The sequence below is a fragment of the Pseudoliparis swirei genome, chromosome 18 (genome assembly GCF_029220125.1).
Source record: "Pseudoliparis swirei isolate HS2019 ecotype Mariana Trench chromosome 18, NWPU_hadal_v1, whole genome shotgun sequence".
Classification (NCBI taxonomy): Eukaryota; Metazoa; Chordata; class Actinopteri; order Perciformes; family Liparidae; genus Pseudoliparis; species Pseudoliparis swirei.
This window is the reverse complement of record NC_079405.1, coordinates 5095653-5382659: the sequence shown is the minus strand read 5'-3', so window position 1 is coordinate 5382659 and position 287007 is coordinate 5095653. Positions and strand designations below refer to the sequence as shown.

Genomic DNA, 287007 nt, shown 5'->3' with positions numbered 1-287007 from the left:
ATCGTGGGCCGCATGCATTATACATGCAGATGCGGGGCTCTGTCTGGGATTGCTGTGAAGAGCAGCGAGCAGATGAAAGGCCATGCATGCCTTTCTCCTCCCTTCCCTCAGCTCCCTCTCCTCTTCTATAAATCTCATTGTCGGCCTTCCCCGGGTTAATGGTGACCTCGAGCGGAGTGTGCGTGTGTGTGTGCGTGTGTGTGTGTGTGTGTGTGTGTGTGTGTGTGTGTGTGTGTGGGGGGGAGGCTCTCAACTGCCGAAGAAACCCTCGTGTTGCATATATGATGAGCGCGGAAGGGGAAAGTCGAAGTGACCTCCAGCAAACCGTGATGAAAAGAAGAAAAAAACGCGCAGCTCGGGTGCAAGAGGCGCTCTTCTATAATTCAGCGAGCCACAGAAGAAGACAGAAGCGCCACGCCGTCATCCTCCACGTCGCTAAAGTGCAACAATGGGAAGACCGAGAGGCGGTGAACAGAGGAGTCCGGCGGCGGCGGCGGGGGGGAGTGATCTGTGGACAGTGCGGCTGAGGGGAAGAGAGAACGAGGGCGGTGAAATGTGAGCTGTACCTCTCCAGTTATGTGTGTGTGTGTGTGTGTGTGTGTTTATTTTTTTGGAAGAGCACTCTCTCTTAGGCATTTCTTGCATGTGGCTCGCTAACTTCCAGCCTGGATTTCCTCCTCTAGCGCCGGCTGTAATTTTCTCGTCTGCTCCCATCTTCGGGAGTTTCTTTTTTTGTGTCCCGAGTTTGACATCGGCTTTTTTTTTCTTCCTTCCTCAACACCATATCACTCTTTCTGCTCGGGCTGATTCAGTTACAGATGTGCACGGGGCCTATATTGCTTTTCGCATACATAAATCACAGAGACGTGACAGCGAACATGCATTACATCGGGGGCAGGGAGACCAGAACCCACACACACACACACACACACAGTGAGTGTATGAATGAGAAAAATAATGAAACAGGGCGTCCATGTGAAGCACATATGTCCATAATTCCCACACCGCTGCACACGGAAATCAAAGAAGTTGTTCCAACGAAGCCAGTTGGGTTTCCTCGGCTTCCTCCGTCTCTCGGCCCACATGGCTTCTCGAGGGTGAGAGGATGCCGAGGTTGGAGGTAGCCGGCACGAATAATTACGATCAAAGAAATCACAATGCAAAAGGAAACAGCTGCTACCTCCACGCCGCCGACAAACCACCGCGGGCGAGAGGAGACGGAGAGAGAGAAACAGCAAAGAGGAGGAGAGACGATGTTCTTCTCTTTCGACAAGTCTCTCTCTCCGGGTGTATCCGCCGCTCCAAAACCCGTTTAATCCCCGCGGCACACGTGGCCTTTGGTGGCCATTCAGCCAGAAAGCTGTACAAACACAAGCATCTGCCCAGATTATCTGAGTCTGCGCCTAATTCTGACCTCCGATGAAACGCCACCCCGCCTCCGGAAGTCTCCGGTTGTGATCGTGGACAAACGCTAAAGGAATTTTCCGGATATTTTGAAATAGACGATTAGCCTAGAACCACGACTGCAAACACAGGTGGATTTTGCTCGAATAGAAATTCGCTGGAAGGCAACTGGGACGCAGATCTTTTTAATATCTATATATATATATATATTTTTTTTTTTTAACGAGAGTTCCTTCAGGGCTAACGCACCATGGGGGAAACAGCGGAGAACATTTCCCATCGCTACAACCGGTCCCTCTTGAGTGAGACTCGGGCTCCTCGAACGAACATTGAATTCTCAAAGTCTATTAAGGCGACGGTTCGCGGCTGAACACGCCGTCGTGTGGGATGTAGTCCAGCAGCGTTGAGCATTCTGGGACGTGTCGTCGGTTACTCTGAGGCCGGCAAGTCATTCGGTGTTGTGTTGTGACCTTAATATTCCTCCGAAGTCTTTGTCAGCAAAAAGTCACAAGGGAGAAGTTATTTAGTCCCGTCCTACTTCCGGGATTCAATTAATTTGGTTTTGAAATAAAGATTTTCTTTTTTTAATCTATGACCTTGAACTTTTTCTGTGAAGGGACCGCTGATTGTTTCAAAAGTCTCCGATGTTATTATTTATTGGGAAATTGCACCTACTTAAACTGACATGAAGAAAGTTCTTCAAAGGATTTCTATTTGGGGGGAAATGATGGAAAAAGATTTGAATTGGAGGCGTTTGATGGAATGGAAGTGGACGGTTTCAAGGGAAGTGACACAGATTCTCCACGGCGCTACCGTAATAATACCAATTTACATTCATGTTCCATGTCATATAATGCATTTTCCATGACCACTATGTGCATTTCTATTTCTTTATTAGATTCTCAAATGTCAATGACAGTTAATTGACATTTTCCATGATTGCCATCAATCCACGTGGGACATGAAGTGCTTCGAGAAGCTGGTTCGTTCCCACATCATCTCATCCCTTCCGCCCGGCCTGGACCGTCACCAGTTTGCATACAGAGCAAACAGGTCCACGGATGACGCCATCGCCACAGCTCTCCACTCTGCCCTGTCTCACCTGGAGGGGGGGGGGAGCTACGCACGGCTGCTCTTCATGGACTTCTGCTCGGCATTTAACACCATCCTTCCTGACAGACTGGTGACAAAACTGTCAGACCTGGGATTATCACACTCTACCTGCCGTTGGATTAAGGACTTCCTGTCTGACCGCCCCCAGAGGGTGAGGATAGGTCCCCACACCTCCACGGCCCTCAGCCTCAGCACCGGGTCCCCCCAGGGCTGCGTGCTGAGCCCCCTACTTTACTCCCTCTACACTAATGACTTCACCGCCGCCCACCCCAGCAACTCCATCATAAAGTTTGCTGACGACACCACTGTGGTGGGCTGCATCTCCGGGGGTGACGAGACCGCGTACCGCGACGAGGTGGAGCAGCTGTCTGTGTTGTGCAAAGCGAACAACCTGCAGCTGAACAAGCTTGGTGTGACAAAACCCAGGAGATGATCATCGATTACAGAAGGAAGAAAACTGTCATCCAGCCCTGTACATTGACGGGGACTGTGTGGAGAGAGTCTCGGTCTTCAGATTCCTGGGCGTTCACCTGGCTGAGGACCTGTCCTGGAGAACCAACACCACGGCGATCGTCAAGAAGGCACAGCAGAGACTCTACTTCCTGAGAATACTCAGGAATTACCACCTCAGACAGGATCTGCTTGTGTCCTTCTACCGCTGCTCCGTGGAGAGTGTCCTCACCTATTGCATCTCGTGTGGTTCCTCAGCTGCACAGCCGCAGAGAGGAACGCGCTCAGAGGGTCGTCAACTCGGCCCAGAAGATCATCGGGTGCCCCCTCCCCTCCCTGCAAGAACTATACAGCTCTCGCTGCCTTAAGAAGGCAGTCAAGATCCTCAAGGATCCATCTCACCCGGGCAACGAACACTTTGTACGGCTGCGCTCAGGCAGGCGCTTCAAGACTATGTATACCGGACCAACAGATTTAAGTTCAGCTTCTTTCCGAGGGCCATAAGCGCACTACAACGCTGCTAAGTTTTAGAGAGTCAAATGTCGCATCCCCGTTCAATATGAGGAATCGTGCAATAAAAAACTTAGGTTTACACTAAGAAATATGCCTAGTTTACATACGTAGTTTATTATACTTATTTTTATATTTATATTTACATCCATAGATCTCATTTATACTTATGTATAGTTCCCCTATGTCTATTTATGATTCATTCTGGTTTTTATATTGTCTTATTTATATTGTCTTGTTGTTTTTATATTGTCTATTGTCCTATTAGCACCTCGGGATTGCATCTAAATTTCGTTGTTCCTTTGCACAATGACAAATAAAGATCATTCATTCATTCATTCATTCATTCATTCATGAAAGACGAGTTAAAGGACACAAATTATGAAAAACTTTTTTAGTGCTTGCGCACATACATCTGAGAATCTGAGTTCATACACACCCAAACACTGAGATTAACACAACTAGTTATTACGGTCACCCACTGCTGGAGAAGTTTTTCTCGCAAGCCAATCAGAGCAGACAAGGATCTTTTGAGTGGGGGGCGGGGCTTAAAGCAACAAGCGCTAAAACTGACCTTAACTAGAATGGGCACTTGGTAGGGCGCATACCTTCGCCACATTTTGGCATTAGTTGCATGCCAATTGGATACAAATTGACCGTGCTATGGTAAAAAGAAGATGTTGACCTTTTCATGACCTTCACCTTGACCTTTGACCCGATCGATCCCAAAATCTAATCAAATGGTCCCCGGATAATAACCAATCATCCCACCAAATTTCATGCGATTCGGTTTAATACTTTTCGAGTTATGCGAGTAAAACGCATACAAATAAATAAATACACAGCGATCAAAACATCACCTTCCGCCTTTTCAATGCGAAGGTAATAATAACAATACATTTATTTTATAAGGCGCCTTTCAAGGTACTCAAGGTCGCCTTACAGGATGAATGCAGGTAAATTCAGACAGGCCGTATGAGAAAAGTTATGTTTTTTTTTCAATAAAACACTTCGATTAAATCCTACAATACTTAGTTTGAGCCCTTTACTGCTACTCCAGTGGTTTAGCCTTGCGCCTCCATTCGGTTCGGGGACTAGCGAGAGACGTCAACGCAGACGAGGCCGAGATATTCTGACCTGTGCTTCCTAATCTGAGTCACAGTGGATGCTGCGTTTCTCATAATGCAACTTGACAGCATCTTTTGGGAGGAACGTGTCCTTTTCTTTCAAACTCCAGGACCCACGAGTTTCTTGAAACAGGTTTTTTTCGTCTTCCAGCCCTAACCTGAGAGAACCATGACGATATCACCTATTTTCTCAGACTTTTCAGAAGCCTCTCCAAAGCCACAGCCAAACACGATACACCTGTTTAAACAAGCTGCGCAGTATCGCGCTCACGGGGAGTAAGCTGATCCTCGTGTGTCAAACGGCCCTTTAAGTTAAAAAAAACACGACAAACTCTTCAAACTTGTAAATTTTTTGCCACGGAAAAAAACCACACACACACACACAAGTGACTCCCCTCAACTTTGTCAGTTGTCTTTATAACCATATGCCGCCTGCTGACACCATGTGCCGGAGCAAATCATGCAAAGCACACACACACACACACACATATCAGCAAAGTTATTACACTGTTTGTATTAACAACGGTGTGACAATCTGGAGGCGGTGCGCCATATTGCAACACCGCCATCTCTGCACGCCGAGCCCTGCCAAGGCTGCCATCTGGCAGGTGAGCTGCACGCTTTCCACCTCCCTCTCCCCTTCTCCTCCACTGTCAGTCACCGCCTCGCTCCCTCTCTCTCTCTCTCTCTCTTCTTTATAAGTCCTTCTCATTCCTGCCTACCTATCTATTTCCACCTCCTCCTCTCCTCTCTTCCCCTGTTTCATCCCCTGTTCTCCACCTTAATCTATCCCTTTATATTAACCTCCCTCCAGACCTGGATCACACACTGAAACAGGAGGAAGCGCGAAGATTGTAAAAAAAGGGGGGTGGGGGAGTGACGGAGAGAGAGGAGAGAGAGGGCGACAGCATACCGCTCGTGCAGTATTTTGTTCTCTCTCCGTTTCTTTCTCCTGTCAATGTCGGTTCTCCCTCCCTCCCTCCCTCTCTCTCTCTCCCTCTCCCTCCCTCCTGCCATCTATTGTATGCACTCCAATGCAGAGTCAGTAAATCCACATGTGTACGCACGCACCATCACTACCGCACACACACTAGAGGGGGGACGGGGGGGTCTCCTCCTCCTCCTCCTCCTTCCTCCTCCTTCCTTCCTCGGGCTGTAGCATCCGAGCAGTCGCGTTCAATCAGCGTCTCTGTTGGCAACGGGGCCGTTGGTGGGGGGAGGGGTCGGAGGTGCAGGGTCTCCAGCCACTGGGTCGTCGTAGTCGTGAGCCGCTGTGCGCTCACACGGCGTGTAATTGTGTTACATACACTAATTCCCCTAATGCATTGCGGCGACTCCTTTGCCCCTGACCCACAACGCGCTCCCTGATGTTCAAATTACTCGAAAATCAATGACGTGGTTTTTTGGACCGGTGGTCATTTTGATTGTACGCAGCTATGGAGTCGTGTTACCGATTTCTATCTGTTTGTTTCTACAGTTATTTATTGTTGTCTTCTACTGGAGCTCATTATTCTGCGTCGTGGCCTGAGACAACACTTAAGTCCCGGCTTGGGGGGGGGGGGGGGGGGAGACAGAGAGAGAGACAGATGTTCTAAATTGCTTCACCTCTGGCACCGACTCCGGGTTCTAAGATATATTTTTAAATGGTACACTTTCATCTGCAATCTCAAATAACTGTAAGAAAAAGAAAGAAAAAAAGTCATTAAAAATACAACACTGGGAAAATAGAAGTCAATGAACAAGCCAACGAACGATCCATGCTTCATTTTGCAGGACGTGTTTTTGATCGAACTTTAAAGCTACAGTGTTCAGCCATGAAACTAATATCTGTAACTAAAGCCACTGAACAAAGAGTGGAAATGAGTTTGTGCCTCAAGTCATTAAAAAATGACCTCAACAGCATCTTTACAGATGACACTGGATGATCCGCAGAGACGCAGATTTGCTAAATAGTACTCCTTTAGAAGTAGACAACGTGGTCATGGGAGGTCGGTGCTGTTTCTGAACATGTTTTGTATGTTTTAATTAACATAAAAATATATTGCAGAAAACCATGAGGAATAATAGGTAAAATATACGTATTTTTGTGTAAAGTGATCCTTTAAAAATGGCTCTCTGAGTTTAGATTGGACGAACCCCAACTACTAAAAGTCCTTCAGACTAACAGCAACCATCACAACCTAAACCTTGTTCACGCGTGTTGCCGTCAAACGAGTGAGCGACAGAACTAATGTGGACATTCATTTAAATTCTAAAATTAGCAGGCAACTGATAAAGTGCATGACTGGCATGGAAGATGCAGAGGGAGAAGCCAATCTTCCTCTCCCTCTCTCTCTCTCTCTCTCTCTCTCTCTCCACGAGAGGCTTTGCCCTCTCTGGAGGGGCCAGGAGAATAAAAGCTCGTCCAACTGGCCTGCCAGATAAGCCGGAGCAGAGAGAGCATGCAGAGGGAAACGGGGGCTTGTGTGGTTTGCACAAGAGTGAGAGTCAAAGAGCCGTGACGCCAACCACCGGCACTCCTCACCCCCTCTAGCACCCAACCACACACACACACACACACACACACAGATGGGCGCTCCAAACAAAGATGCACTTGGTCAACAGCATTGTTGAGGTTGGCTCCGCTGCAGCCGTGTGTGCCTCGTGTTCTCATTTCGGGGCTCTGGTCTCAGATTCCTGCCCATGCAGCCTTATCGGCGTCCCAGTGGCGTCTGCTCTGGCCCGGCTGCCAAAGGCTGCAGCGGCTGCGGCTGCACGGAGGCAGCAGAGCACCGACTGTCTCCGGGCTAAATACTTCACTCTTCTCTTGGTGACCATGCACTGATATCTGACGCCGTGCCCAGAGTAATCCACTAGTGCGGAGGAGTTGTGCTACAGAGGGCTCGTGAGTGAGATGCAACCCTCCGGCAATGCAATAATGTTTAGCACCAAACACACACACACACACACACACACACACAATGCTGCTCTGCCTCCAGCCTGTGATGGGTGCTGAAGCTGAGGCACCAGTCCACATCTGTCGGTGGGTCCAGGTGCCCCCCCCCCCCCTCCCTTCAGCAGACACATCATTTTTGCTCATTTTGATCATGCAACGTTTGATATAACACCTCGACTCATAGTGTGCGCGCGACGCCTCCCGCTGCGCCCCGGAGGCGCGTAAAGTCCAACCAACTTTGCCCTCCTGTCCCCCGGCGAACAGCGGAGGAGGAGGAGGAGGAGAGGCTACTCACCTTGGAATGAGAGGAGACTCGTTCACGAGGAGCGCAGATCCGCTTATTTCGGTTGCTTCTTTGCTTTTTTCCCCGCGTCCGTGAATGTGTGTCCAGAGGTAACAGCCCCCCCCCCCCCCCCCAAAACACAGCAGCTAAAGACACAACAAGTTAATGAACGTATTCTACGCGCTGCACGCGACGCACAGCCCGTAAAGTCATCTGGACAGCCGCGGAGGAGGAGACGGCATCAAGTGACCCTGCCGCCTCGTTCGGGGATTGATTGTGTTCAGCCTCTCTCCCTCTCTCTCTACCTCCCCCTCTCTCTCTCTCTCTCTCTGGATGCCGGTGCTACATGAAGTCACCCATCGGTTCACTTGCACCTCAGTGTGCGCTTTTAGACCCAACCCCCGGCGCGTCATCCTTTGGCACAACTTGAGCGCGCTGCCATAATGCACGTTATGTCTTTGAGGCATTGGAGGTGGAACCCCTGAGGGATGTACACAGCAAGGCAGATGACATTTCAGAAATGATCAATACACGTAAACGTGTAGAAATCGAACATATAAAAGGATAATTGGATCCAGCCTGGAAACAGAATGGATCAGCAGCGCACCATCCTGGGTCTAATCTGTCAAAGTACAGCCATCTTCATTATTTATTTGTAAAAACACTGCTTTCCAGTGTAAAAGATGGTTGCATTTTTAAATGTGCTGTACATTTTGAAACCTGTACTCACACATCATAATTGGAAGAACATGTGAAAGGAAACGTTGTCACAGCGCATGCTCTCTGCTGGCCTACTCACTCCGTCACATATAGACTGAGTGTGTGACTTTCTCACACAACCTTTCACATTTAATGCATTTGCATTTTATGTTCATTCAGAATTCCATTTTTTTTTAAACGCACAGCTTGCACACTCCCAAATATCTGTTGAAATACTGCCATCTATGGGCTGAATGACGCAACTGCACGTCGCTCTGTCACAAAGCTCCCACGATACAGAGACTTTATTTTGAAAGCCTAATTATTGAGTTGTGTTGTTGCTTTCTGCTTCAGGTTAAAGATCAAAACACGTGTGACTGTGGAGAAAGAGGCGCTATTATACGATGCACGGACCCCCCTGACTGAAGGAGAAATGTGCACACACACACACACACACACACACACACACAGAGATAGGCAGCAATGTGTCACAGAACTGCTGACGTTGCCTCAAAGCTCAGTCGGCAGTTTTCCTGGTCTTGGTGGAGGGGGGTGGTGAGGGAGGTAGGAGGGGGGGGGTGGTCGGCCAGCTGTCCTCTCCTCATTATCTGCCGTTTGGTGGGTTGAAGATGAGTTGGAGATGTCAGACGGGTTACCTGTTCGAGGGCGAGCAGCTCTGGGTGGCCCGGGGACTCCCTCAGGGCCGACCAGATGACGGCGATACACTCCGCACTGCCCCGGCGTCAGGTGCCCAGGGTCCATCAGGCCATGTTACACACACACACACACACACACACACACACACACACAGGCACAGCAATTTAAAAACACACATGCCTGCAGACCTACAAGCACAAATACAAACATACACCTGAGGCAAGCCTCTGCACAGCCACAGTGATGGAAATAGTCACTCGGGTGCTCACATAGCTGGAGGGAAACTACAGTTTCAGGCGAGGGAGAAAAGTGATGAAATAGAAAAACGCTCAGAATAAAGAACGCTTTATCAAATAAATGGTAAAAGACTATTCTCTAGTTTTTAATGAAATCCCTACAGAGGTGTATAGAGGCCCATCTCCAGTGTTCTAATGGTACATTGTGTTATCGCCTTGGAAGACTAACGGAGGGTTAGAAAACACTTGAAAACCCTTTTTATGCGAGCGCAGCTGAAAACAGTTATGCTGGTGAGAGAAGCTCTAAAACTGGCCTTCCTTTGAGCGACAAGCTTGAAGAACAAAATTAATATATCGGTTAAAAATAATTATTTCTAACCTTGTCAATGTCTTGACTATATTTTCTTTTCATTTGATAAATAAAAGTGTGAGTTTTAATGGAAAACACAAAATTGTCTGGGTGACCCCAAACTTTTGAAGAGTAGTGTATGTGTATCTCTCTGTGTGTGTGTGTGTGTGTGTGTGTGTGTGTGTGTGTGTGTGTGTGTGTGTGTGTGTGCGTGCGTGCGGCATAGGCGTTTAGAGATGTGTGATGGCGTGATTTTCCTTGTCACAATGAATGTGTGATTGTTCGAATACCTTTATGTAGGATTAATACCTTCACATTGAAAATGCGGAAGGTTATGTTTTGATCGCCGTGTATTTATTTATTTATTTATTTATTTGTATGCGTGTTACTCGCATAACTAAAAAAGTATTAAACCGAATCGCATGAAATTTGGTGGAATGATTGGTTATTATCCGGGGACCATTTGATTAGATTTTGGGATCGATCGGGTCAAAGGTCAAGGTCAAGGTCATGAAAAAGGTCAAAATCTTCTTGAATCGCATGAAATTTGGTGGGATGATTGGTTATTATCCGGGGACCATTTGATTAGATTTTGGGATCGATCGGGTCAAAGGTCATGGTCAAGGTCATGAAAAGGTCAACATCTTCTTTTTATAATAGCACGGTCAATTTATATCCAATTGGTATGCAACTAATGCCAAAATGTTCATAATTCAATGCCCAATCTTGTGATATGCGAAGGTATGCGCTCTACCGAGTGCCCATTCTAGTATATATCATGTTTTTAGTCCTTTCATCCCATTCATCAGTGAATCATGTGTTCTACTGGAGAATGCCAAGCGCCATTAAGCACGACGAGACATGTGCGTGTACGAGTGACACACAGGAGTAGTCTTTTCAGCGTAGGTCGAGGCCGCGATGAAGACTGTGAGTGGCGCCGCGTCGTAGCCGATTGATGTCCGAGTGAAATGACTCACTGTCCCATTCAAGGGCCCGGCTGCGGTTGTTAATTAGTTTTCAAGTCGCGGTGCAGACCTGCGTTATCGCGCCTTGAAGAGCAGCACTCGTACGGTGTCTTTGAGTCTCTTGGGGGGGGGGGGGCTCGTGAAAAGAGGAGAATAAGCCACAGGTTAGCCAAGTGAAGAGCATCTGAATGAAGCCGCTGCAGAACGGAATAACAGAATCCTCTTTGAAACGCCTCATTATATTGTTGCTGTCGTTTGGGTTTCCCACAGAATGTGCCACTCGCAGCAAAAACAAACGTACGCGTCCGTCCTTCCACACTGTTCATGGCAAATATGGATTCCGGCAAGCTGCATTTTGCATAACTATGCAGATTTAATAATATCTTGGTTTTTAGAGTATTTACAGTACATCAATGTTCATGGTATAACCGCTGATGTAAAAGTTTCTGATAAATTAGCCGAGACCAAACTGGCTTAGATTACATTTTAAACCTTTTTAAATTCTCACTTTTTTCTTGCAATTGTTATATGACCATGGTTATAGGTAAATATCATGATTATCGCAACTAAACTATGGTTAAGGTATGATTGGGGAAATATACGTGAGTTAATAAACAGTCCAACTGTTGCACATCTGGGACTGAACACAAACTGTCTGAAGCGCCCTTGACACTCTTAATTTCCTCCTCGCATAAAGGAGACACTACTTCCTGTTTTGGCATCGGGCGTTTGGCATTGGAGCAAAATCAGGCAATCGCAAGACATAAATTCCCTCTGGATCCTGGGAGTTTTATTTTAAATGACGTTACGCAATACTTTGCTCGTATCCCCATCTGATTTCGTATTACCCTTGATACAAAATCTATTGTCATCCTCAATAATCAATTCACGTGATTTGGTAAGCGTGGTAAGATAAATAATGTCCGTCGTTTCCGGTTTTGTGGCGCAAGACCATTTTTCTTCTTCAGTGAAAGACGGTAAAGTTCATGTCTCTTACTCAGTGGTGTTGATAACAATAAGTGTGCTCATGTTAAAAACAACAAGTGGTCACATCTTTAAAAAATATATATATGTTACACTTTTGAGCATGATGAATTAATTTAATATAAAAAGTACTTTGGGCCGGATCTGTTTTGTAATTTCCCCTCAATTGTTTTGAAGCAGAATTCATCCCAAATGAGTATTTCTGCATGCTGTTTTGCAATTTAATTCAAATGTTATTAGAGCACAACGTCACACATTTGCCTTAAAGTGCTTTCCAACATTTGTCAACATCTGTCGTAAGACCGAAGGACAAAAACACAAGCGTAAACCCTTTTCACAGATACAACCAGAGAGGAGGGATCCCTCCTCCAGATGCAGACACACGTAATGGCCGTGGAGTTATGGTTATGGATAGCAAAAGTACACTAAACACTGAAATGACGCACTTCATTCTTGCCTTAATGTTGCACCGGAGGGGCAGCAGATCACCTGAACCCGGACTATAACCCGGCACACAGATGTGTTCCTTGTGACTATTACGCCGTTGCTCCGAGCTTCTCCCACAGACCCAGCCGGCGAGATGCAATCTACCTCATGGAAATTACCATAACAACACAAAGCTGTGGAAGGCGGCGAAGGGGAGGCGCACGCACACGGCACGGCAATGGAATAAGATTGCGGGCACAATCAAGCTGTCATGACACCCAGAATAATCATAACAACTGAAAGCCATTAAAAGCCTTTTGGCTCCGAAACCGTCACACCTCACCGTGCAAAGAGTAGCATCGAGAGACGCCCTCGTGCTCCTCACTTCTTTCCTAAAGAGTCACAAACACACAGCCGGCCGCATCCAACTCACATCCATCATCTGCAGATTATAATGAGGCGTTCATCAAAAGGAGTCTGGTGTGGGGAAAACAATTATCCACCCATGTGTCACGGCTCCTGTTTATACCGTTCAGAATCATTTATTTCCTTTCTTTGTCGTCCATGCGGACGTTTTCAGATATTTTTCCATCCAAAAGGAAAATAAAACCAGCGCCATTTTTTAAAACTTTTGTTATTACCTTCGCATTGAAAGTGTGGAAGGTTATGTTTTGATCGCTGTGTATTTATTTATTTGTATGCGTGTTACTCGCATAACTCAAAAAGTATTAAACCGAATCGCATGACATTTGGTGGGATGATTGGTTATTATCCGAGGACCATTTGATTCGATTTTAGGATCGATCGGGTCAAAGGTCAAGGTCATGAAAAGGTCAAAATCTTCTTTTTACCAATTTTTATCCAATTGGCATGCAACTAATGCCAAAATGTTCATAATTCGATGCCCAACCTTGTGAAATGCGAAGGTATGCGCTCTACCGAGTGCCCGTTCTAGTTGTTTATATGTGGTGGTTTCAAATCAACAGCAGTTACCGGTTATTCCTCGTTGTCCACCCAAAAAACGATTAAAAAGACGTACTTGAGCCAAAGCTTTCCCCTGATTAACGTCGGCCTTCATTAACATGGACACGGGCGCCGGAGTTTGTGTTGATCCCTCGCTCACCGCCCGCAGACGTAAATACTCAGAGCTGCCAGATCACAGTTCACTTCCATTTTAGTCATGGTTGCTAAAATCTACAGCTGCAAGTTTTGGGAGGAGGTCTGGTCCTTTGAATCTTCTGCTGCGTTCCAAAATGTTTCATTTGAATTTGTTTAACTTTTAGAACAGCTGCCCTCAAAGTTTACTGTTGCATGTCGTACATTTGGAACATTACTACGTCATCTGTCTGTCGGTCGCCTGTCTGTCGCCTGTCGGTCACCTGTCTGCCACCTGTCTGTCTGTTGTTGGTCGCCTGTCTGTCGCCTGTCTGTTGTTGGTCGCCTGTCTGTCGCCTGTCATCTGTCGGTCGTCTGTCTGTCGGTTACCTTTCTGTCTGTCGGTCGTCTGTCCGTCGGTCACTTGTCGTCTGTGCACATAGTTTCGTGGGTCAGAAGATCAGGAGCAACTCCTCATTCCTGTGAGCGTTTTTAAAGCTGCGTCTCTTTAATCCTTTAAGTAACAACGTTGTGTGGATTAGAGACGCTTTAAAGAAACAAGGTTCTGTTCACATTTTACAAACAAAGCAGAGTAACAGATGAAGCTTTCGGTATTTCTCGCTCCACTCGCATCATTTAAAAAATGTGTTGGTCAACTTGAGATCACTGACAAAAACCTCTGAAAAGATTTTAAAAATTAAAACAAGAGTTTTTAAACTCGATTGAGACGACGCCGTCGCTCGTCTTGCTCTCAGCGGGGTGGAGACGACCAGCTGAGGCGGAGGATGATTTATCACCTCCACTGCAGACGGCCGTGAAACCTGCTGCGTCGCATGTGATGCAGCTTTGGGAATCGTCATCGTATCTGCCAAGAACAGCAGCTTCGAGAAGCCAAAGACACATCAAACTCCCACGAGCATCAAGAACAATCTACTGTGACACTCACAGTAAACGGTGTGAAGGGAACAAAGCCGAAACTCTAAGCAATTCACCATTTGTTAATGGGCCCCTCTCCTCAATATGCGAAAAACACTTTGGTGGTTATTCCTTCCATGGTGGAGCCACAGAGATAGGCCACGCCCCCTCTAAGGCACAAATGACGCAAATCAACAGATGTTCAAGCGAGTAAACTCACGTGAATATCTACAATGCTTTTTATGTGAACGCAGCATAACAACCGTGTATAACGGTTCATATCTGGACCCGAATGCAATCACATTTTTTTTAAAGGTCCTGAAAACAGCCGGTAGAGTAAAGGTCACACAGAAGGCCGGTGGGGTCACCGACAGTCGGGCTAGCGGGTTAAACGAGAACAGTCTGGGTCGACAACAGGAGATGTGAATGATAAAAACAAAGAACACTCTGGAAAGGTGTGTGTGGAAGGATGAGCCTAAATAGGGACTTAATGAGTGATCAGAGGCAGCTGAGTGAACAGGTGAAGGGAGTTAGACTAACGAGGTGGGAGTGGCTGAAAAATACAGTGGGGAGGGTGTGGAGCTGAGCTGTGATCATGAGCTGTGCTCTTCAGCCTTCAGCGTTCGTTGAGTCGCCGGTTGGAAAGAAGTCGGTGGAGCAGGAACGAGTCCTTAAAACCCGGAGAGGAGTTTGCATGTTTACACCTCCGGCTCCCTTTCCTGGAAGTCAGTGGGTTTTGTGAATGGGTTCCTGGTCTGATGCATGAAATAAGAGATTTTAAATGTTATCACGCCAATTAGTCCTCCTGTCACTACGTGGCCGTGACTTGAAATGCGATTAGCATAAACGTTATATATATATATATATGTGTGTGTGTGTGTGTGTGTGTGTGTGTGTAATGTCATCGCTGAATCGCGCTATTGTGCAAACTGGATTTAAATTTAGAGAAAGCCAATAGACACAGAGATGAAAACTGTCACACACATTTAACATGCACAAGTAATGAGGCGATTGCTGTAAAATACCTGATAATAATAATAATATTTTCTATTAAGGAACGGTATTGTAGACCAATTAGTTCACATTTTTCTAATTAAAATCTTTGACTTACATTCATAACTCCGCCTCCTTTTTATTATGTCCTGGGGGAAATGTGTCCACAAGAACACAATCACTGGCGCTCCCACTCGCAATTAAAATCCTTGTTCAACAACACTGGCTTGATACATTTAGATTAACAATTAATCATTTCATCACGAACAATCTCACCCCGGCGAGATGCAGACACTCGAGCGTCAACTCATTGACATACGATACATTCAGATCATCGGCTTTTGATGTTAAATATATCTTTGTGTTTGTTTCTGTATTCAACTTTCCTCAAACAATAGTGTCTTCATCATCTTCTTACAAGCGTTCGCTGCACGGCGTGCGAATTAATGTCGATTACTGGCTTTGATTAGGAATGAAGGCCGTTGCTTTTCACAATAAAACTACCAAGTTCTTCTTTTATCGATTCCAAAGATAAATGTTATTTGTGGTCAGCTTTAGTTGTATTTTTATATTTTCAGGAACTTTGTGGAAACTAGTGAAGATCCTAATAAAGAATAACATTATACTATTAAATGTTAATTATTATTAGACATTCAAATTGTTTTACATTTTTCTTTGTAATTAATTAATGAATTATTAAAAATTAAAAACAATTTGAAAAAGTTAAAAACAATTTGATAATATATATTAATTAATTAATTAATTAATATACAATTTTACATTAATACAATTTTTATACCTAGTCTGAAAAAAAAATGTGAATCCATCACATAATAGAACGATAAATACATATATAACAATCATAATTTCAACAAATCATATCAGTTTGACACTGTCACATCAATGGGTAAAGTTGCGGATTTTGTTTATGAAAATATATTTTAGATGCGTCACATTTTGTGTGTATTCTGCTCGTTAAAACTTTATTCAGAGCAGCATCTGCTGAAGCTTCAGTTCAATGAAAAGTAGAAACCATTTCTATCTTCGGAGCTCGAGTGTTTTCCACTCGCGTCTTTCTCTCTCTCTCTTCACATTCAGCTCAATCTATTCACAAATGAGCTTAAACTGCACATTATAAACTAATGACGGGGAGCTCATTCACAAGTTCTTCACAGCCCGGAGATAGGGAAAAAGATTTATGAATTCTTATAAACAATCCGCCTCCTCCGCTGATTGAATTTGGGGGGAATTGACCCGTTTCGGCGGTCACAGCGGCGTGTGAGTCAAGTCCTCTGAGCTGTTTATGTGAGCGTGGCGTTTATCATCAGTTTATTACCCTCATTGACTCTGGAGGTGTTTTGGTCCCGTAGCATTAAGGAGTCGAGGGGGGAGGAGGCGAGAGACAATTGTGCGTGGATGTGATATGAAAACACACAGTCATGCATTTTCATCCGCTGACATTTGCTGACACTTTTGTGGCTTCCTTTTTTTTTTTATCCGCGGCGCTCATAATGAGACGAATCAATACTGTAAATATTGAGAAAACTATAAGCAGAAGTGGAGGACCGGAATGATTCTGTGATGATGTTGAGTTGATATAAATAAAAAGTTTAATGTCACGGATGTCAAATTTAAAATGCCTCCATCCACATTCAGTTGTTTTTAAGTAAACATTTGAAATGCTTTTTGCAGATGCATCTTCCTCTCAGAGCCTCTATCGCTTCACAAATGGATGTGTTTTTCAAAATGAAGGGCTATTTAAAAAGGAGGAAGTATTTGACCAATCCATAATGTGCTTTTAAAGTGACTCAAATACCAGATGACACCTTGTACTTTCAAGTTTTTCTTACATTCTTAAACATCTTTGTCCGTCAGTTCAAGTTTTGGGTGATCTCACTCCTCTTTTCAGCACTTTATTTTGGAGGTAATGGCTCCATCACTCAGCGTTGCATCACCTGCCCTCTTGGCTCGAGCGTGAACGCACACCCTGCTGGGATGTCTACCTTTTTCCTGGAGGTCATTCCCTCTTCGAACAGGTGGAAAGAACGTAATCGGCCCACTCAGCATTTCCCCACATCCTGTGGAGCAGGATGCTCTCTTCAAGCCAACTCTCTGTTGGTAACCTGCCCACTGCACACATTTGATGTGTGTGCATGAGGTATTCACACACATTTCAAGCATGGGTATATTTTAAAAAAAATTGGGAGGGAGGATGAAATAGAATTTCATTGATTTTAAAGTGAATTTAGGAGATCTCATATCTTGTTATCAAGCAGGCCAAAGGCTGTTGTGTTAAATGTGTCAAAAGCCAGGACGCGGGGGGGGAGGGGGGGAAGGCGGGGGCAGTGTGCGTCTCACTTTAAGAGCATTTGGACCAACATCACACCCTTTTTCTATATTTGAGAACCCTCGGAAGAAAAAATTTGAATATGTTTGACCTTCTTTACTGGAATTAATTTGCATCTGGCTTATTGGATGAAAGCAATTTTTTGTGTGCCTTGTAAATTGGCATTTTCTTGTCAGAGGGAGATACCGGTGTAAATATTCAGACTTCCCGCGGCCTTCCCTGGCTGCAAGTTAATTTGGTGAAATATGAAATTGGGGGTTGTGCAAGTGTGAGGTCGGCTTGGTAAAAAAAAAAAAAAAAGGGGGGCAGAGGACTGCACTGTCGGAAAGAAGGAGGACAAAATCAAGAAGTGAAGAAAATGTCTATCGCTGCCATTTAACCACCAGCTCAGCGGGATTTCAAAACCAGCCGCTCTGCAGATGTTCTGTCGCCGATTGAAACCTCAGCACAAATGTCAGGGGAGAGTTTTGATCCTCGGACCTGATGATGATTCTGAAACGGGCGTCTAAATAAAATGGCCGCCGATGGGCCTACGTTTGCGTTTGACACCGACACGGTGCTGATTAAATCTCCGCGGGGTTTTCTGTCGCTTTCGGCTATTTTATTATTAAATTCTCTCACGATGCCCAGCGAGGATGAAGCCTGCGCTCAGAATAGAGTTCAATGTGCGATGCCTCCACCTGGGCACAGGAAACCACGGCACAGTGGTCAAATAAAAAGACACAACAGGCGGGGGGAAGAAGAGTGTGTGCTCCAGCATCCATCGCTGGTTTTGAGGACTTGAGGAACCGCAGTTTGTTAGAATCAGTATCTACAGTAAAGTACAGGGAAGGTTTCAGCTCTAAAATCCAACTCATTTCTTTTTTTTTTACTGATCCCCCCCCCACTGCAGATTTTTATATTGCTTTTTATGGCAACTGTGTCTGTATTTATTAGTGCGTGGCCCTTTTTTAAAATATCTGATCCCACAAGTGATACCGGTGAGCTTTCGACTGAGAAATGCAGTCCAGACATTTATGGTTGCCATGATGTTTCCGACTGACGTTGCCGATCCAGTGACCTTGTTATTGTAGCGCCATTGTGAGACTGACATGTGTGGTGTATGAAACGTCTCCACATCTCACTGGATGAGTTGCCGTTGAATTCAGTACAACGGTCATGTTCTCCTCGGGGTGAATTGAATTAACTATGGTGATCATTAATTTTTCAATTTAAATGCCTCCAATACTTCAGTTTGTTGCCAAATACCTGTTGTGCACCGACAGACCATGTGTGCTTCCCCTCTCCCAGTGTGTTCCTTGTCGTCGTTCTCTGTCTTTTTTGCTGATCATCAGGTTATGTTGTTTGTGCTCTGAAAGTTTTTGATCCTCACTACGTGGCGCTTATTTTGTTCACTGCAGAACCGAAAAATAAAAAAGTACTTTTACTTCTTCTTCCGGGTCTCCCGGGTCGTGCACCTGGTCCTACTTCTCCTAAGTCGAGACAGAAACAACTGCGTACATTACAGACTGGACGACCCAACCCAGTCACGCCGCGCTTCACGCTTACAGGTGTGACATTTTTTCATTTCGAGGAAAGGAAAGAGGACAGACAGTCAGGAAATACAAGAGCTGAAAAAGCCAGGCCGGGGTTCAGGAAGAATTATCTACACAGATGCAACCTGCTCCTCGGTGGCGTCATCCAGAGCTGATTTGCCTGTCGTCACCCAGCGAGCTGACCAGGTCAGGCTGTTTCCCCTTACGGGCTGGCTCTTCGGAGAGATTTTCCGGAGACTCTTCGAATTGCAGACTGCATCAACACAAACCAACAGCTTTTTATCTGGGTAAAGTTACCATTTTTGTCGTGAGAATCTTATTATTTTGCTTTTTCTTGGTTGATTTTCCAATTTCCCTGGGTTCCCTCCTCAGGAAGATTAAGAACCTCACATAGGGGGGCCAGGGGGAAAGTGTAACCGCAGAGGATTGTAAGGGCAGCAGACCTTAACACCAAAATCATTTAATACCACCCCGACTATCCTGGATCTACACACACTATCTGACTATCCTTACCTACATTTAAAGTTACCATGATTTAAAATAAAAAGCTGTTAGTCTAAAGCCTCGTCCATTCTTGACTGTCATTTTGATGTCTCATCGTCTCCCCCAGGCCCCCCATTCCCTTACCGATACTCGATTCAGAGAGAAAGGAGATGGGATGATGTGATCTCCTCCTCTCTCAAATCAGGGATTATTAGTCGTTCATCGTCTCCTCCAGCGGCGGGATTTTTTGTGGAAAGAAAACGGGTCTCTGAGACCTTGCATAGACTACATGACATTACGGTGAGAACCGCTATCCCTCCACACTATGTCATCTGCTTTTGAACTGCTTCACAAGCGGAAGATATTCACAGTTGGATTTAAGAAAATCCTCGAAAGTCAGTGCAGTCCCCAGTGGCCCACACCAGACCAGCAGTTCCTATTTGCTAACTTCTATAGGGAAGTTTATTAGGAATTCTTCTCCTAAGGTTCCTTCAAGGGACCCCCAGGCGAGATCCCGCCAGTTTATGGTCGAGGTGGGATGCTTCCAAGAGGGAATTGGGAGTACTGTCTCAACGCTCTGCAGAAGACAACAAGATGCATCCATGTGCTTACCTGTCGCGGGAAGAAGTTGACAGCAGAAGCGGAATTATGGGGAAACAAGGAAATGTTAGCTGTAAAAGCATGCTTTTGTCTCGTCTTTATGATCCCAACCACTTGGTAGAGCCCAAGACAGAAAAATGGCGTGGTAGTGTAGCGGCTTGTCCGTGTGCGTGTAATAAGACCTTGCTCAGCCATGCCGATTCCCCCATCGCCTTGGTAGTTTGTCGACTCATAGGTGCCACCGTCAGCCTGTCATCTCGAGCCTGAACCAAGAAACTAGAGACTACGCTACGTTGTCTCGCCTCCCGGAACGACCTTGAGCACCAACGCTTCGTTTTAGTTAGTAGAATCGGTGTGTGAGAAGTTCTTTGAAGGGGCGTTTACAAGGTCCGTAAGCTACTGGAGGTCCGTAAATAGGAGGGCAAGCAATTCCTGGTAGACTGGATCCTCACTACGTGAGCGCTTTATTTTGTTCAATACTTTATCTCTGTCTCCCGGGTCGTGCAATTGGGTCCTACTTCCTAAGTGTCTGAGATCGTAACAATACCCAAATAAATGTGAGTAAAAAACGGAAGTTCGTCATGCCGAGTGTAATACCAAGTGGTGCCACTAGGCGGTGCTTCATTTTGTTGTTGAGAGTTGAGCTGCGATCGATAACTGAGCCGGTGCAAGTAAGACCGCATATGCGACATAATACTGCTCATAAATGTGCTGCAGAGACTTCTGTTGTGAAGTAAAATAAAGTTACGACATAACTTGAGTAATTAAATCTCTTGTTCTGTTGCCGCGTCACGTTGTGTGTTAGGACCAATTAGTTATTTGATGCTGGATGAGCATGTTGTGATGCTAGCTTTAGCATTTAGCTCAGATTTAGCTTGAAGAAAATCACAAAATCGAATACATTGGTATATTACCTAATAGTGGGTTAAACCAGCTGCTTACCAATCAATGCATCGGTGATAATAATCCAGTATACAGTAACACCACGAAATGGCTGCATGAAGACTACTTTTCCTTTTTGATACTTTGAGTATATTTTGCTGAAAATACTTTCATATTTCAATTAAAGGTTTGACGGACTTTTATTTGTATTTTCACAAAGTGGCGTTCCCACTTTCACTAAATGAAAGAATATACTTATTCCACCACTGAGCACAACACGCATTCAGCCTCACATAAAACATTTTTTTTTAATAAGTTTTCCCTCACAAGACAAAATGAGGTGTGTAATCAACGCGACTCGCTTCATCATAATAACAATAACACGCTCTGGTGTGAGGAAGGCATCGAGTTAGACGAATGGAATTTTAATTAGCGGAGAAAATGCTTCACGTGAGATGAGCGAACGCACCCAAATAACCTGCCCTCAAAATCACAAATCTTACCCTGCCAACCGCAGGTGGTGCAGGAATCAGAGGAAGAAAAATGCCTCATCGTGTCTCATCGATCCCAAATTAAAATAGCTATCGTAAAAAAAACTAATAGAAACACATCAACATCATTATTTGCAGGTGTTTCGCCTTCTGATTTTGCTTCTTGTTTTTTTTTTATGCAGCTTACTCGTATGTTTATTTGGCACTCTGCCGTGAATATCTGTCAAACCTTTAGATAGGGAGAGAAAACACACATCACAAGTCTTTGGATGTCGATTTCAGCACAACAGGCAGCTGCTCTCCTCCTCCTCCTCCTCCTCCTCCTCCTCTGTGCTTCGTTTCAAAATTGCCGGTACAAAGCAATCACAAAGGTTTTGATGAGTATATATCTGCCTTCGCCAAGTGACACGTTTACCCGCAGAATGCCTTCTGAAACAAGAAACCGCACACCTGGGGCCGAATCCACATCTCTAGCTTGTTGTAAAATAATTACTTCTCCGACAGGCCCGCGCGGCCCTCGCATCACACTGTTCGTCCCGGCGGTTTTTCTTATTTGTTTTTTTTTCTCCTTTCTCGCGGTTTGAATTGCGGCGGTGCCGCGTGCGTACATTCAGAGGTGAGGCCGTCGCAAAGAGCCGCCGCGGGAGAGAAGAGCGCCTGCACAGCGGGCCTCGCCGAGAGCTCTAATAAGCGAGAAGCTCTCCAATATCAACCCGTCTGATCAGCGGGTCAGCTGGGACGGGCATCCCGCGAGGAAGGAATCATTTCTTCTCTGTGTCTCTCGCAAAAATAAAACACAACTAGAACGGGCATTCGGTAGAGCGCATACCTTCGCATATCACAAGATTGGGCATTGAATTATGAACATTTTGGCATTAGTTGCATGCCAATTGGATAGAAATTGAACGCGCTATGGTAAAAGGAAGATGTTGACCTTTTCATGACCTTGACCTTGACCGATCGATCCCAAAATCTAATCAAATGGTCCCCGGATAATTACCAATCATCCCACTAAATTTCATGCGATTCAAGAAGATTTTGACCTTTTTCAATGCCTTGACCTTGACCTTTGACCCGATCGATCCCAAAATCGAATCAAATGGTCCCCGGATAATAACCAATCATCCCACCAAATTTCACGCGATTCGGTTTAATACTTTTTGACTTATGCGAATAACACGCACGCACGCACGCATACAAATACACGGCGATCAAAACATTACCTTCCGCATTTTCAATGCGAAGGTAACTAGCGTCCAAAGGCCGGATCGCGAAGGACATGAAATACAGACGGGGACGTGAAGAGAGGAGGACACACGAACACAGTGGTGCTGTGAATATGTGAGAGGATGACCCTCCTCGGGGAGAGGAACACGTTGAGGGGAAGTAAACGTGATTTATGTTTGATGTCCTTTTTGGTCGCCTCCTCGAGGTATTGACGCATGTCTGCAGACATTGTTGCAAGAGAGATTTTGCTTTCTTTTTTGAAACACTTCAACACATTAGGACCTTGACGTAATTGCACCTCGTTCCTCGGCACGCCGGGTGATTTTTTTATCTTCCTGCGAACACGTCTCGCTCAGTGGGACTGACTCTCAGACGAGCTCCCCCTCCGCTCTGCCCTGGTTCCCCGTCGCTCCCAAATAGGCCTTGCTCAGCATTTGTTGTTGTGTATGGATAGATAGAAAAGAAGAAAAAACTAACATATTGTTAGGTTGTAATAGTTTGTTTTGATTTTGCACATGTACAAAGAGGAAGTCTTATGCTTTAAACTAATACATATAGAACTAGAACGGGCACTCGATAGAGCGCATACCTTCGCATATCACAAGATTGGGCATTGAATTATGAACATTTTGGCATTAGTTGCAAGCCAATTGGATAAAAAGAAGATTTTGACCTTTTCATGACCTTGACCTTGACCTTTGAGCCGATCGATCCCAAAATCTAATCAAATGGTCCCCGGATAATAACCAATCATCCCACCAAATTTCATGCGATTCGGTTTAATACTTTTTGAGTTATGCGAGTAATACGCATACAAATATATAAATAAATACACTGCGATCAAAACATAACCTTCCGCATTTTCAATGCGAAGGTAAATATATTATAATGAGAAATATTAGGGAGGATATATTCTGATTTTATTGTGAAGCATTAGGGAAAGACATTGTTTACTGTATTGACTGTATGTGATGATAACATGTGAATGGCAAGAGGTCGTGTTTATATGTATGTTGCATGGAGATGAATGTTAGTTCGTATTTCAGAAATGTCGAAGCCGGGTGAAGCCAATGACGTTATTTTAATCTGGAAGGTAACGTACTGGACTTTTATTGTGATGGGACTTTTTTGTGACGTTGTGACCCAGGGTCGTGACGTTTGACCCCTCCATTTTGATAGCGGACTTTTAGCCAACGAGAAGGTGTTGCAGGACTGCATAACAAAGGTCTAACTTTTGAGAGTAGGCGATTGGCTGACGAATAATACCTCTCTGTGCTAGGAGAAATCTTTCTTTTCGTCTTGCTTTAGCTCGTACCTGTGGAGCCTGGATCACTACAAAGAGCTGTGATTGTTTGTTAAACTTCTTGCCATTAAATATTATTAAACTTGAAATATCGCATTCCAGTCCTGATTTCCATCGAGCGCGAGACGTCTGGCATAAACTACTCTTCAGTATTCAGCCATGTAAATTACCTGTATTGTTAATATTATACTAACTGAATATCTTTAAAAACAATACTATATATATGAAAATAGTACTCATTTATGCACAATCTTCCCTCTTAGTTTAATTACATAACTATATGTTTGAACTTTTGTTAAGATGTGGGGAAGGTGGACACGTTGTTCTCCACTCTGGTCTTAACATGTTTTCTACTCTTTTTTTAAATTTATTTTTCTCCCTCTCTCTTTCTCTTGTTATTTTTAATTTTTTTATTTCACCAGAACTTGAATTTTAATTTTTTTTGGTAAAAAAATAAGTAACTTAAATGTAAATATAGATGCCATGTTTGAGCTGCATTTCTTTTCATTACATTTTTCATGGTTGACGAAAAGAAAAAGAAAAGAAATCACCAGAGTTATTATCCATGAAAGCAAATGTAGGTTCTGTGGGTTTTAAATATAGCACATGAGTTCCAGTGGGAGATCACTATTTATACATATACGTTGCAATCCTACAATGAACACAGGATTACGCGTCTTAATTGGATTATTGCCCGTATCGTGAGTGACTCCACATCCATATTCACACCCGACCTAAACGGTGATCAACATCCGACGCCGCTTTTCTCCCACAATAGCTTCCGCGAGTCGACTAATCCCGAGGTTTTCTCTGCTAAGACGAGCCGACATATTATCAAAGGTTAAGCTATCTCGCAGACGCGCAGGGAAGGGCCCGCAGAATTCAAATTTCAGTTCAAGTTGTGCGAGGCGGCTATAATGAGGGCCGGGGGGATTACCCCGAGTTCTTATCCATGATCGGGTCAATTTGGAAGAAGGTAGTTGGGGCATCAGGAGGCTGAGTTGGGCCGTGACGTCTGCCAAAGGAAGGATGAAGGGGGGTCTGTCTCAGTGACAAGCAGACATGCTCCGGGTCATGCACCGTGCTAGTTCCCAGGAAAGGTCACACAAAGTGACACCTGTGCCTCGCATTAAGGCCCGGCCCCTGCCCCTCTTCCCTCCCTCTCTCTCTCCTCAGGGCTGTAATCTGTCTGACTCGTCTTCGCGGCGCTGGCCGTGGCGTCTCCCACGCTGCTTTCAGCCCCACTGGAGCCACCTCTGCGAACGAGGGGGGTCGAAAAAGGGCAACCTCTGTCGCGTTCCTCAGATGTGGTGTTTCTCCGATTTAAAGGCGCAGCGCGCGTGCACATTCGTGCGTGTGCGTGTGTGTGTAACGGCGGGGAAATCGATGAAAACGGATTTCGCGTTTGCCGTGTATACATTTTTTATCTTCCTTTATCATTTTTTTTCCACCAAAGAAGGAACAGTATAGGTCACAGGATTTATTACGGCGTTGGCGTTGCAATGCTAAAGCAATTTGGTCAACTCCGCCGGTAAATTGGCTTGTCACGTGAGATAGCGTTACCAAGATGAACGGAGAGCAACGCTAAATTATGAATGATGGGAATTATATTAACATTTAAATGAGACAGTCACGGTCCAGTGGGATTACATGTGTTCGGTGTTTATGGCGTGGGATGATGCATCGCGAGGATATCAGAAATATAATTAATTTTTTTTGTGCGTTTCATTACGTACCCTTGGTTGTTCTTTACTCAACAGCAATTTACCTCTGAATGCGCATCCTGGTGAGACTCACGCGACATCGTGATTGGCTCATTAATAACCGGTTTACACCGGTTGGGGTGAATAAATGAGATGGGGGGGGGGGGGTGGAGACTCCATGAGTTCACATTCCCGTTTACAACCATATATCTGCTTCCTCGACTTCTTCTTGTAAGAGGAATGTTGTCGTGGTGTGACTATTTCTCCGAAAATCACAGATCCTGATTCCCTCCGTAGGCTGCAGCTCCAGCAATCACAGGAAGAAAAGAAAAAACATGTCCAGGGGGAACGGGGGGGGAAGGAAAATGAAAGCGGCCAGTACAGGCAGTGACCTTTGCAGACTCCTCACATGATAAATGTCAAAGGTTCTCTGTTTTTAATTTGTCCGAGTTTCCAGGGAAAGCCTGACCTATGCCTACTTTCAGCCACAACATTCCCATCACAGCAGTCGCTGAAGCGGCACCTCCGAATCTATTACTACGCGCCTTTGCTGAGGCTGGTGCTGTCAAAGCTGCAAATTAGCCCATTTGCAACCTTTCATAGTGCGCTGTCGCAAGCAGCGGCGTGTGATTTTTTTTCCGGAGAGATGGCTGACGCCCGAACATTGTCGATGTATTGCAAGTATGACACATTGCACAAGAACCATGAGAATACGCATTGAAAAGTGGCAGGTGTCACGTTTGTGCTTTCCCGCAGTCCATTACGCTTTCTTGGCGCATTTTGACCTTTTACGTGTTGTATTGTGAAATGTCGTTACAGAAAAGCACGGCTCACTGTGTGAAAGTACACACACCCTTAAATGATTTCACACTCCCATGAATACAGTCTCCTGTGCAACGTCATTCTTTCAGAGTTTTATATTTACACATCCAGCAGACCCAGAGCAACACAATAATTAGGATAGAGTTTAGTTTTTTTCCTTGAAGTTTGTTTTCGGTCTCCACCAACTCTTGAGGGATAGATCTGACTTTTTAGCTTCAAAATGATTCAATAACTTCACAAACTAGCAGCTAACTTTGTCTGCCGTACGCTTGGTGCTGAGCAGGTGGTAAGACCAAACCCCCCAAAGAATACGTGAGCTGAGGAGTCCCTCTTTACACCTTTCTATTGGAGCAGGACTGTGTCCTCATGTTTAAATGTTTGGAGTACAAAACTATAAGAGATCTATGGTCATGAGGCTGTAATTAAGGTCTTAGCTAAGTGCTAATAGCAACATATGTTCACAATGGTAATGCTCACCTGCTAATGTTGAGCATGTTTACTGTGTTCACCGTCTTAGTTTAGCGTGTTAGCATGTTGACATTTGTTTTAATTTCTATTAAATATAGATGATATGCATGTGTGTGAGTCATCATGGCAACCCATACATTGGAGTACTTCTTTGGAGTACAACATGAAGGCTGAGTTCAGAAATGGCAACAGAGCCAGAAGTCGGGTAGTGGAAAGTGTGGAAGGGGCCATTGGTCCCACTAGTTACGCACCCGGCACCCTTTGGCGTGGCGGCTGGTGTGATCCCATCACATGATGGTCTCTATATGTCAGAGGATCAGCAAAGCCAGGAGGAGTCATCCTCTGGGGACCGTGAATTTCATGACAATCCTTTTTCAGTCTGAACCAACGAAGGGTGAGCAACATTGCTTCAACCTATAGAGCCACTGTGCATCGCTCCAATTATTTAACATGCAATAAATAAACACAATTCGTGGATTTGTCAGCATATTCTATAAACAATCACATGTTTATATTTAATTTATTAAATTTGATTTATTAAATTTTATTTATTTTATTTATTTATTTATTTATTGTATTTATTTTATTTATTTTATTTATTTTATTTATTCTATTCATTCTATCTATTTCATTTATGTTTTTAAAACTCTCTTCCAATAGCTGGATCGATGAGATCTTGATTTTGTCATTGTTTTTCTTCCTCAAACCAAAAACAGACATCTTCGAGGTCCGATAAGTGATTTCTGAAGTAGAAGTGGAAGCGGGAGGGTCTCCCCCCCCCCCCCCCCCCCCTCAGACCATTCTTTGTTCATTCTTTAGAGCGCTTGATCAATGAAGGACTAATTGTCATCCGAAGACCCTCTGGTCGATTCCACATTAGACTCCATCTTCCCCATAAATGGACTTTTGTGTTTCTGCTTCCGCCTCCACGCGACACTCAAGAAAGCGGGATTGTCTTTTCAGATGAAAGTATTGGTCCCGCTTTACGATCTAAATATAGGACGGGTGAGGTCTGCTACGTGCGTTTGAATGTTTCGGAGCCTCTCGGGTGACACAACAGCACTCGATGTCACATATATTTCTGATGCAATAAAACAGGCCATTAAATATGTACCTGGGCCGCAGCCCGAGACTGAAGATCCAAAGACAAAATGCTCGACTTGTCTTCTTGAGTCAGAGGAGCGTCTCCTCGGAGGTGAAAGATAGACGAGGGGGGGGGATAGAAAACTCTGCGTGGCGGCAGAGCTCCTCAGCATGCAGTGAGGACGCGGTACGCTGACCTTCATCACGTAACCCGAACCCGTCTCCGCCCCCCCCCCCCCCCCTGAGACCCGATGGGCTGTCGGTTTGGACGTTTGCCGAGGTCAGGTGGAGGGCCTCGGTCCTGCGGGGAGGCGATGGGGTGATGGTGTCCAATGCCCTCTACTGTTAATGAGTGTATCGTGAGCGACCACTGGGGGGTAGAAGGTGAAGCTCGAGGTGAAATGGTCTCCCACCATTCACCTAAGTGGGCCAGATGTGTATCCTGCTGTTTGTGTGTGTGTGTGTGTGTGTGTGTGTGTGTGTGTGTGTGTGTGTTGAAGGCTGTGGAGTAGTGGTGGTGGTGGGGTCGTGTTTTGATCTCGGTGCGAGAAAAAGTATCCGCTTGAATTAAAATTCGACGGTGCGGCGTAATTATCTGTGATGGCCAACCGACCTAAAAGCAATTATGTTTACGGTTGAAATGGATTTCGATGAGACGAGATGAAAAGGTTCTCTCCTCTTTTTCTGCAGCTTCGATTTTTGCTCTGGGTTTTTTAAGTAGATCTGCAGTGAAGTTGCAGTTATGAGATCAACAAGGGATGATGTCATCGTGTCTTTCAAGACGAGTGTGATCGATAATCTAATTAATGAAGCGGACGTCGACCATTCATTTATTTGTTCTTCTTCTCCAAAGAAAAATAAAATATATATGTAACTGGCGTTGACTTTTATCTGCGTGAACTTTTTATTTCGCCTACCAGATGTAATTAAAATCGCTAAACGGAGGTCTTGAGTTTAGCGAGTTGCCGTGAGACACGAGTCACGTCCTCAACTCTCTACACCATGCAGGACATGGATTTGGAGATTATCATGAGAAGAGTTTTCTGTGAAGGCCGATCAGACACGACCGCTGCGCTATTGATCGTCTGGCTGTGGCGCTCGTGAGTCACTCCATTATTCAGGGCGTTGAGACCGGTGACACCACGGAGAACTATCGGCCTCCGCCGCCTACTCACCGACAAAATATCATCATCACCGTGAATGGAACCAGCACGTCAGATGTCCTTTTTTTTTCTTCTTCATTTTACTTTTATCTTTTTTTTAATGGATTTCTACATGTTATGGGGTGCAGGAAGGTCTTTTTTTATACTTGATATTTTATTTAGGTATTTTTACAGAAATACAATCTTCAAAAGTAAGAATGCATAATACTAATAAAGCATAAAACTAAAGTAAAAATTCACCATTCATCTGGCCAAGGGCCATACGGAAACACAAAAATAAAAATGTTAAAGCAGGAAAATAATTATAAACTAGAATGGGCACTCGGTAGAGCGCATACCTTCGCATATCACAACATTGGGCATTGAATTATGAACATTTTGGCATTAGTTGCATGCCAATTGGATAAAAATTGACCTCGCTATGGTAAAAATAAGATGTTGACCTTTTCATGACCTTGACCTTTGACCCGATTGATCCCAAAATCTAATCAAATGGTCCCCGGATAATAACCAATCATCCGACCAAATTTCATGCGATTCGGTTTAATACTTTTTGACTTATGCTAATAACACGCACGCATACAAATACACGGCGATCAAAACATTACTTTCCGCATTTTCAATGCGAAGGTAATAAGGAAGCAAAACATCAAACATGCAACAACGTTGTCAGTCAATCATAAATTCGATCCAACAAACATCTCTTGTACAAAATATATTCAAAGAGTTCTATTCACGGGGTATCTTTAACTTAGTTTTAAACTTATATATATGGGTTGCATCTTGGTGAACCATAGTGCTTTTCTTTTTAATATGTCTAACATGTCCACGCTGCGTAGTGTGTTATTTACATTGGAGGCATTGTATGGGGACAACAACACATATAAATGACTTAAACTAAGTAATTTAATCCGTAATTTGTCTGAATCTTGTCGAAATGTGTGGATTTTAATAAGAATTCTTACAAAAGCTCTTCAAAATGACACAACTGTGAGACATGAACTTATTAGGTCGATTTAGAGCTGAGTCGACATTATGAATATATGTGTTGGAAGTATAAACATTCTTTTATAAACCCAAACGCATAAGCAAGGCTGGAAAATGTCCATGGTCCCCCCAAAAACCTCCAGAGGCCTCAAAATGACACCCCTACACATCACTGTTCTTTAGTCGTGGTTTAGCTTTGCTTTTAACGTTTCACAAATAAGTTTCAAAGAGTCAGCTGTTTGTGTTCTGTGTAAACAAAGTGTGTTTACTACCTGAACAGAACAGAGTACTTTTGTTTTGTTTTATTTAAATTTTTATAGTCATTTATATTCAAACCATGGAGTTTCTCATTAAACCCAGCAGGGAAGTTTGTTGTGTTTTTTGTTTGTTTTTGTTTCAGTTTAGAAGGATAACAATCTGTTATACACTTTTTTTTAATCTAGGAGAGAAAAGTTTCCCTCGAAATGTAATCAGGAGTGCAGTTTATTCGTATGGTAATGCAATTTTTGGAGAAGACGCGGTTGTCATCTTCAGTGTCATTTGCTTTTTTTAATGTTATTACTTGCCAATTTGTGTTCCGCTAGAATACAATTAGTACTTGTTCCTGCGTTATTTAATCATTGTGCGGCCTCTTTCAAAAAAATTATCATAATTATCTCAATTAAAATCGTGCCAAAATGTGTTTTCATTAAATTGGCACAAACCAACTGACCCACAGAACACCAGGGACCGGGTGGTAATCCAGGACCGGTTGGTTTCTGGGGAGTAAAATATGAAGAAGCTGCCATCTTACAGTGTTTGAGTTTGAGTTTGAGTTTAGTTTTTTTCGATCAGCAAAATATACAACAATCAGAATTCAACAAAAGAAGAAAGTGGCTGACCGAAAGGGTCAAGGCTGAAGCTATCGAGCTTATAAGTGCCCTAACCTATGATTTCTCAAATGTGTGTATATGTATCTTCACGCGATGACTATCTGCATCCATTCATGAGAAACACTCATTAAAAAAAAAAAAAAATTTGTACCAAAGATTTAAATCTAATTAGCACCGACCTACATCTTCCTCGTTGCCCCTGTATTGCAGTACCACAAACAATCAACAGGTGGCACTCTCTCCTGCCCCCTGTTTCCAAAATTCACTTTAAGGGTGTTGCGCTGCTAGATTTAGTGATGCTGCAACTCAAACTCCAAAATGTCCTCCCAGCTCACAAATAACTCTTTCGAAAAAAAAGGTCAAGTCCAAAATGAGTTGGCTGGACACTGTGGGCGTTGACAGCAACAATGGAAGCAAAGAAAACACACCACCAGTGTGTGTGTGTGTGTGTGTGTGTGTGTGTGTGTGTGTGTGTGTGTGTGTGTGTGTGTGTGTGTGTGTGTGTGTGTGTGTGTGTGTGTGTGTGTGTGTGTGTGTGTGTGTGACTTGATTTGTGAGGTGGTCCTTGGAAAGCACAACGCCGTCTCCTCCCGGTGTGATGTTCACTCAACCGCGACAAAGCTCTCCCGCTCATGCCTTCTTCTAATTACTCTGACAGCAGCTGTGCGATGCACAGAGCATCCATCAGATCTATTATTCAGCTTTAAGTGGGTGGAGTGACACCACTTATTGTGGGGAGAGCGCGAGCAGACTCCATTTCTCAAAAAAGTTCGTTGGAGTAACGCTCCCTCTTCATCGCCGCGTAAACCCCGTGAATAGTGCAGCGCCGTGTGAGTGCTCACAGCATACGGAAAAGAAAGGAAAACATGTGTACGCTTCGCTAGAGGCTGAAAACCCGTCTCCAAAGAGACACCTTGTTCTCGCCTTCCTTCCTGCACTTCCCTCACCTGGAGGCGCGGGGGACATGAAGTATGTGCGGGCGGTTGTGTCCGCACACGCCCAGGTCGGTTGTATAACTTCACAAGTTCTGCGCCGCAGATTGCCATCTGCATCTGTTTAATAGAGCGCTCGTAAACCTCTCCGACAGCTCTGGATTCAGAGTCTGCTGCGTTTTAGGCCTTTTTTTGTTTTGTTTTCCGCACATCAAGCCGCTCGAGCGGGAATCGACGATACCGGACATGTGACTGGACACAATCGGGGGGGGATGACTCGGCTCCTGCGCTGCGTCTCCCTGCAGGATCTGTGTCCTCACAACGGGGCCAGAGCTGCGCTGTGAGTTAACAGCTCGCCCAACGCCCCCGGGGACAGAGTTAAGGCGGTGGACACGATGACGACGCGCTACAAGCCGAGCGGCGTCGACGTGCTGCGGGACGCGGCGGGCCTGCTCCGTCTTGTCTGCATTCCACAGCCAAGTCGGGGAAGTGGCTCATGGAAAATTCCACCTTTGTGGCATTTAGGGGGGGCGGCGGGTGGTGGTGGTGGTGGGTGGGTGGATAAGATAAAGGGCAGGATCCTTGTTACTGCTACAGCGTGAATTTGGACACGAGGAAGGTCATGTTGCCTTTTCCCCCGTTTGAAAGGTCGTTGTTCGGATCTGCCGCTTGATTTGCAACCAATTTAAATGTGGTGGGAAGAAAAAGGACTTGAAGGACTTTAGATCAACAACTTTGGGGGGGAAAGACGCTCATGGGGCTTTTTTTTTTTTTTTTTTTCCTTAGATGAGGATGAGGAAGGATTGACACCACTCTCAAGTCTGTTTGGGTAAAATAAAGTGGAAGAACCGTTTCAACAAGAATCCAGGAAGTAATTGCACTCAGCAGAGAAATAGTCTGACACACAACCCCCCATGAAGAAGAAAATTGTCATTTTTACACTTTTACACTTGTTATTGTTTCCCCCGTTTACAGTCTTTGTGCTATAGCTCACCGATGCATGGCTCTGTAGCTTTATATATATATATATATATATATATACAGTGAGTACGGAAAGTATTCAGACCCCTTTAAAATGTTCAGTCTTTGTTTCATTGCAGCCATTTTCTAAAATCAAAAAAGTTCATTTTATTTCTCATAAATGTTCACTCAGCACCCCATCTTGACAGAAAAAAACAGAAATGCAGACATTTTTGCAAATTTATTAAAAAAGAGAAACTGAAATATCACATTATCCCACTGTTATCGTCTTTCAAAGGTACAGTTCACAGGTAAAGGTCAAGTGGACATTCAGTCGACTACACAAACACAAGTCTCATATACGCATAAAGTATAATTAAAATCAACACGGGCATTTATTTATCGAGAAGAAGTAAAGAGCTGTTCGTGGTGTAACTGCTGTGTGCAGAACTGGTTTGATGTCGGTCTTCAGTCACATTCACGGCACACTTTTTATATATTTTATTCTTCAGTGATGCAGAAGTGCTGAATTTTGCATTTATTTCAGTTTTCAGCCACTTTATTCAAAAATAAAGAAGTCATGTACTGAGCAGGCAGCCCCAGATTCAGCCTAACTCGACTTTTTATTTTTTTAAGAGGAAAAAAGCTACGTTCGCTCCCTTTTTTTTAACGACAATCATTTAAAGAGATTAAAACCGTGGGCGCTGGGTTTATGCATTCGCACATCACTCAGCGTGACTCAGCGTCCCTGAGGGACGCCGGATTGGCTCATCAAAGAAATAAATCTCTTCAAACTGTAATGTCAGCGGGGCCCGCTCCTCCCTGATATCCATTCATTTCTCTCCTGAAATGAATCTTTCTATTTAAACAGCGATCTCGATCTCAGTGAGACGACCTGAATAGAGAGATATGAAGAAAAAAAATACAAAAGCTCATACACCCCTGAGTCATACATTATAAGCCACAAATTAAGACGCAGCGCTTGGTTCACACCGGGGCAGGTCTCATCTTTCAGTTCAGCCAAATGAAACGGTAACTTCTCAACATTCAGTCATTTCTCAGAAGTTCATACGACAACATGTCCGTGTTTATTTATTAAAGAGGTTTTTCTTTTCTTTCTTTGTCGTTGTTTCTCCAAGCCAGCGCCTTTTTGTCTCTCTTTCTCTTCCCTGTATTGCGAGACGCCGGCGGATCGGGGCGCAGTGCCTCTTGAACGTCTTTCAAGTCTCGGCACAGCGGCGCATATCTCGCCTGAGAGCGGCCCCCGGGGGCCTCGCAGCCTGCCACCCCACCCCCACCCTCCTTCAGTGTGGCCCTGTGTCCTCGCTGGGTACACTGGGAGCGGGTGAAAGCTGCTCTACAGTCTCCCTGTCAGGGATTATGCACACATATCATAAAGGAAGCGCTTATCGAGACAACCGCGTTTGTCCGTCGCTCTTTTTCTCCAGCTGCATTTCGCATTTTGCGGATTTCGACTGGTTTAAAAGAAGAAGCGTTTTTGTCTTGTGACGCTTCTAAAAACACGACTGATTGTAGATTCGATTAAAAGGAATTCTTATTCACTCTCTTGAGATGGCACGAGCAATACTGCTCTCATGTCTGCACAGGAAATATGACGGCGAAGATGCAGCCAGTTGGCATCGGGGACGAAAAAACAAGGCCCGGCTCATGTGGGGTTTTTTCGTACGTCAGAGATCAAACTAACGACATTTTCATTTTTTAATTAATGCGCTTTATAGCTTTTGTTATAGCGTTGGACCGAGTGAGGCTAGCCGTGTCATATCAGAGTCTCATCTCAACTCTCAGATGAGAATAAAAAGTATTCCCCAATACGTCAAACTAGTCCTGCAATACGTTGCGGCCTCTAGATTGTCTGGAGGAACTATAAAGTCAACCATTAAACCCCAGAGCCGCCAGATTTATGTGCATGTAAACCGGCCCTTTATCACAAAACGGGGGTTAATCAGAGTAAATCAAGACTTTATTGTTGATTCCATCACAGAAACAAACGGCAAACCGTAACTCTGGGACACTTCTTCCCACCATCTTGAGCACACGCAGCTCGTTTGCTGACGTGTGCTGCAGCATTCCAGGCGAGCTGGAACACGACCGTGTCCTTCCCCCGTGTGAGGAAACTCAGGGTGGATGCACGGCAACGGGTCACACACACACAACGCTGAAACTTCAGAGTGCAAAAGAATACAAAATATAGATAAAAGTCAAGTTCGGAGCGCGTCGCTTTCACATAATTCCGATATTTTCTGCCAAATGCACTGAATTAAAACCACTTCTAAGATACAATTAGCCCCGCACTTGCATTTTTTATTTTATTTTAAAAGCCACTTAAAGGACTTGATTTACATAAAAGAGGTTATTTTGATGGCATTCTCCATCAGTAGCTTCACTCCAACAGGAAATAAATCCTCTAAACAACACGCCGAAAGAAACATCCCTTTGAAGGAAAGGCACAGACGGCATCGGCAAACCTAAAAAGGGCTTATTACTACGTCTGTCATTTCCATAAAATGTGGGTTTTGAAAGTACCCCTGGACGTGTTTATTACTGATGCATTCTCACCACGGTAATAAGCCCCAACGTTTCCAGTTGCTGGAGTCAGGCAGAACCTTTTCTCAACTGGAAGGAACATCAGAGAGATTCTATATGGGATTAATAACCAGAATAACTTTCAACGCCACTGGATCTACTTGATCATTTATACGCCAACAGGTTCATGCTGCTTTAAAAAATGCTTTCACGTTTTATTATCTACTGAAAAAAAATATTTATTTCAAGAGGTTAACGTGCTTGTTTACATTGTTTGCATTTAAAAGTCGTAAAATGTGCTCCTGCATTAGTACAATGTTCAGCATGCAGTGATTCAAATCATAATGTTTGTGTGATTTTAGTTATATTTGTTTCTTCTTTGTATGGGGGAGGAGAGGGTTTGGTTTTAACATTCAGTTCCAGAGTTAAAGAAGGGCTATATTAGGGTGTGGACTGGCTTCGGGGCATAAAAAGAGGCGGGGTTTAACCCGGCTGCTGCGTCGCTATTGGTGGACACGGGGGACAAAAATGCCTGTACCTGGTGCAGGTAAACACAGTGGCAGACACAGCAGGGATGGACCGGCCGACGGGATTTACTGTCACCCCTCGACTTCATTGAACCGTCACTCTGAACGACTTCACAGCTTCTTCTTCTTTCTTATTCTGTTTTTTTTAATTTCTGAGCGCGTTGCTTCTGTCCAGGTGTGTTGTGCCATGCATTCTGTCGATCAAAAGAAAAACAGAAAGGTGAGCATTTTTTTAGGATTTGTGTTTGCACCGGTGCTCCTGTTCATTTCACCCGCCTGGCCTCGTCCTGCAGGTGAGTTTCGGGCCCGAGGTCAAACTGATGATGTCTATCGCCTGTTGCAAAGTTCTGTTTTCTGCTGCAGGATGAAGTCTTGGAGGCGAGACGTGAGAGCGGGACGTCGCTGGTGGTTAGACGGTTACATCTGTGTGTGAGTTTGGTCTCCAGTGGAGGGTTCGAAAAAGCCTCGAGAAGGATGGAAAACCGGTTGTGTCTCGTGCAGGGGAGAGGCCGGGCCGGGCCGGGCCGAGCCGGGCCGGGCCTGGCACGCCCTCACAAAGAAAGATAACCTGTTTTTTGTCAACCGATCTGCAACTTCTTCTCCTGACAGAGAAAAAAAAGAAAGAAAAAGGGACGACGTCGTTGAACCCATCCATGTATTCTATCCTTCATTCCACCGGAGTCTGTGTACAGTGCCAATCAGATTTCAGTGGTTTGAAGAGTAAAACGCATTGGAACTTGTCATCGGGGGAATGAAGCCACGCGAAAGACGGGTTTTTTTTTTATGGTTGCGATGTGTTCAATAAAAGGTGAATGTCACTCTCTAAAAAGATCAACCTCCTTGTCGTGTGGCATTTAATGTCTTTGGAAGTGAACCTGCAACAGTTCTGCACAAGCACAGAAAGAGAACTTCTCCTCCACCTCCTCCCCCCCCCTCCTCTTCCTCCCCCTCCTCACCTGCATTGCGACAGCAAGTTGGAAAAAAAGGCGCCGCGGCAGCCCCACTTGTGTCTTTTGAACTGTCACTCAGAGGTCGTCATGTCCTCGCCGTGCCTCCCTTGTCCTTGCTTCTCCGAGACGTTGCGATTACATCATGACTAAATTCCCACATCGCCACATGCACAACAAACCCTTCAGGGTGTCGTACCAACCCTCCCCCCCTCAGAAGTCTCCACTTCTTAAAACCACACCCAAAGTATATCGCCGCCATTGTCTTTGAGCGATTCAGTATTGAGGACTGAACATCTTCTTTTTTTTTTTAAGAATATAGTTTTCCCATCAGGTCTCTCTGTTGGACATTAACCTGACTCATTAGCATTAGCGGATTCTATTCAAAGTCTTAATTATAGCTTAAATGGGCAGCTGGAAGTCATTTGACAGCTACAATGAGCCCTGAGTCACCCGGCAATAATAATTCCGCCCAATTAAGATGGAGAGAACATAAAGAGCAAACCAACAAAGCCACCTAGTGCCAGATTCATACGGACCTGCAATGAGTAACAGCGTTGTTGTGACAGCTTTCTTCCATAATTATAGACAGTGAGACAGAGGACAGATACACCATTTTCATGCAGAATCACAGGTGCTACACTAAACCCTCGACAGTTATTGAAGATATTTCGATAAATATGTTCTTTTTCAAAGCATCATTATAACGAATACACAACACAAAGGAAAGAAGAGTCTTTCACGAAGACAAGCAGAACGCACCCGATATATAGAGAAGGACCTGAAGCGTCGAGTCCTCATCCTCCCAGCATGCGTGAGGGACAGGTAGAGCATCCCCCGGACAAACAATTCCGAGGGCATTAAACGCGCTGGGGGTCGAGAGAAGAAGAAAAAAAGATCACAAGGTCACTCTCAAACCACTTAAACAAACAAGGTGTATTCAGGTGCAATCGGGAAGAAATCACTTCCGACGTTTACACCCCGTAGAACAGTGGAGGGGTAGCGAGGGCTGAAGTGGACCTTCTCCCTGATCCCTCTCTGCCTTGTTTGTGCTCTTATTCCTGCAAACAGGTGACAGTTGTTGGATCTGTTGTTCATGGTCCGTTGACTTCTCTTCCCTCAGCCTCCCAATTACTGGAGATCAATTCAGATGACTGGTTCTGTCCCCTCGCCGGGTTTCAGACAGGATAACAGATCCAACCATTGGACAGAGGGGAAAAAAGGGTGTTAATGAGTAGATAACATCTATTAGACACAAGTTTGTACTCCGGGAAGATTAAAACAGTTTCTCAGTGTCACTGTTTCCCCGAGTGGAGACCGATAAATAGTTTGTTGTTGTTGTTTGTAATTACTAATCCTTTAATTAGATTTCCTTGTCAGAGCCTTCATATTGCTTTTTTGGATTTTTTTAAATTCCGCAATCAATTTCAGAAGCCGCCACCTATTCAAAAAAAAAGAGCTCTCTTGGTGTGAGTGGAACACCGACGCCACAGTGTCCTCCAGTGGAGGAACATGAAACTCAGCCTGAGGACGCTCCACTCCGTCTGCGTGACGGATCACCCACAACTTTCATTTGTGGAGTGTGTGACACCAGCATCCAATTTGTGATCAACTTAATTCATCTAAAGCCATAAAAGTTCTGAACATTGAGTTTCATCCAAACTGTGAGGCTGTCGCCAGGGCGAATAAGGTCGGTTGCGTAATTTAACCGCAACATGTCCTAAAGCAGGCGATGAACACGAAGATAATAAGTCGGTTTCTCTCGGCTGCATGATGAGACTTGAAATCAACACATAAAATACCACAACGTGCAATTCAACGCAATTAGTGACTTGCACAATAAGCCTCATTATCATATTCTGAACATGACGTAAGAGGATGTCAGGTGGTGTTGAGGTGGTTTATTTATTCTTGATTGTGAAATGTATTACATAATATAATAACATTTGAATTAATAGTGTCACACTCTCAGGTGCAGCTTTCCTCTATTGAGTACTTTTACTTTAAGTGTATTATCCTAATGTTATTTTGTACTTAAATAACATTTTAATGCAGGATTTTCACTTTAGTACTTTTATAGTTTTTCCTAAAACGCTGCGCTTCAGAACTTTTCATTGTCCCTGAAGGGACATTCGTCTTTCCTCCAGGTGAAACACAGATTGCACAACAGACTTGAAGGTACATAAAACACGATGGAGAGAAAAACGATAAAGCGTATTGCGAAGGGGGGGAAAACGGAGAGGAAATTCAGACAGGTACCTAAACTGATGAATGATGTCCGTGGATGGGATGCGATGGCTGAAGAAGGCACTCAGCGGGATGAAGACACATTCTGAAGATGAGCTGGTGGTTTTTCGTCGAGAACATCACGTAGGATTGAGTTTATGCCACCTGAATGTTTTGAAGGACACTAAAAATGACACACGGAGAAATGAAAATCAAAGGTCGTGGGAGGTTGAATGTGCACGCTGGAAAACACAGAGTCTGAGGCCCATCAATATCAGACGTCAGACTGCTAAGCCAAAAGCCTCTTAAAGCACTTTTCTTTTTGCTGAGGGACAGATTAAGAGGCACAGTGAGGGGCATATCCCTTCCTCACCAACCAACCAAAGCCTCAACCGCATAGTTAAGATGTACAAAAGGTTAAAAAGTAGACACCTCTTAACTTGCATATAAACCGACAAACTTTACTACTTCTTGAGATAATACAGCACTTAATAAATTAGTAAATTATCTGTGATACCAAACAGATGAGACAGATTTAAGTCTTTTATTATAGACGTGCATTATGTTAACCGTAAAGACGTCCTTTCTTCAGGAATACAACCTGTATGCACAGGGGGGAAAAGAGATGCCTGTTATTTGTAACAGTTTAGCTCAACGCCTTCCTTTTTACCTTTCGCATTCGAGAATGCGGAAGGTAATGTTTTGATCGCTGTGTATTTAATTCAATTCAATTCAATTCAGTTTATTTGTATAGCCCAATTTCACAAATTACAAATTTGTCTCGGAGTGCTTTACAATCTGTACACATAGACATCCCTGCCCCAAAACCTCACATCGGACCAGGAAAAACTCCCAAATAACCCTTCAGGGGGAAAAAAAGGGAAGAAACCTGGAGGAGAGCAACAGAGGGATCCTCTCCTAGGATGGACAGATGCAATAGATGTAATGTGTACAGAAGGACAGATTTAGAGTTAAAATACATTCAATGAATATGACAGAGTGTATGAATAGTTCATAGTAGGCATATTCCACGATGGAGACCTCCACGATCCATCAGGCAGATGGCGGTGGGGAGGAGGTGGCGGAGTCTCAACAGGACAGTGGCGTAGTCATGAGCAGGAATTCACGACCCAGACGATCCATCAGGCAGATAGGATTGATGTGCCGTCTAGGGGATGACCCCCCATGCGAGAAAAAGTCAAAAGGACTTCCGGGAGAAAGCAGAGTTAGTAACGTGTGATTGAGAGATGAAAATTCATCCTTAAGGAGAGAAAAAGAGGAGATAGGTACTCAGTGCATCCTAAAACACCCCCCGGCAGCTATAAGCCTATAGCAGCATATCAAGGGGCTGGACCAGGGCAAACCTGATTCAGCCCTAACTATAAGCTCTGTCAAAGAGGAAGGTCTTAAGTCTATTCTTAAACGAGGTGACTGTGTCTGCCTCCGGACTGAAATGAAAGCTGTTTCATAAAAGAGGAGCTTGATAACTAAAGGCTCTGGCTCCCATTCTACTTTTTAAGACTCTAGGAACTACAAGTAGTCGCGCATTTAGTGTGAGAGCTCTCTAGTGGGGCAATATGGTACGACAAGCTCCTTAAGATATGATGGAGCATCACCAATCAAGGCTTTGTAGGTTAAGAGAAGAATTTTAAAAGTGATTCTTGATTTTACTGGGAGCCAGTGCAGAGCAGCTAGTGCAGGAGTGATGTGATCTCTTTCTTAGTTTTAGTGAGAACACGAGCTGCAGCATTCTGGATCAACTGGAGGGACCTAAGAGATTTATTAGAGCAGCCTGCTAATAAGGAGTTGCAGTAATCCAGTATCGAAGTAACGAGCAGCGTGAACCAATTTTTCTGCATCTTTTGAGACAAGATGTGCCTGATTTTGAAATATACGTAGATGAAAGAATGCAGTCCTTGAGATTTGCTTTACGTGGGAGTTAAAGGACAAGTCCCGATCAAAGATAACGCCAAGATTCTTTACAGTGGTGTTGGATGCCAGGGCAATGCCGTCTACAGAATCCACATCACCAGATAATTGATCTCTGAGGTGCTCAGGGCCGATTAAAATTACTTGGTTTTGTCTGAGTTTAACATCAAGAAGTTGCAGGTCATCCATGTTTTTATGTCTTTAAGACATGCTTGAATTTTACAGAGTTGGTTGCTCTCCTCTGGTTTTATCGATAAATATAGTTGAGTGTCATCTGCATAACAATGAAAGTTTATGGAGTGTTTCCTGATAATATTGCCCAAAGGAAGCATGTATAAGGTAAATAAAATTGGTCCAAGCACAGAACCTTGTGGAACTCCGTGATTAACGTTGGTGGTTATCGAGGCGTCATCGTTTACAAATACAAACTGAGATCGATCTGATAAATAGGATTTAAACCAAATTTATAGGATAGGATTTAAATAGGATTTAAACCAAATTATTTATTTATTTCTTTCTTTATTTGTATGTGTGTTATTCGCATAACTCAAAAAGAATTAAACATAATCGCATGAAATTTGGTGGGATGATTGGTTATTATCCGGGGACCATTTGATTGGATTTTGGGATCGATCGGGTCAAAGGTCAAGGTCATGAAAAGGTCAAAATCTTCTTTTTACCATTGCGCGGTCAATTTTTATCCAGTTGGCATGCAACTAATGCCAACATGTTCACATGACATCAAGCTCCCCACACTCTCATGCCAAGTACCAAAAAAGTGGCTGCGGCGAAGGTATGCGCTCTACCGAGTGCCCGTTCGAGTTTATTAGTTGTTTTCATCCTGTCTCACTAACTATCATGTCATTCCAGATCCTGCTTCCCATCTCGTCAGTCCAACTCCCTTCACCTGCCTCTGGTCACCCCCTCGTTAGTCCCTCATTACCTTCACCTGGTCTTCATGCCCATCTCACCTGTTGCCCATTCCCTCGTTAGTCCCTGTCTACTTAGGTTCCCTCACTTGCACTTGTCCTCTGCCAGATTGTCTTGTGTTTTCGTGCCGAGTTCTCCAGCGTTATTAGTATATATTCCTGACCTCTGATTCTCTGCCCCGCCCCTTTTTGGACTTGTTTGTTTCTTGGACTGATCTCCCGGTTTTGACCTAGCCTGTTTTCAACTAAAGACATTCATCTTTGTTACTCCTGTCTGAGTTGTGCTTTTGGGTCCACTCTAATAGCACCGTGACATTATTGACACAACCCGCATCATGAACGAGATGTAAACTTCACCTCGAAAGATATTATTGTAATTTAATTTGTGCGCTCGGAAAAAAACAACAATTTACGTCAACCATAAACAAAGACATGAAATTCATTGTCATGGAGGGGGTGAAAATACATTTGAACTGCACGTGATCCGATCCCCCGAGAAGGTCAAGCTTGAACTTGCCATTTTAATTAGCTCTCTGAACATATAAACATATTTAAAAAAGACAGACAGGAAAAAAACACATGTTCTGACGCTTTATTCCAAAGCGCCGCTCCCAGGAGAAAACGAGCTTCTCGAACAACAAACGTTTCGGCACACGCGTCTCGACCGTAGAATTGACCCGTTGGTTCTGGGGACGAGGAGAAGGTGCTGGAAGACCTCGATGGGAATCGCAAACTTCTGCTGCAGCGATTTATAAATAAATGTTGTCCCCGTGCCCCCAATTAGCACCGACATGCGTTTTTTAAACGGCTAATTGTCTGTCTCCACTGAGTCTTAACGCACTCCCAGGACCTGAAGGAGGAGAGGCGCAGCAGGCCGAGGCAGCAGCTGTGCATGTAAGAGTCTCTTGATGGCTCATTCAAGGCATCATCAGGCGGCTTTTGCATCAACAATTAACGCCTCGTCTCCGCGGGGGAGTTCTTTAACTCTATCTAGTCTTTAATACCGCGTGGACACAGCTGTCCGTCGAAGTTGTGCGTGTGGAAGTTCAACACGGGAAAACACCGCTGAAGTTTAGAAGTTATCTGTAATACTTTTTATCACGAATTTTCCCCGACTAGTTGTGTCGATGTGCAGTCTAGAGACGTCTGATGTCACAACCCCAGAAACGAGACTCACGTTCCAATCCGTCCATTGAAAATGATTTTTACTGAATGTCATCATCAAAAAATCCATTTCTAACACAACCTGATGGGGCACCATGAGGTCACTGTTTGGTGCCCAAGAAGAAGAAAATGGCCACTGAGGTCGTGCCAGAGGAACACAAAGCCCAAATACTGCACTAACTAAGTACACCAACAGCTCTTGTTTAGTATGAACATGGATTCAAAAGTGTATCTGATCTATATCTGTGAAGCTTTAACTGCCTGAGAGAATGACATCACGTCCATTGGATGCATGTTAGTTCCGAAACAGGAGGAACCAGAACGGGCACTCGGTAGAGCGCATACCTTCGCATATCACAAGATTGGGCATTGAATTATAAACATGTTGCATGCCAATTAGATAAAAATTGACCGCTATGGTAAAAAGAAGATGTTGACCTTTTCATGACCTTGACCTTGAGCTTTGACCCGATCGATCCCAAAATCTAATCAAATGGTCCCCGGATAATAACCAATCATCCCACCAAATTTCATGCGATTCGGCTTAATACTTTTTAAGTTATGCGAGTAACACGCATACAAATAAATAAATAAATACACGGCGATCAAAACATAACCTTTCCGCATTTTCAATGCGAAGGTGATAATTACAGAAATCAAAATCTCTTCATTATGGTTTTTTGTTTTAATTTTATTTACCGTTGTACTCTATTCCCTTTGCAGAGATTGCCCTCTGGAATCACACATGGCAACCTGTTGGTAACCAGGTCACACCTGTTTCTTCTTCAACCTGATTTGGTTTGTACGCCGTCGTACGGAACCAGCGAAATGTAAACAGCCCCCCAAAAAAAAGTGTTTTTGTTGCTCCTGTTGCTTTAATTTGCCAAACTGTGGGCTGAACACTGCAACATTGGCCGGTGATCTCAGGGGGCATCGGAGACTATAAATTGCAATTACACAGGCCATTAAACACTGAATGCACTATACGGGCTTTACCTACATCTTAACTTCAGGTGAACATCCAAGAGAGTGCTTGATTATGTTCCAGCCGGTTACATGAAGTTACTTTCCTCAGTGTATTTACACGACGTGGGGGATGTTCCCTGTAACAGATTGTATTCTGTTTTTTCCGCAGCGGGCCTCGGGGGTCATGGATCTGTGCGTGGCCATCAAAGGGATCTCCTTCTTCTTGCAAGCGTGCTTGGGCATCTTGGGGAACGTGGTGGTGCTGCTGGCCTACGCCCACATCATCTACAGCGAGCCCAAGCTTCTTCCCGTGGACATGATCCTGTGCCACCTGGCCTTCGCCAACCTGATGCTGGTCCTGGTCCGCAGCGTCCCCCAGACCGTGACCGTGTTCGGCATGAGGCACCTGCTGAACGACCCCGGCTGTAAGGTGGTGATCTACGCCTACCGCGTCGCCCGGGCGCTGTCGGTCTGCCTCACCTGCATGCTCAGCGTGTTCCAGGCGGTGACCGTCGCCCCCCCCGGGCCCCGATTGTCCAGGTTGAAGTCCGCACTTCCCTCCCTGGTGCTCCCCGCCTTTGCGGGACTGTGGCTCTTCAACATGGCCATCTGCACGCCGGCCCCTTTATTCGCCATCGCGCCGCGCAACGGCACCGTCCCCGCCTTCACCCTCGACCTGGGCTTCTGCCACGTGGACTTCAGAGACCAGCTGTCGTACGTGATCAACGGAGTGGTGCTCTCCGCGAGGGATTTCGCCTTCATCGCCCTGATGGTGGGCTCGAGCGGTTACATCCTGCTGCTCCTCCACCGCCACAACCGGCAGGTGAGAGGGACGCGTCGCTCTCAGGGCGCCGGGGCGGAGACCAGGGCGGCCAAAACGGTGCTCACCCTGGTGATTCTGTACGTGGTCTTGTTCGGGATCGATAACACAATCTGGATCTACATGCTGACGGTGGCGAAGGTGTCGCCCGTGATTGCCGACATGAGGGTGTTCTTCTCCGCCTGCTACGCCGCTCTCAGCCCCTACTTAATCATTTCCTCCAACAAGAAGGTCAAGGCGAAGATCGCGTGTGCAGCCGAGCAAGAGCAGCCGTCGGTGGACAATCAGGCGTCGGGTGACAAATGACGCTCTCTGGTTCGACAGGCCGACGACTAACAAGACGGCCGAGTTGTGCACAGGCCTCGTTGTTTTCAACACTGCTGCAAAGATGACTGACAGCTACTGAGACAGTGGACCCTTTTAGAAACAAACAGTCTTGGAGATAGATGGTTATTTTGTTATATTTCCATCAAAATCGCAAATATACTGTACCGGCTTTGTGTTTTGTGAATTTGTGAACATTTTGAATGTCGTCAACAACAACAAAAACACACACCATCATCATCATCATCGCTGAGCTTAAACAATTTAATTAAATAAGTAAATTAACTTGAAGGAAATATGCCAAACATCCCCTTTATTATAGCTTATGTTAAGAGGATTTGATGCTTTACTTGATCTTTGAGTTTGGAGATTTGTGGATTAATGATAAGCGGTTAGCCAGAATTAAGGATATTTTGGTCATGCTTTTAAACAGTTTCAGGGGAATTCAAGGTTTAACGTTATTTGTTCAAATGTTTTAATTTTATTTTGATCAAAATATTTCAATTGGACTGTTTAAGGCTCATTAAAATAATGAGAATCATAATTCATCCACCATAATTATATTCTTGATATTATGGGAAGGGCGTTGAAATTTAAATTGTGAAAAAAAGACAATTTTGTAGACTTTTTCTTGTGACTAATCAAAAGTCTTACAGGGCGGTTGCAGTATTTCTTCCATCTTAGTCCAGAATTTGAAGATGACGCTTTTGGCAGCGAGATTCTTTCCAGACTATTTAATTGAGACGGTAATCGTTTGAATAATCAATCATTTAAATAATTGCTATTTGCAGCCCTAATCGTTATTATCGAATACAATATTTTGCTCTCTCGCTGTGCTGTGATTGGCTGACATGTTAGGAATAACTGAAATAGAGGGTCCATTTGGCCCGTAGTATAGTCTTTCAGGCAACACTTTACTACTTCTAGTATGCGACAAGTTTCATCAGATAAAGTGTTATGTTAAAACATAGAGCACACATTGTTTATATAACGTCTTAGAAATTATTTAGAAAATATTAGCGATTTATTTTCTCAATATTTAAAAAAAAAAAGGATTCTGGAAGCAGCCTTAACGGGCGCAAACTCAGCCTGCGAGACAACGCTCAGGTAATAAAACACCCTAAAGAAAACACAACAAACCCCGGAAGAGGGAAGCGGAAGACTGACGCGGGAGAAAAAGTGAAGTTTGTGAAGTACCGAGTGACAGTTACCCGAAATAAACGCATCGATATCTCGACACACGTTGACGAAGGAAAACGTTTTAGAAATGTAACACCAACTCAGTGTCCGTTGTGTTGAAGCGAGCCGCTCGTGTTCAGCTCCGTTTGACAACAAGACGCCGTCGAGATGATGAAAACCGACTTAACGAGCTGTGATGATTATTAAAGCTGTTTCCAGTTTGTGGAAAATCAACGCGAACCGCTTCCATTCAGGTGAGTCTCCATCGGCCTGCTGCTCACGTTTCCCGTTAACGGTTACAGCGGCTCAGTCTGACCGTTGACGGACATTTGCCTAACGAAACCAACGTAAGGGCGCGAGGACAGCTAGCGGTGTGTTCAGTGTCCTCCGTTAGTCGTAGCTTTTCCATTATTGCGTTGCTTTCATGCAGTGTTGGAAGAAGTACTTCCGTAAAAAATAGCAAAAACAAATTGTTCAAATACTGTGTTGCAAGCAGAAGTCTTGCGTTTAGAACTTTGCAAAGTAACAGTACTCATAATGCAGAATGGCTCAGAATAATTATATATTACTGATATGCCACGTGACCTGACTGCTTAGTATACTGCTGGGTAGCTTAATAACAAGGCATAATGGACTTTTTGATTACATGTGTTAATAATCTGAATTCTATATGTAAAGTAAGAAGTAACTGCAATACTGTGTATATAACAAAAACATACACAGTAAAATATACAATATTACAAGTAGCATAAAATGGAAATACTCAAGTGAAGTAAAAGTAGCTCACAATTGTACTTAAATACTGCTTTTGAGTAAATGTCGATGGTTACATCCCACCACTGTCTGTGCCCCCGCCCCCTTGTCTTGTTTGTTTAGTGAACAAATCTGGATTTCTGCCCAGTCCTCTGTTTCCTGCCCTCGTTGTGAAATGTCCTGACTGGGACTCCACTGGTTCCAGCATCAGATAACAATGGCCAGAATAGCCTGGTATCAAGAGAAGGTAACACACATACTCACATGTTCAGTTGTTAACATGCTATTTTTTTTTAATGTACATTTATCCAACACACCAATTGAAATAAGAATATTGAGGTTGGTAGATAGGTAAGACGAAATATACTATTTTGGGATGGTAGTATATGTTGGAGTGATGTTATAAGATACATTTACAGAAAATAGATGAATTTTTCTTGCATGTAAAAAAAAAAAAAAAAAGCAAACAAAAGCTATATTTGTATTTAAAGTAACATTATGTAACAATTGTACCTTAAAATAACAGCTTGGAAAAAATTGTGCCGCTACAATGACTTTTAATATGACGATTTGCGGCTCCGCCATTGCCATCGGGGGTCTGTGGGAAATAACTCCGCTATGTAGGATTCTGGGGCCGCCCGATCCGGGGCGGATGAACTTCGACCTGCTTTCTGGCAGTGATTACGCAATGTCATATAGTGCCAGTCCACGCTCGCAGCTCCAGTATAAGGGGAGCTTTTTTATGTCGCTTTTTGGTGTTGTCAACAATATTGTATTTGATCACACGTACTCCACATTCAAACATTTAGAAAACAACGTATATCAGCTGAAAACGCGATCGGTATTTCATCTAAACTAAATGTTGTCATTCTTTTGATTATGTTGTAACAATTCGCCCTTAGCAACTCAATCAAAGGGAAAAGGTACAATACGCACAAAAAAAAGGGAATGGGCGGATCTGCGAATTCTGGTGTTAACTCTCTCTGCTCAAATGGTCGTAAAAGAAAAACACACAGTCGATATGCGGAAACCCAAATGTTATTATATTAAATCAAATTCAATGCATCTGCAAGCCACAAAATGAACACATACACTAACAATCAAACCCACTCAAAACGAAGTATAATCCCCGGATCCCGACAGTCCCCAAAGTCTTTGCAGTCCCCCAAAACAAAAGTAAATGACTGCACGCGCACACACCCCTCCCCCAAAAGCCGGCAAACAGCTGACCGACCAGGCGGAAACGTGGCGAGGCGCCGCGTTCAATCCCCGCGCTCCTTCACCCTAGTCCGGTAGGTGCTGGCCCAGTTCACAGTGTTCCTGCGCAGTCTTCGTATTCGTGATCCCGCCCGTTGGTATAAATCCAAAATAGAAACAGTCGCCGGATTGCTGCCGTTCTGAGTCCGCTCACCAGACCGCCTGTCAGCGCGCTCCAAACAAAAAAAAACTCTTGTCACCTTTTATAACCCGTGACACGTACAAATAACAATAATTATAATTATAATTATAATACAGGACAACACATGATCCCAACTCAATACAAGTGTATGCCAGGCTGCATCTATCGTAACTGGGTATTTACGACACTGAAGTAAACGTTAAATACCTCAAAAACTGAAGAGGGCGCTAAAAGGGAAAAACTACATAATGGGGCTTTAATTGGAAAGTGTTCTATCAATTAAGGCAAATTATTTGACAGGAGCACTGCTCGAGAATCAACAAATACTTTTCAAAAAATCTGTTTGCCTTTTTTTCTGGTTTTATGTGGCTGCATACGAACCAAAATCAATTCAATTCAGTTCATTTTGTAGAGCCCAATATCGCAAATTTGCCTCCGAGGCTTTTACAATCTGTACTCGCACGACATCCATGTCCCATGTACCTCACATCGGATCAGAAAAAAGTCCCAAAAAATAGAAAAAAAGGGAAGAAACCTTGAGGAGAGCAACAGAGGAGGATCCCTCATCCCAGATGGAAAGAAGCAAAGTTGGAAAAAAAAGAGGCGTGACCTGTTGAACAGGTTACTAAATGTTGAGACATGTAGGGAGATATTTACAAAGCCTGTCGGGGCTCAAGGGCACAACATGGTGCATCAGCGTAATTTTCATGTTATGAGCCGAGCCGCATTTCATCCGCGTCAATAACATCTCACGGCAGGGTGTTTACGGCCTGCGTTGACACGTCTGAGAAGCAGTAGAGCGCAAAAGAAAGTTGTGTTTTCAGCTTAAAGGGCTTAGAATATTATGCCATAAAAAGTCCCATCTTTTACTCTATTTAGAAATGTCCGACTCATATTCATTTGGTATTTTCTGTATTTAAATGCCAGAAGCAAATGTCATTGATTAATAACATTTTTAAATGCATTTCCAGTTTATTTGAAGCAGTTTTTAGAGGATTCCTTAATGTGTTTATGAAGACACTGATCAGCTCGGCATTTCTGTTTCTTCAGTCTCCACAAATACGAGCAAAAAAACAATCAGATTTAAGTCCAATTGATTGTACTAATTCACCATAAGCATGAGCCCCAAACACTTTTCTTCCATTTTAACTGAGCAAAAACCTCGGTGCAGTAAATATGGACAAACTGAATTTGACTAACGGCCACAAACACTTTATAAATACTCTGTGGTGCTGAATATGAAGACTCAGAATCAGCTTTATTTGGTCAAGTACAGTATGTGTGCACATAAAAGGAATTTGAACCAGTTTTCTTTCTCTTTTTTATTTGTTGTTGTTGCGTCTTACACAATGTTCAGAATTAGAAATAACAAGAACAACACAGAACAGATTGTACAAACAAATAGATACTGAATGTAATACATGAACGGAATTATTAACTAAGTATGTACATGTGAAGGTGACTATGTACTGGATACACTGTATATATCACCAGGATTTATTGTAATAATGACATGATATGTACCTTCTTTTTAAAAAAATGTAATTGTGCGTGAGGTAAAATGATAGTAACGTTCTGTGGTTGCAACAGATCGGGGCTTACGACCAGCAAGTCTGGGAGAAATCTCTGGAGCAGACGGATTTATACGTAAGACACCCGCCGATCTCTGTGAAGGAATACATTTGTGTGTATTTCATCTTGTGCAATATCACTAAAGCAAAAACACCGCTTGCCTTTCATCCAGGGTTTGGACAGCCAACCGAGAAAGACGGGCCACATCAAATCAGACCTCATCGATGTGGACTTAGTGAGAGGTGAGGGTCGAGGAGGAGTCGTCCTCCATCTGTTGTTTGTTTGTTTATTTGTTTGATGACTCTCACATCGTCTGGCTACACACCAACCAACATATGGTCCGCTGTCTGTGTCCTATATGTTCCGCATGTTTTACTCGCTTCCCCGGTACTTTAGACTTTCATTTTTATTCTATTTTTGATCAAATTATTATTTAACCCTCCTGTTGCCTTAGGGTCAATTTGACCCCATTCAATGTTTAACCCTCCTGTTGCCTTTATATTTACTGACATATTTTACCCTCGGGGTCAATTTGACCCCAGCAATTAAAACCTCCAGAAAATTATTAGAATAAATATTGTTTCCCAAGTTTAAGTGTGAGGTACTTTATGTTTGTTTGTTGACTACCTAAATAGCCCTTTAAATATATAAAAAAGTTGATATTTCTTATATGTTTGACACAGTGAAAAACAGCCTGGGGTCAAATTGACCCGACAGAACACCGACGTTAAACATTGAATGGGGTCAAATTGACCCTAAGGTAACAGGAGGGTTAAATTTGTTTTATGTAACATGTCCTGCTATAAAAAATCTACTGCAACAAGAAATTTCCCCCCTGGGGATAAATAAAGTCAAATCTAATCGAATGACAGAAGAATCACAAACAAGAGACACATCCCAGGACTTCGTGTCCTCGGAGCCGTGTGAGCGACTTCTCTCGTTCCTCCTCCCAGGATCGACGTTCAGCAAAGCCAAGCCCAACAGACCCTGGACGGCTCTGACCCGCAAGGGTCTGGTCCGAGTGCTGCTGTTTCCCTTCTTCTTCAAGTGGTGGATCCAGGTGACCTCCAAGTCCATCTCCTCATGGATCCTCGTGCTGTATTTCCTGCAAGGTGAGCTCACCAGCTGCTTCCCCCCGGGTGCTGCTGGGGCCCGACATATGATAATGAATTCAAATATTGACATCATGACGAGAACCAGGGCACAAGTGAGGGATAAACACTGTAGACGGACAGCTGAAAGACCTCAGTCCTGCTCATTCTTGTCTTTTTATTGAAGATATCATTAAAACGTTTCTCGGGGAAGAGGTTTGAATGAATATTAATTACTTCCTGAGCCTCTTCTATATTTCCATTAGCAATCCTTTATGAGCTTTAAAAATCCTCAGACAGAGAATATATGGAGCCCGGCTGTAATAAATCGACGTGCAAGATTCAAGATTCAAGATTCAAGATGTTTGGAATGTGCAAGGCAAAGTACACACTATTTACAAAGTGTGTGTGTGTGTGTGTGTGTGTGTGTGTGTAAGGAGGTGTGGGTGTGTGTGGGGGGTGGTGGGGGGTCCTGGTGGTCAGTCCTGATGGCCTGAGAAAAGAAACCTCCGTCCTCTCTTCTCCTCTCTGTTCTTGTGGTGGGCGCCTGCCTGACTGACGCAGCAGCTGAAACAGTCTGTTGTTGGGGTGGTGGAGATCCTTCATGATCCTGCCGGCTCTGGTTCTGCACCTCCTGTACAACAAGCTGCAGGTGGGGGGAGTGTTCCAATAGTGCGCTCAGCCGAACGTACTACTCTCTGCAGAGTCGTCCTCTGTTGTTGTACCTTCCTAAAGTCAGGTTCTCTCTCGCGTTGTCGGAGATCAGGCCCACCACCATGTGTGGGAGGAGCACAGGGGGGGCTGAGACGCAAACCTGGGGAATTTGGAGGTGTCTGCCCACCCTGACCACCTGAGCTTGCCGCAGTCTGGAGGGACTATGGTGTTGAAAGCTGAACTATAATCAATGAACAGTAGTCATCTGTTTGGGGATATAGCAAACTGCAGCGGGTCCATGGAGATCAGCCTCTCAAAAGCATTCCATGACCCGGTGAGAGGCCACGGTCGGTAGTCATAACACTGAGAGCTGGTTAGCACAGGTCTTCAGTACTCGCCCAGATATGCCATCTGGACCTGCAGCTTTCTTCACCCTCCCACCTCCCCTCCTCACACTGTGCCGGTCACAGAGTGTGTGTTCATCCATCCCAGTCAGACTCACCTCCTACGCTCACTTGTTGTGTTGTTAGCGGCGAGCTAAGCGCTGTTGTTGCTAGCCGTGCACACTGAGTAACGGTTTTAAAACGCAGCGAACAAAGAGTCCCATTTATTTTATCGCAACAGTGACATTTTGAGTGTGTCGTTCTTCAGTTAAACTCTTCTGCTGCTGGAGGGAAAGTCTTTACGTGATTAAGGCGGGGAAAATCAGGCAATTTTTTTTTTTTTCAATCACTGATCCATTTTTTACAATTTTGGGCTATTTTGCTTTTAGAAGAATTCTTTCACACTACTAGAAAAAAAACATCTTGTTGTACTGTGTTCACCTGTTGTGTCTCCCCTTAAAGATAGACTTTGCTCAGCCATAAGGAAATAAATATACATGTGTGTGTGTGTGTGTATATATACACATATACATATATGTATTGTATATATGTATAAACACAGTGTGATGATATGTACCCAATTCAGTATCTCCATTTGTCTCATTTTACATTAATTTATGTGCAACAGTAAGTGTGTTACCCATCACACACACACACACACACACACACACACACACACACACACACACACACACACACACACACACACAGAGGCCTCATTAATAGGCATGAATCCTGTTGTAATGGCCCCCCTAGGGGACCGTTTAGTTTGCTGTTGCCAAATGTTTTGCTCCTTTCAGTGGCAGCAATGGTGCTGTACGTGGAGGTCCCCGGGGCCAGCGCCAGCGAGGTGTTCGGGCCCATGTGTCTGATGCTGCTGCTGGGCACCGTGCACTGCCAGATTGTGTCGACCGAGTCCAGCCGGTGGCCCCCGGGCAGTCCGGCGTCCAGCTGCACCACCAGCCCTGCTCGCAGACGGAGGTTGTGTTCCCATTGTTAGGCGCCGCACACTCATTCGCCTTAAACACACACCCTCACCTCTCGGCACGTGCGTAATCACAAATAAACCCAAGGACACTCACTCATTAAGGTGAAGTTATTCCATGCAGTAAAGCCTCTCTAATACTCTCAAACAGGGTTCGTACGGTCATGGAAAACCTGGAAAAATCATCTAATTTTAAAATGGTTATTTCAAGGCTTAGAAAAGTCTATGAAAAAAATGTTTATCCCAAAAGTTTTCATGGAAATGTGTTATATTCACATGTTCATTCACACTGAGTTTGAAATAATTAATGTTTTTAAAAGAAAGACGTTTATAATACAAGCCGGCGTACGCTCTCATACTGGCGGCGCAAGTTTAGGGGTAAACAATAGTTTAATTAAAAGAATAAACATTTATATAAATGTTTATTCATTGAATCAAAATATTGTCTCATTCATTTGTTTCATTTAAGGTTATATACTGTATGCTTTGTAATTCTCAGTTAGTTTAAATACGACATTTTCTCACTTTTTCATGTATACACCGAGATTTCACGGAATGTTTGATCATTGAAATTTAGTTTAAAGTCCTGGAAAAGTCATTGAAATCCACTGGTCACCATGTGTATGAACCCTGTCACAACTGCTGTGGGTTTAAGCTGATGTGATGCCTCTCGTCTCTGACCGTCCCGTTCTGTTCCGTCTCCTTCAGGCCGAGGAAGGGCCGAGTGCTGAAGAAGTCAGAGGAGAAGACGGACAACGGGGACGCGGTGCAGCACGGGCCGTGGCAGTCTGAGGAAAGCCAGCGACTGTACAGGAGCGAAGAGAGGAGGGTACGGTCACTCGCCTCACTAGTCGAGCTCGGTAGCGCAGTGCGAAGCACAGAAGGAATGAACTGATGATGGCAGTAAAAGTTAGTCAATACATATGGACGGGGTGCACTAGAAATGTAAGAATTAAAAGCCGAGTGCCTCATAGTTCCATTTTTTTTTTTAAAGAAGAAAGACATTTCTATGTTTGATATCTCTCACACTATTCAACACTCACCAAAACAATCCAGGATGATAAATAGCGCTACAGGGAAAAAATTAAAAATATTTTTTTATTTGTGCGTCTGTCCCTTTAAGAATCTGTGGCTGTCTAACTGATCTTTTTGTTTGTTTATTGCAATCTAAATATTCTACAAAGGCCGATTTATTCTAACCTGAATTAATAAAAGAATAAGATTCATTCCTGTATCTTTAATACAATCGATGAACCTCCTCGACTGCCTCGAGCTTTAATGAATAAGAACCTTTGTTGACGTTTTATTTACTCCAAGGCGATTGTATTGGCGTTCATCAGATTGTCAGGCGGTCTTGTTATTTTGTTAATTTCCTGTGTTACAAGACGGAGTTCAACGCTGCCCTTTTAATCCATTGTAACTGCAGATTTAAACAAAATGTACATTGAAGTAAAGCGTCAATCTGCTTTTAAAAAATACAGTTTAAGTTATTATACCGTATTTATTATTTTCATAGACAATTTCATTCAAAATAATTACTTGTATGGCAAATGCATTTAAATCTAATTCCTGCATGTTTTTGAAATACCTCTTTAAGATATACGTGCCTCAATATTCTCTCGCAGACCACAAGAAAATCCGGATTCGGGGCTTCCGACGAGCTCTCCAGTGAGGAAGAGGAGGGTGTTCAACCAGTGGAAGCAATCCTCCCAAAATCTCATCAAGAGCGGCTCCCTGCTTCAACGTGGCCGGCATCTGCGCCGATGTCTTCTGTTCGGAAGAGAAGTCAAAAGTGTAACCCCAAGCCCCCGGTGAGAGCTCAGGTAAACCTCGTTGTTACACAAGACACTAAAGATGGAGTCGCGTGTTCCTCGTATGGAACAAGCGGTCCAGAAGGATGTGGAACTACTTCTTTCGTTACTTCAAAACAGGAAGGGGCCTCCGTCAAGGCGACGCCCACAGCGCTGGACCGCCTCAGGCCGAGCGAGGGTTCGCGTCCCGCCTCCGACACCGACGACACCCTGTGGGAGGAGCTTCTCCAGGGGCCGGACTCCGCCTCCACGGGGAGCAGCGACAGCGAGTCCAACGCGAGGTTCACCGCCGCCGGCATGGCGCTGCCGGCGACCGCCACGATGAGCAGTGACGACGAGAGCCTGCAGCAGGGAATCGCCGGCGTAAGACCGTCTTCAATACTCTTCATGGTGTCGCGCGCATTCCGTTCAGGGTTCAGGGTTCGTACAGTCATGGAAAACCTGGAAGTCACGGAATTTAAAAATGTGTGTTCCCAGGCCTGGAAAAGTCTTGGGGGATAAAAATCCCCAACATTTTATGGAAATTCGTTATTTTCATATGTGCATTCACGCTGAATTTTAAATAATGAATATGCTTTTTTTTAAATGACGCTCAAAATATAAGCCGGCATATTAGTGAACGCACCTGAACTGACTTTTAATCAAACTAGTGTCTCTCATTCATTTGTGTCATTTAAGATTCTATACTCTATGCTTTGTAGTTGTCCTTGTTAGTTTAAATACGACATTTTCTCACTTTTTCACGTATGGACTGAGATTTCAAAAACATTTTGGTCATGGAAATTTGGTTTAAAGTCCTGGAAATCCACTGGTCACCATGTGTATGAGGCCTGTTCATTGGTCATGAGTATGAACCCTGTTCATTGGTCATGTGTATGAACCTGTTCATTGGTCATGAGTATGAACCCTGTTCATTGGTCATGTGGATGAACCTGTTCATTGGTCATGAGTATGAACCTGTTCATTGGTCATGTGAATGAACCTGTTCATTGGTCATGAGTATGAACCTGTTCATTGGTCATGTGAATGAACCCTGTTCATTGGTCATGAGTATGAACCTGTTCATTGGTCATGTGGATGAACCTGTTCACTGGTCATGTGGATGAACCTGTTCATTGGTCATGAGGATGAACCTGTTCATTGGTCATGTGGATGAACCTGTTCACTGGTCATGTGGATGAACCTGTTCATTGGTCATGTGTATGAACCCTGATGGTTTTCAAAACCCTCCAAAGGCATTACATCTTTATGGTGTTGACGTTAAACGTTGGTCTGTGTGTGACTCATGTGTGACTGTGATATTCATCGCCGTTTTCTTTACGCAACCGGCCGTTACTTCTTGTGTCTTCTTTCAGAGCCAGATGTCTTGGCTGCAGGCCTGTCACCCATCCAAGGACCGCGTCAGCGCCATCATCTGGGAGCAGGGCGAGTGTAAGAAGGCCGACATGTCCGTGTTGGAGATCAGTGGCATCATCCTGACGCGGGTACGAAATATTAAAATATATGTTCAGTCATGGAAATAAAGTGACGGATAACAATAAGAATTCACTTTTTTTATTTGATTACCAATATGCCAAAAATGGCAAAATGAACATTTAGCTTGTAGACATTAGCAGAAAAATGTTGCAGCATAAAATGGTCTCTCTCTCTGTCTCTCTGTCTGTCTCTCTCTCTCTGTCTCTGTCTCTCTCTCTCTCTGTCTCTCTGTCTGTCTCTCTCTGTCTCTCTCCCTCTGTCTCTCTGTCTCTGTCTCTCTCTCTCTCTCTCTCGTGCGTCTGGACAGGTGAAGCTGGTGGAGCAGGGCATGGGTTACCTCGTGCTCGGCGGTCTGATGACCGCCACGCTGGCGCTGCTCCCCTTCGCCTTCCACCTGGCCCGCCGTCTGGACATGGCGCTCCTCGGCTCGCTGTCCCTGAAGGAGCTGGGCGAGATGGCGGTGGGGCGGCGCGACGCCCACGTCTACGTCTTCTTCTTCATCACCATAGTGCTGCGAGTCGGCCTCATCGGGCTGTTCTTCTTCATGATGTGCGTCGCCGAGAGGACGTACAAACAGGTGAACCCAGTGCACCTGACAAAATATATAAGAACGCACGATACAGAAGGTGGTAATATGTACAAGAACAATAATTTTTGTTTTGAACAACAGTTTTGGATACAGTTAAAACTACAGATAGTAATAATACGTCACATATTGGACATAAGTGTATTGTGGTAGAACTGGAGCAGGGGAAAAAAGCCACGGGATCATTGTTTTATTGTGTTATTTCAGCTAAATTTAGTTTTTTTTTTATCTACTCCACTGAATTCTGACAGGTTGCAACTCATCCACATTTCCCAATCTGTTCATTCACTAGTCTTCCCTTGGCTGGTCCTCCCCCTAGTGGCAGTCAGGGAACATTGCAACAGAAATCATCCCGCTCGACTTGCTTTGCATCTCTGACCCCGTGTGTGTACGTCCATGTTTGCGTTAACAGAGACTCTTATTCGCCAAGTACTTCAGCCACATCACTTCAGCTCGCAAGGCCAAGAAATCGGAGATCCCTCACTTCAGGCTGAAGAAGGTGCAGAACATAAAGATGTGGTTGTCGCTCCGCTCTTTCCTCAGGGTTTGTATTTTTTCCCTGCTTTTAACTCTTTGGTTACCGCACATTGTTTTCACCACCGGAGCGCAGGTTGCGGGGGGGGGGGTCTTGTCTTCACTCGTAACGGTGACCTGCTCGTTCGTTGCAGAGGCGAGGGCCGCAGCGCTCCGTCGACGTCATCGTGTCCACCATCTTCCTTTTGGCGCTCTCCATTTCCTTCATCATTTGTGCCCAGGTCAGTCATATGTATAAGAGACCAGGTCAGTCATATATATATATAGAGAGAGAGAGAGAATTAGACAATTCAAGTGATTTGTTTAATACCCTATATATATTTCATATATTCTAATATATAGAGATAGGATTTGAGTTGCTGTAAGCCATAATCAGCAATATTAAAAGAGAACCAGAGACAGTCCTGTATATATATATATATATATATGAGACCAGGTCAGTCATATGTATAAGAGAAAGAGTTGTTTATTGTTATTGTTGTTATAGAACAACATTTATTCTGATGGCCCGCAGCCAGCCAGTAGCAGCAAATATTTTCTAGACAAGTAGAAGATAAAAGTACACAAGGATAAAAATGTACGGGCAGAAATAGGAGGAATAAAATAAATTAAACGTACCCAAGTAAAACAAGATAGATGTGTATGTTTGTTGTCAAGTGTCTCAGTAATATTGTTACATTTTAGCAGCTTGATATGAGAGACCAGGTCAGTCATGTGTGTGTGTGTGTATATATATATATATATCCAAAAGATACTGGTGTTTTTTGTTTTTAATAAAGGACTTTTCAGATTATTTAGTAAGAATATAACTAAATTGGGTCTCGTTTAACATGCCATACAAATACATACAGAATGTTGGCCAGTATAAGCTTTTTTATATACACAATATATATATATATATCCGGTGGAAGAGATCTTATCTGTTTTGTCTAGAGAAGGCACACGTAATAACGTTGCTCCCCATGGTGGGAGTTTGTAGTAGAGATAAAAAGAATAACAGGCAGGCAGAGAGATCCTAGATTTCCACAACAACAAAGTGACCAGCATGATTACCGTTGTTGTTGTTGTTGTTGTTCCTCAGCTGCTGCACAGCCACCAGACGTTCCTGGACTCGCTGACCAACTGGGAGCTGATGGTGTGGGCTTCCTCCCTCATCCTCTTCCTCTTACGGCTGGCCACGCTGGGCTCAGAGACCAACTGCAAATACAGCAACTCCTCAGTGCTGCTCACCGAGCAGGTAAAGGACCCGTCGGACGCAGGTTGGAGGAGATTACTATGGTGGGTTTTTTTTATTGCACCATTTTTGCTCTTTGGTTGCAGATCAATTTGTTTCTGAAAATGGAGAAAAAGCCCAACAAGAAGGAAGAACTCAATATCGTGAACAACGTTTTAAAACTGGCTACAAAACTGATGAAGGTAAGCAAAAATAGTTTAGTAAAAAATGAATTGTAGAAAAAAAATGTATATCTTCTTTTTATTTTATTTGACAAATTAACAAGACAGGACTTTGAGGATAAACACAGAGGGAACGGAGGAAGAAAAGGGTAGAGAACAACAAAAAACAGTCCATAACAAATAAAGAGAAAAACCACAGGATATTATTATATAACACATTCACACATCACCAGTCTGACATAATTAGTACATCTTGGTTACATCATAAATCATTTTACTCCCGCACACAGAGTAGCTTTATCTGAATTATTGTCGTAATTTTGCTTTGTAATACATTATTTCTGCCGCAAAGCCCAAACTTTACTCTTGTGATTATTTTCCAAGAGCAATGTATTGTAAATATTTTTATTTTATTCCTGTCAAATTATGATGACGGCAGTATTTAACAACATTTTTCCTCTAAACCAAGTGTCTTAATAATGTGAACTTTAGTCCATTTCACTATGAGTCATTTTACAAATCAATAGTTTTCTATAACAACAAAACAGGCTGAATCAGAACTTCCTTTAACAACAAAACAGGCTGAATCAGAACTTCCTTTTCATGGTTTCAGTTTATTTTTAAGAAAACAAAACAAAAAATGTCTTATCTTGAACGCTGCCTGAAAGTTAGAGCATTTAAACTACAATTAAAAGTAAGGCCTTATTCTGTTGGCCGTGTCGTGAATATATTTGAATACCACTGATATCTGGCATCAAGGGTTCATACCTCAAACTGCAATGTTCATGTTTGAATCCGACCCCTGTTGTGATCTCTCTCTCCTCTTGACTCGAGACATCTCTAATGATGTAATACTTAGAGGTATAATAATAATAATAATAGATTATATTTTTTTTTTTTAATTTTTTAAACAAAAAACTCAAAGTAAAAAAAAGTAAAAAAAAAAACAGAATAAAAAAAAAATAAAAGTTCATTATCTATCAAATCTAGTGAAAAAAAAGGTGTGTTGTGTTTTTTTTTTTTTTTATCCACAGTCTGTGGTGTCCTCTCAGCTGGTTTGGGAGGGCATTCCACAGTCTCGTCAGAGGCAGGGAGAGGCTCGCGGTCTCTAATTTTTTTTTGGGTCTGGGGGAAGAAGGAGGTTTGCCTTTTCAGAGCGTAGGCTCCTCGTGGAATTTTGTGGGGTGAGAACGTGATTGCATTGTAATTAAATGTGTTTTATTTATAGTGATGGCCCAGTGGAGGTATTTCTGTGGGCGGTACCCGTGACATGTCTTCCCCTCTTCCCTCCTCCAGGAGCTGGACATCCCATTCAGGCTGCTGGGTCTGACCGTGAACCCTCTCATCTACAACATCACCAGAGTGGTCATCCTGTCCGCCGTGTCCGCCGTGGTCAGCGACCTGCTCGGCTTCAACATCCGGGTGAGAGTCCTTCTGTTCAATGTTCAAACACACAGAAATATTATGAAGTTCAGTTTACTCTTCACAAAATTCAGTATTCAGCCTGTAAAAACATGTAGTACGTCCTCTGGGCCTCTAGAGGGAGCTTTCTGAAGTTTGATAGGTACACGTGTTTGTAGTCTCCCAAATGTAGTAAATTGCATTGTGGGAAATGTAGGATCTGGTGTTTTTTTGTGCTTGATGAGGGCAGAGGTTCTCAAGTGGTGGTACGTGTACCCCCGGAGGTACGTGAAGGCACTCCAGAGGGTACGGAAATACAAAAAATAAATAATTATTATATATATATTATGAGCATCCATTCAAAAATCCTTTCAATAAAAATTTTAAAAAGTGCAAATTCATAAACTGAATTGTATATATTTTATATTAAATCTGACACTGATGTCACATGCACCGGTGGGGGGGTATTCGGCGATACAAATATTTCACAGGAGGTACATCACTGAAAAAAGTTTGAGAACAAGTGGATTATGGGACTATTATTTTTAATAATCTCTCACCTTTGAATACCCCGACTTCCTAGAATTACAATAATAAAACATTGAAGTGGCCGTTAAATGCAAATTGTTAAATTTTCCATTTAAAGTTGAATATTACTAACAAACTATTTTGCTTTAATAGCCGACAGGGACGTCTGAGAAGTATCTTACCCTGCTGCTCAAGTCAAGGTCATCTAGGTCGGCTGGAGCTCATGGGGGAGAGTGGTCATCTCGTAACCACAGGGTAGCCGGTTTGATCCCCGCTCTCCCCATAGTTGAAGTGTCCTTGAGCAAGGCACTAAACCCCCAGAAGCTCCCCGGTCACTTCACTGCAGCCCGCTGCTCTTAAATAACTTAGGACGGGTTAAATGCAAAGAAGAATTTGCCCACAGGGATCAATAAAAGTAAATTTATTTAAATAAAGTTTGCATCTTGATCATTTAAGATGCATCATGGTCTGTTCGAGCTGCAAGAAGGTGTACTTTCGAACTTTAACTTTGGCTCTATATTTATAGCAAAACCTGCAAGTGAATAAGCGAGGGATGAACCACAGTTGGTCTGTAAGTGACTATATATATATATATATATCTTTTCATCATCTCATGACAGTTTTATCTCTTCTGCTTCATTTCCAGCTGTGGAAAATCAAACCTTGATGTGAGACGGGCAAACTCGCTAACAGCCGGACCCCGGAAAGTCTCCCCGTCTGCTGCACACAGCGTCTCATCTACAAAAAAGAGGAAGAAAGAAAAGTGCAAAGCTACTGACTGTATAATCCTTGTCTGTGCCTTCCGGCTGAAACCTCCGTCTCTTGAGCCTGAGATGCTCTAACAATCGCTCGCACGCGTTAGCGGCTGCTGGCGCTAACCCAGTGCCTAAACCCCCGTTGACCCCTCCATGTTCCCCAGTGTGTGGTTCAATACGGTGGTGAGTTTGAGGTCGGAGGTCATTTCAGGCTTCTGAGGCTTCCACGTGTCCAGATGTGAGGACACGACATGGAATAAGATGTAGAAATGATGTATTCGCTGATGTTTTCTCATCAGTTTTAACTGTAAATCTAAATGGGCTGTCAGCTTAATTAAATGAATTTTTCATAGCACCTAAACTTTGAGATTTCAACCTTTTTTGTACTATTTAATAAGAACAACCTTGTGATTTGTGGGCTTTTATTTATTTGGGGTTCTGTTTTAGACCTTGCTATGGTAGCCTACCTGTAAATCATAACTCTGTGACCGCGATCTATTGAGGACCATTGTTGAATGACATGTATATGCAATGCTTGTATAGTTATGCTGAAAATAAATGTTTAATAGAGGTGATGAATAAATGTTTTGTTCATCCACGGATCAAAACGTCTCTTTCCTCTGCAGAACTCTCGTGTGTTTACCAGGGGCGGCTTGTCCATAAGGGCGATTGGAGCGACGCACTGCCTCGGGGGAAAAGAAAAAAGAAAAAGAAAAGAAAAAAGTCGCATTCTACCACTAGACGTCTGCTCTGCCTCTGTGTGTCATTGTCCAATCAGGTAACAGTCATTCAGTCAGCCTAAAGTCGTGCTTCAAATGGCCCCGCCCCTTCTGGGGCGATTTTGGGCGAAATGAAAATCGCCCCAGACCTCTCCCATTGACTCAATGTTAAACCCATTTTTTTCACAAAACAGAGCTCTCAATGCATTCTCTATGGATTCCGGGAGGAGTCGCCCCTCCAGGTCTTGTCATAATTAATCGACGTAAAAGCGTCTCAGTACGCAGTGTTGCCAATTCCGCGGTTTTAAACCGCGGAATTGGGCCCCTTTTGAAGTGTTGCCGCGGGTTGAATTTGTTGTCCGCTGGTTCGGGTACACCTATTTTGCATGCAAATTACATGAATATCTTTAAATAAAAATCCATATTTTAAATGAAATAATTTATTTCTACCCAAATCCTACCAAACTGACTCCAGATCAGCACGTACACACATGGACATGGGACACGCCCACATACACACACGCACCTAAAGCTCTCGCCGCTCTCAGTCTCCCGCGACCCGCTCGATCCCAACTCTGGTCTGGTAGTTAGTGTAGCTAGCTACACTGGAGAAACATGCCACCCGGTAAGTGGGCTAAATACGGGAAGAAATATACAAAAGAATGGGAAAGTGAAAACGGAATTAAAGAATGGATAGAACGTGTGGCTGGGGATGATACCAAAGCTTTTTGTCGGTACTGCAAAACCGAGATTCGTGCGCACCACAGTGATCTCCAAAACCACAGCAAAACGGGGAAACACATTCGAAATGCTGCTCCGTTCTCCAGTTGTCGAGTGCGTACATTGTTTGACGGTGGCATAACCACAGTGAGAATTGACCACTCTGTGAAGTTAGCCGAGCTTAAAATGACAGCGCACATTGCTTGCCATTCAAGCATTTTGACCGTGACTCACCTGGGAGAGCTTGTTGGTGAAATTGCACAGAAGGACATCAAACTGCACAGGACGAAATGCTCTGCACTCATAAACAACGTAATCGGCCCAGACATGCAGCACCAGCTTCTAAAGGATATAGGGGAAGAACTGTATTCTTTAATTATCGATGAAAGTACCGACGTGGGCATGCAAAAACAGCTTGCTGTTGTCATAAGATACTACAGCCAAACACAGCAGCGCATTGTGTCTACTTTTGCTGGTATCAAAAATTTAGACGGCGGAGATGCCAATTCAATAACAGAAGCATTGCTGAATTTTTTGCAAGAATGCAAGCTGTGTCCAAAACGATGCATCGGGCTCGCAACCGATGGATGCAATACTATGTGCGGCAAGAACCATTCACTTCTCACAAAATTTCGAGAGCACAACCCCAACGTCGTGTTTGTGAAATGTGTGTGTCACTCGATTCAGCTGTGCTCCTCATATGCAATGCGTGTGTTGCCGAGAAACATAGAATACCAGATTTCGCAAACTTATGCGTGGTTTTCACACAGTACTCTCCGCCAGCAAAACTACAGGCAACTTTATGAAACAATTAACGTTGGAGAAGCTCCACTAAAAATCCTCCAACTTTCAGACACAAGGTGGCTAGCTGTCAGCGCGTGCCTGAATCGGGTGCTCGACCAGTACGAAGAGCTCAGACTGCACTTCCAGTTGGCAAAAGACAAGGACCGAAGCTACAGTGCGGAGATTGTCTTTCAGATGTACTCTGATCCAGTCAACAAACTTTACTTCGTGTTCCTTCAGCCCATCGTCCAGGAGGCAAACCGAGTGAACAAGATGTTTCAGATGGAAAACACAAATCCATGCAGGCTTTTCCACGAACTCATTACGTTCTATCTGAGCCTGCTACGAAGAGTCACAAAAATCAGCACCGTGGTCCTGGACAGCTCAAGGTGGACAGAGATCATAGCCTTTGACGGGGCCATTGAAACCAACCAGCTGCCTCTCTCCGCTGTTGATTATGGAATTCGGTTCCAGATGGAGCTGGAGAATGCAAATCTACATGCACCAGCAGCAGAGAACGTCAAACAACGTTGCAAAGAATACCTGCTTGAATTTGCGAAGCAAATGAAACAACGTCTGCCTACCAACATGCAGCAACTCCAGTCTCTCGGGGTCTTGAGTCCATCTACGGTGCTCAGTGTTCAGAAAAACCCCCAGCTAGCATCTCTGTCATTTCTCCACCTGTACACAGGAAACCTCGGCAAGCTTGATCAACAGTGGAGAGTGCTGGACACGCTTCAGTGGGAGAATACAGAAGACTGCAAAACCGAACAGTTCTGGATTGAAGTGAAAAATCACATTGATGCTGCGGTGACAAGCTCTTTGATGAGCTAGGATCGTTTGCCCTCTCACTTGTGGCATTGCCTTTCAGCAACGCAGCAGTCCAACGAGCATTCTCGGAGGTGAATTTGATCAAGACCAAATTGGGCAATCGAATGAAAGACAGCCTTCTGGAGAACATCCTTCGCATTCGGGCCTTCATGCAGAGGCATGGAATCTGCTGCCACCAGTTCGAGCCAACCAGAGAGATGCTGGCCTTGTTCAGTACAGACATGTATGACAAGGACCAAGAGGGCGAGGGATCTCAAAGCGTCTAAACAAAAGACATTGGAAATTGTAAATAGTTCCATTTCAAGGAGTTTTTCTCTTTTTTTCTTTTTTTACTGTAAGGCACCTTCTACAAGTCAAACAGGTAAACTGAAATTATTTTAATTCAGTAAATGCATAGCCTATTTACACATGTATGAACTATAAGTATATGATAAAAATAAGGTGTTTCAGTTGAAATAAGGTATTGCATTAACTACAGTAAATGCATATGAAGTAAAAACAGTACATTCATGTTGTCCAGGCAGGGTGGAAGAGAGAAAAGGGAAGAGAAAGCCTCAAGACAAAGCAACAGGTTAGTTTGTCCGTCAGTGAATTGGTCTTCACGTTCACAGAGCTATATTTTATTTATGATAATATACTGTATCTAATTGCACAAGGCCATTTTAGGACATAGGGGAAATAACTGTTACGGGAAAACTGCTTTTAATGCTGGCATACTAACCATTTGGTGTTACTTTGTAGATATTACAATACATTTGGCAATGATAGCAATGCTGTTGGACTTTAAAAGCAGTGTATATGGTTTGGCACAGGCATATTTTGAGTTCTGAAATTGGGCTTGTTTTTTGGGCTTGTTTTATTGGCCATTGGGCTGGTTTGGGCTGGTTTTGATTGGCCATTGGGCTGGTTTTGTCACACAGACCTGGCAACCCTGTCAGTACGTCATACAGCTTCGACAGAGGCGTATTCAGTCGGCCAGTGCTCAGGGCAACAGCAGCGATTCAATTCTTTCTTTGAAAGAGACTCCTTTCGGTCGGCGTAACATTGAAGACACATCGGCAACAATAGAAGTAGGACCTCCTAGAGCAGCGGTCGCCAACACGTCGATCGGTCGACCTCGGAGACGTTCCCTGTCGCTCTCCAAAATAAAATGAAAATAAAATCAGAAACACATTGTTCCTCATTCTCCAACATTTTCTGAGGTGTCTTCTGAAACGTTTTCTTCCTGACTGGAAGATGGACGTCAGAAAAGATCTCCGCCTGATGTTAAAGAACGCCTGTAAACGGGTTCTCTGACAGCCGTGTTGTCAGCTGTGCTCCTGAAAGAGGAACGTAGGACTACAGGTGAGGCGCAGGGGAAATGCAGAAAGACCTTTATTGACAACTCCACATATTACACACGGTCAAAGTACACCGACATAAAACTAAGTCATTGTTAAGTTGTAATAGTTTATTTTGATAACATCTGCAGAGGTCTTATGGTTTAAATTAATACATATTATAATAGACAATATTAAGGAGAATATTGATATTGTTATTAATGTATTATGAAGCATAGGGGTAATGTTTACTCTATGCAAATGTAAATGGCAAGAATTAATGTATGTTGCATGAGAGTGACTGTATGTTAGTATTATAGATTGACGAAGCCGGTTGAAATCCGTGAAATGACTTACAATAACAAGAGACTTTTATTGTGAAGGTGACTTTAATTGACGGGAATCTTATTGTGAAAGCGACTGAAACCGGAAGTGACGTTTGACCGGCGCAAGAGAGGATTATGAAACGGCGTGTTTTTAGAGAGCTCGTCCTCTTTTTTCAGGTAAGCCCCGAAGGGAAGGTTGTGCTCTCGGGAGGTGCCGAGAGCCTGCAGCCTTGACACGAGGAGAGAGCGCGTTGAATGTTTGATTCACTTTTCCTGCCATTAAATGTTGATAACTTAATCCATGCGTGTCCGGAAGCCTGTTTCTCCACCATCTGCGTAGTGCCCCAGTTTTGAGAATACCTTACAGTCATGAATAAATAAATGTTGAAATGTAAATGTTTACGTTACGGTATTTACAAGTTGTGCCTGCGCATGCGCGACAGCCGAGATTCTTGGCGACTTGCCAGGTCTTACCTCCGTGAGTTTGGCTTTTCTGCTGTTGCCCTTCAAAACAAAAGCTCAACATTTAGCTTGTTCTTGTCTGGTGGAGCAATCTGGTTTACTTGAAAGTGATTGCAATTGTATTTCTTCTATTATTTGAAAAAGCACAGATGCAGGAATCACAAATGGGGATCTCATATTTATTATTATTATAATTATTTAAATCTTGTTGAAAAAAATCACCAAATCAAAGACCAGGAGCTGGATTACTGACAGACAGCTCACAGACGGCCTCAGACTGTCTGTCTGCTTATGAACTAACTACAAGCTCACAGACAGAGTTCAGTCACAGCCGTCACACTGACTGGAGTCACATGACTTGATGGCATTGTGAGAAAGCTACACATAGACAGCTGTCTGAAGGTCTGTGGTTTTGGGAGGGTTAATCATTATCAAAAAAATTGCCCCCCCTGAGAATTTTTTCAGGAGCCGCCACTGGTGTTTACTGCTCTTAAGGCTTTTTAAGATTCCTGATAACGTGATAACATTGACATCTGATCTATTACCATCGTTACGGTAAGGAAAGGAAAGGAGGAGGAAAGACGTCACGTGACGTAGAGGCGCACCTCCCGCTCAAAAGGACACCACCAGCCCGCGTAGGAGGCGCCTCCGCACCAAGGACAAGCCGAGCACACTGGCTCCTCCGGCCGCAGCGGCGGGGACAAACTCTCGGTCCCCCCGGCGTTGCGCACATAGGCTTCCCGAACCGGCTCGATATTCACATATCGATCAGGTAAAATACATAAATGGATGAGTGCGATGCGTCCTGTGTGGAATATTATGTTTGATATCGCGGAGCATGTGTTGTGCATTTCTCCGTGTTGTGATGATGTTGTTGTGTCGCATGAAGTCAGTGGACATTATTGCTTACTCATGCGGCAGTGTAAACACACAGGAGCCAATCAGATTGTGTGGCAGCATTTTAACCCTTTGCTCCTTTTTCTATTTTTTTTTTTTTTTAAATCTACAGCTTTTGTGTGCATTAATACCCTGTTCCATCAGAGATGCATGCTGGGAGTAATACATGGCATTATCTGCCTCCTCTGTTTCAGCCCAGCTGAGAACAACACAACCTCATGTCGAGCACGCCGATGGACAACAACTCGGCCGAAGCCAAGAAGCCGGACACGAGGATGAATGAGAAGAAGTGCTGTGAGTGAAGTCCACGAGCTTCCCACAACAACGACATGTCAACGGGTTCTTCATGCGTGGCTGCGTGAGGGCTCTTCTGGGGCCCCTGTGACAGGAGGCCTCGCATTGTGCCCTGTGGAACGCCTTCTGTGGTTGTTCCACTCTTCTTAACCCTCCTGTTACCTTTAGGGTCAATTTGACCCCATTCAATGTTTAATGTCGGTGTTCTTTGGGGTCAATTTGACCCCAGGCTGTTTTTCACTGTCAAACGTATAAGAAAGATCAACTTTTTTATATATTTAAAGGGCTGTTTAGGTAGTCAACAAACAAACATAAAGTACCTCACACTTAAACTTGGTAAACAATATTAATTCTAATAATTTTCTGGAGGTTTTAATTGCTGGGGTCAAATTGACCCAGAGGGTAAAATATGTTAGTAAATGTGAAGGTAACAGGAGGGTTAAAAGGAAATTGCCTTTCTCTCCCGGGACGTTTCCTCCTTTCTTTAGATCCACTGATGATATTTATGTCTAAAGAGACAATTATTTTAGTCCAGCGCACACGTGGCCTCATTATTATGATCCTGCAACAAAATGCTCTTTTTTTTCTTGCAGTATTCTCCTGACGTTTCCATTCTCATGCCTGGTATGCAGCAGGTTATCATGCAGGTGACTAAACACTGGAGGGTCAGACACTGTAACTGTGTTAATGTGCTGGTCCATCTGTCCCCCCCCCTCCCCGTGCAGCGTGGGCCTCCTATATGACCAATTGTCCGACGGTGATCGTGATGATCGGCCTGCCAGCTCGAGGGAAGACCTACATGTCAAAGAAACTCACACGTTACCTCAACTGGATCGGAGTGCCGACCAAAGGTAGGAAGTATGTCACACACACATGTGACATACATGTGACATGTGACGACATCCTCTCTGACGACGTCTCTGTCTCTTTTAATTCCCCCCCGGCTGTGAATCTAAATCAAGCTCTCTGCACGGACTTCAAATCATAATCAATACGGTCATCGTGGCATGGGTGTATTTATATTAAAGTACAGTATATTGTGATCTATAAACTAATTTAGTGGTTTTTAAGTCAATATTTTGTATCCGATTTTGATCTAAAGATGAAACAAACAACCTCACAGATATATTGACGAGAATCAAAGGATTTTTGGCAGAAATGTTGCTATCATAATTAGATATCTAATATATTGATTACAGGTGAAACTGTCTATTTTTTTTCGACATACTTTGCATTGATGGTCGAATTGATCTTTGTATTGGTTTATGTAGTAAACCCAACCCCCTTTTGACATGACATGTAGATGTAGCCTGTGATTATCAGAGAATAAGAGGCTCAGAATAAGAGTTTTGATAGTTGAAATGCCGAGTTTAATGTAATGTGTTCATTTTTCAGTGTTCAACTTGGGCGTGTACCGCCGAGAGGCCGTCAGAGCGTACAAGTCCTACGATTTCTTCCGGCACGACAACGAGGAAGCCATGAAAATACGGAAGTGAGTTCCATAACATCAACAACACGTGCTCTTGTTTCAGTCGTTACACGGCACATTTGTATATTATCCATCCACCAGTACGTCACAGTGTGACAGATCTTTAAGTTTGATTTGCCTTCTGGATATTAACATTGGTCTGTTTGGTATTCTGCAGCCTCCACTGCTGCATGACTTGTGTTTTAAGGCCCCGTGACAAAGTATCACCACCATATTCTTCTGATTTATATTTAGATCAACTACTAAATCACTGCTTATCCCCACCCATAGAAAAGATTAAGAATAAAGATTACAGCTGTCTCTCTGGCTCTCCTTCATGGTCCTATCCAGCACTGGTGATCAAAATGGAGTTTGTCATTCACGGCTAATGTAAAAATGCGACAGGCTCTTGACAGCATCCCAGCGTTGAATCGTGACCTAGATATTAAACAAGCTGCCGCTGTCACTCTGAAGCTTGACACAAGCGGCCATGATCCCGGGGGTGTTGCATGGGGGTCCGACCCGGGTCCAGACGGGAGCCGAACGGACCTTTTGAGTGTCGGTTTGCTGGGGTTAAAGGAAAAAGTTCAACATTTTCTGAAATGCCCTTTTTTGCTTTTCGTTGGATGAGGAGTGGTGGCCAGGTGGGATATACTAAACAAACTATCCCCCTGAGGGCGAGTGGTCGTGGCATGTTGGGAAATACCAGAGTTACGGAGGAGGCTCTCGGCAGGAGAACGACGGGGCACTTTTAGCAAAAGTGTGAAACTTGTTTCCTTAGAACGCTGAGAGACAATTCAGTGTTGTTCTCTTCAGTGAATCCCTCAGGACGCCACCAAGGCAGAATAAATCAACCCCCCCCAAAATAGTACTTTTCTGTCAAAAGAATGATCCAAATGAATATGTGCGTAGATATATATATATATATATATGTGTGTGTGTGTGTGTGTGTGCATAGATATATGTATACAGTATATATGTGTGTATGTGTGTATATATATATGTATGTGTGTATATATATATGTGTGTGTGTATATATTTATATATGGATGTGTGTGTATATATGTATATATATTTATATACCTGTTTTCACTGTTTTTAGCTGTGCTTCTGATCTTTAATCAGATATCTTCTAAGGCGAGAAGATTACAAAACATTAGCAAACACAATGTACCATTAGGAGTTATGAGTTATAGTTGCTGTAAAACCTCCTGATATATTTCATTAGAAACCAGGCGTTCCCACTAGAAATATGGGTTAATATTACAACACATTAACAATGTAGAGAGTGATCATTTCATGTTTTTATTTATTAAAAAAAAAACAGTGCTTTTCTTTGAAAAATAAAGTCATTTCTAAGTGATCCCAAACTTTTGAACGGTAGTGTATATATTTGGATTATCAAACGTGTAACCAAGATATTTGGTTGAAGATAAATCAAATATACTGCTGCTGAGCTTTCCAAATACAACACATTAACTGATCTTTGAACCAAGATACTTTCAACATCCCCTATGCAGAAATACCTCAACCATTCAGCTTTTTTTCTTCTTAGATTAGCAGCCTACCTGAGAAGAACATGATGCCAACAACATAATACTATTAATACTTTCTGATATCTGACATTTTCCCTGTAATTCTATTGGATAAGAAAGAGTATCCATGCGTGTCCTCTCTCCCTCAGGCAGTGCGCTCTGGTCGCCCTGCAGGATGTGAAGGCGTACCTGTTGGCGGAGGGAGGTCAGATCGCGGTGAGTCCGCTCTGCGTCTCAATGTTGACTCATTTCAAAAAGCTAAAGAAATATCCAGACAGTCTTAATCATAACCAGAGAACACCCACATCATACACGAGTCATACTTTACCTCCATTGTGTTTATTATGTATTGTATAGGTGTTTGATGCAACAAACACAACAAGAGAACGACGTGACCTCATTCTGGCTTTCGTGAAGGAGCATTCATTCAAGGTCAGATTTGCTTTAATTATGTTCATATTTTGCAAGTATTTCATCTTTGGTGTCAAATAGCCGCTGATATTCAAACAATGTGCATAGAGCAGTTTCCTGGACTGAGAGTTACATTTTAAAAACGGCCTTTAACTCCCAAGATTATTTTTGAGTCTGCTGTTTTTGTGTTTCCCTGTACCCTAAAGTTTGGTCGAAAAAAGGTTAGCGGAAGTTTTAATTCGTTAATCAATTTAGTTTAGAACATAGAGAAGTACTTTGTGGAGTTGTTGACCACTAGTGGCGCTACGGAGCAATGCTTTTGGAGCAATGCCTGTTTTTATTGCATCCTCCTTAGTTCTGCTTCCTTTTTATTTAAATTCTCATATGCACCAAGACATGCAGAATAAAGACTAAAAGAGGAATGTAAACACTTCAGGAATGCCCACAACTCATTTCGGGGAGAGACGATGTAAACATCATGTTTCTGATTCCTAGAGATCTCCACGGGGTGCCTTTGCGCTCTGGCGTGGTAACAGCTGATCACATGACCTGATGAGTCCATGGACAGGTTCAGGAAGCTGTGTGCACATGTTGACCCCCGTGAGCTGCCCTCTGCCCCAACAGGTGTTCTTCGTGGAGTCGGTGTGTGACGACCCGGAGGTCATCGCTGCTAATATTCTGGTACGGTCTACCGATGGCTAGACTGGGTTCTTGTGAGTCGTCTGGGTCCAACTAGTCATCTGTTAATGTTCACGCCGTGTGGGAACGGCCACATTGTTTTGAATGTGCCGCGTACATGTGACAGGAAGTGAAAGTGTCCAGTCCGGACTACCCCGAGAGACACAGAGAGAGAGTCATGGGCGATTTCCTCAAACGGATCGAGTGCTACAAGGTTACGTACCAGCCGTTGGACCCGGATGATTACGACAAGTAAGAACTGACCACAGCCCGTTTGCTTCTATTTAGTTTTTAAACATTATTAAATACTGTTTACATTTTATTTTTAAAGAAAACACACATATATTTATATATTATTCAAATATAGCTTATATATAGAATTATATATATTTATACACTCATATATACACACAGGCACGTGCACAGACATTTTGGGGGGCAGGTGCTCAAACCAAAAAAAAAGGGCACCCAATGCCAAAAGAAAATTCTGACAGAGTTGAAGCATTAGCAGCAATAAACTGATAGCTGTCCTCGACCTGCGTCTCCTCTGGCAGCATCAGACCGCTAGCTTACATTTTCTTTATGAATAAAGATGAATTATTATATAGCAACAACAGTACAAGCGTTCTGATTGGCTAATGGGTCGTCATGCCAGCCACGTATCGCCCTCCTCGCTGGTCTGATACGGATCCGTATTGCCCTCTGACGTCATTTTCAAAATGAGCGATATTGATAGACATCAACAGCCAAGAGCAGTGGTCCTCAAACTAAGGCCCGCGGTCCAGATACGGCCGCCTCCACATTTGGCCCGGCCCTCTGAACAAGAGAGGTCTTATGATTTGTTTTCAGTCTGGCCACGCAAATCCTAAACTAGCCCGTTAAATAGAACGGAATAAGAATTATCTTCTCTCTCTCTCCTCTCTCTCTTCTCTCTCTCCCCCTCTCTCTATTCTCTCTCTCCTCTCTTTTCTCTCTCTTCTCTCTCACCTCTCTCTTCTCTCTCTCTCTTTTCTCTCTCTCTCTCCTCTCTCTCTATTCTCTAAACATAACTAACGTCAGTAAACAGCTGGACGAGGCTTTGAAATCACGGATTTCGTGAGTTTTTGTTTGTTTATTTTTTTAGGAAACGTCGGACCAGTTGTGACGGCATGTTTTCAGCAGCGCTAATGTTGTGGTTGATTTATCACAAAACAACGTCAGGGGACAAACACCGTCATGACCTGTTGGCAGGGATGGATTAACCAACGGGCCTACCGGGCTCAGGCCCAGGGGCCCATGAGCTCAGGGGGCCCCTGGGCCTGAGCCTCCGCGCGTGACGTCGCTGTGATTAACATTGTATTGATATGAATATGATGATATGACACGATGCGCCGTAGCCGGTATATGCTAGGCTTAAGTCCTTCATGTCAGTAACAGGGCCCCAATAGTCCTACTGAGGGATGGATTACCGAACGAGCCTACCGGCACCAGGGGCCCATGAGCTCAGGGGGCCCCTAATCCAGAGCCTCTGCGTGAAGTAGCTGTTAATTGTATTGATATGATATGATGATGATGACCGCGCCGCCATAGTATATGCTAGGCTTAAGTCATTCATGTCATGGTCATATAATTCGCGTTATGTTGTCTGCTCAGCTCCGGTATCGTTGTTCCATACGGACTGTTTTGTTAGCGATGTTTTTTTAAAAAAAATATGTAAATGTTTTTATTTTTTATTTTTGCGGGTGGGGGGGGGGGCCCTTGATACGTCCAGGCCCAGGGGCCCGTGGTTTCTTAATCCGTCCATGCCTGTTGGTCTGGTGCTGCGAGTCAGAGGAGAAGGAGGTGCACCCGTTTGGTGGCGCGAGGAGCACTGCGCGGAGGAGGAAGTGGAGGAGGAGGGAGGAGGAGGGGGGCACGTGAGCGCTGCGGAGCATGTCGGGGCGAAATTCTCACAATAACTCAAATAAATGCCCCGTCGGATATTAAAACACATTTGGGGGGACTTGATGACAGAAAGAGTAACTTTTATTCTTAAATACGGATGAATAAAAAAATGTGTCTCCAGCAAAAAGGGCACTTTACTCATCCAGGGCAAAGGGGCTGGTGCTTGAGCACCACTAGAGCTCTATCTGTGCACGTGCCTGTATACACACTTATATATATATGTGTGTGTGTGTGTGTATATATATACATATAGGCTTTATATGAATAATCTTGGAACATATATACATGTATGTGTGTGTGTATATATATGTGTGTGTCTATGTGTATATACAGGACTGTCTCAGAAAATTAGAATATTGTGATAAAGTTCTTTATTTTCTGTAATGCAATTAAAAAAACAAAAATGTCATGCATTCTGGATTCATTACAAATCAACTGAAATATTGCAAGCCTTTTATTCTTTTAATATTGCTGATTATGGCTTACAGCTTAAGAAAACTCTAAAATCCTATCTCATAAAATTTGAATATTTCCTCAGACCAAGTAAAAAAAAAGATTTATAACAGCAAAACAAAATCAAACATTTGAAAATGTGTTTCCAGGTGTTTCGAGTTAATTAGGCGATTCAAGTGATTTGTTTAATACCCTACTAGTATACTTTTTCATGATATTCTAATATTTAGAGATAGGATATTTGAGTTTTCTTAAGCTGTAAGCCATAATCAGCAATATTAAAAGAATAAAAGGCTTGCAATATTTCAGTTGATTTGTAATGAATCCAGAATGCATGACATTTTTGTTTTTTTAATTGCATTACAGAAAATAAAGAACTTCATCACAATATTCTAATTTTCTGAGACAGTCCTGTATATATGTTCAAAGATTATTCATATAAAGCTTACTTTGGAAGTTTTTTTAACCAAGCAATAAAATTCTTTGAATTCTTTAAATTGTGTGGTTGTATTCTCAGTTCGGTCTCGGCGCACTAGATGTTGTCTGTAAACTGACCTCTTGACCCCTCGGCCCCCTGCAGGGACACGTCTTTCATCAAGGTGATGAACGTGGGCCGGCGCTTCCTGGTGAACCGCGTGCAGGACTACATCCAGAGCAAGATCGTCTACTACCTCATGAACATCCACGTGCACTCGCACTGCCTCTACCTGTGTCGGCACGGCGAGAGCGACCACAACGTGGACGGACGCATCGGAGGAGACGCTGAACTCTCTCCTCGAGGGAAACAGGTGCTCTCTTCATGAACTCCATTCTTATTACAATGAGACATCCTCTCCTCTTCTTGTCTCCGGCCACCTGGACAAGAATCTAATGGGGCAGAAATGCAAAAGGAATTAATTAAACCGAAGTCATGAACATGACGGGTGACGGGAATTCGCTCTCTCTTTTCTCGCTCCCGTCCAGTTCTCCCGCGCCCTGCGAGACTTCATCGAGGAGCACGAGTTGTCTGATTTGAAGGTGTGGACGAGCCAACTGAGAAGAACCATCCAGACGGCGGAGGAGCTGGCCGTCCCGTATGAACAGTGGAAGATACTCAACGAGATCGACGCGGTCCGTCCCGTAATCATGTCGTTATATTTCATTCAAGTTTTCTTTTTCGATGCTGTAGCCGGAGGAAACGAGAATTCTGAGGATGTGTTGCGCAATATCAGCTGTCAGTATTCGGGTAAAGAAGTACATCTTGAACTGAAAATCTGAGTTAAGTAAAAATATGACGGTATAATATAGAAAATTAAGTTAAAGTATGAAAAGTAAATGTATAAATGAGCTCGCAAATAAGTTTCACAAATCTGAGTTTGTAACGTTACGCAATATAAATTGTTGAGGGAGTATATTCAGATCCTTTACTTTCGTAAAAGTGCCACGCTTTTTTTTTTTTAAGTCAATCTTTAACTGACAATCTTAGTTTGATAAAAGTAGGAAAGTATAATAAAGAAAATTAAATCAAAATCAAAAAGTTAATTTAGAAATAAGCTATTTCAATTTCACAAATCTGAGTTTGTAAAGTAACTAAGCGGTCAGATAATTGGAGTCCAGTAAAAAAAGTACAATATTCTGAGATGTAGTAGAAGTGGTATGAAAAGAAAAAGACTTGAGTTCCTCAGATGTGTACTTGTTATATATTCCCTCACGACACAATTCCCAAAGTGGAAAAGTCTTCAGTGTAGAGGACGCAGACACAAAAGCCTGAAGAAAACAACATTTTCAAATCAATCCATTAATCTCAGGCGGTGCACCGAGGGAAAACTTTATATAGTCGAGAATATGAGTTAAAACGGCAATTAGTTTGAGCCTTAAATGGTCTTCAGACACCTGGTACGTACCTATGATGTGATTCATTGCGTCATGTGTGTAATCGGTCTGTTTGCTGGTTTAAAAACACGTGAAACTGACATTCTTTTCAATGATACCGCTTCAGTTTATCTTGATGTAATCTCCACGTGGACTATATTTAAATTCTGCACGCCGTGTTTTCTTCACAGGAAAAAAACTAATGACGTGGGATCTTTTCGTGTGTGTGCGCAGTGAAAGGACACACACACACACACACAGCTCTTGACGTGTGAACGCTGTCGTCCTTCCCCAGGGAGTGTGTGAGGAGATGACTTATGAGATGATCCAGAACTCGTTCCCAGAGGAGTTTGCTTTGAGGGACCAGGACAAGTATCACTACCGGTACCCAGGAGGGGAGGTGACCCGACGACGCTCCTCCACACACGAAGGGATTCATCCTCCTTTAAATGTGTCTCCTTCTGTGGTGGGTTTGAATCTCTCTCTCTCTCTCTCTCTCTCTCAGTCCTACCAAGACCTCGTCCAGCGCCTGGAGCCCGTGATCATGGAGTTGGAGAGGCAGGGCAACGTGTTGGTCATCTGCCACCAGGCTGTGATGCGCTGCCTGCTGGCTTACTTCCTGGACAAGAGTGCAGGTCAGATACACACACACACACACACACACACACACACACACACATGACAGCAATATCCCCTCCTCTTCTTCATCCCATAGAAGATCTGCCGTACATGAAATGCCCGCTCCACACAATCCTCAAGCTGACCCCCGTTGCATACGGTAAGCCTTTAATCCGTGTCACTCTCCATATTAAACCATAACACCGAGTATTCTTCTATTTTTATTGGACACACGTTTTATTCAGAATTTATTCTATTTTTATTTTTTTTTTCCCTCCAGGTTGTAAAGTGGAGATGTTTTACCTCAACGTGGAGTTGGTGAACACGCACCGACACCGGCCGCTTGTAAGTCGCTCCGCGTCGGGTTGAAGCGCCACAACGTTGCGTAACACACGCACGCACACACACACGCACACACACACACACGCGCATGGTGTCGATGAAGCAAAGCTTGACATGTGACCGCGGACGCCAATTCTGTTTATTGCACTCCACGAAGAAATAATAGTGTGTGTGTGTGTGTGTGTGTGTGTGTGTGTGTGTGTGTGTGTGTGTGTGTGTGTGTGTGTGTGTGTGTGTGTGTGTGTGTGTGTGTGTGTGTGTGTGTGTGTGTGTCAGTCATCTATCTTAAACCCTGATGACTCCGCCTGTCTTGAGCTGCGATGACCGTTAAGTTCTGTTGTTGTTCTGTCGCTCATCGTCATCATTCATCTGGTTGCAGCCTGAGATGAAGATTGATGATTTGAAAGACTGCCGTGTGTGTGAACTGCTACCTGTCGCATGGATCGTGACAGTAGCAGGTGTTTGTCTGTCCGTGCGATCAGGACTGCCCCCCCCCGGGTGTTTGTCTACTCCCCTCATCTTTTTCTTTTCTCCCTTAACACTTGCAGTATTTCATCCCCTACCAGGATAAAAACCCGATGGACTCTGCTCTCATACACCGGCGGAATAGTTACACGCCCTTGTCCAGTCACGACCAGGTCAAGCGGCCCAGGCTCTACAGCGCGGGCAACCAGCCCTGGCTCCCGCTCGCCCCCACCCCATCGGCGCTGATGCCGGAGGGACGGCAAAGCCAAGTTAGTGCCGTAGCTCCGGGCTCCCCCTCTAAGAAAATACGTCACCGTCTCCTGTACTCAGCCCCCCCCCCCCCCCCCCATCACAACAAACCTGTGTTTGGCATCGCCTCAGTTTGGGATCCTCTCGACGATTTAGTGTCCGTGTCTCTCGCTCTCGCTCTCTCTCTCTCTCTCTCTCTCTCTCTCTCTCTCTCTCTCTCTCTCTCTCTCTCTCTCTCTCTCTGCATATCTTGAATGGGTCTCTGTATGTTGCACCTGTCTTGTTTCCAAGGTCAGATGTTTTGTCTTGCATGACCTCTCGCTTCACCACTGGGCTGTGTCTCTCTCTCCGGCTTGAATATGCAGAACGTGGCACGTCTATTTCTATTAGACACACACACACACACCAAAGATATCTTGTTCTGTATTTTGTCACAAGTTACACATTATTGGCTAAACCTAACCTTTTATAAATCTACAGTGATGATTCCACTTCTTTTTTTTAAAAACTAAATCCCATTTGAGAAAATTAACACGATATAAAAAATGACGGATGTCAAACTTTTTTTTAAAGATTGACATTTTAAAATGCATATTCATATGTGTACGTGTTGTATATTTGTGGGCCTTACATGGTGGGTACAGTGCTTCAGCCCCTCTCCACATTTCTATCTCTCTCTCTCTCTCCACTTCCTCTAAACCTGTCTTACAGCCTCGGACAGGAAGCAGTTGTCTGTGAGTATTTGGGAGATTTAGTACGTGTAGCCCGCCCTTCATTTTTCTTCCCCGCAATTCAACTCATGCCACAGACACAACTCATGTCACATTGTTGTCCCGGTGGTTTCTTGATGGTTTCTAATCTTTCGGTTTCTCTAACCTTCACAGCCCAACGAGACCGAGAGCTGCCGCCGGCTTCGATTGGTCTCGGAGGTCTTATCGGGAAAACTCTTATCAGACGCCGATCCCAGTGTAGTTTAACAAACGGCTGCAGCAACGTAAAAGTCTTTGTTTGATGGCATTTATTCGACACCTCGATAAACTATCTACTAAATGGGAAAATACTGTAGTAAATCTCAGGCTATTTAAATATTTATTTCCTTGTTATCGCATAAAATGAAGGCTGCTGAGCATCCTGCTCCGAGCCAATGATCCAGGATGCGATTCATGATTATCACTTCTTGAGAATGTGCTAAAGAGTCTCCATTAATATGGACAGCCACAGTTCTCATAATTACCTCATTTTACAGACGGCAACTTAAAAGACTCCCCCCCCACCCCCTCTCTGTTTACTTCCTGTATGGCATGATGAATGTTCAAACCTCGGTGACAGTTTTTCTTGTTCTTGAAGGAGTCCCTGTGCGAAGGAAGCGACTTTGACAGCCCCGAAGAAACGAGTGGCTGTGTCCGCTTCTGAGTGAAGACGAACGCCTCTTCCTCCTCGGCACAATGCGGGCGACGGGTTCAGCATGGAATCAAAAGAGTTTTTCTTTCTTTTCTTTTTTAAAACCACATTTTGGGAAATGCTGGTCAGACGTTGTGGTCGTGTCCATCTCCATCTCTCTGTTTAACTTCACTCTGCATGCCGAGGCTGTGAACTGGACGCCGTATCATTATTACCATAAGCACTTCTGGATGTGTGACGAAATCAATTAAACAAACAGGCAACTCATCATCGTTGTAAATATTACAATGCCTTACTGAAGTTAAAGTACATTGATGTAATTAGCTCTTCTGTATGAATGTAACGAGCAATTGTGCGTCATTATTTCAGTTTTGCAACGAGCAAATATAAAGTAGATGCAGTCAAAATATTTTTCTAATACAAATACCTTCATATACCTGGAGAGCTCGTCAGATGTATCCCGAGCTGTCGTCTATTATGTGTTATGTTATTTGAGGGAATGTACTTTTTTTTGCGTTCTGAAGGAAATTCAAATATGAAATGTCTCGTTTGATAAATACACAACATTGCTGGACACACAAAAAAAACCTTAGGATTCTGTCAAAAGCTGCCATTTCATAATGTCTACAAGCTTATCTGTCACAACGTTAGCTAAAGCATTAATCGGTCAATGCATTGTTCGTCTCGCCTGTGTATACGAGGATGGGATGTTGTGCAACAAAAGCATAACACGTTGTCGGAGCACAAACTTGTATTACATTTATGTTAATGTATTTTACCCTTTAAATTCAGCCTAGATACACTTTACTTAATAGACAGTGGCACAAACTCTATTCTGTGTACGTTTTGACTGTTGCTAAGTTGTTCAACACGCCTACTCGTGCCTTTTTAAGCGGTCAATAAAAGTGACATTTTTAAGTGACATGAATTTATTCCCCGCAGAAATAAAGGAGACACTCAGCACGTAATATCTTTCAAGTGGTTATTCTATTATTTGTGACCTTCCTTAAATTGTTCTTTAAGTACTTTTTTCTTTCACACTCCTTAAAGAACTGAATAAAACATAAAAATAGCGTTGCTTGATAATTATCAGGCCGTAGATTGGAAGAGGTCAATGTCATTACAGTTTGTGATTACGGGACAGATGGGTGGAACATCTTACAAGATAATTAAGTCAACTGTAAGCAGAAAGGACCGTCATTCATTTAAAGAACTGGAAACTAGTGTGTTTCAGCCTCATTAACAGAATAAGTGTTTTCTATTCTCTTGAAGTAATTCTGGAGTTTACTGACTATATTCGAGCAGCACTTCGAGGAATGTACACCTTCGTGATGGAAATAAGACATGCAGATTTATGAAAGCCGTCACTGATTCATGTATTACATGAACGCAGAGTAACTGCTAAATAAAAAATAAAAAACACCTAGAGCCTAATCTCTTGTAGCTTGATTTTATCAGCTTGAGCTGCTGCCTCCTTCTTCTTCGTCTGGGCCCAGTCCAGGAACCTTTCTCATCAACCGGCTCGGACGACCCTCCCCTTGCCTGGAAATCACACTAAAAAGGTCTCCTCATGTAATATATACAATAATATATATTATTAGATATGCTATATATAATGATATACAATAACAGTGTATTAAATAGACTGGGTGTGCATTACAGTAGTCAATTAAAACAAGTTGGCAATAACGGGGCCAAAACATTTCAACAGTTAAAAGAGCAAAGTACAATACACTGTAAAGAAATTGCAATAAAATAACTAAACGGGGAAGATTTTTAAAAAGGCCATATAATATTTAAATTAACCAAATGCCAGTGTAAACAGGTATGTTTTGAGTTTAAATGACGCAACAGTTAGCGTCGCACTGGTTCCCTCGACAAAAAGCCAATGAGGTTCTGGATTAGTACAGAAAATAAATAAAGTAATAATACTCTTCACAAATCAAAACCACTTTAAGCGTAAAGTGGAAGAAGGCTAACGGCTATTAGGGAATATACGGTAAAGTGGGCGTGGTTTGTCGGTCAGAGAGCGTCATGACGTCGAAAGGACGTAAACTGACGTTTTTCACGTCAGTGTCCCACTGGATGTTTATTGTTTGAGGCTGGCCTGCAGTCAACAGCAGGTAAGAAGAAGAACACTTCGCTCGTTGACATACCACTTAAAGTACCGTGTATGTGTATATATGTGTCACCTGGCAGTAAATAATGTACCTGGTTGCCCGGATGTAAAAACGGCCCACTTATGGATTAGCATGCTAATATTAGCAGATGATACGAGCTAACTAGCTAGCTAGTCACGTTACTTTTTTCTTTCATGGCGTTACTTATTCAGAATAAATGCGTCAATACCTGCCGCGGCTGTTGTTTCTGTGTAGTTACACGACAGTTGGCTCCACGTAAAGCTGCTGTTTTACCTCGCTTGACAGGGAGCTCCTAGCTTCGCCCGCTTATCTCTCTGCTGTTTGACTAAGTCACCAAGAACAAAGAAAACAAAGCAATGTCGCTGTCATGTGTTTTCACCCAGCTGCTGCTCATCAGCTGTGTTATTGTTATGCCGGGTCCATTGAGAGAGTGGCATTACACACTGGCTCCGGCTCTGTTGCGTAAGTTAAGGTCAGAAACACAATTAGCTGGCTAGTCCAAAGCTTCCAGCTCTACTCAATAAAACGTAAAGTGTTTTGAGTTGAATGTATGTTTTCTGAAAGGGTATAAAACCATGTTTCCACCAATTCAGTTTCATCTCCATACCGGTTGGTTAGATAGAGCGTTAAACGACATTCAACTCCACTTCTCAAGTTGTATATTGTTGTTATTGTTTAGTTAATTATTGGTTGGTAAGTGGTTCTTCATTTTGCTTACATGTGGAGAAGAGTAACCGATTGTCTTGCTTTTCTGTAACTCATTGAAATACATTTAAAAAACTTAAATGTTTTCTCTAATATCCCAAGAATTCAGCCAAATTATTTTTATTTCATAAATATATATTTTTGTATTTTATTTATTTATATAAATATGTATATATGTATGTATGTGTATATATATATATATATATATGTGTGTATATATATATATATTTATATAAATATATGTATATATATAAATATTACAGTAGGATTTCTTTTTATTGATATACTATTTTTGTGATTTTTCCTTATGGCATACTACACCATTTTTTGTTATTGCTTTTTATGTCATGCTAAACTATCATATTTTTTACGACACACTCTATATACTATGACATCTTTTGGCACTTTTTATGCTAATTTCCACATTATTAGCGCGTAACCAGCATTAACTCCATTGACGATTCCATTTTTCAAAACTGAATCCAATTTGAGAAAATCCCCAAAATATTCGACCATGTTTTACGTTGATATATTTTGTGTCCTGCCTCGTGGGTACAGTGCTTCAGCACCATCCCGCTCCACATTTCTATTTGTAGCTTTCTTTAATTGTAAATTATACTATTACATGCTTGCAATACATATTACTGTTCAGCATTAGACTTGCAGAATTGAGATTATGCTTGGATATGAATACAATTTGATTAATTCAAATGAGGATTTTAGTCATTAACCAACGTAACTAATAACAAAGTTGATTCAACACTCTTTATTAATTCAGATATCCAGAAAGTGTCCTCTTGACGGCTACAATCCCTTGACACCAAATGCTTTGGTGAATACCTGCAGTCTTACTGATTTGTCACATGTTTGTTTTTTTGGTAGGATGTTGCATCTTCGCTGTAAGACCAAAAATGGCAGCCACATCATGCAGGGCTTGACTCATCAGTCCTGTGTGCAAGAGCTGAAGAGGAAGGTGGAGGAGCTGACTGGAATCCCCTGTGATGTGCAGAAGATTATGGTTGGTTATCCACCCTCCAGCCTTGACCTTCAAAATGGAGACGCTCACCTCAAGGACTACCCCATCAAATCAGGCATGTTATAGATAGATAGATCGATAGATAAATACTTTATTAATCCCCAAGGGGAAATTTGTCGTAGCAGTAGCAGCACCAATAAACTAAACACGAGAATAAAATAAAATATAAAATATAAAAAACAGGGATGAAAGATATAGATGTATACAAAGTAAAATATAAAATAAAATATATATGTATATATACAACATATATGCATACACAATACTAATGACTAAAATTAAATTAAATATACAAATATTAAATATAAAAATATTAAATATAGCATTTATTGTTCGATTGACGATTGTATTATTTAGATTACATGTCTTCCAGGCACACCATGGCTGTTACGACATTAAGTACATTTTGAGAAGAAATAACCATGAAAATGATGCGCGGTGTTCTGTGAATCGCCCAGAGCACCGGGGCCCGTTTTTAGAAAGAAAGTTGCCGTTTTTCATAACTCGTTTATTTTCCCGCCACGAGGAACCCAGATGGAATTCCGTCCGCGTCATTGCGGGCGCGGACGCCTCAAAATGCTGAACTGCGTTGTCTCGCTCTCTCCAGGAGACACCCTCATCGTCGAGGAAGAAAAGAACAAGCCGAAGCCTCCTCCGGATCACCCCGCCGTGACCAAAGCGCCGCGCCCGGAAGCCTCGCCCGCGCTGACCCGCCGAGTGGTGCCGGCGGACAACTCCTGCCTCTTCACCAGCGTGAACTACGTGGTGGAGGGCGGCGTGTACGACCTCGCCTGCGCCCCCGAGATGCGAGGCCTCATCGCCCAGATCGTGTCGAGCGACCCGGCGGCGTACTCCGAAGCGGTGCTGGGCAAGACCAACGAGGAGTACTGCGCCTGGATCCGACGCGACGACACCTGGGGGGGCGCCATCGAGGTGTCCATCCTGTCCAAGTTCTACCAGTGCGAGATCTGCGTGGTGGACACCCAGACGGTGCGCGTGGACCGCTTCGGCGAGGACGCCGGCTACCGCAAGCGCGTGCTGCTCATCTACGACGGCATCCACTACGACCCGCTGCAGAAGGAGACGCCCGGCGCCGACGCCGCGCCGCCCCTGACGATCTTCTCCACCGCGGACGACGTGATCCTGGCGCTGGCCCTGGAGCTGGCGGACGAGGCTCGCCGCAAGCGCCAGTTCACGGACGTCAACCGCTTCGCGCTGCGCTGCATGGTGTGCGAGACGGGCCTGGTGGGACAGAAGGAGGCCCGGGAGCACGCCAAGGAGACGGGCCATACCAACTTTGGGGAAGTGTGAACACCGTTTCTTTTGGTTTTTTTTGTCTTTTCTGCCGCCTCACAAATACAACCGCAACCCCGACGTCCGCGTCGCTCTGCGTGATCCTCTACCTCGCGACATCCACGGAGAATCGGCAGAACGCCGAGTTCAGCCTCTCGCCGGTTTCGTATTTCTTTTTAACCGCGGTCCGTTCTCACGGTCAGAGACGCGACTGCGGCGCTCCGATGTCGTCGAACCATATTTTCAGTCTGCTCGGATGGTGGGAGTAAAATATGCAAAGCGTTCTGAGGATATGTTTTAATCTCTTTGGGCGACGGCTCGGCCGTGTTGACGACGAACCAAACGGCAGCTCGCATGTTGCCAATACTTACCTGTGACTGACTACACTCATATTGTATAACAACCTGTCAAATCTGGCTCTAGAAAGAGTTTAAAACAACCTTTGAGAATTATTTGCACTTCGATGTGACGCTCTTCACTGTTGTCTTAAGCACCGCACACAAAGAATGACTCGTCATCATTTTGGTTACGTAGCACGGTTGTTGTTGTTTTTCTTGACTTGTGTCAAACTCCTCCAATATATATATATATATTAAAAAAAGATAATTTGGTTAATTGTAGCTGTATGAATTGTTCAGCCGGGTTCATGCTGAACTACGTGTGATCGACTCCATCTTGAAGTACAATATCATTTAGCAATCTGTGACCATAACTTTGCCTGATTACTTCTGTCTTTGCCCTCCCCCTTTTTTCTTTTTTGAGATGTTTTGAATTTATTTGAGATTAGACCAAAAAAAAAAATGGTGCTGAAACATTTTACAAGTTCCGTAGCTCCGTTATTCTTCACGGCTACGACAGTATAATTTTAACTCTGGTGTCATTTTCAACTCATCGTGCTGTTATCTTTAAAAAAAGACAACATTATCGTCTTGTTTTTACGCTGCTGCGTCTTGTTTTTAATCACTAAAGAGCGGTGAGGTGTTGCAGAGCGAGTGTGAGACGTGCTACGAGATAAATCCTGCTCACCTACTACCTTCACTGTTCCGGTACATCATGTACTTATCGGCGTGAACCATTTTGTCTTTTGCATTTTAAATGTTCACCTTTTTTTAAATTATATATTTGCAGCCCAAAAGTATTTCTAGCCGGGATGTTTTGAAAACCACGAGTCGAAGACCATTTGGTTTATCATGGAGTGCATGTTGTCCAAAAACACAAATGCCATTTTTGTTCCAGTGTATTTTGCACATATCATCTTCATCTTCATCTTCATGTCCTTTGAAACTCTCTGCCTGTAAGGATGAAGCATTCATTTACTTAAGTTCAACCACAGGTCAAAGATGTTAGTTTTTGGGGCTTAGCCCTCTTCATGACGGCCTCCTGTGGTGCACTGCCAGTATTTCTACTTCACATCTCTGTGACGGCAATATTGGGAACTAGCGTGTGCCAAATAATTGAAGTTTAACAGTGGAGGGACTTGATTTGGGGTTCACGCCGAGATGGTGCTGGATATTAACACACAATTAATTACGGTGTATTATTTCCTCTGATGCCTTTCGGTCGCGTTATTTCATTTTAAGAGGGATTCTGAATTTGTAAACTGACACACAAAAGTGAAACTAGGAAATGGCTTTGTTGTTTTTTTGTATTTACCAAGTTCTCAAGACTCTTCAAGGACAATAATGATGAATGTTGCACACAAAGCACTGCAGAATAACTGGATTTACTTGATTCTTTTTCAGTGTTGTCACAATTAAAAGCTATAGCCGACGTGTTGGGTGTAAGAGTAGTTTTGTATCAACACATGCCTTTTTCTCTCTTTTTTTGGTTCATTGAAGTCATTTTCTTATCTTTACCTTCGCATTGAAAATGCGGAAGGTTATGTTTTGAAAGCCATTTATTTGTATGCGTGTTACTCGCATAACTCAAAAAGTATTAAACCGAATCGCATTTAATTTGGTGGGATGATTGGTTATTATCCGGGGACCATTTGATTAGATTTTGGGATCAATTGGGTCAAAGTCATGGAAAGGTCAAAATCGTCTTTTTACCATAGCACGGTCAATTTTTATCCAATTGGCATGCAACTAATGCCAACATGTTCATAATTCAATGCCCAATCTTGTGATATGCGAAGGTATGTGCTCTACCGAGTGCCCGTTCTAGTTTAATTTATTGTAATACTAACTGTCCCCACAGCATCCGTGTATAGCTACTGTGGACAATCCATGGCCATTGGGAGTAAACCCTTGTTGGCTGACCCTCACTGATCCGGTGCCCTCGTAGTGGGATTACACCAACGCGGTATTCTAAGGTTCATCTACAGGGCATTAAAAAGTCTTAAAAAGTCTTAAATTGCTTTTCCTAAAAATAAGGCCTTAAAAAGTCTTAAATTGTCTTAAATTCAGATTGGATTGGTCTTAAGTTTTTTCTGTGTCATGTCATTACGAATATGAGGCAATCTGTTCCGCCAGGTCCGTGTTTTGCTCCGGTCGCTCTGCGGCGTCTCTGGTGTCACCGGGGCCACGCCCCTTCTCTTAAAGGGGCCCCGCGTATTCGGTCCCATCCCCTACAACGTGAAGCATCGGCTACTTTAGAAAACATGGCAGGATGCAAGTTCAACAACGGCTTGAAAAGAACGAGTGTTTCTGGTCACGGTCGGTGAAATGCTTCTGAATCTGCGTTATGTGTCGCGAGACTTTCCAGCGGTGGAATCTCACGTGCAGAGCAAGAAGCACAGAGACTAGCGAAGGCCGCCAGCAGCCTGCGGGGCTAGCTGCTGCTCCGCCGCGAGCTCCTGCTCCGCCACGAGCAACGACGTCAACTCCAACGCTGGAGGTCACCGGAGGAAATCCAGCGCCTTGCAACAAAGAGCTCATCACCGAAGACCAACGCTGCGGTGCGTTCTTCATTCTGTTCCACGAGACTCTGGACCAGACCACCGCGAGCAGACAGCTGGACTTCATGTGCGTTATTGGTGAAATGACCACGTCCAGTCAGGATCCTGTGGAGCTCATGGGCCATGACACCAGGACCTACTTCAGCACCTCAAAGTAAGTCTAACATAAATATATGTATTAACTATCCTCATGTATATGAGTATGTGTATCATATAGTTACGCTTTACTCATGTGTCAAGTTAATAACAGCTATGGATAGGCGCACTACACATTAATTAGACTAATTAAAACTAGTTTTAGATTGGTAGTAGAGTGGTGTTTACCTGTCAATATGTCTATAGTGTTCACTAGGCTCAAGGGATGGCTCGCGTTGCTTAATTTGTAAAAATAGTATTCATTCCTATTTATCCAGTCTGACATTAATCTGAAGTGGTGGTGTCATGAAGAGATGTGGTGACTGTTGGCTAATGTCTGCCTTTTTTTTCTTTTTTCCAGGAGAATGGACCAAATGTCAACTGGAAGTTTTTGTATTCATATAGTTTGAAAAGGATTGTTTTCCTAGTATATTCACAAAAGCTCAGGAGGAGACGTATGAACCTGTGACACAAACACCCATCACATAGAGACATGATAACTAACTCACACACACATACATTCTATTATGTAAATGTATTTGCATTTTAAAAGCAGCTGGAAATGTTATTTATGTTATTTTATAGATTTTTTTTTGTTCAAAAGGAACTATGTTGCACGTATTTTAAAAATATATTTACTTGATTTTATAGACATTTGTTCATGGGACCTAAATGTTCTGAAAATGTTATATTAATAAATATAATTTACAACAGCAATGACATTTGTGTTATCCTTTTGCATTACACCATACTGTTAATTTTGAACAGACATCAGTGTGTTTACTTTGAATTAAGTAATTTAGATTAATGTATATTTCCTTCGTACATTAGGTCTTAAATTTTATTTAGACGTGGTCTTAAAAAGTCTTAAATTTCACAGGTTTATTCCTGTAGACACCCTGATCTATACCCTATAATAGGATAATAAGATCTGCTCACCAGCTGTTAGGTGCAGCGGTGACAGTATTTACTGTTGATGAAAGAGACAAGTTACACTTAATGCTGTCAGAATTTAGACCTAAACTGGTAAAAAGCCCCGCTCTAGTTTTAAACGGTACTTGAATTTTTCCGACATGCTATAAAAAATACTATACGATAAAACATTTTTTTTACTTTTTTGTACATTTACTTTTTTTATGGCATGTCATACAATTCTTTTTATTTATTTTTAAACATGCTCATTATACAATGACTCAGTCAGACGCCGTTGTAGCTGGACCTATAATTGAGAATTATCTAGATTTTGATGCTTCAATTTTAACTGGCGCCGCTTTTCCAGCCTTTACGGCACTCGTTCAGCGGTCCAGTAACCACGACGACCAATGCGTTGTCTATCGCATCACGTGATGTTACTCAGCCAATCGAAGATGCGTATTCCGATAAGCATGGCGGCTTGAGAGATACAAACAGACGAAATAGTCCGTGAGTCCCAGAAGTTATTTCACATGGCGTTCTTCAAGAACCGGATCCTTTAACCAAGAATGTAACTTAATAACAAGAGTCTAATATGATGAGATCCTATTGCACATTAATCCACTGCCCAACAATAGAGCGGAAACACGTGGTTTTAATAACCACAGTTAAAGTCCCTGCACACATGTTTCTCTTTTTTTGAAGATGAATATTATATAATATCGTGGCTTTTTCTTTTTTTAGGGTGACATCAATTCACACCTGAATTAATTTAATGCTGCAGGGCAAAGACAATTAAGTAACATTTTTGTAAAATGAAGTTTTTCCAACGTTTTCTGTAATGCTTTTTAAAAAATGTATCGAGTCCTTATTGTCCATGTATTTATTATGTGTGTACTATTTTTATATCATCCCGTTAAATGTGAAAACTCACTACACGCAAAGAAGGTCATGAAAGAAAATAAACCTGTATTCATTCGTGATACAGGCGATAACTATTTCTCAAAAAGTGTGATCATAAAATATTGCATTATTCTAAGTGCACCAATAAGTTAAAGTAAATTACGTGTTTTTCATCTCCTATATTTTATAGGATTTTGCCAATAAATCAGCAACTTCGTGTCCATTATAGACTTCGACCCGAGGAAGACCGTCATGGCTGAAACATTAGATCAGTCATGTCTGCCAGACATAAAAGCAGTTTGTCTTTTTTTTAATGCACAATTTGGTCTATTGTTCTGTGTTCATCAGGCTTCACACAGAATGACTTATATGGTTAAATGAGCACGCACACACACACACAAACAGAGAGAGAGTTTGAAACAGAGACACTGATTAGCAGATTAGTTGTGGGTGCCATGACAACAAGGGCTCGTGCGTCTCAAGGAGAGCGCTGCGCTCCCATTGGCTGAGCGCGACGGGCACAAAGTCCCTCGCGCAGGTGACCGCGAGCCGCTCAGTCGCGTCTTCCCTTCGCACAGGAAACAGAAGATGGATAACTGAAGACTCGTGTCCGGAGATTCAGAACAGGTATGTGCGACCGGTAGAGTGTGGTCTTAAAGATGTTTACACTTTAAATGTAAAACTATTTACATCGCGTGTTTCTTCTGACGTCACTATAAAGTGAATCTATGACGCAACATATATCAACAAATACGCTTAAGATCATTTATGGAGGCGTGAACTTTTTTTAAATGTGTTTTTCCTGACTAAATTCTCTTTTTTTTAAATAGTTTTTTACACCACTTCATATTTGAGTATGACGTCATAATGCACTTCTTTGCATCGTTCAGTCAGTCTTTGTATTGTCTGGGAGTTGGGACTGATTGTCTTTGCATACATCCTTTAATCAGTGGCTGTTTGGTATCTTCTGCACAGACTGTATTTGGGGCGGATCATCTTCAACGGACATGAATCATATCTGAAGGTAGCGGCTCAAAGAACAGGTGGTGGAGGTGAGGTTGATAACACTTTTCTTTTTTTAAGAGCGCGTACAATTTGACCCAGTTGTGCAATCCCCCCCTCGAACAATGCATTTAGAACAGGCTATAATAAAATACTCCTTTACAGCCACAATCAAAACAGAACAGCGACAGTTATTTTTATTGTACCGGTTGCTACTGTACTGTCGTGATAGCTGTATCTGTATGGAGATAACATTATGATGTGTATTCTGCAGCGTCCTATTTACTGGAAATTGATGGAAGTTAACGACTAACTACAGTCTTGAAACACCCAATTCACGCCATTGACACGTGTGAATTCAAAACACTTTATTGATGTTGTTATTTGCATGTGATCTACTCAGATTGGGTCAAACTCATATCTGACCTGTGGGTAGAGCTACATCTCCTGTTGATATAGGGACTGGTACATGTTTGCAGGGATGGACTGACATGGCAAAGCAGGAACAGGAGCGCTTTTGTGCCTCTCTTGGCTTGTTCAGCAGCCCTTCCCTCTCCTCAGGTGCAGCAACTTATCCAAAAGTGAATTTCCTTTCACTTGGATCGGACACAGGTTCCTTTATCCCAAACTCCCAGCTCTATTAGGAGAAAAGTAAACTGTTTTTATTCTCTAAAAGTTGTGTGTTCTGGTTAAAAAAAAAAAAGCACATGCAATAACTGTTGATGTGTCATCTCATTCATAGTAAGGAGAAGAAAAAACACTCATTACTTTTTAGGTTCACCTTTAATATTATAACATCTGAGGACACCCAGAGGAATAGTGTTGCAGTCTGGCAACATGGTCAACCTGGATATCGTATAGCTTTCAGGGGATCATTGCTGCCGCTGCCCTCCACTCACTGTGTAACTGATCCGGTTGAGGGAGATTAGGAGTGGCATGTGGGCTGTAATCTGAGTCACACGCAGTCAGAGGACTCGGTATATATCTGTCAGAAACACACCAATCTGTGATCGCCCGTCATTCCGTCCCATCAACGGGAAGCTGGCGTGCGCGTAAAACACACCGCACGAGGTTCCATGTGGAGGATGTGATATTTCGGCAGTTGTGCACGCGAGATAATTTGGAAATCTAGAAAATAGACGAATGAATCGTATGTTACTCGTCCATATAAACACACTCGGCATCAAAAGAGTGCCATTGCAGTGGTTTCAGCCAATTAACTATATGTTTCCTTTTTAAAAGTTGTGTTAAACTTGCACAGTAATTGGGACCTACATCTTAGTTTGTTAGAATATTTATTAGAATATCAGACAGAAGAACCACGGGCAACTATGGTTGTTAAATAATGTTAAATAATAGTTAAACATTCATCATTTTGTAATTCTTTGCACTTTATTTTCCAAAACTGCCTCCGAGCAAAAACAAACGGATGAATAATTGATTTTACAGACGCTGTAAATTAATGATTTCAGAATACTTTGAACCCTTTTATTCACCCGTAATATTTTTTGATCAATCTTTCAACACTTTTGAATTACCTTGCAATTATTTTCACATTCTCTTGCAAGATATTTCATATAACGTATATATATAAATGTTATATATATATATAAATATATTATATATATATAATATTATACATATGAATATAATATATTATTAATATATATATAATAGATATTATAATAGCTATAATATTAGATATTATAGATAATATATATTATATGTAATATTGTATATATATTAGATATAATATATTATGTGTATATATAAATATATATATATTATATATATTATATATTAGATATATAATATATATATATATATATTATTGCAGTGAGTGCCAATGGACATGTGTTGCTCTTTAACGACTTGATGAAGTAGGAAGTCTGCAATTGAGCCCTCTTGTCCATGTCACCACGATGCGTTCCACGTTTACACTGTAAACAATCACATTCATTAAAGCAGCATTAATGTGACACCGTTTATATATTTCTCGTGTGGAGCTGTCCGGTCCCTTGTGGTGCTGATCGCTGTGCACTTCCCTTCCTCTCCACGTCGGCTTTCCTTCCTTGGAAAATAATCAAAGCCGACTCGTCTCCAAGCCAAATTATGTTAATCAGCGTCTGTGAACACTGGACTGTCAATTATCTATACATTATAAAGAAAGACAGTCTGAATTCCTTTAGAGATAATGTGGGCGAAGGTGCGCGCCTGTGTTCTCATTGGTGTTTATTACTGTCATTAACTTTCATCTCATTAAAGTGTGTCTGTCAAATGCATTTTAAAAACAAGTAATAAAAATAAGTTATAACATCACACCATAGTTTTCTACAGGTTGTGCACACACTCAGTTATTTGTAATAATATTTAAACCATTGAAGGCCGATTAGATATTGCTGCATACGGTTAGCACGAGGTCACACAAAAGCTATTGTAGGATTAGACCAACAACAGGATATCAAGCAAAACTACGGCAAGAGGTTACAGTAAGAAAGTAGTTCCAGGAAAATTCCCAAAGTGGTCGTTTAACCCTCCTGTTGCCTTCGGGTCATTTTGACCTGATTCAATATTTAACCCTCCTGTCGCCTTCGGGTCAATTTGACCCGATTCAATGTTTAATGTCGGTGTTCTTTCGGTAGTCAACAAACAAACATAAAGTACCTCACACTTAAACTTGGAAAACAATATTAATTCTAATAATTTTCTGGAGATTTTAATAGCTGGGGTCATATTGACCCCAAGGGTAAAATATGTCAGTAAATATAAAGGTAACAGGAGGGTTAAACATTGAATCGGGTCAAATTGACCCAAAGGCGGCAGGAGGGTTAAAAACAGTAAAAAAAAAAAAACGGCTGGGTGGAAGATAGAACAACTAAAAACCTGTGAAAAATCATAAAAAAGAGACAAACTATAAAGAATGTGGTTGAAATATGCAAGACGAGTCCGATCCAATAACTCAATGTACTATTTAATGCTTTAGGGGGGGCAAGATGGTGGAGGACCCATTTCCATGTTCCGCCCGTATTCCCTTCTTCACAGACTAACGCAACAAGCCGAGCCCCTCAACGTAGATAGAATCGGGCACTAAGATGCCAAAAAGCGACACCTGGCCAGGCGGCGTTGGATCGGACCCGATGACCGTGGGCATGGACAGCGCCAGCAGCTGGGACAGCGTGCTCAGCGCCAACTCCCTCTTTGTAAGCGACCTCGCCCTCCCTTCCCGACGTCCTTTGCTTTTCGCGCGAAGCCTCCGATTAAAAGCGCGATTTGTCGATTTCCCTCTCTTCGTCGCAACGCGCTTTTCAGAGCGACGACAGTATGGAGCACCTGTCCGCCGAGGAGAAGGCCTGCCTCATGTTTTTGGAGGAGACGATCGAGTCTCTGGATGCCGAGGAGGACAGCGGGCTGTCCAACGACGAACCGGACCGACTGCCCAGCCCCGGAGACCTCGCCAACAAGCTGACCAGTGAGTTCGTCTCTGGGTCCGGATGCGGAGCAGCGATGGAATGCCTCCTCGTGATCCAGTGTGTGTTTGTCTTCCAGGTTTACACAAACACACGTCTCAGGAACCCCAACCGGACTTTGTCGACGCCAAGCCGAAGCAGAGCTGCCTGGTTCCTACGCCTCTCGTTGTGGCCAGCAGCTCTCCGGGTTCTGACAGAACCCTCAGCTACAAGCCTCACTTCACTCCTCCGAGCAACAAACCGGATCTCCGCCAGAAGCCCGTCGCTCCCCGTGTCCCTCCAGAGGCTAACGTCGCGATGCCGCCTCCCGTCAAGCCTCGGGACCACTCGGTTCGGAAAGCTGAAGGTCCGCCTGGAGGTCCTCTGTCCTACGAGGCGCTGGTCCATCTGCGGAGGAGCGCCTCGGCGAAGAAGACGCCGCTCTGTCCCACACTGGATCACACCGTCGACTTGGACCGGCGCCTCCCCGTCACAGCGGGAGGACCGAACCTCGGGCATCCTCCGAGGTCCGACGGATCCCACCCGGAGGCGTGTCGGTCCAAGACCGGTCCCCCGGTGGTTGGCCCCAAACCCAAAAGGATTCCCGCCAGCATGTCTGTGAGAAGACGAGACGAAGCATCGGTGACCGCAGACCCTCCGCTCGGCACCAAGAATGCAACGGACCCCCAGGGGGTCAGGCTGGAGGCTCTGCAGAAGTTGGGTCTCCTGAAGGACCGAGAGCCGGGAAAGGAGTCGGTAGCCCCGGTGCCGGCCGCGAAACCTCACTTCTCTTTGGACCCGATGCCCAACCGCTTCACAAGAGGTCCACCTCACGTCAATCCATCGAGAAGCCCGTCGTCGTGTCACTCTCAGGGGCCCAAAAACAAGCCTCTGCAGAGCAGCGCCAGTTTCCATCACGACTCCAGGAGCGACCAACAGTCTGCGACATCCGACCCCGCGCCGTCCAACGGGACGAGGGCAACGGGTCTGGAGCGCTCCGCCACCCTGGACAACCACAAAAACGGTCAGCCGGCGCCCCGAAAACCAGAAAACCCAGTGGGCTATACGGTGATGGTGGCGCCCGGGATGGGGGCGGATCGAAAGGAGGCGCTGAGGAAGCTCGGGCTGCTCAGGGACTGAAGCAGGAAGGAGGAGTTCAGGAGGAGCGTCGGCTTCAGAGAGTTAGCGCGTCACCTGGGACCTCGGCACACGGCACTTTGGGCAAACAGGAGGAGCGGAAGAAGAGGAAGACTTTTAAAAAAGGGCAAGAACTGCACTTTTGATATGGGTATCACGTACTCCAGGGCATTTTGTTCTCCTGTTGGTTTAAAAATCTGATAAATGCACCTTCCACATCACACGTTTGATTAAAATGATGTTAATGTCATCAGAATCTCTCATTATGTCGGCCGCAACACATTTATGACTTAGTCAGCCGAAGAGTGCAAATTAATGGGCTGCTGAATGTTTTATAATTTTTTGCAAACACATTTATGGCAATAAAAGAAAAGGGTTGTCAGATAATGTAGAAATAAGCCTGTAATTGCACAGAAATAACATTTTACATTCTGAAGCAATCCATATTGTAGCTTTCCATTATTCTTTATTATACTGCACACGAGCAGCTCGCATGTACTTCACTTAAAGGAAACGCCAACCCAAATAAACTTTCACTGTCACATATTTATGCCTTTAAGTGGATTGTTGAGTACACTCCTTATAGCAAAGCCTCAAACGAGAAGACCATAATTATTACAAAACTAATTCTGAAAGTGTTTTGGGGTGATTCTGAAAGTGTTTTTTTTTATTATCTTTAGTAACAATAAGCAGGAGTTATTGAGGATCTGATGTATCAATAACTTCTGATTTGTTTCTGCTACTTTTATACAGATGATTGCCTTCACTGTCTAAATGCTGGAGATGTTCAACTAGAAGAACAATGATGTGATTTCTAACCCACTATTTACCATCTCCATGAGAAAATAAAAATGAGATATAAATATATATTTTTATTAAATAAATATATTTATTAAATATATAATAAATATGTAATTTAATACATATGTATTAAATATATATATAATAAATATATATTTAATACATATACATATAGTATTGTTTTAGTTTTTTATTCTCACACGGTTAAATAAAGCTCATCCGTCTCGTCATTTTCAATTAGACATTGTTTGTGAACCTGTTTTGTCTTGTAGTTTGAAGTGACTAACTGGGACCCACAGCACAAAGGAGTGAAAGCCCCTCACTTCATTCACCCCGTCACCAGAGTGACCGCGCGCCTCTTCCAACGCTCCGCTTACACGATGACCACCGGCCATGCGACTCCTCTTACACGCCGCTCAGCTGTTCTTACATGAGCAGATTATCCTCAGCTCGGCCTCCACGTGAACCCAGGCGACCCCGTGCTTTTACTTAATAACTTCTCGCGTGGAATCAGAAAAAAAATGTTGCTACGTGTTTTAGACAGAGAATTTGACTTGGCGGTTGGTGAGTACATTAGACAGACAAACAAAAACAACAACAATCAACATGGTGCGAGAATTTAAAACTTTACATTTACAATGGTATAAAATAAAATTGTACTGTAAGCGTGTGTAAAAGTGACATGTGAAGTTACATATTAAGTATAAAGAGGTGTGTAGGGGAGGAACTGGTAGGAAATTGTCCCAACACTCCCACCGCTGGCTCACTTGAAAAGGCCCAGTTTGATGCCGCGGTCTCGAATGAGTACGCGGTCGATCACGAGAGACGATCCGGGTCGCCCTAATCTCTCATTAAAAGGCGAGAGGCTCGCCTCATGGGTCGGTATCCGTGTCGGAGCACGGGCAAACAAAAGGGTGTCGTATTTTGAAACTGACACGGCTCTCTGCCGGTCAAGTATTATTAAACAATGGATGAAGAAATCAGGCCACGGGCATCTCTCTAGAAAGACGACACCTGGGCAGAAAAGTGAGCCGCGGAGAGGATTCAGATTATCAGCAGAGACGCGTACGATGCAACCGCGGCGTCCCTCGGATATGGAAGGTTACAATTCATTCTTTATCATCGTTGATGTAATATCTTTGCCTCAAAAAGCAGCTTCAAGATTTGCTTCGGGCACAAATGTAAATGTTTCTCTCATCTTTATTCTTTTTATTTTAAAGTGAAATCACACCAACATCCACGACGCTGTCCCGAGAGGTCATACGGTATGCAACATGAGATTACTGTTCTACTACCTGTTGATGCTGCTGCCATGACTACAGCCCCCCCCCCCTGACTTGGTGACCGTGGAATCACAGCGAACTCAACGGATGTTATTAATGTTCACAACAACATCAACACGCCAATCATTAAATGAGACTAGCCATGATTGTGTATATATTAAACCATTTTATTTATCCATTCAGCAGCAAGAATGTGAGAAGATAAAATGAGGAACAGGTTGGAGCGGCGGTTTACAAATCAGCAACGGCAAAAGTTAAATATTATAGAATCTGGAGTTAGTTTTTAGGTACAGTGCAAAACAATCCAAGGGTGTCATGCTGTGTTAGGACAGCCAATTCAATTCATGTTGTACATCCCAAATCCCACAAATTTGCCTCAGAGGGCTTTACAATCTGTACACATACGACATCCCTGACCTTTGACCTCACATCGGCTCAGGGAAAAACTCCACCCCCGTGACACGGGGAAGCGTCTTCTCAAATCCCCTCGTTATGGATGTGAGATTTGCTTTTCTTGCGCCTCACCTTGGCGTTGGCCGGCGGCACGTCCAGCGACTCCAGGCGGAACGGGCGCGGCAGGACGGCGTCGGCGAGGACGGGCGGGTTCATGGCGGCGCCGCTCGCAGAGAGGTGGGCCGTCCCGTTGGCCGGGGGAGGAGCGTGGACGGCTGCGGGACGAGAGATCCATCAGAGGGGCGCCAACCACCAGAGGACAAAGGGGGGGGGGGCATCTGTTGTTCTGAGTTTTACCGCCGTGTCCTTTGGGCGCTTCGCGGCCGAGCAGCTGGCTCGCCCTCTTGGACTTGAAGTAGCTGCTGGCGATGTTCTCGCTGTCGCTCCGGTCCAGCATCTCCTTGTACCGGTCCTCCTCCACCTGCTGAGGACAAGCGGGAGGTTGAGGCCCCGTGACAGTGTGTGTGTGTGTGTGTGTGTGTGTGTGAGATGACGCACGGACCATAAACGCACCATGAACAGCTCTCCAGAGTCACCGGCTGATCCTCTGCTAGCTGAAGGTTTCGGAGCCGCCGCTGTGAGGAGAACGAAAGAGAGATCATATTATTTTTTATTTTTTTTAACCCTCCTGTTACCTTTATATTTACCAACATATTTTACCCTCGGGGTCAATTTCACCCCAGCAATTAAAAACTCCAGAAAATTATTTGAATTAATATTGTTTTCCAAGCTTAAGTGTGAGGTACTTTATGTTTGTTTGTTGACTACCTAAATAGCCCTTTAAATATATAAAAAAGTTGATATTTCTTATATGTTTGACAGTGAAAAACAGCCTGGGGTCAAATTGACCCTAAAGGTAACAGGAGGGTTAAAAAGATTCTGCCAAACACATATCATCAAACGGATGATTTTTTTTCTTTCTTCTTTCTGCACCTGAAGGCAGCGTCGTTTTCTGCACCGTGACGTCGGGCGGCCTCCAGGCGGCGCCGTCCTCGTCCCACACCGCCTCCTTCTTCAGGCGGTCCAGGTTGCTGTAGTTGCAGTCGCGGCGCACCAGGGGCGCCATGCGCTCCAGCAGGCCGTGCAGCAGCTGGCCCTCCCGCTCCAGCCGCCGGATGGTCGCCAGGTAGTCGTCCCGCTCCACCTCGAACTCCGCCTGCAGGTCACGGATCTCCAGTTTGGCCGCTTTCAGCTGTTGATGTGTTGTTTTTTAGAGCCCATCATCTCAACACCAGAAGACGACTCCAACGCATTGCTGCTGACCTGCTGTGACCCACCTTGCCCTGGACCGTGACCAGAATTTGGCTTTTGGCGTGCACCTCCTCCTGGATGGAGTTGTAGACGTTCAGCAGCACCTGTTCGCTGTCCTCGCCGTCCTCCGACAAAGCGCAGACGAGGTGGACCTTCCTCTGGTCGGCCAGCTTCCTCCTCTGCCTCTGTCTCTGCTTCAGCTCGTTGTTCCTGACCTGCTCTCCGCCGACCACTTCCTGCTCCAGCTGCTGCAGTCTGGGGGGGAGATGGATGGAGAGAGAGAGAGAGAGAGAACGACTCACACTGGGATTTAGAGGCCGAAACCGGGACCAATATTTGAGAGTAAAACATACGGGAACTAGAACGGGCACTCGGTAGAGCGCATACCTTCGCATATCACAAGATTGGGCATTGAATTATGAACATGTTGGCATTAGTTGTATGCCAATTGGATACAAATTGACCGTGCTCTGGTAAAAGAAGATGTTGACCTTTTCATGACCTTGACCTTTCGATCCCAAAATCCAATCAAATGGTCCCCGGATAATAACCAATCATCCCACCAAATGTCATGCGATTCGGTTTAATACTTTTTGACTTATGCGAGTAACACGCATACAAATAAATAAATACACGGCAATCAAAACATAACCTTCCGCATTTTCAATGCGAAGGTAAACACGGACAAACAAGCTTGAAAACCTTTTTTGGGGGTTAAATTGTGAAATCGTAGCGAGCGGAAACTTTTTAAACTCCAGTTGCCAAAAGGTGTCATAGTTAGTGTTTCCAAATGACCTCAAACCGCGTGTGGTAATTCTATAGTGCAACTTCATAGGAGACTTCTGCAATAAACCCACATGGGCATAACTAAACTCCAGGCTCCTCCTCCTTATGTAGAAAGACCTTCATCTTCATAAAGTGCATGAGGTATATAAACGTGCGCCCGCGTACCTTTCCAGGACGTGTTGCTGGTCCGGAGGCGGTGCGGTGACGCCAGGCGAGTGTCCGTCTGGGTCTTGTGGGTTTTCTTCTGCTCCAGCCGGCTGGCTCACCAACGTGAGGGAATAATAATAAGCTAATAAGCTTATCATCGTCCTCAGTCCTATTTTCATGCCCGTTATTATTGCATTTTCACCCTGGAGTGGTGAATATCTCATTTGGGAACCACGATGTCATCCAGTGAACATGATGCAGAGAGCTAGCGGGCAGTACCTCGGTGAGGGGGCTTCCTCCAGCTGAACCGAGGCCCACGGGATCGGCGTGAGGGCGGAGCTCTCCCTCGGCATCCTCCGTCACACAGCTGGAGCTCACTGATGGAGGGGGCGGGGCACACACACACACGTGTCAACTGATGTTCAGGATTTGGAGGACTCACTGGAGCTTTATGAGCACCGAAAAACGAAATGTAGAAACTAGTCACTGGGTTCTTGGGGAGCCGCTCTCCGGTGTTCCCTCCGCGGGGCGGAGCGCCCCCTGCTGGCTCGGGCCGTCTCCAGATCGCGGCGTGGAGTCGCAGGAGGAGCGCAGGGCGGCGATGTCCTCCTGCAGCTTGGCCCGGGACTCCTGCTCCGCGTCGTACTCGGCCTGCAGCGTGGCCAGCCTCACTTCGTACTCCTGCGGCGAGAGCACAGCACGGCGGCGTGAACAAAACAAAAAAAGTCCCCTTGTGGAGATGTGGAGTGGTGTGTTGCCGTGGGAACGGCGAAAGGCAAATTGCCTCTTTAATCTTCTCCTTCTCCGCGTTGCTGGATTGCGGCCTTGAGGGAAGGGCGGGGGGCGCCTCGGACGCCCGACGGGCCAGCAGAGCTGCGTGAGTAACAAAAAAACGAGACGCAACGGAAACACGTCTCACCTCCTGCATTCACATCGTCTCTCAACCGTCACGAGAAAAAGAGTCGCTGCGCATCACTCACACGCGTGGTCAGCGGCGCCCAGCTGGCCGGAGACGAGGGCTCGCAGCTTCTTGATCTCCTCCTGGAACTCCCGCAGCAGAGCATCCTTGGGGTCCTCGTTGATGCGCGGCCGGTTCTGGATGCTCTTGGCCCGGTTGGCGTAGCGCAGCGTGCTCAGGCTCTCCTCGTAATTGTCGTCCGAGGGCGAGAGGCAGGCGATCATCAGGGTGCGCGTGTTCCCTCCCAGGGAGTCCTGCAGCAGCCGGGTCAGCTTGGAGTCCCGGTAGGGCACGTATTTGGAGCGGCCGTCCACCAGCGCCGAGATGACGTTGCCCAGCGCCGAGAGGGAGAGGTTGATCTTGGTGGCCTCGCGGAGGCGCTCGCCGGTGGCGCCGGTCTTGGACTGGCGCTCGCTTCCCGCCAGGTCCACGAGGTTGAGCTTAGCGGCTCGGAGGCGATCCTGGCCATCTGCGTCTGAGAGAGTTGAGACGGACAAGTCAACACAGCGGGTCCCTCTCCCTTTATGGTATTCATTAGTTCACAATCTGTGCTCATAATGTATTTCTTCATATTTATTGTTGTGTTTTTTTTCCGAATAAAAAAGGTCCGATTCAATTATCAAATAGGCTCGCCATGCTTTTTTTTCTTTTTTATTCTTGGTTAAACCAAAGAGACATTTAAATAGTTTTTTATGTTCAAAAATGTTGGCTAAAATATTTTAATCTAGTTACCTTCGCATTGAAAATGCGGAAGGTAATGTTTTGATCGCCGTGTGTTTGTAAGCGTGCGTATTATTCGCATAAGTAAAAAAAGTATTAAACCGAATCGCATGAAATGTGGTGGGATGATTGGTTATTATCCGGGGACCATTTGATTAGATTTTGGGATCGATCGGGTCAAAGGTCAAGGTCATGAAAAGGTCAAAATCTTCTTTATTTCCAATTGGCATGCAACTAATGCCAAAATGTTCATAATTCAATGCCCAATCTTGTGATATGTGAAGGTATGCGCTCTACCGAGTGCCCGTTCTAGTTATTTTATGTTTTTTGTCTGTTGTTTATTATCTTTCTGAACAAGGAAGTCAGGTCAAAAAATATCTAATAAATTAAGTGGAAAGTAGATGCAAAAAATAAATAAGCAAAAGGATAAGAAAACACAACAAGGACAACAACTTGTTGACATCTTGCTCTTTAATACCGAGCAGCTGGAAGGGTCACATGTTCCTACAGGCAGATCAAAACCACCTCTATGGCACATCGAGCTATTGTAGATATGTTTTAACAGGCTGCAGCTATGGTGTGCGTGTGTGTGTGTGTGTGTGTGTGTGTGTGTGTGTCCACCCGTGTTGCAGATCTCCAGATGGATGGTGAAGATGGAGTGGGACCGCGAGGAGTCCTTGTTCATCAGCGTGTAGCCCACGGCTCGGTTCCGCCAGCCGCCCTCGATGAGCCTCTCGCACTCCCCCACACTGTGCACCGTGTGCGTGGACAGGTCCCGCACATACACCCCGCGCTCCGGATGCTCCTTCAGCTGAGCACGCACGCACGCACACACACACACACACACACACACAATCTCCCCCAAAAAACACCTTGACCTTCAAGAAATCATGTAACCATGGCAACTTAAACAGAGGTCGTCTGCCAGAGAAGAGCCTGAGAAACGAGTTTAATAAAGGACAAAAGAAGGACGGTCGTGTTTGGCTTCCATCGTTACGCTGGTGTTGCCGGTTGTTTTGTTGACTGAAACAGACGGCGCGGCGAGAGACTCACCTCCAACCTCTGCTTGGTGTCACTACCCAAAAGGTCTCGGATTTCTTCATTGTAAATCTCCAGGTAGGAGGCCCTCACCAGGAATTTGGTATTCTCTGCACACTAGCTTGCACAAAAACCACACACACATAAAAGTATCGTCTCTGAGCGAGCCTGGACCGAGACTAGAACAACTGGAGCATCTACGCATATCATCCCAACAGAAGGAATAAACACGCTGGAACGGGGGAGATTTATGAATGCATGAATTGGATCGTGTTGCACATGGAACTGGTTTGTCCCGATCTACCTGAATACTCTCAAAGATGTGCTCAAAGGCTCTCGGGATGACCCCCCTCTGGGCCGCAGGATCGGACACTCCCTGCATGGTGAAAGACTTCCCACTTCCAGTCTGTCCATAGGCGAAGATTGTTCCATTGTAGCCCTCAGTGACGCCCTGTAAACAATGTTATTAAATAAAAACATGAACAAATGTGGCATTAATGACCTTTTTCCATTAAGCTTATTAAGTGACTGACAGATGACTGTTAAGTAAATAATGAGGACTGCAGGCTTTAGGAAGAACAGGGGTCATACACATTTTGGCCAATAGACTTCCAGGATTTTTAACCAAATGTCCATGACCAAGCATTGTGTGAAATCTGTGAAATAGTTAAATCATGTCATATTTAAACCAACAATGAGAATTCCAAAGTATACAGTATATACCATGTAATTTAACATATGTATGTACAAAATATCCATGACTTTTCCAAACTTTTGGGATTTTTTTTTCTTTCCAATGACTTTTCCAGGCCTGAAAAAGAAAAAACATTGAAAAAAATGTCCATGACTTTTCCATGTTTTCCATGACCGTACGAACCCTGAATAAGATATAGGCTACGTGACGAGCGTTTGCAACGCATGTGTGTTGGTGCTGAAAACAAACAACCAGGGTCCAAGCGGCCCCAGGTGAGCTCACCTCCACCAGAGGGTAGGCGATCTCGTTGTACATCTGCTCGGTGGGCTGCTCGGTGAAGTAGGTGCCGTCGAAGGTGAACTGTTTCGGGGGCTCGTCGCGCGCGCCGGGCCTCGAGATGAAGCACTGGCAGCGGTGCAGGTCCATGGACAGCACCGTGTTGGAGCCCAGAGCGCGCTCCCGGTCGTTCAGGGGCCGGCACCGGACCACCACCTTCACCGACTCGGACCCCATGGCGGCGGCGACGGCGGCGGCGACGGCGGCGGCGGGCGGCGCGTGCAGCGCGTGACGAGTGGAATCAGGGGGACATGTTTAATTCTGCTTTATAAATACATGAACAAAGTCGGAACCGGAAATCCGACTGACGGTGAACTAATAACGTGCGCGTACCGGTGGAAGTCCACTTAGAGCAGCTGAATACTAGAATAGTTCAAAACACGGTGTCGAAATCCCTCAAAGTGTAATTAAAACACCTCTGCGGCTCGAGGCGGACACGTGGTGCACCCGACAGGTGACGTTTAATGAAGTTGCTTAGCAACTATAAACAACCGTTGAAGGAGGGGCACTCTGACAGGCGGCCATTTTGTTGAGGGGGAAGTGAGGTCATCGAATACAGATATCTGATGCCTCACCGGATGTCAAACCCATTTACTGTATATATAACAACAGATCACGTGCTAGTTTATTACCAGGCTTAAACTAATAATAATTCACAATCATAAAAGGTTATAATGTAAAGATTTTGTTGAATATAAATCAACTTCATGATTATTTTGGTTGCTGTTGAACTGTGTTGCATTAAAAAGAGGCTTTTGTTATTCAGCCCTCATTGATAAAATGTGTCACAGCCTGTTAATATAACTTAAACTACGGCGTGCATATGGGTGCAATGTGGCGTTGTGATTTAGAAACTGTGTGCAGCATAAATAATGTATCGAGACAAGTATCATCTTTCTCACTCCCAAACCTGCAGGTGATGCTATGCATCACATGTCATTTAGCAGATGCTTTTATCCAAAGAGACTTACAATAAGTGCATCAACCACGAGTGCAAACTCCGAACAACAAGGATCAAGAAAGTAACATTTCTTCAAGAAAGTCATACTACAAAAGTACAATTCAAGCGCAAATCTGTTTTTATTACAGATATTGTCGGAAAAGGTGTTTTTAGTTTCCGGCGGAAGATGTAGAGACTTTCTGCTGTCCTGATGTCAGTGGGGAGCTCGTTCCACCGCTGAGGAGCAAAGACAGAAAACAGTCTGGATTTTGTTGCATCGCTATGGTTGGAAAAGCCAATGTAAGTAATGACAGAGAGAAGAGGAGGGGACCCAGGGCGGAGCCTTGAGGAACCCCAGTAGTAAGAGGGCAAGGATCAAACACAGATCCTCTCCACGTTGCCCGGTAAGTGTGGTCGTTGAGGTCCGATGAGAAAAGGGAGTGCAGTGCCTGAGATACCCAGGTCCTGAAGGGAGGAAATGAGGATCTGGTGGTTCACCGTGTCAAATCCTGCAGAAAAGGCCGAGAAGGAAAAGGACAGAGGAGAGAGAGGCTACTTGAGCAGTGTGAAGCGACAGCAAGGAGGACAGTCTCTGTTGAGTGGCCGGCCTTGAAGGCAGATTGGTGAGGGTCAAGAAGGTTGTTGCTGTGGAGGAGACTTGGTTAAAGATACAGTAGCTCGCTCTAGAGTTTTGGAAAGAAAGGGAAGAAGAGAGGCCGGTCTATGTTGTCGACTTCAGACGGGTTGAGTTTCTTCAGGAGAGGGTTGACTCTCGCCTTCTTCAGTCATGGAAACAGCCAGTGGAGAGGGTGCCGTTAATAAGATGAGTAAGAAACGGTAAGAAGGTCAGGAGCAACAGCCTGGAGAATGTAAGACGGGACGGGGTCAAGGGGGCAGGTGGTCGGAGGTAACCAAGGTAAGAACTTGATTAGGAGACAAGGGGACGAAAGAGGAAAGCGAGGGGGATGAAGAAGAAGTTGGTGGTAGGGTCGTGGAAGTGGCTTGATAGAAGGAGGAGGGGGACAGGAGGGGGATCAAGGAGATTGGAAAAGATAGAGAAGAGTTTTTAGCAAAAGAAGATTGAATTTATGTTTGGTAGAAAGAGCTTTTGGCTGGAGAGAGAGGCCGCGAAGGAGGAGAGAAGAGATTGATAGGCGAGCAGGTCAGCTGATTGATTAGATTTTCACGATTTCCTTCCCGACGCTCGCCAGGCGACTCTCTCGGCGCACAACGAGTCAGACAACCACGAGGCCGGAGAGGACGTGCCAACCGGTCGCGTCTTCAAATGACAAAGAGAATCGAGAGAGTAGAGAATCATAAATAAAGTCATAAATAATGGAAAACAACTTCTCTTTTTACTGGACTTGGGTTGAAAACAGAAAAATCTGTTTAATCTCAAACCGGGGGGGGAACAACAAGGAATACTGTTTGTTGGAAAAAAAAGTAAAATAAAAAAAAATGTTGGGTATAAAGCAGACTTTTGGACCAGAAAACACTATCTCACATGCAACCTTATGACCAAGACCTATACTTTCATATAACTGTTCCTTTAACAAACATTACCAGTTAAAACCAGTGAACAAAACTTTAAAAACACAGATAGTTTGAACATTTCCCTTCTCAGAGGGATTAAAATTCAAGGAACAATACAATTTAAAGACCAACGTACGGCTTTGACATCCCGTGCAAACATAAAATTCCACGTCAAAGCACTTTCTCCTCTGATGCCTTAAAAAAACAAAAATACCTTTAAAAATGATTACATGGAAATGCATAAAAAGCAGCAAGCACAACATATTACGCCGTTACAGATAAGTACCCGTTGATGAAATTGCTTGAATACTATACAATAAGTGCCAACACTAGTAAGTATAGGTGCATTGTATGTTAATGAAGCCTCCCCCCCAAAAAACACCAAATGTGATTTTTTAAAAATAGATAAAAGATGATGTGCAAAAATCAATTAAAAAAAAGGTGTCACTCATTCGGAGGTTGGCAATCCACAAGTTCCAGTGTCCAGGGTTTAAAACCAGGGCTTTCTGTGGGAGCCTTTAATCCGGCCTTTGTTAATCCGGGCTTTGTTCCTCCCACTCGTAACAGTGGTTCACTCGCGCACAGCTCAGCAGACACGGCAGCTCACCCAGCGTCTCCGTGTAGTGCTCGATCAGCTCGGCCACGGAGCCGAATTCAGTCTTGTGCGTCTGCCGCAAAGAAAGAAAAACACAAAGAAAACACAGTAAGATCAGAGGTCACAACTGGGGTCACACCGATTTATCTGTTTAATCAAACACCAATAATGACTTAATTATTCTTGGATTCAGCGAGTTTGTCTCAGAGCCGAGTTTATAGTCTAAATAAGTCCAAGTACTTGCAATTTAAGAGTATACTCTACCTCTCAGACACCCCTTTACACACAATACACTCTACATTTTTTAAATATAAAACACTGAATTGCATATTTACCCACAAGGAGATCTAGATCCTTTAAAAGTGCATCATGTGTTCATGATGCTTGGCTTGAAATAAGAGTTATGAATTCTCATTGACGCAACAAAAAAAAATACACAATATATGTAGCCGAGGGGGGATAATACGTTTTCAAACTTTTCATCTACTGGAGAAGCTTAATATCACACATAAATACCTTTCATATGTGATATTACATATAAGTAATGCATGTTATTTATAAATGTTATTCATAAAGTAGCAAGGGGAAATTTCCTCTGTAATTCATTCTCTATCTCATCTGGTTTCCGCTACTTATCTAGACAAATATTATCCCAAAATACTTAGAGATTCTACTTTTTAAGTCCCGGTATCAACCAGTTGGCTTTGGGAGCCGGCCGATAGAGTATTGATCCGATACCAGCGTTTAATAATGAGCTGGATGCCTCTCTGTGTGGACGGGACTTGAACATTGCTTTTCTTTTGTAAAGACAATGTAACAAATAAATGCACAGATATAACATGTTGGTCTCTAATAGCCGATCCAGTGCCGAGTCAGCGCCGGCCCGATCTCAGCATCACAGCATCACACATGACGTGTTCAATCTAAACACAGCGACTACCTCGAGCAGCAGCGTCCCGGCGCTGGTGCTTTCGATGAGGTGGGTGATCAGGCCACAGGGGAGGCGGACGATGAGGGAGCCACATTTGGGTTTCTTCGGATGAGGACACAGGAGGTACGACCCCAGAACGTCGTCCGCCAGCAGGGAACAGCTGCCGTCACTGAAATATACCACACGGCCACGCAGTTAGAAGAAGAAGAAGGTAATAGTAGTAGAAGTAGTATACTTCGTCTTCTACTATAGTAGAAGAAGAAGAAAATAGTAGTAAAAGAAGAAGTAATAGTAGCAGAAGAAGAAAGTAGAAGAAGAAGTAGTAGAAGAAGAAGTAGTAGAAGAAAGTAGTAGTCGAAGAAGTAGAAAAAAGTAGTAGTCGAAGAAGAAGAAGGAAGTAGTAGTAGCAGAAGGGAGCAGTAGTAGAAGAAGATAGTAGTAGAAGAAGAAGAAGAAGGTAGTAGCAGAAGGAAGTAGTATAGGTAGAAGAAGAAGAAAGTAGTATAGGTAGAAGAAGAAGAAAGTAGGAGTAGTATAGGGAGAAGTAGAAGAAAGTAGGAGTAGTATCGGTAGAAGAAGAAGAAAGTAGAAGAAGTAGTAGTCTTCGAAGAAGAAGGAAGTAGTAGTAGCAGAAGGTAGCAGTAGTAGAAGGAAGTAGTATAGGTAGAAGAAGAAGAAAGTAGTAGCAGAAGGTAGGAGTCGAAGAAGAAGAAAGTAGTAGTAGAAGTCAAAGGTAGTAGCAGAAGGTAGCAGTAGTAGAAGAAGAAGAAAGTAGTAGTAGCAGAAGAAGTAGTAGTAGTAGAAGAAACAAACAAACAGAACGAGTGTGCAGGGCCGTGAAGCGAGTGGCGCTCACGTCGCGATGCCAGCCCAACGCCACACCGCCTGAGCCAGAGCTTCTTCGGTTTCGGCCAAGCTCGGCGTGCGGGACTTCCTCGCTGGAGCTTCGTCTTTTCCTGAGTCGCGAGAGAAGAGGAGCTGTCATTGTGTGGAGTTGGAGACGTTTCGGCACCACGTCCGGGTCCGAGAGAAACGTGGAGCTGCTCAGGAGAACCCAAAGCAATCCCAAAAGGGCCGACATGAACAAAGAAAGGCGATTAAATGAACCATAAAAACGATGCAATTGCACACACAAAAATAACCCCACGTGTCTAAAAATCACAAAATCCACCTTCTGACACCCCGACAGACAGTGAGCGGCTCCCCATCACCCGGACACGGAGGAGGAGGAGGAGGGGTTCGCTTTACCTCATCAACTCCCTCACTCTCGACAGCGCCCTGTGAACACTCGGCCCACCTTGTGACGCGCTCAGCCGCTCCTGAACGCAGCGCTGCTTGAGCGGCGTGAACGTGAAGGAGCGGTACGCGCCGGAGCGCAGCGCTTTGGTGCGGATGGCTTTCTTTCGCACCAGCGAGGGCGAGGAGGTGGGGAAGACTTCCTCCTGGCTGCTCTGCAGGTCGTCGAAGGACTTTTGATCCTTCTGTGCAGACGGGCGGGAAACGGGGAGGGAGGGGAAAACACTGGGGTGAAAAGGGAAACGCACGACGTCGTGCACGCGCGAACACGAGGACGACGTTGAAACCTTGGTGCCCGGCAGAAGCCCCTGAAAGGGGGCTCTCCGGAAGGAGACCAGGGCGCTGACGCTGAGGGGGAAGCCGTGGTTGAGCAGGGAGGGGTTGCGGCGAGGCGTCGAGCCAACGGAGTCCTCCTGGGCCTCGTCCGGGTGCTTCTCCAAGTAGCACAGCTGGAAACAGCGGCAGAGCAGCAGGTTCAGGAACTGCGCCTACAGGAGGGAACGTGGGCAGTACGTTTATCCAATTTTCGAGCAATTTAATTTTTAAGCATTTATTTAAGAAACTACATTCTTTAGTATGTGACACAGTTGAAACTCAGGTGGAAATCCTGCTCTGAGTCATGTGCAAAAGACGCGGGATTTGCGCCCTAAAACAGAAAGGTTGGTTTTAAAAAGTAGCAGCGTGTGGGATTTAGTGCCACCTAGTGGTGAGGTGGCAGATTGCAGCCATCTCAATAAAGCGGGTCGGAGAGCTACGGTGGTCTGTCCTCAGGGAAGAGTCTCTCTCTTTATAGAAACAACATGGCAGACTCTTTATGAAGGGCTCGTTCCAAGTGATTCATATAGTTATGAATTATATATCCAACATAGATCCTGAACACCTTTAAGCACCAGTTTAAGACGTTAAAATGGTTCGAGAGCGCAGACGACGACTCGCGGTGATGGACCTCAACTACGTTGGAGCTGAAGCTTTCTCGCTAGAAATAATCGAGAAGACTCGACTCCCGAGCAGCTCCTTTTGGTCGTTGGTCATTTTGCTTACCGCTCTGGAGTGGCGGGCCTTGAACACGTGGCAGTACAGCTGGGCGTCAGAGCTGCCCGGGTTGTGGGAGACGAAGGCAAACTGGGCGTCGGTGGGCCGGGCGGTGGACAGAGAGACTCTACGCAGAGCGTGAGCCATCAGGAGCGTCTGAAATACACCATCTTAATATTTGAGGCCTCTGTGTGTGTGTGTGTGTGTGTGTGTTCACATGTACCGTTTCATCCTCGTTGTACATCTTCACACCTTTGATGGAGAATTTCAGGGACACAGGCCGTCGTCTTTTGCACGTCTGATTGAAGACAACCAACATATTTGATATTTTGTTCTCATGTTGAACAGTAGGAAGCTGGCAAGGCTCAGGACTCACTTTAAGGGACTTCAGCTGAGTGTGCAGTTGCTCCATCTGGTCGTCCAAGCAGCGGTCATCCACAAGAAATGAGCCCACGTACTTAAAAACACAAATAAAATCACAAAGGGATTTTGGAAGTTCTCGCTCTGGAAAAATGACCCACACCCTCCATGACAATGTCAAGGGATTTGTCAAAATATGGAAACTGGTCTTCGACATGGTGGACCCCCCCGGGCTGGACATTGCTGTGCCAGATTAAAAACACTGGTACCGATGGTGACTTGATTTGATGATGTCACCTTAAATATGTACTTATGTTAGACTGGTGATGTGTGAATGTGTTATTTGCTGTGGTTTTTCTAATTATTTTGTAGTCTGTTTTTTTGTTGTTCTTTACCCTTTTATTTCTCCTTTCCCTTTGTATTGTATCCTTAAAGTCCAGTCTTGTTAATTTGTAAAAATCTAAATAAATATATAAAAAAGGAAAGAAAAAAAACCACATGTAAAAAAATAATTTTAAAAACACGAATGTGAAAGATGAAAAAAAGACATTTGTGGCGTCACCTCTGCTGATCTGGTCACGGTGCCTTCTTCTCCGGCCGGCGCCTCGCCCATGCTGCCGAGGCCGTCTCACACTCACGAGAAAAGCTGCACTAAAAAAATTAATTAAACAACATTTAGAAAGCGGTCAAAAAACGCGAAGAAAAATATAGTCACACAAATCACAACTGTGGTGCGACAGGAGAAGTCCAATGAAGGCGGAGCTATGGGTGACGAGCGGAGGAACGTGATTTATGTCGGTCACCTGTGATTTATTTATGTTTTTATTTAGGCCTCGTTAAAACAGTTTAGCAGCTCATCGCCTCATTTAAAAAAAAATCAGCTCCACAAACGAGTCAAAGTACAAATAAAGTGAAACTTCACCTTTGAGCCGTTTCCGCCCCTTGTGTAAACGTGTGTGTTTATGCATGTGTGTGTGTGTGTGTGTTTTTGCATGTGCGTGTGTGTGTGTTCGTAACGAGGCTTTAAAATCTTATAAAACTCACGTTTCAGAGTCGCAGCGGCTCCACGGACACAACCAGTCCGCCTCTTCTTCTTCTTCTTCGTCGTCTTCTTCACGTGAACGCCGACGTGCTTCCTCACCTTTCTTACCTGCTGCCGCTCCTCGGTGGCCCAGGTGTGCTGCTGCTGCTGCCCGGGGGAGAGGAGGGGTTGGAGGGGTGTATTTATCAACACGTCGGCCCCCTGAGATATGAACTATAACTTTTCCTCCCTCTCCCGGCTGCTGTCTCTCTGTATACACTTTTGTTTTCTCTCCAGCTCCACACATTCCTCCTCCTCCTCCTCCTTCTTCTCCTCCTCCTCCTCCTTCTCCTTTTTTAAAATGCTCCACAAATTCCTTCTCGTTGCGCAATTCACCGCTGTGACGTCATACGTCAAGTGGTGATGGGAAAGTCAACTTTCATTCATAAACAGACTATTTTCCCGGATCACATAAAGTTTAAACAATTTCTCTGAGAATGTAACTCTCCGCTGAAGACCATTAGAGAATAATGTAATATTTTAATATCTTTGTTCATATCTTTATTTACATAAATGATATATATAATATAAATTTTTTTTTTTAAATATAAAATAATCTACCTAAATATTAGCTGCACATTCATAATATCTAGTATAAACACATTTTCAAACAAGATTAAAGTATAATGAAATTAAAACAATTAGTTTATATAGATGGATAGATTTTTAAAAAAAAATTATTTATATGTATATATATATATATACACAAATATATATATATATAACTATTTTTTTTCATCGATCTATATACTCATTATTTTAATTTTATTATACTTTAATCTTGTTTGTAAATGTGTTTCTACTAGATATTATGAATGTGCAGCTAATATTTAGGTAGATTATTTTTATATTACATTAAGTTAATACACAAATAAATTCAACAATAATTCAGAGCAAGAACAATTCAGTGAAGAATGTTATATGAAATAGATAATGAAATATTAAATATATTTTTATATTTAGTAAAAAAATATTGATGGCAGACAGAATTAAGCTCATTTAGCTGCAAACAACTTATATGGACATCTTTTATTAACTTTAAATACGTTTTTCTGTACAATCTAAATAGTAACTAATTATATATAAATAACTTTCCACCAATCAGCCAACCTTAGTTTGAGCCTAGTCCCACACTGAAACAAGGCACTATTTAGTTTCAACAATTTTAATAAAAATAGAGAACAGAATGTAAGCAATTAAATTAGTAAAAGTGGAGAAATATAATCACCACAAACTAAACCCCCCCCCCCCCCCAAACGTCTTAATCAAAGATTGTCTCCACTAAACAAAGAGGATGTTAACGTTGTGTTTTCAGGTCAAAACCACCTCTTGTTTTTATTGTTACCCGTTTGTGTTCCTGAAGAACAAGCCTCAGGCCACGAGACGACACCATGTACGGGGAAGCCTAAACTAAATGATGTACGCATCTTTATATTCTTGAATTGGGAAAAAAGAGATGTGGAAATTCTCTGTACACAAAAAAAACAGCAAGTTTACAAATATAGCCATTTTATTAATGACTTGGAAAAGAAGCTTAACACAAGGAATACATGCATGCAGGGTATGAGCCATTATCCTTTTTATTATTAACAAAACACATCTTAGTTTGGTACTGAATCACAGCTGTAAAGCAATAAAATCAATTTATGTTTAAGCTTGTTACAGACACGTATCAAAAGACACATTTTTATTCCCTAAAGTGTTTGAAATTAATACCAACAAGTGTTTTTTTTCTCCTTCTCGGTTCAGTCCGACAATCCCCATCACCTGGAGGCCAAATCTCTTCTCGGGATTTTGTTTTGGTTTTAAATAAAATATCAAATCATTGTGACGAATCAGAATATAATTTAACGGATGGATACAAATTCAAATTCTTGTGCAGCACTGCACGGTCCAAGAAAATATTGTTTTATCCCACGATACAAGAGAACCTTAAAATCTGTCTTCTATTTAAAAAATAAAAATATTCGGAACGTCTCCACCCATTATCTTTCAAATTAAATCGGTTTGTCAACCCTTCAAAACACAGACATCTCACTTCATGTGACACGAGGAACGCGTGCTGCAGACGACTAACGAGCGGGTTGAGGAACGGATATAAAAACCAAGTCACGACGAGGCTCTCGTTGCAGTTCTTCGGATCTAACTGAGCTTTTCTACACATGGCGATTTAAAAAGGAACTCCAAAAACTTTCAGTGTACAGTAAAACTTGGAAGGATAACATTCTTAATCTACACTAGAAATAAAAAAAATAAACCTGCCCTGTTAAAAAGGGAGAACATGATAGAGAGAGCGAGCGAGAGAGCATTGAAACGCCGCTGCGGCCCAGTGTGTGGGGGCTCTCAGTACTTCCCCCTCTTGGACCGGCGGGTGGTCTTCTTGGCGCTCTTCGCGGCGGCGCCCTTTTTCACCACAGGTTTCTTGGGGGATTTCACTTCGGCCGCCGGGCTCTTGGAGCCCCCTCTGGTCGCCGCCGCCCTTTTAGCCACGGGCTCCTTGGCGGGCGAGTCCTCGGGCTTGGACCGCTTGGAGCCGCTCCTCGTCGTCTCCTTGGGGACCACGACTTCCTCCTCCTCTTCTTCTTCTTCTTCTACCTCCTCCTCCGCCTCCTCAGGGGACGAATCTCTGTACACCGGTCGCTTGGCCCCCCTTTTGGCCAGCTTTTTAACCGCAGGCGTTTTGGGCTTCTTGGCGGGAGCGCCCCGCTTTACGGGCGTGGCTTTCGGAGGCGGCGGGGATTCCTTCTTGGAGGTCGAGGATTTCCTGCCCCCTCGCTTGGCCGGAGACGCCGCCTTCTTGGCCGGAGACGCCGCCTTCTTGGCCGGAGACGCCGCCTTCTTGGCCGGAGACGCCGCCTTCTTGGCCGGAGACTTCTTGGCGAGGGATCGGCCTCGGCCTTTAGCCTTCGACTGACTCGAGCTCCGAGACTTCTTGGCGGGCGGGGGGCGGCGGACCTTGGGCGGAGGCCTCTTTTGGGATCTTCTAAAAAAGCAATTAGAACAGGGAAGCAGCGCGATTAGAAACGTGACTTGTGATTACTGGAAAACGAAATAACGAAGAGAGCAACGCCGACTCCAAAACACACACACACACACACGTGTCCAGCTGCTCAGCACGGGGATCCCGGTGATCCCAGTTGGATCTTTGATGGGTCAAAAATAGCTGGAGAATAAAACTCCTCCACTCCGACAAGGACAGTTTTATTATCTGTAAGTCTGAACAGAGAATATAATGGTCTGATATTGAAGTATCCAGCTTCTTCTGATAATGGTTCATAGCCTCAGCCATAAAGACATTTACAGCCGTGTCAAAAATGTCACGTTTGTGCAAATGTTTTGTTTAATGGAACTTAAACTTTTTTTTTTTTTACAACATAAATGTATTAGTCAGTGAGCAGACATTTATCTTTTCATGAATGTCATTATGAATGATAAGGAAATGTGTTTTAAGAAGAACAAGTACAGATTTATTTTTCTACTAACCTCCGAGGGGGAGCTTCTTCCTCCTCCTCTTCGTCGTCGTCTTCGTCCTCCTTCTCTTCTTCCGCCTCCTCCTCCTCCTCCTCGTCAGAAGAGTCAGCCTTCCGCCTCTGCCTGGACGGCGGGGTTATCTTTGTAAGGTCGTTGAACTTTTCTGGGTACAGGATGGTCGGGCTGCAGAGTGAAATCATGTGAAAATTAGAATTTTTTTCTATTTACTAATATTTTCTCGAAATCGTCCAACTTATCAGCGTAGCTTAAAAACAAAAAACACGTTGCATGGAAAGCTTAATGTGCCGACTAAATAAATAACCGTTAACCATGTGACAAAGTGTTAGAATGCAGTTGCCGTACCTCGGGTAGAAGGGGAACGAGAGCTGGTAGGTCCCGGTGAAGCCGTGGCCGCTGATCTGCTCCATCCAGCCGAGTACTTTACACTTCATCAGGGTCCTCCTCAGGCTGGCCACTGCAGAAAAGAGTCCTCCTTTTAAAACCGGGTCACCAAAAGCTCTCCGAGCGGCGCGTTGCGGTTTTGATGTTGGAAAAGGGAAATAATACACTTTACAAAACAAGCCCTGAAAGCGACATCGTGCTGGAGAACGCGGGTGTAGAAGTTTACTTCCTTCTCTGCAGGGGAAAGCAGCTGTGAGCAACGTGCCCGCATGTTGACGCAATAAAACAAATAGCTTTTATGTTGAGGAAAAGTCAAAAACATCCAGACGTAGAATCGTCAACTTTTCTAAACTTTGTTGCAGAATTATCGAGACGGAGTCAAGATCGAAAACCTTCGTTTCGGGGGCTTTAAGAGCACCGCTACGGACGTTTTCTTTAAAGAGCAAACAACTGACCCATAGGCTTGCAAGTCAATCACTAAAGGAAGTAGCTGAGGAAGTAGCTGAGGAAGTTGCCAAAAAGGTTCGTCAGGATGTGCACGAACCAAAACCCGACAGGATCGTATGCGAGGCTCACGATTAATCAAAAATGTCCAGTTTTCAGCTGAATCAGCAATTTCTCACACAGAATCAGCACTTTTTAGGAGACGACCTCCTCGCAGGTGGCTGAGCCCTTTGGTTGGCTTCCGCTGAGAGTTACTTTTCTCATTAAGCCATCTAGCATTTGATTTACTATAAAAGAAATGTTTTAAGTGAGCAGCGGTCCAGCCAAGACTTGTAAGAAAGAGGAGGAGTCTTACTTAGTTGGTACTCCTTCCTGTCCTTGTTGGTGTCCACCAGGTATCGGCGCAGAATGGTTGTGCTGCAGGTTTTCGGTTCGTTCATGGCGGTGATGGCGGTCGTGATGGCGTCCTCCAAGTTGCTGCCCTTCAGCAGGACGTGGTTACCGGTGCGCTTCAGCTGCGACATGAACAGGGTATCGGGTCAGAAGCGCTTCAGTCAGTCTGTCGCCGCGGTGGGACGACACGGACCGGTACCGGTCGTCACGCAGAGCTTTACCTGGAAGGTGCCGTTGGCTCCTTTCCCAGTGATCTGCTCCAGGTGTCCTTTCTCGACCGCCTTCACCAGGGCGGACTTCAGGAGCTCTGGCCTGAGGGCGGAGCAGCCAACCAGTAATATATTCATTAATCTCAGCAAACGCACACATCTCCAAGTTACCGAATTTTTTTTTTGTGCGAGAAAAATGTATTTCTTGTGAGCAATGAGTTGATGCATCTCCCCGTCTATAATTAAAAATGAATATTTCACAGCCTCCCAAATCCAACTTTCTTGCATCTACTCCATTTAACATCGGCATTTAAATAAAGTGGGTTTACCGACGGCCGGACAGATTTAAAACGGGAAACTTTTGTAACTTTAAAGACTCGTTTGGCTTCAGAATAGATCGTTAGCCGCTCGTCTGCAGTTATAAAACAACATGTAACTGGAAGAACATGATCTGTACCTGTTTTGGATGTTCAAGCCGGGGAAGTGCTGCTCCAGGTATTTCCTGATCAGGTAGTAAGAGGCCTCTTTGGGCTCACAGAGCCGAGTGATGATGAGGGGAAGAGCGTCTCCCAGAGCCTCAGCCTTCACCGCTGCTTTCTGTAATGACGACCAAACACACCACAGGCTGAACCCGCCGACTCAACTTCAGGAACAAGAAGGCAGATAACTTAAACGAGAGCCGGCTGGCATTACATTATTAACGGGGTGAAACAAGATGGCATGACAAAAATGTGTAATTTTTTCTCTCAAGCCAGTCAAGAAGGACGATTTGAATGATTAACCCACTGGATTCATTCTGTTACTCACTTAGTTTCAAATTTATGTTCCCGTTGGCAAAATAACTATCGTTTACATTCTGCAACCGCTTCGTGCACTCTGATTTCATCATATATAGTAAATAAAATTGTGGGACGACGCAAACAGAGTGTAATTAAAGCCATCAGTATAAACATGACATCAAGGTGTGTACACGAGATGTGCTCAAACTTTAGAATAAGCTATACGTCCATCTAAGACTCTTGCGACAAATTAATTTAAAAAACCAACTGGTGATTTATTGAGAAACGACCAGAAACTGACTGATACAGATGATGTCATCATACCACCCAACAATCTATGAGCTGTTGCTACGATTTACTACTTAAGGAGCTCCTCAGTCCTACAGAGCGAGCTGGACACCGATCTAGAGACGATGCATTTTGGAAACGCGCATCGTCCCCGACACACAAGTATCGTACATCACGTCGGCCCGCCGCTGCTACGCACCTTAGAGACGGACTGCTTCCCGATGGCGAAGCTTCCTGAAAGGCCTTTGCCCTTCAGCTGCGACAAACAGAACAAGAGTGAGTCGTGTTCTTACACACTTTCAATGAGCATCCGTAAATCACTCGGTAGCTTTCACCAAAAAAGGTTACTACTTCCAAGAGGGATTTCAAAAATACTGTATTTTTTGGATTCTGGGAAGTTCACTCTCCAGAAACAACACCCAAATGTTTTAAAAATAAAGCGGTAGCATTACACGTCTTCTCATTAAAGTTCCTTCCAGATTTTACACGATGCCTTCGTCTACTTCTTTTATACGAGAGACGGATGAAATTCGACATTCACCTGTTTGATGGTTCCCTTCTCCAAATGTTTCTTCATCGCCTTCTTGAGGAGAAACTTCTTCTTGCCGAGCTCCATCTCGGGGTATTTCTTCAGAATATATTTCATGAAGGACTGGAATGAAACTCCAGACTTGTCATTAGAAGACTGCGAAGAAAAGGAGGACAATAAATCAAGAGGAGGGAGAAAGAAAAAAGGTTAAAACATCAAAACAGGAGTCTCCCCCCGTTGATGCGTCCACCGGGTTCCTACACACCGCAATAGCTTCGATGAGAATGTTATCCACTTTGTGCTGAGTGCCCGCAAAGTTGGCGACGGGGAGCTTTTTGCCGGCGGCGACGCTCGCCCACGCGGGAATCGCCCGCTTCACCTTCTTGGATTTGGCTTTCACGTACTTGTAGCCGTCCTTCATCCTGCAGCCAGAGAGGAAGGAGCGAGACAACAGAAGTTCAGCGAGGAGGTTCGGGCCTTCGGGAGCGATATTTCACTGTGATTTCTACCACCCTTATCTCTAGCACATCCTCACCTTGGTAGGAGAACATAGCAGTGCGTTGCGCACTGGCCAGACGCGCAGTCCTTGCATTTGTCCCTTTGTCACCGACGGGGAAGACAAAATGAAGTTTGAGAACATCTCTCTGAACGATCACCACGTCATTTGACCCGTCCTGGTTCGCTGCGCTAGTGCGGAAAAGTCAATAGTCGCTTCGTCGTCATTAATACTTCCCCAACTGCAGCGAAATTAAGAGTAATTTCTTGAGAAGTTTAAGTATCGTTGTGCATGTGTGAAGATAATGAGACCCTGACTTTGAACTTTCAGAGCAAGATACAAAATCTACATCGAGCTTTCCTTCTCTTCCTTGCTCCAACCGGAAATGTTCGGCAGTGGTAGACAGACTCCAAACTTTAAAAACTATTAATAGTTCAATTTAAATGTTTACGTCAAGTGAAGAGTGAAAGAGGCACGATGAGCTTTATTTCAATTAATTTCATTTCTAACATGGTAGTTTAATGAATAATAATGCATCATATTTGATTTAATAAGTTATATTTTGTCCGTCACATCTGAATCGTAACACGTAGCATTTCTCTGTCAGGTAAACGTAGCACGACAATGTTTTCCTTGAAGCAAGTTGTTGGTACACAATTGAGTTGCATGTTTTTTTTTGTTATGTGCTTTGGGTGTCTAAGTTAATGAAACTATTTGAGGTAAAGTCAGAGTGCATTTCATCCATGATTCTGACGCGAGTAGCTTTGTGTGTGTTGCGCTCAACGAGGCGACGCACGTAAAGTATTTTATGGGAGCGGTTTCTCGAGAACGCTTGCGAGCAGCAGCGCCAGAGGCCGAACGGGCGAGTTTCCAAGCGGGAAATGCAGCACTGCGACCGCGAGGGGAGCCGCCTGCCGTCACCCAGCAGAGGCAAGGAGAATATAAACAGATAAAAGTGCTAACAAAGTGAAACATCGCAGCGTGCAGAGTTGCACACTAGCGCTCTGGTGAAACTCACTCTTTATTTCCCGTCCCTTCTTCTACTTTCTCCTCCGCGGGGTCCTCGGCCTTCTCCCCGTTCTCCGTGGGCTCCGTCTCGGAGGCGGCGTCGCCGTCCTCGCCGCCGGCCGGCACCGCTGAGGGTGCGGCCGGCTCCTCCTCGGCGGCGGGCGACTCCTCTGAGGACGCCTCCTCTGGCTCTGTGTCGGAGGAAACCATCGGCATGAGGAGGGGGAAGATGTGGAACGGTGCCGAGATGTAAATTAATGCGTTTTATGCAGCAGACGACCGAGCACTCGACTCCGGAAGCATCGTCTTTCATAGTTCTCCTTTTTGTTTGTTCTACTTCGGCAATAAAGTCACGGCAAATTATAAAAAGAGCATTTTTTTATTATTACTGCTTTTAAATAAATGTGGAATGTTAGCAGAAATAAACGTTAGCGACCCATGTTGGGTCAGGACGCTGATGGAGAGTTTAGACCGGATCTACGACACGCAACAAAAGTCTCCGGCCATTTATTGTGCAGTTTGCTGTATTTCGTCCTTTTAAAAATAAAAAATGAACAACTTATGGGTTGAGGTCAATGCTCTGGTTGTGCGGGACTGTTTAACTCCTCCTGCATCAGTATTTCCACATGCTGTGGTGATCTATTTGACCACGTGATTGCTGATTGGCAACATCTGCTGGAGTTTAGGCCTGGACTTAAGACTAAAGGGGACGTTCAAAGACAGTCTGGATATTATGCAGCCAAAACATTGGGCCAACAGCCTTTTTGCTTCTTGAAAAAAAAAAAAGGGTTTCACGCAGTATTGTTAACTTTTTTCTAACTCAGACATGTTATAATATAAAAAATATGCATATATTCTGAGTTAAGTCTGCATGTATGCAGAAGAAATATTGTAGAATATGGTTCCAATATAATCGAGATGAAACTGCATCTCCAGACCCCCGCGCAATGAGTCCCGCGTTCAGGTGATGGACGACCCCCACGAGCCTTACCTTTCTCTGCTGCAGCGGAGGGGGCCTTCTCCGGGGTCGGAGTCGCTGGTACTCGGCGTATCGGCATCACACGAGATTAACCTGGATAAAGAAAAATAACAAAACACGCAGGGGAGAAAAATAAATAAATAAATAAAAGCAAGCACATTAGCACCCAACGCTAGCCTGTGGCCCGCTCCCGTGGTACGTGTGTGGTTAAAACATGGCGACGCCGTAAAACCCACTTCATTCATTTGGGGCCCCGCCGTTCTCATGAAAACAGAAGAAAGGGCGCACTTGTGTTTCGCCGCCCCGCAAAAAACACCTTCGAGGCGGCGCAAAGCTCTTCGGCCCAACCGCCAAAATCTTCGCCTAGCAGAACATTTCGATAATTTGCACACGAGCCAAGAAGATGAGTTGCCAGAATAAATTTTTTTTAAGGCAATTTCGCCATTTTGTCCGTCGGTTTATACACACAGTAATGGCGTCGCGCAAGGCGAAAGAGAACGTATTTCAGTTGCACAGAGTTAGAACCGCCGGCAGACGCGTGATTTTTTTCAACGTCGCATCGGTGCAACTTGAAGTTTAGAGAGCGACTCGTCACGACGCGGATCAAACTTACCTCTCTTGCTGGTAGAGAAAACGTGAGCAACTTTCGAGAAAATTTCTGCACGATCCTTTATTTAGATTTCTCTGTTTATGAGCCCCGCCCCATTAGGACCGTTGGTTACGTCGCGGCGTCACGTCGAAGGATCCCCACTGTCATGGCCGCCGACACTTACCTTTTTAAATCGACTCGCTCGTCACTAACGGAAACGATGCGAAGCGCGCAAACCAACGGCGTCCCCCTCCCGCCCCTTAGGTAGATTTATTGACATTATGTTTAGTTTCGCTGATACCGTCGACCGTACAGCTCAATACAATATGAGCAAACCGTCAAGTCAACCGAGATAAATCAATTATTATCTATGAGCATTTGAAAACTACAGCCCTGGTGACGGTTTGAAAGGTCGTCTGTGGCAATGACTCATGGGAGATGTAGTTGTCTAACAAAGTTAACGTGAAGATGGACGCACTCATTCAGAACAGTAGTGGACACACATTACGAATACAATACACAGAAAACATGAATAAAGCATACATCAGCTTTTTAGCTGCAACATTTGTTTATATTAGGACTTTCACTATTAATGGTGCCCCATTAGGAATGACACCTTTTATACAGTCTATGGAGGTTAACAACTATTATTTTCAGGTTCTATTTATCTGCTTATTATTTTCAAAGATTAATGATTTAATTTTCTTCTTCTATTACACACACGCACATATATAAATAAATATAATAATCATATGAAGAAGTGCAGACAAGAGAAAGGAACTATGTGTCAACTATTTCAAAGCCAAAAGCACAAGTTGAGGATCAATGAATAAAGTTTGTTGATGCTTTAATTGTCTCATCGTGACTTCAGCTGCTCCTCTCAGGATGCCAAGGCGTTACCCAAAAACCAGGAACACACGCACACACACAACTAATCTGGCAACCCTCATCAAACACCAACCAAACAAATCATGACAATGAGCATTTTTAAATACCTTTTTTTGTCTTTAATGTATTTACAAGCTTTAATCTGCTCTGTAGGTCTGAAGTATTACAAGCATTTTCACGTTTCAGCGACCCTGGCCATTTGCTTTTTAATGTTTACATTTTTTGCTCGTTTTATTTCGATGTATCCGGTTTGTTCATCTGCATTTGTTTCGACAGTTCTGTGGACTGACTTGCATCGCTTTCTCCAACGCATCCCTCTGCCCCTCGCGAGGCGTATGGACATATCAACGTAGAGCTAGCCAAGGCTGAGGGAAACACTTCCGGGTTATTGATAACCTTTGACCTCAAAACGTCATACACGGACAACGTTAATAGTTTCTGTGCATCCATTCCTCTTTTTTTGTGTTTATCTCTGCTTCCCCTTCATCCCAAAATAACTTTGTTTGAACCTGTTTTAAACCAAACAGCGTGGAATCCAGGGAGGCTTTTTTATTTCACAATTATTATTTTGTTATTATAATTATTATTTATATTGTTATTTCTGTTGTTCTCATTTGTGAGCATCTGCAAACGTTAAATAACTTCCATATTTGCAGTCCTTAAAAAAATAATAAATTAAAGAGTCCGGAACCTATGTATCTTTTAAGTCTCTTCTTAAAAAGTAAAAAAAAAAAAAAAAAGTAAGTTAAAATTTAAAACAAAAATATCTTCTATGTATAATACAGGTATTTAGTGCTTCCGCCGTCGGAATCCAAACTCAAAATGGCGGCATGTTTCGGGAACCGTACCGCAGAAAAAAATTCCAGCCGTGAAACATGTCGTTGTGCCCACACACACACACACCCATTCTGAATGTTTGTCTGTTCTGCCGTGAGGATGCAGTTCTACTACGCCGGGTCCCCCTCGTCAATTGTCTTCCGACTCCTCCTCCGCCTCCCGCAGCCAGGTGAAGAAGGCCGTGACGGACTTGAGCGCCACGCCTTTGCCCTCCTGCTCCGCGGGGTCTTTGCTCGCCTCCCACTTGTAGAACGCGTCCTCCGAGATCACGTCCTCGTCGTACAGACAGTCGAAGAACATCCGGAGAAGGTCTGGAAGAAAAAATCAAATTGAGCTTTCTCTTGCAGATTTCTCCAACGTTAAGTACCCTGCTTTAATCTTACAGATTGGAATAATCTGAATATGGAGTTGAACATTTACTGTAGAAACAAGTGTGAACTACCTTTTGAATAGGAACTTTTGAACCCGACACGATACATACTCAGAAATATATTTTTTATTTATTTGAGCATCTACAATTCGATGACAACTGGGTGAACTTTATCTGCCGATGAAGACCGTGTGACATGATCGGCAGCTTCAGACCAGGTATTTTTCTACAATAATATCATTGAAACGATTCAGTCTTCTCTGATAAATCCCCCCCCCACCTCCTCTTAATATAACTTGAGGTGCAGCACTTACTTGGAGGCTGATCGAGGGCGACGATCAGCGCCTGAAGTGCATAAAGTGCTTGCAGCTGTCGCTCCGTGTCCGAGTTAAGGTACTTGAGTAATACGGGCAATCTCCTCTGGATGATGGCCGTGTCCACTCGACAGTTGGTGGTATCGTCTGTTCGGCGGAGCAAGATTGGAAAGTGAGTGCGCGCCGATGTTAAAATTGGGGGTGGCATTTTTTCATTTTTTTTGCAGAAGAGATGAATTTTGTCCTCCAGGTGGCGCAGTGCTTACCCTTCACTGCTGCCTTGCACACAGCCATCATCAAAGCCCTCAGGAAGGGAGACGAGCTCATCTGAGATTCATCCAGGGTCGCCTGGGAAATACAAAAAAAACACACACACACACACACACAACTTGTCAAGTTCATATTAAGGCAGTTATGATACAAAAGCACAGGAAACAGCTGCAATAATATTAAATAATATATAGATATTTTGTTAAACGACCCTCAGAATTTAAGCCACTCTAAGAAAGGAGTCACTTCTCGCACCTCGACCCAGTCAAAGATCTGCTCGTCGCTGGCCATGTCCTCCAGGAGGAGTTTCTCCAGCTGCTGACTCAGCTCCTCAGGAGACAAGATCCTGTTGGACAGAGCCGCCTCAGAACCGGACCCGTCCGACTCAACGAACTGGAGTTTCTGGTGGCATCAAGACGAAGGAAAGCGTTAGGAGGGGGTCGGAGAATATTGTGCATTAGTATCAGGAAAGCCACTTGTTGGTGACTGAGATTTCCTAGAATATATATATATATATATATATTAGTGCTGTGAAAAATAACGCGTTAACTCAGTTAATTCAATTACAGGTTTAACTAGTTTTTTTTTTTAACGCATTTAACGCATGCGCAGAATGAGCTTCCAATCCGTCTGTTGTTGGTCGTCGGGACGAAAAAAAAGTCACTTGCAAAATGAGCTTCCAATCCACCACTTCAATCTGAACTCTGTCCGCTTTCATGCAGACGGTCTGTTCATCGGTAATGATCCTTCCGCAGGTTCACCTCCGGAAACCTTGTTACGACTTTTACTTCCTGTAGATCAGGGTCTCAACACGTCGATCGCGACCTGCCAGTCGATCGCGGCGTAGTGTTGGTAGATCGCATGACATTAAAAAGATTGGCCCGCCCCCTGACATGTTCTCTATAGCACGTCTTTGTTCTTTTATTACGCGTTGCGTTAACACTTATCGATCTCCGTCTCGCGCGCCACAGAGCTCCGTGCGCATCGGACCGAGCAAAATAAAAGTCACTTGTCAATCTGTCCCGTGTCCGGGCCGGTGAGGTTTCAGCTTTGCAGCGGTGTCCCGCCGTCCCTTTCATCACGGCCCAGTTCATGAAGAAAACCCACACAGTCAGTTTGCCTCAGCAGCTGCTAGAGGAAGACTAGAGGCCTTTAGATTGTATCATGGTGGAGTTAATGGTTGACAAACAAGAGGAAATGTTCTGTTTAACCCTCCTGTTACCTTTACATTTACTAACATATTTTACCCTCGGGGTCAATTTGACCCCAGCAATTAAAACCTCAGAAAATTATTAGAATTAATATTGCTTCCCAAGTTTAAGTGTGAGGTACTTTATGTTTGTTTGTTGACTACCTAAATAGCCCTTTAAATAAATAAAAAGTTGATATTTCTTATATGTTTGACAAAGTGAAAAACAGCCTGGGGTCAAATTGACCCCAAAGAACACCGACATTAAACATTGAATGGGGTCAAATTGACCCGAAAGGTAACAGGAGGGTTAAACATTCTGTTTAGGATGAAGATGTATTAATGTTCCATATGGAAGAAAACTGCTAAATAACTGCTGAGTTGCAGCACCATTGTATAGAAGAATGTATAAATGTATATATCCGTCTTTTGTCATAAATCTCTATGTTCTCACAAAATATACCGAGAATATCGGTAATATGTGATTAATCATGATTAATCCACAAAAACCTGTGATTAACCCGATTAAAAATGTTAATCGTTTCACAGCCCTAATATATATCTATCTATCTAGATTTTTGCAGAGGCCTTTATCACAAACCTGCTGCGAGATGAAAGCCTGGACGTCCTCTTCCTCTGGCAGGAAGTCGGTCCAGTTGAGGCCAGATTCCCTCCACAAAGAACCCACCGTCCTATGGCTCTGTGGAGACAACGCTCTCTAATTATATATACAGGACTGTCTCAGAAAATTAGAATATTGTGATGAAGTTCTTTATTTTCTGTAATGCAATTAAAAAAACAAAAATGTCATGCATTCTGGATTCATTACAAATCAACTGAAATATTGCAAGCCTTTTATTCTTTTAATATTGCTGATTATGGCTTACAGCTTAAGAAAACTCTAAAATCCTATCTCATAAAATTTTAAGATTTCCTCAGACCAAGTAAAAAAAAAGATTTATAACAGCTGAGTGTTTGTCAAGGCTCAGGAAACCCTTGCAGGTGTTTCGAGTTAATTAGACAATTCAAGTGATTGGTTTAATACCCTACTAGTATACTTTTTCATGATATTCTAATATTTAGAGATAGGATATTTGAGTTTTCTTAAGCTGTAAGCCATAATCAGCAATATTAAAAGAATAAAAGGCTTGCAATATTTCAGTTGATTTGTAATGAATCCAGAATGCATGACATTTTTGTTTTTTTAATTGCATTGCAGAAAATAAAGAACTTCATCACAATATTCTAATTTTCTGAGACAGTCCTGTATATATATAAATAAATTTATCTTTCTAAAAATATTTTAACGAGCCGAATCCGCCAAAACTTCTCAAAGGTCTTCAATTCGATTCATGTAGTACAGGGGTGGCCAACCCGCGGCTCGCGAGCAGCATGCGGCTCTTTGCCTGGTGTCATGCGGCTCTTACGTTCATATCTAAGTTTGTGTTTTTTTGTATGTGCGTGTTCGCTTCGCTTGAGTTCAATACGGTATTTTTCGTCAAACGCGCATGCGTGAGATGAAAAAAACGCAAAGTTTCCCAGTAGGGCACGGGTCTCAAACTCGTGGGCCAAACGCGGAAAGACCACATCCGAATGTCGAGCGGGCCGTTCTACGGTGGGTTACGCGAATGAAAGTGTCCGAAAATCAAACACTGCACTTACGCCATGAACGCCGCATTATGGGCAGCTGGATGTCCCGCACCATGGCTAAAGTAGTTTACGGTGACGCTTTCTCCAGCCGCCCTCAATTCAGCGGACACGGTGTAAGAGCAGCGTTGCGGAGAACCGCATCCGAATGTCGAACACTCTCTTCGGCTAAAGTGGTTTATTGGTGGGCGTTTGATTACTCCAGCCCCCCATAATGCGGCATTCATGGCGCAAGTGCACCGTTCGATTTTCGGATACCTGTTCTGATTGACACCATGTGAAGGAATTGCTTCGAGTGGCAACAAAGGAATTAAGCCAGATTTGAAGAGGATTGTTCAAGGCAAGAAATGCCAGAAGTCCCACTAAGCAACATGCATAGTAAAAAAAACGCTATTGTAAATTATTCTATTTTTGTTTGTGGACTTGGTTGAACTGAGATAATGTGTGTTTGTGTGTGTGTGTGTGTGAGACAGTGTACACAATGTTCATTGTTGAACATGACAGACCTGTTGTCTTAGTACTGTAGGAGTCCATTTCTGTCATTATCATGTTGGTGTGTGACATTTACAACAAATCTGGCTGATCAGAGGTGTGTGTGTGCATGTGCGCGCGCACACATATGTGTATGATGTGGCTCTTTGCGGTGACACAGTAAAAAATGTGGCTCTTAGTCTCTGACTGGTTGGCCACCCCTGATGTAGTAAATAAATGTGAAAACATTTATTCTAAAGGAACCATAAAAGTGCATTTTATTGTCTTTACTCTTGGCTTTTACATTTAAATCCAATTGACAAAAACGTCACCAAAATAAATCGATCCAGGAGCTCGACAAGACGTTTAAGTGCCCTTCATCTCCTGTGTACACATCCAACTGCAATGGAGCGATTGAATAAACTCCACTGGCTTTTTACCGAGCAGCTCATTGAATGACTCAATTGAAGACCGGCCGTGTCTCTTACCTTTTGTTTGCATAGTATGTGCAGTATTTCAGAGATTAAGATCCCAGCTCTTCCCACAGGAAGCAAAGGTTTGCCTAATTCACTGTGAACAAAAACGGATGAATGGAAAAAGATTAATAACAGTTAAAACACTTCAGACAATTTGCCACGCAGCCACAAGGGCCCGTCGACGTTCCCTCGATGCATATTAAATTCCAGTAACGCCTGAAATTAATTTCGGGGGAATGGGAACAAGGAGGAGGAACATAAAATGTTGCCCGAACAAACACGACGCGTGTAATCATGTTCATCCAGGACGATAACGATCAGAACGTTGTCGCGTGGCGGTAAACAAAGCGCAAACCCGTCGGCCCGTTTGATTCTGAGCAAACACGACGAATGTCGATTTTTTTTGTGTGCGTTCCCCGCGGGCGTGGCGTCGTACCTGAAGAGCTCTCTCATAGAGAAGCCCCCGTCCTTCAGCACCGGGCTGAGCAGCTCGGCCAGGTACAGCCAGATGTGGGGAATGTCGATGGCCATGTCGTCCGCTTGCTCCAGCATGTCCGTGAACCTGAGACGACACAAAGACAATACAGGATATTCAAGCACAGACAAAATATGGATTTAAATACAAATTATTATGTATATTTATGTTCGTCATGGAGGGGAGAATGCCGCGCGGACGAGAAGAAGCACACGTCCGCCTCTTCAGTCGTTTGAGCTTCATGACGTTTCCTTTTCCTTTTGAGTTTGTCGTTATGTATTTGGGTGAAGTGACAGCGAACCTTCAATAGGTTTTATTTTAAGATTACAGCCGCCGCCGAAGAAATAAAGAAGGTTCTCGCAGTAATCAAGTGTTGCTTTTGGAAAACCACCATCGAGCAGAAAGCTGGATTCAAAGTGCCACTTTTTAGACAATTTCTAATTCTTATTTTGTTAATACATAAAGTGGATTTTGAAAGCGATTGGACAAGAATCTACATTTGATTGTCATTTACAAAAATCCAAACTGGGGGGAGATTTTCAGTTTTCTAAACGCCTCTAGCTCTTCATCCACGACACTTTTAGCAACCCCCCCCCCCCCAAAAAAAACACGTTTTCTAGTCAACAAGAGTCAAACCTGAGGGAGAATCAGCCGAGTCATGGTCGGTCTCAGGGGGGCAACGACAATACAAACAAGAAACCAAGTGAAGGTAAAATCAGAGGCATGCTTGAACAGAGTTAAAAGGTGGCCGATACGGATTTGTCCATTTGAATATTTCCAGTTGGCTGGATGAAGACAAGAATAGAGAGAGACAACAAAAAAGGTGGCAACGCAGTCAAGTGGGGCAAGTAAACAAACTATGACCAATAATCGGGGTAAATCGTGGCGTCACCAACAAAGTCAGAAAACGCGTCTCAATCAATAATCCAACTTTATGGGAACAGGGCGGTCGCTATGAGGCCGGGGGCATCGGTCAGCAGCTGGACTGACCCTTTGTAGAACTGAGGTTTGGGCAGGATGCCCTGCTGCGCCAGCTGGAAGAGGAGCTGGCCCATGTGGTCCCGTGTGATCTGGCTGCGCTCCAGGGTCGACTCCACCCCGACGCGCACAAAGATGTGCAGCTGGGAGCCCAAGTGGAGCTCCTTCACACACTGAACGGCCTCCTGCGGAACACACACACACACACACACACACACACACACACACACACACACACACACACACACACACACACACACACACACACACACACACACACACACACACACACACACACACACACACACACACACACACACACACACACACACACACACACGATCAAGACCGACGGTCGCGAGGGAAGAGGAACTTTTAGAATATTTTCGCCACTGTACGAGTTAGAGTCGTGTGGCTTTGAGGAGAACATAGACGGATACAACAGCGTCAGTTCCACGTTGGGAAGGCCTCTCTTTCAGGAAAGAACATTTTCACAGCGAGCACTTAAACTGACATCGATTTTCTTTTTCGGTCGCTAAAATACATTTTAGAGCAGTTTCTGTGCACGTGCTCCTGTCCGGTTCTCCAATCTGGGGAGGCGCTGACCGCCGTCTACTGCAGGTTGAACATGGACTACGCGTAAGAAACCCGAACAACCGCCACCTCAAAAGATCTAAACTATCCCATTCATCCATATATTTAAACACAGATTTATTTTCCTGAAAAAGTCCTGAAAATACCGATGCGCCGTATGAATCTCAGTACCTTGTAGTCGTTTATGTGCAAGAACTCGTCGATGATGGACTTGGACTTCCTCTCCGCCTCCTCCTCAGGCATCGGAGGTCTTTCGGGGGTCTGGACCACCGGCTCAGGTTTCACTGGCGACGATAAAAACAACAGCCTCTGGTTTGTTGTCGTTTGGTTTACTCCGATTTCATCACATAAACATCATCTTACGCTATTCTCACATCAATACATAAAATAATTTAAAGATCTTAAGCAAAGTATACTTTCAAAAAGGCCAAAAAAAAGAAGTAAATATAGATGAATGTTCTTAGGAACAGCTTATCTAAGAATATAATATTCACTGACTAGTCGACTAAAATAAGACACATAATACTATTACAGTCATCGCTGGGCGTTAACCCACAAAGATCAATATGTAAATGTTATTGCATATTATTATTTATATGTAAATGTTATTGCATATTATTGATATGTAAATGTTATTGCATATTATTTGCATGTAGTCCAGTGTCTCACCAGGTTCCCTGGCTCGTCTGCGCTCCGGCTCCGGTTTGTCCTCGGTGACGCTCGCCCTCCGGGGCTCCGCCCCCTCTCGCTCCCGGTCCCTCTGCGGCTCCTCGGGGGTTTGATTCTCCAGCAGCTCCTTGGAGCTGCCCCGCCTGGTGAACGGTCCGGGCCGCGTCGTCGTCGATGACGACGGCGGAGGGGCGGACCGCTCGCCGTCGCTGCGTTCTCTCGACGCGCTGCTACGACTGACGGGGGAAGAAGAAAGAAAAATAAACTCAAGTCAATCAGAATGTTAAAAAAAAACAAGCGCTTCAACGACAAGAAGCGCACGACGGTTGTTCTGTACCTCCCCAGAGTTCTCCTGGAGTCAGAGTCGGGGTTCTGTGGAGGAGGGGTGGAGGGCTGCGGAGAAGGCGTCGACTGCAGCGCGGAGTAACGGTTGAGGCCGGCCGTCCGCGACAGTTCTGTTACGGGGAAAAGGTGCAAAGAGATATGAATGAGGAAGAAGGACGCAACGATCACAAATCATGAAGAGTTTAGGTGTTTGCAATATCAAGAGGGGAAGAAAATAAAGAATCCGACGCTGATCAATAGATAAAACAACCTCCAGTGAGCATCAACAGAGGCGCTTTGTTGTGTTGACGGGTCACAGAAGCACCGATGATGCAGTGTGTCAATGTTAGAGAACGTCACCTCTGGCCATCCAATCGACTTCAGACTCTAATGACTCATGACCATTGTTTTGAAGAGGTTTACGATTGTTACATTAAGTTAGATCTGATCGGAGGCAGAGAGAGAGAGAGAGAGCTTTCAGTGTTGTGCTACTTTGTTCTGGCCTCTTAACCCTCCTGTTACCTTTAGGGTCAATTTGACCCCATTCAATGTTTAACGTCGGTGTTCTTTGGGGTCAATTTGACCCCAGGCTGTTTTTCACTGTGTCAAACATATAAGAAATATCAACTTTTTTATATATTTAAAGGGCTATTTAGGTAGTCAACAAACAAACATAAAGTACCTCACACTTAAACTTGGGAAACAATATTAATTCTATTAATTTTCTGGAGGTTTTAATTGCTGGGGTCAAATTGACCCCGAGGGTAAAATATGTTAGTAAATGTGAAGGTAACAGGCGGGTTAAACACAAGATGAGATGTGCTTCGCTTCGTGTAATAAACACAATCTTTCTCTCGTCATTTCAGGTGTGAACGACACCAACTCCCCGTCCCTGCGGGGTCTTGGATCAGTCATTGCACGTTTTCTTACCCGAGTCACTGGCCTTGGCTCCTCCACTGCTGCCCTTCACCCACGTGACCTGAGCCCGGGGGCCCAGCTGGATCTTCTCGTCCATCTGAGGCTGCGGAAAGAATGGCTTCAGAACAGGCAGCACGCACACGTGGGAGAAACAGACGGCGAAACCGGAGACACGACCAGATAAATTAACCCGCGGATGCATTTTGATTGTGCCTTTAGAAATTATATCAATCTGCGGAGATGGGAATACGCCCGAGTCATCAAACATAATAATCTTCTGACGAAGCCCAGATTACAAATCCTGCTTACTTTTTATTGACTAAATTCTCCTGTCGCCCATCTATCCATATTTCGCAGCGGTTTATTTGTCTTCCGACCCTGATGAACGCACCGGTTAAAATATTTGATTCAAGATATCAGCAGCCCAAAGAATGCAGTGTTCACCATGTAGTGTATGACATGTATCATCAACTCGGATGAGTAATAGGAGCGACACCAAGAACATGGCGTGATTCCTCCTGCAGGGGGCACTTGTTTTCTCTGTGCAAGGCAGTACCTCGTGGGTCCAACAGGGGGACCGAGTCCTACTGAACAAACACCATAATAATGTGGATCACATGAAAGCACGGTACAAAAGGCTAAAAAAGGGATTAAAAGAAGATGTATTTCTGTTGTAGGAGTCCAATTATGGAATAATGTTGAAATGGATGTAAGAATGGTGAACTCCTTTTTGGTTTTCAAGGGAATTATTTATAACAATTCTTGAGTTATAAATGTGATTAAAAACGTATTAATATGGAAGATGTATGTGGTAGTATATATAAATATATTTTGTTTTTTATTTTGTTTATTGTTGTTTTGTTGTTGTTTTATTTTCTTCTTTATTTTATATTAATTTTCTGATTTATTTTGATTTCAATTTAGGATAGGAATTTATAAGCATTTTTTGCTTCTACCTATACCTTTTCAGTCTTTCTCTTTTGTATATTATATAGGATAATATTGTATTGTATTTGATTTGATTGACTGAATAAAATAAAAAAAATAAAATTAAAGCTGCAAGCAGCGTCGAACGGGTCCTCGCTCACCCGCGCCGGTCGGGGGAGCCGGCGCCGAGGACCTGGGCGCGCCGGTCGGACTCGACTCGGGCCGTGACTTGTAACGAGCGCGACAAGTTTGGGGCGGATTCGACAAAGTCCAGTTCAGCCACTAGGTGGCGCTTTAACTACGTGAACATATTCATGCGTCATGTGTCCCTACGTGAAGTATAGACCACGTCATGGAAGAGAGAGGAGAGAGAGAAGAGAGAGAGAGGAGAGAGAGAAAAAGAGAGAGAGGAGCGAGAGAGAGAAAAAGAGAGAGAGAGGAGAGAAAAAGAGATTGAGAGAGAGAGAGTTCTTATTCCATTCTAAATAACGGGCTTGTCTAGGATTTGCGTGGCCAGACTGAAAAAAAATCATAATGCCTCTCTGGTATTGTTCAGAGGGCCGGGCCAAATGTGGAGGCGGGCCTTAGTTTGAGGACCACTGCTCTTGGCTATCTATCAATATAGCTCATTTTGAAAATGACGTAAGAGGGCAATACGGATCCGTATCAGACCAGCGAGGAGGGCAGTAGAGAGAGGGAGAGAGAGAGAGAGAGAGAGGAGACAGAGAGAAGAGAGAGAGAGAGAGGAGAGAGAGAGAAGAGAAGGAAAAAGAGAGAGAGAGAGAGAGAGAGAGAGTTCTTATTCCATTCTAAATAACGGGCTTGTCAAACAAATTTGGGGCGGACTGAAGGAAGTCCAGTTGAGCCACTAGGTGGCGCTTTAACTACGTGAACATATTCATGCGTCGTGTGTCCCTACGTGAAGTAGAGATCACGTCATGTAAATTCAATGTAAAAAAAAAATGATGAAAAAAAGCTGCCTTGTCTTGAACACGCATCTCCAGGTGTCCAGACCAACACTTATCATGGTGAGCTATGAGCCAGCTGGTTTACAAGCAGCCGTAGGAGCTCACATTATTTTGGGCAGAACAATTTGGTTATTTTACTTCTCAATAGGTGATCAATAGATGTTCCTCCAAGAAATGTGCTTGTTTCTTCATGTGAATGTGTTCAGGCCTTGACTGGCATCACACATGATTTTTTGGGGAAGTATCGGATGAGTTTAAGCAATAGTTTTTAAAATAAAGAAATCACAGAAAGTACAAAATTATTGGCAGTAAAAAAACGTAAATTTTCTACCGACGAAAAGTCCGTTTTTTTTCACAGTGTTCATTATTCAAGTCTTGAGATTCTATAAAACTGATTTTTAGCCGATTCTGTTGGCGTTTTGTGGGAGAAATAATCGAAGGGGAAAAAGTGGAAAAGGGCCAAATCAAGCAAAAAACGCCAAAAACGGCCAACTTTGGTGAATTATTGTAGCGCCCCCTACAGTTCAAATTGCACGAAATTTGCTGTGAATGTTTCAGGTTCCCTTCTGCACATATCCTGACCGTCTGTTATTTTTTTCCCCCAATAGTGTTGAAGTTATGATCATTACAAAACAGGACACGCCCCTAAAATGTTCGTTCGGCCATAGATCCTTACCACAATAATATATTTGGAAGAAGATGATAGATCTTAGATGATATAGCTTCCATGATCATTATCTCCAATAGGTTTGGTATGAATTGGACCCTGTATGTCGGAACAAACGCCTCTGATGTGTTTTTCACCAAAAAAAATATGGCGGAAAATTTAAGTAGGCGGAGCTTAGGGTCCTGAGAGGCTTTTTTGTAGAGCAGGGCCAAGTGGACTTGGGAAAAATAAAAGCTAGTCATTTGAACATACTGGGTGAGGGGCGTCGTCGGTCAAACTTCCAGGTGGCGCTAGAGAGCAATTTTTGAAAGCCGAATTTCAAGGTCGGTGTCATCCGTCTATTTTCACCAAGCCTGACAAGCATACCAAATTTGGTGAGTTTTGGGATATGATGCATACCCCCAATATGCGGTCAAAGAGGAAAAATAAGATGCGGAATAATAATTAAAGCTGCAAGCAGCGTCGAACGGGTCCTCGCTCACCCGCGCCGGTCGGGGGAGCCGGCGGGACGCCGCCCGCCGCCGAGGGCGCGCCGGTCGGACTCGACTCGGGCCGCGACTTATAACGAGCACGACAAGTTTGGGGCAGATTCGACAAAGTCCAGTTTCGCCACTAGGTGGCGCTTTAACTACGTGAACATATTCATGCATCACGTGTCCCTACATGAAGTAAAAATAAATAAACATAAACTCACGAAATCCGTGATTTAAAAGCCTCGTCCAGCTGTTTACTGACGTTAGTTATGTTAGAGTAGAGAGAGGGAGAGAGAGGAGAGAGAAGAGAGAAAAGAGAGAGAGAGAGAGAAGAGAGAGTTCTTATTCCATTTTAAATAACGGGCTAGTCTAGGATTTGCGTGGCCAGACTGAAAAAAAAATCATAATGCCTATCTGGTATTGTTCATGATTTTTTGGGGAAGTATCGGATGAGTTTAAGCAATAGTTTTTAACATAAAGAAATTACAGATAGTTTTTAGGAAACGTCGGACCAGTTGTGACGTCATATTTTCAGCAGCGCTAATGTTGTGGTTGATTTATCACAAAACAACGTCAGGGGACAAACACCGTCATGACCTGTCTGTCTGGTGCTGCGGGTCAGAGGAGAAGGAGGTGCAGCCGCTTGGTGGCGAGAGGAGGACTGCGCGGAGGAGGAAGTGGAGGAGGGAGGGGCGCGGCGGGGAGAGGGGGGCTCGTGAGCGCTGCAGAGCAGGTCGGGCGAAATTCTCACACAAACTCAAATAAATGCCCCGACAGATATTAAAACACATTTGGGGGGACTTGATGACAGAGTCATTTTTATTCTTAAATACTGATGAATGAAAAAAAGTGGCTCCAGCAAAAAGGGCACTTTACTCATCCAGGGCAAAGGGGCTGGTGCTTGAGCACCACTAGAGCTCTATCTGTGCACGTGCCTGCATACGAGGGCTATTCAAGAGGAAAGCCCGTCTTGTAAGCTGGGCTAATGCTAACAGCGTTAGCTTTCACAGGGCTTGAAGCTATCTACGTCAATTCTGGCTTGCAAGCTGGACTCTTCACCGACCACATTTGCCGTGTAACGTCACGTGACACCAGACTAGAAGAAATATGATCACGAACAGATATAGCTCGCTAATGAAAGCATTACTTACCAATGACTTTCTGTTGATTTAGAGCGATCTCTAACCCGGAAGTGATTAAGTACTTCCTGTGGGGTCTTCTTCTTCTTCTTGTTTTTAGGCGGCTGGCATCCAAACTTGTGCATTACCGCCACCTACTGCCTTTCTTTGCGAACTAGAAATAGCAAGCCCTTTATTATGGAGGACTCAAAATGACTTAAGTATAAATAAATAAATAAATGCATGAATAAATATAGGAATATATAAATAAATGCTTAAATAAATGTCAAAATAAATAAATGATTAAATAAATGTATAAATGAATAAATAAATGTATAAATAAATAAATGCTTAAATAAATACAGGAATGAATAAATATAAGTTATAAATCAACAGGACATAATTAAATAAATATATTTCTACATTTCTTCATTTATTTATTTCTCTATTTCTTCATTTATTTATTTCTCTATTTATGTGTCCACACGTATTTCTTCATTTATTTATGTGTGACATGTATGTGTCCGTATATTCAAATGAGCTGGTGTTATTCATGTGAATGTGGAATGGAACACAGGTCTCTGGGTCACAAGGCAAGCACCTATAGCTCTGCGCCACTTATTAGATGTAATTTCATCAGCTTTAGTGGGTAACATTATTGTGAAATTGAATCAATTATGGTTATTGGAAGGACACATTTGTGGCAGATTGAAGGAAGTCCAGTTGAGCCACTAGGTGGCGCTTTGAGTCTGTGAACATATCCATGCATCATATGTCTCTAAGAAAAGTGTAGAAAAAACCCAGATAACATTATTTTTGCCTTAGCCAGGAATCAAAAACAGGTGTCTGTGTCACTAGGCAAGCACCTATTGCTCTGTACCACTGATTAGATGTAATTGCATCAGCTGTAGGGGGTAAGATTATCGTGAAAGTGAATAAATTATGGTTATTTTACTTTTCAATAGGTGATCAATAGGTGTTCCTGGAAGAAATGTGCTTGTTTCTTCATGTGAATGTGTTCAGGCCTTGACTGGCATCACACATGATTTTTTGGGGAAGTATTGGATGAGATTAAGCAATAGTTTTTAACATAAAGAAATCACAGAAAGTAAAAAATTATTGGCAGTAAAAAACCGAAAATTTCCTACCGACGAAAAGTCCGTTTTTTTTCACAGTGTTCATTATTCAAGTCTTGAGATTCTATAAAACTGATTTTTAGCCGATTCTGTTGGCGTTTTGTGGGAGAAATAATCGATGGGGAAAAAGTGGAAAAGGGCCAAATCAAGCAAAAAACGCCAAAAAACGCCAACTTTGGTGAATTATTGTAGCGCCCCCTACGGTTCAAATTGCACGAAATTTGCTGTGAATGTTTCAGGCTCCCTTCTGCACATATCCTGACAGTCTGTTATTTTTTTTCCCAATAGTGTTGAAGTTATGAGCATTACAAAACAGGACACGCCCCTAAAATGTTCGCTGGGCCATAGATCCTTACCACAATGATATATTTGAAATAGGATGATAGATCTTAGATGATATAGCTTCCATGATCATTATCTCCAATAGGTTTGGTTTGAATTGGACCCCGTATGTCGGAGCAAACGCCTCTGATGTGTTTTTCACACAAAAAAATATGGCGGAAAATTTAAGTAGGCGGAGCTTAGGGTCCTGAGAGGCTTTTTTGTAGAGCAGGTCCAAGTGGACTTGGGAAAAATAAAAGCTAGTCATTTGACCATACTGGGTGAGGGGCGTCGCCGGTCAAACTCCCAGGTGGCGCTAGAGAGCAATTTTTGAAAGCCGAATTTCGAGGTCGGTGTCATCCGGCTATTTTCACCAAGCCTGACAAGCTTGCCAAATTTGGTGAGTTTTGGGATATGATACATACCCCCAATATGCGCCCAATGTTCAAAAATAAAAAAGTGGAATAATAATACCCCTAACAATTTCAATAGGTTCCTCTCGGTCAGACTTCGTCTGCCGCTCGGACCCTAATAATACCCCTAACAATTTCAATAGGTTCCTCTCGGTCAGACTTCGTCTGTCGCTCGGACCCTAAAAAGTAGGGCCGGTGAACAAGTACACGTTAAGAAACACAGGATTTCTCCTGGTGCCGTGGTAACATCGGTGTGCAGACACTGAAAGAACGACGACGACCCGCGGCGGAAGAGATTCCGGCGGGAAAAACGCACGTAATGAACGAGAGACCGACTTGTCCCGGCAGGAGGAATTATCCAAATTACAGCGTCGACCCGACAATATTCACCCGAGACAAAGCGGGCTGTCGATTCACAACAGAACATCGGAGACGGGACAATAACAAATGCTGGAACAGAATAGGGCTGAATGGATATCTCGGAGATAATAAGTGCAAACGTGGGAAACTAGCGAGTGAAGAGCGCTCGTCTTTGAAGCGGTTACGTTTCCAGTCCGATCCGGAGCGCCCAGCCGACGGGCGGTTTGTTTACACAACGTGACGTAGCGCTCGCTGCTGTTGTTGAATTTGTTCTCATCCAGCTTCAGCCGACGTAACATCTCATTTTCGATCGTTGAAAGAGACCGTCATGCGGTGCATTCAGTGCGCACGAGACAGACGGCTGAGGTGCTCACCCCCCCCCACCCCCCCACACACACACACACACAATCAAATATACATTTTCATATTCAAATGAGTTTGACGAGTTGTTAAAAGCCCTGGTGTGGATACTTGACCAGTGTCTAATCAATGGCCGTTGGGATTCACCCTCAAAGTGAAGAGGAGTCTAAAGGGAGGCGTGCTGAGCCCCGCTCCATATGCTCTTCTCATTTCTCGCACAAGTGCACGCTCCACCGAGAGGAGAGGGGGCGAGGGAAGGAATCGAGGACGCGCCAACTGCGCAATGAGTATTTTAGAGTCTCGTCTCACCTTGGAGATCTTTGGGATCTTGGTGGGGTCGATGGTCCTGCTGCTCTTCGTCATGGGCACGGTGTTCCAGGTCTCTTCTCTCGGCGCGCGCGGTTCCCTCTGTTCCCTCTGATCTCTGGGATCTACGAGGCGCAACGCGACAAAAGCACACGCGCGTCACAAAAGGCCGTTTGAAAATGAGTTCGGTGGACATCTAAATGGTGTTCTCCTTGATGGAACGGACAGTGAAAGCTGACGGCGGGACACTTTTATATGATGAAATTATAGTTCAGCTGACAGATGGGAGGGACTGAGGGGGGGGGGGGCTTCCCGTCTGCTGTTGGGCACCACAGCATCTCTGCCGCCCAGAGGGCATTCTCTCTGTCGCCGCGCCGCTCCTAAGCCTTAAAGAGGATCGAGGCTGCGGGTCTGACCTGGCCGTCTCTTGCTGTCCTTGTTGAACAGTTGCTGCTGCACTTTCCTCTGCTCCTCCTGCTCTTCGATCTTGGCCTCCTTGTGGATCTGCTCGATGGTTTTCGGGCCCTGGTCGGCTCTCCTGGACACCCAGTTGTGCTGGAGGAATGACGAGAATCACAAAATGAATCTTCACCTGACCCGAGCCTTTTCAAATCAAAGCCCAGCTAATTGTACATCTCCAGAGTATTGGAGGGGTTTCATCGAAGCTGATACACCAGTCCAGATGTACAACGTGTTTTTAGACACAGAGGAATATTCAAAGACTGTCCCTTATGATCATTGACTAACTCAGCACAGTGTTTCAGACAGAGACACTAAATACAAACAGCTTGCGTTCGGTAAGAGAATCACAGTGCAGATGTCTCTATTGGGAAAACACGGACACGACACTATAAAATATAGAAAATTAATTGAAACTGCCTTTGCCGTGTGTTTTTGCAAAGGAGATATCGATTAAAATGGGGAATAGTCTTGTTTTGTTCTTTTCATCCTTGTCATATTGAGCAGGCCTTATCTGACACCTACATAGAGTATATATGGATTAATCCACTCACTCACTCACTCACCGATCTGAGGTCCACAATGTCTTGCAACATGAAGCGTATCCGAGAGGACGTCTTCCTTTCCTTGACAATTTTTTCCATCTGATTGAAATACTGGTCCATCCGAGGCTGAGGGAGGAAAGAGGAACGAGGAGGTTAATTTGAGACATGAAGGTTGCATTCTAAATGTCTCCATTGAATCTAATAGACTGTCGGGGCTTCAGGGATTTCCACATTATTTCACTAAACTGACCGATTGGTCAGTTTGCCACTCGGAGCGTCCGGACCGCCCAAGATTAAATTGGAACAATTTGGGAGAGATGGTACAACTAAAACTGTAATAACGCAGAACCAATTCACTGTAATGGTACGATACAGAAATGTTCAGAACATTATCACATTAAAAAACAGGATGAAACTCATCTGAAGGACAAGACGAATTATTAATGTCTAAAAAAAATGTTGTCTTTGGTAAACAGTAAAGTGAAACGTAGCAGAATCAAGTTACTGATGCCGAGTTCACATCCGTCGCCCTGCTGGTCAGAGAGCTTTCCTTTGCATTGAGAGAGAGAGAGAGAGAGAGAGAGAGGAGAGAGAGACATACAGAGACAGAGAGAGACAGACAGGGTGAGAAAGAGACAGACAGACAGACAGAGACGGAGACAGAGACAGAGAGAGAGAGGAGAGGGAGAGGAGAGAGACATACAGAGACAGAGAGAGAGACAGACAGGAGAGAGAGACAGAGACAGAGAGAGAGAGAGAGAGAGATTTTTTGATTTTGAAAACACTTTATTTACATTTTTCCATTACAACATTTCTTTAAAATAAAGTGTTTTAAAAATCAAATTGGTTAAAATAAAAGCACAAAAAAACAAAACAAAACATTAAAACAAAAGAAAACATGTTTTACCTAATAAAAGTGGTGCAAACTCCAGCTCCTCTTCCACCACAGAACAAACAATATCTTTAAAACACCAGCGTTGTTTAAAAGCATCCAGGTCTCCAATGTGTTTATAAAATCTGAACTCCAGCCAGAGTCTGGCTCTGATGTTGCAGAGCCACACTGCCTTGGCCACCTGCCCCACAGAAAGTAAAAATTATTGGCAGTAAAAACCGAAAATTTCCCACCGAAAAGTCCGTTTTTCACAGTGTTCATTATTCAAGTCTTGAGATTCTATAAAACTGATTTTAGCCGATTCTGTTGGCGTTTTGTGGGAGAAATAATCGATGGGAAAAAGTGGAAAGGGCCAATTCAAGCAAAACGCCAAAAACGCCAAAAACGGCCAACTTTGGTGAATTATTGTAGCGCCCCCTACGGTTTAAATTGCACGAAATTTGCTGTGAATGTTCCAGGCTCCCTTCTGCACATATCCTGACAGTCTGTTATTTTTCTTTCCCAATAGTGTTGAAGTTATGAGCATTACAAAACAGGACACGCCCCTAAAATGTTCGCTGGGCCATAGATCCTTACCACAATGATATATTTGCAAAAGGATGACAGATCTTAGATGATGTAGCCCATAATCATTATCTCCAATAGGTTTGGTTTGAATTGGACCCCGTATGTCGGAGCAAACGCCTCTGATGTGTTTTTCACCAAAAAAAATATGGTGGAAAATTTAAGTAGGCGGAGCTTAGGGTACTGAGAGGCTTTTTTGTAGAGCAGGTCCAAGTGGACTTGTGGGGAAAAAAAGCTAGTCATTTGAACAAACTGGGTGAGGCGTCGCGGTCAAATTTACAGGTGGCGCTAGAGAGCAATTTGTTAAAGCCGAATTTCGGCGTTGTCATCTGGCTATTTTCACCAAGCCTGACAAGCTTGCAATTTGGTGAGTTTTGGGATATGATACATACCCCAATATGCGCCTAATGTTCAAAATAAGAAGCGAATAAGAATTAAAGCTGCAAGCAGCGCCGAACGGTCTCGCCACCCGCGCGGTCGGGGAGCCGGGGACGCCAGCCCGCCGGGCCGAGATCGCTGGCGCCGGTCGGACTCGACTCGGGCGCGACTTGTAACGAGCCAAAAAGTTTGGGGATTCGACAAAGTTCAGTTTCGCCACTAGGTGGCGCTTTTAACTACATGAACATATTCATGCATCATGTGTCCCTATAAACAAAAACTCACGAAATCCGTGATTTAAAAGCCTCGTCCAGCTGTTTACTGACGTTAGTTATGTTAGAGTAGAGAAAGAGAGAGAGAGGAGAGAGAGAGAGTTATTATTCCATTCTAAACTAGAACGGGCACTCGGTAGAGCGCATACCTTCGCATATCACAAGATTGGGCATTGAATTATGAACATTTTGGCATTAGTTGCATGCCAATTGGACAAAAATGTATCGTGCTATGGTAAAAAAAGATGTTGACCTTTCCATGACCTTGACCTTTGACCCAATTGATCCCAAAATCTAATCAAATGGTCCCCGGATAATAACCAATCATCCCACCAAATTCCATGTGATTCAAGAAGATTTGACCTGTTCATGACCTTTGACCTTGACCTTTGACCCGATCGATCCCAAAATCTAATCAACTGGTCCCCGGATAATAAACAATCATCCCACCAAATTTCATGCGATTCGGTTCAATACTCTTTGAGTTTTGCGAATAACACGCATACAAATAAATAAATACATGGCGATCAAAACATAACGTTCCGGCATTTTCAATGCGAAGGTAATAACGGGCTAGTCTAGGATTTGCGTGGCCAGACTGAAAAAAAAAATCATAATGCCTCTCTGGTATTGTTCAGAGGGCCGGGCCAAATGTGGAGGCGGGCCTTAGTTTGAGGACCACTGCTCTTGGCTGTCTATCAATATAGCTTATTTTGAAAATGACGTAAGAGGGCAATACGGATCCGTATCAGACCAGCGAGGAGGGCAGTAGAGAGAGGGAGAGAGAGGAGAGAGAAGAGAGAGGAGAGAGAAGAGAGAGGAGACAGAGAGAGGAGACAGAGAGAGAGAGAGAGAGAGAGAGAGAGTTCTTATTCCATTCTAAATAACGGGCTAGTCAAACAAATTTGGGGCGGACTGAAGGAAGTCCAGTTGAGCCACTAGGTGGCGCTTTAACTACGTGAACATATTCATGCGTCGTGTGTCCCTATGTGAAGTATAGATCACCTCATGTAAATTCAATGTAAAAAAATAAATGAAAAAATGCTGCCTTGTCTTGGAATCGAACACGCATCTCCAGGTCTCCAGACCTACACTTAACATGGTGAGCTATGAGCCAACTGGTTTACAGGCAGTCCCAGGAGCTCACATGACTTTGGGCAGAAAAATTTGGTTATTTTACTTTTCAATAGGTGATCAATAGGTGTTCCTGGAAGAAATGTGCTTGTTTCTTCGTGTGAATGTGTTCAGGCCTTGACTGGCATCACACATGATTTTTGGGGGAAGTATTGGATGAGATTAAGCAATAGTTTTTAACATAAAGAAATCACAGAAAGTAAAAAATTATTGGCAGTAAAAAAACGGAAATATCCTACCGACGAAAAGTCCGTTTTTTTCACAGTGTTCATTATTCAAGTCTTGAGATTCTATAAAACTCATTTTAGCCGATTCTGTTGGCGTTTTGTGGGAGAAATAATCGATGGGGAAAAGTGGAAAAGGGCCAAATCAAGCAAAAACGCAAAAACGCCAAAACGGCCAACTTTGGTGAATTATTGTAGCGCCCTACAGTTCAAATTGCACGAAATTTGCTGTGAATGTTCCAGGCTCCATTCTGCACATATCCTGAAAGTCTGTTATTTTTTTCTTCCCAATAGTGTTGAAGTTATGAGCATTTCAAAACAGGACACGCCCCTAAAATGTTCGTTGGGCCATAGATCCTTACCACAATGATATATTTGAAAAGGATGATAGATCTTAGATGATGTAGCTTCCATAATCATTAGCTCCAATAGGTTTGGTTTGAATTGGATCCGATGTTTGAGCAAACGCTCTGATGTGTTTTTCACCAAAAAAAATATGGTGGAAAATTTAAGTAGGCGGAGCTTAGGGTACTGAGAGGCTTTTTTGTAGAGCAGGTCCAAGTGGACTTGTGAAAAAAAAAGCTAGTCATTTGAACATACTGGGTGAGGGCGTCGCCGTCAAATTTACAGGTGGCGCTAGAGAGCAATTTTGAAAGCCGAATTTTGAGGTCGGTGTCATCCGGCTATTTTCACCAAGCCTGACAAGCTTGCCAAATTTGGTGAGTTTTGGGATATGATACATACCCCCAATATGCCCCCAATGTTCAAAAATAAAAATCCAGAAGAAGAATAATAAGAACTCTAACAATTTCAATAGGTTCTTCGGTCAGACTTGCCTGTCGCTCGGACCCTAATAATAATAATACCCCTAACAATTTCAATAGGTTCCTCTCGGTCAGACTTCGTCTGGGATATGATACATACCCCCAATATGCGCCCAATGTTCAAAAATAAGAAGCGGAATAAGAATAATAATAATACCCCTAACAATTTCAATAGGTTCCTCTCGGTCAGACTTCGCCTGTCGCCGGACCCTAATAATACCCTAACAATTTCAATAGGTTCCTCTCGGTCAGACTTGCCGCCGACCCTAATAATACCCCTAAAAATTTCAATAGGTTCCTCTCGGTCAGCCTTCGTCGCTCGGACCCTAAAAGTAGGGCAGTGAACAAGTACGTTAAGAAACACAGGATTTCTCCTGGTGCCGGTAACATCGGTGTGCAGACACTGAAAGAACAGCGACGACAACGGCGGAAGAGATTCCGCGGAAAACGCACGTAATGAACGAGACCGACTTGTCCCGCAGGAGGAATTATCCAAATTACAGCGCCGACCCGACAATATTCACCGACAAAGCGGGCTGTCGATTCACAACAGAACATCGGAGACGGGACAATAACAAATGCTGGAACAGAATAGCTGAATGGATATCTCGGAGATAATAAGTGCAAACGTGGAAACTAGCGAGTGAAGAGCGCCTCTTGAAGCGGTTACGTTTCCAGTCCGATCCGAGCGCCAGCCGACGGGCGGTTTGTTTACATAACGTGACGAAGCGCCGCTGCTGTTGTTGAATTTGTTCTCATCCAGCTTCAGCCGACGAACATCTCATTTTCGATCGTTGAAAGAGACATGCGGTGCATTCAGTGCGCACGAGACAGACGGCTGAGGTGCTCACCCCCACCCCCACACACACACACACACAATCAAATATACATTTTCATATTCAAATGAGTTTGACGAGTTGTTAAAAGCCCTGGTGGATACTTGACCAGTGTCTAATCAATGGTCATGGGATTCACCCTCAAAGTGAAGAGGAGTCTAAAGGAGGCGTGCTGAGCCCGCTCCATATGCTCTTCTCATTTCTCGCACAAGTGCACGCTCCACCGAGAGGAGAGGGGCGAGGAAGGAATCGAGACGCGCCAACTGCGCAATGAGTATTTTAGAGTCTCGTCTCACCTTGGAGATCTTTGGGATCTTGGTGGGGTCGATGGTCCTGCTGCTCTTCATGGGCACGGTGTTCCAGGTCTCTTCTCTCATGGCTGTTCTCTGTTCCTCTGATCTCTGGGATCTACGAGGCAACGCGACAAAAGCACACGCCACAAAAGGCCGTTTGAAAATGAGTTCGGTGGACATCTAAATGGTGTTCTCCTTGATGGAACGGACAGTGAAAGCTGACGGCGGACACTTTATATGATGAAATTATAGTTCAGCTGACAGATGGGAGGGACTGAGGGGGGCTTCCGTCTGCTGTTGGGCACCACAGCATCTCTGCCGCAGAGGGCATTCTCTCTGTCGCCCGCTCCTAAGCCTTAAAGAGGATCGAGGCTGCGGTCTGACCTGGCCGCCTCTTGCTGTCCTTGTTGAACAGTTGCTGCTGCACTTCCTCTCTGCTCCTCCTGCTCTTCGATCTTGGCCTCCTTGTGGATCTGCTCGATGGTTTTCGGCCCTGGTCGGCTCTCCTGGACACCCAGTTGTGCTGGAGGAATGACGAGAATCACAAAATGAATCTTCACCTGACCCGAGCCTTTTCAAATCAAAGCCCAGCTAATTGTACATCTCCAGAGTATTGGAGGGGTTTCATCGAAGCTGATACACCAGTCCAGATGTACAACGTGTTTTTAGACACAGAGGAATATTCAAAGACTGTCCCTTATGATCATTGACTAACTCAGCACAGTGTTTCAGACAGAGACACTAAATACAAACAGCTTGCGTTCGGTAAGAGAATCACAGTGCAGATGTCTCTATTGGGAAAACACGGACACGACACTATAAAATATAGAAAATTAATTGAAACTGCCTTTCCCGTGTGTTTTTTTGCAAAGGGAGATATCGATTAAAATGGGGAATAGTCTTGTTTTGTTCTTTTCATCCTTGTCATATTGAGCAGGCCTTATCTGACACCTACATAGAGTATATATGGATTAATCCACTCACTCACTCACTCACCGATCTGAGGTCCACAATGTCTTGCAACATGAAGCGTATCCGAGAGGACGTCTTCCTTTCCTTGACAATTTTTTCCATCTGATTGAAATACTGGTCCATCCGAGGCTGAGGGAGGAAAGAGGGAACGAGGAGGTTAATTTGAGACATGAAGGTTGCATTCTAAATGTCTCCATTGAATCTAATAGACTGTCGGGGCTTCAGGGATTTCCACATTATTTCACTAAACTGACCGATTGGTCAGTTTGCCACTCGGAGCGTCCGGACCGCCCAAGATTAAATTGGAACAATTTGGGAGAGATGGTACAACTAAAACTGTAATAACGCAGAACCAATTCACTGTAATGGTACGATACAGAAATGTTCAGAACATTATCACATTAAAAAACAGGATGAAACTCATCTGAAGGACAAGACGAATTATTAATGTCTAAAAAAAATGTTGTCTTTTGGTAAACAGTAAAAGTGAAACGTAGCAGAATCAAGTTACTGATGCCGAGTTCACATCCGTCGCCCTGCTGGTCAGAGAGCTTTCCTTTTGCATTGAGAGAGAGAGAGAGAGAGAGAGAGGAGAGGAGAGAGAGACATACAGAGACAGAGAGAGAGACAGACAGGGTGAGAAAGAGACAGACAGACAGACAGAGACGGAGACAGAGACAGAGAGAGAGGAGAGGAGAGGGAGAGGAGAGAGACATACAGAGACAGAGAGAGAGACAGACAGGGAGAGAGAGACAGAGACAGAGAGAGAGAGAGAGAGAGAGAGAGACATACAGAGACAGGGAGAGAGACAGACAGTGAGAGAGAGACAGAGACAGAGAGAGAGAGACATACAGAGACAGGGAGAGAGACAGACAGTGAGAGAGAGACAGAGACAGAGAGAGAGAGAGAGAGAGACATACAGAGACAGGAGAGAGACAGACAGTGAGAGAGAGCAGAGAGAGAGAGAGAGAGAGAGAGAGACATACAGAGACAGGGAGAGAGACAGACAGTGAGAGAGAGACAGAGACAGAGAGAGAGGAGAGAGAGAGACATACAGAGACAGGGAGAGAGACAGACAGTGAGAGAGAGACAGAGAGAGAGAGAGAGAGGAGAGAGAGAGACATACAGAGACAGGGAGAGAGACAGACAGTGAGACAGAGACAGAGACAGAGAGAGAGGAGAGAGAGAGACATACAGAGACAGGGAGAGAGACAGACAGGGTGAGAAAGAGACAGACAGACAGACAGAGACGGAGACAGAGAGAGAGGAGAGGAGAGGAGAGGGAGAGGAGAGAGACATACAGAGACAGGGAGAGAGACAGACAGGGAGAGAGAGACAGAGACAGAGAGAGGAGAGAGAGAGACATACAGAGACAGGGAGAGAGACAGACAGTGAGAGAGAGACAGAGAGAGAGAGACATACAGAGACAGGGAGAGAGACAGACAGTGAGAGAGAGACAGAGACAGAGAGAGAGGAGAGAGAGAGACATACAGAGACAGGGAGAGAGACAGACAGTGAGAGAGAGACAGAGAGAGAGAGAGAGAGGAGAGAGAGAGACATACAGAGACAGGGAGAGAGACAGACAGTGAGAGAGAGACAGAGACAGAGAGAGAGGAGAGAGAGAGACATACAGAGACAGGGAGAGAGACAGACAGTGAGAGAGAGACAGAGACAGAAAGAGAGAGAGAGAGGAGAGAGAGACATACAGAGACAGTGAGAGAGAGACAGACAGTGAGAGAGAGACAGAGACAGAGAGAGAGGAGAGAGAGAGACATACAGAGACAGGGAGAGAGACAGACAGTGAGAGAGAGACAGAGACAGAGAGAGAGAGAGAGACATACAGAGACAGGGAGAGAGACAGACAGTGAGAGAGAGACAGAGACAGAGAGAGCGAGAGAGCGGAGAGAGAGAGACATAGAGAGACAGTGAGAGAGAGACAGACAGACAGAGACAGACAGACAGAGAGACAGAGAGAGGTTTTTCCTTCTCAAGCTCTCCTAAGGAATAAGCGTTCTCCTTCGCCTCACCTTGGCCTTCTCAAAGTCCAGGTCCTTGCCGATGGTGGTGAGCAGCCTGCACAGGCACTCCTGAGACTCCTCGTCGTGGTTCTTCAGCAGCTTGACCACGCAGTCGTGCATGATGGCCTCCGTCAGCATCTTGAGCTTGAAGAGCTCGCCGATGAACCGGATGTTGCCGATGGAGCGCCGCCGCGCCTTGTCCTTGGCTTCCCTCAGCTCCGTCTGCAGCCGCTCGCGCTCCGTCGTCTGAAGGGGAACCGATGGAGAACATTTAATTCGCGAGACTTTTCGAGTTTCATTTTCTCCCCTCCACGAGACTAAAAATGCTTTTTCGCACAGCCAGAAATCCAGCGTGACGCTTATGTAATTCATCGAGCAACAAACCGATGCAGCAGAGTCCAGCTCCTTCTGCTTCCTCTCAAACACCACGTCGTCCACCTTGTCTTTCTCAAACTCCTTCTGGCAGCGGTTCAGCAGCATCTTGCGGAAGTTCACCGTGGTGTTGGGTTTGTCCGTCATGGGCACCTTGAGCTGCACAGGAACAGGAGACATAGACGGTCAGGGACAACCAGCACAGCCCTTTACGTTTCCATGCATGCTAAATGTATGCTTTGGGATACCAACTAATTTCTATCATTTCTTTATTTTTTTTAAAGAAAAAGTTTCACCCACATTGTTAAAAGTTTCTTATTGCATGAATGCAAACATCAGTGTGTGTGTGTGTGTGAGATGGATTTGTGTCTGTTATGTGTTGCGCAGATCAACCGAAACAAGGTGGCACCTCGAGTGGTGGAGTTCAGGGTGATTTCCAGACAAAAAATATAAAATAAATAAAAGTCAAACAAAACAATAAAGACCCCCAAAAAGTTTGCAAAAAATAAAATGATTTCAGCTTCCAAATATATTTTTTTCTCCAGTCTCCATTGACAATATTCACATTTGACATCAATACATTTAAAGTCATTATTACAGGGTTCTGACACATTTTGACCAGTGGATTTCCAAACTGAAATCTCGGTATTAACATGAACATTTTTGAAAATTGTGCGTATTGAGAGCGTACGCCGGCTTATATTTTGAGCGTTTTTCTTTAAAAAAAACTTATTAATTATTTCAAACTTGGCGTAAATAAACATGTGATCATAACAAATTTCCATGACTTTTCCAAAACTTTTATGATTTAAGTTTTTTCCATGACTTTTCCAGGCCTGGAAAGAACCATTTAAAAATTCCATGACTTTTCCAGGTTTTCCATGACCGTATGAACCCTGTGATTAAGAGGCGACATCTTTCCTATTTTTTTTACAACCAACAAATTCAATCCAAATGGAAGGCGGCCATCTTTTCACCTCCCTCCATTATGGATTACGGGTGCGACAGATCTCGGGATTTCATCGCGAAATGATGTCGTCCACACGAAATCATCACATTGTGTGGCACAGCGTTGTGTTGCAGTGATGAATCTAAACCCATCGATCCGTCGGTGGCTGAAACATTTAGTCAGAGGACTGAGGAGAAGCACCTTGGATCAGTTTCATTTAGGCTGCACAAAAGGAGCGGAAACTGCACCGTCTGTGGATTTCAGGAGAGTCGACTCATCTGTGTCATAGAATCCCCGAGCCGCTAACGAACCACGAACCGAGGGAAGATTATCCTTTCGCTTCCCGCACCGCGACCGGCTTACCGTGGCGAGGCAGCGGCACATGTTCCCGTAGGCCGCGGAGAAGCTGGGCTCGTCGACGGCCTTCTCGAAGACGAGGTCGATGACCCCCTTGAGCCGCTCCTCGGTGTCGATGGTCAGGTCCGTCACCTGCTTCATCAGCTGGTTGAACTTCTGGGGCGTCAGCTTGTTCAGGATGCTGCGCACCTTCTTGAAGAGCTCCTGAGGGGGAACCAGTCAAACCGAGCATTTTATTTGAGGATTATCTCAAATCGTTAAAAACTAGTTGATGGGGTGCTATTAATGTCGGTTTTCGACAAAGATACAAGTCGACTAAAATATGGGTTTTCCAACCGAAGTAGATAAAATCATTCACTGAGAAAAAAAAACCTAAACTCTCATTTTGCTTCAAATATTTTACAGACGTTAAATCTTAAGCTCTTCACTCTAATGTGGGAACCTCCTCTTCTTTTCTGTGTGTTTGTGTACAGGCATGTGTATACACACCTGAGTGTCTTGCACCACAGGGTCCTCTGCAACGACCTCCGGCCTCTTCATGCCCGGTTTCCAGGCATTCTCCGATTTCTTCAGCTGAATTTCGTTCACCGACACGTTCATGATGATCTTCCTGGGCGGGGGCCGCCGAGCCCCGAGGTTGATGACCTGCGGATGCTGCGAGAGAACACGACGCGTCAACGAGCGCCCGACGCTAGAGCGGCGGTCGCAAGAACGAGAAGGTCGCAGACGGGTCCCCGATGTCTCCTGAGACGACGAGTCTCTTGGACCGCACGGTCGTTTTCTGGCGGAAGAGCGCACGCGCGGCACTGGGGAGGGTTTCACCTGGGCACGGAAAACACAGTTTTAACCTTTCTATTTTAACAATAACATATCGACAGCATGTCTCTGCCCACCGTTGGATGCTAGAATAGCATTGGCCCATTTTTTTGAACTTGACCGTCTATCTCGGCTACTTTTCGTTTGTTTGACTTTTATTTTTTCATCGCCGGCACGGAGGAAGATCGGTCATCTTTGAAAACGCTTCATTGACACAGGCTCTCCTCGTGGGAAAGAGGAAATCTGCACGACCTGCACTGACCCTGCATCAGAGACACCCTGGTGTGTTGTTGGTGCGTTTGAGTCGGTCCGTTCAAAAATCATTCAGAGCTCAACTCTGACAACGGTAAAAGAAATGTGCTCGGAGCTTTTCCTGTGTTGAATCAGCCACTCGATACTTATGGACTTTGGCTGAAACCAACCGGAACTAAGTACCTCAAATCGCATCCCATTATCCTCAGGCCATTAAGCAAAGGTTTGAAAGATGTGTCGTATCCACTTAATTCCCCCCCCCACACACTTGATTGTCAATTTGTCCTCCTAGTTACGAGACAACGAGAAGCATTTTAAGAGGAAACAAAAAGTAGGAATTAGGTGGATTGTGTGTGACTTTGTGAACGATCGTGGCCGCTTCAGTGTGCGAGTGTGTGTGTGTGTGTGTGTGTGAGATCGGGTGTGTGTGCACAGAGACTCACTGGTGGGGCTCGTCCTCCCGTCATCTGTCTGCCAAAATCTGCGAAAGCTGGTGTGAAATCAGGTCCTCTGGAAATCACCCTGGACTCCACCACTCGAGGTGCCACCTTGTTTTGGTTGATCTGCACAACACATAAACCGACACCAATCATCAACACACACACACACACACAGATATGGACAGCAGGGGGAGCAGTGATCCCCATAATAACAGTGTCAATAGGGTAAAAGGCGTCGGGTATTCATGTGCCTTTCTAACCCAGCGGTTCCTTAAAGCTGACCCGTTGTAGAGTCATGGAATGAGTCATACCACATTAAAAGCTCTTCGTTGATTTATGTTTCACTGTACTGGTGATCAATCACATTAAGAGAGAAAAGTCAGGACCAGATGTGGAGGGGAAGGAAGGAAGAAAGGAACCCAGTGGGGGGGGGGGGAGGAGATAGTTGCGGGGGAGGAGAGAAGAACAAATCCAGCTCTTTGTCTCTCAGCTGTCCTTGACTTCCCCTCGACTCGTTCCCACTGAGATTTCACTTTTTCTCCCTCGGAGGAAAGGAGCCTCTGGGATTGTTCATCGCCGGTTTTTCGGAGAGGTGGGGGAGGGGCATACGCCCGTCACACTGCCAAGTGTGACATAATGGCAATGTGATTTTAATCAAAACAGCGTTTCAGCGGGGCCGTGAGCTCCGCCCACACGCATGTGTGGATCGGAGGAACGAACCAAACTGTGCGCTGCAGCGTTGACCCCGTTGCTCGGAGCTCATGGTGAAGAACCCCGTTTCACAACGTTTATTCAAAACTAGGGCTTCAACTAATGGTCGCTTTCATTATTGATTAAAATAGAGTATCTTTTAATAGCGTAGGCTTTTAAAACCTTCAGAAAATTGTGAATAATTTCCCAGAGCCTGAGGTGAGATTTGGAGATTCCTCGTTATGTCCAACGAAGCGGTTTGTTTTACATTTCACATCAGAGCTGTCGAAACCGGAGAATGTTTATTGCATCACGGACCTAAATTATTGACAGTTCATTTTCTGTCAACCGACTCATTTCAGCTAAATATTCTAAACTAGACCTTGCTCTATTTAGAGCAGCAATACAGTGGTGGACAAAGGGAAACTTTACGGTCACTTTCCATGTTTACAGCTGCATTTAGAGAAGTCAATAGACTGCACAGATCACTGAGGAGGTTCAAGGACACTGGGGTCTGCGACAACTGGCCAACTCACCTTGTCCAGCACCACGTCACTGATGGGCGGGAGACCCTCCGGCTTCTGGATGCAGGCGGGGATGAACTGGAAGCCCAACAGGAAGTCCCTGTTGTACTGGCGCTTCCCACTGTGATTGGCCAGGTCTGGATCGCCAGGATTTGAGAGAAGTGCAAATATAGAGAAATAAATAATTGAAGCAAAAGCGACACTGAGAGAAGACGAGTTCTGCCAAAAACGTGAACGTCAGCACGCAGAAAGTATTGATCCGACTGTCGAACGGGGCCAATTCTAACCTTCCGTGTCCAGCGGGGCGGAGTTCTCCTTCTCCCCGGGGGCGACGCCACTGTCGCTGCTCTCCGTCTCGGAGGTGTGATCCGCCCCGTTCCTCATGGGCTCCATCTCGGCCTCGCCGTTCTCTTCTGGGGCGGCGGCGGCGGCGGCGGCGGGCTTCTCGTCCACCTCGGGGCTGACAGCCGGGTCCGGGGCCGGGGTGGGGGTGGAGGCGGGGACTGACGGTAGAGGCACCGGGCTGCTGCTCCCAGGAGCCGACTGCAGGTCCTGGTCTCCAGCGGGCGGCTCGACTGGCCGGGGGGGCTCGTCCTGCAAATGTCGTCAAGTTGAGCAATAAATCCCTCAGAAAGGTCATTTCTCCTCCTCTCCTGCCTACATTAACCAGGATGCATTGGGAGCGAAGCTACAGACGTCTGGACTGATTCCGTCGGCCGTGTCCTCTCGCACAAACTTTAGACTTCTCAGTCAATACGGGACGCACTGAGGAGTTTGTCGATTCAAGCCACGCAACAGGAGGTCAATTTCTCCCGTTAACGGTCGCATTTCTCTCGCATAACGCCATCTTTAATTGTTTAAGAGAGCGGCGAGGAGGTAATCTGCAGGCAGGGTGAAGTGGACGGGACACAAAAAGCAACGGGTGTAAAAGCACGAGGGGATGACGAGGGAAACGGAGTGACGGGAAGGGATGAACAGGATGAATGAGAGACGAATGGGTCACGAGCAAACAATAGACGGAGGAGGAGGAAACGTGGGAGCACAATAGGCTGGTTGCTGTCGGGCTACGCCTAGGCTGGGATGATTCTCTCCTCGCCGTCCTTTGGGTCACCTATTTGGAATATTATCTGGACGCAAACCCCGTTATTCTTTTCATTGTTCCATATTGTGCAATTCATTTCTGTGTCATTCATATTCTGTGTTGCATGCTCCATGTGCTACCCTGGAAGGGATTCTCAACCTCAACGAGACACGAAACTTGATTTAATCCTACATTAAGTGGGAGTCTCTGAGGTGATATTAATAGTCCAGTGTCAAGCCAGCTTCACTGCACAGACAAATATTATTCAATATCAAATTAAATATGTGAGGCACACACAGTATGAATCCAGGAGGAGAGTTGCACTTTATTTAAGCTCTTAGATATTTTCCCGTGGGTGGATAATTGTTTATTTTCTGTGTAAAATCGTACGCCTTCACCAAAACCTCAAAAGAAGCCGAAAGTCTTTGACGCCGGTTCGGTGCTGCTGTGAAAACTCTCCCACAGAGACGAGCCCAGAACACAACAATGAGAGGGAGGAAATGAGTCGATTTTATATACAGTGGGCTGGGTAAGCGATGAAGATGATGGATAACGACTCGCTTTCACTCCTGAACCATAACAACAAGTCATTTACGTCTGCTTCCCCCACCACACGTGTGGAAACCCTTCCCCCTTCTCTCTCCTTCACTCTTTTATATTATTCAATTTAAAAAAAAGTCCCAATTGAGATAACTGGCCATTCAAAATATCACACATGTAATGGAAAACAGTTTCTCAGGATATTCGTCAACACTCCAACCTGAAAGTCTCCATACTTGAAGATAATTTAAACTTTCTTACCTCATCTTCCTTTTGGGGTTCCTCTTCGACAGAGATCCCTTCGTTTGGTTTCCTCCAGCTCTTTGGTATAGCAGCAGCAGTCTGAATAACTGCAGGGAAACACAGAAGCATAAAACATGTCGTGAAACAACGCAACCGACAAGGATTTGTGTTGAAAACACAACGGCGTGAAAAATTTGAATTTGATCACCGATTTGTGGCTCTGTGAACTTTTATCATCATGTCTGTCTAGTTTTTTGTTTTTGTTTTTCTTGGGTTGATGGCGATGTTTTCTCGAGATAAACGCCTCTTCACATTGCAAACCAAGTCTACCGACGGGTACCAACACAGTGACCTGAACCCGATGAGACACGTCGTTTTGTCTGTACGAGACAATCTGTTGGTCCACATTTAAATCTGGGTAAAAATATTCCAGATGAATACATTTTTTTAAAAATTGTTTAAACCCACGATGTATAGTTGTCAACATGAAAGCCAGAAAATGACATAACATTCTTTAGAGTTACTTTAACCATAGCGTCTAGATATTACTATTTTGATCAACCTCACCTCTGACCAAACTAACACAAACAATTATTGAGCAGAAAAAGAGGGATTCATGGGAAACGTAGTTCTGAATGTAGTTTTTTGGCAAATAAGATGAACATTATTTTTACGGGGCAACATTTCTATTTAAAACGTGTTTCATTATTTCCAGGTTTTTCTGAAAGTGCGGGAACTCTGACCCCGCTGATGATTTATTATATTTCTTGTGTTGAGTGTTTGATGACAGATTATCTGCAATGTGAGCTCCATGGCCGTTCATAAAATCCTCTCGTGAATGATAGACACTTCATTTACAATGTTGGCATAATACCAAGAAAGCAGTGGACTCATAAAAACAGCCTCTCTGTGTCACTAAAGAACCAAAAGAGTAATCACTCATTTAACCCTCCTGTCACCTTCACATTTACTAACATATTTTACCCTCGGGGTCAATTTGACCCCAGCAATTAAAACCTCCAGAAAATTATTAGAATTAATATTGTTTCCCAAGTTTAAGTGTGAGGTACTTTATGTTTGTTTGGCGACTACCTAAATAGCCCTTTAAATATATAAAAAAGTTGATATTTCTTATATGTTTGACACAGTGAAAAACAGCCTGGGGTCAAATTGACCCCAAAGAACACCGACGTTAAACATTGAATGGCGTCAAATTGACCCTAAAGGTAACAGGAGGGTTATAACACTTGGGCTACGGAAACGAATCACCTGGGCCGCAATACATTTCACAGGAAGTGGTTGGCTTGATTGAATCTGATGAATCACCTGTAGTGGGACTCTTCCTGGCGAGAGGCTCGGACTCCGTCTTGCCGTCAGTGTTGCCTCCATGAGCCTCGACGGCCACTCGGGGCACGACGTCTTGAGTGTCTACGGACTCGCTCGGCTCGTCGGCCTCTGTCGTGGCCTGCACCAGAGGCGGAAGCCCGGGGGGGAGCGCGACTGGCAAAGCCGGGGCGGGGCTCGAGGTCACGGTGACTGGCACCACGGCCGCGGGTGTCAGAGGGGCGAGCGCAGCAGCAGCAACGGGCAACTCTGGCCTCCCGTCGGAGGGCGAGGTTTCAGAGGGCGCCGCCTCTCTGCAGGCGGGAGCGGCGGAGGCCTGGAGCTGGAGCGCAGCCGGAGGCGGAAGAGAAGGCTCGTGAGCCGGGGCGTCCGGCTCCGTGCCGGAGTCCGCGAGGCCGTTCGAAGCCTCGGGAGCCGGCGCCGGCGAGGCAGCCGGAGTAGGCGGAGCGTCGGAGAGAGGCGTGTCCGTGTCGGGGGTCGGAGGCGGCGCCGGCGCCAAAGAGGGCTTGTGCTCCCCGACCGCGGAGGAGGGAGACGAGGCCGAAGCAGCGGGCTCCTTGGCTGAGGGACGGTCACCGTCGTTGGCCGCCGATAGAGGGAGAGCGGAGGGGGCGGCGGCCGCCGGAGCGGGGATGGGAAGCTCTGGTTCGTCGGTAGAAGACGGTTCCGGGACCGGAGCTTTGGCCTCGAGTCGCTCGGCGGGGGCTTCAGGCTGCACGAGCCCAGGTGAGGAAGACTTCTGGGCGACTGGCTCCAGTTTTGGCGGATCATCTGGAAGAGGAGGAGGAGTTCAGATAAATACACACGATAGATAGATAGATATATACTTTATTAATCCCCAAGGGGAAATTTGTCGTCACAGTAGCAGCACCAATAAACTAAACACACAAGAATAAAAAATAAAATATAAAAAAACAGGGATGAAAGATATAGGAGTATACAAAGTAAAATATAAAATAAAATATATATGTATATATATAACATATATGCATACACAATACACAATACTAATGACAAATTAAATTAAATATAAAAATATTAAATATGTGCCTCAAATAGCTTTAACTAAATGTGTGTTTAAAAAAATGCTTTTGGACAGCTTCAGGCTCAATAAAACAGAAAACCCTTTTCCAGCATTGGCATCGAGGGTATTAGAATAAACCTGCAGCCTTCAGCTCACTAGTGAACGGCCACACAAACACGGAACTGGTTCCAGAAGGTTTGCCGAGTCATGCTGCTGAAAGTGATTCAGCTAATTACTGGAAAAGCTCCCTGCTGACGCGACACTCCGACTCGCCTTATGAGGGAAATGAAAGTGAAAGAGTTTCGACGTGTGGCATGTTCTGGGAAACCGAAAAGCGACACAGGAGATGTGTTTGGAAAAGGCAACGTCATGCCTGCACTCTTTTGCTCAGGCTGGCGGTAACAACACTGCAGCAGAGCAGACGGCCATCTCCCCAATTTGAACATGACACTATGCTCAAAGCAGCCCTGGTTAGACTCGTGGACTTGTTGGGAGTGTGGGGTGTGTTTTAAAGAAAGAGAGGGGATGTTGGTCCAGACCTGGCCCTGGTTTGGTGTCTGAAGCCCCGGTGGGCGACGGCTGCGGTGGCTGTTGGAGCTGTTGGAGCTGTTGGAGCTGCGGTGGCGGCGGTTGGGGCTGTTGGAGCTCCAACGCGTAATCTCCGGGAAGGGCCTGCTGTGGCTGGGGAGGCTGCGACTGCTGCTCCGGAGTCTGGCTGCTGCTCGGCCGCTGCTGTGTTTTGAGGTACAACGTGTGAGGATAATGAGGGTGCGGCCATAACAACGAGCAACGCATGAAAAACTGGAATGGGCACTCGGTAGAGCGCATACCTTCGCATATCACAAGATTGGGCATTGAATTATGAACATGTTGGCATTAGTTGCATGCCAATTGGATAAAAATTGACCGTGCTATGGTAAAAAGAAGATTTTGACCTTTTCATGACCTTGACCTTTGAACCGATTGATCCCAACATCTAATCAAATGGTCCCCGGATAATAACCAATCATCCCACCAAATTTCATGCGATTCGGTTTAAAACTTTTTTTGTTACGCGAATAACACGCATACAAATAAATAAAGAAATAAATACACGGCGATCAAAACATAACCTTCCGCATTTTCAATGCGAAGGTAACCAGAGAGACGGGCACAGAGACGTCGGCACGCACACACAAAGCAATAAAACAAACGAGCCCAGATGTAGGATTGAGCAGACATAAGGAGTCCCGTGGGGTGTGGCTGGATCAGAGGGACGGCGACGGTAGACGAGACGGAAAATGGAGATCGGTGTGGGAGGAATGGTGCGAGGAGGGGAACGGCTCGGAGAAGGACGGAGGGAAGTTAATCAAAAGGGGGGCACAAAAAGACAGAAAGAGAGGAAGGACTCGTATCATCAACAGGAGGGAACCGGCAGGAAGAAGTCACATGGTCTTTCTTCGGAATCCAGGAAAGCTGGAGTTTCTTTTGGGGCTTGGTACATTTCACATATTAATGTGCCAACGACGATCTTACAACGGTTTCTCAGCAAGAAACAGACCGGGTGGATAACAAAATCTGAGTTTATTCCGGAGGAAGAGCAGAAGACACACACGAGAGTTCCTCATCTAACTGTAATAGAAAAGAGGCAGGTGTAAGAATAAAAACCATCAATAAGATTGTTATAAGTAGAATAATAAGTGTCACAATACCCACCTAAGTTGCATGTGATATTAATGCGATAACTCGTCTTTATTATTATACTCGAGGCTCCTTTGACCCGAATAGTCCCGGGAGCATATGGCTGCCACATTTATAAAACAATTTACTAATGTGCTGAGGCATCATGAATTCCTTATGAATTTCCAAAGACACAGAAGCCGTGTCCCGTCTGACACACACACACACACACACACACACACAGGAAAGGATCGTGGGCGCAGAGCTCACGCTGCAACGAACTTGAGCCGTCTCGTCCGTCCACAGCCGAAGCTGCGGTCGGACTCTTAACGGCGTGCCGCCACGAGTGTCTCGGAGGCCTTACCTGTGGCGGTGGCGGGGTGGAGGAGGGGCGGCCGACGGGAGGCGTTGAATTCCTGCTCCCTGAGCCCCCGGCCATGATCTCCTCTGTGATGTCCCTGCCGCCCTGATTGGGGTCACGGATACGGATCTGGGAGGACAATGGCACAAAAAGAACACAGACCTCACTAAAGCGCCCGAGTCCTGGCGCGACCGTGCCTCAGCGCGTCTCACGCATGCTCATCATCCGCGACATTTTACACCTGCACGAGACAAATGTTTTTTCGAAAAAAAATAAAGAAATATATATATTTAAATTATTTAGCGAGCTTCCATGAGAGCAAGGTATTTTTTTACTGAGATGGCCGGAGGTTCAGTGTCAAATCTATTGGAGGCGAAAAAGCATTTTAATGCCAAAACACAGGAACTACTAAGAAACTCACTGTTTTCTTCTCACGCTTGGCTGGTGGAGGTTGCTGTGGTGTAGGCACTATGATGGGGGGTGAGGGGGGGTACACAGTCTGCGCTGGGTAGTAGGGTGGACCGGCTGTGGGGACGGGAGCGGGGACCGAGGGTGAGACAGGCGGGTGGTACCTGAGGGGATCTGGAGGATTTCACGTCAAAAACAAAAGAATCTGTTCAACATCGTCACGAAGAAGGCCGATTGGTGGTGTGTCATCGTGGCGAAACTGGACTGTAAATGTGCGACATTGTTGTATTCGTGACTCACGATATGGAGCAGGGTACTCCCCTGGACCCGGACCCGGATAGAAGGTGCCGGTCCCTGGAGGCTGTACAGAATACTGCTGAGGAGGTCCCACGTAGGGCGTACTGTGGCGATACTGCAAGTAAAGAGGACACAGAGATGCTCAACACGTCACCACAAACTGTACAAAACGCCATTAAAAAAATAAAGCGGCATACTTTTACAGTGGCGATAATTTACTTTGAACATTCAGATTTAGATTTTACGGCATTTTAATCATCTGTGAGATTCTGAATAAGCCCTCTGTCAAATTCTGCCCGGACAGTATTTCTAGCAATGAGTCAAATCTCATCAGAACCAGCTGCAGTCAGAGTCCTGTCTCTGGAGTCAACAGCACAACAACTAAATAATGGCAAGTGCTCTACAGCAGCAGAAGTAAATTTGTTGCGTAATTCATGCCTGAGACAAAAGGAAATGCTAATGTCTAGAATCAGTGTTTGTTATGATGAAGTATACAGAGAGAATGCTTTGATAGATCTAATGTGCAGACATAACTTGAGCTGACATGAAGACATGGACAGATGTGGAGCCATGCAAACTAGGTATATTAATTCTACTTTTCTACGAGAAGGCTACAACTAGCAGCTAGTTAGCTTAGCATAACATCTGGACACGGGGGAAAAAGGCTTGCACCGTCCAAAAAGGTAACGACATCCAACAGGCACTTGTGGAGCTCACTGAACACATCAGATCATATCAAAGTTGTTCAATGTGTAAAGTCCAATATTTACAGTGCAATGCATTTCTGGAAAAACAGGCGAGAAAGGAAGATGCAGCTTAATCAGCTTAATCTTTAACAAACAGACATGAGAGCGATTGGCATCAATCTTCTTATCCAACGTCTGGCAAAAGAACAAAAAAGATGATATAGATCTAATTTTATATTAGTATAAACAGTACCAGCTGCAGCCAAAGACAAATCATCAAAACTGCAGAGGCAAAAATGTGATATTAAATAATTTTTTGCTTACTTTTAAAAATCGAAGATAACGTGCAATCCTATAGTTTTCTGAGTCTCGTGTTGGTGAAATGCGTCGGTCTCGCTCCGGAGAGCTCACCTGTGGGATGTAGTACTGCGCCGCCTGCGGGGAGGGGAAAGGCATGGGGGCCATGGCCATCATGATGGGCTGGCTGGTGGGGTAGACGGCCGCCGCGGGGTTCTGGGAGCCGGGCCGTATGGAGGGCGTGTTGGTGGGGATGGTGGGCCGCGCAGTCTGCATCTGGGTCCTCTGGAAAAACTGGAGGGGCAACAGGGGAGAGAAACGCAGAAGAAAACAACAACAAAACACATTAAGCGCCGTCCTCCCAGAGGCAGCAGGCTCACGTCCACATGCTGCCACGCTATAAAAAAAAACTAAAACTAAAATACAAAACAGGAAGAACAGCTTTTCGGACGTCTTCACCATTTGGCCGGCACATTTCTCACAGTGGGATAGGTTTGATTTTTAAAAAAGAGAAGAAAAAATGGAGAAAAAAAAGATTCTCTCATTCAGACTGAGGGATGAAAATGATTTTGCACACTTTCATATTTGTAAGGCCTCTAGAATCAACCCCTACACACAAATTGCTATATTATTACTTTATCTTATATGTACCTGGCGAGCAATATTATATGAATCAGAGGAATTACATCTGCGAAGGAGGGAGTCGTCTGGAAGAATCATCTTATCAATTAACCAGAAGCCTTAAAAGCATGATTAATTCATATGGAGATAGAATTTAGAGCCACGGCCAATTACCGTCACATCAGTAGTGAAACGTCTTCATTCATTTAGACATTCACAATATGCCCCGCGTCAATTACGAAGGTAATTCAGATTTTTGGGTATTATCAATATTATCACTGATGATGGTGTCAGGTGTATACAATTATTGAAGTTTCACTAACTGAATGGAGTCTGGGAACTTAGTTTCGTAACACAAAGACTGGAAAAACAAATATATACGCTTATATCAAAAGCAGATTTCTCTACTGTGTATTTGTCTTGTGATAACTCTCTCATTCAAGTGTTTGATCTCTGCTGTATTTCCCATAATCAGGATTTGATTACTATTCATGCCAGTTCTCATTGACGCTGGTGTGGTTCAGACTTCCGAGAGACGTCTCCTTTCACTGAATGAAACCCGATGCCATTTGCTGCAGATGGACGTGGAAGGAGATAAAAAACCCAAATACTGGGATTTACAGAGATTCCCCACAGCTACACACACATTGGTGGCATCAGGTAGTTTTTCCCTGCGGGTCTTTTTCTCTCCTCCTGTGGTTGGATAAGCAACAAAAGGACTTCATTAGACTTTATTGGCAGTAACCGGCCTGAATAGCGGGTGTACATTTCTTTTGAATTTCTATTCGCCCATTTTGGAACCCTTTGTTTTGTTTTTATGCTGGCCAAGTCTTTCTGAACTGTAAACAAGCTGCACCAGAATCAACAGCTGTAGAAAATAAAGAAGAAAATGGAAAAAAAAGAAGAAAAAAAAAGGAAAGCGGAATGGCTTCAGATACCTCTTTTTGTGCCTGAGCAGCTTGGCCAACAAAAAAAATAAAATCAGCAATATGGCCCTTTCCTCATGCGTCACACTGAAAAGAATATGCGCGTACAGACTGCTGCTACACTACACGTCACAGCGAGTTAAAATGTTTAATATTGGGCGGGCTCTGCGTCTGGACGGGTCTGGAGAGGGACCGCGACCGACAGCTGCGACTGACAACCGGGGCTCGAGCCGGGAATACCCGACCACGGTCACATGGCGCTCCCGGTGAACGAGAGGCGAATAAACAATGCTGCAAAATAGTCCAAGAATACCCAGGAGGGAAATCGCCTTGAACATAATAAATCGGGTTTAATGGCTTTTATTGTAAACAGCTCAGTGGAAATCTGGGAGAAGACCAGGAAACTGTTCATTACCGACGACCCCAGTAAAATCGCTGGCAGAGCAACCCCAAAAAAACAAAAAAAAGAGAATAAAAATGACTTTACCGGCAAAACATTTTTCACACAGTCAACATAAAAAAAGTGCTTTGTAATTTAAAGCTCCGCTGAACCAATAAGTGTGTGCTCTGCAGCAACAAGTGAAACCGTACGTACGTCCGATGGGCATCTAGAAAATAATAAGAATAAGAAGGCAACAGACTTATCGCATGGATATAAAAAGGATAATGCATGTAGCTCAGGGAACAATGAGAAGAGACTCTTTCATTCCGCATGCTGTTCAATAAATGGTGCACGCTAATTAAAAGATGAATAATGAACAAAGAAACTACAAAAGTGAAAAGTGAAGTGATGATCCTCTACGGGATGAAACAAATGCTGATAAAAGACGTCGACTGAGCATGCAGTGCGAGCGGAGAGGAGGGAGGGGTCCGCACGGGGTCAAGAGGTCGGCGGGACCGGTCCTCGTCATGCCATGCAGGTGTGCGGCGAGACGCTTGAAACCGAGGTTAATGTTACCTGGATGGGCCTGAATCCTCCCTGGAGTAGTGAGAGCAGGAAAGAGAGAAAAGCCAATGGGAGCCTGGACTGGTGAGACTCGGTACAACAACAAGCAGGCAATCACTTACCCACACACACACACACACACACATCAGGGTATGAACAACACGCAATTCTCTCCCTCCACCCGACACTGTAACTGATGCCGAGCCACTTTGATTGGGAAAAGAATAACTCGAACAATAGAACGAGAGAGTCGGTTTATCTCAGAGGGCGGCGGAGCGGGAGAACAAGTTGAGAAGTCACAGTGTAAAACGTCATATGTCGTATTAACAGCTGCACAGATGTGCACTTCCCCTCTCGCTCTACTTCCCCTCTCGCTCTACTTCCCCTCTCGCTCTACTTCCCCTCTCGCTCTACCTCCCCGGGGTCATTTCCTTTTCCCCTCAGTCTGTGCCAGCCTCTCACAGTTTGCCAAGTTGGCATTTTCCAGCCCCCCGATTGGCCGGGCCGTCACCCGCAACGCCGACTTGGCCCAACGGCGATGACGTGGAGGTTGGTGGTGGGCTCCATGCGTACATCCATCCGGTGGAGCGCTGACTATCTGATGACCTCACCGCCCTGGTAGTCCGGCTAGCTCACGTTTGTGACGTTGAGGCTAAGCTCCAGGTGGTTTCGGACCGTCCCCATCAAGACACCCACAGCCTTAACTAGAACGGGCACTCGGTAGAGCGCATACCTTCGCATATCACAAGATTGGGCATTGAATTATGAACATTTTGGCATTAGTTGCATGCCAATTGGATAAAAATTGGCGCTATGATAAAAAGAAGATTTTGACCTTTTCATGACCTTGACCTTTGAACCGATCGATCCCAAAATCTAATCAAATGGTCCCCGGATAATAACCAATCATCCCACCAAATTTCATGCGATTCGGTTTAATACTTTTTTAGTTATGCGAGGAACACGCATACAAATAAATAAATACACGGCGATCAAAACATAACCTTCCGCATTAAGCCTTATTATTTAAATGGCCGAGTTATGTACAAATGAAATCCCTTCGTCATAAAGATCTTACGCATAGAGCCTTATTCAGGGTTCTTACACATTTTGACCAATGGATTTCCAGGACTTTTCCATGACTTTATACCAAATGTCCATGACCAAACTGAAATCTCGGTATAAACATGAAAACGGAAAAAATTTAGCGTATTGAGAGCGTACGCCGGCTTACATTTTCTTTAAAAAATATAGTAATTATTTCAAACTCGGCGTAAATGAACACGTGATTTTAACAAATTTCCATGACTTTTCCAAAACTTTTATGATTTAAGTTTTTTCCATGACTTTTCCAGGCCTGGAAATGACCATTTTAAAATTCCATGACTTTTCCAGGTTTTCCATGACCGTACGAACCCTGCTTATTTTGTACACGGCTGTAAACGGGTTTATTCCCGATCTAAAATTGGGGTCTATAGAGCCAGACTCAAGTGGTCATATCAGGAACTGCAGTTTTTTCGGCAATTCTGCGTAGAGGTTGCCGCTTGCTCGAGGTCAACCGATCGGAAACGCTCAAGGAAACAACCGAGAAGAGTTATTTACACCCTGAACAGCTCCCCGGCGAACACAACCACAGTTGTTTGTTTTAGTGTAATTTCCACTCGCTGCGTGGAAGGGGTTGGGGAGGTGGAAGAAAAAAAAAGTGAGATAATGATGATGCTTGTGTGAAGATGGATTTAGGGTTCGGCCAAATGAATACATTCTCTGATCTCCGCGCGCCCTTTGCTGTGCATCGAGTGTGTTTCAGGGGGAACAATGGCCGTTTTCACCACGGATATAAAAGGCCACTGTTCGGCTTCATCTGCTTTCCGACTCCACTTCCGTGGTGGCACAAGAGATCCCAGCGCCAGTTTGTGACAGCCAGAGAATGCACTTGTATGTGTGTGTGTGTGTGTGTGGGTACACCCCCTAACCCCCCCCCCCCCCCCCACACACACACAAAAACACAAACACACAAACGCGGGCAAGCACATCCGACGCCACACTATTAATAGCCTGTTGACAATTGTTGTCCCCACGGAGAGCAGACCCAGAAGGTGAGGATGTCGGACAACAGTTAGAGGGTGTGAATAACACATCAATCAGAAACGTGGGCAGCGGCGGGAATCATTGCAACAATCAGAAAAGAAAAAAGGAAGTCGCACGGGCTGAATGTCAGCACTCGTGTCTGAGGCCCTGAGCGCCCACAAGGTAACACACACACACACACAGCACCATAAATACTGCACAGTCCGCAAGACGGGGAGAGCACATTAACATGCCCTTCATAAATTACTGACATTGGCCCACAAAGTGCCCTCAGTGTAACACACACACACACACACACACACACACACACACACACACACACACACACACACACACACACACACACACACACACACACACACACACACACACACACACACACACACACACACACACACACACACACACACACACACACACACACACACACTGTAACCCCCCCAGCCATCCCTATGTGAGCTTTTTTTCCCCCACGCTGGATGAAGAATACAGCAACTGAGGCCATTGATGAAGTAAATGGGGCCGCGCTAAACTCCAGCAGATCTGGACCAAAACATTCGTTTACGAACTCCCACTCGACTCAGAGTGCGGTCCGATTCGATTATTCGCCGACCAAAGATTTACGTAAATAACTCGAGGTGGCACGGGGTGAGTAATTGATGTACAAAACGGTAATTTCCGGGGTGAAGCATTTCTGTACGACTATCCATCTGGAAAAAACCTCGAGGGTGTGTGAAATCTAACCGCACGACGCTCACCCAAACCATAATAAAAACGTAATTACAGGACCGTGGTGTGATGACCAGGCGGGAGCGTGGTCTCACGAGGGTCCCGTCACTGAGACAACAACGTCTCCGTTTCTGTTTGATGGAATGAAGCAATCTGCCATAGAGTTAAATAGCCTTGAACACTCCTCTGATTGCACTAATGTCCCCTACGGCGCTTTTAAAAATAATGCCGTGCAAATATAGGAACGTTAACTCTGCACGGTCATGACCCTTCATGAAAGGACAAGTTGGCGAAAGCCCCTCGGGAAGAGAGCAGCAGCTGACATCCACCCCCCCGATGTCCTGTTTGAAGAGACCACATCACATTAATGGAAATGCATGCCGTGTTAATGCTGCATGAAGTGCCCTGCAGTGTGTCCAGCACAGTGTGTGTTATGTGTTGTGTGTGTGTGTGTGTGTGACAGCCAGTCGGAGGTGAGCACACTCCGACTGGCTGTTTATCCTGCTAAGTAACCCATGTCTTCATCTAATGGAGCCTCTCTTAATTTCCCACCGTCACTTTTCATCCTTCTTCCAGAAGCAAAACCCCGGACATACGGGGCAACGCTCAAACATATTATAAACCACTCGACTCGCCGCATTTCCTTTTGGGGTGAAAAACATAATGAACGTCAAGATCGTCATCCTGTCAAATGCTCGGGAAGATAAATGAACTGGAAGGAGACTGGCGATCTTTAATATCCTGAGCAACAACACGAAGAACTCCCACAAGCTGTATTCCATCTGAACCCGATGAAGGCTATTAAATACCAACTCAAGTCTAGGAATCAATCTAACCGTAAAAATAAACACGGAGAGTGCCAGAGCTCAGTGCACCTGGCTGGATATCTTGATTACCACACTCAGAATAACCCCGGAAGAATTAAAACCTCTTTAGCTCTAATACACCAGAAGGCTTTCAGAGACTTTTTGTTTTTAAGGAACAGCAGACGTCCCACAAACAGCCCTTTGCCAGCAGGTACCGGCAACCCCCCCCAAAAAACTACTTTGATGATGATGACGCAACAGAGGGAGCAGGAGGGGGGGGGGTGTTCAGCGGGGGGTAAATTACCTGATGGTGGGTTGGTCGAGGGCCCGTAGCAAACTGGCAGGGGAGGGAGGAGAGGTCCAGCAAGGAGATTGAAGCAGTGATGGCAAAGCAGGGGTGGGGGGGGGGGGAATAAGAGAGACACAGAGATAAGATGAGGGATGAGGGCAGACGCTGGACAGAGCAACAAAGCGGTTGAGGACACACGGCGCAGCAGTCAGACCCCGGCCAGGTGTGCGTTGGCTTAACCCTCCTGTTACCTTTAGGGTCAATTTGACCCCATTCAATGTTTAATGTCGGTGTTCTTTGGGGTCAATTTGACCCCAGGCTGTTTTTCACTGTGTCAAACATATAAGAAATATCAACTTTTTTATATATTTAAAGGGATATTTAGGTAGTCAACAAACAAACATAAAGTACCTCACACTTAAACTTGGGAAACAATATTAATTCTAATAAGTTTCTGGAGGTTTTAATTGCTGGGGTGAAATTGACCCCGAGGGTAAAATATGTTAGTAAATGTGAAGGTAACAGGAGGGTTAAACTACCACTTCCACTTCCTAAATTGTCAAACACTGAAAATATTTTATTTGGTAATGCAGGGACGCATACTGTAGCGGGATGAAATTAAGTTCCCCGTTTCTTTTGTGGCAAACCTGTAACTGTAAAAAGAGGAAAACAGGACACACATATGCGCTCACACACTGACTGAGGTCTGACAGCCGTGCTCTGCTGATGGGGGGCTGGGCAGGAGCCAGGCTGGATTAATAAATAATGCTTACTGGGGAGAGTGTGTGAGTGAGTGAGTGTGTGTGTATGTGTGTGTGTGTGTCTGAGTGTGTGAGTGTGTGTGTGTGTAGAGAATGCCGGCAAAGTAAACGTCATATTTGGACGTTCCTTCCACGGCTCGTTGTGGGGAGATTCTCACAACGAGCAGTTGGCGATCTTTACGCAGCTCTCCTGCAGCGACACTCACGCAACTCTATAAAAAAAAGGTAGCGCAGCTTGACTCGACATAAAGAATTCTAATAAACACGGATCATTTAAACACCGACGCGGGGAACGACCCGTTAGCTTTCGCGACGCGCTTGAAGACTCGTGCCGCATGCGCCACCCGCGCGACGAGCCAACTGAGGAGGCCTCATTACAAAAATATGCTTAGCTGCTTCACTGCCTTAAGCGGAGTGAGATGGGTCAACACTGCGGGAGCTCTCTGTGACTTCTCACCGACTGTCGCAGTAAACCACAAGCGGTCTGGGCACTCGGGGGGGGGGGGGGGGGGGGGCAGATCTACGACCGGCGGGACACTCACCGGGCGACTTTGTGGCTGTGCATTCATTGGCTGTGTCTGGGGAGAATACAGTAGCGGGGCGGAAACGGCATTTTGTCCTGGGTTGTATGGAGACTGTCAAAAAAAATGAAAAGAAAAAGAAAAGACGGAGAGAGAGAAGGAAAGGGGACATTAGAGTCACTCGTCACGTCATTAAGACATTTCCCAGGCCGGCTGTAACCACCAGCAACGCTAACGCACTTTGGATGTTGCTGATGGAGAAAATCGGATCGATTGGGATTTGCGTGCCGACCAAAAATAATTGGTACCCTCGAGGACTTCACAGATCCTCCGTGGCTTTATTGCTCATCTCGTGTGCAGTGGAGCTGGAAGAGGTGGGTTTAAGCGGATCTGGTCCTGTTGGCAGGCTGCGCCCTCCCTATAGGAGGCTGGTGAGAGACCAGCGCTGCTACAGGCTGAGGTGCTGGTCCATTAGGCCAGAACCGTTCAGTGGAACAACTAGATCCCTCGCCAGCGGGCTCACGTACTTTCGGAGAAGGCGAGTCACGCAGTCGACGTGACGGTAGCGCAGCAGCAGTGTCACCCGCCGACAGTGAATTCACGGTAAACCTTTTACATAGATTTACCTTTTTTTTAATGATTTAATACGCTTTTTAGGGGGACTATCTTTTCCCATCATGCCGGGCGGCCCCTGACTTATCACCTTCGCATTGAAAATGCGGAAGGTGATGTTTTGATCGCCGTGTATTTATTTATTTGTATGCGTGTTACTCGCATAACTCAAAAAGTATTAAACCGAATCGCATGAAATACGGTGGGATGATTGGTTATTATCCGGGGACCATTTGATTAGATTTGGGGATCGATCGGGTCAAAGGTCATGGTCAAGGTCATGAAAAGGTCAAAATCTTCTTTTTACCAAAGTGCGGTCAATTTCTATCCAATTGGCATGCAACTAATGCCAACATTTTTCATAATTCAATGTCCAATCTTGTGATATGCGAAGGTATGCGCTCTACCGAATGCCCATTCTAGTTTCTGTTGTGGTCCATTTAATTCTTCTCATTGCCCCTTTTCAAATGTGCATGGATCTCACTGTAGTTATGGACAGAGAAAGAAGTCCCTGAACCCCCCACCGTCTCTAATCCGCATTCATTTTAATAACGTGACCAAAATCCAAGCTGGTTTACAGCCACATCCCCTTTAATTGCATTCCCAATCCCGATTAATCACTTCCCACTTTGCTTTTTGACCCAAAGAACAGAGGGCTCGTCGTGACTTTAAAATGTTTCACCGGTGGTGTTAAACTGCAGGCTCACAGATCTGGTAAAAACAAAAGTAGACCATCTGAATAATCATATAATAATAATGAGAATCGCTGACTCAATGTTAAAAAGTCACGACTGCGATTCCTGTGGCGCCGTTTTTACCAATGCGGCGGGCATAATGTCGCATTCCTCCCACAGTGACAGCCTTTTGCAGCTCTGCAAAGTGGCTGACAGACCCCAGTGAAAGTCGGCTCGTACATCAAAACATTACTGGCGATCGCAGCGAGAAGGTTTCTGCGTTTAATAGATGCTCGCTTGTCTCCGGGGCACAGAGGCTGTTCTATCAGAACTGTACTTAGCTTTAACCGTGTCGTCATCGCAATTTCATCACAAACAATGCCGTCATGCACACATGGATTAGATTAAAAGAAAGAACTGGAAATGAATAGAAGGAAAGAATGGATGACTTCAGTCAAACGTTTTATCTCACGCTCAGCAAAGATCTCCTTTTAGCAAATGCTGGTTCAAAAATGTAATAAATAAAAAAAAGAACTCGCGGACAAACGGACAGATCGAACATGGAGATGCAGAGACGGCGGACACGTTGATGAACTCACCCCGATGTCCGTCTCCCAGCCCTTGGGGTAGCGGTACGGGGAAGCTGTGGGTAGCGATACCTGAGAGAGCGCCGGGGAGTGGGCGTGACCGGGCGGCGTGCCCACCAAGCTGGGGTGTCCCTTTGTGATGTCATGAGCAGTGTACTGAGGGCCAGGATGCCTGGATACCTGTGTCGCATAAAAACAGGAAGGTGAGACACGGAGCACGACATTATGTCGGACTCGCACACACAGAATATTGAAGAGGAGGAACAGAAGAGGCAGAATTCCACAGGTCATTAGTCCTCCATCCTGCCGGCGGGGAGGAAAAAAAAGGCCTCGGGTTAGGCACAAGGCGAGTGAGCGGTATCGGGAGAGGAGATTGGACTCGTTAGAATTTGGGCCTTGGCTGCTGCAGCTGTGGGGCTGGCACAACTGCAGCAGCCTGACACACCAGGGAAGGAGACAGGATACTGCAGAAATGAGCAGGAGGCGCTGAGACCGAGCTGGGCAGCTCACCTTCGTGTTTCCTCCCTCCCTCATCTCTCAGACGGAGATCACAGCATTACATTATATTCAAATCCACAGCTGCAGGCGATTTTCTGCACAGCTTCTACAGTACCAATCCCCCCCCCCCCCCCCCCACCACCTCTTCTTCTACGCATGGCCCACTTCCCTTAGATGACCTGGGATAAAGCAAATAATCTAGCCGCTGTTGCCGAGGGAGGAGCCTGCCCCGCTGCAGGCGAGTGACTGATTCGGAGGACATGCAGAGGGATGGAATGGGGGAGGGGAGGCAAGCGGCCGTATAGGAGCTGTACATGAGGGGAAGGGGGGGGGGGGGGAGAAAGAAAATAAATAGTGTACAAGCCACCGCGTCCACTGCAGAGAACAACCGTTTCGTGCCACGGGCACGGTTTACTCCCGCCAGTGTCATCGTTGTTGCAGCCGAATGCGTTAAAAGGAACGTCCAGAGCTAGAAAATCTCATGTTGCCGTGGATGGAGACAAAAAAACAGCCTCTGTGTCCAAATATATATATTAGATATATACAAAAACAAACCCTGAGGTATCAAATAAGCAAAGTGGATATATTATACAGTATACCGCAATGCTTGTTAGAGAGATTGTAAAATGAAAGCGCAGCATGCCGAGCCGCTCCAGTGTCGAAAGCCTCAGCGATGGCCTCCGTGGCGTCGGCTCACTTCATTTTGCGTGAAAATCAATACGATGTGAATTGAAGAGGGAAATCAATATGCCCATCTTTTAATTCCCGCGAGGAACATTTAATAGCGGGATCGCCACCAATCGGTATCTCACGACGCCCGCTGACAAATCACTGCCTTCCGGATAATTGCACATTTGGCTTATCGGAGGAGGAAGACGAGGACGGCGCTGAGGGAGCGGCAGAGCTCGGCGAGGCCGGCTGTACGGCACGATGCAAGCGTCCGGACGGGGACCGCCGTGCCATCAAAGGGAAGGGAGGATGTCGTTTGGGTTTGTGTTTGTCTTGGGGGAGACGCAGGAGGTGTGGCTGGCCTCCGACGAGACAATTACCGGCTCCCAGAGTTCAGCCGAGGACAGCAGAGAAAACTCAAAGCGTTGTTCTTTTTCCCCCCGTGACCAAATCAAATAATCTTTTCTGAACGTCCTTTACTCCGAGTTGTGTGCATATAATCAGGACAAATATCTGATAAACAGGGAACATTTTAATGAACTCCTCAGAGGAGACGCTGAATGGCAAACATCCCCCGAAGTGACGAAGTTCAACCGCAGTCGGAGCACAAGCACGACGCCTTCTTGGTAATTATAATTCTTAATTAATAATGAAAGCAAACAACATCCACACACACTCATGATCACAGTGCCTGTAAAAGCGATTCAACTTCTTCCAAGGATGCGTTTACATTTTAAATAAATACAAATATCTATCGAACAAATAGCAGTTTTTAAAAAGGCACGGACATCTTTTAACCCTCCTGTTACCTTTAGGGTCAATTTGACCCCATTCAATGTTTAATGTCGGTGTTCTTTGGGGTCAATTTGACCCCAGGCTGTTTTTCACTGTGTCAAACATATAAGAAATATCAACTTTTTTATATATTTAAAGGGCTATTTAGGTAGTCAACAAACAAACAAAGTACCTCACACTTAAACTTGGGAAACAATATTAATTCTAATAATTTTCTGGAGGTTTTAATTGCTGGGGTCAAATTGACCCCGAGGGTAAAATATGTCAGTAAATGTAAAGGTAACAGGAGGGTTAAACCGCTACGACATTTACACTCGACACACATCCAGTTAGCAGCTCATCGACGCTTGAAGGGGCGAATGCAACGAGGCCTACCTTCATAAAGGTTACAATGTTCTTCGGAGGAAACTGGTGCGCTTCTCCTGCACTGAACTTCAGTTGGGCGCTCTGCCTCAAAAAAACAGCGATGTCTGTGGCATTCTGTGGTCGGATGGAAAAAAAACAGCGAGAAGAATCACCTCATATGTTGATGGGTTTGGGGCGGAGGCACGGAGCCGACGTCAGAGCGCGATGATAACGGTGGTAACGGTTTATGAAGAGGAGTTTCTAATATTGTTTCCATTTGGAAGTCAAGGAGGGTGGACTAAATATTAGAAACCCTTCCCAGAAAGATGCAAAGCAGCTCAACGGGTTGACAGAATCACCATGAAGCTAAATCAACACCGCTAGACTCAACATTGCAAGTGTGTAAAGGCGTCGCATTAAGACGACAGTAGCTTCAGCCAGGTCAGGTGGACCTAATAATCTGGCAACCTGGTTTTTTTTTTTACAGTCGTGAATAAAGTTTGCAAATTACATCCAACTTTTGTTTGTTTTTATATACGGTGTGTGCGCATTCGGTATCTGAAGCGTGTTTTTTCTGCACATGCACTGCGGCGCACAGGTGAATATTCCGAGGAGCGGGGCGGTGTGCAGTGACTCACGCTGTAGACTGCAGCAACTCCAGGCTGTGTGGGGAAGATCCGGTCGTCCAGCGTTGGCTGAACCCGTGGGATTCTGGAGAGAGGGTGCGTTAGGGAAAAACTTTTAAAAAGACAGCTGGGGACTAAAAAAACAGTTTTACACAACTGGGGCTGGAGTCGCTCATCGGGTATTACATTCCCGTCTCTTCAAATCACAGAGAAAATCGGAGAATTTTGCCCGGAAATTCTTAAATTCAATTAAGAAAACACTTTATTTGTCAAGCATTTAAATCCTATTGCTGACTTAAACCACATGTAGAGATATGAATACGACACGTCAAAGTTCCCCATTCAGCAAACACCCTAGTCTCTCCTATGTTTTTATGCTGACTCAGATCCAAAGAGCTTTCCTCAAGCACGCAACAGCTGTGTTGTTTGATTCCAAGGAATCCCCAACCACCCCACCCAAAATGCCCCGTCTCTGAGAGTACACTGTGTACCTTCAGAAGTTCAGTGTCAGAGGGAAAATCTGAAATGGATTCCTGGACCACGACAGCCAGAGTAGCTGATTAAGACGACCTCAAAAAGGAGTAGCCAAAGCTCCGTACTTCATTCAGAATCTATTGATATTACTTCCGCTAAAACAGAAAAGAAAAGGTAGAAAAACTCCTGTCACAACACTTTGTAAAAATTTGTGAAATTGGGCTATACAAATAAACTGAATTGAATTGAAATGAAATGAAGTCGGCCGTCAATGGGTTGTCGGACCGTGACGTACATCAGGAGGTGTTGTTCAGTCAAAAGATGGGATGAAAAAGCCAGCTGTCAGAGAGACGGCGGGGGGGGGGGGGGGGGGGGGTAGGACGGGATATCGGCGCAGGTGTTCAGACAGTCGCTCCAGGAAGAAAATTCATGGGTGTTGAATAAGTTTTTTTTCACCAAGTGCCACAAATAGAAAAAAGTGAGCCGAGGGAGAATTTTAAAGCCGGCAGGCCGGTGAGTGGGTGGGAATGTTGGGAACGTAGGTTTCTCGAACAGTTAGAGGAATGGCCGAGACGCAGCTCCTCCACTAATGCGACATTGGATAGGACGTGGGGAGGAGCGAGCCCCCCCCCCGACAAGCTGTTCCGACCGAGCAAGCTGGCCCTTTAAGCCAGTTTACTCGGCGCTTGCCTGCGGGGGCCCGTCGTCTCTCCTGGCCTCCTGCCAGCATCGCTACGAGTAACCCGACAGCACCAGAGGAGAGGGAGGGAGGAAATGAGAGGGACAAGAGTTGTTTGAAGAAGTAGGGCTGCCATTCAAAAAAGCAGAAGCACAGCAGGAAGCATCATCGGTTTCATTGCCGGGGAATTTGGAAAAAACATCACGCTAGCACACCCCCCCCACACACACACACACACAGAAATTAGGAGTAATTAGAGGTTCAGTCTCTTCACAACTGAAATGACGGCGTAGGTGAGGAGGACATAGGCAACACAGTATTTACAATCTTTATCTTTTTTTTCCGATGTGCCGTGAGCACCAGACAGGAAGACTAAAAAAAAAAAAAAAAGAAGAAATACACTGGAAGTTTTAATTGACTTATAGATTACCTTTCTGATCTGAAAGGCCATGATGTGGTACACCCACTGCCCCGAGGAGTACGCGAGACAATTAATCGTGATAATCACTTGCGAATGCTTCCTGACCCGAGTCGGGGGGCGGGGGGTTGGGGGGCGCTATCAACAGTGAGGCAACCTGATCCGTCTGCTCCACACGATCGCTGGAAGGCGACCGTGTGGGGAACTGTAAACAGAGGGGAGGGCAGCGAGGTGAAGCAAGGGGCCGACCTGCTGGGGCAACAAAAACACGTCCACCTGGAGGTCAGGCGCCGCTCTCAACAGAGGGCCCGGGGCACGAAGAGCAAACGGAAAGAAAAAAAAGGAAGGCATCACCAGGGAGGTTGAGACACGCACAGCGCGCAGGGAATGTGGCAGAGCTGATCTTTGTGTTGTTAAAAACAACAGATGATTTTTTAAATTGGTGCGCAGATTCCGGTTGTCTCCGGTAGTCGCGGCAGAATGTCGTCACGCCACAAACGAGCAGACGCACCGCTTGAACACTTGTGTCGGGCAATTAAATGGTTATCAGAATCAGAATCAGAATCAGTTTTATTGGCCAAGTAGTTTGCACAACAAGGAATTTGACTAGGTATGTTGAGAAAAGGAAACGCTGAACATCAATCAAATCTTGTCAAAAAGAAAAACTGGATACAGTTTTGTTTTCCTCTGGACAACCTGCCAAAGCAATTAAAACTAAAATGTGTTTAATCATCTTTAGTAAAACGTCACTCTGAGACTAATGGCCGTCCGTAACGCCGGCGATGTGATCTCACCGCTCACCTAGTTTCTTTACTGCCGTCGGTAAAAAATAAAATCTGCTCCAACGTGGGTGGACGCCAAGCTCTTCTTCGAGTATCGGGCACAACCATGAAAGTGGCTGAGCGCACTAATTAGATATCAGTCGTTGACTCATTATTTGGATTTGCATTAATTTTCTGCTCGAGGGGAGAGGGCCGAGAGCACGACGTCAACCGGGACACGGCTTCAGGGAATAAGGAGCGTCAGCTGGGCCGAGTAATTACCTGCGACATCCGATTGGGCAATAATGACACCAATGGGGAGAATGACCTTTGACCCTCAATGGCACCGAGACCAAATGCAGGGTTAAGATGAAGGGGGCGGGTGAGAGGGTGCATCGGTGAACTTCACCTTAAGGGACACCAGCGATTCACATCCAGAGTTCATTTGAAGACGGGGGGGCCACGGGCACAGAAAGCCTCACGTGTCGTGGAAAAGAAAAAGGCTGCCGTGTGGTTTATTGTTGACGTGGTAAAAGTCGGGGTAGAAAAACCAGTCCGCCGCCATCCGCTACTGTACGGGCACGAATGTGCCGATTCAGTGCGACGGGGAGAGAAAGGAGGAAATACAGCCTCACAGATAGCGGGGATGTGATCCGGGGGATGACGCAGCTCAATAAACTGGAATCTGCCATAACTGATGAGGTCAATGAATCACAGCAGCGTCTTTAACAACCTCGTCCCCTGAACGCATCGCATGAAACATTCAATAAAAAGAGGGTCAGAGTTAGAGAGGCGAGCTCCGGGGTTTTGTTGCGGCGTTAGCTGCTCGTGTGCCACCTTAAATCAAAACGCTCATGTTTGCGCCGCCTCACAATAAAACACACGGGCGAGGGATTCGCCACGGCAACGAGACGCCCGGTGTCCCATAAATATGGGCCACCTTTTTGTTTTTAAATAGCATGCTTCCTTTGAATGACACCGGTTACCTGGAAAACCCAGTGGAGTGGAAAGGCATAGGTAAGTGAGTGGAGACGGCCCAGATGGTGCAGACACAAACCCTCTTTCTCCCTGCTGGCTTCTCTTTTTATACACACACACACACAGACAGAGAGAGAGAGAGAGAGAGAGAGACAGAGACAGAGACAGAGAGAGAGAGAGAGAGAGCTCCAACTGCCTGCCTGCTGTCTCTTTCACTACAGTATGAATGCGAGGTGCTGGGTTGGGGGATTCGACTCCAACAAGTCATATCTGAAGCAGAAATGGTTCTGGAGAGATAGAAGACGCAGAAATCAATTAGCAAAAAATATCCAATTTCAGGGATGAATAAAGTTGTATTGAATGTCCTTTCACTACTGAATGCGCAAACCCTCAATAAAGTTGCAAATTACTTTCAATTACTAAAAGCACTCAGACCGTGATAATAATTTAAAAAATAGCCAACTATATTTAAAGCCCGAGACAGCGCCACGTGGACGCAGAGAGGGATTCTACGTATTTATTTGGAAGTAGGCCCGAATATTTATTGTCTGCTGGTGCGTCTAAAGACCAAAGCAGTGACATCAATATCCCCTGAATCTACTTGAGATAATATGAAGTAATTTGACAAAATGTGCGACAACTCGTGTTTGTTGTTGTTGTTGTTGAATCGTGTCCGACATCGTGATGAACGATGTGAGCCGGATCCCACATCGACTGACAGCAGCCAGGACTACATATCGCCTGCTTACCGCTTTATGTTTTTAAAAACACCAGCAGCACTGGACTCTGCAACTAAAAACACTCGCCGGGAGATTTTAGGCGACGATACAGCGCTTTCAAACCGGAACAAATCGCTCGCCAGAGGCGAGTGACGCGACATGTGTTCGTTGTTTTTCCTTCAGATTCCATTGCGCATAAAATGACTTCTTAAAAGTTTAACAAAACAAAAAAACACCGACAAGAAAACAGGGAACGTACGGGCAATCGAGGCGCAGCGTAAATTCTTGCTCCGACAGGAATATTATCGCTGTATTGTAAAAAGTTGGAGCGCGACTCGCTGACACGCGGATGTGAACGTTCTCAACCCTCGACCCGACGGCATCGCGGTCCGGCTGCGAAGGATCTCCGAACAGAGCTCACTATGGTGGTAGTATATATAAATATATATATATATTTTTTCTTCCTTATTTTATATTAATTTTCTGATTTATTTTGATTTCAATTTAGGATAGGAATTTATAAGCATTTTTTGCTTCTACCTATACCTTTTCAGTCTTTCTCTTTTGTATTTTATATAGGATAATATTGTATTGTATTTGATTTGATTGACTGAATAAAATACACAAACAAACTATGCAGGGCTCCAGACTGCGACCAAATGGTCGCATTTTGCGCCTAAAATTAGACACAGTGCGAGTAAATTTTTCATCAACTCGCGCATGCGCGACCAGTAAATTAGCAGATTTCTTTTTTTTGTTATTAAATATTTTTGTTGCTGACAAACTTGTTCTACACTTCAGCCCACTATAGTTAGCGGTAATGCCTGAATGACTGGTTTGCTAACCGACATTAACTCCAGAAGAAGAAGAAAGGAGACGAAAACCGAAGAAGAAGGCAGGCCTGTGTGTGTGTGTGGGGGGGGCTAATGTGTGAAAAGAGGCGCACCGCAGCGGAGACAATGTGACCGGCGAGGGCCGCAGAGTGAGAGGACCACGAGGGGATCCTCACCACCGAGCGGCGTCCCCGTCCCCCGAGTTGAATCTCTGGGTCAACTCAGCCGACTCTCACATGTCTGCCCCTAGAGACTGATGCTCACGCTAAACACATTCCATCGGGAGCGCGCGAGGATTTTGATAAAGTTAGCGGATGGATTTAAGTGACAACATCCGGTTTTGCAAAGTTAGCGGAAAGAACCACGTGAAACAACATCCGTTTATCAAAATAAGATGTCGACAAATCATATACGAACATATAAAAGTAAACAATGAACTGATGTATCTTTATAAATCGTTTCTGAGATTTAGCTTAAATTATGCTAACATTCAAACATTTTTACTGGACCAAGGAAGAGTTTATAAAAATTAGTCAGTCTTTTGTATGTTAAGAAAAGTCCTGTATATAGATTTCCCCAAGAGTTCCAGGAAATGAATGATGCAGATGTGTTCCATACATATCTGAAATCCCCTACAATAGCAATCAAACAATTGTAATGGATCAATTAGGATATTTTTCAAAGTAAAAGTCCGAAATGTTTAAAGAAATCGGTAATTTCTTTAATGTTTGAGTTGCTTTATATATGTATTTCCTCATAGTCCTCATAGCAATAATGCTACACAATAAATAGAATGCTTCAATCGACACCGTGATCGGTGATCGGTATTATCGGATCGGCAGATACTGATTTCAGTGATCGGTGATCGGTATTATCGGTGATCGGCAGATACTGATTTCAGTGATCGGTGATCGGCACCAAAACCTGATCGGTGCATCTCTAGAAACCAACAAATGTTTTGATTGGCCACATCGAAGTGCAACATGCACATGCTCACGGTATGTTTTCCCTTAAAATATGTTTGAACTCAATACAGTAACTTCTGAAGAGTTCTCTGTTGTGAATGTTTTGCAGTTCGTGAAGGCAAACAGGCATAAGATTGTATATTGTCAAATTATTTATCAGTAATACAGTAAAAATGATGGGAAAACTTTGCAAGTCGATTTATAGTGTGTCAGGGTTTTTCCTGCAGAGAAAATTTGGGCGCGCGCCTAAGCCGTTTTCCCGAGCGCCTAAGGCAAAAAAAAGGATGACAATTACAGAGTGGCGGGTGGAGATTTCACCCTGTTCTAATGGTAGGGGAAACACTGGAGTTGATAAGCGTGTCTTCTTGTCTGATCAATACACAACTGTGAGGTGCGTGAATGGACCGAGCGGCCAGCTGCTGATCACTCACTCAACAGCTCGACCTGCACGAATAGCCGGTGCGCGCTTTTTTTGGGGAGCACCGAAGACCCATTTTGACCCAGGAAAAACCCTGTAAGTGCGCCCCTAAATTTTCTGCTTGCGCCCCTAAAATTTTAAGTTAGGGGCGACTGTGCTCCTAGTAAAAAAAGTTAGTCTGGAGCCCTGCTATGAATCCGGTGCAATGCAGGAGCTGCCGGGTGCATCTGCAATGCTTTTTTTCAGGGTAAATAAAACTGTTGATTCGAGGACCGAGTCATACTGTAACTTAAAAAAAGAACGACAAGTCCGCAATCTTGTGTCAGTCTGGATTGAGACTCTGGAAGTGTGTTGACAACAGGCCACTCCCTCTATGGAAAGAACAATCCGGCATGCTGGCTCATAACAACTCAGCAGTTTATTTATAACATCCCACGGCGAGTATGCTCGTGAGAATATCCTCTCATGCCGGCGGCGCGCACACACACCTGTCCTAAAACACGGGGCTGCGGCGCCGCGTGAAGAACACGAAGGTGGCGTCTTGACGACAAAGAAATACAAGAATACATCATAAAAATTGCGAGTGTGAGAGAGAGAGAAAAGGAGCGAGATCCTCTTCAAAGAGAGAAGAAAGCGCTGTTGCGTGAAATCTGAGGGGTTTGGGGTGGGGTGGGGGGGGGAGAGAGTAAATGGGAAGAAGCCCTCGGGTTTTTCTCAGCTGGGCCAGCAGTGGGGCGAGGTGAGCTGAGGGGGGGGGGGGAAGGAAACGAGGGAGGGCTGAGGCAGCCTGGGTGACCTGGGCCTTTGTTGGCAGATGGTGGGAAGCGCCACCTTGGCCTCTCGCTCTGAATGCTAAGCAGCGCTGCTATTGTCTGGCAAGTGCAGCAGCGGCAGACGCATGCGCCGGTTGCGTTTCTCCGGCAACCAGGAACAGAAACAAACTCCTCCCCCCCCCCCCCACATACGCGCCTCGCCACCCTGCGTCCTCTGGCCCGCTGTGCATCTCGGGACTCCACGAACACGCACGCCAACATTCTCCCCGAGTGGGAATCCCCATACGACATGCCCACATCACGCCTGACCTCAGAGGTCGAGGGAGAGTGAGGTCAGACGGGCGGCGACACTCAAGAGGGTCCGCTCATCAGACATGAACATCAAATGCAATGTTGTCCAAAATGGGGGTCCGGGGACCTTGGAAAGTGAACAACAATTTCCTTTTTATCACCACCTACTTTACAGATGGTTTTTGTAGTGCTAGAAAGCATAATAATACACTATATAGTACTTTTAGTAATACACATTCAATAGGGTATTTGTATGTAGTTCAAAAGTATTAGAACTAACAAAATGACCAGACGGTTGAAAAGATATTTCTTCAACAAAAAAATCGAATATGATTACTTTCATAAAAGAATGATTTGTTGCACAGCTGACTTGGATTTAATTAAAGGTAGAGCAGCTAAATGAGCCTGGGGAACTGGCATGACATCATTGTATTGTCAAGTGTGTTTGCCTCCAACTCCCATATGGATACAGGTGGGGATCAGATCAGAATACACCTGAAGGAGTATTGGTTATGTTGGATTGAATTTAATTGTAATTATGATATTATCTTATATTATCTTCAATCCCTGAATGTATTCTGTGCAACTAATGTTAAAAAAGCCGAACACACTAATTTCTTCATGCCCACATTTTTTTTTAAACTATAGAAACAAGAATTGAAGTAACCAGCTTATTGTGCTATCCAGCTGTCTGCCACAGATTTGCCCCTGTACATTAATACAGGGAGACAGTTATGCTGACAATAGTGGATCAATAGCCACAACTCCATATTGTTTAACAAAATCAGTATGATAAATGTAGTCAAAGTGCAAGCTAAGCAAGAGTGAGAAAACTAAAAAGGCAAATTAAACTATTAAGAGGTGTAATGTCTCAAACTTTGAATGAGACATATTTCCCATTATTATACATTCCTATTCCTAAAGAGGTCATCAATTCAGTAAATGGAGAGTGTGCACTTCTGAATTTAACAAGTTGGTTCAGTACACTATTAAAAAAAAGCCTGCAGTCAATCGAGGACATCGCACAACAAATAAAGGGACCATTATCTTCCGCGTCTGCGTTGCTCATCGAACTCACAAAGCAAACTCCTGAACATCACAACAGACTGTCAGCATAACGGGAGGGAGGGATGGGGGGGGGGTCATGAAGGTTTCCTATGGCCACCTGCCACAAACCAGTCTACTGTCCCGAACAGATGTCAGGAACACGGAGGCAGCTTTGATCGTGGGTGTCAGGAAAATCAGGTTGAGACATGACACGCCACAAAGCTAAAACTACAACAGGCGCTGTCAGATCACAAAGGACACCTCTCTCTGGCTCTGGCAGCCACGGGAGACGCCAACCTGATCCTGCACCTCACACAACTGCCAGCGCGCTGTAAATAAAACAAGCGATGACATAACCACGGCGACTTCATGCCACCGAAAAAGGAGGGTAGAGCATTACTGATGGAGCACTGTGTGAACTCAAAGGGTTTAGGTGGGTGGTGCGATGACAGCACAAATATATATATATATATATATATAAATAATATCTATAAATATATATATATATATATATATCTATAAATATATATCTATCTATAAATAGATATATATATATATATAATCTATATATATATATATATAATATATATATAATCTATAAATATATCTATAAATATATATAAATATATATATATCTAAAAATATATATAAATATATATATATATCTATACATAATATATATTTATATAAATAAATAAATATAGATATATTTGGTTACACGTGAGAGAGCACAGGTATACCAGCTGATTTATATCAAAGCAACAACAACAAAACGTAATTAAGAGTCAGGAACTGGAGAGCTGATTTAGTTACACATCCGGTTGCCCCTCCTCCCAGCCCACGCCGGCCCTCGCACCTGCAGGCCTGTCAAGGTGCATAAAACCGGCAGCTTTTTAGAAACAGGAAGTCATGTGAAATGGAGAAAGGAGGAGCAATTCCCCTAAAAACGGGCCTCGCACCGGCTAACCCACGCCCCCCCCCCCGCCACCAACCCGCGGGTCGGGACCCCTGAAATGGAGGAAGTCGTATCCCGCTCCGCGACGTTTCATTGCATCGCACCGGTTTGGCCTTTAAAAAGGCGACCGTTAATTTAGCTCGCTGCCACGGCAACCCACGCGAGCCAACAACGGTAAACTGAACAAAGCCGGTAAACGGTGTCGGAAAAAGACCCCCCCCCCCTCCTCCCCTCCTCCTCCTCAACTCCCCCAACCGTCCACGAAATGAAACAAAATAAATAACGGCTCCTCGTCTGTGTTTCACTTTTTTCTCAAACGACAGTTATAACGAATTCACGAGTGAAACATGAACAATACGAAGCGTAGTAGAAATAACCAACTGACATTTCTGTTAGCTTGGACAACCGGCTTGATGAGCTAATGTTAGCATGTTTAGCTGGCTGATTGTCCCCTCCCCTACCGGCTCTTCCAAACGAAACCCCCCCCCACACACACACATCAAACCTCTTCTATCTATCTATCGCGATTAAAAAAAACTGTGTGCTTGCTGTCTTACATGTGGGGGTGAAATGCAGAACAAACTAAACACAAAATCACAAACAATTCTCCATGTTTACCCAAGTGAAAAAGGATACTGAGGCGGCGGCAGAGCGCCGGGCTGAGGAGCGGTCTGGGCTCCCGGCGGCAGAGACACGGAGGTCAGGGTAGCCCGCAGTTGGCTCGACGGCGAGGGGCCACTTCCAGGTCCGCTAACTGCGACAGCGGCGGGTTTGGGGACCACTTTCGGTGGCAAACTCATTGCAAAAAAACACAAAAATCAACACAAAACAAAAAAAAATACCGTAATAAATACTGATGCAAACGAACGCCTAGCTCGCATGCATCAGGCGAGCGGAGCAGATTCTTGAAGCAGGCCCCAAATCCCTTTAACGAACCGGGATAACGACGCTGGAATAGCAACACAAACCGTTTTTTTTTTTTTTTTTCATGGAAAGTCGCTGCTCGGATCAGCGGTGCTATTCATGGGGGGGACGGTGGGAGGTTTAGCCTCCCTCGTCCGCCCGGAACCTCCGCGGATCCGGCTCGGTTTCCCCGTTTCTTTCAAAAAACAAATAGTCGCCTCGATCTTCAATCCCCCCGCCTCGGTTTTTTCTTCTCGGCGCGTTTGGTTTCTATCATTTTTTTTCTCACAGAGATGAGAGACTTCGCCAACATGGCGTTGCGGCCGCTTCCAGCAGTCCGGGCAGGACAGATGATTCGGCAGTTCTCGGCAACATACGGATACGCTCGGCTAATCAACGAGCCGACGATCCAAGCCGACAGTCAGTTCCACAAACCGTGCGAGGTTCACGTGCCCTTAATGTTTACGAAATATTAGTTTCTTTAAAAAAATATATATAGTTTGAATTATTTTGGTTTCCCATTTATTTGTATTTCGTGATAACCAACTCCTTAATTTAGTTAATGAGATTAAAAGAAAGTGGCATCGCCAATTCTTAAACACATTGGGGAGTAACATTCAAACACGATATATTTTAATCACATCAAGTTGCGCACCTGTTTATAGTATTGAGTCTTTTCACGGCCTACAAAATCCTTCACACCATCTTTTTTCAGTATAATATATGATGTGTAATCTTCACCAGTACCAAGACCATATCATGGATTGGTGTGTTGTTAGCGCCACCTGTCGTTCTTCGGCCTGCTTCGCACTTAGTCCCCAAAGGAATGTCACATTAAATTGACTGCAATTGGATAATTACAGCAACACACATCTCTGTAAAACAAAACTGTGTCTGTGTGTGTTTGTTATATACCAAGCAAATACAAAAATGTAAGAGACAAACATGTTTTAAGACTGGTTTTACTATTCAAAATAATTTGTGACAAACTCCTACTCATAAAAACAGTTATGGCACATTGTGGGTTGGCCTACATGACCAAGTTCTGAATGAAAAAAATTGTTTGAACTTTAATTTATTGCCGTAAAATTCTTGGTTCCTCCATTCTGTTTCTGATTTGTATTCATTTTCGCCACGACGGGAATAAAAACGCCAGCAACGGGACACAAATATCACGTCAATATCTCTAGAAAACGTGACCAAAAAAAATGTCACGCAGTGTTTCTGAAATATTGCAATAAACCGGCTGCATAAGTACTGAAACACATTCATACCATTCTCAATTAACAGATTATTAAAAATCTGTCCATATCGATTTTCCATCAGGTTAAAAAAAGTAAAAGAAAAAGTGACCATAAATAAAACGCAATTAAAAAATACAAATGGGAGCTTATTCAAGCACAGTGAAGAGTTACAGGACAAATATACATATTTGTCTCTATGACAACAAAGCAGTTTCACAGAATCGAAGAGTGGTTCCCCCGTGTTTCCGTAACCATTTGCTGGGTTTCCAGTGCGCATTCAGAGCAACGTTGAACTTCAGAAGTCGGGGCGAGCGGCCGAAACCAACAATCCTCGAGGAGAAGCACTGCAGATTGCAATCCTCCACACAGAGAAAGGCACATTTTGTCCTGGAAGCAGTGGCGAGGCGGTCGGAGTTTCAGTGGTTCGTGCGTTTGCCCCGTCCGGACAGACTTTGTCGAGTGTGTGTTCTCCCCCCCCCCAAAAAAGTATATTTCCCTCCCCGTTGTGAGGCATCACCAAAGCTCACACTTGTGTTTGGGGTTCATGGGAGCGTCCGCTTTGCAGCCAAAGTGCCTCGAGAACTCTTGCGAGTTGGAGATGGCGCCAATGACTCGGAACCTTGACGGACTGTGAGGGTCCGTGATGACGCCCTCGTGCGAGCTCTCGGGGGTCCTGATGGAGCACCAAACCTGCAGGCATCACAGCGGGCAAAAAGACACACAATAAGTTATTATTCCATATTCATCTGCATTTATTTCTTGTCGTCACAGCTCTTTTAAGTGTTTTGAAGTCATGTATTTTAATAGTTTTTCTTCTTGTTTCTTTACCCAGAAGACTTCTTTCTTCACGTTCATTTGCCGAAGGAGGAACGTTTCACTGTGCTCACCTCGAATCGGAATACCGCACGATCAGGATTTTCAACTAGTTAGCCGTCAATCACAGTCACGGTATGCGACTTGTACGAGTGGCAGATGGAAACTTTAAAAAGTGCCCACGGCGCAAAACACTAACAATGTACTTTTGCTGCGAAGCAGGAGAAGATATCTCGTCTCCTGCGGCTCAAACTTTGGAATTTAACAATTGCATATTCACAGAATGAAGGCGTTGACGTCTATAAAAACCATTATCAGCAAACCCATGTCTGCAGGGGAGCTTTAAGTATTGGTATGACGACAGTTTGCTACGGTATTTGAGAGAGTACGAGGGACACGAACCTGGGCAAATCCTACGAAGAACAGCTGATGGTTGGTCATCCCCAGGGCAGGAAGCGTGGCCTCCTCGCCGTGCTTTTTGATCCAGTTCACGTACGCCTTCAACACATGAACACATGATCATGTTACACACACACACTAAGCAGTGTTTACTGATGTTGACCGTGGGGGGGGAATCATCCTCCTCCTCCTCCTCCTCACCCCCGCCCCCCCCCCCCCCACACACACCTTGTAGGCGGCCTTGAGTCCGCCGTTGTCGGCGATGTTCTCCCCCAGGGTTTGCTTCCCGTTCAGGGGCTCCTGGTTGATGCTGTAGTTCCCGTACTGCTCCACCATGCACTGCGTCTGCTTCTTGAAGGCCTCGACCGAGGAGTTCTTCCACCAGGGACGCAGGTTTCCGTCCTTGTCGTATTCCCTGCCTTTGATTTGAAGTGTGAAATATTACATGTTGCATCGGAAGGATGAGGCTATCGGACGTCCTCTGGAAATTAAAATGGAAAAAAGAAAAACTTTTTCACCAACCTTGGTCGTCAAACGCGTGAGTCAGTTCGTGTCCCATGACGACTCCAATCCCACCGAAGTTAAGAGCTCTGAAAGAACATGAAATACAGTATGAATCCTCCCTGTCACAATCATTGACGTCCCATACGAAGTTTGTCGTTGTCCTGAACGGAATGTGTCCGTTTCTTTCCGGTTGTCTCTGACTTGTGAGCTGCACATATCTCAGATTTGTTCAGCAATTCAAATAGTCAAATCACACTGAATATTGAAATAAAATTATGCAATAGAGTCCAACAAAATGGCGTTTCGTATTGATCATCAAGTTATATCTGCAGTACACTACTGGACTCTCATGTGTAGATGTGGATAATGCCGTTTACATCAAATACTATCTCATACTCTAATGGCGTTTTAATACAATCTTTATTCTATGCAGCGTTTTGGTGAATTTGGAAACTCAAGAGAACGTTCCACTCGTTTTCTATTCTATTAAAACCCATCCAACGTGACTTAGTAGCCCGGAGGTGAGACCTACTTGGGCCAGGAACGACTGTAAAACGGAGCCTGAAGAATTCCCGCCGGCAGAACCATCTCGTTCTTGGTCGGGTTGTAATATGCGTTCACGGTGGGAGGCGTCATGCTCCACCTGAAAAAAACAAAATACAGGGAGGTTGACATCAACAAATTCAGATGATTAATCTGCCCGCTCTGCTGTGCTGACTGCAGATCAGATTTTTTTTTTTTTTTTTTTTTTTTTTTAAAGGCATGGGATCCCCTCGGCCTAATTAGAGACGAGGCATCGCTTCAGCAGAGGAAACTTTGTTGCCTGGGAACATTTGTGGAAGGCGGCAGTATTCTGCCGAGTCAGCGTAATGGGAACGCGTCCCCGGCGGAGCGTGCAGCCTCCTCTTTCGGCGAGCGGTGGAGGACGAGGGCCAACTCACTGGTTTCTGTTGGGAGTTTTCCTCAGCTGGTCCGCGGTCACTCTGGCCGAGAAGTTGTAGTACTGCATGACATTCTGGAAGTAGAGCTCCGACACCACGTCAAACTGAAAAAAAAGAGAGAAGAATCAGAATTCAAAAAAGTTCAGTATTATGTTGACAAATAAAAAAAGTGACAGGACGGTCAGGACGGAGAATTCACCTCCACATTTACCTACATCATTGAACACTTTGTCCAGCCGCGTGCCGTTCATGATGAACTCTGGATACCCGACCATGTTGTATATCGCATCTGCCTGGGACAAATAAATAAAAAACTGTTAACGACACATTTTCACACCAGGTGGCAGCGCTGTATTTCTCAGCCACTTCAATTTTCACACACACACACACACACACACACACACACACACACACACACACACACACACACACACACACACACACACACACACACACACACACACACACACACACACACACACACACACACACACACACACACACACACACACACACACACACACACACACACACACACACACACAGAGAGAGATGTTAATGTCTCCCTGAAGCAGGGAAACTTCCCGGGGGGAAAAGAAAACACACAACATCTTTGTCCAACCTTTTCTTTTGCTGCTTTTTTGGTCTCCGTGTCCATCCAGCTCACATCCTTCAGGCTGTCCTCAAACGCCCATTTAATGTCCCCGACCATATCTTCAGCCTTGAGGCACAGAAGGCACAAAAGACCGTCAGAGGCATCTATCAAGCCGCACAGCGGGAGCCAATGTATTGTGTGTGTGTGTGTGTGTGTGTGAAATGCGTACAATAGCCTTGCTGTCCTCGGCGAAGGTGGCTTTGACGAACATGGCTCCCAGAGCGAAGCCCAGGGCGCTGTCCGTGTCGCTGACGCACAGCTTCCAGCGCGGAGAGCAGCTCTGAGGAGTCAACGCGCATCGAGACGCGTTAGGAGGAAGACGCAGCCTCGCTCGGAATGGGACTTTCTTTGCTTCGCCTCCGTCAGTTAGCGACTTCCTACATTTCACAGAATGATCGTGGGTGGACTCGTACCACTCAGACGTGGGAGAACCGTTAGCCGCTTATTTCAGTTACTTATTACACTCTTTAAAACTCTCAACACAGACTTGGCGATTGTTGGACCGGTGGAAGGAGTAGTCGTTTTGTCTCACTGGAGTCTGGTGGCTTTGAGGAGAGCGTACTAGTTGTACGTTGTGTACGTTAATAAATACATCTGACTCGTCACATATTCACTTCAGGGTGTCCACTTTCTATCCCCACCGATTGGAGGGGGCGACGATAAATACCCGGAGCCACGGCCGTCATTTGTCCCGGGAATGAATCCCGATTGTAAACTTTCCCACTCGACACAAAATCCAGATGTTAGTGTTTATTTTTGTGTCCACAGGGAAAAGAGGCTCGAGACAGTAAACCCTTGTCTTGGTAGAAAACCTAACCCCAATAGGCCGCTACTCCTCCTCCAAAGCCCTGGGATTGTTTGGCTTCTTGCCCAGTGCATGCTGGGATAGAAATACATTTTAATGACATAAACAAAAAAACTATAATCAGCAAAGCTTTCAGGCTTTGGGGGATTTGGCTTTAACCGCTACTGTTTTTTAAAACAAATAAATAAATAGACCCATGTCGAACACAGAGGAGCTATTTTGTTGAAGATTCTTCTCGCAAATAAAAATCCACACAAGCGAGAGAAAGTAGCCGTGACCTCCGAGCTCAGTGTTCCTGAGACAAAGCCGAGCCGTTATCTCTGCGGGCCGAGAGGCACCGCGCTCCCTCCTAAAGGACCGTGGGCTGTTTTTCTTTTGTTAAGGCCGAATGTAAACAACCAGGACACCCCGCATGCCGTCTACACTCACAAGCTGAAGCAATGAAAGCCAAAGAACGGAACATTTATAACAGTGAGAAGAGATTTCAGCAGGAAAAAAGAGTCGCATCCTAACGTATTTAATCGTTTGAAAACAGAAAAGTGTCCTAAACTGACAGCCAATGTTCTTATGAGTTTTCTTTTTGTGTGGCCACAACTTCTAGAACCACGTCGGAGTCGTGTGCATTTCGTTTATCATCGTCTTGGAGAAAGAAAAGAAAAAAAAGATTACGAGACACGGATATAAAAAATAAAGATAAGAGGGCCGGGCGACAATTTAACGTCTTTCCGTGGAATCAAATCACAATGGAATCAAATATCGAGACGCCGTGACGCACAACCACGTCATCCAAGTGGAGAACAATGAGCACGCACTCGCTGAGACCTCTGAGAAAATCAGATAATAAATGGTGAGTCGTGCTTTCCAACCGCAGTGTGCAGGACTGTCTTCATTCATTCCGATTTATTACTGCCTACACAAGAATTATTCTTATTGGAATAACGCCACCTAAAAAGCTAAATATTATCTGATTTTAGTTTTTAACTGCTGGATTCCTACTTTAAAACTGCTGGATTTCGTTTTTCATCTTTATTAGTTGAAAATAATCCGTTTTCAATATTTTCAAGTGCACATCACCGTACTGTACCATGTGTTTATTTCATGCAGACTACTTATTTATGCCTATGGTTATTGAGAGTATAATAACCCATGTAGCGATAGAAGATTTAGTCCATATGGTCCATCCCATCCATCTTAAAACAAATGTTACATCTCAACTCTAAACCAGCTAATTCACTGCATGTGAGAAGAAGAAAAAAGACATATGACTATATATGACTATATGACAATAGTTTCTAATCAGGTGCAAAGGAAGGACAAGGATACACGGAGATGCAAGAGAGGAAACGCGCTTGCGGTGAGGAAACGAGGCGTGTTCCGAGCGAGCAACAGCAAGTCGTAAAAAAATGCGCTCTCACTTAAAACAGACGCACAAAGAGACGCTCGTATAGATGGTTCGGGGGTTTTGTTATTGCAGCTCGACCCTGGGGGAAAACAAAGCCAGGAGGGGTGGGGGGGGCAGGATCTTGGTCAGATAAAGGGCCGGAGTCACCGGAGCCGCCAGACAGCCCCTCACTGAAATTGCAACGCTGAGACACGTGTGGAAGTGGGAGTATCTCTGACTCCATATTTTCTCACGTATCCGTCGTGCCGGGGCATCGGGGTCTGCCTGTGACACGCGGTGCCGAGCAGATGGCCCTTTAAAAAAAAACTCTCGCCCTAAAGAAGGAAACCCCGTTTCAAGCTAAAGGAAGCAGGTTGCCGACTTATCGCGTACAGTTCTTTTACGGTCTTGTCATAATAACGGGGAGAATGTGTCTTTATTTCCATGCGTTTGCATTACGTAAAAAAGGAGAAGAAGAAAATGTCCGGCACACAAGAACAAGAGGTCAAGTTAAAAAAACAACCGTCGGGCCATTTCCTCTGACTGTTTACACTGGACGACTAAAAAGCCCCAAAAAAAACATGATTAAAAAAACCAGGAACCTGGATATGTGTCCAGTTCACAGACGCATTATCTGGATGAGAATGCCACAGCGTGCCTAATCCCACCGCTGTGTTTCAATCTACCCGCGTCACGGTGGATTATGTCCACTGGAGATAAAATGTCTCCGCTCACCTTCTTTGTTCCGTACATGACCTCGAGGAAGCGTTGCTCTGCGTCCTGAAACCGTTGGTCCAAAACGGAGCCCATCTTCCTCACCACCTTCATGATCATGTAGTTGTTGAGGAGGCTGAGGAAGAAAGAAAATACACACATCACGGTTTTGATGTGTCCGAGACCAACACACGATGAGCTAGCTGGCTAAGTTTAGAAATGTTCGGTCCTCTGATGATGCGGTGATGTAACCACCAATCATATGTTTTTGTTTCAACATGTTAGCCTCAATTTGAAAAAATAAATGCCCCAAAAAGGTTCCCAGTGCTATTTAAGGATATGTTCTTTTTTTCCTTATCCGATGTGAGGTCCTGGGATATGGATATATATAAAATATACAAGTATATATAGACAGACATATATATATATATATACACACATATTTACATATATACACTACGGTTCAAAAGTTTGGGGTCATCCAGACAATTTCGTGTCTTCCATGAAAACTCACTTTTATTTTTCAAATGAATTGAAAATTGAATAGAAAATATAGTCAAGACATTGACAAGGTTAGAAATAATGATTAATATTTGAAGTATTAATTTTGTTCTTCAAGCTCAAAGGAAGGCCAGTTGTATAGCTTATATCACCAGCATAACTGTTTTCAGCTGTGCTAACATCAATGCACAAGGTTTTTCTAATCAGATATTAGTCATCTAAGGCGATTAGCAAACACAATGTACCATTAGAACACTGGAGTGATAGTTGATGGAAATGGGCCTCTATACACCTCTGGAGATATTTCATTAGAAACCAGATGTTTCCACCTAGAATAGTCATTTACCACATTAACAATGTATAGTGTGTATTTTTGATTAATGTTATCTTCATTGAAAAAACAGTGCTTTTCTTTGAAAAATAAAGACATTTCTAAGTGACCCCAAACTTTTGAACGGTCGTGTATATATATACAGGACTGTCTCAGAAAATTAGAATATTGTGATGAAGTTCTTTATTTTCTGTAATGCAATTAAAAAAACAAAAATGTCATGCATTCTGGATTCATTACAAATCAACTGAAATATTGCAAGCCTTTTATTCTGATTTATTGCTGATTATGGCTTACAGCTTAAGAAAACTCAAATATCCTATCTCTAAATATTAGAATATCATGAAAAAGTATACTAGTAGGGTATTAAACAAATCACTTGAATTGTCTAATTAACTCGAAACACCTGCAAGGGTTTCCTGAGCCTTGACAAACACTCAGCTGTTATAAATCTTTTTTTTACTTGGTCTGAGGAAATATTAAAATTTTATGAGATAGGATTTTAGAGTTTTCTTAAGCTGTAAGCCATAATCAGCAATATTAAAAGAATAAAAGGCTTGCAATATTTCAGTTGATTTGTAATGAATCCAGAATGCATGACATTTTTGTTTTTTTAATTGCATTACAGAAAATAAAGAACTTTATCACAATATTCTAATTTTCTGAGACAGTCCTGTATATATATATATTTATTTATTTATATTTATTGTAAAGCACTCCGAGGCAAATTGTATACAAAATAAACTGAATTGAGCAACACTTCATCTCTTGTGTTGCTCGTAGTGTGAACATATGAAGCGTCAAGGCTTAAAAAAGTATCTGACCTTTTATTTGTTTTAGTTAGGAGGTCAGAAACTTGCTCGAGGTATTCTTTGGCATAAACGACCACCGGCTCCGACTCGTTGAGCGACACGGGGGAAAACAATTCGGTGAGATAAGGCATCCAGTCCACTGCGGGAACCAGAGTCTGCAAATACACAGATAACACACACACACACACACACACACACACACATGAACTTTACAGTCCCACATCCTAAAGCTTTTATATTTACATTTACACATAGCTTTTCACTTCCTTCACGCCTTCAAGCATCATCCCGTGTGTCGTATGCTTCGTTTGGCCTCTTACCATCAGATCATTGACCTCCATCTTATGGTAGATGAGCTCCTCGTCTCTCCTCTCCTCCTGAGGGACCGTGATGTTGGCCAGGGTGGTTTCAAAGTCCAGGATCTCCTCCATCAGCGTCCGAGACGTCTCCTCGGAGCCGCCCAGGAGAACCCCGAACTCCACCAGGAAGTTGAGGTATGCCGTCAGATACTGTGGGCAGCCGGGTGGGGGTTAGTTGGGGAGACTAGGTGTGTATGTGTGAAAACTCACTTAGGAAAGTAATCCTAAACCAACAAGAAGCGACGATGCAGAGTTTGTTTTCCTCCCGGAGTTGACATATTTCTCTTTTAAATATTTATTGACTTTCGGAAAGAAATTCCAGATCTCGATTCGATGATCGGACTCGAGCTCCAACTTTTGCTTTTAGCCGTGTTGAACCAGTGCGAGAGCAACGGGTCGCCCCGCGGTACCTTTTCATTGGCCGTTTTGTTGAGGTAGTAATCCCGTGAAGGTAGCCCCAAGCTGGACTGATCCACCTGAAGTCAAAAAAGAAACATAAGAAAGACTTCAGCTTCCTCTTCCACCCTTTTGTTTTCATTCCTGCGCTGCAGGCTTGAAGCAGAAGCTGGAAAAAGATCTCGTCCGTGCCATTTGCCGTCGGCGCGAACCCAATGTCATCGAGATAATGAGCGCCTTGTCGGCCAATGTGCGTTGGAGGGAATTTGATGTAAGAATTCATTTTCTTTTAAAGGGCAAAGAATCCCTTTCTGGCATTTTTACAATTTGAGAATGGTCCGATCTGCTCACCTGGATGATGTTACTGCTGGAGTTTTTGGAGTCGGTGCTGACGAACACGGTGAAGAAAGGCGAGGTGCGATAGTTGGCCGACACCATGCGCAACACGGCCTGGAAGTTGTCCTTGTGCCAGGATCCCGTCAGGGCCCATCCTCCGATCTGAAACGGGGCGGCGGTTAAGGCGCACACTCAAAATCGACTGGAGTGGTTTCTTTACATTTTTTAATTCATGAATTCGAAACGGCATACCTGACTGATGAGCTCTTGGAGTGGCTGAGCTCCCAACTCTTCAATCTTGGCCTCTTTCATGCAGGCCTGATAGTATCGCTGGGCCTTCTCCTCGGCCTTGCTCAGACCTTTCATCGTCGTGTTTTCTGCACACACACACACACACACACACACACACACACAAAGATGAAAGATTGATCAGGTGATTGATGGCGCTTTGAGGGAAGGCAGCTGAGGACACGACTCCAAACGACAACTCCTACCTAATAAATGCTTCATCACAGCCATGTTGTGCTCCCACAGGTTGCTGAAAGGTCCCCAGCGGGACTTGCCCTCGGGGAGGGGGTTGTTCCTCACCCAGCCCCCACAGGCGAAGTTGTAGAAGTCGTGGCAGGGGTCGATGGTTCGGTCCAGGGCTCCCATGACGGCGCTGGCCACGGTGATGCACGGCTCGGATAGGCACAGGCCCGGGTGAGCTGCGGGGGAAACGAGATTTTAAAAAATATATATAAATATACTTTATCGCAGAAGGGTTTAAATATGATGTTGTTTGTACGATATTCCTACGATGTTTATATATTTTAGAAAGACAAAGTACAAATGAAATGAAGTTTTATTTTGAATAATACAAAAATGCAAAATCTAAAAGTAGGCATTTACGGCATTTGTTTGTTTATTTATATATATATATATATAAATAAAATTACCAAATATTTTCTCTCATCTCATATATATATATTAAAATAAACATATGTACATAATATATACATATATCAATTTAAAAAACACGGTAAATGCCTACTTTTAGATATTTTATTCTGCATTTTTATTAATATTAATTATATATATATATATATACACACACACATATACACACACCCTGTGTCTATGTACACAACAGAAACAAAAATCACACTTGCTAAATAGTTTGCAGAGTTCACTTTTTTTCTCATCACTTGTAGACAGCTCAGTTTTTAAACCCTTTGTTTTTTTTCAGAAACTCTTTGGTGGTAATCTGAAAATATGTCCTGGTAGGACATCCACATACATGTATGCATGCGCGCTTCAGACCATCTGGAAACTATTATTTTAAAAGTCGTAACAGCCAAGATAAACATCCCGTAGGGAATATTTGTCCCAGGAAAATATCCTTCATGAATAATCCTCTTAAGCTTGATGATCTCGGAGGCACCAAGAAAGAAGTGTGTTTAAAGAAGTGCAAGTGCAACTCCAGGGGAACAACTCACCCCCTTCAATCAGTGACTTTACTCTCCAGACGTTTCCCCCGCCTGCCCATATAAGGTATGAGACGGAGACAAAGTTTACGAGAGGCGAGGAGGTTAGCACCCCGAGGAGAATTCATCCCCGTTCCCTTTATTATTTCAAAGTGTGATCCGACATGCGGCTCTGAATGGGAGGAAGTGGTCGTCTGTTTCCCGTGGAAACCAGCGCGGATGAGACGCCGCCTGGACGCGATGGTAAATCCACAAGACCCCTTTTTTCCATAATGAACAAGCTCAAGGGAGAGATTTCAGAGTTGTTTTTAGGCAGATTAGCTGAAGTTGTGGCTTGGGTTTAAGAAAATAAATTCAAAATGAACACGCACCACATGTACTGTTGTAGTTTTAAAGATGGGTAGATACATGAGGAAAATAAACTGAGCCCCTTGTGAATGAATGTAGAGAGACAGCCTCTTTTATGTATTGCCATAAACGAGGTGGCTGCCATTTCAGGAATCGTTTTACATTTTGGTAAATGCGCTTTTCTGTCTGCACGGCAAATGTGTCGCTACAGCCGGTTAGCTTAGCTTAGCATAGCGTAACGCCTTAATGGAGGGAACAGCTCGCCCGGCTCTTTCAAAAAAGGTAACAATTTAATAATTCTGGCCTTTTGTCTTAGAAACTACATGTGATGCTCTGCGTTTCCTTTGTGAACTTTGTGGGAGTCGGGAGGTGGATTGTGTTCCAGGGCTCTCAAGTTTTGAAGACAGGCAAGCGTGAGATTTCCATCAGCACCCGATACAGCTGACCGTTGCGCGCGCCGGCATCAAGCCGAAAAGAGTTGTTGACGGGGGGGGGGGGGGGGGGGGGGGGGGGTGCTAGTGACTATTTTGTTGCTCCATCCCAATGCGTGAGGAATTCGATGTGTGGCGGGAGTGCGTGAGATAAGACCGAAATGCGTGAGTCTCACGCTCAATGCGTGAGACTTGAGAGCCCTGGTGTTCCCTTTTGTTGGTTTCCAACTGTTGCAAGTATCCATTCAAAAGCTAAACTAACCAGCTAGCGTCATATTTAATACACAGACATGAGTGATATCAATGTTTTTTTAAATTAACCAAATTAATGTATTTCCCTAAATGTCAAATTATTCCTTTAAGCGTTCCTCCTCCTTTTTACCTTCGCATTGAAAATGCGGAAGGTTATGTTTTGATAGCCGTGTATTTATTTATTTATGTGTATGCGTGTTACTCGCATAACTCAAAAAGTATTAAACCAAATCGCATGAAATTTGGTGGGATGATTGGTTATTATCCGGGGACCATTTGATTAGATTTTGGGATCGATCGGGTCAAAGGTCAAGGTCAAAGTCATGAAAAGGTCAAAATCTTCTTTTTACCATAGCACGGTCAATTTATATCCAATTGGCATGCAACTAATGCCAAAATGTTCATAATTCAATGCCCAATCTTGTGATATGCGAAGGTATGCGCTCTACCGAGTGCCCATTCTCATCTTTGTTTGTTTTGATTTGTTTTTATTCTTCTTCTTATTGGAAATGTTTCTTGGTTTTGTGATTTGGACTAAACATGAACAAATAAACAGTTTTCCTGGTATAGTTGAAGTAGAACGTCAAACTCACTCTGTTTGTAGAGGACCCCCGTAGAGATGAGGGCTATGAACAGGCCGACGGACACGACACACACCGAGACCAGCAGCCTCCTCTCTCTCTGAGTCCGGTCTGACCAACAGGTGGGACGTCGGCCGTGCAGAAGAGTCACCTGCACACGCACACACACACTTCATTTAATCCAAACATGACTATTGTCAAGAGGTTGAACATTATTAAAAGACATAAACTCTTCATCGTGCTGAGCGGGCGCAGTGTGGAACGTACAGCCTCCAGTCAAACAGCCTCTCGGGGATTTGATGACGGGGTTGGTTTCTAAGCACAATGGCGTCTCCATGGCGACGCGTTCAACCCAACCCACGCGGAAAAGTTTAACCGTTCTCATATTGTTCCCTCGCTTCGAGTTTAACAGAGAGAAGGAGATTTAGAAGACGCAAACAACCGCGGCGAGCCACGTCTGCCTCGCTGTGCGTTTCACCTGTAAACAACGAGCGAGTCAAAACAAAAACAAGGTAGCGCGGCGCCCAGCTGACGGATATTCTGCTGCGACGTTTACGACAGGAGAAATCCATATCTTGTGGTCCCGGTCTGAACATTTGATTTAAATCAACGAGCGGTGCGGTGGATCTTCTACCCTGCAGGTTTCCTCCTGCTTGTTGCTTTTAGTTCAAGCTGCCAAGGGAGTTTATTCCTCCAGGAATGGTTCCAAAAAGCCACTTGCAAAACCTTCCACAGGGTGCATGTAGCACTCTGGCCGGCCTTCGAGTACCCCCCCCCTCCCCCTGTAAATAAATACCAAATCTTGGACCTCGCATGCATCCTGTGGAAGTCAATTACCCCTGAAGTGTATAAATAAGGATCCGATTTACCGCCGTTAGCTTAGATGAGAGTTCAGCAGTCACACTTAATGTGGCCGAATCGGGCGCCAAAGCCACAGCGGGTTCCTCATCTCTGGTTCGAACCGAAACAGAGTTTCCGAGTGCGACTGAGAACACGCCGCTGCCAAGCCGGAGCGCTCTCCATCTGGAGCTCATCGGGGAACCAAAAGCCAGTTTCATTACCCGGAACACCGCGGCAAAATGATGGTGTCAAGAGCTTTAAATTAGAGCGCCGTTTAAGCTCTTCAGGTAAACTTTTGGTCAAACACTGTTACGTGTGACCGCACCGAAGGATGTGAGCCGCAGAGGTGGAAGAAAAAAAGAAAAAAGGGCATCCGGCTGTCGGTAAAGGAGCGCTGGAAGGTTTAAAAAGTTCCCAGAGCTCCTTCTGCAAACCACAAATTACAGACGCGCAAATGGAAAAAAAGGTGCGACAGTATTCATCAATCAGCAGTTAAGTGACTTCAACAGGAAAAGGATCACGCTAAAGAATAGAGAGTGTGAGAATAAAAAGAAGAACAGAACTACACGACAGAAGGATTGTTGATGTGTACACACACACACACACACACTGATGTGTCAACGTGAGGATTCAGGCCATAATGCTCTTTATCTATCAAAAATAAATAATCCTCCAGCTGATAAATTCAGACTATATCATCGTGAGCGTAACAAAATGATTTAATTAGTGTGGGTGTGTGTGATGTCATCTATTTGCGGGGCACTTGTATAGAGGAAATTGTGATCTCAAGGGTAATTCCTGAACAAATAAATCTTAACTAAGGATTATCGAGGTGTTGCAGCGACACGCGTTGCCTCCGTTGAAAGTCTTTGCATCGTGCGTCGACTAAACCCGAGGAAACTAAAGTTGGACCCGTCGTTCATCCGCTTCATAAACAAGACGCTGAGGAATACGTATTCATTTAAATCAAATGCAATCGAGTCAGAATCATCGATGGCTCGACGTTGTCGCTCTACGTTATCGAGGCTTTAAAAGAAACGCGTTTCAATACGACGGGAAAAAGACGAGCGCCCGATTGTTCCGCCGCTAGTCGGCAGATCTCGTCCCGCAAGTTGAATCGCGTAGAATCTGAGGTTCGGACCGACGTTGAGCTGACACTAAATAATTTTCCTCGTGAACCGAGCTGGACGCGTGATCCTGTGCGCCGTTTAAACTTTTCTACAGAACCCAGAAAATGAATAATGATAAAAAAATAAAAATAAAGATTTTATCACGACAGCACATTCGGCGTGGGTCCCGGAAGAGGCCCACACATATTTAGTTGTCCGTGTCATAACACAGTACTAGTCACCCATTCTTAAACGAGCATGTGTGTGTGTGTGTGTGTGTGTGTGTGTTTACCTGCATGGGCGATGACGGGTAGATGTCGTCGCTGGTGGAGTCCACCAGGTCCTCCTCGTCCAGCGTGGCTCTCTTATACGTTGACATCTGAAAAGTCAAATGTAGAAATGACTCTCTCAGCGCTTCCATGTTCCTTCCAGCCGGTCCTCTCTTGACACCGACGTGTGCGTCTGTGTGTGTGTGTGTGCGTGTGTGTGTGTGTGTGTGTGTGTGAGAGACGGTTCGTGTCAATTCCTCAGCGGCGCCCGAGGCATTCGGCATCGGGTTTCGCCTCGAAAACCCATCGGGAGGTTTGTCTGGTCGGAGAGCCGCCACTCTCAAAAGATTGTCAGTCCTCTCCTTCCAGAAGCTCAACCCCAACGACACCCCCCATCAGACCCCCCCCCCCCTCCTCCGGTGTCAAACGTCACAACACACACACACAAACTTCCTCATGAAAGCCCTCGTGAGATCTCCTTGCGGGTCCTCTCTTCCTCTTCACAGTGTGGCTCTTCCCCGTGGACTTCCTGCTCGATGCAAACACCGCACAAGAGAAAGGGCGGAACTATAGTGGAAAACAGGAAGGAGCGCTGAGCGACGTGACGGAGTGTGTGGTCGTGATTGTGTGACCGTGTGTGTGTAAGAGAGAGCATTGCCCAATGTGGTTTCACTTAGATTTGGGGAGGGAGTTTCTCAGTTGTAGTTCACACCCCGCGTCTTTTTCTATGGGACATGATACAGACGGAGGGGGCGGAGCCTGTAAAACCTCCTCCTCCTCCTCCTCCTAGTGGCTGCCAGTGTCAAACGTTACCTGATAGGCAGTTTAACCCCTCCCCCACACAAATATACAAACACACGGCTAATAACGAGCATTATTGAGTCTGTAAAGCATGTTTATAACAAGAAATATCAACTTTTTTATATATTTAAAGGGCTATTTAGGTAGTCAACAAACAAACATAAAGTACCTCACACTCAAACTTGGGAAACAATATTAATTCTAATAATTTTCTGGAGGTTTTAATTGCTGGGGTCAAATTGACACCGAGGGTAAAATATGTGAGTAAAGGTAACAGGAGGGTTAAAGCACATAAACACCTTAAAACGAACTAGTTTGGAACCAGCCATAACTAAAAAAACTAATAGATGTTTTAATACAAGGACTGTGTTTGCGAAAGGATAATAGATTTACATTCTGACTGAATGAAGATTTTTCATCTCCAAGTCGAACCTGGAATGGTAAATAACATTCCTGTAATTTATACGGTGAGATAAATTACATCCGATTATAAAGAAACCAAATGCTATTTTACACATTAGTAGAAAAGAAACAGTTCTTTTAAAGAAACAAAAAGATACATAAACATATTCACATTGGTTCTCAGCACGGTAAAAAGGGAAATGATAAACCAGACGGAGACGAGACTCCCGACTGTTTTCCACTATGATCCCAGTCTCTCTCTCTCTCTCTCTCTCTCTCGCCTTCTCTTTTTGGACTCATCAAGCTCTGGCTTGCAGCTTTCCCCGTGAGCTGAGCGCGAGGCCGACCAGCGACGGAATATAAATGTTTACTTGATGGAGACGGGTTGGCTTTGATCCTAAACACTCCCAGGAGGCGAAGCGGCAGGCAGATCCTCGCTTTATTTAACTTCCCGCTCTTTTTACGTAAACATGTCACAGGTGGACGTATACACTTTTTTTTTTTTTTAACCCTCAAACCCAGCACACCAAGTCAAAGTATCGGCTTATAAAACATAAAAAAAGATGGCGGACTAAAGTGATGAGAGATGCAGAGAGACAGATGGGAAGGGGGAGAAGTGAGAGAGAGAGAGAGAGAGAGCAGAGAGGCACAGAGAGAGAGAGAAGAGAGCAGAGAGGCAGAGAAGAGAGAGAGAGCAGAGAGGCAGATAGAAGAGAGAATTACAATTAATCTATTTATCAAAAACTTACAAAACTAAAACATGCAATACAAATGAATAAACAAAAAGTTAGTGGAGAAAACAACACAACTCATAAGTTCATAACCATCTCCTCTGACTGAACACAGGACAAAGAGTTCCGTGTTTGAGAGAGAGAGAGAGGAGTGAGAACACTGAAGAAGACATTTTTTATGCAACAAAAAATGAAAGAAGTCAAAATGAACTCTCACGAAGTGAAAAGACTCTGAAAGGGTTCAACTATTTAGGTTGAAAAACAAGGACTACGTCCGGACCGGACAACCTGTCAATCACAAATAAAGCAGGATATAAGCATATCCTGCTTTACGGTTTGTTTTTACTCCACATGGGACCATAGTTTACAACAACAAAAACACATCACGCCGTATTGAAGACCTGAAAATATCGATTTAGATCATGAGCTCACGTTGACAACCTTAACTGATGAATCAAGGGAGACGGTATTTTCTCGTAGACTTCTCTGTAATCGGACTTCTATTTGCAGCCAGAGGAGTCAAACCCTGCTGGTCATTTAAATTAATGCACATTTAAAAAAAAGGCACAACCACACCGGCTTCACACCGGAGGTTGCCATCTGGTACCCACGAGTCTCCCCTTTAGAAAGGCGCGCCCGCTCATGTCAGGGTCTTGTGACGGGGTGAGGCTCAGGCGCAGAGAGACGGGCTGGACGCAATATGAATAACAAAAAAAGCACTCTTTAATGAGGCAAAACAGTTTACAAACTAGAACGGGCACTCGGTAGAGCGCAGACCTTCGCATATCACAAGATTGGGCATTGAGTTATGAACATGTTGGCATTAGCTGCATGCCAATTGGATATAAATTGACCGCGCTATGGTAAAAAGAAGATGTTGACCTTTTCATGACCTTGACCATGACCTTTGACCCGATCGATCCCAAAATCTAATCAAATGGTCTCCGGATAATAACCAATCATCCCACCAAATTTCATGCAATTCAAGAAGATTTTGAACTTTTTCATGACCTTGACCTTTGACCCGATCGATCCCAAAATCTAATCAAATGGTCCCCGGATAATAACCAATCATCCCACCAAATTTCATGCGATTCGGTTTAATACTTTTTTACTTAAGCGACTAACACGCATACAAATAAATAAATAAATAAATGACGATCAAAACATTACCTTCCGCATTTTCAATGCGAAGGTAACTATAACGGGCACTCGGTAGAGCGCATACCTTCACATATCACAAGACTGGGCATTGAATTATGAACATTTTGGCATTAGTTGCATGCCAATTGGATAGAAATTGACCACGCTATGGTAAAAATAAGATTTTGACCTTTTCGTGACCTTGACCTTGACATTTGACCCGATTGATCCCAAAATCTAATCAAATGGTCCACGGATAATAACCAATCATCCCACCAAATTTCATGCGATTCGGTTTAATACTTTTTGACTTATGCGAATAACACACACGCACGCACACAAATACACGGCGATCAAAACATAACCTTCCGCATTTTCAATGCAAAGGTAAAAAAACAACAAGGTCCAAAAGGGGCAGGCAGAAAATCGAGGTTCAGGGCAGGCAGGGTCACACAGGCAGAACCAGGAATACGGACAGGGCGACGGGAAAAGGACACGGAACTATAAACGACAATCCGCCTGGAGACAAGGGAAAGACTGACACAATATACAGGGGGGAAAACACAGGTGTACGACATCAGACAGTAACGAGACAAGAGGGGCTGAGGGCAGGTGCAGGGAATTAAACAATTAAGACAGAGAAGACACAGAGGAGACATAGGAGACACGGAACACAGGAGAAACAGAACCGGGTGTTACAGATCATGCTCATCCCTGTGTAGTTTTGGGGGAAATGTAAAGTATTGGGTTTGACTGGAAAGCCGGGACTCTTGTGGCTCCGCTGAGCCCCCATCGTATTCACGTGTGATGATGTTAATCCACACGATAACCATTTCATTGCAGTGAGACCATTTTTTTTTAAACTCAAGGATAAGCACAGGCTTATAAAACATTACAACCCCAAAGTGGAGACTTTTCAGAGATTTATTGATATTAAAAACTGCTTTCTGAGTAACTTCAAGATCAGAAGTAAATCGCCAAAAGAAAGCAATTCTAACAGAGATCTCCAAATGTCAAATGTTTTTGATAAAATCTCAACATTCATTGTTATCGGTGATATTTGAAGGATTTGTGTTAATTGTATCCATTATAATTGAAAAGATTGTTACATTTAGCATACTATCAAACCAAAAATTGCAAAAGGAGACATGCAAGAGCAGAGTTTACAGGTGTGCAGCTCTTCTATGGGGCATGCATGACCTGCCGTCTCCCTCTGAAGATGCCCTGTCCTGACATAAATGGACCCAACTACGTATTTACGAGAAGACAAAAGACTGCTTGTGAGTCAATCAAACTGAATTTCATCACGAAAAAATGTAGTGCACGCCAAAAAAAGCTCAGATTAAATCTAGCCGGCCCACAATGCAGAGCAACAATCGTCGGTATCTGCTGGCAGAGCGCGGTGTTGCTGTCTCACACACACACACATACATTCCTCAGCACACAATCGTTGTTTTTGAACACTTTCCTGGCATTGCGGTTTGTGCACATGTTGACACACAGCTTGACCCCCCCCCCCCTCAGCTGAAGCAGTGCTTCAATTAATTCTCTTTCCTGTTAATGACATCTGGTGAATAATATCAGCCAGAAGTTGTGTCCCCGAGTCATGACACATTATTGTGAAACAAGAAAATACACATTAAAAAGTTTTTTAAAAAGAAGAAGAAAAAAAACATGCAACTTGCTGCAATGGCGTGAATAACCGCGTCGAATAACCCCGATCTGTGAAAGCCACCGAGCACTCTCCTCCGCCGACGACCCGACTCTCCGGAGGTCACGCCGAATGTCGACTTTTCAAATGACCGAACGGAGCGAGACTCGAAATAAAAATAATAGTAATCGTCTTTGGGGCGAGTCGAAATGTCTCCTCGAACGCCATCGCCGCGGTTCTTGGAAGCGACGCGAGGGCCGCCGCCGTCAGAGCGAGGCTGCAAGCCACAATCACGCGTCAGCAATTCGTCACTGAGGCCACGAAGAAATATAAAAACAAGGGGCGGGTGTGGAGATGTGTGGGGGAGGGGAGGGGGGGGGGCATTCCTCCAGGAATAACTGGAGCGAGTTTGGGTGCTGCAGCGTACAGCGTGTGGAAGTTCGGGGGCCGTTGAGATTTGCAGGCGGCGTTCGACCGGCCTGTAAAATCGTAAACATTTTTGCCGAGTCAGACGCACGGTGTGGTTTCAGACCGCGGGAGGAAATCTAAACCTCGTATTTTGTAGGAGACGTCCGGTGACCTCTGGGAGCGGAGTCGTCACTTCTGCTCTCGAGTTCTCGTCAATGTCTCCACGGCTCCGATTTGAAAACTTCCCCCTCAGGCTCGGTTCGCTCTCTTTTTTCCTTTCACTCTTCGTGAAAAAAATCGGGAACACATTCCAGAAATACCACAGAGCCGAAACATAAACAAGACCGCACTTCTCACGACAACACGAGCTCAAGTTTCAAACGGCTCTCTCGCAGGTGAACTCCGCCCTCGACCCTCTTCTTGAATGCATGGTCGCGTATAAAATGCAGTAAAAACAAGACGGAGATGTTCGTGAATGAATAAATAGAGTCGCTTTAGCTACGACATTCTTTATCTATTTAGTGGCCCCGCCCCCCCCGCCTTGAGTTACGGCCTGAAGGCCACAAATAAGACAAACGTCGTCTCGGGCTTCAGGCTCCTCCTGACCTCAGACGCCAGGGCGGCACTGGGAAACGTCTTCCTCCAGGGAGGAAAACACCCCGATAATAAAGTGTCGACAAATCAGCTCCTCCCCCCCCCCTCGCCGTGGAGCAGGATTGTTGCACTTCGCCGAGGGGGACGTTTACCAGGAATCACAACACTATTTGATGTATTTTTAGGCGTGCACGTGCAACAACCGCACATTATAATAATAAGAGAGCTTGCATTTACTCTCACGCGGCTACGAACATGCAGGCGTGCGTGCAGCTCGCAGATTCTTCAGATTCCTGGCTGACGCGGGACTCTCGAGGGATTCTTCCCTCCACGTTTCATGTATTCCTGACGTACGTGCACTGATCCGATATCACCCCGTCAGGCTCTCGGCGTCGCAGCCGAGCACAAAGAGCTGCACGCCCCCCTCATGTACAGTAAAACATACTTTATACTCTCTTTACATTCCATATTTATGATGATGTGGTGCTGTATTTCAAAAGAACCGGGGGTTATTTATGCTACTTTGGACTTTTATTTCAGTGTTATAAAAAATAATAAAGAAGGAGCGGCTCATTTGGAGATTTACAGCCGGCCCGGCGCTGTAACAAGAGATTACCTGTTCCTGCTGTTATGGCGCCGGGCAGAACACTCACGATCACACCTAGGTAATGAATAACTGCAGCAGGGTACACCCGAGCTCCCAGAGGCCATGTGATGTTATTAAACCAATCCATCTCCCGGGCTTCAGGTGGATCAATATGTGTGTGTGTGTGACTCTCCCTCTCCGGTTTTTATGCCTCCGCAATAAAAGAAGGTTGAATTTATAGCACCACATGCTGGCATTTTCCAATGTGACGCAGAGCAGGACTTGTCTTCGAAATGATGCCGAGCAGGACACAAAATGCCAGCCTGCGATAACAACGAGACTTCTTGAGGTCTTGCCCAATCGACTTTGTACGTGACGCAATCGCTATTTTGGTAGTAAAATCGGCTCGAGTAGACACAGCATCTCGGCTCGCATCCAAAAAGCGGTTCGATTGAGTTAATTTCCTCTTCCTGTGAAGCACTTTTGCTATTGAAAGAAAAAGAATCACATTATTTATTTACGTCATTGTGGTTTTAATTGAATTACTTCCACAAAACCCTGAATTAGTTGCATCTCCCGTTTGTTTTTCTGAGTCGGTTACATGTTCACAGCTGGTGTTTGCTTTAAAAAATATATACATTTTATTATTATTTATGACCTTTCATGACATTGCTTACAATCTCCTATCCCATGGACCTCAGATGATAAATGAGCTCATAAAAAACTCAAGCAAACATTTAGACGGTGGAAGTTAAATACATTTGTTATTGCTTTAAAATCATGCACCCGTGTGTCTGGTGGACACGATGTGGTTGTGGTTGCATGGAGGCTTAAACTATTATATAAATATTGAAATGTTAAGCTTGTGTGGCGGTTAAAAGGGTGAGTCAATGAAAGTACCACCGAGTAGTCGACATGGGAAGAATCCTTGTGGGTGTTTGTGAAAAGGAAGTAAAAAAAGAAAAAGTTACAGAAGTGCAGCAAATGTCTTTAAATGACAACTTAAAGGTTGCAAAACGTCAACGCCCACTTTGGGGGGGGGGATAATTACTATTTTAATAAGAGATGAAATACATAAGCTCACTGAACTCACTAACACACGCACTTAGTTGCGCTAATTGTGCAAAACAATTTTTTAAACACGCACAACTTGCGTCACATTTTAGTTCAACGGGGACGAGTCGCGAGCGAAAGAGTCAACAACCGCACACTATAGCGCGTGCGAGTCAAGACTCGGAACACGTGACGTTGTGTCAGGCAGGCAAACAAACAACGACAACAAAAAAGATGGTTGCGACCCGGTTAAAGGTTCGCTGCGGGGTGACTTAACGGTTCCTCCCGTTCTTACCGTGCTGTCAGTCCGTCTCCGCGCCGCCGCTCTTCTCCGTGACTCCGGTGTGCCTTCTGACCCGGGGAGCGCGCGAGCGAGCGAGCCTCGGCTGAAACGACCAAAGAGATGAAACTCACTGTCAAGATAGTTCACTCCCCCTCCCTCCTCCGCCTACTCCCCCCGCCCCCCTCCGCTTTACTGGAATTTTTTTTTTTCGTCCACCAACCCGGAAATCATCTCACTCTCGCTAAAAAACAAAGATAATTAAATAGAAAAGCCACGCAGAAGATGACTAACCTCTCGGGAAATATGGCGGTTGAGGTGTGAAAAATCTATTAAATATGAAGAAAACCTCATTTAAAAAACGCCAAACGAGAGTTTGACATAGTTTTTTCGGCACATTTTGATTTCCCTCTTGATATATATATATATATATATATATATATATATATATATATATATATATACAGAAAACCTATAAATCACATTAAAGCCGAGTCCCACTGGTGAGAGAACACCAAATAAAGAACATTTGAATAAATAAAGTAGCTGACCTGGCTTGCTGCCTGTCAGTAATGTGTTTTTAACTAGCACAATACTCTGTATTCAATTATTCAATATGTTATATTCTGTCTATGTGCATTCATTGAATATAATGTGGAGCCAAATGTAAATTATTGGATGTAGAATAGCTTATGCGTATATGTGTGTATTTACTGTTTGTGTTTGGGCTTTTAAGGGAGTTTGTGTGGGAAGGGATTGACCTTGGAGGGCTTTTGTCTGTCTGTGTGTGTGTGTGTGTGTGTGTGTGTGAGTGGTTTATTTCATCTGCTGTATTTTATGTATAGTTGTATTGAGGCACCCCCTTAAAACTGACACGTTCATCAATCTCTACAGCTTTATCCTGCTAATGAATGTCCATACACCGTAACCTTTAACTTGCATCCTTCATCGGTTTTACTTTTAGAGCACCTCACTCTCTTATTCAGCAATTAACGGCCTTAATACAGTAAACAACCCATCATTTTAAAAACTTTTTCTGGATGAGCTTCTCCTCTGTAAATAAAGATTTTTCAGAAACTCTGTTGGATCTTAAGCGGATGAGAATACTTAGGGAGAATGATATGCTAATTTGACAGTTAAGGATATATATGTACAGTAAGAAGGGGGAAAATCAATACAGGAAGAAGGATTGAAGATGTTTTTGTTTTTCTGCTGCCACAGTGACATCCACAGGAGGCCACAGGAAACCACAGGGAGCCTATAACAAATGAATATAAATGCATTATAGTTGATAATTTAAAGCTTATGACTGTTTAATAGAATTTAATCAATGCAAATTATTATAATTGTTACCAGCAACTATGTTAGGTATACTAAAGCAAACGATAGTGCATTGAATATATATATATATATATAAATGAATACATAACAAATATATATATACACATGAATACATATATAAATAAATATATATGTTGAATATACATATACATGCATTGGTATTTGTGCAATGCATATATGTATATAAATACACATGTATGTATACATATGCATATGTATATGCATATGTATATACACAAACATATATATGTATGTATATAAAATATATATATATATATATATATATACTGTATGTGTGTATGTAAGTATATGTATGTGTATATGCATATATGTATATATATATATATGTTCAATATACATATACATGCATTGGTATATGTGTAATGCATATATGTATATAAATACACATATATGTATAAATATGCATGTGTGTGTGTGCATATATATATATATACACATATATATATATATATATGTGTGTGTGTGTGTGTGTGTGTGTATATATATATCCATATAAATGCACACACATATACTTTCATACATAAACGTATTTTACTTATGATGGAGTATAATGACGGTTCTCTGTCCTGGAGGCAACGCGTCGGTCGTCCGCCAGGGGGAGCACTCGGTCCATTTCTCCTGCTGCTCCTCCAGCAGCATAGCATCGTTATTTCTCAGGTTTTTTTCTCTTTCTTTCCCTCACTCGTGAGATACAGACCGCTATTCTCAGACCCCCAGAGCCGGAGTCGAACAACTGTGGCCTTATAAGAAGGACGGAGAGCAGCGACGACGCACATTTCAAGTGGAAACGCCGAATGAACCGCACGCGCATTTTGGATGTAAAGGTTTCTGTTCCGGGGAGGAAAAAAACCGCCACTTGCTGTAAGTAAAACAATACAACTTTATTATATATATATATAAAAATTATATATATATAAATTATATATATATATATATATAATTTTTTTGCGGCGGTTTTACACATATAACATGTTGCTTGGGGAGAAACGCGCTGCAGGAGCGGCAGCAGAATGATCTTTTACAGGGTTTTTTGCATCTTTTATTGCAGCATCTATTCTGAATAAAGAAGCCAGTTCATATTTGTTCCGGTTTCAAGTAATCCGGTCTAGGTTTTAGAAGATAGGTGTTTTTTTCTGGGGTGGTTCTGTTTCACCGAGACCGGCTCGGTTTATATAGACCCAGTGTTTTTCTCCTCCGGGATGAGGTCCTTGATGGGCTTTCGGAGCCGAGTTTCAATTCATGTTTTCATTTATTCATTTAAGTCGTAGTCGAAAGGACTTCACGGTGGATATACGAACGTGCTTTTAGACATTGGGAGATTATAGAAGTTTAATGGAGCAAATGGGTTTCCCTGCACATGCCACTGTTTCCTGTTGGCCCTGTGTGTCCCTATTTATCTAATGTTGTTCTTTTTTTAATGGCAGAATGTAACATTGACTTTTACAGATACATAAGTTACGTTTTGAGAGGCACTGTGCACTCTGAGTAGTTTCTGAGCAATTGATACAAAAATAAAAATATTTTTGTTGTTGTCTAAATAGTTACAGTCAAACAGAGTTTGATAGGTATGATGCCCCCCCTCCTCCCCCAGTTAGTGATCCTGTGCATACAAGAGGTTGGACGAGGCCCTCTGGCAGTGTGAGAAGCAAACCAAGTTGCCTAATTTAAAAATAAAAGAAACTTGCAACAACAAGACAAAGAAGATGACACCACCGGAGGAGCAGGAGCCGCCCGCTGAATGTGACCTTTTGGGAGGCCAGCCTCTCGTGGATCAGCCCTCCACACCTGAGCGTAACCTGCAGCCTCATCCCTGCTGCTAGTGACACATCCAAGTTTCCTCGGGGCTTCAACGGAGCTCAACCAATTAACTTATTTAAGGGGGGGGGGGGGATTTCACCTGATTTTGACACTCTGGAGCAGCCGAGTGCCGGTGACACCATGGCTGAAGTGAGGTTTCATGTGGTCCTGACCACTGGCCCGACCGGGGGACCGTTGGGAATTTCTATTGATTACCTTCGCATTAAAAATGCGGACGGTTATGTTTTGATCGCCGTGTATTTATTTATTTATTCATTTATTTGTAGCCTATGCGTGTTACTCACATAACTAAAAAAGTATTAAACCGGATCGCATGAAATTTGGTGGGATGATTGGTTATTATCCGGGGACCATTTGATTAGATTTTGGGATCGATCGGGTCAAAGGTCAAGGTCATGAAAAGGTCATAATCTTCTTTTTATCAATTTCTATCCAATTGGCATGCAACTAATGCCAAAATGTTCATAATTCAATGCCCAATCTTTTGATATGCGAAGGTATGCGCTCTACCGAGTGCCCATTCTAGTTTGTCATGTTATTCTATAGTGTAGTCGATGCTTGGTGGGACACACGGTTAGTAAAAACGATGGTGCGATTTAGATGTTCGCACCCATCTTAAAAACACAGTAAGCGTAAGCCTTCTGTCGGAATCGAACATGTGAAAGATGTGTTTGCGATGAAAGTCCCTTGAGTTTTTCTCTCTCTCTCTCTCTCCGTGCTCCACAGTCAATCACCCCGCTTGTTAATCGGCTTTGTTATGGCCCCTTAAAGCTCTCAGTGCGATGGAGCTCAATCCCATTAAAGTGACCTTGACTGTATGAGCGCCAGGAAGAAAGGACGAGGGTGTGGATAATTACAAATGAAAAGGTTGGCTGGCACCCCCCGTTTTGACAACTTACATTCGCAGCGAGGCCCCCCGGTTTAACTTCTCCGAGCCCTCCTTGTGCTGCTGCTGCTGCAAAGCCTGATGGACCTGAGACGTTTACAACACACACACACACACACACACACACACATCCCTTCACCAACACTGGCCTCCTCCCGCCTTAATTTGCTGTCTACATAGAAAGCCTGTGAGAGAGAGGGGGGTGAGTGACCCCACGACCTTCATGTCCGTCAAGTTCCCACAACTAGCCGAGTGGAACCAGGAAGTGTTTCTCCCTCTACATGTGCTCATCATTTGAGTAAATACGCATTAAAACTGGTACGTCATTGCCTCAAGATGACCCAGAAGTAATCACCGGTGTGTGTGTGTGTTCTTCTTCTTCTTCTCTCTCCAGCTGCAGAGCGCCGTCCTCGGGTTCTCAAAGTGGCACGTTGAGGCCGTCTGGAGTAAACGCCGTCGGCCGCACAGCGACGACAACATGAAGGCGACGGCTCTGCTCATCGTTTGCTCCGGTCTGATCTCGGGGAGTTTCGGGAAGCCGCAATTTCCTGGTGAGTTAACGAAGACGAGACAACCGTCAGCTGTCAGGAGATGTTCAGGAAATCTACTGTGATACTTGAACTTCCTTTTTTCTTTTTTCTTGCCTTTATGTCTGACCCTAGTGACCTGTCGAGGAACAAATACTTTTCTTATAGGCAACAGATTAACACACACGTATCCCAGAAGACACACACACGTGAATAGCATTCATATCGTTTTGTAACAAGTTACCCCATGAAAAAAAAGACATTTGAACCCAGGGATGAAACGTCAACGCCAAGAAAATAACATGAATTTATTGTTTAAATCGATTTAAAGCATCACCCCGCTGCTCTTCAGGAGACAGTTGTGCATTTTAAAAATTGAAATGTGTGAGAATTTGTGGAATTTTGTGTCTCTTTTAGATGATTTGACTTGATTTGGTGAGAATTAGAGCCGCAACGATTATTCAACGAGTCCATTAGTCGATCGACAGGAAAATAAGTAGATTGTTTTGGTCATTTTGGAGAAAAAATGCCCAAAACATCTGCTGGTTTAACCAGATCCTCCATATCTGATCATTTTCTTTGTCATGCATTATCGTAAACGTAATATATATTTATTGTTTGGACTGTTGGTCCCATAAAACATGACATGTGATGAAGACAATATGCTATAAAGGAACATTTTGGGGCTTATTTCAGGCTAAATCGCCCCCACCCGAGCCAAAAATGCCGTTATTAGTTTACCAGAGGACATATTAATAAAAATGTTCCTCGGGGGGCGTGGCTGGAAGAGTCGACCCGAGTGTCACGCCTTCTTAGAAAGTCAACCAATGGCCGGGAGGCTGGACTACACGTCTTTCCAAGCAGGCTCGGAGGAGCAGGTAAACGTCACAGTGATGATTACAGTGAAATAACAACGACAACATCAACAACAATGGAGGGACTAAGTTCATTCAGGAGGCTGTCGTTTTTTCCCCCGTGAGGACAGTTATGGAAAGAGTCGTGCCGTTTGATGATCTACGTTGTTAGTTTCTCCCGAAGACCTCACTTTGGGCTTGAGGGGGGGGATTATAACCGGAGCCAAACCCGACTGGTGTTCTTTCCACACGCAGAACAAGAGAAGGAACCCAAGTTTTGGAATACGTGGGCCCAGCGGACCCTGAACAACGCTCTGAACCTGGAGAAGCTCAACAGGAACACGGCCAAGAATCTCATCCTCTTCCTCGGAGACGGTGAGACACAACATCTTTTCTTTTATATTTAATTACTGGCATTGTAAAGTTTCTCCAAATGATGTGTAACTCCACTTAAAAAGTTCAAAAGACCCAATTTTCCCATTTTAAGATTAATTATAGAGTGTATAAGTGGATATGGAGGGTTGTGTGTATATGTGGGTATGGAGGGTTGTGTGTAGTTGTATATGTGGATATGGGTGGTTGTGTGTGTGTGTGTGTGTATATATATATATGGATGGTTCTGTGTATATGTGGGTATGGAGGGTTGTGTGTAGATGTATATGTGTATATGTGTATATGGGTGGTTGTGTGTGTGTGTGTATATATGGATGATTGTGTGTATATGTGGGTATGGAGGGTTGTGTGTAGTTGTATATGTGTATATGGGTGGTTGTGTGTGTGTGTATATGGATGGTTGTGTGTAGTTGTGGATATGGAAGGTTGTGTGTAGTTGTATATGTGTATATGGGTGGTTGTGTGTGTGTATATATGGATGGTTGTGTGTAGTTGTGGATATGGAAGGTTGTGTGTAGTTGTATATGTGTATATGGGTGGTTGTGTGTGTGTATATATGGATGGTTGTGTGTAGTTGTGGATATGGAAGGTTGTGTGTAGTTGTATATGTGTATATGGGTGGTTGTGTGTGTGTATATATGGATGGTTGTGTGTAGTTGTGGATATGGAAGGTTGTGTGTAGTTGTATATGTGTATATGGGTGGTTGTGTGTGTGTATATATGGATGGTTGTGTGTAGTTGTGGATATGGAAGGTTGTGTGTAGTTGTATATGTGTATATGGGTGGTTGTGTGTGTGTGTATATGGATGGTTGTGTGTAGTTGTGGATATGGAGGGTTGTGTGTAGTTGTATATGTGTATATGGGTGGTTGTGTGTGTGTGTGTGTATATGGATGGTTGTGTGTAGTTGTGGATATGGAGGGTTGTGTGTAGTTGTATATGTGTATATGGATGGTTGTGTGTGTGTGTATATATGGATGGTTGTGTGTATATGTGGATATGGAGGGTTGTGTGTAGTTTTATATGTGTATATGTGTGTGTGTGTATATATGGATGGTTGTGTGTATATGTGGATATGGAAGGTTGTGTGTAGTTGTAAATGTGTATATGGATGTTTGTGTGTGTGTATATATGGATGGTTGTGTGTATATGTGGATATGGAGGGTTGTGTGTAGTTTTATATGTGTATATGGGTGGTTGTGTGTGTGTATATGGGTGGTTGTGTGTGTGTGTGTGTATATATGGATGGTTGTGTGTATATGTGGATATGGAGGGTTGTGTGTAGTTGTATATGTGTATATGGGTGGTTGTGTGTGTGTCAGTGGCGGCTGGTGAATTTTTGGGGGGGGGGGGCGCAGTTTAAATATCACTCAACAATGAGAAGAAAAGAGGTTTTGAGTAGAATATTGTAAAAAACAAAGCTTTATTTCAAGAACACAGCGTGCTCAACACTATCCAATAACAACTATCAACACACTGTAACTTTGGGCATGGGAGGTTCAGAGCAGCTTTAAGGAACATTGGGCTGGGTTTCAGAGGTTTGCAAAATAAAAGAGTTTCACCCTCACATGAAAGAGGTTCAGAGCAGAATAGAGTCAGAAAGATCACATGTTACATTGGGTGACAGAGTAGAGCCACTACTGTAAAGACAAGTAGCCTCCTCTCTTTAAAGTGGTCACTTTACTCTCTGGTTAAAGTCGATCATGTCTGTAACCAGCCTGTTTCCATTATTCTTGAGGGAATGTGTCTGTTTTTCAGAACTTCGTTGTGTTTCGATGCCAGTTCGGTCTCCTTCTGCTGACTGTGAACAGGGTTAGCTTCAGGCTGTTAGCGAGTTAGCTCCATGCTCTTAGCTAGATAACTGCGGCAAGATTCGTGCTTTCCACTTGTCTGCAGCTCTTTAGATCCCTCACCCCGTTGTAGTCCAGAGAGTTTCAGTCCCTTTGGAACAACAGACAGGGGAAACTAAACAGTGCATAACTCACTGAGCACCAGCTGACAGCTCCGTTAGCTACCTGCTCCCGTAGCTCCGTGGAGCTCTCTGGGCTGAGGGAACGATACGTCTCTGATCTGCCGAATAGTCCAGTCACGTGAAATAATAAAACGATGTCATTGGCCAACGAGCGCACATTTTTGCGACCCAAGGAATCACGTTTCATCCGCCAATGAGAAGCCGGTCCTTGCCGAAACGACTGAAACGTTTTCTCGGTGCCGTACACACACGTTAGATCGCCTCGGAAAAGGGGAGGGGCTTCTCTCCGTGATAATGAGTGGCGATATATTATATTTTTTTCACATTAACTTAAGTGTTTGTTGACAGGCTGACGGTCTCCCACACACATTTAGCACGTCAACACGGTATATTTACTATTTAAATGATTTGGCATATAATGTTTTTTGACAGGATGTTTTTTCTTCTTCTTCTTTTTTTTTTCATCTACAAATTTTAAGAGGGGCGGCGCCCTAGCGCCCCCTATGGACGAACCGCCACTGGTGTGTGTGTGTATATGGATGGTTGTGTGTAGTTGTGGATATGGAAGGTTGTGTGTAGTTGTAAATGTGTATATGGGTGGTTGTGTGTGTGTATATATGGAGGGTTGTGTGTATATGTGGATATGGAAGGTTGTGTGTAGTTGTAAATGTGTATATGGGTGGTTGTGTGTGTGTATATATGGATGGTTGTGTGTATATGTGGATATGGAAGGTTGTGTGTAGTTGTAAATGTGTATATGGGTGGTTGTGTGTGTGTGTGTATATTTAGATGGTTGTGTGTATATGTGGATATGGAGGGTTGTGTGTAGTTTTATATGTGTATATGGGTGGTTGTGTGTGTGTGTGTATATATGGATGGTTGTGTGTATATGTGGATATGGGTGGTTGTGTGTGTGTGTATGGATGGTTGTGTGTATATGGAGGGTTGTGTGTGTGTGTGTTTGTTGAGGTGGGTGTTTGTGTATGTGGAGATTGGCGTTGGTACTCGTTGTGGGCGGGACTACGGAGACTGACACTACCTACTTTTGGATTAGTGCTGTTTATTTTGTCGTGTTTATTTATTTGGATGTCAAGGATTGCTCTGTTATGCTGAAAATGCATAACTGTGCTGCCACCAGATCCCCGGGCTTCAGTCTGGGCCGGGCCGCTCGTGGGTCACACAAAAACTTAATATCCTCCGTCTGGAAAATATTCGTCATTGTCGGCCATTTTGCCAAGAAATCTTTTTTTTTTTTCAGGGCAGACTTCAACTTTATTTGAAAGTAGGCCTGAAAGCAAATGGTACCACAATTAGTTTTACACAATACAAGAACAAGTGTGTCTTTTCCTGTTTTCATCTTCAGTTCCAAGGAAACATCCTGTTACATGTTACCGATTAAACCGCAGATGTTCCTCTTCTTTCCGTGGCCTTAGAGTATCCGCTGTGTTTATCTCTCTTCTTGTTTTTGACGTAATTTGTTTCTAAGAAACGACTCGTTCTCGGAAACAAATCACAGACGGCCACGAGCAACAATGTGTTGCTCACCGAGCACATTGGTGGATGAAAAGTGGTGATGTTGATGTTCTGAGGTTTAAACACCTGCTTTTTTGGTGTTTAGGGATGGGCGTTCCCACGGTTACGGCTGCTCGGATACTGAAGGGTCAGCTGAACGGACAGAGCGGAGAAGAGACGCAGCTGGAGATGGACAAGTTCCCCTTCGTGTCATTGGCCAAGGTCAGGCTTATGATTATATAATATATATGTACAATATGACCCGGTGTATTGATCTCGCTGTGGCCATTAGTGGCTTCCGGGCGAGGCCTGTGACCTCGCACAAGGTCGGTCGCTGTGTCACGTGACACGCTGCTCTGTTTATTATGTTACAGATTTAGTTAAAAAAGATGACCAGAAATATGAGAGCAGTTTGATTATTTATAACTGAAAAATACTGGCCTTAAATGAAGCAGAATAGTCTTTATTTTCCTTCTTTATTCTCATGAAAAGACCAAAAACAACAATTAAGTGAGTCGACTAAAAGCAGCCGGAGACTGAAATATTTAATAAACCTCCATCGTTGTCCAAAATCTATTTAAAACACACACATGCAACTAATGCCAGCTCAAGCGCACTACTTAAAATGTTAATTAGTTGATCAAAAAAGGCAGAATCTAGTTATTCCCACCCGGTTATAAAAACAAGAGCAGGAGAATCAGACCTCTTCCATGAACTGAGAACTTCCAGGAATAATAAAGATGGCAAACTAAATCTATTTGGTTGATTATCCATTGGAAAGCATCTTAACTGCCAGCGGTTTGTAAAGCGTCAGCACGCACGGGAGGCTTTCAAGGTCGTTAGAGGATGTTTGGATCCTTTTTAAGGAAGGTCACGTATTTAAAAAAATATATAGATTTCCTGCTTGGCTTATTTTTTTAAACACTGGATTATTTTGGCTGCTGTTGTGACGCCAAGAAAACAACAGGAATTTATTCCTTCAATATTTGTGTCTGAAAAGGACGCCGCTGCTCTTCAGCAGTTAGTTGTGTGTCTTTCTTTTAGGTTGATAGTCAAAATAAGAATTCTTTATACTTTTTACTAATTTTATTTTAATTTAAAAAAAGGCAGCATCCAGTTGTTCTCACCAGGTTACACATACAAGTGAAGAAGAAAACCAATCGGGCCTCTTCCATGAACTGAGAACTTCCAGGAATAATATGGTTGGCAAACATAATTTATTTGGATTTTCCTCAAGGAAAACAGTTTGGAGAAAGTTGCACACAGTAGCAATGATCTCAGGCTCCCAAAATGTTTCTTAAATTAACTCTATCATGTCACCGTCTCTTAACTTTTACTTTTCTTTTAACTTGTTTCTTATGTTGCTGCCAGTCTTGTCCAGGTCACCCTCGAAAAAGAGACTTTTCACCTGGTTAAATAAAGGTTTAATAATAATAATAATAATGTCAATATATGAATGTGTAGAAAGATTTGAATAAGCCTAATTAATGAGGGTACCTGCTTTATAAAACACTCCTGATAGCGAGAGAGAACTTATCACATTCTACACACAGCTGCAAAATTTACTTTTAATAATCAATAAATAAATGTGTTTTGTAAATTTGGAGACGCCCGATTGTGTGCATGAGCCTTGAAAACGGCCCGAAAGGCGAGTAAACAAAAGGCTCATCCTGGCTCTCTCTTTATATACTAAGTATGATGTGAACGTTCTCATGTAAACACAGAATAACACATTGTTGATTTTTTGGGGGATTTTACTCTGCAGACGTACAACACTGACGCACAGGTGCCGGACAGCGCCGGCACCGCCACGGCTTACCTGTGCGGGGTCAAGGCCAATGAGGGCACGGTGGGCGTGAGCGCGGCCGCCGTCCGGTCCCAATGCAACACCACGGAGGGCAACCAGGTCACCTCCATCCTCAGATGGGCCAAGGAAGCAGGTAGAGGGAGATGTAGCTGCAGATGCGTCTTTGTCTACAGGGACTGGGATGCTGAATCGTAATTTTTTCAGGTGTTTGTTATCAATCATCATAAGTTTCGTGTTCGAGGGAAAAAAAGTAACTGTGGTTGCGACGTGATCGACATGACAAGAGCTCTGCTTATTCCATTTTTTTTAACCGTTGAGCCAAAACTATCATCAAAGTTGATATAAACTTAACTGAAGTTATTTATAGATGTATTTTCATTTAAAATGACAATTTCTTTTGGGAGAAATCTCTATCTGGCGATGAAATTTCATCTGTTTTTTTATTTATTTACTTTCCTGATGTGTTCGCATCCTGGATGAAAACGTTTGCACGCGGGTCTACAAGTGGCTTCAATATTTAATAATGAAGTTCAGTTCTGACTCCAGAAAGTCAGAACACAGCATAGAGACAAATTTTACTTTTGATCAATATGCTGAAAGAGTTTTTGCAAAGAAGGATATCTGTTTTGTATTCTCCAAGGATAAATTATAAATAAATGATGCAATCGGCTTGTCGTATAACGCAGCAGAAGACCCAGAAGGAAAGGATTTAGTCCCAAGGAATTTCAGAGGGAGTAGGTGGGAATAAATTAGATTAGATTAGATATTCCTTTATTAATCACACAGATAGAAGTCGGAAGTGGGTGAAGGGGTCACGGAGATTTACATCAGATCAATTTACAAGACTTTCCTCTGCTGGTTCTTTCCTTTAACTTTCTAATTTTTACATCCAGATGTTTGTATGCTGATAATTACAGGTTCATTGATCATTTGTGGATGTTACTGTTCAAAAAAATGTTATTCAGACTCTGTATGAGCAAAACCAAATTGTAATGAAATAAAATTTCAATGTGAAATACATCTTTTTTTGTTAGTATTTAATGATATAATTTCTTTCTTTTTTCAATCTAGAGCTCTTGAATTGAACTCTGAGATGTTATCCATTGCAATTTACAATTGCTTTCACAATAATAATAAATAATAATTCTAATAATATAATAATAATCAATAAATAATAAATAATTCCAATTTACAATTGCTTTCAAAATAATAATATAATAATAATCAATAAATAATAAATCATTCCAATTTACAATTGCTTTCACAATAATAATAATAATAGTAATGTATTATGATTAGTTTTAACTATCGTAATACAATATTCACATGCCACATAAGTCCAAGAACATAGTTATTTTTTGCGATACTGAGATGTGGAGCGATCCCTTTCTCTAAGAGAGAGAGGGGACTACATCGACGCTCCTTGTTCCATGCAACAAAGCATTCCAGTTTCTACCAGAGCCGACATGAACCTTCAGCACATCAAATTAGAAATTTGCAAAGATACAGTAATTTTAGAACAAAATTCCCTTTTTGTGTTGCTCTTCCTCCCCTGCAGCTCAGCCCGGACGCACAGCAAGGGAATTTATCTATTTCTGAACATGCTCTTTTCTAAATAAAAAGGAGCCCCTATTCAGACAACTGTGTGTTTGTGTTTGTGTGTGTGTGTGTGTCCAATTCAGGCAAGTCTGTGGGCATCGTGACGACGACCCGAGTCAACCACGCGACTCCCAGTGCGTCTTACGCCCACAGCGTGGACAGAGACTGGTACTCCGACAACGAGATGCCCGCCGACGCCCTGAGGGACGGCTGCAAGGATATCGCCAGACAACTCTTTGAAAACATTCCCAACATTGATGTGAGTCAAAAGTATTCATGTTAAGTTTCTAGTACACAGTTTATATTCACGTATCACGAGGAAACCCTCAGAACCCTGTTTTTTTTTTCGCCTGAGAGAATTCCAACATCGGATACATCGAACAGTGAAACCCCTTTCTGGAGTCAAACATAACATTAAAAAACTGATTAAAAGAAAAACTTAGATTAATTATGTTAATTCTGAAGCCTTATCTTAAAAAAAAAAAAGTATAGTGAAACGTAATGTTTGAAAATGTGAACAATGAAGCACTAATCAAACCACATATAATAATAATAATAATGGATTCCATTTGTAAGGCATTCTTCATCTAATAATCTCAGAGTGCCACAGAGCCAGTACATAATAAAAAAGGAATAAAAGTCATAAAAGTCATAACAGTCAACTAAAAGTGATGAACGCCTTTCAAGTAAAGAAGCATTTTTACTTTTTATACTTAAAATACTTGGACTAGCTTTTAGATTTATCATCAGTCTTTCGCAAGATGTCATGAAGGTCATATTTAAGCCCCCCCCACTTTCGCTTGAAACATTCAACTTCTAGCTGGAAACCTTGTTCTCAAGTCGCTAAATTAGCGACCAACAGCTGATGAAATCAAATTAAAAAGATTGCAACTTTCTTATTCTGTTGCTGCCGTTTTTCCAGGTGGTCATGGGCGGGGGAAGGAAGTACATGTTCCCCAAAAACATGTCGGACGTAGAGTACCCCGGCGTCGCGAAGCACAGTGGCACACGAAAAGACGGAAGAAACCTGGTGCAGGAATGGATTGACAAAACAAAGAACAAAGTAAATTTCTTCCCCATTCCTCTCTTTGAACTTCTGAATATGAAAATGTAATTGAAAAGATAAAAGAGGGAGCAGAGTGACTGCAGCGGGCTGTACTTGTGTGTCTTTGTGCAGAGAGGTCATTATGTATGGAACAAGAAGCAGCTCTTATCTCTGAACCCCACCAGCGTAGATTACTTATTGGGTGAGTTTCCAGTCCCGGTAATTATGAAGCTCTCATTGAAGTGTAAATGAAGAGCCGGACGTGGATGCATTTGCCGCAAGGCGGATTTCTCTGCGTTTAACATCCTATTTTCTCCCGTTATCCCAGGTCTCTTTGAACCTGCGGATTTGATGTACAACTTGGAGAGGAACCCGGAGACGGATCCCTCGCTGACGGAGATGGTGGAGGTTGCCATCAAGATCCTGAAGAAGAACCCGAATGGATTTTACCTGCTTGTCGAAGGTAAGCTCGCTTTGAAATTTGGAAGGTCGTCTTTTTGTCGTCGGGCCGGTTTTCACAAAGATCGTCTCCTGACTCAATAGAGTCTTAGTTTCTGTTGGAGACATTGACGATTTCTATCGTGAATATTCCTGAAGACAAGAGAGGCCTTCTGATACCGCTGCAACCCAACAATATTTGTTAGGATTATTTAGGAAATACTCAAACTCTTTGGGAAAGACACTTGCTTTCTTTCTTTCTGAAACTGTGATGAACAGAAGGAGCTCACACTCATGTGTGTTGGTGTGGGATGGGGACTCTTTAGAGGCCTTTAGAGGTGTTTAAAGGTGTTCTTTTCCATTTCATTCCACAAAAATACACTAATTTGATCAATGACATCTGCTGACATAGTGCGCGTTATGGGAGCGGCGGCGCTGGTAGTAGTTTATAGCATGCCGCACAAACAACAATGCAACTAGTGGAGGCGGCAAGGTGCTCAGTGTTGCCAGATTGGAAATGGTGAAGTATCGTACCAAAGGCTCAAAATGGTCGTATTTGTAGGATAATTATCGTGTATCTGGCAACCCTGAGATCGGTCGACCAATGACTGTTCTCTATACAGTCAGAGCTCGCGCAAGAAGGTGGAACGTAAGGGAGATACCATTTCCAAAACTTGTAAGGGGTAAATACTAGTTTGTGAAAGACCCAGAGAAACACAAATATTCGCCGAAGCAAAATCCCGGACGTTTTTGGAATCCCTGCCGGACGCATTTTTTAGGTCTCAAAAAGAGGACATGTCCGGGGAAAAGAGGACGTCTGGTCACCCTAATTTACAGCTAGATTTACGCAACAAAACGTCCTTCAAACCTTGAAGTTACTTTTACAAGGAGCATGTTGTAGCCGGATAATTTTTTTTCTATTTAAATGGTCATGATGTACCCATAAATAGTGTATGTCAAGAAGTCAAGAAGAAGGCAGCCTTGTGTATATATGCCTCTGAGCTGCGTGGCCCGCCATCCTTCAGCCAGAGGATTAGTTATTCTCAGCTATTTCTCAAGTCTTTTAACTTTGCTGCCAACTTCACTTCACTTCATTATCCTTTGAAGGAAACACATTCTCCAATGAAAGCCATAACATATCAAAGCAGACAAGGACTCAGAGGCAGCTCGTAAAGCTATGAAAACTGAGAAATGTTATAGTTTGTGGTTTTAAATAATCTGTTGTGTTTTATTCTAGGCGGCATATGTAGCAGCCATTGTCACGGAAGGCCTCTATTGGTCTGTTCTCATCATTATCATTGTCATTTAAACAAGTACTGATAAATATGTGAATGTGAAGGCGAAAGAAGGCGAAAGAAGGCGAAGGAAGGCGAAGGAAGGCGGAGGAAGGCGAAAGAAGGCGAAAGAAGGCGTAAATAGGCGAAAGAAGGCGAAGGAAGGCGAAGGAAGAAGGCGAAAGAAGGCGAAAGAAGGCGTAAATAGGCGAAAGAAGGCGAAGGAAGGCGAAGGAAGGCGAAAGAAGGCGTAAATAGGCGAAAGAAGGCGAAGGAAGGCGAAGGAAGGCGAAAGAAGGCGTAACAAGGCGAAAGAAGGCGAAGGAAGGCGAAGGAAGGCGAAAGAAGGCGTAACAAGGCGTAACAAGGCGAAAATAAGCGAAATAAGGCGTAAATAGGCGAAAGAAGGCGAAGGAAGGCGAAGGAAGGCGAAGGAAGGCGAAATAAGTCCTTTCTGATGGCAGAATAGTGGATCCATTACAAAACACCCAAGCCATTACAAAACCAACCATTCTTACCCAATCGTGCCCAGTTCACGCAGCATTGCATCAGGCTTATGGAGGGAAGACATTAGGCAAAGTTTGAACTTCCCTCTCAAGTTGTCTTTTTATTTTTATTCTTCACACAAATACTTGGAAACCAGCTCCAGAAAAAGACTTTCCAAGGGATCAAACAGCTTCAGACGTAGTTTGCACGTCATACGAACTCCTTTGTTGAAAGAATAGCCGCGGTGGAAGAGGAGGAGCATCTTTAGCTGCTTGTAATGGGACATTTTAACAATACTATTCAAACAGAAATATGTGGCCACTAGTTATAAAAGAAAAGGATTTTAATCAAACCCTTAAATGTCGTTACGTAATATGGAGCTGTAGGACCTCCCTCGCCTGTGTTGTTAAATCAAAAAGAGGAGAATAGAGGTGGAATAATGAATTATACTGCAGACACATGCTTGAAAATCCCGAAATCCAATCTATACATGAACAATTACTAATGCTAATTCACTGTCTTTATTTGCTCCTCTGTCAGGAGGACGTATTGATCACGGACATCACGAAGGCAAGGCCAAGCAGGCTCTTCATGAAACTGTGGAGATGGACAGAGCCATCGGTCAGGCCCACCTCATGACCAGCGTCCACGATACTCTGACACTTGTCACCGCCGATCATTCTCACGTGTTCAACTTCGGGGGCTACACGGTCAGAGGAAACACAATATTGGGTACGTAAATGACGCGCATGTGCCTGTCAATTTCATGTTCAGGTCCGGCTGTGTTGTGACGGATCAATGCTCCCACAGGTCTGGCCCCGATGATGAGTGACGTGGACCAGATGCCCTTCACCTCCATCATTTATGGGAACGGACCGGGTTACAAAATTATTAACGGCGGGAGAGAGAACGTCTCCACCGTCGACTACCGTGAGTAAAATCAATGAGGACAGAATTACAGTAACTAAACTACTTGTCTATATATATGTATATAAGTATATGCATATATATATATATATATATATATATATTTATATTTAGATATATATGTGTATATAAGGAAATGCATATATATATAATATATACATATATTTATGTATATATGTGTAAATAAGTATGCGTATATATATATCTACACACACACACACACATATATATATATAGAGTCACTTTCTTCGACTTCTCCAGTGCATTTAACACCATCCAGCCACTGCTGCTGAGTGAGAAGCTGCGGGTGGTCGGTGTGGACGCGTCCACCATCTCCTGGATCACTGACTACCTCACAGGCAGACCACAGTTTGTCAGAATGGGCCGTGTGCTGTCTGGAACGGTGGTCAGTGATGTTGGAGCCCCACAGGGAACTGTTCTGTCTCCCTTCCTCTTCACCCTGCACTCAAAGAAATGACTCATTGGATGAACTCAATTAAATTGTTGGCAGGTTTTCCATCCAATAATTATATGCAACTCCAACTCAAATTTAGCACATCAGTGCAATACAATGTAATTAAGTTAGTCCAACTCATTTGTATCAAATACATCTAAAATAAAATAACGATATTCATTAAATTAAATTAATTTGTGTTTGTCCAACTTAAAATATAAACTAACTAACTAACTAAGAAAATATGCAAACTCCACACAGAAGGAACACCCCGACTGGGAATTGAACCCACAGACCTTTGGCTGTGAGGCAACAGTGCTAGCCACTACACCACCGTAAAGCCCTGAAAGTGTCTTCACCTTGTAAACAACTGATTTTCAGCTGGCGCATGCGCAAAGGGTAGTCCTCAATGAAACACATTTATTTTGAGTTGATATGCACACCATCTAACCTAAATAAATCTAATAAATGAAAGAATTCATACATTTTGTGTTCCACCCATTAAATATAAATATCTATTTTTGTAATTGATTTATTTAAATGTATCAAACTATATTTAAATGTGTCACCTCGAAGAAGGGCTTGAATCGTTTTTGTGAGTGTAACCTAAATAAATCTAATAAATGAAAGTATTCATACATTTTGTGTTACACCCATTCAAAATAAATATCTTCGTTTTGTAATTGATTTATTTAAATGTATCAAACAAAATTTAAATGTATCACCTCTAAGAAGGGCTTGAATCGTTTTTTTGAGTGTGTACACCAGTGACTTCCAGTACAACACGGAGTCATGCCATCTGCAGAAGTACTCTGATGACTCTGCAGTGGTCGGGTGTATTAGGGATGGACGGGAGGAGGAGTACAGGGCAGTGGTGAGTGACTTTTGTGAAACGACGATGAGAGAACCGTGGCCAAGAGGCCAGAGAGGGTGAGATGGTGGTGGACTTCAGGAGGAAACAACTCCTCCCCTCTGAGTGTCCTGGGGGTGGACGTGACATGGTGGAGGTACATAGTACCTGGTGTGTCTCCGAGACAGCTGACTGAACTGAAGGCCAACATCAGTGCTGTACAAAAGGGGATGAGTCGACTCTTTTTCCTGAGAAAGCTTCGATCCTTCAACGTGTGCAGCAAGATGCTGGAGTTATTCTACCAGTCGGTTGTCGCCAGTGTACTGCACTTTGCCATTGTCTGCTGGGGGAGCAGCATCGGAGCCGGTGACACCAGCCGTCTTAACAAACTGGTTAGGAAGGCTGGCTCCATCATCGGCTGCCAGCTGGAGCTCCTGGAACAGGTGGTGGAGAGGAGGACGTTGAAGAAACTGGTGTCCATACTGGACAACCCGGACCACCCTCTCCACCCGGACCATCCTCTCCACCACCTCCTACAGGGACAGAGGAGTACTTTCTCCAGACGTCTCCTCACGCTCCGCTGCCACAAGGACAGATACAGGAGAACATTCCTGCCGACGGCTATGAGGCTCTATAACAGATCACCTCTTGCCAGATCATAGTGCAATAACTACAACAATAACTGAATACTTACACTATGTTGATCTGCACTTCACACATTTCATTTGTTTGCACTACACACATACACACACATTTCATTTCATCTGCACGTATACACACACTTTGCTTTTTGCACACTGTCTATATTTAATATTTTTGTATTTGATTTGATTTGTCATTGGTGTTGTGTGTTGTGCATGCATGTGTGTTGTATATGTACATATATATTTTGGTTTGTTTTATATTTTACTTTTATTTTACTTTGTATACTTCTATATCTTTCATCCCTGTTTCTTATATTTTGTGTTTTGTTTTTTATTCTTGTGTTTGGTTTATTGGTGCTGCTACTGTCACGACAAATTTCCCCTTGGGGATTAATAAAGTATATATCTATCTATATATATATATATATATATGTGTATTTATATACACATGTGCATTGCACATAAACCAATGCATGTATATTGAATATATATATAAATACAGTATATATATATGTGTGTGTGAACACATATACTTACAGACACACACATATATATATATATATATAGACATGTCTTTATATAAGCATATATATACACACACACACACATACAGGACTGTCTCAGAAAATTAGAATATTGTGATAAAGTTCTTTATTTTCTGTAATGCAATTAAAAAAACAAAAATGTCATGCATTCTGGATTCATTACAAATCAACTGAAATATTGCAAGCCTTTTATTCTTTTAATATTGCTGATTATGGCTTACAGTTTAAGAAAACTCTAAAATCCTATCTCATAAAATTTGAATATTTCCTCAGACCAAGTAAAAAAAAGATTTATAACAGCAAAACAAAATCAAACATTTGAAAATGTGTTTCCAGGTGTTTCGAGTTAATTAGACGATTCAAGTGATTTGTTTAATACCCTACTAGTATACTTTTTCATGATATTCTAATATTTAAGGATATTTGAGTTTTCTTAAGCTGTAAGCCATAATCAGCAATATTAAAAGAATAAAAGGCTTGCAATATTTCAGTTGATTTGTAATGAATCCAGAATGCATGACATTTTTGTTTTTTTAATTGCATTACAGAAAATAAAGAACTTTATCACAATATTCTAATTTTCTGAGACAGTCCTGTATGTATACATATGACTCATAACCCAAGGTTCTAGGTAATCCCAGATTAATGATACATAACTACAACTAAAATGTGTCCCGGGGAGTTTTCTTCTAGAGTTATATGTACGTTCAGTTTCTCACCGAAAGGTTTTTTTCGCCTATGTTTTCTGAAGTTGTGATGTCACGAATACATTTCCTCCCCCTTATCGTTTACATCCTTGTTCACCGCCGGTTTCCTCTTCCTCCATGCTTTGGCGCCCATGTGCATTACTCGGCTAGTTACCGCCAGTAAAAACCGTAAAAACAATAACCTTTTGTCCTCTTTGCCTCTCCAACAGAGGCCAACAACTACCAAGCCCAGGCAGCTGTGCCTCTGACCACGGAGACTCACGGAGGGGAGGACGTGGCTGTGTTTGCTAAAGGTCCTCTAGCTCACCTGCTGCACGGCGTCCACGAGCAGAACTACATCCCCCACGTCATGGCGTACGCCGCCTGCATCGGCCAGAACCGGGAGCACTGCGTCTCACACAGCGGGTCTGCCGTCCTCCGCCCCGTCCTCTCCAGCACGGCGGCGCTTCTCACAGTCACCCGAATTCTGTGCTGACCTCCCTCTGATAGCCCTCATCCTGTTAATAACCCCATTTTAAACACTTTATACGTTTTTAAGATTTTGTTGTTGGTTTTTTTTCCTTCAAATTTGACTTTTTTAAATCTTAAAACCACTTTTTATATTTTTTTAATGAACATTTATTGAGAAAAGCACAGGGATATCACTTTTAGGGCAGTTCAGGCAAATATGTCAAATGTTACATAATAATTGATCCCCGTTGCAGAGATCCCCAAAAAATCTGAACTCAGTTGTTATTTGTCTATTTTGAATCGTTTGTTTTTGTTCAGGATTCCAGGACCCATTACATCTCCTTGTAAAATGTAAACCCTTTTAGGTTAGATTGAATTTGCAAATGTTTGAATATGTTTCATATTTTAAATGTGCAACATAATCTACCTCATAAAGCTTGTAAAAAGATCTCTCGTGTAATTATAGTGCGGTTCAAAAGGGCACTTGGACAAAATTCGCGCCTGAACCAGAAGGAACCAGAATTTCTTGTCATACACAGAAAAGAAAGCCCACCTACCATTGTTGTTTCCAATAACAGAAGTCGTAAAACCTCTTAACCAATAAAATAAATGTGTTCTGACCATCTTTTGTCTGTTTGGTTTCAACATTAATGGTTTCAAACTTCTCCCAAAACATTCTTCATATGAGATTTTATATTTTTAAATTGTGGTCTGAGTGTTAGGAGGCTTCCAGGCCTGGATCCGAGTACACACTCGACCCCAAAATCCAGTTAGTTAGAGTTCATGGGTGTGTACTCTGGTACGGTTTGCATCAGGTGTGCAAACCCACTGGACTCACACACAGAACTGGACCGCTTTATAATCTGCATGCGTGTGCAGAACACGCCAATTTAAATCCTCCGCATGGCAGCGGCTGATAACGTGAAAAGGAAGGCAAGAGTGTGCTTTTTAATCTCTTCGGGGGTTTTTTATGGAGAAAAATATAACAAAAATAATTGCGTTTCGGAAGGAAATTCTCTTTTCTGACATTTAACCCTCCTGTTACCTTTAGGGTCAATTTGACCCCATTCAATGTTTAATGGCGGTGTTCTTTGGGGTCAATTTGACCCCAGGCTGTTTTTCACTGTCAAACATATACAGTGCATCCGGAAAGTATTCACAGCGCTTCACTTTTTCCACATTTTGTTATGTTACAGCCTTATTCCAAAATGGATTAAATTCATTATTTTCCTCAACATTCTACACACAATAACCCATAATGACAAAGTGAAAACTGTTTTTTGCAAATTTTTGCACATTTATTAAAAATAAAGAACGAAAACATAACATGTACATAAGTATTCACAGCCTTGCCATGACACACAACATGTAGCTCAGGTGCATCCTGTTTCCACTGATCATCCTTGAGATGTTTGATTGGAGTCCACCGGTGCTAAATTCAGTTGATTGGACATGATTGAGAAAGGCACACATCTGTCTATATAAGGTATCACAGTTGACAGTGCATATCAGAGCATAAACCAAGCCATGAAGTTCAAGGAATTATCTATAGACCTCCGAGACAGAATTGTATCGAGGCACAGATCTGGCGAAGAGTACAAAAAGATTTCTGCAGCATTGAAAGTCCCAATGAGCACAGTGGCCTCCATCATCTGGAAATGGAAGAAGTTTGGAACCACCAGGACTCTTCCTAGAGTTGGCCGCCCAGCCAGACTGAGCGATCGGGGGAGAAGGGCCTTAGTCAGGGAGGTGACCAGGAACCCGATGGTCACTCTGACAGAGCTCCAGCGTTGTTCTATGAAGAGAGGAGAACCTTCCAGAAGGACAACCATCTCTGCAGCACTCCACAAATCAGGCCTGTTTGGTAGAGTGGCCAGACGGAAGCCACTCCTCAGTAAAAGCACATGACAGCCCGCCTAGAGTTTGCAAAAAAGCACCTGAAGGACTCTCAGACCATGAGAAACAAAATTCTCTGGTCTGATGAAACAAAGATTGAACTCTTTGGCCTGAATGCCAAGCGTCATGTCTGGAGGAAACCAGGCACTGCTCATCACCTGGCCAACACCATCCCTACAGTGAAGCACGGTGGTGGCAGCATCATGCTGTGGGGATGTTTTTCAGCGGGAGGAACTGGGAGACGAGTCAGGATTGAGGGAAAGATGAATGCAGCAATGTACAGAGACATCCTGGATGAAAACATGCTCCAAAGCGCTCTGGACCTCAGACCGGGGCGACGGTTCATCTACCAACAGGACAACGACCCGAAGCTCACAGCCAAGATAACAAAGGAGTGGCTTCGGGACAACTCTGTGAATGTCCTGGAGTGGCCCAGCCAGAGCCCTGACTTGAACCCGATTGAACATCTCTGGAGAGATCTGAAAATGGCTGTGCACCGACGCTCCCCATCCAACCTGATGGAACTTGAGAGGTTCTGCAAAGAAGAATGAGAGAAACTGCCCAAAAATAGGTGTGCCACGCTTGTGGAATCATACCCAAGAAGACTTGAGGCTGTAATTGCTGCCAAAGGTGCTTCAACAAAGTATTGAGCAAAGGCTGTGAATACTTATGTACATGTTATGTTTTCGTTCTTTATTTTTAATAAATGTGCAAAAATTAGCAAAAAACAGTTTTCACTTTGTCATTATGGGTTGTTGTGTGTAGAATGTTGAGGAAAATAATGAATTTAATCCATTTTGGAATAAGGCTGTAACATAACAAAATGTGGAAAAAATGAAGCGCTGTGAATACTTTCCGGATGCACTGTAAGAAATATCAACTTTTTTATATATTTAAAGGGTTATTTAGGTAGTCAACAAACAAACATAAAGTACCTCACACTTAAACTTGGAAAACAATATTAATTCTAATAATTTTCTGGAGGTTTTAATTGCTGGGGTCCAAGGGTAAAATATGTCAGTAAATATAAAGGAAACAGGAGGGTTAAACATTGAATGGGGTCAAATTGACCCTAAGGTAACAGGAGGGTTAAATGAAAATAAAAATAAGTGTGGTTTTGTGACAGTTTAATGTTGTTTTCCCCCCCACACAGAGTTGAGATTCGTCAGGCGACAGAAATACCTCCGTGAACACGGTTCAGAGAGCGTCACGTGTGTTGCGTGCTGTAATTTTCCGTCTGCTCTATTGTGAGGAATGCGAGCGGACTGAAGCCGCTGATTCCTCGGCTTCATGCGGTCACTGGTCACCTTGCGAAAACAGAGGACTCGTATCCTCCTCTCTACCTCCATCTGCCTGATGGATCACGGAGGTCTGGATCGTGGTCCATGACTACCACCAACGATTCATACGCTCGGTCATATTTATTGTGATTCATTCTGGTCACATGACATCTATTGCTTCTCTTCATCCTGGAGGGATCCTCCTCTGTTCCTCTCCTGAAGGTTTCTTCCCTTTTTTTTCCCCGTGAAAGTCTTTTTTCTATTTCTCGGGATTTTTTCCTGATCCGATGTGAGGTCAAAGGTCAGGGATGTCGTACGTGTCGAGATTCATTTGTAATTTGTGATGATGGGCTGTATAAAATAAACTGAATTGAATTGAAAAATGTTGGTTGAAGCATGAAACATGGGGGAGATTCGGTGTGGAACGGGCGTGAGGCGAAGATGGTTCTCAATATCTGCACGTAATCTACTGAGACCCTCGGGGGGGCCTTCTGCTTTTATGTGAGCCTTTGGATTTTTTATTCTATTCCTCTTGGCAGCTAAAAATCGTTATCCCGTAATCCTGTTTTACCTTTGTGTACTCAGGGTATCAGATTGTATGGCATGAATATTCAAGGAGGCTTTCAACCCGCAACTTACTCTAGCTTTTCATATGTGTGCATGACACGCAGTGCTAATGTTGCCTCGTCGAAGTGTCCTTGAGCAAGGCACTCAACCCTGAGTTGCTCCCTGTAGCTGTGTCTACAGTGTATGAATGTAACATGAGTGTTAGTCCCTCTGGATACAAGTGTCAGCTAAATGGCTCTGCACACACACACCACACACACATACAGAAGCACACACAACACACACCAAACACACACACAGACGCACACACAACACACACACATACACACGCGCACACACACATACAGACACACACCACACCACGTACAGCATATTACACACATGCACACAGACACACTCTAACACACACACAGACAGACACACGCACCACACACACCACATGCACACATACACACCATACACACACACACACAGATATAGACACACACCATGCACACACACATGCACACACCACATACAGACACACACCACACCATACACATAAACACAAGCACACACACACACACCACATGCACACACACACATATATAGACACACACCATGCACACACACACGCACACACACCACACACCACATACATACACACACCATACACATAAACACACACACACACACATACACACACATACACAGACACACTACGCACAGCATACTACACACACACCACACACATACACACACAGATATAGACACACACCATGCACACACACCACATACAGACACACAAACACACAGATACAGACACACACCACACCATACACATAAACACACACCACACACACAGACACACTATGTACAGCATACTACACACACACCACACACATACACACACACACACACAGATATAGACACATACCATGCACACACACACACACACACACCACATACAGACGCACAAACACACAGATACAGACACACACCACACCATACACATAAACACACACACACAGATATAGACACACACCATGCACACACACACACGCACACACACCACATACAGACGCACAAACACACACCATACACATAAACACACACACACACCACACACACACACATACATACACAGATACAGACCAGTGGCGGCTGGTGAATTTTTTTTTTGGGGGGTGCAGTTTAAATATCACTCAACAATGAGAAGAAAAGAGGTTTTGAGTAGAATATTGTAAAAAACAAAGCTTTATTTCAAGAACACAGCGTGCTCAACACTGTCCAATAACAACTATCAACACACTGTCACTTTTGGCATGGGAGGTTCAGAGCAGCTTTAAGGAACATTGGGTTGGGTTTCAGAGGTTTGCAAAATAAAAGAGTTTCACCCTCACATGAAAGAGGTTCAGAGCAGAATAGAGTCAGAAAGAGATCACATGTTACCAGTGGTGGGCCGTCAGGGCCAGCAAGGCCTTCTCTGCTGGCCTAAACATCATCAGAATATAATTAAAAAAAAAAAAAAAATGTTCCCACAAATATGTATTCAATTATTCCACAGAATAAGAGTTCTACTCTTTATTTTATAGCTTTCCTCTTGGTTGCACTGCTTCCAGCCCCAGGTTGAGATTTGGAGGGCTGGTCTTTATGTTAGATCTTTTATCCAATCATATTCAGCCATCGTGTGTTGCCAGGGGGCTAACATCTGCCCTTAGGCCTGCAGAATCAACATTGCGGGCGCTGGTAGCTTCAAGTGAATGGGAATGAAAATGTTGTGTCAACCAATCAGCTTTAGAGTTGGCTCCTGTAGGCCTTCTAGAAGGCCCCGGAACCGGCACAGGAGCAGCTAGCAGGCGGAGTGCGTGCACGTCTTTTGATTGGATTACCAATAATGAGAGGCGGGTCCTATGGGCAGGTATATGCAGAACCTCAGAACTAGGAAACTGAATTTGATAAACGAATTAATTCGCGTACTACTAAGCTATTTTTTCAACCCACAATGGCGGAAGGAGGAGAAGATATCGATTTGGTCGAGGATATAATTATAACGCCATTCTCAAGACGCACTTTAAGACCGAGCCCGTCACAGGCGGGGAAGGGGTTCGTTCGCCACTTTCAAAGTTCCAACTCCGAGCGCTATCAATGGCTCACAGGCTCCGAGAAGCTCTGCACACCGGACTGCTGGGAATGCCTGTTATTTGCAAGTGATCGATTTGGTGTTTGGAGCCACACTGGCTTTGCAAACTTGAGTTGTCCAACCAAGGCAGCAACGAGACACCAGAGTACGGCTCGGCGCACTTACAAGCATCGGTGCCTTGAAAACTTTTGGGGACACGGAGCGGATCTACAGATCAACGAACAAGCGCGCAGGGCAACGGAGCTGCACAATGAACAGGTGAAGAACAAGAGGGAAATATTGAAAAGACTCATTATTGTGTGATGTGTTTGTGTAAACAGGAACTTTCATCTTCATCATCACGGTGAAACTGCTCTGGGTGACAATGCGCTGTTTAGTGAACACACTGTAAAAAAAAGTTGGACTTAAAGCTCAAAGTTTGTGGACCAGAAATGGATAGAAGAAGAATATTAATATAACTCTGTTGCACTCGAGTATGTTCTTGCCTATTAGTTGAACTGTACTGTATTGTACTCTTCCCCTGCAATTCTCTGAATAAAAATGTCAATTTCAAGGTGACGCAACGCCTGGTTATACTGCGTCTCTGTCTAACTGTATAGTGTCTAGAGCCATGGCATCATAATGATAGTAATAAGAGGTGGATTAATTCGGGTGGGACTGTGTAGGACCTCACTGAAGGCCCAGGCCCCAGGCCCACGGCACGCCACTGCATGTTACATTGGGTGACAGAGTAGCCCCACTACTGTAAAGAAAAGTAGCCTTCTCTCTTTAAAGTGGTCAAACTTCTCAATAACTCTCTGGTTAAAGTCAATCATGTCTGTAACCAGCCTGTTTCCATTATTCTGGAGGGAATGTGTCTGTTTTTCAGAACTTCTTCGTTGTGTTTTCGATGCCAGTTCGGTCTCCTTCTGCTGCTCTGCTCTGCAAACAGGGTTAGCTTCATGCTGTTAGCGAGTTAGCTCCATGCTCTTAGCTAGATAACTGCGGCAAGATTCATGCTTTACACTTGTCTGAAGCTCTTTAGATCCCTCACCCCGTTGTAGTCCAGAGAGTTTCAGTCCCAGGACTTTGGAACAACAGACAGGAGAAACTAAACAGCATTACTCACTGAGCCTCCAGCTAACCAGCTCCGTTAGCTATCTGCTCGCGTAGCTCCGTGGAGCTCTCTGGCTGAGGGAACGATACGTCTCTGATCTGCCGAATAGTCCAGTCACGTGAAATAATAAAACGATGTCATTGGCCAATGAGCGCACATTTTTGTGGCCCAAGATTCACGTTTCATCCGCCAATGAGAAGCCGTCCTTGCCGAAACGACTGATGTTTGCTCGATGCCGTACACACACATTGGGCCGGTGTCCCAAAAAAGGGGAGGGGCTTCACTCCGTGATAATGAGTGGCGATATATTATATTTTTTCTAGGGCTGTCAGCGTTAACGCGTTAATCTATGCGATTAATTTGGCCACGTTAACGCACTAAAATATTTTAACGCAATTAATGCAACTTTGTTTACTTCCGGTGTGCCTTGAAGTTTTTACACTCCTCTGAGTGTCAAACCGCGGCAGTACGGTTTAACACTGTTTCCATTTTTAAAACAATTATTTCTCCGCGAAAATAAGGAGCAGAAATCAGTTTAACTCGTGGATGAATCAGTCGGGTTTCCTCCTGCTCCTCCTTCCTCCCGTCTCCCCCTCTGATACACAGAGGAACGGAGGGGCGACGTGTCGGGTGACGCGGCGCGGAAAGAACTCGTCACACGACACCTTCACCGTGATTGGTCAATCTGTTTGTCTGTCAACATTTTGCAAAAAAAACAACCAATGAACACTCAGTAAATCACAAAGGACCTCCCACCTCACAGGTGAGGCTCATTAGCAGCCTGTCAGTCAGACGCCAGAGAACACGGCGCGAGGACAATGAGCCTCATTGAATAGAGCTGAGATTGTTCTGGAATGTTTGATGTAGAACACGTGGGTATGTGTCATATGAAAACGCCTTTAAAAGGTGAATTTACATGTTTTTGTAAAATGGAGAACATGCCCTCAGCCTCCAGAGGGTTAACGTGACACATTTGAATGTCAGTCAGTTACCAAGGCCACTGGTTCTGCTGCTGTTCAGTGTTAAAGATGACAGGACCAATGGGGTCTCAATATACTTCTTTTTTTTTACTAATCTGGATGTTTCACTGAAGAAACAATTTATCATCCACAATATTAAATACCTCGCTGGCACTTTATATGTAGGAGCCTCTTTGAAAACACAGCTCTGTGTGAAGTTTTGTCTTTAAAAAGAAGAGAAAATAACTTTTAATCGCGATTAATGAATTTCAAAATGTGCGATTAATTAGTTAATTTTTTTTAATCGATTGACAGCCCTAATTTTTTCACATTAACTTAAGTGGTTGTTGTCAGGCTGACGGTCTCCCACACACATTTAGCGAGTCAACACGGTATATTTACTATTTAAATGATTTGGCATATAATGTTTTTTGACAGGATTTTTTCTTTTTTCTTCTTCTTTTTTTTCATCTCAAAATTTTAAGAGGGGCGGCGCCCTAGCACCCCCTATGGACGCACCACCACTGATACAGACACACACAGCATACTAGGCACACGCACGCTTTCATTTCTCTAAAACGAAACCAGGTCAAGTCCTTGTGCTGTACGTATGGTACTTGTAAAGCGGTCGCCAGTCAGCCTATCCATCAAGACTTTGGGGTCACGATGAAGAACAATGGCTGAAGGCTCCCTCCTTTGTCCCCGTCACACGTCTGAAAGCAGACGTGCAATTTACTGAGCAGAGCCGTCGTGTCATAACAAAGTTTGAGGCTGCACACTCCAAAACACTCATTTTCTCCGTCTCATCCGTCTCCCCGTGGGTGACCGTGTCCCTCTTATCCTGCCAGTGCGTACGAGGTTTGGTGTGTTCAGCGCCGTCATTAACCCGGTGACAGACGTCTGGACCTCAACTGGAGGGGCAGCTGACCAATCAGCAGAGGGCAACAGAGATGAAGCGTGGAGGGAAGCTGGAGCAGTGAGTCGACTGGCAGGAAGACGGCCTTTAAAGGCCCTGCACACGCACACACACACACACATCACACACACTCATCACACACACTCATCACACACACTCATCACTCCACGCACACACACACACACACACACACACATCACACACACTCATCACACCACACACACACATCACACACACTCATCACACACTCATCACACACACTCATCACACCACGCACACACACACACACACACACACACACACACACACACACACACTCACACACACACACACACACACACATGTACATGCACACACACCACACACACTCATCACACCACACACACACACACACACATCACACACACACACACACACACTCACCACACACACACACACACATACACACATCACACACACACACATGTACACACACACACACACACACACACACACACACACACACACATGTACACACACACACACACACACACACACACACACACACACACACATCACACACACACACATCACACACACACACACACACACACACATCACACACACACACACACACACACACACACACACACACATGTACATGCACACACACCACACACACACACACACACACACACACACACACACATACACACACACACATACACACACAGATACAGACACACACCACACCACGCACAGCATACTAAACACGCGCACACAGACACATACAGACACCACACACACATACACACAGATACAGACACACACATGCACCACACCACACACACACACACACACACACACACAGACACACAGACAGAGACATTCTCACACACACACAGACACACAGACAGACACACTCACACACAACACACACAAAGGTGTTTTCACGACTCGCGTTCCCTCGTCGAGGTTAGGGGGCGTGTTCTGTTGGCGTGTGTCAAAATTGGATTCCTGCTAGAGCTAACGGAATAATTCAGCCAGCGACCTTCTCTGGTTCTCTCCTTTCCAACAGGAGAATGTATTCACCGATCACTCGTAAGATACGAGCTCGCATGCGATTGCAACCACAGCGGAGTCCTCTCTCGACAACACAGGTTGAAGCCCCAAAAAGCGACTCACCCCCCCAAGCCAAGCACGGCCCTCTAAGCAGCCGCATGTCGTCACGTCATCCTGACCTCGGATTGACGCTCGTCTGCTGCATCTCCCTTCTCACAGGGCGGGGCCTCCTGTGGCCTCGTCCCCCTCTCCCATTGTAACAACGTGATAACAAGTGTGTGTGTGTGTGTGTGTTGCGTTTGTGTGAGGCGCGTACCTAAACTTTGAGGAGCAGACACAATATGTCTTATCAGACACATATTCCATCTGCTATGGGATGTTATTCTAACTTTGCAGGAACTGGAACACTACAGTCTCTTCAATAATTAACAGTAATAGACAGTTCCCTCGTAGAGGTTAGGAGTGCGTGTTCCCTAGTCGAGTTAGAGGGCGTGTTCCCTTGTCGAGTTAGGGGGCGTGTTCCCTTGTCGAGTTAGGGGGCGTGTTCCCTCGTTGAGTTAGGGGCCGTGTTCCCTAGTCCAGTTAGGGGGCGTGTTCCCTCGTCGAGTTAGGGGCGTGTTCCCTAGTCCAGTTAGGGGGCGTGTTCCCTCGTCGAGTTAGAGGGCGTGTTCCCTAGTTGAGTGAGGGGGCGTGTTCCCTAGTTGAGTTAGGGCCGTGTTACCTAGTCCAGTTAGGGGGCGTGTTCCCTCGTTGAGTTAGGGGCGTGTTCCCTAGTCCAGTTAGGGGGCGTGTTCCCTCGTCGAGTTAGAGGGCGTGTTCCCTTGTCGAGTTTGGGGGCGTGTTCCCTCGTCGAGTTAGGGGGCGTGTTCCCTCGTCGAGTTAGGGGGCGTGTTCCCTCGTCGAGTTAGGCGGTTCCTCGCCCAGTTAGGGGGCGGTTCTCGCCGAGTTAGGCGTGTTCCCTCGTTGAGTTAGGGGGCGTGTTCCCTCGTCCAGTTAGGGGGCGTGTTCCCTCGTCGAGTTAGGGGGCGTGTTCCCTCGTCGAGTTAGGGGGCGTGTTCCCTCGTCCAGTTAGGGGGCGTGTTCCCTCGTCGAGTTAGGGGGCGTGTTCCCTCGTCCAGTTAGCGGACGTGTTCCCTAGTCAACGTTACCGGGCATGTTCCCTTGTCACAGTTAGGGGGCGTGTTCCCTAGTCATCGCTAGGGGGCGTGTTCCCTGGTTGAGTTAAGTGGGGTGTTCCCTATTCATAAATTGCTCTGTTGTTTAGTTTACATTAAACATTCTAATATTGTGGGGAGGTGATGAACTGCGTTATAAAGCAGGCGGCGGTCGTAAGAAGATACCGTGATGAAGCACCGGATTAATTATAAATAATATGTTTCATATTCATCTCCCTCCTCCCCCACTTTCACTTTGAGTTATGATGTCAATTCAATTTCAATTCAATTCAATTCAGTTTATTTGTATAGCCCAATTTCACAAATTACAAATTTGTCTCAGAGTGCTTTACAATCTGTACACATAGACATCCCTGCCCCAAAACCTCACATCGGACCAGGAAAAACTCCCAAATAACCCTTCAGGGGGAAAAAAAGGGAAGAAACCTTCAGGAGAGCAACAGAGGAGGATCCCTCTCCATGCATATCAGGGACCCTCGTTTCAATCTGTGTCATGATCTCCAGCTCTTAGATTGGCTGAGGGCCTGGTTGAATAAGGGGGAGGGGGGGAGGGGGGTGACAGCTAAGGGGGCTGCTGTATAAAAGGAGCAGCGAGGCTGCAAGAAGATGCTAATTCTCCCCTTTTCAAAGTGAAAACCTCCTCCGGGGGCAAAATGGAGTCGATGGCCCTCCTCCTTTGGGTAATCTAGTTCAGCCGAGTGCATTTAATGAAACACACGATGATCCGCGACCTGATTTACTATATGCAAAATACTTCTGAATGGAAGAAAAAAAAACGTTTGTTATTTATTTTTCATGACAGGGATTTTGAACCACATTTTTGGAACTTGAATTAATCCTTTTTATGAGCTATTACACGTCCTTTGAATGATATTCTGAATACTTTCTGCACATTTCTGGACCCGTTTATAATCTCACAGTCTCTTATGGTATTTCATCCAGTGTTGAAGTCAAGATGTCTTAATCCCTTTTCACTCCTCCCCGGCTCCCATCACCCGTCTGAATGCAGCCATGAGGGCTAATCCCTCTGCGGCTAATGAGGGCAACAAACAAACAAAGATCACGCCCTGCCGTCTGCACATTTTCTATCCGGCTTCTCCAACTCTCCTCCGTATCCGACTCGCGGTCACGAACGCGAGGACCCTAAATCACCCTCAAAATGTGCGGCGACCGAGAACCCCGGGGGACGAGTGAACTTGAGAGTGAGGCCAGGCGTATAGTGACCATTTTATGGGAGGGGAAATGTACCAATAAAGTCTGGGAGGCGGGTGCAGGGCAAATCTGCATACTAATACTAATTAGAACCACATGGAAGCTTTTAACCTTCCACCAAAAAGACACCCTTGGCATGCTGGGAAATAAATAACCGAGCGGCGAGATGTATCAGTGATTGCGCAATATATTTAACCCTCTGGAGTCTGGGGTCATTTTCTCGATTTTTCTTAAATCCACCTTTTTAAAGGCGCTTTGCATATGACACATACTCGTGTGTTTTACATCAGCAATTGCAGAACAATCTCAGCTCTCGATATAATGAGGCACAATTGTCCTCAGGCACAAGTGGAATGTGAAAATATGGCCCTAAAGCTGAAAATTAAAGTTCGATTTTTTTAAAGTCTTCATGCCTCTTGTGAAAACACACCTTTACTCATGTGGACGAAGTGTTTTGGTGTTTGATTGGTTTACCAACGGTCCGAGGTTCACACAAGCAGTGAAATATATGAATAAAATGCTAGATACATGTACATATGTATCTAGTGAGGGTACGGGCGTCGACTCCAGAGGGTTAATGTCTGCCATTTTTCTTTAAGAGTGACTTTTCTGTGAACGCAGCCTTTCACTGGCGGCGTTCACCAACTGTTGATGAGGTGAAACTCATTCGACTCAAACATCTAGAGTAAAGAAGTATACATCCGCTGCTTTGACATTTCCTTCCCCCTTGAGAGCGGCAGTAGATCTTTTACGGGCGATTAGCTTTTCGGATCTGAGCGCTCGTGCTGAGTCATCTCTTTTCAGCCAGATGGAGTTCACCTTGGTGCATGTGGAGTTTCTTCTTTCCCCGGCAAATGTTATAGTGCGATAAACATTCATATTGCACAGTACATGCCGCGGCCATCAGGTGTTTTATTTAGTGCCGTAGTGACAGCAGGGCATGGTAGAATATATGCATTATAGATAAGGAATACAACATTTGGTAGATAAAAATCACTGAGAGGGGGACACTTTTTGGGGGGTCGGTCTAAAGGAATGTGTGTATAACTTTTTCTTGGGAAGGAGGCTGGAGGCTGGAGGCAGGAGGCAGGAGACAGGAGGTTGGAGGCAGGAGGTAGGAGGCTGGAGGCTGGAGGCAGGAAGCTGGAGGCAGGAGGCAGGAGGCAGGAAGCTGGAGGCAGGAGGCAGGAGGCAGGAAGCTGGAGGCAGGAGGCTGGAGGCAGGAGGTTGGAGGCAGGAGGTTGGAGGCAGGAGGCTGGAGGCAGGAGACAGGAGGTTGGAGGCAGGAGGTAGGAGGCAGGAGGCAGGAGGTTGGAGGCAGGAGGTAGGAGGCAGGAGGCAGGAAGCTGGAGGCAGGAGGTAGGAGGCAGGAGGCAGTAAGCTGAAGGCAGGAGGCAGGAGGCAGGAAGCAGGAGGCATGAGGCAGGAGGCAGGAGGCAGAAGGCAGGAAGCTGGAGGCAGGAAGCTGGAGGCAGAAGGCAGGAGGCAGGAAGCTGGAGGCAGGAGGCAGGAGGCAGGAAGCTGGAGGCAGGAGGCAGGAGGCAGGAGGTAGGAGGCAGGAGGCAGGAGGTTGGAGGCAGGAGGCTGGAGGCAGGAGACAGGAGGTTGGAGGCAGGAGGTAGGAGGCAGGAGGCAGGAAGCAGGATGCTGGAGACAGGAAGCTGAAGGCAGGAGGCAGGAGGCAGGAAGCTGAAGGTAGGAGGCAGGAGGCAGGAAGCTGGAGGCAGAAGGCAGGAGGCAGGAAGCTGGAGGCAGGAGGCAGGAGGCAGGAAGCTGAAGGTAGGAGGCAGGAGGCAGGAAGCTGGAGGCAGGAGGCAGGAAGCTGAAGGTAGGAGGCAGGAGGCAGGAAGCTGGAGGCAGGAGGCAGGAGGCATGAGGCAGGAAGCTGGAGGTAGGAGGCAGGAGGCAGGAGGCAGGAGGGAGGAAGTAGGAGGCAGGAAGTAGGAGGCAGGAGGCAGGAAGCTGGAGGCAGGAGGCAGGAGGGAGGACTGAGTTACACAACCAGGATCCATTTTAACCTGTATTGTGAAGCGCTGGTATATATATTATTATATATATTATATATATGGTATATATATTCTTGTCATAATCTTTGATTTATTGTTCGAGCGGTTCCAGTCAAAAGAAGAAAAAGAGAGAGAAAGTTACGGGTCTCTATTTCAAGTTAAGAAGCGATTGCCTTCTGGCCCTGAAGGTCACTTGAGGAATGCGTTGGCAAAAACAACTTCTCCAAGCTCACGGCTGAAGGTCGAGTTGGCGGCCATAAAAACTATAGTTTTAATGGTTTAGTTAAATTTTATGCATAATATGCACGAGTTGAGGAACTTATGGTTTGAAGAAGGAAAGATGGATGCATGTGTGAATTTTCTCCCACTCACTAACTTCAAAAACATTTGATTAATCAACCGTTGTATTAGATTCCTGGCTTTAAAGATGACCTATAGTGTATTTCACATGGCACTGACATGGCATCTGGAGCTATGAGGACTGCATGTGTGTTTTTAGCTTGACGCCACTGGAGGATGAAGAGCATGTAGCAGCCAGCAGCATCTTCATCACTTTCCTAATCTACAGTCACCGTCTCCACCGTCTAGATGGGCTGATATCTATATCTTCCACCACACCACATCCTACAGAATTGAGCCGGCGGCGGATCCGACGTGCCCCTCGGCGATAACTTGGCTCTCACGTCGTCTCTCCTTCAGTGGCTGAGAAACAATCGAGTGAACTCATCGTATATTGTGGATTTTATCCGGTGAAGATGAAGTGACCTTTTGGTCTCATCCGGCTGTATCGTAACAATCCTTTGGGGGGTGGAGAGAGGATAAGCCACAACGGGGCAGTGCATTTGTTCTTTAGAAAAAAGAAATACTGCACATTTTCCGTCCGTGGTGGGCCCAGAACGATGTGCTGTTCATCTAGAATCCACATCGATCCGCCCAATGCACTGATGAAAGAAAAAAAGAAGAGTCCCGAGAGACGGACGGGGGCCAGAGAAGCAATCACACGAGCCCTTCCTCGACGTCTCCGTCCTCCGCTCGAGTAATCAAGTCAGAATCCTCAGCGCGTTAGGTTCTGTCCATCTGTCTGATTTATTGCAACCAAATCCATGTATTACAAAAATCTGTGAACAAATGTAAAAGCCATGGGTGTGGGTGGGTTTGTGGGTGGGTTTGTGAGTGGGCGTATTATGATTCATTATTTTTCCTTATTTTCAATTTTTTCAATTTTTAAAAATTTATTAGTTGTGTTTCTTCTCATTTTTCACTTTACGTTGTCTGTTTGCTCTACCTTCCTGTCACTTTATGCAATACTACTGCAAACAGAACAACACACACACAAAAAAAAACTACTTATTCGCTGATCCCTGTCGCTATATTGTGCACATTCTCAAATAAAGAATATAAAAATAAAAAAAAGAATCCTCATCGCGAGCCTTTTTCAGATTTGTTGCTGAGCTTCATACTTTGAACCGCCGCCGTCATCTGATGATGAGAGGACAGTTAATATCCAATTAACCCGATTTCTGAACCCAAATCCTCCCTCGCCCCACACACACACACACACACACACACACACACACACACACACACACACACACACACACGCTGCTACTGTCGAGAATGCCTCCAATTAAGAGACGATATTCGCGGGGCCTTTTGCCTCGTTACACGGCAATTAGCAGACGGTCCAGCTGCTCTTCGGGAGAGCAGATATTTTGCTTTTTTTCCCGCGCTTGTTGAGCGGCTCCCTGCAGGAACAGAGGGCCCTTTGATGTGGACTGTTGCGATCCACTCATTCCTAAAGGAAACCTTGAGGGTTATTACTTCACGCATTGTTCGCATGCGACTGACTGAACCAATCGATGACAGCGTGTAATTGTCTGCAGTGAACATAAACAGAGTGCAGAGAAGCTCGGATTACAACACACACACACACACACACACACACACACACACACACACACACACACACACACACACACACACACACCTCCAGTTCATCTGGCTGTACATTGTTGACTCTAAACCGAAACAGAGAGGTTGGAGGGAAACAGAAACCAAAACACAGAGATGTAATGACAGAAAATATGTAGAAAGAAAATTAAACTTTGGTTTTCGGTCTGGTTCTTGTTCATGTAATGATGCCGATTTACCGAAATAAAAACGAATGTACTCAACAGAGCTCAAAAGCAGTGGTGTATAGTAACGAAGTAGAAGTACTTCGTTACTTTACTTAAGTAGTTTTTTTGGGTATCTGTACTTTATTTTACTACTTATATTTCCGTTTACTTTTACTTTTACTTCACTACATTTTGCAATGAAAACTTGTACTTTTACTCCGATACATTTCCCCTGAAACAGTATCGTTACTCGTTACTACGGGAAAAAATCATCATGAGGCAAACATAGGGGACTGTTGTGGAACACACCGCAGCGCACCTGAACGCAGCACATCGGGGACTGTTGTGGAACACACCGCAGCGCACCTGAACGCAGCACGAACACCAGGTTGGGGATCAGTGGTCCTTGCCGCGTGTTTTCTCTTCCCAGTGATGCCCAGGATGCGAGCGAGCGAGCGGCTACAGATACGACTCATTTCATGTGGAGCAGCAATGGAAGCTACTCGAACAACTACAGGGACCAAGATCAACGTCCGTGGCCATATTTGGGCGAACTCTTTTCTTTTGTCGGAGTGAAAGTTTCTTCCTACCGGATGAAGTGCCTCTTATGCCGACCGAAAGCTACGGAGATACTGGCCTTCAACAACTCACCAACCTCAGGAAACACATTGAGGTAAATTAAGATTAACCCCATGAGCCGCAACGTTAATGTTTAGTCATCATAAACCTGTTAAGATATCTCGCAGTGTTGTCCTCAGGATTGGAGTACGATATATCTTTGGCAGGAGGGGGGGAACAGTCTGATTGTCCTACGCATGTTGTACGTTAGGCTAACGTTCGCTAGCTATCGTCAATTAAATGAGACAATTTGCGTTAGTGCAGCAGACGGATCTCTAGCGAGTTAATGAGCTGAAGAAGCTGGAGGCAGGAGGCAAGGCAGGCAGCTCAGAGCTGTAGGAGGCAGGAGGCAGGAAGCTGGAGGCAGGAGGCAGTAGGCAGGAGGCAGGAGTGGGAGTGTAGAGGCAGGGGCAGGAGCAGGAGGGAGGGAAGTAGGAGGCAGGAAGTAGGAGGCAGGAGGCAGGAAGCTGGAGGCAGGAGGCAGGAGGGAGGACTGAGTTACACAACCAGGATCCATTTTAACCTGTATTGTGAAGCGCTGGTCTATATATTCTTGTCCTAATCTTTGATTTATTGTTCGAGCGGTTCCAGTCAAAAGAAGAAAAAGAGAGAGAAAGTTACGGGTCTCTCTATTTCAAGTTAAGAAGCGACGGTGCCTTCTGGCCCTGAAGGTCACTTGAGGGAATAGTTGCGCTATAAAACAACTTCTCCAAGCTCACGGCTGAAGGTTTGGGGTTAACCATAAAAACTATAGTTTTAATGGTTTAGTTAATTCTATATAATATGCACGAGTTGAGGAACTTATGGTTTGAAGAAGGAAAGATGGATGGCATGTGTGAATTTTCTTACCCACTAACTTCAAAAACATTTGATTAATCAACCGTTGTATTAGATTCCTGGCTTTAAGATGACCTATAGTATTTCTACATGGTACTGACATGGCATCTGGAGCTATGGGAGGACTGCACTTGTGTGTTTTTAGCTTGACATGCACTGGAAGGATGAAGAGCATGTAAGCCAGCAGCATCTTTCTATCGCTTTCCTAATCTACAGTCACCGTCTCCACCGTCTAGATGGGCTGATATCTACATCATTCACCACACCACATCCTCTGAGAATTGAGCACGCGGCGGATCCGACAGGCCCTCGGCGATAATCTCTGGCTCTCGCGTTGTCTCTCCTTCAGTGGCTGAGAAACAATCGAGTGAACTTTCATCGTATATTGTCGGATTTCATCAGTGCAAGATGAAGTGACCTTTTGGTCTCATCCGCCTGTATCCGTAACAATCCTTTGGGGTGGAGAGAGATAAGCCACAACGGGACAGTCATTTATTCTTTAGAAAAGAAATACTGCACATTTTCCGTCCGTGGTGGGCTCCAGAACGCAGCGTGCTGTTCATCTAGAATCCACATCGATCACTTAATGCACTGATAGAAAGAAAAAAAGAAGAGTCCCGGTAGACGGACGGGGACCAGAGAAGCAATCACACGAGCCCTTCTCGACGTCTCTGTCCTCCCAGCACGAAGTAATCAAGTCAGAATCTCAGCGCGTTAGGTTCTGTCCATCTGTCTGATTGTACAGTAAACCAAATCCATGTATTACAAAAATCTGTGAACAAAATGTAAAAGTTTTCAGTGTGGGTGGGTTTGTGGAGTGGGTTTGTGAGTGGGCGTATTATGATTCATTATTTTTCCTTATTTTCAATTTTTTCCATTTTTTAAAATTTATTAGTTGTGCTTTTCTCATTTTTCACTTTATTGTCTGTTTGCTCTACCTTCCTCACTTTATGCAATACTACCAACAAACAGAACAACACTTTTACCTAACAAAAAACTACTTATTCTGCTGATCCCTGTCAGCTAGTATTGTGCACATTCTCAAATAAAGAATATAAAAATAAAAAAAAGAATCCTCATCGCGAGCCTTTTTCAGATTTGTTGCTGAGCTTCATACTTTGAACCTTACATAGTCATTCTGATGATGAGAGGACAGTTAATATCGATTAACCGATTTCTGAACCCAAATCCTCCCTAGCCACACACACACACACACACACACACACACTGCGCTGCTACTGTCGAGAATGCCTCCAGGTAGAGGCGATATTGCGGGGCCTTTTGCCTCGTTACCGGCAAAATAGCAGACGGTCCAGCTGCTCGGGAGAGCAGATATTTTCTTTTTCCCGCTGCTTGTTGGCTGACTCCTCCTGCAGGAACAGAGGGCCCTTTGATGTGGACTGTTGCGATCCACTCATTCCTAAAGGAAACCTTGAGGTTGTGCTTCACGCATTGTTCGCATGCGACTGACTGAACCAATCGATGACAGCGTGTAATTGTCTGCAGTGAACATAAACAGAGTGCAGAGAAGCTCGGATTACAACACACACACATACACGCACACACACACACACACACACACACACACCTCCAGTTCATCTCATTGTACATTGTTGACTCTAAACCGAAACAGAGGGGTTGGAGGGAAACAGAAACCAAAACACAGAGATGTAATGACAGTAAATATGTAGAAATAAAATTAAACTTTGGTTTTCGGTCTGGTTCTTGTTCATGTAATGATGCCGATTTACCGAAATAAAAACTAATGTACTCAACAGAGCTCAAAAGTAAAAACCATAATGGCATTAAAAGAGCCCATTTAAGTCATCTTATTGGTTCTGTAGTGTTCAGAAATCTTAAATAAGGGCAAACGGACATCTTGGATCGATAGTTATAATAAAGCGTATTTAATTAAGTGAAAAACAACGCTGTGATACAGAGTCCAGTCTCAGATTCCTCCGGGCCACACCCCACAGTCGTGGTTCTCCCGTCTGCAGAGTCAACCTATCCTGAGCCGGCAATCACATATTATGAATATACAGGTATAAAGAAGGAGTGGCTTCCCCACCGTGGTCAAGAATCCAGGCAGTTCATTGGACCATCGTCTCATCATAGGCAGAGATGCTCTTAGGTGTTTGTCTTCTGGTCGGTGCAGCAGGGGCATTCGTATGATTTAACGAAAGGGGGGGCTGAGCCCCAACGGGAGCCGCACCTCTTGGTGTGTTTACATGCAAAAAATTTGGGGGGGGGGGGGGGGTTTTGATATCCATTGTTTCCGACCGTTCATAGATTAGTTGAATCAGACAGTGATTTTTCTCTGTAGTTTTGCTGCGTTCAGTATCTGATAACACAAGAGACAGAACTTCAGGGTCTCTGTGGTTTGTTATGCTCATTTGGACTCCATCACTCAGATAAAGCTGAATTAGCTCAGTGTCAAATATACCATTCAATGGGAAACAAATCTTATAATAATATATATTAATTAGGGCTGTCAATCGATTAAAAAAAAGTAACTAATTAATACGATGGCCTTTGAAATTGGGCGATTAATTGCAATTAAAAGTTAAAAGTTAAAAGTTCATTCTTTTGAAGACCAAACTTCACTGAGCTGTGTTTCAAAGAGGCTCCACTACCTATAAAAGTGCTGAAGCGAGGTATTTAATATTGTGGATGATAAATTGTTTCTTCCAGTGAAACATCAGATTAGTAAAAAAAAAAAGTATATTTGAGACCCCATTGGTCCTGTCATCTTTTAACACTGAACAACAGCAGAACCGAGTGGCGGCGGAACTGACTTCGACATTCACATATGTCACGTTCACCCTCTGGAGGCTGGGAGGCATTTTATACATTTTACAAAACAAAAAAAACTACCTTTTAAAGGCGCTTGCATGTGACACATACCCCGTGTTATACATCAAACATTCCAAGAACAATCTCTAGCTCTATTCAATGAGGCTCATTGTCCTCGCGCCGATGTCCTCTGGTTCTCCTGACTGACAGGCTGCTATAGAGCTCACCACTGTGAGGTGGGGAGGTCCTTTGTGATTTACTGAGTGTTCATTGGTTGTTTTTTTCCCAAAATGTTGACAGACAAAGCGGATTGACAAATCCGCGTTGAAGGTTTGCGTCATGACGGGTTCTTTCGCGCGGGAACACGACACTGTCGCCCCTCCGATTCCTCTGCAATATCAGAGGGACGGGGAGGAAGGAGGAGCAGGAGGAAACCCGACTGATTCATCCACGAGTTAAACTGATTTATGCTTCTTATTTTCGTGGAGAAATAATTGTTTTAAAAACGGAAACAGTGTTAAACCGTACTGCCGCGGTTTGACACTCGGTTTGAGTGTAACAACTTCAACGAACACCGGAAGTAAACAAAGTTGCGTTAATTGAGTTTAAATATTTTAGTGCGTTAACGCGGCCAAATTAATCGCATAGATTAACGCGTTAACGCTGACAGCCCTAATATTAATGGAAAGAATAGAGAGATTTCGATGTTTATTTCTTGCATTTCGAATTTGCTCGTTCACTGGAGACGGTTTCTAACTCTTCCATTTTATTTGCCTCGAGTAAAGCTGAACATGAGCAGGTAACACTCGTTAACTACTGTAGCTGCTCTAAAACAGGCCTGAATCGAGCAACATTCCTTGTTCGTGGGACGATGAGCCGTCAACAACTCACTATTATTCCCCTCTCGTATACATCCGGTAACAGAGATCCTTCATGTCATGCCCAATCATGGCGGCACAATAAGGTATTACACTCGAGTCATCTCTTCAATGAGTTATAAGATGTGTTGAGAACACTTTAGTTTCATTTTTGTTGATGACAATAAAACCTTTTCTTTATTTTTTTTGCTCCATTTTCACACAAAAAAATAACCAGCGTGTCGGCTGTAAAGCAGAAGGTGGCTGCAGCAGTAATTGTTACTCCATCTCAGAAAATGTGGCAAAAAAAGAAAAGAAAGAAACAAAGAGAGAGAGAGAGAGACGGGAAAGACGTATTTGTCTTGCCGGTGGGTTCGACCGAACACAAAACGTCTCTGTGTCTCACGTTGTGTTCTTTTGTCATCTCGGATGTCTTCTGAGCCACATCCTGTTCTGAGAAGCAAATATTGGCTTATTAAGAACTCTGCAGGAGAGCGGTGGGGTTGAGTTTAGGTGGCGTGTCTTCCAGTTCCTTCTCTCGCGGCGAGGCCGTGAAGCGTGGCGGGAGGCCTCAGCCGGCCAAACGCAACAGAGGTCCAAAGGGTCCAAAGGGTCCAAAGGGTCGAGCCGCTCACGTCAATAACTGACGGGGTGTTTGTCTTCCTGCCCGTTGTGTGGATGCACTGGAAAGAAAATGTTCAGTAAGTAAGTCAGTAAAGTTTATTTATATTACAGTTTTTTTCGTTTGCTAAACGACAGCGGGCACAACTGGAGTCACATGTGCAAAACTCTAACTACAGTCTGCACAGCAGCAGTTCATGTGGACCAAACTCTAGTTTGTTTTTCATTGCTTGAACACAGTTTTCAAAACACTTATCCCATGACTTTAACCACAACCTGCACAACACTGTGGATTTACAGCACTTTGTTCAAATGCTAACACACTGCTGTCAAAACTGTGAACCACACATTCAAAACGGAATAGAGTTCAGCCTGGTGCCGCTCAAACACTGCGGATTGCAATTTCAGCTGAAAGGCTAAGCAGGTGTCTTGTTTTAGATTTGTTAGTGAACACACACACACATATATATATATATATATATATATATATTACAGTATATATAGGTAGAGCTCAGAAAGACTCATTTTGGAAATGGAACAAGGAAGATGGGTTCATGGAGGGAGAAGGGGCAGGGAGAAGGATGCGTGGAGGAAGACAAAGAGCTGTTATTCCAGATGAAATAAGGGCTCCACTTAGAGACATGTCCGTGAACCATGGTCTCTCATTGAGAAGGCAGGTTGAGGGCTGCAACAAAGTGTTTGGTCACCACCCACATGACCAAATGTCTCTTTGGAAGCCATGCGTGCCGGATGTGAGGACACGAGTCAGAGGACTGCCAGGGATGGATAAGGCCCTCCAGAAGGTTCTTCCCAGGTGGCAGAGAGAACATTAGATGTGATGTTGATGACAACATGTGGCCTGATGCTAGAGAGAGGCAGGATTAGCCTCAATTATTTGTTGAATTACAGTATGTACTTTTAGTTTCTACCTTTTCTTTCTCATTACTGTAATTCCGTAAATTACTACAGACTATTGAAGCAAACTGCTAATTTTCATTTACCTTAAAGAATTGTTATGTTCTAAAAAATTTCATAAATCATGTGAAAGAATGTCACTCTTTTCTTTGAAGAAAATATTACTTAGTTTGAAGTCACTGAAATTGTTCAAACTGTAAAGATGAAAAGTTAGTATTTTCTGTATTGGTGTTTGATGCTCGTGTTTTACTCTCAGTGTGTTCTGAGTGACAGTGTGTGTTACCTCAGTGTGTGTTACCTCAGTGTGTGTTACCTCAGTGAGGGTTGTGCAGAGTGTTTGGCTGCGCTGAGCGTGTTTTGAGCCATGTGTTAAGAGTTGTGTTGCTTGGAATGAGTTTTGCAGGTGATGTGAACTGTTTAGCTCAGGTGACTGTTGGTAGTGCAGACTGTGGTTAGAGTTTTGCACATGTGACTCCAGTTGTGCCCGCTGTCGTTTAGCAATCGAAAAAAACTGTAATTATCACAGACAAAGTGTCACAAAGTGCAGTGCAGTGGTCAAATAAAAGACATTGGCAATAACAGGGGCCAAAACATTCCAACAGTTAAAAGAGCAAAGTACAAAACACTGTAAAAGATGGTGCAGTAAAAAACTCAATAAAACAAATAAGAAAAATAAACAAAAAAAGATTTTTTTAAAGCAGGCCGTAGAATATGTAATTTAACCGAATGCCAGTGTAAACAGGGATATGTTTACACTGGAGAGGAGGATCTAGTATGTGTATATCTTTTTATTCAAACTGGGAACAAAAATTACAAAGTGCTTCGAGCTGGTTTTGTATAATTCATAAGTATTCATTCACATATACACTCCCCCAAAAGAGTGAAAACGAAGAATTTGGTTAAACATTAAAAGTCTAATTTGTTCTCTTTTTGCTGTAACTGTCACTTCCTTTGCGTTGTGAAGCTTTATTCACAGCATGGCCCAGAACCTCAAGGAGAGACGTCTGCATTGTTCTTTTCTGTTCTCTCTCTCAAATAAACGTAAACAACCTCCACGCCAGTCGGCTTTTCCAACACAGCCAAACGCGTCTTATGGATCTGAATTAGTCCGGCAGCTCTGATTGTTATTCAGGACACAAACGTCCTCCTCCAGGCGGAGTTGGTGCACAACGTTCCTGTGGATGAATCAGGAGGGAGGAACGCCGCCGGAGAACAAAGGTGCTGATTGACTACGGATTTCTGGTTTTGAATTTCAATGTTCGACGTAGATCTGATGAAGTGTAACTGAAACAATAAAGAAACAACAAAGCACGGAGTCTGTCTGTCTGTCTGTCTGCCTGTCTGTCTATTTGTCTGTGTCTGTAGTGTCTGTACTGCCTGTCTGACTGTGTGTGTGTGTATGTGTCTGTCTGTCTGTCTGTGTGTCTCTACCGCCTGTCTGTGTGTGTGTGTATGTGTCTGTCTGCCTGTCTGCCTCTCTATTTGTCTGTGTCTGTACTGTCTGTCTGCCAGTCTGTCTGTCTGTGTGTCTGTACTGCCTGTCTGTGTGTGTGTGTGTGTGTGTATGTGTCTGTCTGCCTATATCTGCCTGTCTGTCTGTATTGTTCCTTTAAAAAAATTATTTTAAAAGTAATTTCCAATTTTTTTTCCTTATTAATTAGTTAAAATGTCAGAAAACGTTTGATTTAAAACTCAGATTACAATGAAATAAATGAGTTTTAACAGAAGATATCGATGCAAGACCTTCGTCTTTGTTCTTCTTCTCTCTATATTTCCTTCATCTCTTTGTTCTTCTTCTCTCTATATTTACTTCATCTCTTTGTTCTTCTTCTCTCTATATTTACTTCATCTCTTCAACAACACAGCCAACATGTATCATCCGATCCCATCAATGAAGTATTGGTTGAGTTCTGTAATAATCCAAAACTCCGTGTCACGCATGTGAAATCTGTTTCCTGAGGACGACCGTAAACTGAAACTGCTGCGTACATCTCAAAGACTTCAAAGTCTCCTCGCAGATGTTTCCACTTGTGTTTTCCCTCGTAACTTCCAGCACAGCGTCTGTGGGTTTGAACCTCTCCGGGCCTCTGGCTGTGTCGACTTCATCCCTCACCGTCAGAGACGTGCACGTGAAGTGGAAAGGGGGAACACCAAATCTCCTTCTTGAATGCGGTTGTCTAAACGCGTGTTGGCCCTCACACGGCCTGTCATCAGCCGGATAACCAAGTGATGGATGCTTGCCCTGAATGTTTAAGACAAGGCGGGAAAATGAAACACTGGCTCCTCCAGGGAGGTAACTTCACTACTTCTCGAGGGCCCTTGGAAAAGGAAGGAGAGCACGTGGGAGTTGTCTTGATCTTTGTAATGCAGTCAAGCTGTAGGCCTGTCAAGCCAAGAAACAAAATAAACACAGATAATTAGAGTATTGTGGAGTTGTAAAATGTGTTGTTGAGGTGACCTCATGTCGGGCTCAAGAGACGTGATTATTCTTACATTGCATGAAGATATTATATGTGTGCAGAGGCTGCATGTGCTGCAGATATGCCATGAAGCGGAAGGTAGAAAAGAAGGTTTAGTGAAGTGCGCCCTCTGGTGGTCATTGAGAGAACAATGTACAGATGCTGGTAAAGGTGACTTATTTTAACTGATTTATATAGTGCTTATATTAATGCAATATATGACAATGCATTATATTTTAAAGGCATTAGATACATGTGATTTTTATTAGAACATTTTAATCAGGAAAAAAATATAGCTGTCAAATAAATGTATAAAAAGTATAGTATTGTAATAGTTCCTCTGAAAGTATGAAAAATATACTGTTTTAGTACTTTACAAATATACTTATTTGTTGTTTAAGTAATTGTAAGTAATTTTAGGGCAGCAACAAATTAATTTCTTTTATTAATAACAGATCTGTTGAGTATTTTTTTATCTACTGTTAATAATCTTTTTTTAATAAAATTTCAGAATTGTGGAAATCTAGTTATTTTTGAGAGGCTGAAAACAGTGGAAGTTTTGCAGTTTAGTTTGATAAAAGACTCAATGAATAATCTAGTAATTTCAGAACCTGTGTCATTTGTTTATTGTTTGTATTTATGTACCTAACATCCTTTTTTAGGTATCTTGTTGTATGCATTTTAAAGTTAACAACTTTTCTTTCATTTACAGTCGTTTTTGTAGCTGCATTTTGTGTATAATAGGTGCATAATATATTGTTTAGAATTGATATTATTTGATGTAAAAGGTAAATCTATGGATCAGTCAGCACAAACCAAACAACCAAACATTGATCCAACCAGCAGAAGTTTATTTTCCACTTTCGTTTAGAAATATCCGTCAGGTTTTTTATGGAATAGATACAAGAATACATAAAGCTCCAATAAAGAACAAACTGTTCTATGTGTGTCTGTGTTTGTACTATCATAAAGCTACTTAATTGAAGTGGAAATCTAGATTTCATTTACACTATTTTCTATTTCTATCTGAATGTTTCGGCATTTTAAAAAACTGTTCAGATTTACAAAAACCAGAGGGCTCGTCCGGGATTTGAACCCGGGACCTCTCGCACCCAAAGCGAGAATCATACCCTAGACCAACGAGCCGTGTACAGTCTGCTCCCTCATGTTGCGTATTTCTCCACATCAACGAAGAAGCCTTAAGGATTATTTTAAATCCAGTTTCAAGTTATTCCAGGAGCCTGAGGTCGGATCACGACCATCCACGAGTCAGAAAAAAGTATCGCGATAGAAAGAAAGGCTCGTGAGTGGATATTCCCCCAACTGAGAAGAGTTGGTAGAGTCCATTCACTTCGTTTAACAACCGCCAGAGGGCGACATGCGCTGCGGAGAAGCGGCCGAGGCAAGAGGGTTCACTCCCACATACTTCCGCCTTCGTTTAAATCCTTTTTGTAAACATAGAATTGTTTCATTATTATACTTTTTAAATGTGCTTATTCTGTTTTTTCTTTTCTTTTTTAATAATTTGTTGTTGTCCAAGGATAATTTAAACGGGGAATATATCTTTTTTGTTTGTTTTTTGCTTATTCTTTTCCACATTTATCAGATTTATTTTCTTCCCATGCGTTTTTTTTAACTTGTCTCCGTTAAACTCTGACTGAACAAAGTTACTTCAGAGAGCGTAACCTTGAGCAACCTTCTGTCAATGTTGATCTTTCCTCAAACCAAAGAACCATGAGAACTAAGTCGAAACGCATTACATCACATTTTTCGGAATTAGTCTCATTTCCTATGTGGATTGTCATTATTAGTTTGTGAGTCACTACGAAAGTAAAAATTAAATAAAATCAGCATTTTTTAAATTATAATTTTTTTGGAGCGGAATCATTTTTTTAGGTCGATCCTTTTAGTTTATTGATTGATCCATTAATCCTCTTCCATTGATCTATTTCCCACGGTGCAAAACAAATGGTATCAATTTAATCAAGATTCAGGTTTTTAATAGAAATGACTTGTAATTATATATTAAATAATTACACTCAAATTCAGTGATTATAGATCAGTGGATGCAGGTCAACAGAGTGCAGGGCAGCTTCACATGGTTGTAAATGGGAGTTCCTGTAATGAGTGACGACCATGTCTGCCACCTGATGGCTGTGAAGCGCATGTTTAGAAACGCAGGTCACTGACGTCATGCACATTGATGTCAGTGGTGCACTTCCCCGATTGCTGTTCCATAAATTAGCTGCTCTAGTTGGCTCTCCTGCTGACTTTCTTTTGGACTTGTAGATGCCTGTCCACAATCCATCGGACATTATCCCAAAAATGTTTTTTTTTGCAATAGTCTTGGGGTTTTTTTGGTAGAAAAAAATGAAGCTTTTCAAATTCAGCTGAATAGACAATCTTTGAATTCAAAAAGTGGAATCATTGAGCTTCCTTTCTCACTCACTTTAGTGTTTACATTTGCTTCCATTCGACTCAATTTAATGTCCTTTATTTCTATTTCTCCATTCAGTTTGAAACCCGTTGTTTGTGTGCGTGTTTGTGTTAAGTTATTGTTGAAACTATGGGGAAAAAAACAGCTTTCAAGGACGCAAGGAATACACATTTTTATAATCAAGAAATAGCATCAGAATCAATACATTAAAAGTTCAGTGTGAAAGCAAGTTGAAGATGACGGAGTAACATCCAAACAATACAGAACTGTTGCTTTGACACTCTGACAAGGTACTTTGTATAACAACATTTAATACAATATATTTAAAGAGAAATGGTGAACAACTGTTTTATGGATCTTTAAGAGAGAACTTTGACCGCTGAGCATTAAGGGCAGGACTTTGGAGGGCGACGACCCCTCGGGCTCTCAGACCGCCTCACTTCAGACACCCAAAGCAGGAGGGGTTGGCACATATTTCACAAGGATCGATAGACTTGATGATCGACACTGGAAAGTGCAAAAAAAAAGAGAATACAAACATAAATATTCATCTGCCAGCTTTCAAAGTTGCCAATACTGATAATGAGATCCGTCTGCATGCAGCAACAAGGGCCCGATGTGTGCGTCTAACGAGCTTTAATGGCCCCCGAAGACTATTTGAACAGCCTATCACGGGCCACTCGACGGGCATCATCATTACAGAGTCACTTTACGCTGCTGCATGTGCACGACACCGTGCGTAAACAAGGACGGCCCGCGGGCTCATGGGAGGCCGGCGCCTGCCGTCAGCGCCTCTGAGTGGGAGGGCGAGCGCGTTTCTGTAATGCGACGGGTTGATTGGCTTTCTGAGAGCAAGTGTGTTTATAAATTGTACTAAATGTAAACCCAGCAGAGACATCGTGAGACGATCAGAAGTCCACACGAGGCCGATGGGGGTGGAGGGAGAGAGAGAGAGAGAGGGAGTGGTTTGCAGTGGCCATTTTGTCATGATCTGGAGTTTGTGTTAGTTTTGTGTCTTGTTTGGAAGTCCTTGTGTCGTCTGTCTCCCTGTGATTGTCTGCCCTGGCCCTGATTGTTTCCTTCTGTGATTGCTGGCCCCGCCCTCATTGTGTCCACCTGTGTCTAGTTCGTTGTCCAATCCTCTCACCTTGCCTGTGTATGTAAACCCTGTTCGTCTCATTCCCAGTGTGGCTTCGTACTGTTTGGTCCGTGTGTTTTGTCGTCCTGTTCTGGTTTCTTGGAGTAAAGATTGTTTGTGCAATAATGTGCATTTGGGTCCTCTCTCGACAACCTGGACTGTGACAGACACCGCGCATGACAGAACGAAGCCACCAAGAATGGACCCAGTTTCCACTGCACGGTTCCTGCCGGCCAACTAAGTTTCAGGTACTTCTGGAGGAGATGTGGGAGTCCTCCGGGCCCGTGGTCCCTATGCGGCTCAGACCCAGTCCACGATCCAGTCGATGTTCGGTGTATTTCGTGGCGCCGGTTCTGGTAGCCAGCCTTCAGTGAGGTGCATCTCCACAACATGGCGGGGTCCTCCGGGCCCTTGGCTGCAGCTCCAGTCCCGATGTTCCGTCAGGCTCCGGACGGTTCTGATCCACGATGTTCTGGTTCAGTCCCGGTGTTCCGTCGCTGGGTCAGTCCAGGGTCGATTTCAGTCCCGGTTCCCCGTCACGGTTCAGTCCGATGTTCTGGATTCCGTCTGGGCTCCAGACCCTGAGTTCCAGTCCACAATGTTCCGGTTCCGTCACAGGCTCAGACCCGAGTTCCAGTCCCGGGTTCGTCACGGTTCAGTCACGATGTTCCGGTTCCGATACGACCAGACCCTGTGTCCACAGTCCCGATGTTCCAGTTCCAGTCTCGCACCCGCTGCCCAGTCCCTGGGTTTCCGTCACGGTTCCAGTCCCTGGTGTTCCGTCGCGGCTCCAGTCCCCGTGTTCCGCCTCCTTCCCACCGGCCCTGGTTCTCCTCATCCGCCTCCGTCCCGGTCAGTCACAGTTCCCGTGTTCCGTCCGTCCATCCCGGTTCCCGTGATCCGTCCGTCCAGCCCTGGTTCCCCATGTCTGATCGCCTGGTCCTGGTCCCACAGAGCCCCATCCCCAGACCCGGTACCCTGGGACTTCCTCTCCTGAGCCCGGTCCCTAGCTCCCTGCTCTTGTCCTCCGGCCCGCCCTCCAGGCGCGCCTCGGCCTGGTTATCGTCCTGCAGCCCGCCCCGGACTGCTTCTGCAGCCTTGGACCCTCCTCGGCTCCCCTCCACCCACCCTTGTGGAACGCTTGGCCGTCTGAATTGAATTCGTCCCTTGAGGGGTACTGTCATGATCTGGGTTTGTGTTAGTTTTGTGTCTTGTTTGGAAGTCCTTGTGTCGTCTGTCTCCCTGTGATTGGCTGCCCTGGCCCTGATTGTTTCCTTCTGTGATTGCTGGCCCCGCCCTCATTGTGTCCACCTGTGTCTCGTTCCCCGTTGTCCAATCCTCTCACCTTGCCTGTGTATGTAAACCCTGTTCGTCTCATTCCCAGTGTGGCTTCGTACTGTTTGGTCCGTGTGTTTTGTCGTCCTGTTCTGGTTTCTTGGAGTAAAGATTGTTTTTGTGCAATAATGTCGGCGTTTGGGTCCTCTCTCGTTGCGACAACCTGGACTGCGCATGACACATTTGTCCAAATAAAACTATAAATCAAATTACCACTGACGCACCGTGTTTAAAAAGAAAGAAAGTAGTGTCCTTTTCCGGATGTCATTTTTCTTATAATTTATTTACTAAACAAACAGAACAAACAACATGTTGACGCTGCCTTCCGTGTGCTGGTAAAAAGCCATCCAGTAAAAGCCACCCTGGTGCATGCTGGTCCTGAAGCTACCCACACCTATAACCACAGGTGCCCAGTGTTAACAGATCCTAAAACTAAATATATTTAAACAACTATCACAATGTATTAAACTAAACTAAAACTATCATACGAAACAACTCTAACATATCAAAATATAACCTAAATAGGCAATGATTATTCAATATTACTTTACAATAAAACTAAATACAAATGTCAAAATAAATAACTCAAAAACTGTTAGTCATGTGACCCGTTATTACATTTACCTGATTCTTTAATCCAAAGCGATTTACAATCATGTAACAATCACGATAGTAGACACAAGGAGCAAGTCAGGGTTAAGTGCCTTGCTCAAAAACCACTGACCCACAGTCGTCTGCAATTACGGTATGGTCAACCACACTCTCACGCTAAAGCTGACTCAGCAGTTTTGCTGCTCAAACCGTACTTCCTGTGAAGCAGGAAGTCTGTGACGCGAGAGGTACGTAGAGCTCAGGGTCACTGAACGTCGTGTTCCTCTCCGCCAGAGAGCTCCAAGCCTTTTATTAACTATTTGAACAACAACGCTGCAATCCAACAGGAGAACGAGTGAACTATAGGAGACCCCCCTCCCTAATTTTTTTATTTTAATTTGTGAAATGTCTTTGTATTTTTTTCCCATATGTAATTATATATGCATGTTTCCACGTCTCAATTCGTACTATATTTAAATGTACCTTAAGTTGAAAAAACAAATAAATAAATACATAAATAAATAAATAAATACATAAATAAATAAATACATAAATATAGAAATAAATAAATAAATACATACATACATAAATAAATTAATACCTAAATACCTAAATAAATAAATAAATCGATGAACTTTGTGATAATAGCCCTCTTAAAGGAAGGGACCCGATGCTGACTGCCCACAGTTGGGAACTCCTGAGGGTTGTTGAAGTAGACGATGAACCACGAGCCCCAACGCGCTGGAGCCGACGTGAATCTGACGTGCAACTATCGTTTCAATGTGTTGCTCGTTGTTTTTTAAAACTTTACTCAGTCTTACCCAGTTTGGAGAAAACGTCGCCGGCTCCTTTGCCTCGACACACCGGGCGAAAGACCTGCGGCAGCACGGGGTCGGTGCAGGCGGCCGCCACGCTCGCCCCGCCGCCGCCGTCTGAATCCATCAGCTCCTTGAGCTGCTTCACGGCCTCCAAGGGGAAGACGCTGTCTCCAACCTGTACGGTGGGGGACAAGGACACTAGTGAGGGATGAGAAGCACCCTGCAGGAAGGCCACCTGCTTTTTGACTTGAGAGAGAGACACATACAGAGACAGAGACAGAGGAGAGAGAGGAGAGAGAGAGAGAGAGAGAAAGGAGAGAGAGAGGATAGAGAGAGACAGACAGGGACAGAGAGAGAGAGGAGAGAGAGAGAGAGAGAAAGGAGAGAGGAGAGAGACAGACAGAGAGAGAGAGACAGGGACAGAGAGAGAGAGACAGACAGAGACAGAGACAGAGGAGAGAGAGACAGACAGGGACAGAGAGAGAGAGGAGAGAGAGAGAAAGGAGAGAGAGAGGATAGAGAGAGACAGAGAGAGAGACAGACAGAGAGAGAGAGAGAGACAGACAGAGAGAGACAGAGACAGACAGGGACAGAGAGAGAGAGACAGACAGAGAGAGACAGAGACAGACAGGGACAGAGAGAGAGAGGAGAGAGAGGAGAGAGACAGGCAGACAGAGAGAGAGACAGAGAGAGAGAGGAGAGAGACAGACAGAGAGACAGAGACAGAGAGTGAGAGAGACATAGAGTGAGAGAGAGAGAGAGACAGAGAGACAGGGAGAGAGAGAGACATAGAGTGAAAGAGAGAGAGAGAGAGGCAGAGACAGGGAGAGAGAGAGAGAGAGAGAGAGAGAGGACTGGATTGTCAGAGAAAACGTGACTGGATGTAATGTTGGTGCTGAAATTCATTTATTTTTAGTTGGAAGGAGGTAAACACCCCCTCCGTCCCCTGGGTGTCAGTTACTACTATTTCTCAAATGCATTTAGAAAATAAAGAAACATAGAAACATGAAAAACAATTCAATTCAATTCAGTTTATTTGTATACCCAAATAACCCTTCAGGGGGAAAAAAAGGGAAGAAACCTTCAGGAGAGCAACAGAGGAGGATCCCTCTCCAGGATGGACAGATGCAATAGATGTCATGTGTACAGAAGGACAGAACAACATTTAAAAAAATCAAAAGTACTTTCCAGGAACAGGTGATACTCACTCTAACCTGCACGCCCAGAGCTCCGCTGCACACACACATTGCTCAGGTGATGTGAGAGAGAGAAGAGAGAGAGGAGAGAGAGAGAGGAGAGAGAGAGGAGAGAGAGAGAGAAGAGAGAGAGGAGAGAGAGAGAGGAGAGAGAGAGAGGAGAGAGAGGAGAGAGAGAGGAGGAGAGAGAGTTTCTTCTGGACCGACGGCTGAGCCTCTTATAAAAGGCGTCTGGACAGATCAGTGAGTGATTTATGAACACTGCCCACTGACAGGGGGAGGAGAGCTCAGGCCCGGGGGTCGGCGGGGTCAAAGATAAACCCAAAAGCTCTGCGCACTGAAACACTTTGGATCCTCTTTTTAAGTTTATAACTCTAAATGTATTTATAGCCTCTATCTAAGGGCCCCATTCGGCTGTTGACTTTGGGTGTCACGCTAATGCGTCTGATGCCGAGCCACCTAATAAATACCCCCCCCCCTCTCCCACAGATATTAGTCACAGAGCTGTCCGATAAGGAAGCGGACGCATACGTATACATAGGGCGCTTGTTTACTCGGCTGTGAGATTTGGACGCTTTCGAGAAACAAAATGTTTTTGGTTACACAGTTTAAGGCAAACATGTCGTACACGCCTCAGACAGACAAAAGATATCACACACATTCCCCTAATTTTTAAAAAAAGTCAAGAAATGAGAGTGAATTTAGGAGTTTCAGGTGGACTTTTGGGGAAAAAGAGTGTCTCTTTACCCAAAGTTGGACGACAGATAAGAGTCGGACACGTGAACTCAGAGACACAGCTTCAGAAGTCACTTCAGGGTCACAACGTTGACGTTTTTTTGGGGGCAGGTTTCACTGCGGAGAAAAGAGAAAGAAAAGAGGAAATCAGAGATACAGGAATTTGCTTGTTTGGATTTTGGGCCAAACTGGATGACATCAAAGAAACAAAGGGACATAAACACAGCTAGATGGACAAAATGGACAAAATATATGTAAAAATAAGGAAGTTGGCAAGTGACTTGAGGCTCAGGATCTCTTAAAAAGAAAAACACTATGTTTCACCAAGATGCAACCCATATATATACGTTTAAAACTAAGTTAAAGATACCCTGTGAATAGAACTCCTTGAATATATTTTGTAATAGAGATCTGAGAAGTGTTGTTTGTTTTGATTTTTTGTTGTTTCCTTATTTATAATTATTTTCCTGCTTTAACATTTTTATTTGTGTGTTTCCTTCCGGCCCTTCCTGGCCAGATGCATGGTTAATTTTTTAATTTATTTCGTATTTATTTTTATGTTTTATTATTATGCATTCTTACTTTTGAAGGTTGTATTTCTGTAAAAATACCTAAATAAAATATCAAGTATTAAAAAAAAGAATTTAAAAAAGCAAACATCCACTCATAGGCAAACAAACATACAAACATACAAACAAGACATCATATCTGACCTTTAATTTCATATATTTGGGGACATTTTGCGTCACAATACTCTGGATATGATAAAGAAATGCCCTTCACTGTCACACACACACACACACACACACACACACAAACACACAGACAATGGCTGTTCATTAAAAAAAAGTAAATCTAAAATATTTCTATTAATTATGCAGTTTATAACTCTTATGAAGGTGCAGGGAGGATATTTAAATACATAATCACAGGAAGCTTTTCGTTTGTATTGATGTGGCTTCTGGGAAAAATCCGGTTTGAAAAGTTCCACGACCAAAAAGATAAGTATGTCCAAGTGTGTGTGATAACACGTGGAATACACAGTGAGCTGGGGAAACACTGGAAAATAAAGTAAGGAATACAAGTCCAGGATGTGCAGCACACACATTACATTCTCCATTGTTAATTATGAAACTAATCAGTGTGGTTTATGAAGTATGAAGTATAATTAATCCCCTTTAAAGTGGTAGAAGAGGTTTGCTCCTGCACAGGATATCTTCATAAAGAATAATAACATGATAACTTTGTTTTAATGGGATATTATTTGATTTCTTTTAGATAAACATTAGTTCTAAGTGTGCAGCAACCAGGGTGAAGGAGGAGTGAGTCTGTTCAATACGAAGTGAAACAAACACCTGAATCAAATGGATTATTTATAAAACAATTCTTAAGGGTTATAAGTGTGATTGAAATGTATTTATATGGAAGATGTATGTGGATATATATATGTCTATATATACATATATATACATATATAATATTTTATTTTCTTTGTTATTTTTCTTTATTTTATATTAATTTAAAGATGTATTTGATAATAATTTAGGATTGGAATATATAAGCATTTCTACCTATACCTTTTCAGTCTTTCTGTTTTGTATATTGTATCGAATAATATTGTATTGTATTGCAATGATTGACTGAATAAAATACACAACTAAAACTACAACAACTCCTCCACTCCACTCCACTCCACTCCACTCCTGAGGCTCCGGCTCGTCACGCCTTCCTCCCTCCCGCTTATATCAGGGCGAGAGGTCCAAACAGTCGCAGCTGAAGCCAATAAAGTCTCTTCCTGGCTCCGTTCCCGAGCCACTTTCCCACTTCCCCACTTCCCTCTGCAGCTGAGCCTAACCTCGCCCTCCACCACCACAGTATTGTTTCCCTCCTTTTGCCTGAAACTAGTCAAATATATGCTCATTGTAAAAAAATAAAATAAAATAAAGGAAAGGTGATATACCAGCCTAATAGCCAAGAAAAAGATTGCTGAAAATCAACTTATTTTGTGGTAGTTGCATGAGGCCAGAGAGGGTGACACATTATAACGAGCTGTACGGCTGTGTGCTCCTGCAGCGCCGAGCCCCCACTGGCTACTGTGAGCCTCAGAGATCAGACAGGCATTGTCAACAAGGGCTTTGTGCTTGAATAGTTCCAGACACGAGAGCTCACACAGCTTCACCAACAGAGTAGTATTATTAGTATTATTAGCACCCGTAATGAGAATAAGTGCAGAGACTCAGAGGCAGCAGCATGTCGATAATATGACATCATCTTCCAGAACTGAGAGAAAAACAATCCAGGGAAAACAACTCAGGGAAGCTGCTTCTATTTTATATAAATATACATAAACAATCTCCATCTCCCCACATGTCAACATGCTATTTTATTTTTACTGCAACGAGGATATAAATATGGAGGAGAGATAGTAACTCCCTTTTTTAAACGCCAATTTAATTTAATGTATTTCTTTCTTCTCCTACCTCAAGATGGTCAAATTTATTCAGATTGTTAACGGTCCAAAAAAATTATATATATATATATTATATTTTATAAAATACATATATAATATATATATATATTTGTTTAATATATATATATATATAATGAGTTTACTTTGACTGAGTCAGATAAGATGTACAGAATACATTATTAATTCAGAACGAGGACACATGGATATGAGCCTGAAGTGAAGGAGAAGACGTCTTGAATGCAAATAAATACGACCCATTTAAATATCTGCCAAACAAACTCCGATGTACCTGAGAAAGTTGAGCATCGAGTTCACGTTTTCCAGGAGGAAACAAAACCTGGGCTAAAAATGTCAGTAAATATTAACGTCATAATTTTAAGGGTTCCCACAAACTCGACTCCAAATGTAAGATAATGTGTTAAAATTAAGATTATACGCTATAAAGTGAGATGGTTGTGACTTTGTGTCTAGCCCCTGATTGCCAAAACAATTAAGGCAGCTTTAAGTAGATTTTCTTTTTAACAAAACATTTGTTTTTTACAAATGGGAATGAAATGCGAATGATAATATTAAAAGTAATAGTGTGTTTGATTATGCAGGAAACAGCACAAACTACAGATTATATATATATCAATGAAAGCTTTTTATTCAAAACAATGTTAATAAAAAAGAAGAAACATAAAGGAAAAAAAGAAACTTCTCTTTTAAATATGTGTACAGTACAAAGCATGGCAAGATAGAAATGTAACAAACAGTCGATTCCAAAAAATAAAATGTATGATGCAGAACGTCGTCATACGGAACAGTAACATTACAAAAAAACATACCTCAGTTTATCCGATTTCTTTTTTCGGGGTAGTTTTATGTCTAACGGCAACTTTAAAAATGCATAAAGTGCCCAATGGGCCAGAGTCAGAGCCTCTTGTTTTCAGGGGACATAAGGTCATCATCTCAACAGCAAACATTGAGGAATTCCCTGATGTCATTTCGAAGGAGGAGGAGAAGAATCACAAGTCTCAAGCTGGGCAAGAGGATTTCTGGCCGGCTGCGTTTTTTGGGTTTAGCAGCCGGTGCAGGCGGCGAAGGCGCAGATCTCACAGACGTCCATGGGAATCGCAGCTGAGATAAAGACACAAGAAAAGAGAAGTTGAATCACCTGAACCCCACATAGCTCTAAAAACCTCCACCGCAGAGACTGATGGTGGACTCACTCAGTCTGCTGAGGGAGGCCGAGGCTCCCCGCTGCCTACAGAGGGGCAGCAGCTCCTGGGGGAGCATGGGGTCGGCACACAGGGACGCAGGGCCCGCCCTGAGGCGGGGGCTCAGTTGTCCCTTCGCTAGGCTGATCTCCGTCAGCTCCTGGAGCCTCTTGACGGCTTCCAGGGAGAAAGTCAATCCGTTCTCCTTGAGAGAAAAAAAATAGAGGCAGATGTTGGATGTTAAAGAGCTGGAATTAACCACCCACCCCCCCCAAAAAAAGGCACTGTTCAGTGTGGCTTGTACTCAGATTGTAGGTATTTTCCCAAAAATAAAATGTGTGATGAAAGTCATCATACAAAATAACATACATCTTTTTTCGGGGTAGTTTAAAAGAAAATGTATAAAGTGCCCAATGGGTCAGAGTCAGAGCCTCTCGGCTTCAGGTCAACACTTACTTCGACCTGCACGGCCTGGGCGGTGCAGCCGAGAGCCAGGACGAGGAGGGCGATGGTGGCGAGAGAGGCCTTCATGGTGGCAGGTGCACAGGTGGTGGTCTTCGTCGGTCTGGTGGTGTCGCTCGGCAGGTGCTCGGATCCGGTGTGCTTTCTCTCCGTCCGCTCGCTCCCTTTTAAAGTGTTCTGGCCCCGGCGGTCATGTGACCAAATGGGAGCAAAGTTTTTTCTCACGGGTTAATGAGTGGTGAGGGGCTGTAAAGGGAGATTCATAAATCCGTCTTTGGGCCTCATGGGATTATATTTTATGGACCTCTTGGCTAAGCGGCGTTGATCTCAGCTCTGGTTGGTTAAACAGTCGCCATTTGCTCCATTGATGACGAAGCCACACCCACCCATTGTTAGAAAGTCTTTGTTTTATGTGGATGCATGTCTGACACACCTGGGGAACATTTTTTTATTTTGAATACTTCCACAATTATACACATAGTAGTAGTGAAACCCAAATACATTTACATTACATTTATCTATATTTTTAACTACTTTTTAAACATTTTCAAACTACTTTTAAAACATTTTTAAACTACTTTTTAAACATTTAAAACTATTTTAAAAACATTTTAAAACTACTTTAAAAACATTTTAAACTACTTTTTAAACATTTTTAAACAACTTTTTAAACATTTTAAAACTACTTTTTAAACATCTTTAAACAAGTTTGAACATTGTGCATAAGAGGTAAGAAGCCAACAATGACTTGTGAAGACATTCCTCACTCGATATCAGTAGTCATACTTGATAAAAAAGATATAAAAAGGATAAGCAGATATAGAAAAACAAATGCATCATTAATAAAAGAAGTCAAATCTAAATTTCTAAAACATTTGCAAATTACACATAAATTAAAGTTTACAAGTTAAAACCCATGACGTTTTGCTAATTTAAGTTATTCTCAGATATTGTTTTATTAACAATGTTATTAAATGTGGATTGCAGTAAATATCATCTTATATTTTAAAGTCTCATGTTTTAGGTATGCATGTAAAGTATAATACAGAAAATATATATGTCGTTTTGTCTAATTTATATTCTGAGTTCGGGAAAACTCACTGAACTGCATCCAACTCGACTGAAACCATTAAATAAATATGCAAATATCATTTCATCCCGTGTGAGTTGCCTGCAGAGCGCTCATTATTTACTGAAAACTGGCAGATGAGTCCACAGATATTTCAGCTTCTGCTGCAGAAAACCTAATGTTCATATTATTTATTTATTAAGACCGTGGGTCGGTCCAGATCTGAATTAATAATTAGTCACACGTGTTATGTATGATGTTGCTATCTTCATCCTTTTAGGCCAACTAGACACATGGCTGAGTATAAAAAGACACAAATACCAAAATATGCATTTCCCTCGATGCTTTAGAGTTGTCCTGAAACAAAGCTTCAGTTATGATGTTGATTACGCTGCAGAATCAAAACCATGACCCTCCAGCAAAGCCTCTCAAGGTCAGCGATGGACTCGGCTTATTAGTACACCAACGTGCACACACACGACGAGCGAGGTTTTTAATGAGCTCCTTGAACACATCTATACAGAGGATGAAGGGTGTATCTTTCTGTATTTTATCAGGGTGTCACATTGCAGCTCCACAGCCATCATCAAACTTTCATTTCTGTCAGATATAACAGTGACAAAAATATTATTCATTTGTTCATCCGTGAAATATCAATTTATGAGGTCATTTATAACAATAAAGTATAAGGTGTTGTTTTATCTGTTTTGAATTATCAACTCTGTGAAGAAACCAAAACTATAAAAGTATTAAATGAATTGCTAATTGTTTTCAACAAAACCATACCTCTATTATTATCTCGTAGCCCCGTCTTGTTGATGCGCGTAACATTTTATATTTAATTTTCCCTTTCTTGTGTCATGACATACATAACATGTGTTTACAAAGCAGATTTTTCAAAATAAAAGTAATTTACTTCATGACTAATACAGCAGTGACCACAAACAAGTGAATAATTACCGACAAATACATACACACACTACTACACCATTGGCTCTGTATAAGAAGTGAAGGTTTGTGGACTGTAAACAGTTTTGAAGGCTTGGGACCATTAACATCGTGTTGTATTGAAGAAGACTTGAACCGAGTGATTGAGACCATGAACTCATGTTTACAATGTTTACTGAGGTCATAAATCAAGTGAGTTGTAGGGTAATTTTCTCATAAACGTCTATTAAATCTCTTCTTTTGGCACCAAGTGGAGTCGCCTTGATTGGCTAGAAGAAAGAATGCAAGTTGTGTGTGTGTGTGTGGGCGGTATTCTGCCAACATGTTGCCTCCGTGACACGAAACCCCTCCCCGGATAAGCAGGTAGAGATAATGCATCGATAAATAATGAAAGACTAAAATAAAAGTCTGTGTCGTCTGCATCACTCATCGTGTAGCAGACGCGTGGGAGTGCTGTATGACACTGAGATTGAGCTGTTAATCAATAACTTCAGCTTCAGACAGGTATGGCTTTCCCCAACTTTTGACATCAGGCCAAAGGGTTGTCGCGGAAGCAGCCGCCCTGCCGGAAATGTGTGGGTGGTAGAGCGTGACGTGGGAGAGAGTGGAAGGGTGAGGCGATCCGCTTCATGTAAGTTTGTTGAAATATTCATAACTTTCTTGTGCGAAGGTTTCCGATGATGGATTTCGACATCTCGCTGCTCTCCGTAACCCCGTGAGCCGCTAATGCGTTCGTGCTAATCGACTTCATGGACTTCATGGTATCGATTTCGAGTCATCGTCCGTCTGCGCTTGTCCAAAAGGTGCTTCGTTGAACCAAGAAGAATTCAGACAGCTATAAGACGAATGGCGCCCGCCGAGGCTGGAGGTAAATCATCCGCCTGAGTGTGAGTGGAGGATTTAACCTCCTCTAACCATACAGGCATCTTATAAAGTCCAGTGTTTCTCATTCGGGACCCTCTTCACACCTTCAGCTGAGCGTGAACCTGTGACCCCCTGGGAATAAAACTATATTGATTCTTTAAATCGGATTTATTTGATGTTTTCGTGCCACTCTGAAGCGACGAAACAAGCTCCAAACCCAACACACACACACACGAGGACCTTTTGAACTTCTTCAAGTGTTGCCTCACACATCCGGCACGCACACGAGGCAACATCGGCTGCTTTTTAAATCGTGTTTCTGGCCACTTGGTCGATACAACTTGAGTATTCACTGTCTTTAACCTCCTGCCAGCATCGCTACGAGTAACCCGACAGCACCAGAGGAGAGGGAGGGAGATAATGAGAGAGACAAGAGTTGGTTGAAGAAATAGGGCTGCCATTCAAAAAAGCAGAAGCACAGAAGGAAGCATCATCGGTTTCATTGCCGGGGAATTTGGAAAAAACATCACGCTAGCACACCCCCCCAACACACACACACAGAAATTAGGAGTAATTAGAGGTTCAGTCTCTTCACAACTGAAATGACGGCGTAGGTGAGGAGGACATAGGCAACACAGTATTTACAATCTTTATCTTTTTTCTCTCGATGTGCCGTGAGCACCAGACAGGAAGACTACAATAATATATAAGAAATACACTGGAAGTTTTCATTGACTTATAGATTACCTTTGCTTTTTTGACAAACTCGCTAGCCGCTACATGCTTTTTGGTGAGAAATTGAGTTTTAGAGACTCTAGTTTGGGAACAATGACCAGATCGTAGCTCCTAGCCCAACACATCTGTTCATCCCACATTGACTCTCTCTACACCCCTCCCCCCACAACCCCTTTGTTTTTAACATATCGTTCTCTCCCCCTCACCGGAGCAACGGGAGGACTCCGCTCTACAAAACTTCGGAAGACACAACCCCCGCCCACGAGTCTCCATGTTCCCACCGGCCACCGAGACACCGGCGACCCACCATCGCACCCCACCGACCTTCCCTCTCTTTCATCCCTCTACCCCCTCTACTTCCCTTACCTATTACCCCTCGACCCCATCCTTATATCCCTTCATCCCTTCATCCCTACATCACTACATCCCTTCACCCCGTCATCCCTACATCCCTTCATCCTGACACCCCGTCATCCCTACATCCCTATATCCCTTCATCCCTACATCCCTTAATCCCTACATACCTACATTCCTTCATCCCTTCATCCCTACATCCCTAGATCCCTACATCCTTACATCCCTACATCTCTACATCCCTATATCCCTTCATTCCTTCACCCCTACATCCCTACATCCCTTCCCCTCGACCCCTTTTCCATTTCATAACTTTTGCAATAAACTGTTCAAAACGTGTCTCTACTAGCGTGGCCATTGTGAGTGAAGGTCCTGGAGAAGGAGCAGCTGAAAGACTCTCAAAGCCCTCCTCCTCCGTAGGAGGCGATCTCATTCTTCAGCTTTAAGTCATACAAATGTGTTAAATTCTTTGATGCCTTATTCTTTGTGAAGAAGTCCTATCCCCAAACAAAGGGGAAAGGCAGACGTGATCTGAGGTTCATCACTTGGAACACAACAGGCCTTCATCAGTGGAACAATTCAGAGTGAAAGTGGGTTGATTTTCTTTGACACTTTTGACAAGATTTCACCTGAATAGATTTTCACAGATGAAAATGAGATCTAACAGAGAAACACCTGCACACCTGAGTTTTACCACAAACGACACCTGTCAAAGTCATTCATTTGATTTATTTATGATGTGTGAAATGCTGTCACACGTGATGAATCTCTAAAAAACGGATTTTTAATTCACGTGTAGAATCTGTCGGCAACGAGACAAGATTTAGGTTTCACGATCATTCCGGTTCCCGTTTGTGGTCCGTTGTCGTATCGACCAAATAGGTTGAAGCAGGCTTCTGGTTTAATGCAGGTAAACAGTCTGTGTGCAGACACCAAAGAGACTCATCGGCCTTAATGCCACCTGGGAGCCCAGCAGCTCTCGTCTGACCGCGATCCAGCTGTTCATTGGTCTAAGAGGAGCTTCTTCTGGATACCGGCGAAACAATCCCGTCGATCACGTCGTCACGAAACTCCAACTCAAGTCTCACGCCTCAAGTAGCACACAGAAAAAGACTCTTGGACGACCGGCCACAGCACAACCCTAAACACAGATGCCTTCCTGAGTCAGACCTCAGACATTTGATAAGTTGACATATTTTTTTGTTAGAATGAAACCAAACCTAAAACCGTAAAGCAGTTGTCCAAACTTATGATATCAAATGCAGCTCCTTATGTTCCAATACTTTTGGCCCTCCACTCTCAGATGAGTCGTGCCACTCTACAGGAAGTCAAAACATCGTGAGCAACACTTCCGTTACGACACATCCAGATATGAGCTGTCTCATTGCCGGTAGACATATGGCAATCATAGAGTGACTGAGACGTTATTTATTTGACGTTTAATCAGCCTCTGTTCGTAAACAGGCTTGGTTGGCTCATTTTTTTTCTCCTTTTACTGTCATCATTTATTCGTCAGTGGCCAATGTTCGTGCAATAATTGCCTGCTCTCGGTGATTAAGTATCTTAACACCGATAAGACACCCATTGCAGTACTGTAAACCGCCACTAGGTTCAGTTTCCTCAGCGCGCTCCTTTTGTGCACCGTATATATATATATATAAATAAAAATGTCTACTTATATCAATCATTGCCAAATGTACCATGTAACTCCAGTTATTATTATTATTATGTGTAGTTAAACAACAAGGTACACTCAAATGAATTACCATTAATTTGACATTATTGGAACTTTCTTTCCGAGTATTGGCTGAGAAGATCAATACCTCAGTAATGTGTCAGGTAAATATGAAGCTGCAGACATCAGCTGGTTAGCTTAGCTTAGCATAAAGGCTGAAAACTGGAAAATGTAAAAAACACTTCACATACAACATGGATGAGTGTTTGAGGGGCTAGACGCGTATTTTGTTTCCTTCGGGCAGAGAAGCTAGCTGTTATGCTAAGCTAACTAGCGGCGGGCTGTAGTTTTATATTGATTTGTACCGACATGAGTTGTTTATTTTCTCACCTAACTTCCGTGAAGAGAGCAAACCAAGCATACATTGTTATCCTTTTATATGGAAACATTGAGACGTTTAGGAGATGCAAAATGAATCCTGAGTTCTTGCATGACCCTTTGAATCTCTAAATGTCAAGCACATAAAAGCGATATGAAATTAACCAGGTGTCACGACTTATTGTGACCTCTTCTTATCTTTATGTTTGTCAAACAGACACTTCACTGTCACGTCCAAAGCTGTAAACTGAGCAAATCGTCCGTGTCAACCATGTTATGCAATAGCTCGGCCATAAAGCGATAATGAGCGGTTGGTTCTCAAACAGCACAACAACACACTGAGAGGTCACAACGCTTGGAAGGCAAATGCAGTGCATTTTATCTGTTGGCTTGACATGTCCGAATGCTTGTTTGTGACTAGTTCGAAAAGAAGAAACCTTCATTCCTTCACCCCTACATCCCTACATCCCTTCCCCTCAACCACTTTTCCATTTCATAACTTTTGCAATAAACTGTTCAAAACGTGTCTCTACTAGCGTGGCCATTGTGAGTGAAGGTCCTGGAGAAGGAGCAGCTGAAAGACTCTCAAAGCCCTCCTCCTCCGTGAGAGCGATCTCATTCTTCAGCTTTAAGTCATACAAATGTGTTAAATTCTTTGATGCCTTATTCTTTGTGAAGAAGTCCTATCCCCAAACAAAGGGGAAAGGCAGGCGTGATCTGAGGTTCATCACTTGAACACAACAGGCCTTCATCAGTGGAACAATTCAGAGTGAAAGTGGGTTGATTTTCTTTGACACTTTTGACAAGATTTCACCTGAATAGATTTTCACAGATGAAAATGAGATCTAACAGAGAAACACCTGCACACCTGAGTTTTACCACAAACGACACCTGTCAAAGTCATTCATTTGATTTATTTATGATGTGTGAAATGCTGTCACACGTGATGAATCTCTAAAAAACGGATTTTTAATTCACGTGTAGAATCTGTCGGCAACGAGACAAGATTTAGGTTTCACGATCATTCCGGTTCCCGTTTGTGGTCCGTTGTCGTATCGACCAAATAGGTTGAAGCAGGCTTCTGGTTTAATGCAGGTAAACAGTCTGTGTGCAGACACCAAAGAGACTCATCGGCCTTAATGCCACCTGGGAGCCCAGCAGCTCTCGTCTGACCGCGATCCAGCTGTTCATTGGTCTAAGAGGAGCTTACGCAAGAGATGGCGCGGCTGTGTCCAGACGCCGTCGAGGTAGCTCCGCGGAGATTGTGCGCTCTTTTAGTTTTTGTGTTTATTTTTAATGTTTTCTTTGCCACAAACACATCGGCACTAACAGCATACGACCACAGCACACTTTTGGACATAAACTTTTGCGCAAAACAAGGGTTTTTGTCCACTTTTTCCATCGATCCAGCGTGGCCGGCAGAGATCGTACGAGCGAACCACATCAACAACAGTGGAGCCGCTACTACGGGGAGACGACGAAAACATCGAGGGAAACGGAGCGGAATTCGAACAGACTGAGAGTTCAAGCCCACCGTCCACCTCTGCCCAGCATCCTTCTTGCTAACGTCCAGTCTCTGGAAAATAAGATGGATGATGTTAGGGCAAGAATCAGATTCCAACGGGACATGAGGGATTGTAATATCTTTTGTCTGACGGAAACATGGCTGAACCCGCTGGTGCCGGATCGAGTCATATGCCCAACCGAGTCCTTCTCTGTTTTCCGTGCAGACAGAACGGAAGAGTCTGGTAAATCTAAGGGTGGAGGGGTTTGCTTCATGACGAACAACATGTGGTGCGACCCCAAGAACATTAAGACTCTTTCTCGTTCCTGCTCGCCGAACCTGGAACATCTGACGATCTCATGCCGTCCATTCTACCTTCCCGGGAGTTCAGCTCGGTCATCACCACAGCCGTCTACATTCCACCACAAGCGGACACCGGCGTAGCACTATCGGACCTACATGATGTGTTATGTCGGCATCAGAACAAGTATCCCGACGCTGTGGTGGTGGCTGGGGACTTTAATAGGGCTAACCTAAAAAAGTCATGCGAACTTTCACCAGCACATTACGTGTGCTACCAGAGGGAAAGAACGTTGGACCACTGCTATCGCCATTCAAGAGAGGCTACAAGGCTGTCTCTCTCCCTCCGCTCGAAAATCAGACCACGCCGCCATTTTCTGCTTCCGGATACCGCAAAAGATCGCTGGAAGCGGTAGTGACGAGAACGTGAAGCGGTGGTCTGACCAATCAGAGGCTGAGCTACAGGACGCTCTGCGTGTCGTCGACTGGGACATGATCCAATCCAGTTCCAGTGGCGTCAGCGGTTTATGGAAGTAGCAATGAGCCTCATAGCAACGCTTAACGGACACCATCGTCCCCACGGTAAAAGTTAGGGTCTTTCCTAACCAAAAGCCGTGGGTTGATAGATCCATCCGTGAAGCTGTGAGCGCCTGTATTGCTGCCTATAACTCCGGTCTTGTATCCGGCAACATGGACGCAGTACAAGGCAGCGGTCTATGGACTGAGGAGGCGGTGAAGGAAGCCAAGAGGAAGTACCGAGACAGAGTGGAATCACAGATGGAGCAGCGCGACACCAGGCGCCTATGGCAGGGGCTACGGACTATCACAGACTACCAGAGCAGACCCGCGCAATGGTGAGTGCCGACGCATCCCTAGCGGACGACCTGAACTCATTTTATGCACGGTTTGAGGCTAGCAACAACAGCGCTTCGCCGACTAACAACAACACCGTTAAGCGTAGCCGAGGTGAGTTCTACCGCTGGGGATGAACACACACTCTCTGTGACCGAGCACAGTGTGAGGAGGCTCTGTTGAGGGTGAACACCAGGAAAGCTGCAGGTCCAGATGGCATATCTGGGCGAGTACTGAAGACCTGTGCTAACCAGCTAGCTCCAGTGTTCACCACAATATTCAACCTCTCCCTGGCTGAGTCCGTGGTCCCCGCCTGCTTCAAGAGATCCACTATTGTCCCTGTGCCCAAGAATGCTTCTCCAGCATGTATGAATGACTACCGACCGTGGCCCTCACCTCGGTGGTCATGAAATGCTGAGAGGCTGATAAAGGACTACATCTGCGCCTTCCTCCCTTCCTCCATGGACCCGCTGCAGTTTGCTTATCGCCCAAACAGATCCACAGATGATGCTGTCTCCCAGGTACTGCACACCACACTCTCTCATCTGGACAGCCAGAGGGGGGGCTATGTGAGACTGCTGTTCATTGATTATAGTTCAGCTTTCAACACCATAGTCCTCCAGACTGGCCGGCAAGCTGATTGAGCTGGGACTGAACACCCCTGTGTGCTTGGATCCTGGACTTCCTGACCGCCAGGCCACAGGTGGTCAGGGTGGGCAGACACACCTCGAAATCACTCACCCTGAACACAGGATCCCCCCAGGGTTGCGTCCTCAGCCCCCTACTGTACTCCCTGTACACACATGACTGTGTGGCCAGGTTCAGCTCAACACCATCATCAAGTTTGCGGATGACACAGTGGTGGTGGGCCTGATCTCCGACAACGGCGAGAAGGCCTACCTGGAGGAAGTTGCTGATCTGTCACTCTGGTGCCAGGACAACAGCCTCATCATGAATGTCACCAAAACTAAGGAGCTGATTGTGGACTTTAGGAGGCACAACAACAGAGGACGTACTCACCACTGGGGATTAACGGACTACTGTGGAGAGGGTGAGCGGGTATAAATACCTGGGAGTCCACATCACCGAGGATCTGACATGGTCAACAAACACAGACACTCTGGTGAGAAAGGCAAGGCAGCGCCTCTACCACCTCAGGCAGCTGAGGAAATTTAAAGTTTCCCAGAGGATCCTTCAGTCCTTCTACTCTGGAGCTGTAGAGAGCGTCCTGACAGGAAGCATCACAGCCTGGTTTGGCAACTGCTCCGCTCAGGACAGGAAGGCTCTGCAGAGTAGTGCGTTGGCTGAACGCACTATTGAACTACACTCCCACCCTGCAGGACTTGTACACCAGGAGGTGCAGAACCAGAGCCGGCAGGATCATGAAGGATCCTCACCACCCCAACAACAGACTGTTTCAGCTGCTGCGGTCAGGCAGGCGCCTCCGTAGTCACGCTGCAAGAACAGAGAGACTGAGACGGAGTTTCTTTCCTCAGGCCATCAGGACTGTGAACTCCGACCTCACCAGGACCCCCATAGACCCACACAACTCCCTCTCTTAGGCACACACACACACACACACACACACACACACACACACACACACACACACACACACACACACACACACACACACACACACACACACACACACACACACACACACACACACACTTACTGTAAATATTGTGTTGTTTTTATTGTAAATAGTGTGTACTTGTTGCCCTTGCACATTCCTGCTGAGCATTGCCACTTTCATTTCACTGCACACCCTGTGTGTGTATGTGACAAATAAAACATCTTGAATCTTGAAATAAAACATCTTGAATCTTCCGTCGATAAATCGTCGATCCATGAAACTCCAACTCAAGTCTCACGCCTCAAGTAGCACACAGAAAAAGACTCTTGGACAACCGGCCACAGCACAACCCTAAACACAGATGCCTTCCTGAGTCAGACCTCAGACATTTGATAAGTTGACATATTTTTTTGTTAGAATGAAACCAAACCTAAAACCGTAAAGCAGTTGTCCAAACTTATGATATCAAATGCAGCTCCTCATGTTCCAATACTTTTGGCCCTCCACTCTCAGATGAGTCGTGCCACTCTACAGGAAGTCAAAACATCGTGAGCAACACTTCCGTTACGACACATCCAGATATGAGCTGTCTCATTGCCGGTAGACATATGGCAATCATAGAGTGACTGAGACGTTATTTATTTGACGTTTAATCAGCCTCTGTTCGTAAACAGGCTTGGTTGGCTCATTTTTTTTCTCCTTTTACTGTCATCATTTATTCGTCAGTGGCCAATGTTCGTGCAATAATTGCCTGCTCTCGGTGATTAAGTATCTTAACACCGATAAGACACCCATTGCAGTACTGTAAACCGCCACTAGGTTCAGTTTCCTCAGCGCGCTCCTTTTGTGCACCGTATATATATATATAAATAAAAATGTCTACTTATATCAATCATTGCCAAATGTACCATGTAACTCCAGTTATTATTATTATGTGTAGTTAAACAACAAGGTACACTCATAAATGAATTACCATTAATTTGACATTATTGGAACTTTCTTTCCGAGTATTGGCTGAGAAGATCAATACCTCAGTAATGTGTCGGGTAAATATGAAGCTGCAGACATCAGCTGGTTAGCTTAGCTTAGCATAAAGGCTGAAAACTGGAAAATGTAAAAAACACTTCACATACAACATGGATGAGTGTTTGAGGGGCTAGACGCGTATTTAGTTTCCTTCGGGCAGAGATGCTAGCTGTTATGCTAAGCTAACTAGCAGCGGGCTGTAGTTTTATATTGATTTGTACCGACATGAGTTGTTTATTTTCTCACCTAACTTTCGTGAAGAGAGCAAACCAAGCATACATTGTTATCCTTTTATATGGAAACATTGAGACGTTTAGGAGATGCAAAATGAATCCTGAGTTATTGCATGACCCTTTGAATCTCTAAATGTCAAGCACATAAAAGCGATATGAAATTAACCAGGTGTCACGACTTATTGTGACCTCTTCTTATCTTTATGTTTGTCAAACAGACACTTCACTGTCACGTCCAAAGCTGTAAACTGAGCAAATCGTCCGTGTCAACCATGTTATGCAATAGCTCGGCCATAAAGCGATAATGAGCGGTTGGTTCTCAAACAGCACAACAACGCTTGGAAGGCAAATGCAGTGCATTTTATCTGTTGGCTTGACATGTCCGAATGTTTTTTTGTGACTAGTTCAACAAGAAAAAAACTACAACCTATGTCACGGTGCTATTAGAGTGGACCCAAAAGCACGACTCAGACAGGAGTAACAAAGATGAATGTCTTTAGTTGAAAACAGGCTGAGTCAAAACCGGGAGATCAGTCCAAGAAGCAAACAAGTCCAAAAAGAGGCGGGGCAGAGAATCAGAGGTCAGGGCAGGCAGGTCAGGAATATACACTAATAACGCTGGAGAACTTGACATGAAAACACAAGACAATCTGGCAGAGGACAAGAGCAAGTGAGGGAACCTAAGTAGACAGGGACTAATGAGGGAATGGGCAACAGGTGAGATGGGCATGAAGACCAGGTGAAGGTAATGAGGGACTAACGAGGTGATCAGAGGCAGGTGAAGGGAGTTGGATTGACGAGATGGGAAGCAGGATCTGGAATGACATGATAGTTAGTGAGACAGGATGAAAACAACTAATAAAAAGAAAGGTGTGGAGCTAAACTGTTACAACCTATTGATCTTTGAGTGCTCCAGAATGGAGCTGATTGGGAAAAGGCCAGAGGGCTAGCTCCCACACACTTAACACAGAAGTATTTCAATTCAATTCAGTTTATTTTATAGTCGAATATCAAAAATTACAAATTTGCCTCAGTGGAAATTGCAATTTCTACACATATGACATCCCTGACCTTTGACCTCACATCGGATCAGAAAAAAAATCCCCAAAAATAGAAGAAAAAAATGTTCACGGGGTAAAAAGTGAAGAAACCTTGATGAGAGCAAGAGAGGAGGACCCCAATCCAGGATGGACAGAAGACATAGACGTCATGTTAGAAGCAATATTTAAATGGAGAAACAAATCTCACACAAAGCTTTCACGATGGAAAAAAAGGGCCCTCCGATTACTGATTAAGTCCTCAATGATAAACAAATGTCTCTTTAATAAAAAAAAAAGTAAATGTGTCTGAATATAACCTGCAGGTGGATATCGTTATAGGCAAGAACAACCTGCATCAGGGCCGATCTTAAACCAGTTTGTCCTTATCACGATTATTATTATTATTTATATTGAGCCCTCCGAAACCTATAGCTGAAGTGAATATTACAGGTTTCGGAGGGCTCAAAATAGCCTCTCAATTAGAAAAGCAAAAAGACGGCAAATAAATCTCCAACGGGGCTTGAGCCCCGGCGCCGCGAGCTGCCTGCCGCTATCTGCTGAAATGAGCTCTGCGGGAATCAGGAAGCAATCGGCCCTGATTGGTCCAGAGGGGACGTGCACCGAGCTGCTCTCAAATCTTAATTAGGAGCCGGTGTGCACAACATGTGATGTAAATAACCCTCCAGTCAACAGCTGAGCTTCTAGAGAACCCTTTTCACAATAGTGCCATTTTGACCTGCAACACAGGTGTAATGAACTCCATTAATTATGGTGCCATTTAATGTTGTGTGTCACGGACAAGCATGCACACCGCCGGGGCCTCAGACAACCGATAAAAGCACCGAGTCATAATTAATATTGTTCATTAACCTCACTAACGTTTACACGTGCAGGTGGCTGCTGGGAAGCTGTTGAACATGAATGCGTGCGTGGTGGTTTTCTGCGTTATTGTTCACTGCTTATCACCCTGGTTGTAAATGAATGTGGGGTTTCCTTTTATTTACACCCGTTATCATTTTGTTGGAGTACGTTGGCCGATACAGGGCACATAGTATGACCAGGTGGGCGGTACCTGGTTTTCCAGGAATTTTTTTAAATACACAAACGATGATTTCTCATATAAAAAGTAAAACATTTTTTTATTATTATTGCATACATTTTGGATCATTGAATAAACACATATTTATAGATTCCTTTCCAACCCGTCCACATGACTTTACAGTCGGGTCAAAAATAAATATATCTTGTTACTCATGATCAATCTCGATGTATTGACAGATAGAAATACTGCGATGGATCTGAAATATGTGGTCGAGTCGGATTGTGGGATAAGAGATTAAAAACATTTGTTTTAAGAGGAACTTCTGCACCAGTGTCTCAGCTGCAGATTATTTTAGGGAGCAAAGGGAAGAAGAGCAAGAACGAGAAGAAGAAATCAAGTCTCATTCATTTCTAAGTAGTTTAATGAAGCTGTAATTGTTATGTACTTGTTGTATTCATAAGCTATTGTATAAATGAGCATACTGCACGATGGCTTATGTATTCATCATCCCGGCTAATTTACTGCTGTCCTCGGCTGACATGTCTGAATGAGGTCACTCTTTAAGAGGTGGCGATACGGTATCCATGTGGGGATTCAATTTAATACAAAATAAAAAATGTAATTAAAGAAAACAGCTTTTTTTATTCCTGCATCAATTTGGATTAAGAGATAAACATCTGTTTATAGCTTGTCTCCACCCGGTCGTCCGTATCAACTTGACTTTACAGTCTGGCCACGGCGTAAACACACTGATTGCGAGGGTCTCATCACTATCGATGTGTCTCACGCTGAAGTTTACACCCGGCTTAACCACAACGTTATAAATTTAAACAGATGACTCATCCAGCCCCTGCAGACTGAAGCTGTGGGGACTTATCAGCAGCGTCAAGATTTACACCCCGACCGATAATAAATCAGCGTTGTGTATTTTCCCTGCAGGCTGGACGTCAGACGGCTAGTGACCAATGTTCTCATCACCTTAAACTCACATGTGAGTGGAAACAATACCAATAGATCAGAGAAAAGAGACGTGTTCATTGTACTTTCCACGTACACGGCTGCAGAATGGGAGTTGTTCCGAATACTGGATATCAATGCTTTTGGAGCCAACTGTCTAATAATAATTCACGTTATTGTGACCTTTTTGAAATAAAATAAAAGTTGAAATGAGACTATAAGCCCGCTAGAAATAGTTTGAATACATTTGAATGTGTGATGGTAGATGTAGTCCTGTGGTTTGTTATTTTATAAATCACAAAATGATTAATACAAGAATTTTCTTTTCTTGTTAATGAACATTTAAATCATTCAAATAAAACAGTAAAAATGTAAACATGAAGGTATTTACTCTCTGGTTGAACTGCTTTACAAGCAGGATTGGATTACTTCATTTTTAATTCGGGAAACTTCTCAACTTTAGAAAACACAAACACGCAGGAAATATTCACGATAAGATCACTTAGCTTCAAATCATACTTTATGCACAAAGATAAATGACACAAGACGTCCGCAAATACACGGAAGAGACCAGTTGCATATCTGGTATATTATTATATTCAAAGTGGGCGTTGGTGTTATCTAATCTGTTTTGATAATTCAGAAAGGAGTTCCAGTTTATGATTTGCACAAAACCATCGGAGCCGTGTTTATCTGACCCAGTGAAGTAACTTATTCTCTACATCTCGTGTCCTGCACAGCTGCACGTACCTCACAGCTAAGACTGCACTGTGTTTGTTTGTTTATTTGTTGATGTGAGGACGACCCACATGTGCAGGCGTGATGGGGCTGATATGAGATCTCAAAATGATTGCTGGGTGCCTGTGCAAGATGTGCTTTGGATAAATATCTTAAGAAAGCAATCATTTCCACTGTTCTTCTTTTTTTTTATACTCACAAATGTCAATAAATATATTCAGATATACCTCTGTTGTTGTGCACGAGCGAATTAGAAATACAATGAATAACTATCGACATCTCTCTATTCTTTGCATTGATATATATTATTATGATATTCTTTCTCCATTGAATGGTGTATTTGATACTGAGCTAGTTCATCTTTATCTCAGTGATCGTGTCCGAATGAGTATAAAATATCACTCTGACCCTGAAATTCTGTCTCTAAAAATAGATATCCGGGCCTCAAAATCATAGCCGTGCTGCTTGTTATTATTAGGGCCCGAACTCTGACAGTCGGAGCGGAGGACCTATTTTTCTATAAATGTTTGTTATTACTGTACGTGTTTCTGCTTATTATATGTTCTTAATCGGCACAGTTTAGAACGTTGGTCAAAACAATCAAAAGACGGTCGTTTTTTTATTAAACAATTGGGTTAAACAAAAATGAATGAAGCACGGAGTCTGACGTCACATCAGACGGACAGCTGTGGGTTTTAATGTCAGCTGAAGTTAAAGCTACGCAGCTCTCCCACCAAGTAGGAGGAGCCTGACCACCGGAGGGTTTAGATGTTCAGCTGGAGCGCCTGATGGAGCCGGGTCCGACCCGGGTGGAGGACCGTTGGTATGCACCGCTGACCACTGGAGATGTTTATTGATACGAAGAAGACATGAGAACAAACTGCTCCCTCCTGTTACCTTTACATTTACTAACATCTTTTACCCTCGGGGTCAATTTGACCCCAGCAATTAAAACCTCCAGAAAATTATTAGAATTAATATTGTTTCCCAAGTTTAAGTGTGAGGTACTTTATGTTTGTTTGTTGACTACCTAAATAGCCCTTTAAATATATAAAAAAGTTGCTATTTCTTATATGTTTGACACAGTGAAAAACAGCCTGGGGTTAAATTGACCCCAAAGAACACCGACATTAAACATTGAATGGGGTCAAATTGACCCTAAAGGTAACAGGAGGGTTAAATGCAACCCTGTATTTATTGCCCCCCCCCACATAAATTAAACAAATGAACATCAACAACAAGAACACCTCCATTTGTCTCGAGAACAAGTCTGTTGGGAAATGACTCTCCCTCCTCAACCTGGTTCTCATGCCGTGTTGCCTGGTTCGTGGGTGGAACCGAGGGGGTCGACACTTCATGTTGGCTTGGTGGTTAAAGTTTCTGATTCTTTGTGCGTCCCAAAGTTTTTACTCAACCTGTGGTGGGTACCTGGTAGGCACATATAGTTCAGTTACGACCCCCATAGCAAGCATCTCTTGACAGGCAGAGAGGTCCCAGTGCCTGATTGCTGTTGCTGGACCATGTAGTGGGAGTGAGCGTCCAAGGACAGAGCCCTGTTGAAGTCAGTGTAGCAAGGGTCAGGACCTGAGACCTCCTTGAAGTCAGTCATGGTCAGGTCCGGGACATGAGGACCTCCCCTCAAGTCAGTGGCAGAGTCAGGACATGAGAGACTCCCAGCAGTCAGTGTGAGTCCAGGAGGACAGACCTCCTCATGAGATCAGTGTAGCAGGGTCCGACCCTGAGACCTCAGTCATAGCAGAGTCCCAGAGGACCTGAGACCTCATGAAGTCAGTGTAGCAGAGTCCAGGACATGAGACCTCATGAAGTCAGTGTAGCAGAGTCCAGGACATGAGACCTCATGAAGTCAGTGTAGCAGAGTCCAGGACCTGAGACCTCATGAACTCAGGAATTGCCACAACTAATCTTCTTATCTAAAACAACTATTTCCAACACAATACGACTTATAACATCACAGGTTAACATGACATGTCCCTCAGTCCGTTACAATACGATACCCCTCCTCTGTGAACCTGCAAAAGCGCAAAAAATAGTTCTATTATAAACGCAGATATTATCCATGTCAGACCCAATGATGGGAACCTGAACCTTCTGCATGGATAATATGCATTTAACACCTTATTATACAGAACACACCACAGGATGCTATGGTATGGATTATAGGCACCAATTTATGAACAGCGCACATTTAAATATATTTAGGGAGAGTGAAGGTCTGAAGTATCGCAGGTGTTACAGGAGATCTGTGGGCAGTGAGCCTCTCCTTCCTGGTTTCTGGGAAGGAGTTTTCAAGGGTCCTAAGAGACCCCTATCAACGGGTGAAGGATCTGAGAGTGGTGGTGGCTGGGTTCAGGAGGGGTGGACTCTACCATAGACTGGCTGACGGGGGTCAGGCCTATACCCGGCCGCGTGGGACCTCCTCGCTACCTCCGCCAACCCAATCAACATTTTCCTGGGCTGCGGCTGATGCCCCTTCCCGCATTCCCAGAAACAACCTCCACCATCCCCTCCTCCTCCCAATCCTTACACCCCCCATCCCCTGGTACCCTCAGGCCGGTTAATCGTGGACCTGGCCCACCTCCTGGCCGAATCTACAACCGACATGAGAAGAGTTCAACCAGCAGGTGGTAGTAAACACTCAAATGGAAACTAAGGAGCTTTTTGTTGAAGCTTGATATCTTATTGTGAAGGACAGATGTACGGTCCTTGTTTAGCATCCTTTTACCGACTCTAGTAAAGGCAAAGCTAAATGTAATAATTAAAACTATATTTAGCTCGAAAGGTCAGAAGTTTAAGTTTAATTTAACACCGTTAAATCAGCTGAAAACGTGATCCGATCATTTTTTATCAATATCTTGTTGGAATGATGTAGCTAAAAACTGCTACATTTATTTAAAAGCGTCGTCATTGGTAAATTTGCAGATTAAGATTGTTAATGTTAGTATATATTAAAATTAAATTTACATACTATCCACAGATATGCTTGATCTACAGTGTTAGATATATAACTGTGTAGTACGCTTACTTTGAATAAGAATTATGAATCTCGTCCTAAATAACATACAGCAAGTCACGTCATGCACACACACACACACACACACACACACACACACACACACACACACACACACACACACACACACACACACACACACACACACACACACACTTCTGTCAACTGAATATGGATTCTTGCTGAAACTAGATATTGTAGGACAATGGTATCTGAGACATTCCACTGTGTTTCACAAGAGAAGAATATCGATCCATTTGATAAATCGTTGTCCCTCTGAAGTAAACACGTTAATTGCATTGATTCCTTTTTTTTTATAGGCTGTAAATAACTTTTTGTTCCCGGCATGACTGTTGAACATTCAAATTGTTATGACATTTCATTTCTTATGAGTTAATGTTCTCATTGATGGACTCGCCAACGTATTTAAGTGACATAAAAGCATCAGTGTGAAAGGGAAGATTCATAACCGGTTAAAAGTCCCTCACAATAACTCCGACAATGATGAATCCTGTATTTGTTTCCAGCTGGAATTTGAAGGGTGACACAACAAATGGAGAACATGTTCCTCTGCATGAAATAGGTTCCATATATAAAGAAAACAATACTTTCTTTTGTGATAGTAGACAATTCAATTCAAATCAGTTTATTTTGTACAGCCCGATATCACAAATTACAAATTTGCCTCAAAGGGTTTTACAATCTGCACACATACGACATCCCTGACCTTTGACCTCACATCGGATCAGGAAAAACTCCCAGGAAATAGAAGAAGAACAAAACTTGGATGGAGAGAAGCAATAGATGTCATGTGACCATAAGGAATCATTATAGAGTTACTTAAAAACATTCAATGAATATCACAGACTCATAAGACACAGCGAGATATGGATTTTAAAAAGGCAATCACTGGCACTAACACGGGGCCCTAAATACAGTATTCATCACACAGGATGTGGAGAGCCACACCAGATTACGAAGATGAATCGCAACTTCCTGCGTATTGCTTAAAAGTCTTTGAGGAGAGAGTAGAGGTCATCTTAGCAGGATTAATTATACACACAAAAATGCAGTCAGCCTATTTAGAATTGGACATCAAAATATTGTTGCAGAAGATGAATGCACACTCACATGAAATAACGCTGTTTTGTTAGTTTTGTTTTTGTGCTGTGAAACTCTAGAAATTAAATCTACACATTGAACCTGTTTAAAAAACATATATTTTCTGGGGAAATAAGTACAATCAAACATCTACGTGGTTGCCTTGTGTTTGATTTGTATTTGAAGTGTTTAAATATGCGTTAAAGTTTGAGTGTAAGTTGTGCTTTTCAAAACAAAACGAGAAACAATTTCAACTGTCCGTTGTGCAATAATATCAGGTCTTTATTTGAAACATCAACATGTATCAAATGTAAATAATATATAAGTGACATCATCTTTTATTGACTCTTACTTCAGATCTCATACTGTGTGATGATACAGCTTATTATTGATCCTTATTGTTAATCTGTTTCTAGTTCTAGGATCCCTACCGTGAACCTGTTTCTACTGCTTTAAGATACTGTTAACCTTATTATGGCATTTTTGTATGCATTTTGGATTAGCACCTTATTGGTCTTGTTAATAGAATAGAAAGTTATCTATTCATAGCTCATCTCTCGAATCTCAGTGCGACCTATTGTCCTTTTAAAGGGACACAAATTGTTGTTGTTGTTGTTGTTGTGCTGCTCGGCACGACTTCTATTTCATGTCATGAAGCTACAAAACGAATGTTAAGTTTAGGCAACAAAACCACGACATCACTCTCGGACTGAACCGGTAGAAAGTCCTGTGTCTGCTGGACAACCCCCCCCCCCCCCTTTCCACCCAACATTGGTTGCATTTGGATGCGTTTCCCAATGTTATTGTGTGTAATGGAGACAACCATTTCTTTAAATTGGTCTATTGGACCAGAGCACTTCAGACAACAGCTGCACACAACAGCTGCTCTCGTCCTGCGATGTTATCTATAGGGGCAAGCTGGCACATTTACAGGACATCCACTAAAACTGCTTGTTTTTGCTTTGGCAAGCTCTAATTTGCATTTGAAGTGTCTCACATTAATCATGGAAAACATCTTGTTGTAGGTGAAGTCTCATTTTGGACTCTGCCGGGTATCGTTTTGCTGTAAAATAGCGACGGACGGACAGTTTGTTGTCTTGGAATACAGAAAGCGGAGCTTCTTGTTGTTATCTTAGAGATTTTCAATGGAATGGAATATTTAGCTGATTTTGACCATATGGATGAGGTGAAATCTGATGGCGGAGACAAAGTATGTCGATATTCAGATTTCTCAGCGAGGCTTCTCCTTGAGCGGATCACATTGACAAACAGACCGGATCTAGTAAAGGGTTTTAAGAAAACGCTTTATTTCTCTGTAGGGTCCATTTTACAATGTCGTCGGCCACTTATAAGAACAATCTGAGTCAGCGGAAAAAAAGCACTTATTTTTAGTACTAATGTTAATAGTAATATTTATATTATGGTGCATTTAGAAATAGCTGGCATTATTCAGAAGCCCACAATTTCTATCCATTTTAAGTATCAATAGCCTTTTGGTCTATACACAGAATGTATCTATATAAACTTTTGTGCAGAAGATAAGACCAAATCCTGCAACTTTTCAAACAACAGAAATCTAAAAAACAATTAATCTGAACAAACTGCCATAGCTTTGTGTTTATTTGACTACATTAATGTTGCATTTCGCTCATAACCGTAAACCGTGCTAGTCATACGTATGTTGTGAGAATAAAAGATGATCCCTCTGCTGTTAACGCAAACCTGTGAGATCCCTCTGTGATTGGCCTTCATTTTGCTGCATAACAAAACGCAAACACGGTGTGAAATTGCCTCCTCCGGTATTCTGTGAAAAGGACTGAGGCATCATTGCAGATGAAAACGTGACCAACATTTCTCATCGTCATCGTGCTGGGATGAAAACTCCTCGTGCTCAAAACTCGACCAGACAGATGGACTTCTACAAACAATTACAAACAAATCATGGTGTGTTTACCCAGACGCTAAATGCCATATACTTGCAGCATTAAATTGCTGATTAAATGGGACATTTCGATATTAAACGTTTAATTTTCAGATGCAACTCTGTTAGCAACGGTCACTTCTGCTCGACAAGCGTTGCGTACTCCTCGTCCACTCGAGCACTCCTGAGCAATACTAAATAAAGTTATTCGGAACTGCCTTCAAACGATATTCTCAGTTTTCTATATTTAGGCTTGGGTCACCTCAGTCAAGGTGGCACTTTGCATAGCTGGAAGGCATTCAAAAAAATGCAGCTACAACTTTAAATGTGTGTATTTGTATGCTGGCGGTTCACAATTTCAAGCATGTTATGAAACAAAGACAAATGGTATCCCAAATCTGAGTTCCCCCTCAGGTATTAGCTGTGTTAGATGCATTAGCTGCATTAGCTGCATTAGCTGCGTTAGCTGCGTTAGCTGCCTTAGCTGCGTTAGCTGCATTAGCTGCGAGCTGTCCGTTGGGTGGTTCCACAAATGCTCCCAATCTCGTATAAAGCACCTTTAAACGTTACAGGACAATTACGTTGACCTCTGGTTTCATGCTATACCTAAACAACGGTCACCATCCACCCTGAACTCCGCCCTAAATGCGGATCTTGCCGCGGTTTAAACTACGTTACCTGCTCTAGCGTTCAATCACGTGGATAACACAGTCATTGATTACTGTGGTCTAGACACACATTCTACTGCACTACTACTGAATGAGCAAAGCTTTAGCGATAGCAACGCAGTGATTTTGTGTTTGTAAAAGTAACTTTGGAAGATATGCAATGGATTTGGCTGAAGCCGACTGTTGAAGCCTCACATTAACTTCAGGCAAAACTTGAAATATTTGGACATTTATCCGTAGAATATACTGCTGATTTCACCCTGCGTCGTTGATAATGTTAGATTATTCATAAAAGATCTCTCAGTGGTGCAAGCTGTGTTTGTCCCATCCGTCATCCCTCCCTCCTGGGCTCTCATGCACTTTACCGCTTGTGTGCTTACAGTCCCGAAGGTGTCTTGTGCCTTTTTTTAATCTAAAAAGACCCCTCCCCACACACACACACACACACACACACACACA

At 44.0% G+C, this 287007-nt stretch overlaps 14 protein-coding genes, 1 long non-coding RNA gene and 1 other non-coding gene across 39 annotated transcripts in view; 7 read left to right on the top strand and 9 right to left on the bottom strand.

The window, feature by feature from the left end:
* LOC130208956 (plexin-A2-like) overlaps positions 1–7968 on the bottom strand; it is an 89122-nt gene extending 81154 nt beyond the window's left edge. Inside the window, exon 1 of one of the 2 annotated variants that reach the window (XM_056438417.1) lies at positions 7835–7968. The gene's annotated coding sequence lies outside the window, so the exon portion shown is untranslated. The remainder of the gene's footprint in view (positions 1–7834) is intronic. The other variant, XM_056438419.1, reaches the window with a different exon arrangement.
* LOC130208960 (olfactory receptor class A-like protein 1) overlaps positions 1–46083 on the top strand; it is a 118514-nt gene extending 72431 nt beyond the window's left edge. The window contains exon 2 of the mRNA XM_056438426.1: positions 44401–46083. Coding sequence (XP_056294401.1) covers positions 44416–45357 — 942 coding nt within the window. The 5' untranslated portion in view covers positions 44401–44415 and the 3' untranslated portion in view covers positions 45358–46083. The remainder of the gene's footprint in view (positions 1–44400) is intronic.
* Positions 46084–46554: 471 nt separating this feature from the next.
* phtf1 (putative homeodomain transcription factor 1) lies at positions 46555–62448 on the top strand. 2 transcript variants are annotated; one of them, XM_056437829.1, is made up of 17 exons: positions 46555–46808; positions 47431–47554; positions 50297–50353; positions 50451–50520; positions 51232–51390; positions 53207–53387; positions 54100–54220; positions 55017–55202; positions 55323–55565; positions 56558–56686; positions 56986–57255; positions 57677–57808; positions 57933–58019; positions 58880–59035; positions 59119–59214; positions 60490–60615; positions 61769–62448. In XM_056437829.1, the coding sequence occupies exons 2-17, from the start codon at positions 47525–47527 to the stop codon at positions 61787–61789; spliced, it is 2064 nt and encodes a 687-aa protein (XP_056293804.1). In that variant the 5' UTR covers positions 46555–46808; positions 47431–47524; the 3' UTR covers positions 61790–62448. The 2 variants fall into 2 exon arrangements, with proteins under 2 accessions (XP_056293804.1, XP_056293803.1); XM_056437828.1 differs by having other exon boundaries at positions 55017–55214.
* Positions 62449–66418: 3970 nt separating this feature from the next.
* pfkfb2b (6-phosphofructo-2-kinase/fructose-2,6-biphosphatase 2b) lies at positions 66419–80590 on the top strand. Of its 9 annotated transcripts, none has more exons than XM_056437216.1 (19): positions 66419–66752; positions 67603–67809; positions 68129–68228; positions 68954–69079; positions 69624–69720; positions 71381–71447; positions 71589–71663; positions 72267–72323; positions 72448–72572; positions 75277–75484; positions 75660–75806; positions 76843–76947; positions 77053–77182; positions 77263–77325; positions 77446–77510; positions 78056–78241; positions 78933–78955; positions 79106–79215; positions 79569–79655. In XM_056437216.1, exons 3-18 carry the CDS (start codon positions 68153–68155, stop codon positions 79191–79193), a joined length of 1638 nt encoding a protein of 545 aa, XP_056293191.1. In that variant the 5' UTR covers positions 66419–66752; positions 67603–67809; positions 68129–68152; the 3' UTR covers positions 79194–79215; positions 79569–79655. The 9 variants fall into 9 exon arrangements, with proteins under 9 accessions (XP_056293191.1, XP_056293190.1, XP_056293193.1 ...); XM_056437215.1 differs by having other exon boundaries at positions 67598–67809; XM_056437218.1 differs by having other exon boundaries at positions 66420–67809; positions 78074–78241.
* Positions 80591–81636: 1046 nt separating this feature from the next.
* On the top strand, positions 81637–86569 carry yod1 (YOD1 deubiquitinase). The gene is made up of 3 exons (XM_056437442.1): positions 81637–81745; positions 83351–83559; positions 84112–86569. The coding sequence occupies exons 2-3, from the start codon at positions 83352–83354 to the stop codon at positions 84813–84815; spliced, it is 912 nt and encodes a 303-aa protein (XP_056293417.1). The 5' UTR covers positions 81637–81745; position 83351; the 3' UTR covers positions 84816–86569.
* A 3624-nt stretch (positions 86570–90193) lies between these two features.
* zgc:158258 (uncharacterized protein LOC791186 homolog) lies at positions 90194–96098 on the top strand. 4 transcript variants are annotated; one of them, XM_056437867.1, is made up of 5 exons: positions 90194–90273; positions 90622–90698; positions 93691–93848; positions 93958–94117; positions 94195–96098. In XM_056437867.1, exons 3-5 carry the CDS (start codon positions 93741–93743, stop codon positions 95232–95234), a joined length of 1308 nt encoding a protein of 435 aa, XP_056293842.1. In that variant the 5' UTR covers positions 90194–90273; positions 90622–90698; positions 93691–93740; the 3' UTR covers positions 95235–96098. The 4 variants fall into 4 exon arrangements, with proteins under 4 accessions (XP_056293842.1, XP_056293841.1, XP_056293843.1 ...); XM_056437866.1 differs by lacking the exon at positions 90194–90273 and having other exon boundaries at positions 90336–90698; XM_056437868.1 differs by lacking the exon at positions 90194–90273 and having other exon boundaries at positions 90336–90698; positions 93632–93848.
* A 1363-nt stretch (positions 96099–97461) lies between these two features.
* kif17 (kinesin family member 17) lies at positions 97462–104207 on the bottom strand. The gene is given in 15 exon segments (XM_056437870.1): positions 97462–97983; positions 98066–98192; positions 98282–98343; positions 98702–98960; positions 99046–99274; positions 99971–100062; positions 100232–100329; positions 100440–100522; positions 100524–100633; positions 100737–100825; positions 100933–101385; positions 102252–102441; positions 102684–102785; positions 102973–103119; positions 103645–104207. Coding segments are annotated over 15 exon segments (2463 nt in total). The 5' UTR covers positions 103876–104207; the 3' UTR covers positions 97462–97792.
* Positions 104208–106002: 1795 nt separating this feature from the next.
* On the bottom strand, positions 106003–111685 carry sh2d5 (SH2 domain containing 5). 9 transcript variants are annotated; one of them, XM_056438440.1, is made up of 10 exons: positions 111430–111684; positions 110948–111036; positions 110402–110482; positions 110249–110323; positions 110035–110181; positions 109281–109481; positions 108995–109178; positions 108554–108653; positions 107707–107866; positions 106003–106839 (listed from the first exon to the last, which is right to left on the bottom strand). In XM_056438440.1, the coding sequence occupies exons 2-10, from the start codon at positions 110996–110998 to the stop codon at positions 106705–106707; spliced, it is 1134 nt and encodes a 377-aa protein (XP_056294415.1). In that variant the 5' UTR covers positions 110999–111036; positions 111430–111684; the 3' UTR covers positions 106003–106704. The 9 variants fall into 9 exon arrangements, with proteins under 9 accessions (XP_056294415.1, XP_056294413.1, XP_056294418.1 ...); XM_056438438.1 differs by having other exon boundaries at positions 108995–109481; positions 111430–111685; XM_056438443.1 differs by lacking the exon at positions 111430–111684 and adding an exon at positions 110781–110845 and having other exon boundaries at positions 108995–109481; positions 110948–110965.
* Positions 111686–113023: 1338 nt separating this feature from the next.
* hp1bp3 (heterochromatin protein 1, binding protein 3) lies at positions 113024–121185 on the bottom strand. 2 transcript variants are annotated; one of them, XM_056438132.1, is made up of 13 exons: positions 121078–121185; positions 120477–120557; positions 119496–119676; positions 118517–118579; positions 118247–118403; positions 117994–118137; positions 117652–117708; positions 116843–116982; positions 116398–116488; positions 116139–116298; positions 115301–115412; positions 114950–115120; positions 113024–114449 (listed from the first exon to the last, which is right to left on the bottom strand). In XM_056438132.1, the coding sequence occupies exons 2-13, from the start codon at positions 120541–120543 to the stop codon at positions 113810–113812; spliced, it is 1983 nt and encodes a 660-aa protein (XP_056294107.1). In that variant the 5' UTR covers positions 120544–120557; positions 121078–121185; the 3' UTR covers positions 113024–113809. The 2 variants fall into 2 exon arrangements, with proteins under 2 accessions (XP_056294107.1, XP_056294108.1); XM_056438133.1 differs by lacking the exon at positions 121078–121185 and adding an exon at positions 120701–121003.
* Positions 121186–121883: 698 nt separating this feature from the next.
* LOC130207794 (eukaryotic translation initiation factor 4 gamma 3-like) lies at positions 121884–183313 on the bottom strand. Its single transcript, XM_056436496.1, has 36 exons — positions 182714–183313; positions 172779–172851; positions 172171–172275; positions 169846–170013; positions 167982–168074; positions 166694–166726; positions 162779–162799; positions 160388–160567; positions 159294–159405; positions 159007–159167; positions 158589–158723; positions 157105–157297; positions 155524–156312; positions 154216–154304; positions 152621–152927; positions 152346–152470; positions 151123–151242; positions 150101–150256; positions 149618–149815; positions 148318–148464; positions 147943–148179; positions 145940–146044; positions 138939–139077; positions 138526–138647; positions 131486–131576; positions 130569–130686; positions 130232–130467; positions 129734–129846; positions 128981–129153; positions 127952–128077; positions 127528–127609; positions 125523–125621; positions 123988–124134; positions 123729–123810; positions 123463–123609; positions 121884–123089 (listed from the first exon to the last, which is right to left on the bottom strand). Exons 1-36 carry the CDS (start codon positions 182875–182877, stop codon positions 122908–122910), a joined length of 5568 nt encoding a protein of 1855 aa, XP_056292471.1. The 5' UTR covers positions 182878–183313; the 3' UTR covers positions 121884–122907.
* Positions 183314–183925: 612 nt separating this feature from the next.
* Positions 183926–206208, bottom strand: ece1 (endothelin converting enzyme 1). Of its 2 annotated transcripts, XM_056437769.1 has the most exons (19): positions 206132–206208; positions 198491–198577; positions 196262–196400; positions 193666–193878; positions 193424–193548; positions 193187–193333; positions 192850–192915; positions 192401–192589; positions 192093–192235; positions 190458–190572; positions 187706–187816; positions 187504–187602; positions 187097–187174; positions 186882–186985; positions 186473–186583; positions 185959–186026; positions 185665–185855; positions 185440–185535; positions 183926–184914 (listed from the first exon to the last, which is right to left on the bottom strand). In XM_056437769.1, the coding sequence occupies exons 2-19, from the start codon at positions 198575–198577 to the stop codon at positions 184738–184740; spliced, it is 2259 nt and encodes a 752-aa protein (XP_056293744.1). In that variant the 5' UTR covers positions 206132–206208; the 3' UTR covers positions 183926–184737. The 2 variants fall into 2 exon arrangements, with proteins under 2 accessions (XP_056293744.1, XP_056293743.1); XM_056437768.1 differs by lacking the exon at positions 206132–206208 and having other exon boundaries at positions 198491–198802.
* A 1960-nt stretch (positions 206209–208168) lies between these two features.
* On the top strand, positions 208169–227286 carry alpl (alkaline phosphatase, biomineralization associated). The gene is made up of 12 exons (XM_056438121.1): positions 208169–208339; positions 210577–210733; positions 211819–211938; positions 215546–215661; positions 217205–217379; positions 218929–219104; positions 219768–219908; positions 220023–220092; positions 220219–220353; positions 222629–222820; positions 222899–223018; positions 226425–227286. Exons 2-12 carry the CDS (start codon positions 210661–210663, stop codon positions 226688–226690), a joined length of 1584 nt encoding a protein of 527 aa, XP_056294096.1. The 5' UTR covers positions 208169–208339; positions 210577–210660; the 3' UTR covers positions 226691–227286.
* Positions 227287–250048: 22762 nt separating this feature from the next.
* On the top strand, positions 250049–252115 carry LOC130208660 (uncharacterized). Its single transcript, XR_008834460.1, has 2 exons — positions 250049–250911; positions 251747–252115. It is a non-coding gene; the product is annotated as an uncharacterized LOC130208660 (long non-coding RNA).
* A 1112-nt stretch (positions 252116–253227) lies between these two features.
* On the bottom strand, positions 253228–253298 carry trnap-ugg (transfer RNA proline (anticodon UGG)). The gene has a single exon. It is a non-coding gene; the product is annotated as a tRNA-Pro (tRNA).
* Positions 253299–255025: 1727 nt separating this feature from the next.
* LOC130207860 (guanylin-like) lies at positions 255026–259718 on the bottom strand. Its single transcript, XM_056436587.1, has 3 exons — positions 259680–259718; positions 258475–258646; positions 255026–255096 (listed from the first exon to the last, which is right to left on the bottom strand). The coding sequence occupies exons 1-3, from the start codon at positions 259716–259718 to the stop codon at positions 255026–255028; spliced, it is 282 nt and encodes a 93-aa protein (XP_056292562.1).
* Positions 259719–263609: 3891 nt separating this feature from the next.
* On the bottom strand, positions 263610–264625 carry si:ch211-220m17.5 (guanylin family protein). Its single transcript, XM_056438186.1, has 3 exons — positions 264528–264625; positions 264084–264276; positions 263610–263991 (listed from the first exon to the last, which is right to left on the bottom strand). The coding sequence occupies exons 1-3, from the start codon at positions 264600–264602 to the stop codon at positions 263933–263935; spliced, it is 327 nt and encodes a 108-aa protein (XP_056294161.1). The 5' UTR covers positions 264603–264625; the 3' UTR covers positions 263610–263932.
* Between the last annotated feature and the right edge of the window lie 22382 nt (positions 264626–287007).

Bases quoted from the DNA above. Each gene is read 5' to 3' on its own strand.
- phtf1 (XM_056437828.1), top strand. From the start codon at position 47,525: ATGGCCAGAATAGCCTGGTATCAAGAGAAG. The intron at 55,566-56,557 runs GTAAGACCGTCT...GTCTTCTTTCAG, and splicing joins TGCAGCAGGGAATCGCCGGC to AGCCAGATGTCTTGGCTGCA. The intron at 57,809-57,932 runs GTTTGTATTTTT...CGTTCGTTGCAG, and splicing joins CGCTCCGCTCTTTCCTCAGG to AGGCGAGGGCCGCAGCGCTC.
- pfkfb2b (XM_056437216.1), top strand. From the start codon at position 68,153: ATGTCGAGCACGCCGATGGACAACAACTCGGCCGAAGCCAAGAAGCCG. The intron at 72,573-75,276 runs GTAAGAACTGAC...GGCCCCCTGCAG, and splicing joins GACCCGGATGATTACGACAA to GGACACGTCTTTCATCAAGG. The intron at 77,511-78,055 runs GTAAGTCGCTCC...TAACACTTGCAG, and splicing joins CGCACCGACACCGGCCGCTT to TATTTCATCCCCTACCAGGA.
- yod1 (XM_056437442.1), top strand. From the start codon at position 83,352: ATGTTGCATCTTCGCTGTAAGACCAAAAATGGCAGCCACATCATGCAG. The intron at 83,560-84,111 runs GCATGTTATAGA...CGCTCTCTCCAG, and splicing joins GGACTACCCCATCAAATCAG to GAGACACCCTCATCGTCGAG.
- zgc:158258 (XM_056437867.1), top strand. From the start codon at position 93,741: ATGCCAAAAAGCGACACCTGGCCAGGCGGCGTTGGATCGGACCCGATG. The intron at 93,849-93,957 runs GTAAGCGACCTC...CGCGCTTTTCAG, and splicing joins TCAGCGCCAACTCCCTCTTT to AGCGACGACAGTATGGAGCA. The intron at 94,118-94,194 runs GTGAGTTCGTCT...TTTGTCTTCCAG, and splicing joins CCTCGCCAACAAGCTGACCA to GTTTACACAAACACACGTCT.
- sh2d5 (XM_056438435.1), bottom strand. From the start codon at position 110,626: ATGTCCAGCCCGGGGGGGTCCACCATGTCGAAGACCAGTTTCCATATT. The intron at 108,654-108,994 runs GTGGGCCGAGTG...CTCGCGACTCAG, and splicing joins GCGGCTGAGCGCGTCACAAG to GAAAAGACGAAGCTCCAGCG. The intron at 106,840-107,706 runs GTAGTCGCTGTG...TCTTTGCGGCAG, and splicing joins CCGGGACGCTGCTGCTCGAG to ACGCACAAGACTGAATTCGG.
- hp1bp3 (XM_056438132.1), bottom strand. From the start codon at position 120,543: ATGCCGATACGCCGAGTACCAGCGACTCCGACCCCGGAGAAGGCCCCC. The intron at 119,677-120,476 runs GTAAGGCTCGTG...CCTCCGACACAG, and splicing joins CTCCGCTGCAGCAGAGAAAG to AGCCAGAGGAGGCGTCCTCA. The intron at 115,413-116,138 runs GTAAGACTCCTC...TCTTTTCTGCAG, and splicing joins CAGGAAGGAGTACCAACTAA to TGGCCAGCCTGAGGAGGACC.
- LOC130207794 (XM_056436496.1), bottom strand. From the start codon at position 182,877: ATGAGTTTGCCACCGAAAGTGGTCCCCAAACCCGCCGCTGTCGCAGTT. The intron at 172,852-182,713 runs GTATCCTTTTTC...CCCTCTCTCCAG, and splicing joins GGCGCTCTGCCGCCGCCTCA to AATCCCACGGGTTCAGCCAA. The intron at 170,014-172,170 runs GTAGGCCTCGTT...TATGCGACACAG, and splicing joins ACATTGTAACCTTTATGAAG to GTATCCAGGCATCCTGGCCC.
- ece1 (XM_056437768.1), bottom strand. From the start codon at position 198,751: ATGCCGAATGCCTCGGGCGCCGCTGAGGAATTGACACGAACCGTCTCT. The intron at 193,549-193,665 runs GTAGGAGTTGTC...GTGTGTGTGCAG, and splicing joins TGTGATGAAGCATTTATTAG to AAAACACGACGATGAAAGGT. The intron at 190,573-192,092 runs GTCAGATACTTT...TTTCTTCCTCAG, and splicing joins CTAACTAAAACAAATAAAAG to CCTCCTCAACAACTACATGA.
- alpl (XM_056438121.1), top strand. From the start codon at position 210,661: ATGAAGGCGACGGCTCTGCTCATCGTTTGCTCCGGTCTGATCTCGGGG. The intron at 217,380-218,928 runs GTAGAGGGAGAT...TGTCCAATTCAG, and splicing joins CAGATGGGCCAAGGAAGCAG to GCAAGTCTGTGGGCATCGTG. The intron at 219,105-219,767 runs GTGAGTCAAAAG...CCGTTTTTCCAG, and splicing joins AAAACATTCCCAACATTGAT to GTGGTCATGGGCGGGGGAAG.
- LOC130207860 (XM_056436587.1), bottom strand. From the start codon at position 259,718: ATGTGTGTGTGCAGCGGAGCTCTGGGCGTGCAGGTTAGA. The intron at 258,647-259,679 runs GTGAGTATCACC...CCCACCGTACAG, and splicing joins CTCTGGGCGTGCAGGTTAGA to GTTGGAGACAGCGTCTTCCC. The intron at 255,097-258,474 runs GTAAGACTGAGT...TGCACTTTCCAG, and splicing joins CGACGTTTTCTCCAAACTGG to TGTCGATCATCAAGTCTATC.
- si:ch211-220m17.5 (XM_056438186.1), bottom strand. From the start codon at position 264,602: ATGAAGGCCTCTCTCGCCACCATCGCCCTCCTCGTCCTGGCTCTCGGC. The intron at 264,277-264,527 runs GTAAGTGTTGAC...TTTTCTCTCAAG, and splicing joins CCCAGGCCGTGCAGGTCGAA to GAGAACGGATTGACTTTCTC. The intron at 263,992-264,083 runs GTGAGTCCACCA...TCTTTATCTCAG, and splicing joins GGCCTCCCTCAGCAGACTGA to CTGCGATTCCCATGGACGTC.